Genomic DNA, 256,951 nt, shown 5'->3' on the forward strand with positions numbered 1-256,951 from the left:
ACTTCTCTCTCTTTCAAATCATTTTCATTTTCATGGCTTTTCTTCTCCTCTTCTCTATCACTTTTCTTTCTGACATCATAGTCTTCTTCATCACCCAAACAACTCAATCTTGACATCATCTTCAAGTCACCTTGAAGTTGTCATGCAAATCGCATTGGATTTTTTGTTTAAATTGAGGACCTCAAGAACCTAATTTTGAACTATTCAAATCCCAATGTAAAAGGTGTTAATAGATATATTCTTATATAAGACAATTTACTTTGATGAGGCTATAAATCTTATTCAGACACTCATTCATTCCAATTCTTGGGAAGTTTAAAGAAGCCTTCCTAGAGCTTATTAAAATATTCTAACTACAGTAATATAAAAACATTAGAAGTATATTGCTCTAATGAATGATATTGAAGATTACTTTCATATGTTATTGTTATGGTGAATTGGGCGATCAATGAGAAGATGATTGTAAGGAAAGGAAAGGAGGTTGTATTGAGAGTTCATGCATTGAAGGAGGCTAGATAGCAATGAGCAATGCTATTGCACCAACTCATCTTGTATGGGCATCTAAAAAGAAATTTTAAGGAGTGTAGCAAGCAAATTTGATCTGGACTACATATTAGATAAGAAAAGTTGATAAAGTGTAGAAAGTGAATTCATAAGAGATGACAAGAAAAATGGAGGATAAAATGAATTACTATGGATTTCAATAGATCTTAGAAAATCACATAAACTCAAGGTTGACTTCCATCCATGTTGGGAGGAATTGATGGGGATAAGGCTTTTAGAGCTTATTCATGAAAATGAAGAGGATGTTCTAGTAATATTTTCTTATTTGGATTGTTTAAAGTCTAAGCTAATGGTAGTCATATGGTCTCTATTTGGAATCAAGGAAGTCTTTCAGTAACAAACTTCTTATTTGTAGTAAGTTCTTATGCCTTTACAATTTCCATTTTATAAAAACTTCTATTTTCTTTAAAATAAAAATAAAATAAAATAAATCCTTCTATTTTATATGGAGTGTCTATTTTCCTTAGAAACATAGTTCTCATTTTCTAAAAATATACAAAAATGTATTTTAATTTCTATAGGGAAAAAAAAAACTATTTCCTAAAGTTTACATTGGTTATTAATTTAAATATTTGGAAGGTTTAACAGTTTTAAGAAATAATTAAGAGTCCTAACAAGTTAATATATAGGATAAATTTTTTTTATTATTTATTGGTTGGTAAGTCTTTCGAGTTTTCTGAAAACTAGAAATAAGGTAAATTTTAAGAACATGGGATGAATTATGTATGATAATAATTTTTGCATCTTGGCATCCTTTAATAGTGAGAGTTATTTTCTTCTAAGTGAAACTCCTAAAAAGCCTTAACAAGACTTGACTGCCATAACCTTAATTGCTCGTTCCCCTCCTTAAATCCTAAGATAGTTAAAATCTTAACCTACCTCATTTGATTGTAGACAGTTACCTTTAGGGTTGTTTTACATAAAAACACATGAAATGAGGCAAAGATATCATAATTTAATGGAAAATGTGAGCATGGTGCTAAGCAAAATGGCAAAACAAGATTCATCCAACCTATTCACAATAAGGTTGAAAATGAACCAACCATGGACGAAGATGCAAACAAAGGGTCCCAATGATACTTCTTTCTCTTTCAAATCATTTTCATTTTCATGGTTTTTCTTCTCCTCTTCTCTATCACTTTTCTTTCTGACATCATAGTCTTCTTCATCACCCAAACAACTCAATCTCGACATCATTTCCAAGTCATCTCGAAGTTATCATGCAAATCGCATTGAGACTACTGATTCAACAAAGTCATTTCGCAAGTAAACAAAATATTGAACTCGATTATTGATTTATTGACGGTCATGGTTGAGACAAATACAATTTGGTGAATCATACTAGTCTTAACTAAGATTTTTAGCCTTGATAATGTAAGATTGCAAGCAACAAAGGAGGAGAATTCACTTTGGAGGAAAGGGACAAAGGAGACATTCCATGTGAAATCTTTTACAATTTCTTATGTGTTGAATATGGACCTATTCCCCACTAACAAAGTTTAGAGCACTTGTACCCCAACGAGAACCTATTCTTTTTTCTTGTTTGGAGGGCAATGTGGAGAAAGATCCTAACCATACATGTCCTTACGAAGAAAGAATGATCGATTGCAAACAAATGTAAATCTTTACAAAGTTAGCAAGGAATATGCAAATCACATCTTAATCCATTGTGATGGAATTGAGAGGTTGTGGGATATGTTATTAGCAATAGTTAGGTTGAAATGGCATTTCCAGATTTGGTGAAAGTGCCCCTTTTGCAATGGAAGGTATACGGTTTGGATTAAAGGTAGAGGAAGGTTTGGAGTATGGTCCCACTTTGCCTGTTTTGGTGCATGTGGCAAGAGTGTAATAGAAGGATATTCAATGAGGAAGTGCTTCATGACCAAAATCGAAGGAGAACCTTATTAAATCCCTTTTGAAGTGATCTCAAGCCCCATTGGGATGGAGAATTGTTCATTATTGGATTTTGTAGTAAACCAAAACCATGGATGATGGGTTTTTGTTCCATTGTTTTTGTCTAGGTGTTGTTGTTTTATCCTTTGTTCCTGTGATGCCTCCTATACACCCCCAGTGACATAGGATGGGCTTCCTGTTTTATGCATCTAGTTTGCCTATCAAATAAATAAGCCTATCAAATAAATAAACTTTAGTGACCAGAGAGAAAGAAACAGCCTTCAAATAGAGGTTATATTTGACAACCTGGTATATTCGAGACAAATCCGCCTTTGTTCTCAATACTGCCTCGCTCTCTGTTGGGCTCATGATCAATCGTCATTTGTATTGCTTGACCCCCTCTTGAGAGAACTGCTCTTGAATCACCAACATTTGCGATTAATAACTTTCGGCCATTTATAAGAATTGCAGTAACAGCAGTAGAGCCACCTCGCCCCAAGTCTCGACTATGAGAAAGAATTGCCTGGTCAGTCCTCTCGTAGGCTTTTGAAATGGAACCATGAGGATCAGTCCAGAAATTCTCCTAAAATGATAACATTAGAATGTGTAAGAGATACAATCTCCAAATAAATACATGAAATAAAAAGTATAGCGAAGATGCCAACTTTTCTAATCCAACATCCCACCTCCTTTAAAATATTGGAAAACAAATGCTTCTGTAGGTAGGCTGGCACGCTATCTCCCATATGGCCATCATAAATAGCAAATAGTCCAAGCTCATGTCCTTTGGTATGATGAAACTTAGCAACATGATAATCCTCCATAGGATGATTCGCCTTCCCTTTTACTAGGCTAAATCCATATTTTATTGGGCCTTGAGGGCTTCTGCCCTTACCAGAGCTACTGGAACCTCGTCCTCCATGCTGAAGAAGAAAAAAATACATTTAATATTGTAAAAATCTCACACAGTTCATGAAACTAGATGGCACAAAAACAGATTCAAAATTTCATTTTTTGATATGCAAGTGTTAGTATCCAGATAAGAGTTTAACAAAAGGGAGGCACAACCTATGTACGCTAGGATATGAAAGGCATGCAATGGATATGGAAACACACTTTTTATTATTAAAAGTCCAAAATGAAAGCGACCACCTAAATCTACCAAGGAAAAATGGGAAAACCAGAAAACAAAAAGATAAAAATTTTGCTTTGTTTTTTTGTCTGAGGCAATAATGGATGCAACCACAGTGTGGCCATTAGTATATCACCAGTTGACTGGGGATAGAGGCTTTTGAAACTTGACTCCCACAGAGAAAGACAATTTCTTTTGAGAGCCCAATCAACAATGATATAGAATTAGCAGACAAACCCCCCAAAAATCTACATCATTCTGAAGCAATGAACTAAGGTGCCTAGAAATCCACGTAGAACTCAAAATAATAATAATAATAATAATAATAATAATCAAAAGACCAGCCCCCAAATTTAACAGCTTTCATCAGAACACCAAATGTTTGCTTCAACCTAATTAGAAGTTCGCTTCCTACACCCAACTCAATAAGTGTTAAGAATTTGTTCACAGGAGTTGAAGATCAGATAACCGCAGAATGACAAATCCACCAAATTGGGACTTCACTATTTGGATGAGTACATGTAATCCGAACAATTGCAACAGGTACCTGCAGCAATGTTGACAATAGAGGTTGTATTGGTATGTCATGGTGATGATGAAATGGCTACGGCAGCAGTGAGGGGATGGAGGTCGTTGTGGTGGTGGCAGGGTTGGTCATAGTGGAACTGCTGGAAATTGCACGAAGACGTGTGGAAACCTAATACACTGGAAATATGAAGCAAGGATTTTGGCCATTGAAGCCCTTAAATTCAATTTCACTTTTTATTGTTTCCCAGTCAAGCAAAGGAAAGAAGTTTCAGGAGCCCAGAATCCCCTATCCACACCCAAAATCCCTCTTATCAAACACACCCAGAAGGAGAAGGGGCTTCAAAACAGCAACTATGCAAAATTGACCCATCTCTAAACGGGGGCAAATTTGCACAACCCCAAAAAAATAATACTCAGCAAGAAACAAAAAAGATAAATAAATTAAACACTGCAAAAAGGGAGTAGTATTTCCTCACCTGAGAATCAAAGCAACACAACTTGTCCATGAAAATCTGGTAGCCGCCACCACCACCACCACTAACCTCTAGTGCTTTCTTCACTTTCTCAACATCCAACCTGAAATCCAAATTCCATGAAAACCCACCTCATAAGTTGGCCAATCAAAACCATATCCCCAATCATACAACAAAAACACCCATCATAAATTTCTTACAACAAAGTTACACACAAACACAACATGGGTATTTCCTAATTTCACTTACTTTTCATAACTCCCCTTCCTGTGAATCGAAACAAATAAAATAAAATTCAAACAAATAGCTTCCAGAAAAGAAGAAGCTGCCCAGCTTTTGTAGCTGCTATTATTGATGATGATCAGATCTTGTGTGCTGTGTTTGTTGAAATCAAATCAAATAAAGGGAAAAGGCAGAAGAAATGGTAAAAGAAGGAACACTGGATGACCCACCTTAGGGAGAAAGTCGGTATGAGGTAGGAATCGCGAATTCTGTTTGTTTTTCTGACTTCGCAATTCTTTGTGTGAGTCTACGCACTGACCACATTTTAAAATTATTTTCATATTAATTTAATCAATAAACTGACAAATTTTTGCATTAAATTTTTGCTAAGAAAAAACGGCTGCTGTAAAGTGCTAAAGCGTGTTGACTTTGCCGGCCCCCCTCGGAATCCTAAAGTGCGCACCCCCCCTTCCTCCTCCCCTTCCTTACCTACTGTTTGGCCTGCAGGAATTTTATTTCCTTGGTTTTCATTTCAATTATTTCGACTTTTCTTTTAAAATAGAAAAGTATAACAACTTTATTCCAATTATTTGGGTTGCTTTATTGGTGAAAGATATGAAAATGATTAGATATAAATTAATGATGTTTATTTTATATTTAGCTTTAATAATTATATAAACATTTTTTTTAATTCAATAAATTTTAATTGTGTCCCGATTTCATATTTCATAATCATGCTATTTAATCTTACTTTTATTTTAATTAAGATTAAAAGCTTTTTGTAAAAAATAATGTTTTAAGGTACGTTTGATAATAATTTTAAAAAATAGTTTTTAAAATATATTTTATGATATTTTGTAGAGCGAACGATTTTTTGAAAACTTAAAATGTTTTTATATTTTTAAATAGTCCTAATTTCATATTTCATAATCATACCGTTTGATATTATTTTTTCTTAATTAAGATTAGAAGTTTTTCCTAAAAAAAAAATGTTTTAAAGCATGTTTGGTAATAGTTTTTATGAATAATTTTTTAAATCTGTTATTTAATTTTTTTTATAAAATAAAAGTTTGTTTTTAATTCTTTTACATATTTGAGTGATTATTTAGAAAATAAGTGAAAATAATATACAATAACTAAAAAATATTATTATAAAACACTTTGTTTTCTGTTATTAATAACAAAAAACAGAAAATAGTTTTTGATTATCAAATATGTTTTCCTATTTTTTATTAGGGTGAGTATAAAACTATTCTCAAAACAATTAAAAAACACATCTTTAAAAAAAATTCTAAATCTAAATTTTTTGTTTTCAAAATATTCTTCAGATTAATATTTTTCCCATCACATCAAATCTCACGTGTGTTTCCTTTTCTTTAATATTTTCATTTTCTCTATTATAAAAATTATAGTTAGCCACCTTGATTTTAGCTGAGTTGAAATTCCGTCAACTTAAGATTTTACAATGATTTGGATTTTTATTTTTATTTTTAAAGAAACCTTAAAACTAAAATAACAATTAGTGATTGTAATTTTGACAAGAATATATGTTGAAAGAAAACATTAATTTCGTGAATATTTATTTTTTTAAAAAAAGCATTATTTTTCATGTATCTTTTTTGAAAAAAACATTACTATGATGGGAAAATGGATGAAATGATATTTTTAAAAAAAATTTATCACTTGCTTTTCCTATAATCATGATGAATTTTGGACTAGGTAAATCAAATTTGACTAGGGGTCTTCATATCTAGATTTTTTTTTTTTAGGGTATTGAGAGAATGAAATTATTATTTTTTGCCAAGCTAATAATATTAAAGTACTAATTTTTAATATTTTATTATTGTAATAAATTTTATTATTGAGTAATATGTTAAAATATTATTCTTAAATTGTATTTCATAGCATTTTGACTCAAAGTATTTTTAATATAAATGTTTAAAATGTTCTAGAAAAATTATATATAAAGTGTCTTTTAAAAAATATTATAAGTTATTTTCCAAAATTTTAAAAATATTTTCTAAATTTTGTTAAATACCTAATTTTTTTAAACACACCTTTTAAATCAAAATCGTTTCTTAGAATCATTGTCAGATGTTTTGTAATAACAAAAATCAATTATTATAATTATTTTTTCAAAATAAAACATTTAAAATTACTTATTACTTATTTTCAATTAATTTGGATATTTAGTTCAACCAAGGATTTAAAAGTGTTTTTTCTAACAAGTGTTTTCTTCTAACAAGCCACGTGATAAACAAATGATTTTTAAAAGATTTACTACCAAGTTTTAGTAACATAATCATCTTATCTTTTTTTTTCTTTTTTTTTTAATTTAATCAACTTTTGAAAATCATTACAATACTAGTCTATAACATTTTCTATAATTCATATACAAATTACTATTATTTTTTATTTTTAAAATAGAAAATAGAAATAACCCATAAAAATATTTTGATGGTATTCTTAGTGATATTTTATATAATAAAAAAAAGTCATTTTTTTAAAAATCAAATATTTATCTAGGAAGTGTTAAAGTAGAAAAATCAACTAGCCAAGTAACCATCATAAATTATTTTAAATGATTGTCTCTATTTTTAGAAGTTTGACAAAAATTGGGCTATTAGTAAGAAAGTGTTTTCCATTGTTAGGAAACATTTTAAACTATCTCAAAATCACTCATTAATAGACTTTTAATAAGAGAGTTTGTTTATAGTATTTTTATTTTAAGTGTTTTTGAAAAAACTACCAAAAATCCTATAACTAATTTTTCAAAATTTTTAAAGTCTTTTCTAAATTTCTCAAAAATTAAGGTCTTATTTGATAAAAGTTTTTTTAAAACCATTATCATGTTTTATAGAACAAAAATTTATTTAGAAATTTAAAATATTTTTAACATATTTTTAATATTTTAAAATGTATTTTTAAAATAATTTTTATGTATAATATTTTATATTTTAAAATAGTAATTTCCTTGTGCGTGTGTGTTTTTTTTATAATTATAGAGAATAGAAAATTGTTCTCAAAAAAATTATCAAACAAACCTTAAATTTTTCCTTAAAAAAAATGTTTTTTTATGCTAAAAGTATTAGTTTCTAAATGCATTACCAAACAAACTCTAAATCTTTTATATAATAATAATAATAATAATAATAATAATAAAAACCTCTAACAAAAAAGTTAATTAGCATTTGGAAATAAAACAAAATAGTGACTTTAGAAAAAAAAAATTGAGTTTCTATACACCTAGATAAAAATAATTACAAAATAGAAACTCGTAAAAAAATAATTTAAATTTCATGCACTTACTTATTGATCTTAAGGTAATACTTAGGATGATCAAATATAGTATTTAAGTTGTCAAAAGTAATACATTTGATTAAAAAATATAAAATATTAATTATTTTTAGATAATTGTTATAGATTTTTATTCCTATTTTATGATATATTTTTTTATATGAGTGTATGGAAATACATTTTTTCCCAGGGTAATTAAAAAATCATGTGAAGTGATGATCTAAATTTTTGAAAACGATTTTGAGAGTATTGTCAAATATTTTATTTAAAAAAAAATTATTCATAAATTAGAAACGGTATGGAAGCTTTTTAGACTATGACAATATTTCATTCCATTCAACTTGTGTTATTGACTTGAATAAAATTAAAAAATGATGATGGAATAGGTATGATATAATAATAACAAATACGTAGGAATTTGTTCAACTCGAAGTTGAGTAACCCAAATTATTGTTTAAGCTATTCTTTTAATAATAATCTTTGAAAAATTAAAATTTGACTATTCAAGTAACATATTTATTTTAATTTCATAAAAATAAAATAAAAAATAAAAAAAGAGGTTATAGCGTTGAACGGGACTCCTTGTATCTCTAGGCATCAAGCTCCAACATGTGATTCATGTATTTGAGATTTGACTTTTCTTGAATTGAGAAAAAAATGAACATAATAATTTTAGTGGGCATAACCAAACGGAAAAAAAGAACACATGTTGTGGGGGGTGTGGATTCGAAGAAGATGTTGGACCAACTTGCAAGTTGCAAATATGACTAATAATCGATGTGGAACAAATCAATTGATCCAAAAATTTCACTAACAAGGAAGAAAATTTGAGCGTATCATTATAATTTCTTTAGTTAAGGTGGAATTGGAAAGGGCCGTAGTGCCTAACACCATAATATATGATTTCTCATCTCAGTGATTGCCACCTACACATATTTTTATTTCCTTTAATGCACCTCAAGACCCACCGCCCATTCCCACCCCCACTACCACATATTGTGGAAATGAAACGACGCCGTTTAGGGGTGAATGAAGGAAACAGTTGAAAGATAAAGACATCTGAATCGAAAAAATCAAAAAGTACGGAAATTCAACGATACAAAAACTTTGAATAGAAAGTTTTACCAAGTCAAAAAAACTCCAATCCACTTGCAAAACGTTTCCAACTTCAAAAGTCATTTTCATACCAAGCATACTTGAAAACGATACTAGGAAAAGATCTTGGCCTCACCCCGATACCTAATCATCAAGAAAACACTTTGGATCACTCCAATAATAGATGGAAAATAAAATCAAGTAGACTTATTTTGTTGAAATTTTTTTTCCCCGGACAAATACTTGGAAATTTCCCAAGAAACAAACGCTCTGGAAGTTGAAAAAGATTTGAAGCTCAAAACTTGCTCCCACAATTGCTCTATTTTCTCTAACCCTAATTTTAGAATATAAAAAAAACAGATTAAATACTAGGGTTTCTATCACAATTTAACATAAATATGTAGGGAGATTCCAAGACTCTCACCATGAGATCTAACTAACCACCTTCAAGAGCATTGATCTTCAACATGAAGGGAGATTCCAAATATTCTGTGAGTGTGCAATGAAATTTTGATATTGCTTTCACTTTTGCTTGATGTCTGGTCTTCGAAGCCCAGTAGACCCAATAGGAAGTTGTAATTATGAATACCATGCATGTGGGAACTGCAAGTCTGCAAAAGAGCGAGTCTAGAGAGGAAATCAGATTCTGTTGCTGCACCTTCACTTTATTCTTGAGTGGGACTGATCTAACACCATTGATTGGTTCAGTAAAGGTTTGTTTTGGGGCATGTCACTAAGTTCACAGCATTCCTGTTTCTAAAACAACTGAACTCTTCCAGGGTTCTTCCTCATAAGTTACAATAATGGAACAGAATCTGGAAAACCGCAATGAAAGATTGTTTTCCCAACTGTTTTCTATTTTAGCCAGACGAAGTTTAAAAATATGTTTGGCAGGGGTAGATATCCTAACCAATTTGTTAGGAAATGGTTTCACTTCTTTGTCCCTAATTTTTATGCATATCCATATGCTGGCATGTAAGCTGGTATCTTGAGAAAAGGATGTCCCTCAAAATGGAATAGGCACTTGCAAAAGGATCTTCTCCCTTTCATCCCTACAAAGCCCATCTCCAATTGCCCACTCAAGCCTCATAGTTGAATATTTGCAGTTTCATCTGATCCACTCAAGGCATCAGACTCCGTAAAGTAGCTTTTCTCTTCATCAACCAAAGCTATACTGCAAGGACTTTAGTGTTTCATTTTTCCATGCGGGTGTATATATGGCTCATATTAAGTAAAGACACATGGAGAATTGCCCCCCATCCCCTACGGAACGCTTCAAACGTATTATATGAGGGTTAGTATAAATACCTTTTTATGTAACCCTAATTTGAGATATAGTGAAAGTTTTTTTCCTTGTTCCTGTGGACATAGACAATCTATCAAACCACGTTAAATCTGTGTGCTTTTTATTTTATTTTTATCTTTTCGTTCTTCTCTAATTTTCATCCAGAATCACGAAAATCAACAAATGCCAACTAGAAATCAGAGCAACCTACTTCTGTGTAGGACCCCTTACCTATTTTCTCTTCACTCTGGCATAAAGATATGCGTGTAGTCCATGTTGAGTCCTCATTTTCAAATCTTTCCCTCAAGCACCCAAGGACTACAAATCTATTTGTGATAATTTAACAACTGTAAGGATTCTCTTGGATCAATGCGATTCCTCTCCTGCCTGCCGCTGATAGCGAGCAACATTCAGCCGTGAATGGTGCTGAATTAACGTGTACTTCTCCATTCACTATGACATGGTGACCAGCCTTTTTTAATCGGAATCCATGATACCAAGGACAAAATGTGTGAGAAGAGAAATGGACAAACTGTCCAACAGAACTTGCGAATTATTGTCAAAGGGCCACTTACCTACCAACCTCGGAAGTCATACTTTGCGCCGAAAAGCTCTTACGATATTATGTTGAACAATTATTGGTTCAAAAGCTTACATAATGAGAAATAGACTGACAATATATATTAAAGTATCTAGCTCTTGACAAACAAATGTCTTGTTGATCTTTCATTAAGCAAGAAGTGGATTTCCTAGGTGCCCACTTGGTTTCATGGTGCCATCATTCATGGAAGTCCTTTCAAAGTTCTGTCAGTTGAAGTGAGGTTAGAGAGCCTGTCAGGCTTAGATATGATAATGTGTTAGATCATAGCAGAATATGGGAAATTTGAACATCTTGGATCAGATCAGATATGATTATCAACCATGGCCAAACCTACCCCTTATCATGAACTCCTTTATGGATGAGATGCTTTAGCAGTGTACATTGTTTTTGCTTTCTTCTTTTCTTTTCCTTTTTCCTTTGATGATTAAATTGCTGCCATGGTTTTTTCTAGAATCTAGAATGATTCAGAGTCCAATATTTCGTTCACTGTCTGATTTCTTTCGTCCATTCGAGAATCTAGAATCTTGACCTATACTCAACCCGATTAGTATTTGAGTATAACATTGATTAATTAGGCCTGAAGGTTCATCAAAATGGTGGTCTGATTTATGACATCTGCTTTGAATTGCAAATTTACATCTCTGTTTCCAGTATCAGAGCCCTTAAAAGACTTTAGAGCAACAAAAAGTTTCAGTTTAGATTTCAAGTTGAATTGTCACCATCATATAATATGGTTCTCTGCCTTTGTCTCATTAGAGTCCAAAATTATCCCAAAAAACTAGAGAATTTTTAGGAATTTCCAACCCTTTCTACAAAAAGCCTAGGATACCACTGTCAGATGCTTCCCAAGTAACCGGGACTAAATCCAAATTCCCTAGTTTTCAGTGCATTGAAGTGAACAGAGTTTCCATAATTAAATGTACAATTTTGTGTAGTGCATCATCCCTGAATATCTGCTTTTAAAAAATTGTGAACATCCCAATGGAGAAATCTCCTCATTCTATCAAAGCCGGTGATTTAGGTTCAGAAGTACTAAGATTGTAAGTATGTATAAGGAGAGAACCTTTTACTGAGGTTGGCTACTGAGCTTCCCAATGGCTGAGGTGAACATATTGCCGGTTGGGTGTTCCCCTAAACCTCCAACAATGAGTGATCTCTCACCAGTGGAAGAAGAAAAAGTCATCTCCATTTCAGAGTCAACTGAAAGTACCATTGCTAGCCCACCATATGGCCACAAAGTCAGCTTTTCTTGTTCTAGTCATGATTTTGGTTGTCTTTTTAAATTCCTATAGTTTTCCGCCGTGTTATTTATTAACAACTGGGCATATTTCCTGGACGCTTAGATACTTGCAGAGCTTGTGGGGACCTATGTGATCATATTTGCAGGTTGTGGGTGTGTGCTTATTGACAAGAAGTATCGGCTTACTGTCACGGGCATAGCAGTGGGATGGGGTATGATTGTGATGGTGATGATATACACACTTGGGCATGTCTCAGGTGGCCATTTCAATCCTGCTGTGACTATTGCTTTCGCTGCATCACGCAAGTTCCCATGGAGACAGGCAAGCATCTTAAGCTCTTTCTTTAACTGTCGTGAACATAGAATTGTTGCCTCTTGCTCTGTTTCCATATGCTGTACATGAAAGCACTGGCCACCAGATTGTGGTCTTTAGCATTTGCATCTATGAAACTTGCAAGCAAAATGGTGAAACTGTACTTAGGTTCTCACAATGAAAACTGTCTTTAGTGGAATTATAGGGTGAGCAATCTCAGATGTTGGACACATTCCTTACTTTTTTTCATTTTATTTTTCAAACAGTAAGTAGAAATCATTCTAGGCAATAGCTAGTTCTGGATCCCCTATATTTGTGCGTATCCCTGGAGAATTTCCTCTGTATTCTGGGATGCGAGCCCAGAAAGGGGAAAAGGGAAGGTTTGCAGTTTGGAAAATGATGATGAATGATATGATATTTTGTCAATCTTAACTAGTAGCTAGTTGCTACCTAAAAATTGTTTACTAGGCAAATGTATATGGTTTTAGGACATTGTTGATCGCTTCCTTTACATTTTGCAATCGGCATTACTATTTTTCTTGCTTCTTGGTGCTTGTCCATAAAGGTATATGGATACATCAATAGCAAGAATTATGAGGTAAAAAACATGATCTCTTCACAAATCATGGGTTGTTGATTAGTATGTTGGGCTGGAGTTGATAAGATCTTTACCATCTTTCCTTATACCTTCCCCCCAAGATGGTGTCCTTGGAGAACACCAATCTTGGTTAGTAGCAGATGAAATTGATATCCTGAGAGAGCCTTAGTTGGTGCATCAACAAGCTGGTCCATTGTGGATGTATGAGAGACACACAAGCTGCTTTTTGATACTCGATCCCCTACAAAATGAAATTTTATGACAGTGTGTTTCATTCATTCATGAACATAGGATTTTCTATATGGTACCAACATTGTTATAAATTTATAATAAATTATAGGTGGTGCCGGTAGAGTGATGCCAACTTTTAAAGAAGGTTATGAATCCAAGTGCCAGTGCCAGCATCAACACAATATTCGGTTTCAGTTGAGGAGCGAACAATTGTTCTTTGTTTGCGGAAACACCAAGAGATGGGATTTGCACCAAAGTAAACAATGCAAGCACTAGTATAAGCGTGTAGTTGAAGAAGAGTGTTGTTATGTAAACTGAGCCATGATTCAAGATTCTCTTTAAGCAACAGAGGACCCTCTTAGTTGCTATCCAATGAGTGACGGGGGGCTTGTGCATAAATTGCGAGAATTTGCAGACAATGTAAGAAGTGTCAAGTCTTGTAAGAGATAAATGTTAGAGAACACTGATGACACTCTCATAGACAATAGGATCAACAGGGGCTATAGCATCAAGTTGCAGAGGAATTGTAGTGGGCAGAGGAGTGGAAGTCACATTCACACCGAACATTTTAGTTTTGTCCAACCAGTCTTGTATAACTTTCTGTTGGGAGAGAAATAGACCAACATTAGTTAGGACATGGGTTATCATATGTGCATAGAGAAGTAGACTAGACTTACCAAGGGAGGATTGAGCACATTGGCCTGTGACATAGTCAGAGGACCAATAGATGCAAAATGAGTGGGCGAAAACTTTATACATGCAGTGTTTCCAAACCAGCTGTAGAGCATATAATTGACTGAAATGGATTGTGAATGGATACATTGAAATGCATAGGAGAAACATTTATGGTTGTTGACAACCATGACTAATCAGAAGAGAACACACGAGAGATGGAAGAATCATGGCTTTGAAATGGAAATCGATCTTCTATGAAGAAAACGTTCAGCAGGATATCGAGACAATGAAGGGCACTTTGGGTGGGTAAGTAACCACCGAAGAGTGGTGGGTGTAAGGACGAAACCATGGATAATAGGCGGCCAAAAACCTTCAGTTTGTGGCAATTAGGTGGTTTAGTGAAGAATTAGATTAAAGAAAGTTTTTAAACCCATACCAGTAAATGGAAGACCTGTAATATGTCCAATTAGAATGAATGGCCAAATTATTGAGATCGGAGGGGATATGATGGGACAGACCCAAATCAACCAACCAATTTTGAGAGGAAGTGACAATGGTAGTGGTGAAGTTGGATAGTGGTGTAGGTTTATGCTTCGGTCGAGTGCTCTTGTAACATTGCTTGGCACTGTGATCCGGCTTGTCACAATATTGGCAAATCATATTCGACTTTCGAACCGACATGTGCAGCAACAAGTCTAGGCCCAATCCCCACTGTTTTCAAAATGATATTTCTCTTTCCTCCTTTTTTTTTTAACTTCTATTTTTACATTTCTGAAACTACTGAGAGGGGAAACCCGTATACCATATTCAACTGCATAATCATTCATCACCTTCCAACCTCATTTCTGCTACCACAACTGTTCAATTGAAATTTTCTTGGAATTTTTGCAGGTGCCACCATATGTTTTATCTCAGGTGGCAGGCTCAAGCCTGGCAATCCTCACCCTTTTTGTTATGTTGAACACCAGCATACCTATATGTGCCACGGTCACTCAGTTTTCCAGTCCAACAACTATCCCTGAAGCTTTCACATGGGAATTCATCATCTCTTTTATTCTAATGTTTGCCATTTGCGGAGTCGCCACCGATAGTAGAGCAGTACCTCCTATGCAAAACTTACTTGTTCAGCAATTCTAAAATGTTACCTTAAAAATGTTACTTGGACAGCCTTCATCTTCTATATGCTTCTACTAATCCATTCTTTACTTGGATAAAATATTAGTTTCATTGCTACTCAGTTGACTTCCTACTGATGCTCTTGAAAATTGAACAGATAAACGAGCTCTCTGGAGTTACAGTAGGAGCCACGGTGCTAGTGAATGTCCTCCTTGCTGGGAAATGAAAAATTTTCCACATACTAATAAAAACCGAATTCCTCTTTATCATAATTTCTCTTTGACAAGCACATCAATGCTCATGTTCTTCATTGCAATCTGCAGGCCAATAACAAGAGCTTCCATGAACCCTGCTAGGAGCATAGGCCCGGCACTTGTCTCAATGGAGTTTGACTGCCTTTGGATCTACATTGTGGCTCCCATTCTAGGAACCACTACAGCAACTGTAATCTACAGTTTTGTTAGGCTTCCCTTGCCTGAAAAACGGCTTTAAAAATGCATAGGCACTATTCTTTCTCTAAACTAGATGAGGCATAGACAGATTATATTACTTGAACTTCTGCTAGACCGTCCCAGTGGGTTAGTTCATATTCACATTCTGAAATTATTTTAGACTTATGATCTGGGCTATAAAGAAAACTTGGCCATACTGTTCTCCAAGATTTTCAATTTTCTCTTTCCCCAAACATGTATCCAGCAAATCATGGCCTAGATTACACCACATGGCTCCGGTTGAGACAGACATAGGGAACAAAAATTCTGTCGTGCCACACACACAGAAGACTTCATGTATAACCAAATCACTAATAAAATGAGTCTGTGAAATCACGCTGCATGATTAAATGTCCCACCAGAGAGCTGCAGCCAAAGACCATTGAAGCAAGTACACGTGGTTCCAAAAAATATACCCATCATTTGGTTATTAGACTCAGCTTAATCAAAGAAACAACACACCCCCCCTTTCAATGATAATTGTCGGCAGCCCTCGTTTCTTCACTACTGCTACCCACTACATATATTATGCCGTCATGATCCACTAAGGTAATCTCAACTATGCTTGTGATTGATTTCTTTGCATTTAAATCGTGAATTTGACTTAAGAGGCTAACTAATTACCTGCAGTTTCCCTTGTTTGGAATAGTTTCCTGAATACTTCTGCGCGATCTATTTTTCAACTCAGGATTAAAGAAAAAATGGAGCCAAGGCACCTTTATTCTAAGTGGAAAACATTGATCATATGATATATAGTTTTAAAAAACATAAACATTACCATCAAGATCAGGGCACCCATAAGAAAAAATAGACCTAGTTGTTAACAACTTTCAACTCTAAGGCTAAATAGCTTATATTCAAAGCATCCACTATCAATCTTGGTTGAACTTCATCATCTGAAGACCTTTTAGCTCTAAAAAATTTCCCTACAATCATAGTTAGTTAATCATCAACTTTCATTTTAATTTTCTAAAATGATTTTTGCCATAAATAGTACATGCCCCATGAAACTCCTCGACCCTAATTTAACTCTTTTCTTATCTTATGTTCAATTAGCCGAGAGTTCACTCACGATCTAATTTGGTTGCCCTAATCCATTTTAGAACCTTAATGGTAGTTCCTTTAGGTAATGCCTCAAGAGTCACAATACTTCTAAAACCCTAGCCATCAAAGTATTTAGAAAGTCAATATTCTTTATTATCCCACAACATATATAGCTGCCCACGTTTCTTAAAATATATTGGAAGAGGATTAAATTCAAACAATAAAATTATGATTACATTTGACATTTTGGGGTGAGGGGGTTAGGTTAGGTGGTGAACTTCTTGCTTCACTTTCCCCTTTTCACTATTGAATGGTGTAGTGATTATTATGTTCATTTTCTCCACAAGCTAGAAGTTTTTTATTGTTGGTTTCACCACCATGAATGACCATATCATTGACTTCTTAAATTGTAACCAAAGTTTCAACAATTTTTTTTCCAGAATGTAGCTTACTCAAAAGAAACTTAATCAAATGCAGTCAGCACCTTATAACTCAATCCCACACGACACCCATTCTTCTACTTCTAAGCAATTTGGACTTTAATTAGTGAAGAATTTGATGGATTCGTTAACTCAAGTGTCTACAGTCAATCCCTTGTGGGAAAAGTAACAATCAAAAGTCCAATACCTACTCCTCAAGATTGAAATAGTGCCCATCTCTTGAATATTGTACGGGCATGCATTTTATTCTAATCTTCCTCACCTACATATGTTATACTATGTTTTTAATTTGTCATTTTTTACAATAAATAGCCACTTGATCTCTCTCATGGCCTTTACATATTAATTTATTTGAATTTCATACTCAATTATGTGCCCAATTCAACTAGAAAGTTTTATAAACACATTTAAAAAATTCAAGGAAATCGAAAATGTCATAAAAAAAATACACACACATGCATATATATTTCATGGTCCGGATATTGTTAAGTGGACTAATCGATTTGCATATAAGATGAGGTTGACATATAACTTATTTAGCAATTTTTTATTTTTAATTAATCACATTTTTATTAATTTTTAGATTTTTCCCATCCAAATAAACATTTAGTGACATGCACACTTATCAAATTACAGATAACATGGAAATTTTAAGAATCTATTATTGGGTATCCAGTCGAATTGAAAATTGTCTCAAACCTAACCCTCATTAGAAGGTCTAGCTCCATTATATTAACACAGCACCAACTGCCAGTTGATTTTAGGGGATCCTCAACAATATTTTTTTTAACTTCGTTTTTCTCCTTAAGCAAACAGCCAAAAAGATGCCCTCAAGCACTCTATCTTTATTGTATTTTATATGCTTGATTCAGCATCAATAAATTAATAGTATTCCATAAATTTATTTCATTCGCCAAGTTTAGAATTTCACAAGTTAATTATATCCCGTTCTACGGACGATAAAACAACCTTTAAAATTCATTTGAAGAAAAATAGTATGATTCAAATTCGGATAATCCGTTAAAAGTCTCGTTGAGTTTTAAGAAATGTTTTTAATATTTCTAATATTTAAAAAAAATTATCTTTTAAGTATTAAAAATATTAAAAATGTTTCTTAAAGTCACTATATCGAACGTATTTAAAACTAATTAAATTGATTTAATAAATATAATTAACAATGTTGATGCAAGAATTCATCTTCACGACCGATTTTAGCAACAAAACATTGGTAAAAGTCTCAATACGCAAGATATGATATATAAGTTATGAATCTAGTCAAAAAAACAAATGGAGGGCAGGCATCATCTTCAAAATCACACCTTTCCACTTGCAGAGACTTCTGTTTTCGTTGTACTGATCACCCACATCCACATTACTGCACTATCAGTTTCAATTGCATGACATTGAATTAATTAATTAAAATCATGCAGTCTTGTGCTGGGAAAGGTAGCAGCCATAAATCAATTCAACAGTCAGAATAATATTCTAAAAACCTTGTTTTCTAACAAACTTGGTCCCTCTCTTATCATTGAGAATCCTTTGGACGTCACCCTTTTGACACAAATGGCTTTGGTCAACTCTTTCTCAGGCCATGGCCCCCAAATAATTTATTTATTAGGTTTTTCCATTTCAATAAAGGGCTGTTTAGTGATGAACAAGACAGTGAAATGGATTTTGGACCTAGCTCCATCTCTCAGAGTGGTTGGCTTAGCCAGCCTGATCTTCACTTACCCCCCAATTAAACTATAGATTAATTAATTAGTTAATTAAAACATACCATTTAAAGTACAACTAATAAAGAAAAACTTAAGTTTGCGTGTGAACATCCATACTAATAGTGAGCTTTCCAAATTCAGTAGTTTTGAATCCTTACCTTCATGATCATATTTTATTTATTCAAATTTTCTCCCTCTTTTTTTGTTTTGAAATTTTACCATGCGATTCTTGTTGGAAAAGGGCTGATTGGATTGTTGTTTGGCAAGAAGTGGCAACAAGAAATTCAAATCTCAGTACTGAAACTGAGGGAAAACCTTTGATGAAATGACTGTATATTTAACATGGCACATTATGATATAAACTTACAAAAAAAGGAGTAAGAAAACTGAACCATGGGATGGATTCAGAAACATACAACATAAGGATGAACGCATGCATAACTAGGTTAATGAGTATATCGAGGATGATTGTATGAACAATGGAGAGTGTGTCATGCGGTGAAGAGGTTGATGGTGCAACTGCAAACCTTTTCATACGTATTTTAAACTAAGCAATCTCACGAAATATGGGGTCTTCAATGAAGACGCCATCAGGCCAAAACGAAGGAGGGGCCCCTTCATAGCTTGGAGAACTAGATGCGTCTGCTGGGTTGGTGATGGAAGTCTCGGTTGCAGGTAGGGCAGCATGAGAAGACGAAGAAGAAGGAAGCCATGGAGAGTTAAGCAAGGTTTCACCTTGGCTGAACACTGTGAAGTTAGAAGACTGAGCCATGTCCTTGCTTGAAGGTGTTTCGAAGGTGGAAGGGGTTTCCAAACTGGGCAAATGAGAGAAGGGCATGGAATCAAGGCCAGCTCCAAAAGAAGATGGGGTGGGAGTTTCCAACTGGGAAGAATTCAAAACTTGTGTGTCTTTGATTGAAGAGAGTGAACTCAAGAGATTAAATGCTTCCATGTCTGTGATGCCACTGATGCTATTTGAGGCAGTCGCAACTGAAGCTGGAGATTGAAGGAGATACTGCAAGCACTGAAGTCTAGCCATTTGAGCAGCTTCTGCTTGTAGCCTCACAGCATGTTCTTCCCACGACTGGTGCTCCATAAGCTCCTTCAGGTTAACCAGAGCTATGAGGTGCGGCAAGCTTGCAAACATATCAGTTCGAGGCCGGTGAGTCATGGGGTCGAAACCCATCTGAATCAGCTTCTTCTTAAGATGGGTGTTCCAGAAATTCTTGATTTCATTGTCGGTCCGTCCAGGAAGGTGAGAAGCAATTGCTGACCATCTACAATAGGAAAACCAGAAAAAGAAATATGAAAATAATTAATACACATTATTCAATAGAATTAAAATGCTTCCATTAAAGCAGTTGATTTTGTTCGAAGAATTACTTGTTGCCAAGGATAGAATGGAGATTCAGAATTGTCTCCTCTTCTTCTCGAGAAAATTTCCCTCTCTTGATATCAGGCCTCAAATAATTAGTCCATCTTAATCTGCAACTCTTCCCACATCTATTAAGACCTGTAAATATAGACAAAATTAAGAACACCCATGCCTTTTGCTAGTGACAGATAGATACCCAAAAAAAAAAAAGGGGATTCATTGTGTGAATTGTACCTGCAAGTTTGGGGAGGGCTCTCCAGCTTCCATGGCCTTGTTTCTGGATATATTTGACAAGTTTCTGGTCTTCCTCAGGAGTCCAAGGCCCTTTCTTGAGGCCACTCTCATCACAACAAGGAGATCTTCCCATATTGTTACTCCGTTTTCTATTGATTTAGTTGCTTAGATCCCTCAAATCCAACCAAAACACTAGGTTACTATTTATAGACCCCTTCCCACTTGTCTACCTTGTTTATTCCCAACAAAGTGGTGACCGACGTGCTCGCCTCCCATTTGCTTGCAAACCAACAGGGCCCTTTTCTTCTCCAAAGGACACATTTATCCTTCTCTCTCCCTGTCTCTGAACTAGTACTCCACCTATAAATTGATTGAGGAGACTACTTTTGGAACCACTTCACATGGACAGATGTGGAAAAAAATAAAGGAATATAAAATTATTGGTTTCTCGGAATTATATACTTGACTAGGTATATAATAAGGTATTAATTAATCAATTAATCCACATTAAAACCAACAAAAAAAATATATCAGAAATTAAAGCTCAAGTAAAGTCAGATAACCAGACAGATGGCCTGTTGGCGATGGAGAGAAGAACCCATTCCATGCACGCAACAGAAAGCTTTCAGTCGTCACTGATTGCATGGGTTTCATTTAATTTACTTACGTATTGATATTAATGCATCATGCATGGGTCCTCTTTCTGAAATTTCTGACCAGCTTACGCATATACTGGCTCTCACAATGAAGTTCAGCTCCACTCTCTCCATTCTAATTCACGTGCCTATCACACTGTGCCACGTGAATACAAGAAGGAAAAATCACTATCCTGCACACGCCAATATTTCTTCCGGGACTGGACATATTGTTTGTAAGGTTATGAAATTTGGAACTGATCGGTTAAGCTAATTTTCTGTTTTCATATTTGCAGAAGCAGCATGTTCATATGAATCATATCCCTTTACTGCATCATCAAAATGATTAGGAAATGATCAGACCAACTTCAAAACCTGTTCTTGGATCTCTGCATGGAAGAGAGTGATGAAATGCAATGCAGGTCATTAGGCGAAGATGGTGGTTTATAATTCAGGGGGGATTGTTAATCGAAGATAATACTCATATGCAAACTTGCCTTAATAAATTGAAGGGTCTCATGAGGTGGATCTCGTGGGAGTAATATTAAAAGTAATCATGAGTCTCTTTCCTCGTGTGTAGACAGTGATTTCACGCCCCAACCAATCTCATCTCTTATGTAATGTGGTCCTTGTGTGGTTCCTAACTTAATATTTCCGTCCTGGCTTGTGGGTTGTAAGAATTGGGTCGAGAAGATTGATATTTTTCTTCTTTGGGGAAATATGAGCCATCCATCTCTGAGGAAGAAAACTTAATTGTATTACGGTAATAAGTGATATACATACACCTTCCAATAGGCGCAAGGTGTGCCAAGATCCTTTGTTTGAACCGAAATGGAAGTTCTGAGGATTACTCCCTTTCAAAACTAATAATTACTGTCAAAATGTTTTGGTTTTCAATGAGCAATCAAAACTTGGGGTAAGATAGAGACATGAAGAGATGTGACCCCCATTTGACCATTGAGGGAGCTGGTTAGAGGAGAAGTTGGTGCAGCAAACTCTCTGAATTTCCAACACAATCTTTCAAAACCCAAAGACATTCTTCCAGCTTTTGCCTTGAGAATGCGTCAATGGCATTTGTTGATGCCTGTCTTCATCTCCTTGTCCTATATCATAACTCTGATGCGTCAATGACATTCTTCCAGCTTTTTCACACTGGCCCAACAACAGAGATATTATTCCTGAAGAATTAAGTTCGATACACGAGTTTGTCACTTTATTTAATGATGCCATACATGCCAAAACAGATACAGGCCATACATGTCATTCATTTTGCCAAAAAGGGAAGAAGAAAATGTAAAATTCCTTTAAATCTGTTGAGAAAACAAATTGATATAAAACATCAATTTCAAAAAAAGGGCCAAAAAAATCAAAGTTTAATTTCTAATGGAAATGTCTTTATCACACACTTCGAAAGATAGAACTGAAGCAGTGGTTCGATTTCTTATAGCAAAAGTAAGCATTTTTCCAGAAAGTTGGCAATTGAAAATACACCCACAAACACCCCCCACCCCATATATGGCCTATAAGTCAACAGTATATGATTGGGCAATTTCCCTATACAGTACAGCACAAAATCATCTTGCAAAATCTTTTTATTTTTCCTTCCCCTTTTTCATGGGATAACCACCTGAGGGTGGCCAATAAAAAATCGACTGTGGCCTATCTGTGCTTGCTGCTTACTAAGCGCGAACCCATTCCTCAACTTAAGCTATGGAGACAGTGCCATCCACTGAGATCCTCAATCACATTTAAGAATGGGTATATAAATATTAAATACTATTATGTACAGTATGTACCTACGCAAATACATTTGCAAAAGGCAGTTAGTACATGTCTTTTTTTTTTCATTCAAACATGAAATCCAGGATTCGTGTTTTCCAAAGAAAGGCCATTATCTTAATTCATAAGCTATTATCTTTTCAAACCTAAACTCCTATTTAAAGCATCACATCAATGGCCACACTGGGTCAAAGTAACAAGTAACAACAACGACACTCTAGGTTCATAGAAAAACAAATTAAAACCCATATCATCAGGGCCTTCCTCATGAAAGCTTCTGAGAGACTTTCCTTTGAAGAAAGAGAGAGAGAGAGAGAGAGAGAGAGAGAGAGAGAGAGAGAGAGAGAGAGAGGTGTGTGGGAAGAAGATTGCTTCTTCAACTAAGGTTCCTTGTCTGGTGGACCACCTTCCCACATCAAAAGAAGCAGGTTTAATTCAATTAAATAAGAAGGGTTTTGTGATGTCACCTAATAGTTTTCTTTTCAATATTTGAAATAAGCGTTTCTTATAGTTTCAGCTAAACAACTGATTTGCTTGCTCTGTTGGGTTTCTACCCAATACATCTAAAACTCAGAGACTTCATATGATTCCAGAGACACGTGTGCCCCTTTGTGACTTTCCATTTCCATGCAGAAAGCAGTCCACTACCCTCGAATGAGGTCTGCCTGATCAGCTTTAAATATCAACTAATTGTCACCTTAAATCTACTTGGCCTTTTCAGATTATTTACTTGTAAAGTACTGTTTAATCTTTTCTTCGTTATAAACAAGAAAATGATCATACCTAGCTGTTGAACGTGTTCCCTCTAGTCTGAAACCTTCACTAAAATAAGCCGAATATAGCTTAAACTAGGGAGGTTTGTCTCTTTCTAATATATGAAATGATAGACAATGACAGTTACTCTCCAGTGTCGTTGCGCGCTAGTATAAACAAATATAAACCAGAACATAGAGCCCACCAATTATAGTTAATAAGAAATACTTCTCTTACGTAGAGTACACGTGAATCGTATTTGATATAATACATCAAACACATACCAACTTCCCCCTATTCAACTATCAATGGCCCAACAACCCTAATAGTAACCTCAATATATTGATGTGGGGTTATGAAAATCTATGCTAATTTCATCATATCTTTACCGTTTCAATTGACAACAACATATCAAAAGGGATGGAAGGCGGACCTGGCAACCTATTGGTCTCATCCTAAGTGCCACAGTTGATACCTAAAGAATATTATATGTGTAATTTAAGTTAATGTATAATGAAGACTAGCTTAAATTTTGATTAATTTCTTAAGAAATGACGTTACGGCAAGGAGTCAAAAAATTCAAATTTCTAATCAAACAATGTTTAAATCTTGTTAATGACTCTACATTTGTATGAAAACTTTGGCGTCTAGCGAATTGTCTCAACTGTTATGCCCAACATTATGGGATTAGGAACATTTTATGAACTATTTAATGAGCAATCATCCATATAATATCATGCAATTTGGCTACGATGCATGTTTAAATGTACTAAAATATACTGTATCTACATTTGTACCCTACTAAATCATTGATGGCTTGTAGCCATCAACTACTTCGTCTTATTTGTTGGCTTAACTTCCATCGGCAATGACATCACCTTCCCAGCTAAAGACAATGAAAGATGGAGAGATTGACAGTCGATGATACATTTATTATACAAATGATATCAAATGATTCAACTTAAATATACTCACTGACAAAATCTCATTTGCTAACTGGTCGTGTTCCGGGTTTTAGTCACTTTGGAAATGGCAACTGAATTGCAGACCACCAAATCTATTACCAACTTGACACATGACATGGGCTGCCAAAAAAACAAAAAACCAATTGCCAAAGTAAATAAATTGGATTTCAATCTACAAATGTTTTAGCATTTGAAATGATCATCAACAAAAATCCCTCTTTTAAACTGCTTAAACTTACACTAATCCTTCATTCAAGTTTGGAAAATATGTTGCAGAGTACATCAGAAGGATTGATCCTATACCATTATAACAGTCATGGTAAGTGTTATAAACATTAATAGACAGCCATTAGTCAAAGTTCATATGGTTACCGATTAATTTCATTTATTTATACCTTAATATCTTCGACACGTCTTCAACACATGCAATGCAAGTAGTCATATAATACAATGTATATATAAAAACACCACAATTATTGTGAGTTCTTATGTAAAACTAGGGTATATTCCAGATTGTTTAGTCCTCTCATGCTCTGCCAAGTTATTTTTTAATCCTTGAAGATTAAAAAATTGCGGAATGCAAACTACCTGCATTAATTCTAACAATCAAAAACCACCCTTGTAGTATTTTAAGCTCAAGGTTACAAAATTCGACACCGTGTACCCATTTGATATCACTATATATATATTATCTTCATATATAGGGTTTAATTTAGCACTGAAAACAGCCACTGTACTATTTTAAGTTGTGTTACAAAATCATATCTTGTCAGTATATATTATATCTTCATATATAAAGTCTCATGCATATTATATCTGCACCAGCTAACTCCAACCCTGAAAACCATCATCTTAATATTTTGAGCTCATGGTTTCAAAATTTGACCCCTTTGATATACATGATATCTTCATATATAGAATGCCCAATTTAAAAGTGATTCCAATTCTATTGGTCGATTCTGATGTAATGACAACCAAATAAATTTTTTATTTACAAAATGACAATATGCACCAACTATATGCAAAGAAAAATCAATTTGATTTTGTGTATGAGTGTAGTATATGTGGCATGTTAACATATAATAGATGATTAGCCATGGGATGTAAGTTGGAAAATTCTAAACTTAGCAAAAGTATTTGGCAATGAATTAATACATGTCTCTACAATAAATTCTAGACATAAGCTACTTTACATTGGAAAGAAAAACACCTGAAGGGATTTTAGAACACAGTTCTACTAAGATGGTGAATACACATAAATCTAATAATAGAAAACAAAGAATTAAGTAATGGAAGGGAAAATGAAAGAATTAAAAAAACTACTCACACCACCATTGTTTACAATCTTTCAAAGTGAAGAAAGATGGCTTCTAATCCTTTTTTGCTTGTTCATCTCATCAAATATTAACATCTAGCTTTTTTTTTTTTTTTGGTCATAGAATTTCAACATCAAAATGAATGCAAAATGTGTACTGTTCAATCAAATTAATAGTTTTAATAGTTACTCAAAGGAGATTTTGACAACCTTAGGGTTTTTTCTCAATGAGCTCCCATGTATGTAAGTTGATCACATTAAGTTAACATTGATGCCCTGCTTGGTCATTTAGACTCCTCCAAGAAACACCTTTTGTTGATATTCAAATAATTATTTCATTGTTTGAATTCATAATTAAGTTCATCTAGTTTTTCATAGAAAAGGGGGGGAAAAAAAAGTCTTTCAAAACATAGTGTGAATCAATTGAAATATATAACCACTTGCTAGATGATTAGGACACAAACCAGAAAAACACCTAGCTACTCTACACCCCTAACAAAAGCCTGGGGAAGGAACAAAGTTTGGTTGGGGGTTTGGTTAGTGGACCCCATCCTTGAACCAAACTTGATTACAATCCATAATGAGATTCAGATCTGAATAAAGGGAGCCCATCGTGAACCTAACCCACTGAGAGCCCTTAAATGCAAAAGAGAAGATTATAGACCCTTGAATGCTAAAGAGAAGATTATAGGGTCATATTAGGATTGTCATAGGGGCCAAACCAGTTAAGGGCCTATGGGGTTAGGCCCAAGACAACAATGTGGTGGGCTGCCACCTGTCTTGCTCTAGGCAGATCCACTAAGTATGAATTATCAGCTATAGGCTATAGCCAAACTGCCAAAGGAAAAGAACGGAATGACTTTCTGTGTTCTGCTTTTAGCTGAAAGCAAAATCTGAAACCAAAGGTCCAATTTTTTTTTAAAAAAATGATATTGGCATTATAAAGGTTTTATTAAACATGAAACAACTTTATACGTAAATTAAAATAGAGCTTTGAGAAAAAAACATCATTTTTTTCACTTTCAATCTTTTTAAGTCATAAGCTTTTTGAATAAAATTAACTAAACAGACATTAAGACTCTTATTAAACTTAAAAAAGAGTTTTTGACTTCTTAGAAGTCAATCCAAACAATGCTTTAGTGCTGCATTTCATAAAACATCTGTTTATTCAGAAAAATGCAGGACCAAGCATTTTGAATTCCATCTTCAATTATCCGGAAAACAAGTCTTTGGAGGAATAATTTTGATTAATACATGTTATAACAAAAACACTACTCTACAATCAAGACACAGACAGCATTCATCCAAGCACCTTATATTTTTAGAGCTGGCTCATCATCAGACATTCCCAAGGTCACTGGAGTGACTCAAAAGCATCAGCTAATCTTTATATGCACAGTTACAGCCACAACCCCCAAATTTCAGGTAAGGCTATGTGCATATGGAGCAGCAATCTTAGAATTGAGATTAGTGTTGATGCAACCAGGCTTAACACCTGATTTGACATCAAAAATTCTTGCAATCAAGCTTATCATCTGTTTGATGTCAAAAGAGGTGTCACCAACAGAGGAATGGACACCAGAGAGTGAAAAATAAATAAATAAAAGAGAGAATATGCTATAAAAATAAAATAAAAATAAAAAAATAAAAAATAAATAAAAAGAAGAGAGGAATAAAAAATTGTACTTTCTTAAATTTGTTGGGCCTTTTAGCATTTTCATTATGAAAACTCATCCTAACCGATAATTGAACTAAATTAAAATACAGAACAAGAGAAAACATACCTTGGGAAATACCATAATCTTGTAAGTTGTCTCTGTTCTGTACAGGCGCAGAAGATAATGAAGGAGATCATTAGGAGGCAGGGAGATTTGAGATGCATACTTTCTAAAGAAGCAACTAACCCACATGTCCCAGAGAGAAAAAGATCACCTCTATTATGGGTCCATTCAGACGAGTTGTTAGGATATTGCGTAAGAGAATCTGATCATTGCTGGGGCAAGCTGAAATGGTTGGACTTGCTAAGAGAGGGTTTGAAAACAATACACCAACAAGAAAAATATCAGCAAGATGCCTAAACTGTAGCTTCCATACATGACAAGCTTAGAAAGGTAAGATTGATCATTTTAGTTTGAAAGGAGAAAACCAAATTTTGAACAGAATTTATAAGCGAAGCCAGAAGCTGGTTCCAACTTCCAAGCATAATTCACGGACAATGGTCAAAATACGCATATTAGAAAGATAGCTGTTAAGAAGTAATTGAGAGTGAAATCACTATAAAATGTTTCTAAGTGACTAGTGTTAGGCTGGAAGTCAGAAAAGGATTTCAAGGTATGACTTTTGACGGATGGTTAATGACAGAACAGGCTGGTGTTGAAACCCCAACTTTGACAATGATGCAAGAGCAACAAATCACTTAGGATCCAATGAAATCCAGAAGTCAAACTTGGACCAAGACATAACATAAAAACTTATTAAACCTACAGGAGAATCTTTGATTTCCACCAACAGTCTAACACAATACTATATTTAGATGTAAATTAAGGGCAGCAACCCCCAGATTTTCAAACATCGGGTTCTTTTTTTTATTGGAGTAGTGATTGTAGAGCTGGCAAGATTCCCATGAAGTCTACATTGTTGAATTGTCTATCACCTCTATTATAATAAACATGATTTCACAATGAACTCCTATGCTGGACAATAAAGTGCTAAAGAGAACTTAAGTCCATTCTCACAGCAACACCCTAAAGAATCGAAAGAATTACCAGAATACAACCATGTCTTGATATTGGGAAGGCCCATTGTGTAAGTATTGGGCCTAACCTCAACAAGGATCCAAAATGGCTACACATCTTGTTGGCCACTAGCTTGTAAGAGCAATGCTAACTAGCTTCAAGATGTCAAGGAAACTGGATACTAGCCACCAGATGGAGAAGAACCAAAGAGGGTAGAGGTTTTTAACTTCAATCAGCCTCATATTCAGCAACTCATTAGCATTAAATCCAAGTAGACCAAGTCGATCAGACATGAATCTGACACAGTTATAACAAACACAAGCCTTCTGGGGTCAGTACCTGTTTGAAAGAGGCCTTCAGAATTTAAGGATTAGCAATTTTAGTAGGACTCGCCCAACTAAACTCATCCTGCACTTCTAGCCTCTTAGGCATTTCAATCATTAACTCACATTTAAAGACTCCATCTAGTTTATCATTCACATCAAAAAGTGAGTCCAATTAAGGAGCTCTGACATTCTGATGTCAGTAATTTGTTGACCTTTGTGAAATGTCTGTGCAAATTGGTAAGTGCTCTATTCTTCAGGGATAAAGATGAAAGAACCAAAACAATATTGATATCTTTAGAATGTCTGAGGAATACCTAAGTATTGCTAACTGATGACAGCGAGAGGACCACAGTAGTCATTCACCTCTCTATACTCTATCCACTGATATTTTTAAGCTTGCCACCAGCAATAGGACTTCTATATTTTTTCAGACAATAAAGCAAGCGAACACTGAAGGGATGCAATTCTTTGCATGGAGGCAACATGATGATTTAGGATGCTACCATATCCAGCAGTCATGTATCAATTCAAACAGGCAAAATGGTAGCTTGAGGTTTTATCCACCATATCCAGACAACATGGAAGTTTATGGTCCTACTGGTCCATATATTAAGGGCATGTGATAGCTTAACGTTCTAACAGACAACATATCAAGGAAACCATGTATCAAGGCAAACATAAGCGTTAATTCCAGCCATCTATTGAAGGAACCATTTACCTGGGGAATGTAGTATTTTAAGGAACTACTATATCTGATCAAGGCCATGTTTTTAGGCAACATAGTAATTTGAGGCAGTACTCGATCAAGTATTGAGGCAATAGTAGTTTAAGCTCCTGTCAAGCCATCTATCAAGGGAACCATATCAAGAAAATGTGTTCGATTAAGGCCCTACCAAGTCATATATGAGAACAAGGTGTTAGGTTAAGGTTGTAGAAGACCATGTATTGAGGTAAAGTAATATTTTAATGCCCTACTAGATCATAGGTTGGCAAACAAGCATTGAGGTAACAAGGTAATTTTAAGGCCCAAGAAAATATGCTTGGAAACAACATGGTAGTTCAAGGTCCTATTGATAGTACATCAGAGCAACAATGTACCGAGGCATCCATTTGTCTTAGCAAGTTGGCAGCTTAAGGTCATCCCTAGCAAACTATAAATTGATGCAACCATGTATCAATGCAAAGTAGTAGTTTAAAGCTATACCAAAAACCATATCCGCAAAATAATTATATATGTGTGTGAGTGTAACAAACAATAAGACTAATTGCTCTAGAGGCCTAACTCAAGTGGCAGGGGGGTGGTTTATGGATGGAGTAGGTTTCAGGTCTGTTTCCAAGTGCCAAAACCAGGAAAAAAAATGTTACCTATCAGAAAAAAAATGGAAAAAAAAAAAAAAAAGGAAGAAGAGGATAAGAAAAGAACTATCTCAAAGTATATGCAGAAACCAATATTAATATAGTACACCAAGTTATATTAGATGAATAGAAACCAAAAGCCCCCAATGAAATTGATCTAAAAAAAGGAATATAGTAACTGAAATAATGAAGACGACAATGATATCCTGACCTTGTGTTTGATCAGGAACCAAATACAACTCGGGCTCTCTAAGAGGGAATGACTAACATTTAGACAAATCTTGACTAAAATATTAGAACTATCCCAAAACAAAAACAAGAAAAACTGTTATATCTGTGTGCATGTAACTGAAAATTACATGAACCTCCTCCAAGGTTTGATGAAATTACCAGGACCTCTTTCACATCTGAAAAAAGACACAGCCCTTCCCTGAAGTCTGATGAAATAAAAGTGATCTCCCATCCAGAAGCACATTCTAACACCTTGCTAAAATGCTCCCAATATATTGAACATTTACTGAATCAAATAAGTAGCAAAAAAGGACAAATATGAACCCCAAAAGAATGATAAGTTCATCTCTCTCAGAAGTATACATCTCCAAACAACTCTAATGCCTGATCACAAGCATTACACTTTGCCACATTGATGGTTCAGTTTTATAGACTCAAGAAAACATCTCCTAGCTCTAGAGATGTTGTATGCTTCCTAAATTTGCACAAACAGAAACAGTTCATTTCCAAGTTCCAATATATTATGTTATAATGGATTAATACAATCTGTGTATAACGAATCAACTATCACAACTATTCAGCAATTAAGCAGATTTAAACAGAACTACATGTGACCATTAACTTTCTTGTGCTTGTCAAATCAAAGATCAAGATTGCCAAGCCTACTAAAGGAAAATGATTCAACACCAAATAAGTTCTCTCATGTTTTCTCCTCCACTAGACTTGGGACCAAAAACTTGTAACTTGTTGCAAAATCATAGGCATTTGAACCATGATTTCTTTCACGGAGATAGTTGGAGAAGCTACCCTGAAGATTTTATAAATATCAACAAGCTCATAAGAAAACTTATCAAGTAGGCATTCTTTTCATCCTCAAAAACATCGTAGTTAAATTTACAATTATTCAATCCATCAAAAAACTAACAGATAGATAAAACCACAAGTCACACATAATACAAAAGGATTGATTGGCCAGGATCAAGTTCAAATATAAGGCAAGAACACACAAATGAAACACATCAACCAATCTCAATACAATGAGGAAGGTTACCTCAAAATTTGAATGCCTCAATTTTCATTTAAAAGAATGGATACACTGGGCCTTATCAAACCCACAATACAAAATGCTCTAACTTTCTTCACTCCTGGTTTCCAAATTTGAAATATTTACAGTACCAATCCTTTCGTTCTCTGGCAAAGCAGACCAGTTTGGAGACTGCACTGCCCTCAACCACCGAAAATCATCCACATTTGCCCAGTTTCCCGTTTCCTCATCAAGACCTGAATCTTTAAGATCTTCCTCAATTCCTTGATAACACAAACAATAGGGCGCAAACCTCACACCATTACTGTCCTCAATTATCGGCCTACTCCGCACCCTGAGATAAAAATCACTCCCTTTGGCATAATGAATCCGAATCTGATGTGACGCCAACACAAAAACGCACCCTTCAACCTCCTCAATCAAAATGGACCCAGAAACTGGACCAGCAAAAACACGACAATTCTTCAAGCGATGGATAAAAATGGTTCTGACGCAACCACTCAACCTCACTTCGCAAGAATCAAGATCCGAAATGGTAAATTCCCCAATATCCGAACCCCTAAAATCTTTAACCAAAAGCTCACCTTCCTTATTCCTAAACCCCGGCGTATCGGGGATCGAAAATACTAGTTTTGGCTGCAAATCAGCATTTCCAAATTCCTTCTCCTCTGGGGCGTTGCTTGGTTCTTTCTTTGTCCCTTTATTGCGAAACGAAAATTTCTTTTTGGGGAGTAACTCGGAATTCAAATTGTCAAGAGTCTGCTTCAATTCAGATACCGATTTGAGAGCGGAGCGGATTTCGTAAGAGGGCAAGTAGTAGGAGTTCTCAGCTACGAGCTTTTCGAGATCGGCAATAGAAGTGGAGATCTGTTGAAGGTCGGATCGGCGTTGGGGATCGGAGGTGAGACGGGCGCCAGCAAGTTGGGACTCAATGGAGCGTTTGGAGTCGGAGAACCGGGTTAGGAAAGATTGGGTGGATTCAAAAGAAGGGCCGGAGACGGAGTCGGATTTGCGAGCGAGGGACTGCTGCAAGCGGGTCTGCTGGAGGTTGGAGAGGCGTTCCAGCATTGAAGCGTGCTTTTTTTGGGTGGCTGAGTCTAGGGCTTGGTTAGGGTTTTTCGGATCCTGGTGTTGCTCCATTTGCTGCGACTGTGAGTGGTTTGAAGTGCGCTCGAAACGATTCTCAGAGGGGAAAAAAAAGTGACAATTGTAATTCGGACCTGGAACCAAAAATTAAGATTTCCTACGTATAAGTTGCATATTTAATAAGAATGATATAAAATATAAAGAGAATAATATACCTTTTAAAACTATTTTTTAACAAATTTTTTATTTTAAATATTTTTTTAATAATTATCCTAAAAAATTATTATTTTAAAAAAATATTTTAAAAATATATCACTTTTTTAAAATAAATTTGACATATTTTTAGTTATTTTTTATATACATAATTTTAAAAATATATATTTTTCAAGATGTTTAATTTTTAAATAATAATAATAATAATTTACTTTAATTTTTTTTTTTGTAAATAGTGTTTTTTTTTTTTTCCAAATCACTAAATTATATTGAATTTTATTAAGGTTTATAAAATGAATAAAATTTATTTATTTATTTTTTTTTTCATATTCAACAAAGTTCATTTCCAAAAGATAAAATATTCATATTCTTCTTTTTAATTTTCAATCTTCCTTTACGTATTATAGTGAACTCATATAAATCAAAACTTAATTTTTAAGCTCAACTAGATCTAAAAGACTAAAACACAATTGTCCCAAAAAAAAAACAACACCATATCTTTCATGGTCAACTTTGGATTCGCGACGTTCCCAAGCCGAACCGTTCAATTGTTGATCAATTATTTTTACCAATTAGAAATGCTAAAAATTAATATAAAAAATTACCGAGTAAAATACCAATTTTTTTTAAAAAAAAAGTTATTTTATATATATATATATATATATATATATATATATTATTAAAATAAAACTGTTTAAAAAATAAATACAAAAATACAACACTTTTCACCACTTCTTTTATTTTTTTACATTAAACTCTAAAATGCCATATCCATCTTCCAAGGATAAAATGAAAGGCCAAGGTGGAGTCCTAGACAACCTCATTTCATTTCAGCTTCAAATTTTCCCAGGAAAGAATTTTACTGCTCAATCATGGGCCCTGCCAAGCCTTTCCTTATCAACCAACGAACAAATTTATGTATAAATGGTCTACTAATACAGAAAACAAACAACTCTGAAGAAGCTCCAGTAACACCAAGAATATCATTTTCATTCAATAAACACTTGATTTAGCATATCAAGATTTCTCAGCTTCTGCAGCTGCCTCTTCCTCTTGCAATTTCTTCAGGGACGGAGGTGGCCGCACGACAATGCTTTTCTTCCACTGCCGGTCGAGCTTTCTTGACAACCTCTTGTTGATTCCCTCCTCGATCTCCCTTTCCCGTTTGACAGTGAGCATGCGAGCAACCTATTATTGAAGAAAAGCTTTAAATCAATATGCTACCAAAATCAAAGGTTATCGAGGCATAAGTCATTTTCAGCAACCCCCACCAAAACACTCATACTCAGCAAAATCTCAGAGGATTGGTACCATCACCCCACTTGAACGACTACTACCTCCTTTATTTCTATGTGGCTTTTCAACCATATCATGATTAAAATGCTCTTATTTATATTTACTTATCATCAATACTTGGTCATAAAGTTTTGAAATCCCACTACACCATCCCCTGTTTGGATGACCTTCTTCCATGTTTCCAAGTGGACTGTCATCATTACTTTTCCCATTTTCAGTCTAAAATCTTAAGTAAGAAAAAAAAAACCACGAATCTACATAAAAATTAGAGAAGGACCATTTTTATTGTCATATTTGCCCTTCTTTTTTTATGAAAAGAGATTATGAAGCGGAGTACCTACAAATTCGATTGAAAATGAACCACAATAATCTTTGAAACTAAACTTTGTAACATCTTTAGAAAAATTTGACCACCATATGATCGACTCTGTATTACAAATACCTTTCTTAGCTCAACAATCTATTATTCTATTTGTTCCCTTATGAATAGGACAACAATCGTAAATATTTAGATCCTGAAATAACTTCCAAATATCCTCCCTTAATAACATAATAAAACTAGGAATATTACTCTTTTTATTATAATAATCTATTACTAATTTTAAGTCACCTTCAATCTTTTGGTTTAAGAACTTATTGTTCTTGGCAGATAACACATCATCTCTTAAAGTCATACATTCCACAATGTTGCCTCCTCTTACAAGATTATACAAAAATAACTATATGCTCCTGAATCAAATTTTCACAATACAAACATTCATTTTTGCCACCAGAAATTACTAGTCAGACATATTCTAATCAGTAATAATGTTTTACAAATATCTTGCTCCTTCCTGAATGTACTTCAGACCAACCCAGATTCAAACCACCTAAGAGCCATTTGGGATAGCTTCCTTGTTTTTATTTTAGCTAGACGTTGAAATCGAAATCAATGTAGTAATTTTAACTAGTAATATTGGTATTGCAAAAGTGTTATCAAACATGAAAAAACTTATTACATAAACCAAATTAGGGCTTCTACAAGAGCAAAGCAATATTTTTGTGACTTTCATATTAAGCTCTTTTCTAAGCATAAAATCTTTAAACAATCTAACACTCCTAGAAGCAGCTATTGAGCTTCAAAAAGAGAAGTCAATCCAATTGTCAACTACATATATCTTGTGTACATTTTCCTCCCACAAAATTCATAGGGAGTTCCAACCACAGAAACAGCTTAACTACTACTAAGCACTTTTATCTCCCTATTTACAGCTTAATATGTATCCATAATTCTGCATTTGGTTGCACAGAATTGGAATCCCAATTCCGTTCAATCCAAAAATTTTGCTTTTGTTGTGAATTGTTTATACGGATATTAGGCGTCTGGACCTGAATTCTCAATTCCCAGTATACAAATCAACCAGAGAGTGAATTTGAGATCTTGGACCCAATTTCAATGGCTAGAACCCCTTTCTGCAACTAAACTCAACCCATGTGCTCTCCATAGTTTTTTTTATGGAACCCATTGTTCTCCATAAAACCCTAACACTGTTTTTTGCAAGGAACTAAAGGGCAGGAAAGGGAAAATTCAGGTCATGTGTCTACTCTTGTTTCCAGGTCCAATAAATTAAAAATTCATCCATAAATGGTATCAAACCCGGACAATTGTTAAAATTTTAGGATTTCAGATGATGAAAACTCTAACATTCAGAATTTTGGTTTATTTACTTTTCCTGCAATTTCTCAGTAGCCAAACCAATAAAGTACAATCTTTCTCAAGAAAGCAAGACGGATAATATAGTTGAGATATAGAAAGTACCCTCCGGTGAAGTTTCAATTTTCCGATTTCAACATTTTTAGATTTGAAATTTTGCTTTCTTCTCTTTTCACTCATTTTCTTGAACACTAAACCAACCATAAAAGGAAAAAGCAAAATAAATTAAAGTAAAAGAGACAATACCCTTTTGCGCATTCGGCCAAACTCGCTGGGCTTGAACTCGTTCCTGACCGATTTCTGAAGCCTAAGCATCAAGAGCTCACCCTTGAGATCAACAATTTCTTCGTTGAGCTCTTCTGTGGTTTTGGCCCTGATCTCTTTGAGCTCTTCCTCCCTCTTTGCCATCATGACCACCGATGAAGAAGAAGAAGGGCTTCGGAACGACGGCTTGTAGGGAGTGGGGATTCGGATTCCATTGAAGGAGGATTTGGGAAATGTGGAGGTAGTCTTGGGAGGGATTTTGAGGCTTGAAGGTGAAGCAATGGCAAGGCTAAACATCTCTGTGATTCTCCCTCTTTCTTCTCTCTGCGTTCTCTGCTCAAATCAGTGAAAATGTGGATAAGGATTTTATTTTCTTTGTTTTATTTATTTTCTTTTTCCCTTTTTTTAATATTTTTCACTTTCGGAAATTGGGTCGGGAATTTGGGTATTTGTCATTTGGTATTGCCCTCACAATCTAAGTTTCGCTGTGTTTGGTTTTAAAAAGTTTGGGAAAAAATAGAAGAGAAATAAAATAAAGAGTATAAATAAAAGAGAAAAAAAGTATTAAAAAAAATAAATTAAAATTAATAAATTATTCTCCTATCATATTTTAAACCCATTTAACTTATGTTATATTTTTACAAAAAAGATTAAATAATTTAAAAATATACAAGTTTATTATTAATTTTAATTATATTTTATTTGTTTTTTTAGTAAAATCAAGCATGAAAAAATAATTTTTCTTAATATTTTTTTTTTCATTTTTTAATACCTTCCGGGAATTAAACATAACCTAAAAAAATTAATACTTCCCAGAATATCAAAGAAAATGAGTTTCTTCGATGTTTAGAGTTATATTTTTTGTATACTTAAAATCAATTTTTTAGAAATCTTTTTATACTAAAACCCGAAGGTTATATTTAATCCCCTAAAAGTATTGAAGAAAAAAAATAATAAGGAAAATAGTTTTTCTATATTTGGTTTCATTAAAAAAAAAATCAAATATGATTAAAATTAGTTAGAAATTTATGGATTTTAAAATTATTTAATTTTTACATGATTGAAAAAAATAAGTCAAATTAGCTTAAAGAATGATATAAAAACAATTTATTGGTTTTGAATCTTTTTTATGTCCTTTATTTTTTCTTTTCTTTCACTTTTCTTCTTTATTTTCTTTTACATACATTTTCTCTCAAATTTTCCAAAGATTAAACATAGTCTAAATCTTTAATAGTACCAGATTAGAAAAATTATAATTTCAAAAAATATAAATTTTTTGAATAAAAGTACCAATACCACTTGAACACCCTCCAAGATGATGCTTAAACATGTTTCTATTAAACGATTAAACATCCGAGTTTTTTCATGTTTTGCATGCTTTTAATTGGTTGATCACTCCTAATTGTTTTCATTCATCAATAGCTTACCTATAAAGCTAAATTAGACTAACTTGTGTATTTTATAATTCCATTATTTTGTTCTAATTTCAAACTTAAAACACATCTACCCGAGCTTTATATTTTGCTACTTAAACATACACATATTAACTTATAATGGTGTTTTACGTGAGCATGCATTAGGCAAATAGTAATGCATGCTCACGTAAAACACCTTAATGTAGTTAGGGTGCATCACCCCATGAATAGTTCTTAGAGGCTTCCAACACCTCTCATGGAAAATGCTCGAGTTCAGAGAGTCTTGGAAAGTAAAAAGATCAATATGGTGTTGTACCTCAACGTATTGCTAAAAGAATTCAGCATAGAAACAAGTCATGTGGTCAATTGGAGACACCTAATTGTAAAATCACCTTGAAGTGAAACACCAATAGGAGTAGATGAACTTAGTCGTCTTTTAGGAAATGGAAAGGAAGAAACTACTTTTTCTTGGCTATTACTTTGAGATGACATGAGATATTCAAAAGTGATGGATGAAGGATATCATAGAAAATGAGAAGAACGGATCAAACTTTATATATATGAATGCACACAAGATGATACCATAGAGATACAATCTAGAATGATTGAGTGAAATCTCACTAAGGAAATACCTAAGATTATAAGTAAGGATAAAAATATCGGTAATTACAGATATATTGACAGTTCGATTTTACGGATATATCGACGGGTATTTTGACACAAAATATCGATTTGATATAAAATTAACCAAAACTTATGAAAATATAAAACAAAACTTTTATAAATAAAATTAAAAGTATAATATACATTTTAAAGTTGTTTTACTAAAGAAATTAATATATATAAGTGTACATTGATTATTAAATTACATCAAATATTATTCAATAATAATATTTTGATATTTGATTATAATATGTTTAATTTTAAAATATATTTAATATTAAAATTATAATATATTTAATTTAATTGTATTAAATGGTAATAAATGTATAATTTTTTAACATTTAATTAATATATTAATGATATTAAAAAAATTGCTACTTAATTAAATGAAAATTTTTTATTTACTTATAAAATCATTATAATTATAATTAATTCGTTGTTTAAAGTATTGTTTTAAAATTTTGTGTATATGAACACTTATAATATATATATATATATGTGTGTGTGTGTGTGTGGAGAGTTTGCCCTAATGGTAAGTGGATGCTGGCCCTAACCTTTTGGTTGGGGATTCAACTCCGTCGATATTTCGGTTGAAAATATTGTAATATTTTAATCCGTAATCATAAGAAAGGAGTGCTTGAGAGAGAAATGTATGCAAATGTATAAGAAAAATATGCAAAAAGACGACTTAGAAGTGTAAGTAATTCGTTGTTTAAAGTATTGTTTTAATATTTTGTGTATATGAACACTTTTAATATATATATATATATATATATATATATATGTGTGTGTGTGTGTGTGTGTGTTGGGGGGGTGTGAGAGTTTGCCCTAATGGTAAGTGGATGTTGGCCCTAACCTTTTGGTTGGGGGTTCAACTCCGTCGATATTTCGGTTGAAAATATTGTAATATTTTAATCCATGATCATAAGAAAGGAGTGCTTGAGAGAGAAATGTATGCAAATGTATAAGAAAAATATGCAAAAAGACGACTTAGAAGTGTCCTAAACCAAATTGTCTTTTCCATGCGTTTATCTTATTGAGTGACATTTAAGAGTCTATATAACACACAAAAGTTTATTTTGACACAAATGACTTCTTCAACTCAATGTGAATTGTAAAATGACCCATTTTGAGCAGCACAACAACCCATTTTTGAGCTTTGACCAGTGTAGACCACCAATATTCAGTTGAAAATATCGTAATATTTTAATCCCTGATCATAAGAAATGAGTGCTTGAGAGAGAAATGTATGAAAATGTATAAGAAAAATATGCAAAAAGACGATTTAGAAGTGTCCTAAACCAAATTGTCTTTTCTATGCTTTTATCTTATTGAGTGACATTTAAGAGTCTATACAATACACAAAAGTTTATTTTGACACAAATGACTTCTTCAACTCAATATGAATCGTAAAATGACCCATTTTGAGCAGCATAACAACCCATTTTTGAGCTTTGACCCGTGTAGACCGTCGATATTTCGGTTGAAAATATCGTAATATTTTAATTCGTGATCATAAGAAATGAGTGCTTGAGAGAGAAATGTATGAAAATGTATAAGAAAAATATGCAAAAAGACGACTTAGAAGTGTTCTAAACCAAATTGTCTTTTCCATGCTTTAATATTATTGAGTGACATTTAAGAGTCTATACAACACATAAAAGTTTATTTTGACACAAATGACTTCTTCAACTCAACATGAATCCTAAAAAACTATTTTAAAGTGTACTTAAATCAATAAAATCAAAATTATATCTTTTGCATGAAAATGCTTGAAATAGATTGAGTAAATTTGAAATTCCAAGCTTTCAATAGAAAATTGGTTATTTTGTAAATTATACAAAGTATCAAGCTTATCACAAAGTAGAAAAACCTCCACAATTCAAACTCAAGATGAACATCGTGTCAGTATCACAAATACATACATATTATAATCTTATACAATTGATTTTATATCCTTTTAGATGAATTTTTGTTTAACATAACTTTCCAATTTCACGTGCATATACTTATATACATACATACGATGTGATATATTAACTCCTAATAATTTATTTTTAATAATTGCTAATTTCTTTTTATTCGTGACAACAATAACTGATTGTTATGATGCATACATTTCTTATTTACCTTTACCATTTTCTAGGATTTTTTTTTCTAGTCATAGTTTTCACTATCAACCTATTTATTTCACTTTATTAAAAGGTCAAGATAGCCTTTTTTTTTTTTTTTTTTTCACATCAAGAAATCATCTTTTAAACCTCAAAAGAACCAAATAATTATACTACATGGATATTTAGAGAATGAATAATCTAAAACTCATTATCAATTTGAACATCTAACTTAAGAAGATTCCTCAAAATCCTAATATTCCCCACACATAGATTGAGACTATTCGAAGCATAAATAAGTGAAAACTTCTATTTTAAGTTATTACTAAGAAAATCTTGTAGATTTTGAGTCTTTAAGAAAATAATAAGAATAGTACAAGTTTAGTATTCATTGACTTAATTCATTAAGCATATGAACTATAGTACCTACTCTAGATGGTTGATTAATTCATTCTAAAGATAAGATTTCTTTAAGATCATGTTTGGTTCTTCAAAAGTATTAAGAAAAAAAAAAGATATTAGGTTATGTTTGGTTCATAAAAGTGCTAAGGAAAGAAATAAAAAAAAAACAAAGTAAAAATGATTTTCTTACATTTGATTGTAATATGAAAATTTTAAAAGAAAATAAAATATAATTAAAATTAATTAAAATTTTATGCATTTTTAAATTATTTAATATTTACATGGAATAATTAAAATAAGTGAAATAAGTCTAAAAGAACATATAAAATAATTTATTGAAGTTAAATTTATTTTTATTTACCTTTCCTTTTCTTTTCTTCTATTTGGTTGTGCTGATTTTTGAAAGTGATAAAGAGATTGATTTTCTCATAGTTTTAATATACAAAATACAAAAGAAAGTCAAATATAATTAAATTTGTAAGAAATTTATATATATATATATATATATATATATATATATATATATATATATATATATATATTTTGAGAATCGGTTTTTCTGGTTCAAGTATATCTTGTCTTTACTATGAATTATTTTATATGGTTAACACTAATTATAGTTTTGCCATTATCCGCAGGTTCCTTAATTTTTTTTCTCCCTTATAGAGGAAATAAGGTAATTAGATGGTATACTATATTTATATGTATATTAGAATATATATACATATATTTAAATTATTTAATATTTAAATAGTTAAATAGAAGTATTGAAGAAGTGAAGTAAGTTTAAAATAGAATATAAAAATAATTTATTGATTTTAAATTATTTATTTATTTATTTTTAAATTTTCTCTCTATTTTCTTTTTCTTACTTTTTTTTTCCCTCAAATATATAACCCTAACCAAAATGATTTTATTCATTTTAGAAAACTTGAAAAAGAAAAAGTAAATATAGTTAAAATTAGTTAAAAATATATATATATATATTTTTAATTTACTTAATATTTATATAAAATAATTATATAGAAAAAAAATCATATATACATATATGAAACAATTTGAAATAATATATAAAAATAATTTATTAACTTTAAATTTATCCCATATCAAAATACCATTTTCTAAAAAATAAAAAATGTCAAAAACATCTTTATCCAAACAACATTATATTTTTATTATTTAAAAAATATATATTTCTTTAAGATAGAGATTATTTTATCTTTTTTTTTATGGCCAAATTTTCTTAGAAAAATATGTTTATAGAAAAAGCTTGGACAATGATTGATAGATACATTGAAAGATACAAATAATCGAATTATTTACTCCATCAATTCTTAACTTTTGGTTTTAAAAATAAAATATTTTATTTTATTTTATTCTTAAATTTTGAGATTAAAAATAAAAAAACCCTTTCTTTTAATAGATAAAAAGGAAGTGCCACTTGTCCGAAAATGACACCTTGCACTCAGTGGAGCGCGATGAGTAAATGGTGGAGTGGCAATAGTTGTTTTTTTATTTTTATTTTTTTCGTCTCTCCCATATTTCTTTTTCCGTCTCATCTCTTCCAAATTTCGCTGCCAATTCCCTCTGTAAGAAACCCTAACGTTTGAAAATAGCGAAAAAGGGTTGAAGAGCGTTTTTGGATGGTGAAGGAATTCCTGAGTTGAAACGGACGATCGATCCGAGTCGCCGTGGTTATTTGCTCAATCCTCCGATGGGCGCTGCAGGTTCGAAGCTCGAGAAAGCTCTTGGCGATCAGTTCCCCGAAGGCGAGCGATACTTCGGGCTCGAGAATTTTGGCAATACTTGCTATTGCAACAGCGTCTTGCAGGTTCGATTCTATTGAATTCGATTTCAAATCTCTGTCTGTCTTTTTTTTTTTTTTTTATTGGATCATTGTTGATATTGTAGATTTTATATTTATTGAGCGATTATAGGTTGAATGATAGGTTTAATATGTGATTTTTTTTGTTTGGATTTCGGGTTTGATGATGAATATTGGTGCTCAATTGAAATTCTTATGGATTTTTATATTAGGTTAGTTTTATGAATAGGTGTATTCTAAAACGTGGGATCCTGGGCTCTTACTGAATAATCAATTAGATGGATATTTTTTGTGTATTTCTGGTCATGGAGGAGGATGACCATACAGCAAGAATGTTTTCATCCAGGGTTCTTGAAAATTTGAAATATAGGCATGTCTAGTCACTGTATTATGAAGATATGTTGAAAAAGATTTTACCAACAATTTACTACCTAATGATGTTACTTGTTTTCTGCAGGCTCTTTATTTTTGTGTTCCATTTCGTGAACAATTGCTAGAATATTACACAAATAACAAAAATCTCGCAGATGCAGAAGAAAATCTATTGACATGCTTGGCAGACTTATTCATGCAGGTAATGTTTCTACCAGTAATGTTGGACTAATTTTTACATTCCATTGGTTAATTGTGATCTGTTGAATTTACTGATCAAATAGGTCTGCCAAGGATAAAGGCAATAATAATTTTACTGATTGAGCAGGATTTAGTAGTTCGAAATCAGAATTTTTGCTTTGGATTTTGGGTTTCCCCTCATAATTCTTCACTCTGCAGCTATTTATTCATGCAATGAAAAACTAGGGATTTTATTCTTGCCTATACTGCAATGCTCTTAAATACAGTTTTTTCTTTATCTATCTATCAATCTATTTTTATACACAAATACACACATACACAAAGAAATATGCTTCTGCTGTTGCAAGCAGTGGTTTGATCTTATGATTTTGTTGCTATGTTAAATGAAGTACTGGTTCATCGTTTTCTTGTGACTTTGTCTTTCTTTGAACTGACAGATTCTATTTATGGTTGGCTTAGCTTAAACCCAAATTTAGCATGAAGAATATACAAGTAGCCCTCGAAGGCTTAGGTGGCAAAGATTTGAAGTGGGGATGAGATGATCCCTGGTTCAATTCCAAGTAGCACCAAAAAAAGAGGACATTATAAATAAATAAATAAATAACCTGTAAAAAAGTATTAAGAATCAAGTTAGGCTGAGTGTTTGTTGTGTTTACATCTTGTGTGCTTTGATGTATTGCTTTTTTGCCGTGTCTATAAACTCTTATTGCATAATGAACTTTCCCAATATGTTTTTTTTTTTTTTTTTGATAGGTAAAAAAAAGCTTGCATTAGAAACACCTAAAAGTGGCGAAAGCAATACACACAAAGTATACAAATAATGCCCCAAAAAGTGAAGTAGTAAGGAGACAACTTCCCCTTACTTTACAAGAAACCAATCTATGAAATCAATCATAGATACAATGTGATCCTCTATAGACACCCTAGCCCAATTTATAAAAGTATACATGAATAAAGACTTAATTGATTGGTCAAACTGCTCGACGTTGTTAAAAGCTCTTCCATTTCTTTCCTTTCATAAAGTCCACGTTAAACATAAGGGGGCAACCCTCCATGCATTCTTCCTTTTTAACCCACAAAAAGACCGTGCCAATCTAATAAATTCCTCCTAATTGAGGAATGCCTAACCCATTGTACGCTGAAAAGGGAGTAGATCAAGCTCCACAACATTCTAGCCTTGCCACAAAACAAAAGTAAGTGGTCGGTGGTTTCATCCTCTTCTCTACACAAGTAGTAACACCTATTCGGGATATTCCACCCCCTTCTTTTCAGCTGATCGAGAGACGAAATTCTGCTCCAAGACGCTTCCCAAACAAAAAAGCTCACCCTCATTGGAGCCCAAGACCTCCAAATCATATCCCATGGAAAGGGATTTTTAGAGACCCTTGTGTAGGAGCAATAGAGGGACCTAACAGAAAATTTTCCATTCTTAGTCTCTCTCCAACTAAAAATGTCCTCCACTCCTCTTCTCACTGCCAAGGGCTAACAAAGACTCAACTTTCCCAATATGTGACAGCTTATCATATAAAATCTTGTAGAGTTGCTTAAATTTGTTGTTTTTATGGCACGATTATTCTTATACAAACCTAGCTTGTTTCTTCTATAACCAAAGATGCCTTCAAGCCATGGAAGGACCTCACACAATTAAATATATACAGCACACATGGTAGAAGGTGGAAAAAATGGATGTGGACGATCTTTACCTTCGTTAAATGCAAGTTTTTTTTTTTGTCTGCCATTAAGTATCCTCTACAAGAGTTCCCATTTTAAATTTATCCAAGCAGTTGAATACAAGAGATGCCTTGACTTATGCAATGGTTCAAAGTTTCATGTTAGGTATTCCTCTTCGAAGTTTCATATTACTATATTTGATATTCCTCTTCAAAGTTTCATATTAGGGATTTAGATGTTCCAGGCCCTTTGTTATGATGGCTGATATGCATCTGTAGTTTTTGAACATTTACTTGTTAATTATCAAGTCACAACTAACCTAACCTTGCTGCAAATTGATCACTTGCATCTTCATTATGAGGTGTCGTTTGTTTGAATGTGAGAAAGCAAATAGCATCTGAAGGGTTCAAATGGTCTGTGGACCCTGAAAAAGGTGTAGAAGGTTTGGAACGAAAATTTGTTATTTTCATAATAAATTGGTTATGTTTTACAGTTTCAGTAATTCCCAAGGGCCATTGGTGGTTTCAGTGGGTTGGGCTGCATTTGAAGTTTCATGCTTTTTCATTAGGATTTTTGAATCTTCTTATTGGAATCGTAACTACAATTTCCTGGTTGGAACATGGGGCAAACCTTAAACTAAAACATCGTAGATTGGACTCCCAAGGGTGCCAAAACACTTGGATTTTCCCAATAGGACCAGTCTGCAGATGAGTGCGTGCATTTGGCATTTATCTTAAATCATTGTGGCTGATGAGTGGTTTGTGCATAGAATTTTCCTCTGTTATCAAAAAAGCTTTCCTGATTGATTGGATGTGAAAATTATTGGTACGATTGTTTTTGGGAGCAACGCTAGTTTTTGTTATTTTGGAATGTTTAGGGTGTTATTCAAGTTGTATTTGTACTATTTTTTACACATGCCCATAGCATGTGGGTGCTTAATGATAGCACTTATTAGCCTCACTATCCATAATTTTAACTCATCATTGTGTTATATTATTTAGGTGCGAGTACCATTAGTTTCCAATACTTTTGAATTTTATTGTGGTGTATTTGGTACAGTGATGAATTCCACTAACAGAGCTGAAGGGAAAATTTGATGAAGCAAGACTTAAAATGTACTTAATTGTTTGGATAAACATTGAACAGGAAAAGCATTCATATTAATGTATTAATGGTTGATGATCTGCATTACCTTGAGAATCTGTCTTCCCCATTCAAAGTCATTGGGTGGTTTTAAGCCATAACTGCACTACATTCTTCAGAAGGCAAATTCTGGAATGTCATGCGACAGAACGCATTAATTATGAATTCTTTGGCTCAAGGCTTTGAAAGTATTGCGGAGGGGGAGGAAGTCGTTAGTTTGCCTAGTAGCTTTGTCAAGTTCAGTAGCAGTTTGGGGATGCCGGTTGTGGGCTTAGAGAAGGAAATCAGTTCTCTTCTTAAGAAACTGAATTCGAGAAAAGGGAGGGGGGTTAAAGAGGTCAGGGAGAAAGAAGAAATCTTTGCCTTCTTCCTGTTTTGAGAGGGAAATCCGAAAGCTAGAGAGTTCGGTTAACTACGATTGCTTTCCATCCACTGTAAGGGGAAAGGGGAGGGGTGCCGGAGTTTAGGGAAGGGGTTGGGCTTGGGCTCAGGAAGATTTAGTGCTCAAGAAGGGTTTCTTTTTTGGGTTGTAGTAAGGGTTTTTTTCTCTCTTGTGTCTCAGTTTCTTTTGTGGCTGTTTGTTGTTAGGGTGGTTGGTTTTTCTTCTTCTTTCACATGCTTGCCAATCAGCCCTAATTGTGTACTCTGTGTGTACTTTGTTGTGCCTTTTGGCAAGTGCTTTTAATATATCCTGCTTATTTACCTATAAAAAAAAATATATATATATGTATATGAATTCTTTTGTACATGACTGGCAGAGTTTATTTATACTATTTTTGGATTTGCCTTCCTATCTTTTTGTTCCCACTTTTCTTGCCCCATTTTGAAAAAAAGCTGATTAAATATTTGCAAACCTTTTTCCTTTTTGAGAATAGTTTTTTTAAAAAAAAAATAGAAACAGCCATCATTGGATCCCAACAAGAAGCAGCTCTAGGATTTCCACCTAAAGGGAGACCTAAATAAGTAAGGGGCCAAATAGAGACTCTACAATCCAACAACAAGGTTAGTCTTGAATAGAGTCCTCACTGATGTTAATACCGCCCAAGGAGCTTTTTTCTAGATTGATCTTTAAGCTTGATATGTATTCAAAAACCATTAAGATATATTTAAGGTATTGCAACTCCTTTTGATTAGCTTTTGAGAAAAAAATTGTATCATTTGCAAATTGAAGGAGTGATACCCTTGTCTTGTCCTTCCCTCCCTAAAAGTCTTCTAAATCTGTCTTCAGCTCTTGCAACTATTCTACTCAAAACATCCACAGCAATAGTGAATAGAAAAGGGGAGAGAGGGTTGCCTTTTCTTAAGCCTCCGGACACTTTAACCCAACCTTTGGAACTCCCATTCGCTAGAATGGCAAAAGTCTTAGAAGATAAACATCCCCAAATCCACAGCCTCCACTTTGGACTGGTATTTATATTTTTGAGAATAGTTGAATGATACATGCTTATCTGTATTTTGAGAACATGTCTTTTAGATGTTTTATCCTGCTGAATGATGCACTAGTGGAGAGATGAGAAACGTTAGTCAGAGCACTATTGTTCTCTCACTATCTCTCTCCTTGCTAACATTATCTTTTTTTTAAAAAAAATTACATGCCATGGCATATGCATAGTAGTTACTTGTTAACTCCATAAATCATGATACTAGGGCCAACATTTGATTGTTTCTTTGTGTAGATAAGCTCACAGAAGAAGAAAACAGGTGTTATTGCACCAAAGCGTTTTGTACAGAGGCTGAAGAAACAAAATGAGCTTTTTCGCAGCTATATGCACCAGGTATGTATTTAACATGAAGGGCCTGAAAAGGAAAATGAAGGCTATTGAGGTTACTGAGATAGCAAACACGTCAGCTATCAATGTCACCAAAGTTGTTCAGTTGATTTGAATCATAACTCTTCTGTTAAAATCCTTGTGCTTGATGGATCCAATTATTTTGTGAGTCTGATGCGATACCAATGGTGTTCCCATGATTTCTTTGGTTTTGCAGTCATATGTGTTAAACTATAGCTGAGGATTTCTGCTCTTAAATTCTGTATGGTGCTTCTTCAATACAACCCTCATTTATCACACTGATTGCATGATCTTCATAATACCTGTAACCTCCATAAAATGACAGATATTGGTTGCATCCCAACGAACTTGTTTAATGTTCTCACATGTGCATTAGATGACTCACAATTGTGTCTTGTTTTTTACCAGCATTTATATATAAGATAGGACTGTATTAGAGTGCTTGGATAAATTAGTTTTTTCAGTAGACTCATCCGAAGATGTGTGCAACTGAACTAAGCTCAACAGTGTGTTACTATGAGCAGAAATGAGTGAATCGCAGTGGAGATTTTGGGATGAACCGATACCACATGGATTCTGGGGAAGGCTCACAATAAACAAGTGTATAGCCTATGGAGACCACCCTTCCGCTCATGAATCTACATTATATTAGAAATTTTTCTTCTGGTGTTTCAAATGTAGTTATTAAGTTCATCTTGGGATCTTTTTATGCAAATGAATGTAGTGATCAAATACAATTTTGAGGTGGATTTTCCCCAAAATTACTGGTAGAGGTACTGTAGCTCAAAGGTGGCAGCTACTACGCCCCTTCAAAAATAAAAAATGATCCCCAACCCTGAATTTTTTCCTTTTTAAAAAAACCTAACTTTATCTGTGGTTTTCGAAAAATAAAACAGAAATAGCCCTTCTCCTCCCCTTCAGTATATAGAAAAATGATCTTTTTTTTTAAATCCCAACTATGAAGTTACATTTTTTCCTTTCAAATGCAAATACCCATTACCAAAACACTTATCAATGGGCCTAGACTCAATGGTTAATCCATAATTGTCTGCAAAGATAAAAACACTTCATTAATTTTCAGTTGCTTGAAATATATATATAATGTACATATGTAATGTATGCATATGTGTGTGTGTGTGTGTGTGTAATGTTGCTTGCACACCGTTTGAATAATTCTTAAATGAAAGTACCTTCATTCCTCTAAAACCACTTGTGTTCAAATATATGAGAAAGAACCTAAAATTTCTTAATGGAATTTATTGATTTTTCTTATTAATGAGATAACTGAAGCTTATGTTTACAAGTTTTCTTAGTAGATAATTTTTTAAAACTTAAAATTCTCTAATTGGTATATCGGTTGTTTCCAATTTGCATATGATCATGTGTGCTATTCAGAAACTTTGGTCCTATTTGGGAACTATTTTTTAATACAATTTTCTGTTCTTTAGAATAGAAAGGAGTTTCTGACTTAAAAACATGTTTGACACTTGACTGAAAACAGTTTTTTGAAAATTTGTTTTGAAATTAAGTTTTTTAGAACAAATTTAAGCTGTTTTCAGTGTTTTTTTATAGCATGTAGAGAAACAACTAAAAATATGCAAAATACTTTGAAAACTTTTGTATCATGCATAAGATTATTTATCAAAAAAACTTTTGTATTATATGTAAGTGTATAGTATCTTCATGGGGAATAAGTGAAGAAAACTGTTTTTCATATTTGAGTTTTGAAAATAATTGAAAGTTGTTTTAAAAACTGTTCTCAAAAACCTTTTTTTTAAGAACATTTTTCAAAACTGTTAACAAATAAGCCTTTGGATTTTTATTTTTTATTTTTGGAATTTTTTCAAGAATATGTCATTGAGATGACTTAATTTGATATACCATATGTTTGGAAGTGCTGGGTCACACTTTCAACACATGAAAATCTTTCGGTATTTATTACAAGTCTAAAGTTCTTTTTCATTTTATTTTTTTTATGGGTAAAAAGAAGGAATTTATTATAAAATTCTCCTTGTTGGAGAGTGGCGCAGCACAATCTTTCACTTTCCCCTCCCCTCTTTCTCCTCTCCAATGTTACTTTCTGGATCCTTGACTACTCAATAGTTTTGCTGCATGGGTAGAAATGAGAATGGTAGTTCTCTAGTATGTCCAATATTAGCACTCATCTTCAGAATGTTTATTGATAACACGTTAAGTGGATGAAAAGGCATGTTATTGTACTTTTTGTTTAAATTTTTGTGAAATGGAGAGACCCCAGCATATTCTAAAGATGCCAGCATGTACATTGGGATTTATATTCTAGAGATGCCAATGGGTGTGTATGAGAGTAGTAGACCATATTGTGCAATTTCAGACTGTAGTGTGGGATGCTAGGGAGTGCTCTAGTGACAGTGGTTTTATATCCCACGAATTTTTGATATGGTGAACATTCAGATTGTAATTTAGGATGCTGGTTTACTGTAGAGAGTTTTAAAATCCAAAATCTTTACTGGGGTTTTTGTGTGTACTTCGGAGAGGTTGGTTCTTCCCCAGAAATGCAATATAAATATATATACACTTTTTTGATGGGCTCCCTAGAAATGTAATATGTGAGACCATAAGCACTTTCATTTGGGAAAATGTAATAAAATTCCAGTACATGTGATTACAAGAATCCTGGATGTATTTGGACCTGTTTATGGGGACCCCAAATGACAAGTGGTATACGTCACCGTTGGCCTTGTGTGCCACAGTTTTAATGTGGTTGCAAGTTTGCATAAACTGGCAGCCAATTGCTCTGACACATTACAACTTATAGCTATAAAGAAATGCCTACTAGATGCTTGCTTATGATATCAGAAGATTATGGAGGAGAAAATTGGTGTTCATTTTATCCTTGCCTTACCTATGTATACCTCATAGATGCATCTTGACACATCCTCTTCCATCATTAACTTAAAAATTTAGTGTTTTTTGGGGAAGTGTCTTTCATTCCTGCTGTTTATTTATTTATTTTGGTAGGTAAATAAAGATTGTATTAAAAAAATGTCAGAAAGAGTGCGCCAAAGTGCACAGTTGTTCATTCCAGTTGTTTATGCAATCCAGAAAATAATAAAATAAAATCCATTTTTCTTCCTTCTAGGATGCACATGAATTTTTGAACTTCTTGCTAAATGAACTTGTTGACATACTGGAGAAGGAGGCTTCTGCTTCAAAAAGTGATCCAGAAACCTCATCCCCACCTGAGAAGACTGCAAATGGGCCAAAGACTGCTCAGGCTAATGGTGTTCAGAAAGAGCCTCTAGTTACCTGGGTGCACAAAAATTTTCAGGTGATTTTGTTCAGCCAATTCATATGTTCATATTCACTTTTTGCTTGTGATATGCTAAAATGTTAAATCCTTAAGTAAAATGTGGTGTGATCGACCCTAATTTGTGCCCTTATATTTTGCATGCATGAGGCTACATATTTACCAACCTTGTTGGTTCGATCTGCCCATTTTTCCTTTTCCTTTTTCCTCGTCTGTGCTGAACGAGGGGAAAATTGCCTGTCAAGCACAATGCACAGGACCGTATCAGGCTTACCCTGGCAGGACCAAGCTCATGGCCTTCTTTCTTTGTTGATATGAACTTATGTTTTATTTGGGCAGCCGCAATTAGTTCCTCTCAAATTTAACAGTGGTGATTCTATGTATTATTTCTTCAATCCCCTAAGAATTATCCCTTCATATTTTGATGGCTACTTGTGCCAGGGTATACTCACGAATGAGACAAGGTGCTTGCGGTGTGAAACAGTCACAGCAAGGGATGAAACATTTTTGGACTTGAGCCTGGATATTGAACAGAACAGTTCCATCACAAGCTGTCTGAAAAATTTTAGCTCAACAGAAACTTTGAATGCAGAGGACAAATTTTTCTGTGACAAATGCTGCAGGTAGATGGCCTTCATTAATCTTTGTATTTACTCACCTCAGTTTATTATTATTACCCTATTGTGGTGATTCTGTCAGTTTCATTTTGATCCTTATGCTAACCTGTTCTCTGTTTGATTATGGGGGGGTAGAGTGGTAAAAAAATTGATCATGCAAGCATTTAGCGCTTGTTTGGATACACTTCTTATTTTTTTTATTTTTTATTTTTTAAGTAGTAAGTTGTATATAAAATATAAGAACTTTTACATAAAAAGTTTGGATATATCTTAAATTCTTAAAAATCACTTTTAAAATTTTTTTAAATTGAGGTAATAAAGTTTTTTGATGCCTCAATTTTTTTAAACAGTTTTTAAAAACCATTATCTTTTTAAGATAAGTCTCTGAGATTTCTTATATTTTTTGTTAGACGTTGCCACTTTCTGGAAAAACTGGTACTTGTTTTAGGGCCTTGCCACTAGGAAGATATTGGCTGCTGTTTTGCCCTTGCTTCCATGTATATATATTCCTCTCTTTCTTTTGTAAAGTACAAAATGTCCCAAAAGTGCAATTTCACACTAATGTGATGATGTAGGACAACCCTAGGATGGTTGCCTACACTCAAGGGTAGGTGGGCTAGGGTTTTATTTCTAGAGTGTAAGGAGAGGAACAACGAATAAATTTTATGGTAGAGAAAATTATAAGATAAGAAATAGAGAGAAAGAAGAAACAATGTAGAAAAGATGGAAAACCTTAGAGTCTCATTAAGGCCTTCTAGGAGTCTCACCTAGAAGAAAATCAATGGAGTCTCACCATTGAGGGTTGCAACCTTGCAATGAAAGAAAATATAATATTATTCATCAAATTCATCCCTTTGATTTACATTGATTAGCCTATTTATAGGCTTCTCTAAGAAATCCAAAGTCTACTAGGACTCTAATAATCTATCATGACTCAAATTCTAATTATATTATAACTCAACTAGCTAATCCTAATTAGACTCCAACAAATACCAATTAATATTAATCCTACTTAAAGTTTACTTAGGTCTTCACTTTCTTCCTTGAATAAACTTTAAAACGCTTTCCCCCATCATGTGATCTCAAACTTATTATTTTCCCAATAAACAAACTGAGACTTACAGATTGTAGAAATCTATTGTCCATATCATTGGAATATTTCATGCATAGTATCTTTATGGACAACTGATTTGAACATTCTAATGTAATTTTTTTGTGAGGGTTCTATTTCTAAAATGAACTCATTGTAGAGGATAGAATTGTGCATTCAACAAATGTTGTCTGTGATTGCAGCTACCCACAAATTCCCCTATTTTGAATTGTTGACCTTGTTGGGCACCTCTTCAACAACTTACTCATATGCATGTTTGTGAGACCTTTGATGAATTACCGATAGGGACTTAAGAAAATATATTAACACTTTATATTGTAAGAATTGGCTGTCATGCGGGTGCACTGCATGTACAGTGAAAGGGGGAAGGGAGGGAAGGAAAAAAGAATGGAATCATCTTGATATTGCTTTTAATTTTTATTTTCAGTCTAATAGTGGACCTTGTTATTCTGAAACAGTTCTGGCAAGCCTATAGAAGAATGAAATCATTTATTGTCCATCTAGATACATTTTCTGTTTTCTGTTTTTTTTAAAAAAAAATACAGAAAATATATAAGAACCTATATATAAAATACAAGAACTCTGAAATGCTTATATTGAAAATGTAAAGGTTTAAAAACCGATTAAAAAAATCGAGGTATTAAAACAACTTTAAATTTTAAAAAATTTTAATGTAGTTTTAAAGACAAGGTAAGTTTATACTTTTGGTATAAGGGTTTCTTTTTATTTTTTATTTTTTATAGAAGTTTCTTTTTTTAAAAATAAAAAATGAGCAATGCATACAAATAAGGCCTTGGTTATCTCTTTCTCTTTTAGAGACTACTAGTAACAAAGTAGTGGACCTTGTTATTATATGTCAGTTTACAAGAGGCCCAGAAAAGAATGAAGATAAAGAAACCACCTCACATACTGGTCATCCATTTGAAGCGGTTCAAGTACATTGAGCAGCTGGGCAGGTACAAGAAGCTATCTTACCGGGTTGTTTTCCCGCTTGAGCTGAAGCTGAGCAATACAGTAGAAGATGCAGATTCTGAATATTCCCTCTTTGCTGTGGTTGTTCATGTTGGAAGTGGGCCCAACCATGGGCACTATGTGAGCCTTGTGAAAAGTCATAACCATTGGTTATTTTTTGATGATGAAAATGTGGAGATGATTGATGAGTCTTCCGTGCAAACTTTCTTTGGGTCTGCACAGGAGTATTCGAGTAACACTGATCATGGTTACATCTTGTTCTATGAGAGCCTTGCTACAAATGACAAGAGCTAAGAAGCCGGGGATTCAGTTTTATGATGTGTAGGTATTCTTAATCTTCGAACTCGATTTTCTTTTGTTCCCTATGTTTTATTTATTTCTCTTTATCACCCTATTTAACCTGTGGGAAGAGCCTCTCAAGTATCAGTGAGATGATATGGGATGTGAAAAGTGTATACTTAGGTGGTTGCCATGTACAGTGGGTGGTGGAAGCTCACCGTCCTTTTTTTTTTCTTTTTTTTTTCTTTTTTTTTTTAACAATAAGGGGAAAAAAAAAGCCGTATATTTGGTGGTGAATGAGGATTTCAGAGAGAAATTTGTACTCTTCATAACAATAGAAATGCAATGAATGAAATTGCTCCCAACCAATGGCTATCTATATGAACCTACAAAGAGGCTATTTTTTTGTAGGTTTATTTTTTGGATGCCTATTTTCCTTATAGCATTGGATTGATGGAGGATAGTTTGAGCTATAAGATTTGACCAACATGGCATGTATATGGAATTTGTAATATGTGCTTTCAGGTATTTGGATTTGGGTCTAATTATGTACCTGAGAATTTCAAGAGGAGAACAACAGTCGGCACACCTCTGTCACTGGGGCCATCCCTCCCAAGATGAGCTGAAGGATTTCAGTGTTTTGTATTGTTTATCCATTTTTTTCTCTCTCCCGGTTCAGGGTTGGATTTTGAGGGCATCAGAAATTGGTGAGATTAGGGTTTTGGTCTTGTTCCATTATTGACTGAAACTGGGTTCTGGATTCCGGCACTGTAACAAATTTAACAGAATTTTATCTTCTATGGCTTTAGTAGTCCATTCATATTCTGCACTGTTGTTTGGTACATCATATTTATATCAGCACTGCAGTGACCAGATTCTATTGCATGGAAGGAGGCTGTTGTTATAATGATATATCCACTTCATAGCTGTATAGTTCAAGGAGGATGGTACCATTCTTTAGAAATGAATCAAATCAACGAAGGCAAATTCCTTGTTAAAAAAATTAGGATACCTCAAAAACTTAGGAAAAATTCCTTCGTGTTCTAAGCATCTGGCAGGTGTGATTGGGTATATTATTACTATTATTATTATTATTATTATTATTAATCATTTCCAATGTTAAACATTCAAGCTGTTGTGTGGGATACTTTGAAGAGAATAACAAAAATCGAACACTTTGTCTTGAGGCCCTCAAGCAAACACCAAGCAATGCAGCAACAATAAAACAAATATTAATTTTCCTTCTTGTTTTTTCTATTAAAGCTAATGGATGCAGTACAATGTTAGATTCCTAAATAATAATTTATATCAGACTCGCCTACAAATTACAAATGCACAAACATAATCAGATGTAGCAGCATAAGATGATATTACAACCACTTTGTGTTTGGGAGAACTCCTAAACCCTAAAACCCTAACCCACTTTATAAAGGGGATGATTAGGTGGACTCGGTTATTAGATTTACACCTGAATTTTGGTTTTTTGGCACAGCCTATGAATAATAATAGCACACCATAAAACCACAAAGATCTTCACTCAAGATGCTGTAGGCATGAAGGTGTCATCATCCAACAATGCTTGGAGATCAATCAGGTCATCAAAATCAGCCGCTTCTTCCGAACTGTTGAGAGCTCTGTCGTACACAACCTGCTAAGAGGATTGAATATAAACAATTCCATCGAACATCAGCAACACTGACAGAGGGTTATAGTCCAACTTACAGAGACCCTTTCCCATTTATGGATCTAGAGATAAAGAGCCCGTCGAATTCAATTCCCGCAGATAAATAAAGCTTGATATAACAAGTGGGTCACTCCCAGGTTATTTTGGCTTATCACCAATCTACATTTATGATTGTAAAAACAGATTTCCGTCTTGATGATGCAAGACTCCAAAATTCCAAAATTATCCAGATATTCCCTCACATCTCTTTTTTTTTTTTTTTTCTTTTTTTTTTTTTAAATAAAAAAAATTTGATTAATGAGAAATTCCTGCTGATCTTCATGTTTTTGGTTCATTTACGTCATGTCAGAGGCACACAACCCATCATTTTACCAACTCTTAAGCATATCTTAGAGACAACGTAGCTTATTCCTACTAGCTGGTTTTGTGCTATGAAAGCTGAATCATGGGAGGTCCCAAAACAGTAAAATGAGTTGATCCAGAACACATAGCAAAAAGGTGCAAATCTCAGTAGAAGCACAATCTAGCATTCAAGGGAAGATAATCGGGGAGAAAAAGTCGAAATACCTTGGTTTCCTGGATCTCAGTGACAACATTCAGCAGCCTACGGTATTGATCTCTAGCCTCTGGATACTGAACCATGGACTTCACCCTAGCAAGGGCCTTTTGCAATCTTTCCTCTGTTTGCTTTCTTCCCTCTTTTAGGAAATCATAATCATCCTCCTTCGAGGATATGTCTCGCATGCTTGTGCCCTCAGTGTGTGTTTCTGGTTTGAAACCTCGCAAACCGCTCCCTTTCCGTCTCCAGCGCAAAATTACCTTCTCCAAAATTCCTACAGACCAGATTATCTTTCTATAGTTTTTCCTGACCTGGTGGCCTCTTACATGGGCCTTTCACCAGGGGAAAAAAAAACAAAAAACAAGGGTTAGAATTCAAGAACTGAGCTCTGGAAAAGAAGTTACCGGAAAATGGTTGGGGATGAATAAATGCTAAAAGATGAAACGTGAATACTAAGATTATGTCAAAAAGGGCAAGTATGACAATACACCTGAATTTTAACAATCCGCTGCCTGATTATCAAAAAGTCTTTTCTTCCCTTCCAACTGCGGAACTTATTTTGTATCCGTGTTGCAGCAGCATGCACAGGTTCATCATGTTGTCCTAGCCTGCTTTTAACAGCAATAAGTGAGAGAGCATGCTCATCTGACATTCCAAATTTTCCATCATCATACTCTTTTTGCTGCTTCTTTTGGAATGACTGAACCCTGAAGACTTGATGAATACGAGCAGCAGCTTGAGTAGCATTACAGACGGCAGCTAATGAATCCTTCAGGGGGAGATCCCCAGTGCTGATTGGAGTTGGGCTCCGTTCAGAAATCGTTTGTACAGCTTTTATTCCAGAAATTTCCGCAGCATCAGCTTCCTTGGTTTCTTTCAAATTAAGAGATTGAAGGTGTGCACTTAAAGCAGATTCTGCAAGATAACCAGCAATTCCTTTGTGTCCATTGCTAGAAGCTAAGTCTGCAGGCGTTCTGCCTGCAGGATATTTGAGAGTTGGATCTGTCAATGCTCCAGGAGCAGCACCTTGAGAGATGAGGAAAGGAACAGTCCGCTCTCTGATATAAAAAAAGGTCCAGAAAGAAGAAACCGCCAAGAAAAATCAGAATGGGAATTAGAATAATTTAAAGAGTACGTCAAGTATCTGATGAAATTCCTAGAAACCACCCCTTGAAATGATCTTTTTTATTGTATAGATAGAGCAGGCCTTCCATTATACTAGAAATGTTTATTCTGTTACTTACATTCAATTTTATTTTTTTTTCCTATTTTCTGTGTAATGAGGTATTCTGTTCTCCAAGTTAACAATTTCCTTTCGCTTATAATCTGACTGGGATATTTTCCCTTTGTTTCAACAAACCAACCAGAGTTAATGGCAAGCATTGACTGTAAGAAATGGTGTCCTTTTCACTAACAGGGGAAGAGGAAAGAAAGAACTTGACAAGAACTATAAAAGGAAACTTTTCTTTGAATGAATTAAGAAAGAATTTTCAAGATACTCACCTGCCACAAAATGCTGCCCAGTGAAGTGCAGTCCATCCACTCACATCACGGAAATTGACACTAACACCTGCAGCAGTTGTGGGTGGTATAGCCCAATCATAGCCAAGAGCAGCTGCAAAATGAAGCACCCCTTGGCCATCCTCATCTAATACATTTGGACCTTTTCCACCTTCAGCTGCCTTCTGAAGGAGCCACACGTGCAACTTCTCCTTCAGCAACTTCTGAAGCAGCTGCTCCTTAGCCTTTTCAGGTGAGAACTCCTCTGAAGTAAGCATTAACATCTGCTCCCATTCATCATTGTCTTCTTCCATTAGTGAACTGATTTTGCTGTTCAAAGGGAATCTATCACCCTCATTGCTCAGCCCAGAATTTGAGGAAGGGGCCAAAGACAATAGTTTTACAAATCTCATATGAAGGAAAATTTCACTTGTACTGCCACTAGAGACATCTGCAGTATCCACATCGCGAATAGGGTTGACACGGTATTCAAATTCTCGTACTTCACTACACGCTAACCTATTGGAGCATGTAACATAAAAAGGAACCCTTTCAGCTTTGTGTATGGGAGTATGGCAACGAAGAACACCATCTGATATGACCTCAGCTGGAACTTCTACTTCACCAAACATACATGACCATTTACATTTTTCTGCATCCTGTTGGCCCTTCAAGAATTTTCCCATAATGAGGACCTGCGCAAGTTGAAGCATAAATGAGAAACAATGGTATAAGATCAAGGGCAGCTATATTTTGATGCTGCCATTACTTAAATATGTATAGAAACGTGTTTATTGAACACAAAAAGAATTGAAAGGCTTTACTGATATAAGATTGAAAAAAAACAGCTGACAGCCAATAAATCCAAAAGCTCAATTCATAGAATTACCTTGACTTCTGAGCCCACGTAAGCCCAGTTAGGTGAGAAATCAATTATGCTGAAAAGCTGATCATGGGAAAGGGAGGGACCCAGCATATAGGTGTCCAAGTGTCCTTGAGGAGAAATGCTAGACTCATCAACTCCATTTTCACTCTCAACAGTATCCCAGTAGGCTGCAGAGCTGGACAGCCTGGACTGCATATGTGACTCATTAACGTCTCCTAGTTCTTTACTCATCCATCGGTTGAAGCTGTCAACCTTCTTCAGACCTTCCTCCGTTAGAGAGCTATCTAGCAAAGGCTGTTTTAAAGCAGAGGAATAGTTGGCTTTTCCCTCTGTGATCATATTTCTTTCTGAATCTGATTTCTGATAGCATCCATGATCTACATTTAAAAGCTGTATTTGAAAGTCATTTTGCAAAGGATGACCCTTCTGCCCATCAGGATATGCATGTCCAGGCTCCAAAGAATTCAGTAAATCCACACAATTGGCTTCCTGTATGTCAAACCTAGTTGAGAGACCATATGCTGAGTCTGAATGCAACTTCTGATCCCCGGGCCACTTAGATAAATGTGCAGAATACCCTTCAGAAGTCTGTTTGCAGTGGCAAATTTTACACTAAATACAATTAATAAGGGCATTTGAGTAAAAAAAACTAGTCTCTATACTACTGCTATATATAATGATGCAAAATTAACAGATTAAGGATTATAAAATATTCAAAAATGTCTGTGGATGCAACTAATATCTAAATATAAAAATTAATAAATTCACCTTTGACAATGACATATGTTGTATATATATATTATAAGTATATATTAAGAAAAGAAAAACAAAATCAATCACCTGTTTCGATATGTTTACATAAAAAACCTCATTACAGAGCACAATTTTGTGAAATTAGAAAACACAAACAGAAAAACTTTTTAAAAGTGAAATTACAGAAATAATTAGAAGTTTCTAGAAACAGGCTGTTTTTAGAGAAAATTCCAGCATATGTTTTGGCAGTTTTGCAACTATATTCCAAACAATTTATTCTGCATCATTTTTATTATCTTTCCTTCAAAAATAGAAAAGATTTTCAAAACCTGCATAGATGCTCTAAATTACCTGTGACAAGCAAGACAAATTGCAAAGAATATGAAATTACTTGCCAATGAATTCATGATATTGTTCAAATTACATGCCTTTTTAGTTAAGGTTCTGAAAATGGTTTTTCATCTTGAAGATTGAAAAAAAAAAAATGAAAAGATGATGTACACAAGGCATCTGGTAGTAAAAAAAAATAAATAAAATTGTGGAAAATCTCAACAAGTGGACATTTACTAAATTTCTTTCTTTTTCATTCAATAAAATATCAAAAAATGCATTTTCCAAAATGAAAACACATTTTTGAAACCTGAACTCAAACTACCTTATATGATCATGAAGAAAGATATATCAAGGGATTCAAGTTTTCTGATAACAAAAGGGTTCAATATTCTAGGAATTATAATGTTCAAACCAAGGGGGTTAAGACAAATATGGAAAGTACACATGGGCATTTCCAAACTTCATAATGGAATTACATGTTAGTACCAAAAATTCAACTAATTAACATTATATAGCTCAACAAATTTCATCATGAGTGCAGAAATTATAGACATGACAAGTTCAAACTAATACCAAAAAATAAAGACAATCATTCTAATTAAATAACAATAGCAAGAATAAAAAAAAACGATATAAGATCAGAAGATGGTAAATTTTTCTCCAACTCTATCTTTTGAGCACATTTTTCTATTTTTTTCATGGGCAAACATTGTTAGTATATCATACAGGAGGCACATATCAGAAGAGGGTGCAACCTCAGTACACAGGAAACATACAAGGAGCACAAAAGCCGCAGAAATAAAGAAAAGAAAAGAACTCCAGTAATTATAGAACAGTTCTCAACCCATACCTTAAGCATCTAAAAATTTTGAAAACAACAGATTTAATCTCCTAAACAATCCCTCAGCAAGAAGAAAGAAAAACAATTTTTTTATGCCAAATGAATAGGATATATAAACCTCACATATACAAGCACACAAGTTTTCTTACAAGCAAATTCACACTCTTATATAACTCATGTTAAGCTACCAATTTGACCTTAAAGTTTAAATTATTAGATAAACTGATTTAAGGTAAAATCCTAATACTTCATCTCATATGTAACCTTACTTAGGCATATATGTTGGCTCAATAACTAAGGAAACCAAATAATTGGTAAGGTTCAACCTCATGAGCTTCTGTAAACCAAGGCTCTAATACCATATTAAGCTACCAATATATACAAGGCTAACTATTCACAACAAAGCAATAGCCCTAAATATCATCATTACACTCTTGTAATTTTCCTCATTCTTGCTCATAACCAACTTTCTAGTTTCTACCACACCCAATCTTCTTATAGATGCCTAGATCTTTATTCATCCCATAGAGACTCTTACATATGAGTACTAAAAACTAAGTGTTACTTTTTAATAAATCCTCATTCCTTTCACCTCCCTCAAATCACTTAACTTCTAAGGGAATTTATTTTTTATGCTAAAACTCCCATGGGATATAAAGCTTTAACTTCAACCTCTCTAGAAAAACACTTACAAGTGTGGGACCGGTTATGGAAGGAAGACAGCTTGAAGCAATCTCTCTTAAGATGGATTTCTATGGAACAGGTACAATAGTATTTGGCATCCAAGTTTCCAGGTTTTGAGGTGGACAAATGACCTTATGGAAGAGACTACAAGCTTTGGCTGTTCTAGGTTCTTGGAAAGCAAGAATGGTAGGATTGTTTAAGATAAGCATGGCAGTTTGGGATCCATTGAGTAGGGTTAGAATTAAAGCCTCTGTTAAGCTGCCAATTAGACCCAAAAGCTTAAACTGCGAGGTAATAGATGTAAGACCCATACCTGCACATGGAAAGGCAAACTAAAAAGCATGGATTACAGATAAGATCATATGAGGGAGTAAACAAAGAAAGACAAAAAAGGAGTTTCAAGACATTGCTTAGTTTTCTCTACCTAAAAATTTGGAGATTGGTGTTATCTTCTTATCTAATGTGTTAAAGGAGTACTCCATTGCCCTGCTCCCCCCATCTTAGTGGTCGGCTAAACAAAACTCTTAAGCAGGAACAACTACTCTGGAAAGCTGTGTTAGATGGGAATTAGAGATGATTGAAAATCAAAATGGAGAAATGCCAGACCAGCAGGGTAACTCCAGTAAGGGTGTGTTCCTTGCCATCCTATGGGGATCAAGGGAACTTTAAGCTGACATGACCATGATCCTCAATCAAGAGAGATTCACAAACAAGAATTTAGAGTATGAACACCATTACTGGTTCATGGAAATAGCTCCACATGTTACAATTTTTTTATTTGCATCTTTAAAGTACATTCTCACTTAGTCCTGCTAATTCAAACACAAACCCAATTAACAGAAGGGAGGCCATGTGTTGAAGCATTCAAACAGATCCATCCTGCTGCTATAGATTTTGATTGTATTTGGATGTTTTTGCTTGTTTTCCTCTCAATTCAGGCATCAGGCTCTTTGAAGCTTTGTTTCCTTTTTTTCTCCCCCTCTGTGTTACCATTTCCTTACTACTTCTTTACTACACCTTCTCGTCTCCTGTGTCTTTTACTTCTTCATTTCCTGCAACTAAATAAAGTCTTAAATCTCAACAAAGAATTTAACCCCATCAAGGGTCATAGCTAACTTAAATTCAGTACCACTATGATGTAAGATCTTTGGATTTCTAGCATCACAGAAGTTTTGTGAGTTATGTAATAAGATGAAAAGGTTAAAATTGACTGAGAGAAGAAAGAAATACTTAGCAGCCACACCAAGATACCTAGGCAATCCCACATAGCATTTCCCAAGCAATCACACCCTCAAAGGAACCATAATGGATGCTGAAAACTATTATAAATTTTAAGTCTCTAACTTGAAAGACTTTAATGGTAATGACTAACCATCATTCACTTTATCTTTCATGTTCTGCCACTCATCCATCTCAATATTCTCATTTTGGCTACAAAATGTGTTTTACATATTCTTTCCTTTGCTGTTCTTTTTCTTTTTGCACTTTTTCTCCTTTCAAAACAACACCCTTTACCATAAAGCATAGCCTGCATCACAGCCATTGTATAATTTTTTCCTTCATCTTTACAATTCATTTGATCACACTATACTCCAAACACTTCATCCATCCTGCTCCAATTCCATGGAAAACATCTTGTTCCCCTTTTTTCATAATAGCCTATCTAAGAGTAAACAGTATTTCCTAGCTATCAAATTTCCAGACCTGCAACTTTATTAGTAGCCACTAGCAACATTATCAAATATCTCTTTATTCCAAGCTTTAAGATCAAGCTTCAGGGCTTTTAGCTGGGTGGCCAAGATGTGGCTAAATGAACCCTCAATATAGTAGCTCACCCACCAATTTCTAATAAGGTCCTTGAACCCTACCTCTTTTGACCACATATTTTCAAACCTAAAGGGTGATTTGCCCCTCCTCATCCCTCCTTCGTCCAATAAAATGGGAGTGTGACTAAAAAGTGGCCTTGGCAAAACACATCGGACCAGGTCACTAAAATGATTCTCCGACTCTTCTGATACCAAGAAGTAATCCAACCTAGATGAGGATTGATTATTCAAGGATCACTTAAGGGATGTCTCTTTGGCAGCTGATCCTTTTACTCCAGCTTATGTAATTCCTACTTAAAATATGCTTTTTAAATAATAAAGGAAAAAAAAATCAAATTTAATTATACTACATACTATTTCATTATTTAAGAAGTATGAATAGATTTGTTTTTCTTTTTTGCGATTATCATGATATAATGCGTCATTTACTATTCAAATTTTGGTATAATTTTACAAAAGACAAAGTTCAAAAAATCATTATGGGTGAGTTCAACCCTACTTAACCTGAATTTGACCTATATAACACAAATAACCTATCCACCCAAGTCTAACCACCCCTATCTACTAAGCCTAACTTGAACCCAATTTGAAATTGAAAAATAAGATTGGGTTGGACTTGGTTTGAGTACCTTAGGTCAAAGGTTGGGAGAAGTTCGGGTTCAAGTTATGTAACTGTTCATTTAGGTTGGGCTTGGGTTGGTGGTGAACCCAACATGACCCACCTGAGTTGCAATCCTAGATAACCTTTAAGTAATCTTGTAGTACAGATGAAGAGACTAACAAATGCGTCAATTTGGATCTTCAGTTTTTGAGAAAATAAACAAGAAAGAAAAGATCCTCTATCAATTATCAATATCTTTCAGATGTTTACCATTTACTAATACAACCTAGGGTAATAAAAGGACATGCCATAGAATGCATTTTTGAATCATTCAGTACCTGCCACTCGTCTTGACCTTGTGGATCACTCCCAAACTCTTGCTTTCTACTAAAGCCGTCTGTCAAAAGCTGCATCAAAATCTCATTTTCTTGTTTAGGAATGATACCCATAGTACCAGCTCGTGTAGATGAAAATGGTGTCTGAGAAGGCATAGATTGAACTCCAGCATTACAATTTTCCAAGACATCTTCCCATGATGGGAAGTCAAGATTTTTTGGAAGCTCATATGATATACCAACACTGTTAGAATCCTTGCTGCTACTTTCTTGAGCAAGTGAGGTAAAATCAGCCCCAGGAATGTCCAACTTTCCTTGGTAATCATCTGCTGATAGTTTCAAGTATTACCATCAAGTTGATATGCAATGTTATCAAATAACTCATAACTGTTAAAAAGGAAACATGGCCAGAGATGACAAAATAAAGACAAAGAAAGACTAGATTACTTGAAAATGGTGCAGGGTAGTAAGGAGCAGTAAGTGCATCACCCTTCTCCATCACAGGCTCAAGAAAAGAGTGGAGTCTGGAACTGGCTTGGTGATTATATGCTGCATCAAATTCCATTTTAAGTAATTGACATGAATGATGAGGAGAATCATTATCAATCAGGACATTTGCAATCCATGAAGCTAGATTTACTTTTCTAGACAATGTAGCAATAGTTAACAAATCAAACTTTTTTTGTATCTGAAGTTTGTGCAAAACTCACAAATTTTGATATATCAGAAACTGAGACACAACAAATATGCAATAAACATACCTGACTCAGCATCTTCATATTCTGATGCTTGAGCGCTGTTCAGGCTCGTTGTGTCAGTGGTTTGTGAAGCCATTTGGTAACTATTCATGGGAAAACTAGAAGACACAGAACAGTCCGTCTCAGAATTGGGTACAACTTCTTCTGTTTCTTGGGAATTGATTAAAGCTCCTTCAGTCTCTTTAATGCGATTAAAGCTTGTCCTATTTCCCTAATGAATTAAAAAAACAACTATATGAAGATCGTTAACTGAAACAGCAAAGACAGTGTAGCTAGTAATATTTATCAAGAGAAAAAGAGAGACTATTAGTGATGACTTGCAGAGGTTGTGCATGCCTCATTTGAAGTATACCCAACAGACAATGGCTATATGGCAAGGACAAACCGACAACAACTGAAATTGCATGAACATCTATTGCCAAACTTTAAAGAGTATTAGTTCTATTTGAAGTAATAGCCAACATGGAGATGGAAGATTAAGGCCCACATTGGAGTGAAAATGGTTTTTCTTCTGAGAAATACAAACATCTCAATGACTACTATTAGAAAGTGAAACAACCAGAGTGTGCAGAAAGTAGAAGCTGGGTGACAAGATACACTAGACACACTATTTCTCAGCTAGGTACTATATATCCAGCAGACTCAAATATAATTAGAAGACAAAATGAAAAACCAAAAAATTATTTGGGCAATAAGAAAAAGATGATAAAATCTAACCTTTACTTCCCGGTAGTGGACAAGAACTATGTGTGAGAGCTCCCTGCAGCAGTGGCCACAACCCGATAAGAAACAGAAGAAGGTCCCCTAGCAAGGAATGATTAAACAATGGAAACCAAAAGAAACAGAAATGGCAATGAAGACTCAGAAAGCAAGACAGATCTCTCTCTATACATACATATAAAAAGCCTTTTCTCATTTACTGATATGGTGCAGAATGAGGCAGTATAAAAATTTAGATTGAATTAATTCAAATTGACAAATCAACCACATGATAATTTCCTTCAGTTCAGAGTCACTTTTGCTTTTTCTTTTTGGGGGGTGGGTGAGGGAGAGGGAGGGGGAGGGGTTTTGTTAATGAGGGTCATGCTTCAGGGGCGAATATCCAGGTGAGATCTTGTGCAAGTATTTTATTCTTCCTAAACCCTTCTATGTTTTTCAGTATAAGTTGGAATCAAGAAAAAAAAATCCAAAACTGAGTGATAACTATGCACAAGTTTAAGTCCATAGTTTAGTTGCTTGGTTGATAGCCAAACTTCTCCTGATATCATGTTTTGCAATACGGATCCATGACAAATATGGAACCATGCTCATGCTCATAGATGAAGAACTAATGAATTTTAATATATGCATTGAAAGTTCCATATGATAATGTCAACATTTGTTGCCTTCATTCTGAGTCAAGTGGAAAAATCTAGCCTGATATATCAACTCCATCCATCATGACCAGAATGAGTTTCCATTAGAAGCTAGCTGCACAGGAATTACATGCAGCAGTTCCTTTATGATGTCATTCAAGGAGTAGAAATCCATATTCACCATTTCCAGCATGTGAGTGAAATTTATTACATAAAACACATTGGAATGTTCAAATTTCCACTTTATGATCAGTTTGAGTGTATCGGTCTGGGCAAATCAACTTGGTTAGTCTAATAATAATTTACTGAAATTCAATCAATCAGGTTCAGTTGAGTTTGTTCAGATCTAAAACCAGATCAACTTGAAAGAAAGGTGCTTGGCCAAAGCCCAGGTTTTAACCAGATATGACGACAGTCCTTGCTCAAGGTCCAACTCAACAGAAGTACTTGCCCTCATATAAAAAATGGTTAAAAGAGGACCATATGAACAAATTGCATGTGCATACAAACCCAGCACCATGTTTGCATAAGGACAAAGTAGTTCTCAAATCATCACTATTCAACATATTCAACCATGACTCAGAATCCTTCTCACCACTATTTGTTAGCTTTAGATGTCCATTATCATAACAAAAGCAGAAAAAATAGAGAAGGTGAAAACAAGTCACTGCACTCTGTCAGTTTGGTACTTCTTTACTAAAATGAGCGTGTGCAAGTTTCTAAACCTCAACTTTAGACTCAACTTTGAAAGTTTAGGTTAGTTTATTAGATAGATCAGCAAGGTGATCATACTAGACTCTTAAGTCTAGACTACAAATTTTGTTTAATTCCAGCTGTTCTGGAAGTGGAAGTAATTCATGGAAGTTCCTGAAAGTTGGCAAAAATTTACAAGCATTGGGCATGCCTGTAATTTTCAAGATTTAGCATATATAAGAGGGATTGTGCAGAAGGCATTCAACCCTAATTTTATCCATATCCCTCTAGACAAAAATAGTCCCAACCCCCAATATCATATATAATAAACATTCTAAATATTACTCATGAAATAGTTCATGGTCAATGCTAAATAGCAGAAACAACAATAAATATCGACAGATGCTCATAGATATAAAATTACAACCAAGAATATATGCTGAAACTAGCATAAGAATAATGATTTGTATTATATAAACAGAAACAAATGGGACAACCAATAACAATCAACTTTTATAAGATGCATGGGGGTGGAAGGATGTGTGGAGAGAGGAATAGACTGAAAATACAGGAGTTCAAAAAAAAAAAAGTGAGGGGGTGGGGTCAGGGTTGGTGTTGGGCTTTCATAAAGAGCATGTGTACTATGTATAAACTTGATAAACTCACTCTTCAAGCATCCAATAGCTGCGTCTTTGAAAGTTTTCGTTATCTTCTCCATGGGCATAGTAGCAATGCAAAACATCAATGCTTCCAGCCTGAAAGGATATCACTTAGTTTTATTTTTTAAAATTTAATTTGGAAGTGAACTAAGAAATTTTCAACCCAAACAACTCCCAAAATCGGAATAAATCAAAATTACCAAATAATGAAGTTATCAGCAATGTTCTGTCTGGTAGTGTTTCAATAAAATTTAAACATAATGTTTGTTTCTAATAAACTAAAAACCAGAGGGATCATCCTTGGAGATTACCTTGAGCCTCTCATGAGCTTCCTTCACTGTCTTCCCATCTTTTTTCTTCCTCCAGTTATGGCCATCTTTTCTAAAGTACCTCAACACCTTCCGATCAAAAAGAAAAAGTGAACCACCTGAAAGAGAAATGAAAGTCAACACAAGATATGTTTAAGAGTATACCCTGATTAACTGGATAAAAACCAATCAGAGAAATGCTCTGTATTAGAGAAGGTGGATCTTTTAAAATAACCAACCAAAATGCAAATAAATTATAACTTTTAGTAAGTTTTTACAACCCAAGTTTCCCATCTAAAAATAATCAACAGTGTACAAACACACATGTGGCCTAATCAATGCAAATAAGTAAGGAGGACAATCCACATCTGAAGTTTAAAACAGTCAGTTCTCATAAGAGTTAGAGAAGCACTGAAAATAGGAGCATACAGAGCGATAAAAAGGTTATAAACTTGGAGGTGTTGTATGTATTGTTATCCTAACAACTTAAACTTCTAGAAAAGTCGGTAGTTTAACATGGGATGAGCTATGGTTAAGTAGAAATCTTGAGTTTAGGTTCTTAGGAAAGCTGGTAGCTTAACAAAACACTATGGCTACTCTTTCAAAATTGAACACCAAAACAATAATTAAGAAATAACAAAACAGCAGTTTTGATAATTGCAGCAGATAATATACTCATATTCAAAATGGTTTCAACTGCTTTACCTCCACCAATGTATGAAAAGAGAGTACAATATATATATATATATATATATAGAGAGAGAGAGAGAGAGAGAGAGAGAGAAGGAGGAAAAAGGAGAAGCAATAAAATGGGTATCAGTAAGCCATGGGACTGAAAGAGAGGAGATAATACCTTAGAACCTAAAAAAAATGAGAGGGAATGAAGATAAAATAACATATTGAAGGGTGAAGTCATACAAAAAGGAACTCTTCTCACTCTTCTAAATCAATTTTAGTTTATCCATGAGAAGACATGGAAAATGTAACTGATTCTTTCATTCCCTCAGGTCTCTGGCTACTTGTCAGAGGTTTCAGTTTAACACTGATATTAGATTTTATGTGACAAAAAAGAGAAATTAGAAAAGGAGTAACAAAAAAATAACATCTTACTATGTTCTATATGAAGCAACTGGCAACATCCAGATGGTTATAGGCTTGTATTTCCGAGGTCGGAATAAGGTAGAGTAAGAGTTCAAAGTCTATGCTTTGAATTTATTGTAAAAGTATTAATCTCATGATTGATGGTGGTTGGAATAATGTTTTAGCTATGAGACACATGGCTGAAATATGATAAAGTTAGAATTCATTATCACTACCTAGACTTTTTTAGTTTTTTATCCATGCATAAGTGACTGGCCTTCTAGATCTATGAAGTTTTGTGTGATCAACTGTCATTTACACCTACCATGCAACAGCCTTGATTTAAGACATTCAAGATAAAAACACAAAAACAAACAAGGAACCTGTAAACAAGTGAATGCAAAATAAAATTTTGAGAATACCAAATACCTATAATACAATGAGGGCTTGTTACAGAAATTCAAGGCTCAAATTTGTGAACAAAAACAATGAATAATTTATTATTAATAAGATAAATTCTCACTGTTTATACATTTATTTATGTTAAGCAACTACTTTTCTTCCTCAGAATCAACCTAGAATCTCCCTATCCCCACTCCAACCTCTTGCATCCTGAGCCAAGCCTCAGGCAGCAAGATGAAGACTGATTATTTGACAAAAGGAATTTCTAAAAAACCTGTTCTACAATTATTAACGAACTAAATGCAATTAAAAACTGTACTTGGTGGCATATTTGCAGGCTCTGGGCAAATACGGAATTTTCTATAATTTCGAAGAATTTCACAAATTTCAGCAGGGCGCAGCCATCGATTCTGTGCTTCTAAGAGTATTTGCTCGATATCTGCACTCAATTATAGCATATACAAGTTAGAATAAACAAGAAGAAAAAGAACCCCATGCAAAAAAAGTGGTAGCTATATTACAACCAAGTTTAGATCAATGCTCGATTCATCAACTACTAGATCAAATATTATTCTTCAACAACCAATTCAAAATTGCAACACCCATGACAAAATTTATCTGTTGATGAAAATAATATGGAAAACCCCAGCAGAAGTTGCTTCTATGAAAATAAGAGACAATAGAGGAATCTCTAATTCAATATATTCAATGTTTTCCTTGCCCTTTAGGCCTGACTTGAGAAGCATGGGTTTGAGGTGGAAAATTGAATATTCCAAAAGCTAGTCCCAACAGAGACAATAATAATTGTAAAAAAATTGTAACTAAAGAATAGTTTTAAATTCAAATGTTATTACTCTACATTCCAGCAAGTTACATGTAGCTATAGAATAATTTTGAATTCAAATGCAATGACTTTATAGTCTAGCAATTTATGTGTAGCTAAAGAATAATTTTGAATTCAAATGTTATCACTGTATAGTCTAGCAACATGACATTCAATATGCCGGGGATCTGATCAAGTTTTTACATCAAATGCAAAAATTGTGCATCCCAATTTATATATTGCAGATTGGAAGAGCTAAACAATACATTCTGATTGAAAAAAAAAAAAAAAAAAATCATCACTAGACCACAGAGTGATGTGATAAGACCCATAACCCTATGTGAGAGGCAAAATCAAGCATAACTCCTCATTCAATCCTTGAAACTGTACCTTCTATAGCCACTAAAAAATAGCTCCAAAAAGTACAACATGCTATTAACTTGATATGAAGGTTTTAACAGTTATCTAGTCCATACTCAATAGCATTAAGACGACATGGAACTCAGCTTGTGTTTCTAAAATGAAATACAAGTTTCTTCTACAGGTTATAAAAAAGGGGAAATCCCACACAAACCACTCTATTACTGCATGTAAACCAGATGGCATCTATTTATCACTAGAAGCAATTTCACCAGAAAGTCAATCATCCAACCAAGCATTCAATGGAGTATTACTACACTTTCCCAAACATATATCAAAATGCAACTGGAAAATCTGGATACAAATGTTGGTAAAATTAAAATATTGAAGCAATCTGCAAGGACATTTGCAGATGTACTTTTAGCTGAGGCTGCTCAAATAGTCAGCAGTACTCAGTAAGGATAACATTTTTACACTGGAAGAGTAGAAATGCACAAATACAAAAAAAAAAAATACATACACATAAACGCATCCAAACACACAATATATCTATGGCATAATCTATGGAACACAACAATCCCCAACTCAAAAGTGTAGTATTCAACAAGAATCAGCCTCACAACAGATAACAGTAAATTCATTTAACAGACACGAGAGTACAGTCAATTCCATTAAATTCCTATCATGAAGAGAACAAAAAGGTCAAAAAATAACTAAAACAGACACAATTCAACTTCAATCAACATCTTCTCATTAAAATAAATAAAAATTAATAAAAAGAACCAAACAAGAACAATTTCTAGAAAAAAAACAACCACAAAACCCTCACCTAATTGATTCCCGAGAGCATACCGCCTAGTATCCGCCATGGACGCCATGAAGCTATTCACTCCGATCTCAAACCTACAACAAAATCATCGCCTAGAACTTCCTGATATGAGACAAAGACACGGAGATGTGATCGGAGTGAGGGTGGATGGGGAAGGAAACTTAGATCGACGCGGTGGATTGCAATAATTAGGAAGTCGCGAGGGAAGGTGAGATCGCCGCCGAAGAGGAATTCGTACAGAAACGGTCACACTGGTGCCGAAGACTTCAGTCTTTTGACGTAAGTTTCGGGATATTGCTTTCCGGGCTGGCGATTGGGGGAATCTAGTTTACTCGTTTTGTGTAAGTAGCTTTTGGGTAATTTTACTTTTAGCACTAGTGTAGTGGGTTTGCTCCCACTTTTGCCCCCCGCTTTTCGGATTAAGTCCCTGTTTTTTATTCACCGCAACACGTTTCAGGACAATAATCAAATTAAATATATTATAAAATCGCTAATTACTCTTTGCCACATTATATTTAACAAATTTTTGCAACAGTAGTCCTTCAACATATTTATATTTAATAATAAAAAATATTTTTTCTCTTTTAAGTAAAACCTGAAGTCGTAGATTATTTTGGTTCCTAACATGTTTATATATTTATTTGGGTGAATTAAGAATTGTGACCCCAGGACTCAAGGATTTTACAAATGGCACCTCTAATTCTGTAATATTAACAAAGCAATTAATCTTACAAACCCTTCCGGAACAATAGAAAATGAACATGACAAATGTGGATGAGCTAAAAAGCCAACTATTGTCGCCTCAAATAGCTACCAACAAGCAATCATGTTAGTGACAAATCAAGCTTGATTGATTGATGTAGTTTGTTTTTGTTGTGCAAATCATGCTAGAGAATAATAATAGGAAGAAAATAATAAGAAAAATAAAAAAATAAAAAATAAAACACAATGATTTACGTGTCTACGTCTGCAGAGGAATTTACGTGTCTACATCTGCAGGGAAGAAGAAGAATTTTCACTATTGTTAAATGAGATTAACTCTTTTCAAGCTCTCAAATTCCCAAGCTCAATTTATACCCAAAAATAGACTTACTATTTTGGTCAAAAATCTCTTCCTAAATTTTTTTTCTTAATTACTAATTAAATTGTCAATGATACCTTTTCCTAAATAGAATTTATGCCTATCAAACATATTTTTAATTTAATTTTATTATTTTATATCTAATTTATGAATTCATTTTGACTCACTAATTTTAAAAAAAAAAACTTATAACTTTTATAAATCAGTTTTATCTTATTCAATTTATAAATATTTTAAAATAAATGCATTTTTTCATAAAGTTAGATAAATATTTTCCAATTTAAAAATATTTTTAAATATATGCATTTTAATTGTTTCATAAAATATCATTTTTACCTTGTTGATAAATAAAATCTTTTTAATTCTCTAATTAATAATGATTTTATATCATGTATTATATAAATTTAGAAATTTTCTTATTGTATTCTAATAAGATTGAATACAAATTTTGTTAGTTAACATCAATAATAAAAATAAATAAATAAAAAATACAATTAAAATTAAAATACTTAAAAATTAAATATAATTAAAACCAAAAATATTAAAATATTAAAACATTGACATTCATTATATTTTCAAATATTTCTCCATATCTATATTTTCTACTAATATACTTGAGCTTTCAATATTTTATTTTTATATTTTTAATTTTAAAGTGATTTTAGTTTTAATTAAATTTTTAATTTTTAAAATTTCTTATTTTATTAATCTCAAATCAATTCTCACCATAAAAAAATAAAATCCAATTGGTATTATTAATCTAATAATTAAAGTGGTCATTTTAAGAAATATTCTATATCTTAATTTTATTTTTAATATTTTGTTGTATTTATTTACTTTCATTTCTTCACGTGGTTAATTAAACTTCATCTTCTACCTCATTTTTTATATTTTAAATCTCAGCTTTATTAGAGTAAAATTTAGGGATAACCGATTAAAAGGGTTAAAATAAACATGACATTACAAATTTAACCTCCCACATTTTTCACCCAAAAAATACTTATTTTGAACAAAAATACCCTTTTTTTATTATAAAAATAACATTTTCTTTTCAAAACACACATTTAAATAATAAAAATATTGAAAGGTATTTATATAAAACATAAGTTACTCTTCAAATTAAAAAATTGGAGAGTCTAGTTTTACAAATTTGGATCTTTTCATATTTTTAATCCATTAATCCTAAAATAAATTTATTATCCTTGTTGACTCCCATTTTGGTTGTTTTAATTTATTTATTTTAAATTATTCTTATTCATTTATTTATTTAGTAATATATATATTTTTATTTTATTTTTATATGGATTTATGCTTTATAATTTGCTTGATGGTAATGAGTTTCTTTGTTAGCTTACTTTACTAGGGTTTGTTATTTGCTTTATAATTTCAAGGGAAAATTAGTGTCGACTTATAACTGAAAATATACATTGAAAAATAATGAAATTTACCAACGACACTATAATATAAATAATGTCTTGTAAGAAATCTCTATGATTTATTATTATTATTATTATAGACAATTACATTCCAAGGTAAAAGGGTTGAAAATAGCTCTAAAGGGTTATAGTTTGCATAATTGTTGCCTACTCTATGAGAATTTTTGAACAAAAATTATCATTGACATATATCTATTTGCATACTTTTCTCTATTCTTATAGTTTGTTTTTAATATCAAAACATTAAAAATATTATTTACATATGAATAATGTTGAATATGATTATATATATATATATATGTTAACACATGTATAAAGAACTTTGTATTAGATGTGCAAAGTTTGTCTTTTATAAATATATTTAAATTAAGATAAATATGTCTTGTATAGTTATTATTTAATTAAATTTCAGATAATAATAATAATAATAATGGTATGTGAAATTAGTGAAAAATGAATTAATATAAATATGTCTTATGCAATTATTATTTAATTAAATTTAAAAATAAAAAATAATAATAAGTTAGTTAAATCAATATAAATATGTTTTATACAATTGTTATTTAATTAAATTTAAAAATTACAAAATAATTAGTAATAATAGTCCAACGTTAAATTAATAAATGCTCAAAAACAATAATTTGTTATTTTTCAGACTTTTTAAAAATATTTTCTAAGACCTTAAAGAACATTCAAATATTCCAAATTATAAAAATAAAATAAAATATTCAAAATTTCACCTTTAATATTTTATCTTTTATTTTAATATTAGGACAATTTTCATGTCTCTTACACCTTAGTGTTTAGTTTTATCACTCCTCCAAAATATCACACAATAAGTTTAAATTTTTATTTTTTCTTAAAATTATAATTATAGTTTCCATATGTTTATTAATATTAATTTTATTTTTGTTATTTTGTCTAATATAAAAATAATTAAGTCTATTTTTTAGCCATATTTTCTCAAATCCCATATTTCCACTTTAAAATATAGAAATATTTTTGTCACATAAATATGAATATGGTATAAGCTTATATCGGCCGTGTATAGGAGAGAGATCGATCATAACTCAAGCAAATATCATACCTGCAATTCTTGTTTATATATGCTTGATCTCGTGTAGTTGATTTCAAAAAACCACCGACTGAAACTAGAGGGAGATGGCTGCAGCGCCTCTAGGGCTTCTCAATCTCGAGGAATCACCGTTATGGGGGTCTCGGACAGTGGATTGCTTTCAGCAATTAGAGCACATTGGCGAAGGAACGTACGGGTAAGACGTTAACGATTTTCCCGAGAAAATTCACATTATTGCGTGACCATGAGTTGGAATTTTACTATATATTTTTTTTTATCTCTGCTTTTTTCTTTTTTTATCTAATTTTTTTATTTATTTTACGATGCTGAAAAGGCGGTTCCGGTGGCTGTTTCTTCTTTTTTTGATGGTTTAATGATCTCCTTGCGACTGATCAATGTGGTGGTATTTGATCATGGAGAATGAATGCGATATGGTTATATAATTATTATTTGCAATAGAGGATACGTTATAAATTTATTATGAGTTACTATGCAGTTTGATCATGTAAGGATAGTCGCAGGTCATTCCCCAGAACTCGAACTTTGTTATCTGCTGAATATTTTCTGTGATTTTCTGAAAAGGGTTTTCTTTCTATATGTGAAAACTAGATTAAAGGATGTCAATTGTTGATTTGATTTGATTTTTGCTAGCTTACGAATCCCATTTAAGCAACGCGTGTTTTGGTTGGAAGACAATCAAGAATGCCATTGGAAGAAGATTTCTATTACGACAGCTGTATTATATATGAACTATATGGTTGAAGGATTTTATAACTAGTGATTCTATTTTTTGGAAATTGACATCAGAAAAATAAAAAGGGTGTCTAATTTTGAAACAACTCCATGGTAGTTATCAACCAAGTATCTAGATCATCATTGCGAACTTGTGAATCATAAATTGATTCATGTGTTTTTCTGTTCTTCTATGGTCTGTATCATATTTTCCATTTTTCTGTATCTCTATGTTTCGAGTTTTTTTATTTTTATTTTATTTTATTTTTATCAATCTTGAAAAAATATCTCTATAAATATAAGAAACAGATATTTTGTAAGATTGAAGTATGAGAAATTGATAACCAATTTCATGAAAAGATGATGAGTTTAAAAAGAGGTAAATATAAACACCCATCATTAAAGCATTGTAACTAACATTGTTAACTTGTAACATAGATTTTAAACTCAAAGTTCCAACTTGTCCACCAACAAATATTGTCCTGCCAAAAATTTCATGTCGCTATAAGCCCTGAAGCGCCAAAAAAAATGGAAACTTCGGTCATATATAACTGTACACTTGTATGGGATATTCACATAAATGATTTTTGCACCATGTTCAAAACTCAAACTTTTCTGGTTTGCCACCCTCCCTAGTAAAAGGGAAAAAAGCTCTAGTTGAAAAAACTTATACATTAAGCAAAATTTTATTTTCTCCATTCATCATCCTTCTTAGGGGCTAATTTGATAACACCTCTTCAATATTCATTTGACTTAAGTTTCAATATTCCATGTGCACCTTCAATGACTTGTTTAAAAGGCTTCCACATTCATCATTCTCTTCTTCTTCTCTTGTTTTTTTCCCGGTCCAATTTTAACTTCAAAACAAACGATAATAATAAATTTTTTAAGAAAAAAATTCAGATTTGATTTCCTAAAAGACTATTAAAAATAGTTAAATATGATTATATTGCCATGTTGCATATCTTATATATTGTATGTAAGATAACCCCTAAGATGCATAGTAATGCATATTCTTTTACATGAAAAATTTATTGGGTCTTTGTATCTTATCATGTTGCCGTTTGTAATTTTTATTTCCCATGTTTCTTTTCCTTTGTGAATTGTGGTCATTTCGTATCCCTACTGTATATGCAAGTTTCCCCTTTTCGGATGGATGCTTTTCCTTGCAAGGGCAATGTTAATTTTGTATTATATTTAATGAACTATTTATTTAGTTGAACCTATCTATGTTGATGTAGTTGAATATTAATTATTTGTTTTCCCTTATGCCTTTGCAGTCAAGTATACATGGCCAGAGAAATCAAAACAGGAGAAATTGTTGCCTTAAAAAGGATACGCATGGAAAATGAAAGAGAAGGGGTATTATTATTATTATTATTATTTTTCTCCCTTATGTGTGTGTGTTTTCTGATTGTACTCTGTCAAAAAGTTAGTTGAACTATGTAACAGGTGAGGGAGGTTTAGCTACAAGTAGCTGTAAGCAGGTGCACATAACAAGGATTCCCTCTAATAATTTGTTGCAATTTTTGCTTTGTTTTTGTAGTTTCCTATAACAGCTATCCGGGAAATTAAAATTCTAAAGAAGCTACATCATGAAAATGTTCTAAAACTGAAAGAGATTGTAACGTCTCCAGGTATTTTTTTTTTTCCAGGTTCGCAAATTGCCATTTCTTATGTATGTTTAAAATTGTTATTTAGTCTCTTTTGCTCATACCTCAAATATGTTGGATTTGTTTTCAAGGTCGTGAGAAGGATGAGCAGGGGCATCCTGGTGAGTGGAGCTGTTGCATGGTGTCCACTTAGAATTATTTAAGTTCTTTTTATAGTTTCCTATTTTACTTAAAGTTTATGCCGTGGGAGTATTTAACATGAATCATTTTTTTTCTTGGAGACTTTAGATGGTAATAAATACAGAGGTGGCATCTACATGGTTTTTGATTACATGGACCATGATTTAGCAGGCCTGTCTGATCGTCCTGGATTGAGATTTTCAATTCCTCAGGTCAAGGTGTGATATGTCTATAATGCTTAGTAAGATTTTTATTTTACTTTTGTGGTGATGAAAATTCCTTGATGATTTACCGACAAACTTTCTTTTCAGTGTTATATGAAGCAGTTACTGACTGGGCTTCACTACTGTCACGTCAATCAAGTACTTCACAGGGACATCAAAGGTTATCATCAAATTGAATTATTTCTTCTATTGGATCTGCTCCTTAATTTTTGCAACTAGTGTTACATCCATGAACACCTGTTTCTTGCAGGTGCCAATCTTCTTATAAATAATGAGGGAATTTTAAAGCTTGCTGATTTTGGCCTTGCACGGTCATTTGCCAGTGACCATAATGGAAATCTTACAAATCGTGTTATTACTTTGTGGTATAGGTAAAATATTACATTAACCTCATGTGTTTTAAACTGCCTAGCTCAATTGTTGTGCATGTTGCATCTTTTCCAAGAATAAGCTCCGCTTTTCATTTAGTTGATTCAGGTTTATATTGATTTGCATAGGCCACCAGAATTGCTGCTAGGAGCCACAAAGTATGGCCCTGCTGTTGACATGTGGTCCGTCGGTTGTATCTTTGCTGAGCTTTTGTATGGAAAACCAATTTTGAATGGGAATAATGAGGTTAGATATGTAATCTTTTCTATGGTGATGGTAAATTCTTTTTGTCAAATATCTCCAGGCTCATTTTGGTTGACCACCACCACAGAACGCGATTTTCCGTCTAAAATGGAACCTAATAGTTGCTTTAGCATTCAATATTGGAACTACCACATGATTGTCTCTCTGTTTATGTTCTTGACAGTAGATTTAGTTTTTAGACAATAATTTGCTTACATGATTAAATATTTCAGTACATCATAGGAAATATCAGCAAGGATTTACAGAGACTTTCTTTCCCCAATCATTAATGGAATCTATAGTGGATTGAAGATATCGTTTTAGACTTCATTGACAGAATGGATGCGGTTGGGATTGAGGATTGACAATTATTCATTCTTTTTTACTTTTCTCTCTATTCTTGTTTTTTGTGTGTAACATGTTTACTCCCTTGTACTTGGTTACATCCTGTATGCTGTGTTTTAAAACATTGTTATATTCTTATGAAAGAAATCAATTACCCTTAATTTTTCATCATTTTTGACCCACGGATCTCCTTCATTTTCCTTTCTTTGATGTTGCATATCATAGATCCAGATAGATTCCATCATCTCCCATATGTCCCAAGTAGCTTAGTTCTTATGTGAGCAATTTTGATCATCAGATACATGATGGAGGCAAATGATATTGTGTCACCAGTTATATCTTCCAGAGATGGTGCTGATAGGAATGGTTGATATATCATGAACCACATACGTAGTCTGTGTATGTGGAATGCACTTTGAACTTGAAATTATCTTCATCGTACTTTAGTTACTTTTTTCTGGTGATTAATGGCGAGGTGTCTGCTTGGTTGTTTAAGGGGGACAGTAATTAGAATTGATCTTTTTAGTGTGAGAGGGAGTTGGAAGAGTGCATGAGGCCTTTCGGAAAGTATGAGTGCCTTTGGTCCTTGATATCAAAAGAAGAATGGATGAACCTTCTCTAGTTCAGAATGATCATAGACTTGTACTTTGTGTCATGCTTCTGATACAGCTAGATCAAGTTGGTGAACTTTGATTTGGCTTTTTGCACTGCTCCTTGTTTGGTTGGAAAGTGGTATGCTTCAGCAACCTGGATACCTTTATCTCCTATAAACATTAAGATGGAGTAGCAAGCACGAGCAGTTTCAGAACAATCATGCATGAATTTTTAGAAATGCAGTATTTTTATTGCTTATTTTGGAATTATTGGCCATTTTATACACTACTATTTATTTTTCATTATGAAATTTGGATTTAATTAATACATTTCCCAAAAGAGTTCCTAAGAAATTTTTTTGGGATAAAATCATAAATAAGGTATATAATTGGTCACATAGTCATGGTTATATAGATGGTTTTTATGAAATGTCCTTGATGAACCAACACATTTTTTTTGATACACAAGTTATTGATAGAATTTTGAGTGGGTTTGGTGTTATGAGTTTTGTTTATAAGGGAAAGTATCTAATATGTATGGGGTGGATGCATCTTTTTTTTTTTTTCTATTTATCTTCTGTATCAATCTTGTTACTAATTTCTTAATTTTAAATTCATAAACCAAATTTATAAGTTTTTCAAACCTTTTTTTGTTTTATTGGCTTCATCTTCGTTAAGTATTTCTAACTTCAAATTTTCTTATTCCTATCCATATAAGAAGTTTCATAAATTGCACCATTTTTACAAATGATTTTGATAATCTTGTCACTCTGGATGCATGTATGTTGGTGAATTATATTGATGATTGTGAAATTGTTTGTTCTTTTGTGCAATATTTTTGTTCTTTTCTATGATATATGTGGTTATGTATGTTCTTGTTTATATACATATATGTATTAATATTGTTTTTATTATCTATTTTCCAATATGTAGAAATAATAATGATGATGTTGGTTCGAGGTACATTATATAAGGTTCATAACTATGGGCACCATTATAGCTGAAATTAGGAAAGATTATCCTTGTCCCGTAGTTACTAGATTAACTAGTGGGAATGGAAATGAGACAAAAAATTGAAGTGAGTAGGGTGACCCAAAATGATTGGTGTTAGTGTTTAGTTAGGTTGGCAATTCCGGACAAAAATTCCGAAGTATCTTCTAACTCAGTTTTTTGAATCCTACCTTGGACTATTTGCCTAATGAAGATCAAAATGTTGAAATTGCTTAGAGGCGGCCAAGGTATGTAATTGAGATTGTAGATGGATGAAATTGAATCACCCAAGTTTTCAAATTGCTATTTTTTCTTGAACTATTTTTTAAGAGTTGAGGAGGCTAGGGTAACAACTTTTTAACTAAGTGTTTATGTGCCTTGTTCTAGGATCGATCCAGATTTTGGTAAGATTGATCCACATTTGGTTGGATCTTTTCCTAGCTGTTGGATCAAGGGTTCCTTTTCTTTTTAAACCCAAAGGATTTCAGTTTAGGGCAAGGAACACCAGAAACTCCAGCAGCTGTTTCTTGTCCTTCTTGAGCTCTCTCTCTTTATGCTAAATTAAGGGTGTTTGATTGCCAAGAAAATTCTCTTTCTCCTTGATTTCAAAATTGTTTTCTACATTGGATTTTCTGAAAAATGGGTTGATTATTCTCATTCATTCATCTCTCATTTTCTCATTTATTTGGGTTTGGGTGAATATCGATTTTCTTCTTGTGCGGATTCAAGAAGAAGCGAAGATTGAGCTTGGTGTGGACTCCTAGTGTGCTCTGGAAGAAGAAGGTGTGAAGTTGAAAGTAAGGTGCTAGTCAAGTGGTTTGGCAAGGATTGGAAGACTTGAGCGAAGTAAAACCTTGTGTTCATTTTTTGTTCTTCATATTGGAAGCTTTTGATCGTTGGTAGGCCCATGGTTTTTTTATCTCTTAGAAGATTTTCCACGTAAAAATCCAATTTTATTGTCTCTCTCTCTCATTCTCCTCATTTGTTCATTTCCATTTATTGATCTTGATTTCATACTTGAGCATATATGTTGAATGAATGAAAGATGAGCTGAGATAGGCGTGATTCTCCTTTGGTAATCTTGAATAGTTTTTTGTTTTTTTGTTCAATTGAAATGAAGTAGTGATTGGAGATGGGTTAAAGAGGAAATTATTCTTGTGAATTTGTGTTAGGGAGTGTTGAAGCATTTGCATGTGACTGACATTTATAAATTGTTAGGAGAGTGTTGTTGCATTCGTACTTGCTTATGATTTTTATTCTTTGTTGAAAAGTTGTCAGAAGAGAAGTTTATAAACATGGAAAAATTCTAAAGAAAGATAATATGTGTTGGGGGACCTTTTGAATTTGTTTAAAAACACTATTCAACCCCACCCCCCACCCCCCCCCAAGTGTAGTTCATCATTGAGATTCACCTTCAACTGGGAGTCAAGTAGCTGGGATTAGCGCTTTGTTGTGCTGTAGAGGTAAGTCTAAGGAACTTTCTAACAGGGAATGGTTTTTGGACATCTGGATGTTATGAGAATATTGAAGAACGGGATTTCTTGAAGTCTCAACAATTTTCTCATAGGAAAATCTTGTCTCTTGAGCATTTGTAAATGAAAAATGCTTGCCAAAACCTTATCTTCCTGATCCACATGCCCCAAGATGAAGGTTTCAAAAAGGTTTCCTATTGAATGTGAGGAATGAGTTTTAGAAGCTGTTATCTCAGTTGAAGAGAGTTTCTATTAGAAGTGTTTCCACAAGGAGGAAACTGATTATGTCAATTATATTGTTTTCTAGGTCATGCCAATAGAATGCTTCATTATTTAGTTTTCATTTCTTAAGCTATGCTGAAAATTTTTTAATTTAACATTGGTCACTTGTTATTTTTTTGTGCTTACATGGTTATCAGAATGTAATTTAGGGATCCACTGAGCAGCACAATATAGAGAATGGAACTAAAACTAATACTGATGATATTCAAGTTACAAGCATATTCTGTTAGAAATCCCACATTACTAGATGTCTAAAAGGTACCACCTTGTAATTCTGGAATTGTTACACAGTCTGTTTCTTCAGCTTGGGGAAAATGTTATGACATATATACAGGTGCGTATTTGTTCTAGACACAACTTGAAAACTCAGGCAATTTTAGTTGAATTAATCTCAACCTTTGTATTTTTTAATTGATTGGTCTGCTGCTACTAAAAGGCATCCTTATCTTCTGTCTGTTTAATCTCGGGGTTCAAATTTTTGTTTGGAGTGAGATAAGATTTTTCAGAGATAGGTTTTATAAATTTTGTAAATCAGGATTTTATTGGAACATTGAAAACACTTAGAAATTCTTGGTGAATCATTTTAATTCATATAATTGATGACAAGTATCTACTATATTCAATAACTTCTATAAGAGAAAATTGATTTTGTTTACATCATTGCAGCCTGAACAATTGAAAAAGATATTTGAGCTTTGTGGATCTCCTGATGAGAACAACTGGCCTGGTGTTTCCAAGATCCCTTGGTATAACAATTTCAAACCAGCAAAGCCCTTAGAGAGACGTGTCAGGGAGGTTTTCAGGACGTAAGTAACCAAAAATTGTATTTGCATATGGTACTGTTACAAGATATCAGAGTGAGCAACATGGGGGTTTTTATTTTGTCTAATTGGTTTGAGAAAATATGATTTCATAATCCTTGTTATGTTTCAGTTTTGACCGTCATGCTCTGGACTTGGTAGATAGAATGCTCACTCTTGATCCATCCAAGGTATATCTTGAAACCGATAAATTTATTTCAGTATGATAAGATTCTCCTCATGATGATCATTTGGTTTTCAATTTTTATGTGTTTGATATCTTAGATGTCATTATCTTGAATCATATTTTGCCATGCAGTTATGTTATTCTATTACTGTTTGTTGTTGAACTTCAATGGACCCCATAATGGTGGAGAAAGTAATGATTGATTGAATTGGAACCCCCGTATGAACTATAGCAATTCTTAATTTTACTTCACTTCTATGAGCATATCAATCTTTGACCATATTAAACCTTAAAGTATAATAAATTCAAAAAGGTTTTAAGTTTTACAATAAGATAAATTAGGAGATTGAATATATTGCAAATTGAAAATTGTTGGAGAGCATGATGTACACTGTGTGCTGAAATCCTGCAAGTTTAAGCTTTTACGAAAATTGGTTATTCAACATGGTGTTAGAATTTGTTTGACAGGAGTTCATGTGTTTGAACCTCACTGCCTATTAATTCATCCCAATTTATTGAGCCCACGTCTAAGCCCAAAGGGGCCTATTTATGGTTTGCTTGTCTATGGGTCTGTATTATGTGTCTCTCCACGTGCAAGTATGAACCACATATGAGGGAGGGTGTTGGAGAGCATGATATATATATATTGTGGGCTCAAATCCTATAAACTTGAACTTTTAAGAAAATTGTCCATCCAACAAAAACTAAGCACTTTTCTGATGCTATACAATTTTTAGGTGTATGTTGGGTTGAACTTAACGAAATTCCCAATAATGTGCCTAGAAACCGTCTGAGCAAGCTATATTGATAGCCACTAGGTTCTTAAGCAAATCCTTTATTGTACTGTCATCTTCACTTGGATACTAGCATATTAGCTAACCCATTGTTTTCTGCATGGGTGCATAATAAACTCTTTGTTTAATAGATGTGGTTTATCTACTAGTGAACTATTTTTATTATTTAACTTTAGAGCCCATTTGAGAGTAAGAGCCCATTTGGTAGTGGTTTTAGGAAGCGCTTTTAATATTTCTAATACTTGCAAATTTTTATCATTCAAGTGTTAGAAATGCTAGAAACGCTTTCTAAAATTGCTCCCAAACGCACTCTAATTTTGAAAGCGCTTAAAAGCACTTCCAACCATTAGGGGGTGCTTTCTTACAACCATTAGGGCTAACCCATTGTTTTCTGCATGTAATTTTATCTTATTATCTTATTTGTTGTATGTTGAACTCAATACCTTGCATGAAGTTAGTTATGAATCTCTCTTTCGACACAGTTTCATTGATTTGTTTTTAATTTTTTCTGATGTGTTGTATTTTCTTCATTGACATTTCTTTTTTTCTGTGTAACTTGTTTGTGCAGAGAATATCTGCCAAGGATGCTCTGGATGCTGAATATTTCTGGAATGACCCCTTACCTTGCGATCCCAAGAGGTGCTTGTCCAATGTTTCAAATTTCCATATATAGAATTTTATTGATGAATTTTCAGATTAACATAAACAGAATACTACGTCTCCATAACATGAAAACAATGTTATGGCATGGCATATTGAGATGCCTCCATAATGTTCCATTCAGTTTGCACTTTGCTAGAAACTTCTTTATCAAAATGCCTCGAGGCTTCTATTCTTATGTATGATATGTTAAACTAATGTTCATCTTTTGATGATACAGCTTGCCTAAATATGAATCATCACATGACTTCCAGACAAAGAAAAAGAGGCAGCAGCAGCGAAAAAATGAAGAACAGGCAAAGAGACAGAAATTACAGCACCCACAGCAGCATGCTCGCCTGCCTCCAATTCAACATAGTGGGCGAGCTCATCCTCAACATTGGCATGGGCCTAATCATCCCACAAACAATTCCCAGCCTACAGTGCCTGCTGGACCTAGTCACCATCAGTATGGAAGGCCTCATGGTCTTCCTGGAGGTCCAAACAGGTACCCTTCAAGCGGAAACCCTAATGGGGGCTATAACCCAAATCATGGGGGTCAAGTTGGAGGGTACAGCAGCGCACCATATCCACCACAAGGACGTGGCCAACCATATGGGAGTGGCGTGCCTTCTACTGGTCCCAGAGGAGCCACCAGTGGCTATGGGGTTGGCCCTCCAAATTACTCCCAAAGCAGTCAATATGGAGGTGCTGCTGCTGGTAGAGGTCCCAATCCAATGGGTGTTAATCGAAATCAACAGTATGGTTGGCAACAATAAAGGATGGGACTTCCATTTGAAGCTTGGAAGAATTACTGACTGAAGTTTTCGGAGAGCAAGATTACATTGGATTTGAGCCCTGTTCATAGTTGGAGTTTTGCAACTTAATTGGGATCGATCGCATACTGACTTGTATAGTTTCTTGTTACCATTTATTAGTGACATGAATTAAAAACACTGGAAAGTTCATTGTATTAAATTTATGTAACACTTCCCAGACAACACAAGGAGTATCAGGACATAACCTCTTAACTCACTAGGAATCCATTTTCCCCTTTTGATGATGAAATGGTTTTCCTGTTGCATGTGTGGTTGCTTTAGCTGATATGATGATCCTAGGGAACTGCCTTGCTACCTAGGCCATGAACATCACATGGATCACCAAAGCCAAATAGAATTTTAGTTTCAGCTAAAAGTTTCATCTAAATTTTCCTTTTGTTTTCTACAGTGATTTGAATTAGTCAACCCACGCCTGCCCCCATATTTTGATAAAAGCATTTTTCAGGAGGATGACTTTGAATGTTTTGGATGGGCTAAATAGTGTGATAGATCTACTCAGAAAATGAGATGACCGCCTAAAATCTATCACAGGAGGTCGACTTAAAAGCTCTGGCTAGTTAGCTCAGCATCGATTTCGACTCCGGTAAGCACGGCCAAGTCTCTGAGTTAAGGTTAGTGATGCTTTCCGCTAACTGTTATTTCATCCTTAGGGAATTCGTCTGCTAACAAAGACACTTTGCCCATGGCAAAATATGTTGTTCACTGGAAGCCTTATAATTATACCCTGTCCTAAATGTTGTTATACCCTGCAGTTGATCACTTCTCAATTTCATGCCGTAAAACCACCTGTGAACTCTGATTTACGTTTCCCACTAGACCCAAACTTAAGCTTGAAGCGTCTCTGTGTGTGTTAGAAGCCAGCTTTTGTTCTTGCTTTATCACTATGGTTGCCAGCGTGCTCGAAACTAGCAAATCAGATGAGAACCCAACAGTTTATGGATTCCAATTGACTGCTCCACTTGTGGCCTAATGTGTCCGGTTTGTTTCCAACTGAATCCAGTGGGTGATTGTGAGACTTTTGAGATTCTTGGATTTGTGATTTTGTGAGCAAATGTGCTTGTTTCAAAATTCTTACAAAAACCCAAAAATCAATCCATGGTCCCTTCCCTCCATGATAAATGAGGATGACAAAGTCATCTGGTGTTTAGTTCTTGCTAACATTTAAAGACTTTTTATTTGAGATATTTATCATTTTGGCTCTTTGAGGAATTCTCAATGGAAGTGTTACATAGAAGGATGATTGTTAATGAAGGTTGGATGCGAAGTGACATTTCCTTTTGATCTTTGTCAAGGGGAGATAGCATGGGAGGATTATTCTCTTTCAAGAAACTGCTTTCTAACAAAATGTTACTCATTCTGAGCATCAACTAGCCGGAGCAAACCCAGAATTTTTCTTGATAGGATTGACGATGCATGTGGATTCCACCTTAAGAACAATCTTCATAAACTCGTAAACGAAGTAACTTATGGCAGCTGATGGTAAAACCTGAGGAGCAAAAATATAGGATGAGAGAAGTTAGAACCTGGAAACAGTAAATTGGCATCATGTTAAGTCCTCCATATATAATAATTTTGACAGGGCACACAATATCACCTTTCAATAAAACTCATGGGAACCTGCAAGCTAGAGAGGATTCAAGGACTAGATAAGAACCCGCTTGTACCAAGAGGAGGAACAGGAGAAGCAAAAGACTTCAGGTTAGTCAAGCAGAAGGTGTTCATATGGGTTCATTGCAGATGTGTAGAATTTGGTATATGTTCTGGATTTAGCTATCTGCCATTCACATAGTTGGGTTGGGATTACCATTAAAGTCCAGATGGATGGTTGAGCCAATAAGAACCGAGCTACTAACATATTGATAAAAGGTTATTAAAGGAAGTTCACTTTATTCCACTGTCTTTCAGTATCAGTCAAGATGCTTGGTTCCCTTCACCAGATGTTGAGCATGTAAAACAGAGGAATTGGACCACCTTTACTGAAGCATTAGTATACACAGTACATAATAGGTGGTCCAGGGGGAGGATTCACATTATTCAACTCTTAAGCTAAATGGGTATTCATCTTTAAAAGGTCTTACTGATGTTCCTAGATGAGAAAATTGATATAGTTTTGACCCACCATGTTTATATGCTACCTTTTCTTTCATCATAACTTAATTACTCAAAATAAATCCAAAAGATATCATGAAATAATATGGTAGTTTGATTCCTCAAAAGATCAACCTCATACCTGCAATAAGCTGGGAGTTAGTCCAGCATACAGAGCAGGAACACCTCCTTGCTTGACCAGCTTGACAGTAGTTGCCAATGCACTCATTTTTGTTGCTTGAACTTGCATTTGAAGGTGTCTCCTCACAACTTCAAATGGGTATGTGGCAACTTCAGAACAACAACCAGCAATCGCCCCGTAGACTAATGTTCTAAGGGGTCCCAACTCCAGTTGTTCCAAAGCACTCAGTTCCTCACTCTGCTGTTTCATGTGAAGAATTCTTTTCTTCCCTTCTGGGGAATGCAGAAAAGCTGATTTCAGTATGTCATAAACACCATAGTAAACAGCACCTGAAGGTGCCATGCTTATAATCGAGGGTACTATGCCCTTATAAAGAGAAAAGAACCCTTCAGTTTGGATCATGTGACGGAATGCACCAATGATACCACCCAAGGCTTCCCCACCAGGCGCAACCATCTTCGTCCTGATCTGAAGTATTGCACATTTTAAGACTTAGAAACAATTTCCATAGAACAATCATTCCAATTATGGTACTATTAGTATAAATTCTTCAAATAGTAACTGTTTGGTGTCTAATTGTGATAGTAAATTCTTCAACTTGAAGAAGAAAAGGGTTAGCCAATCTGAATGCAATGGTCTTAATTGCTACTTACAGTGTCCAAGGGTATACACAGCAAGGTGGCAGTGATTCCAGCTGCAGCCCCAGCAAGGAACCTCTCGAAATTTGTGTTTTCCTCCTTCCCAGATAGTTTCATTAGTTGATTTCTGTATGTATCGTAAGCATAAAAGTTGATAGACTTAAATGGGGCTGTGCGGAGGATGTTGACAAAATTTCCTTTCCAAAAGCCCTTCAGCCCTTGAGAAGCCGCAATTTTCTGTGTCAGCTCAAACAGATTCTTCTGTTCACCTCGAACTACATATTCCAGCTTTAGTCTCTCAAGTGGAGCCACAAAAGTTCTATTAAAGAATGGAAGAAAAGGTCACCATAAATCCACTGGATTGTTTATTTATTTTTATTCAGAAATAATTATTGGACACTTTATAATTTAAAAATTTTAACTTCTTTTCTTTCCTACCTTTTCTCAGCAACCAAACAGCTCAATCAAATTGCAATAGTAAGAGAATTGACTTCTCTATCCAGAGATACAAATTTGAAAGAAACCCCATAAGCAAATAAATAAAAAGACTTAACTCAAAATAAAGAAATAGAAGAGAATAGAAACCTTGAAACCATAGCAGCCACAGCACCAGCCCAGAGATGCTTAGTGGTGTTCATGGCACCTCCGCCAGCCCCTCCTCCTCCACTCTTCCGTGTCTTCTCCACCGCAAACACCACTTCCTCCTCTGCCTCCTCCTCCGATTCCCCAACACACCCATCATCCCCCTTACCTACCCACAAACTCACCGACAAGAAAACACCACCCAGTCTCTTCTGTCGCCGGAAAAGCCCAACCCCGCCAGATATCCGGCGGTTCCCACCCCAAGGCTTGAACGAAATGAAGGAAGAAGAAAGGGTGGAGGGGCGAGAGTGGTGGATGAGGTGCGTGAGCCAGAGATCGGACTCTAGCATTGCAGAGTGCAATGCTTGTTGGATCAACGAGACAGTATGTTTATTTCAACATTTGAGAATGTGATTTGGTATATATGAGCAAGAAGAAGCAGAAGAAGAAGAAACGTAAAGGGTACGAGAGAATAGAATATTTATGGGGAAGGAATCCAAGGATCGGTGGTTTATGCTTCGCTTCCATCGCCATACTCACGTCGCTTTGCTTCCATCGTCGACTCGCGGCATTGTATTCTTCACTTAACAACCCAACCGCCTCATCGCTAACGACCGACAGACTTCATTAAACCTCCATGTATTCATTGCAAAACTTTGATTGGTTAAGTCAACATCACTCCAATCTTTCGATGATTTCTACGTTCAATCCTGTTAGACAATGTCAATGCATGGAAAAACGGATCCAAATTCATGTACGTCCGGAAGCGAGTTCTTGGATAAAATTCGAAAAATTTGTTATAAAATTTTAGAGAATTAAATAATTTTTTTCACCTATATTTAATATATATTTTAAAACATAATAGGGTTTGTTTGATAATTATTTTTAAAAATAATTTTACAAAACAAAATTTTAAAATAATTATTGAAAACTATTTTATAATGTTTTGTAAAATAAAATTTTATTTGAAAACCTAAAATATTTTTAACCTATTTTTAAAAATAATTTTTATATCTAGTTTTTTATTTTTAATAATTTTATATGTTTGTATAATTATTTTTTTAAAAAGTTCTAAAAAAAATACTTTGTTTTATATCATTATTTTCTGAAAATAATTTTTAATTTTTAAACGTGTTTTTTTTTCTAGAAATAGAAAATCGTTTTTGAAAATGTTTACTACACAAATCCATAATTTTTTCCCTTCTCTATCATATAAAGTATATAAAAAATTTATACAAAAAAAATTTGAATTATATTAAAATACTAACTGATTCTCCATAATGATGTTTTTGATAAAAATGTTATTAATAATAATGATAACCAAAAACATTTTATTTATTTATTTATTTATTTTTACTAGGATCGCTTTTATTAGGTTCAGAATGTCACCCTTCATTGAATCGGTACAAATGCAATGACTTTAATGCCTTTAGTAAACGATAATATCTGAAAAAGTGAAGAAAACTGCAAATTCGTACTTGGGCCCATGAGATTAAAGCCTGGGCTGGTACCTGTTGCAAGAAAGGCCCATGGTGCATGCTTGATTTTGGTCTCATGTACGCTAATTGTAACCATGTGGACCAAATGGTGGGGGTGGTTAAATTTAAAGTTTATTATTACGTTTTCCTGCATTAAAAGCTTTGACAGGCAAAGTATAGCTAAGAAATGGCTGTCAGATAGAATAGGTACATTCCAAGTGACCATCGTCCTTGCTCCCAATAAGCCACGGTTGATAGCATTTTCGAAAACAGTTTACCATTTTTCATAACAAAAACATACAAAAAGTATTTTTAAAAACTATTTCTCAAAATTTTTTTTTAAAAACATTTTTTAAAAAGGCGGTGGAAATGCCAAAAGCCGGTGATGATTCTAATTTGAGAAGATTCGGATGGATTGTGGGTGTGGATTATAGAATATGTCCTCATTCTATTTGAAGGCTATCGGAAGAAAGAGATGCTCACATTTTAGTAACCTTTTTCATGGCACCTACGCTTTAGTGACTGGCCTACTCTACTCCCCCACACGTCATGGCTGACTCGATTGAGATTTGAAAATTATGGCCAACTTCCAAAAAAGACACAGTGTGTTGGACACTCTTTTTTTATTTATAGTTTATTATTTTTATTAAAATGTTTTATAATTTTTAAAAATAAAAATTAATTTTTTATATGATAAAATCATCCCGGCAGTGGAGTGGGCTACAGAGTGGGGCAGGCAGCGTGGGTTAGAAGCGACCGACACTGGGCTTAAGGGGTGTGTGGCCTTAAAGCAGCCGCCAAGATTACTGAAGCCTGTACGAAAATCGGCTTGGGCCCAACCCAAAAGGGAAAAAACCCGAGACAGTCCAAGAAAGAAGCAGCCATAAAAAAGTCACAGGCGAAGATAGGTGGCACGAGCAGAGACCTGAAACAGTTAAGCAACCCGTGACTCTACCTTTTGATTCTCCCCTGTCTCGTCCGCTTCGTCCACGAGCCCTCTTTCACTTTAACCTTTTGCGGTTCACATGCAGCAATGTTACTACCTGACAAATCCCAGTTCAATGTTTCTACTTTCTATTTTTGCCCGTTTCTCCCAATTTCTCCGTCTACCCCTCTCTCCTCCTTGTCCTTCCTCTACGCTCTACAGACAGATCTCTTTTCTTGTTAATGATATTTCTTGGTGTTGGTTGCTTTTTCATTTTCTAGGCCCCTCTGGGAATACAAGACGGAGAAAAATAAACGGGGGAAAAGATAAAAATGACGTTATAAAAGGATGGGAGGATGGTTTGTATTAAAAAAGTGATAGAATGTTGGTTGGAGGAGGGTAATAGTAAGGAAAGGCGAGGGCAGTTCTGTCAGAAGGGGAAAACAAAGGAGAAATTTGAGAACAACGTCTGTGAGGGTCTCCGGGTCAATGTCGTGATCAGGAGCTTTTCTGGCAGTCACGCCCACGCCAGGGAACGCTCGCTTCCGATGTAACGTTCACATCTCGCCACTTATACTCTCTCTCTCTTCTCTGGGATTCATACAAAATGCACATGAACTAGAACGGTTGTTTTTCGTTCCCTTCCAAGCTAACAATCTCACTTCAATGGCTATCAACAACTGCGATGAGGTAAGGTTTTGGGCTTGCTTTCGAGTTCGGGGGGAGCAGATCCAACTGATTTTTGCTCTTAATTATCTACTTTCAGCTGCATTGCTTGATTTGTGTTTGCATTCTCGTTTTCTTTAACGAAGTCGTGTTTCGGATTTCAGTTTTTGCTCGGTGGGGCAGTGTGAAAATTTTATTTTTGGGTTTTTCTTTTTGGTTTGTGCCGCTGTTTCTGTTTTGTGTGGTCACGTTCTGGATAGGGTTGCTTGGTTGTTGAGAAAATGTGGGGGAAGTAGGGAATTGAGATTTTGAGAAATGGGTTCTTGTGTTACTTGACCCAGAAAGTTCGCTAGTTCTATTATTTTGGCTTAAGTTTTTCACGTCTTGGAAACTCAGAATCAGCGTAAAATGTGGGTTTGACTTTCTTGCTCTTGTTCTTGTTTCTGCCGTTGTTCTCACCTACTAAACAAAATTCTTCAGCGTTACAAATAATGGCGGGTGTTTTTAACTCCTAATGATACTTCTGCTTGAGGGGTATCTTCTTCTTCTTTTTTCTTTTCCTTTTTTTGGGCGATTCTCTTGTGTTTTACTTCCCTTTGGGAATTAACAGGAATTGCAGTGAAATTTACTGGCAGTTTTGCCATAGGGTTCATCATAAATGGGAACTCTTTGACTGTTAAGTGTAAAGCATTTTCAGCATAGTAGACTTTGATTTGGGGTTGACTTTTTGAAATTGCATTGGATCATTGGATTTTGCATTTTTTTTGTTGGTGGATTTCTTGTTCTTACAGAAAATATTTGATTTATGTTGACAATCACTGCTGTTGTGAAGGAATATATATTAAATTGCCATTCTAGTCAGGGTGTTTGATATTCTAGCTTTAAAGCTGCATCTATACTTTTTAAGATTCTCTGCTAATTTTCATCCTTTTCTAGGTGATGGCATAAAGTGTGTACATCCACAATTTGATGTCTACGGTGTTACTGAATCATAATCTTTATTCAAGTTTTCAGAGGTTGATATTGCATGAGTGAGTCTAACACCTACATTACTGGCAGGGGAAACTATACTTCCAGGGGATTGTGGATGGGAGTTGCAATCTACCTGTCAGTTCATGCTTTCAGCTGCTCAAACCTGGTCTTGATGAGGTCAACCCACACTGTTCTTTAGGTGATGATACATCTCTGAAGTCCTTGATTGTTATACCCTTAGTTGCATCAGCTTGTTTGAAGTATTCTCTCGTCCTGTCCTTTCAGATGTTTTGCCCGTTCTTTTCGATGATGCTTCATTTCCAGTGAGATTAAAATGTCCCTTCCACAATTCACAGGTAAGTTTATCTTTAAAATATTGCGATTTATTGCTTCCTTTGATATTAATTTTTTTATACTTTTTCTTTGCTTGGAAAATTGATGCTTGAAACTACTTGAATCGTTTCAATTTTGTGTTGTAGATTATTATTTATCCTTTTGTTCTGAGTGGAAAATTGGCGGTTGAAACAACTCAAGTTTTTCCAATTTTATGGTGTAGATTATGTCATACTGGAGAAAACATATGGTACTCGAGTTGTTTCAATTTTATGTTATGGATTATGTCACTATGGGGAGAATATATGGGACATAATCAGTAAATTTAGTACAACATTACAGATGTGCACTCCGAATGCATGATACCATAGAAAGCAATGAAAAAAACTTGATTTGTAACAGTTTGGTCCTTGGCAAGTTTGGATTATGTTTTTAGATACATGCAAAAAAAGAAAGGTTCTTGTTTTTGTAAATTAATGTTGTATCTTTAGATTCGAACTTCTGAGAGATGCTAGACTATGAAGGGATGCTTCAGGACCAAACAAAAGAGATTTTTCTTTAATTTGTGCCATTAAAATGGCATTGTCTAATATAAGTAATTTGGTCCTAAATAAGTTCTGGTTGACCTTGAAGACATGGAAAAAAGAAGTCTGTTCTTTCTGTCTACTCTTTAATCTGAAATAACAACTTTAATTGAAATGGGCATTAGGGAATTGATTTAGAGATGGAGTTGACAGATTTTAGAAGTTTCTATGTTTCTATTTGTGCAGGGCCAAGATGTCTATAGCATTTCTGTATTGCCTGATGATGGCATCACTAATCCACAATGTGAATCACAGATAGCTTTCTTAAACTTCGTAGAAGTCTCCAATCCATTTAAAAGTCAGATGTGCCCTGACGCCCCATTGAATTGCAAGAGCTGCGTTGGTTTACAGATGGAAAGTTCAGATACTTATTCCCCATGTACTGTGGATATGGATATTGAGAAGGGAAGTCTGGAAACTCCAAAATCCAATGAGGAAACTATGGGAAGTTTGAAAACTGAAGGTGTATTAATTGTAAGTCCCATTCACTCATCTAATTTGGACAGCCTTCTGAAAAATCTATCTCCTTACATTGGTAGGCACTATGTTCTGGCAACATTTGGTTGTTGCTTATGTATTAGTGATGTGAGTCTTTTGCTTCCTATGTTCCTAATCCTGCATATAATGTTTCTCCTTGATGGCTAACAGCACTTGCAGAAGGCATTGCGGAGACAAAAGAGCTTTCAAATGGGTGGGAAGTTCTTGCAGCTACTGATGAACCATGGCCTAATGTTACTCAAGTTCACTTCTAGAGGTATGTAAGCATTGTCTAGCACCATCTGTTTGCTACTGTTTCTTGGTGAAATCTTATTTTCATTTTCCTGTAATCTTTGGACCCTTCTACTTTACATGGCTAAACTGTTATATACCTGTTTGGATAATTTTGTATACAAAGAACAGCTTTCTTTTTATCTACATGAGGCGTTCTGATGGCTAGCAAGTCGGCACTGAGCAGTTTGGTTATGGAAGATGTCAAATGCACTGAGCTGGAAGATGTTTCAAATGTCTTTGGAACCTCAGACATGGATATATTTTGATTAAAAATTAGAGAAAAAAACGTTTCAGCTAAAATAAACCGACAGATTCTTGCATAAGTCCTGGAGACATTTGAACTTCTTTTAGCCCAGTGCACCTAACATGTCTCTTCAGCTGCATGATCTAGCCTGAGAGAACTTCCCATTTCACATTTCTTTTCCTGGGCAATTCATGAGGTGGTAGCATGCATAATTCAACTTCTCAACAAGAGATAGGACTGGAGTTCTAAGCCTCCAGCCTTCCACTTAAAAGTGTGACATAATATCATTTGGGCTAGTGTATCTGTCATTACATTGCATCATGGAAAACATGGTTCTAATTTATTTTTAATCTAGACGATCTCCAAAATGGAGCTCATACTGTTTGTCCCGATCCCTGTGCTATGGATGGCCAAGTAAATTGGAGCCCATCAAAATTTGATATATATTCTTCTTAGGATGATTTATGCTTCTTTTTAGTAGAATATGCTTACAAGTAACAACCAGTAACTTATGCAATATTTTGTTGAGTAACAATTGGTCTTCTGATTAAACAGATAAACCAGTGACTGAAAGGGTTCATGACACACCTAACAACAGATGGAGGAAATACAAGCGTGCTGCTTCATTTGATTCAAGAAAAGTTGTTCTCTTCTTCTCAATCTTGTAAGTAAACTTTTTATCCCTCTGAACCTAAATTTTTCCATGATGTGTTCTTTGCTTCTTTTATTTAATATGGATGTATCTACCATATGTGGATCAGACCCTACACTCCATGCCACCCATTCCATAAAGAGGACATACTTTAAAGGCTCTGTCCCACTTGTGAATCCCTCATCCAACAGAAAGATCCCCTTCCCATCCCCCCAGCTCAACCCAAACTACATATATACATATATTATATTTCCCTCGTCAACTTCTTTCTTTTCCAACTACTGACACACCCTTGTTTTCCAGGTCGAGTATGGGGACAATGATATTGATTTATCTGACACTGAGAGTTAGACAAATTAGTGATGGGCTTGTTCACGTCTGACGGGTTTTGCTGTGCCTCCCGAAATTGTGGTTGATTTTATTTTACTTTGAAGTCTCTTGAGGACTGCTAATGGGCTTTGTTGTTCTTCTCTGTACATAAGTTGTGGTCACTTTCAGAGTCGTAGCAGATGCTCCCAGTCTCACAACTATCCAATTCTTGTTACCCTACCAATGTAAAAAAAGATAATGCAATGTCTGTAATTGGATTTTTTGAGGGGGGCAACGCTACTACTACCACCATGGAGGCAAGTTCTATATTGCTTTAAATTTTGAAAATTGTTTTTGCTCTATTAAAAACAAGTCAACAGATTAGGTGGATGTTGCAAGACTTATTTGCTTGCTATGTCCTCTTAAGTCTTAAGTCAAGCTGGCCACCAGAAAAGGCTATGATTTAAATGAAAGCATTTTTCTTGCAATTACGTCTGAGCTGATAGTGCTGATTGTACCTTTTAACCAATGCCATTGACTTGGTGGGGTGAAATGAATGGGAAAAAGGTGAAGGGCACAATCTACGGTCTACCACCGTAACCCAGCTGCAATCTACGGTCTGAAGTATTCTAAAAATAATTGAATATATGCAAAATATTTTTAAAAAATTTGTTTTGTATATGTGATCTTCCATATCCGGCTGGAGAAAGTTCATGACATCGGAGTTGTAGCGGATTTCTTTTAGGTATGTAGAGACTGCTTTGCCAGGAGAACCTAGTGGCCCCACAATTTCGTATAGGATGCGATTTTCAAAGCAAGGGGTGGCGCCCAAATAACTAGGTGAAATCTAGACCTAGTGGCCTCACAATTTCGTATACAAACATGTGGTGGGTGAAAAATGCACCCACCACATGCGTTTGGTACCTAGGAATAAGAATAGAAATGAAGGTGAATCAAAATCCCTGTGGACCCTGTGGATTTTAGTTTTCATGATAATGAGTTTTTATTGGTATTCTTATTTCTAATAAGTAATGTGGGAATGGAATGGATTTACCAATTCCCTATTCCATGGACCAAACACACTATAAAAGTTAGTGTCGAAGGAAAATAAATTCATCCTGATTGTCAGAAAACTTCCAATCTTATGACAGAAAAGAGTATGGTCAGAAACTAGAGATTTGTTACTGAACTTAAACATCAGATAGAGAAATATCAGTATTCCTAAACCTAACTGAATTGAAAGGGTTCTGAAAACTGAGGTAGAAAAGGTGCTTATGTCATGATATTAACTATAGTCATTTTTATGTTCTGAAAACTGTGGTAATGGAGCAATCATTCTTCTATTTGGTGCTTCCAGTACATTACTTTGGGGCAATGTTTTACACAACAGACGTCTTAATGGTGTCCAGTACTTCGTCTGAAACTAATAAGTGAGCATTTATGAGAGCATCCATCAGTGTCTCCACTCTTACTATAGGTGTTGACTCTGGAAAGAATCTTGCTCAAAAATTGAATTCCTGAATGCAATCTAAGGATACAATACAACCAAATAGGAGAAAATCTCATGGAGAATGAAAAAAAGAAATAGTATTAGTAACAACAATAACAGAACACATCCAATTGTCAAGCTGAGTACCTTAGAGCAGAGCCATTGCCACCACCAGCCTCCTGCAGACTTAAAATGACTTGGTGGTATGTTGAACAGAAACCAACACATCTGTAGCCGTCTCATTGGTTTAAAATTAGCTTTGGATTTGATCTCGGTATTGGTTCATTCTAACTGCTTTTCTTCTCTTTATCTTCAGTATAAATACATTCTCTAGCAAGCACAAGCTCCTCCCTGCTGTTCTGTCTGAGATGAATTGACACTGGGCTTCAGGTTCACGTCGACCATGTCTTCCTGTTTTGTGGAGGAAAGGGTTTCCATTCCTGGCAAAGCAGAAGCAATCTTCCGGAATAGAGGCTGCAATTTTGATTTCACATTGAAAACAGAGGTTATCAGAGATGCAAGAAACAACCAATGAGCTTAGCTCATTTTTAGTAATATGAGGTGTGTGCAAGGTGCAGGGGTTCAAGCCTTGTCATGAAGTTCTCAATGTATCTCAGAAAAATATAAGAGAAAAAATGGGGGAAAACATGAGCAACCAAAATAAGAAGGAAAAAAATGGAGAATAAGAACAAGACCTCGAAATATCTCCGATGAATGACATAAATACAAGAGCAATGTTGTGTCACAAGTCGAGATAGGAGATCACTCCCCGTGCTCACAGTCAAGTGCAAGGACTAAAAAGAAAAACATATGCTTAAAACCTTTCTCTACCTTGATATTGAATCCTGCTTTAGCACTGGTTTCTATGAACATGACTCCAAAATCACGAGATTTGGCATCGCCTTCCTCTATTGACACTTGCCTGTTTGATTACCAAAAAAACCATTATCTGAATTTTTCTGAAAATAGAAACAAAAATAAGGGAAAAATCCAAAACTATGGTTAGCCATCAATATTAGTTATCTGAGAAAGAAATCCTTAATATCTGAATATCACCACCTAATATATCGTCTTTAATTTGTTCATTAATCATTCACAGTAAAAACTTCAGATCTTCCTGAAACATGGATGACTGTTGGAACTACTTGCTCTCACTTTTTACTGGTCCCCAAACACTGCCCTTCTAAGAGAATATTGTAAAATTTCTTTCTCAAGGGAATACCAAACTCATTGCAAATTATATTGACATCATAGAGTAAGGGTAAAAAAAATATATAAACCAGAAGACAGTTTACTACATGAAAATTGGTAAAGCATATAGCCCACTCAAGCAGAGCCAAATTGGCAGTTAAACTTGAGAGAAAGGAAAGCCGTGGGTCAGAAGTAACTGAGATACACAAGACTTGGAATTGTCCAACACAGTAATGAGTATAAATATAACCTTTTATCAACAAGATCGGTTTTGTTCCCAACAAGAACAATAATGACATCAGTGCCTCGTTCTGTACGCACTTCCTCAATCCACTTGGACGTGTTCAGAAATGATTGCCGATCTGCATAGTGAAAATTTAATGAACAATTCAGTTTACTATAGGTTTGGGTGGATAATATATGGATTGATTTAATTCATGTAAGCACTAAATGTGGATGCCTCATCAAGAGAGTTCTATGCCAAGTCCAGGATGAAGTGCATACACATACATGGTTGTATGTCTCCATTCACTCGACACTAGTCTTCTTGATTGTTTAACTAGAAAAGCATAGAAGCAGTGTTCTGCTTCCCTTATTTGGGTACAACAAATTCAGTAAAGTGCATGTTAGAAATCCATGGTTTCTCAAAAAACACAATTTATACTGATTTAATTAATACTCACTTCCAACATCATAAACAATCACAGCAACTGAAGAATCTCTTATGTAGCTTGGTATAAGACTCCTAAATCTTTCTTGGCCAGCAGTATCCCTGTGAATTTCAAAAGCCAAAATTTTAGAAACTAGAAGTACATAAACAAATAATACAAGTATCTACAGCATGTAAACCTAAACAATTTGAGAAACCAATCAGCATGATCTCATGAAAAACAGGACAACCCCAATTAACCGGTCTGCATCACAAGTTTTGTGAAATTGTATTACTTTTGCTTGATATCTGTAGCAATATATTTATTTTTGACAAAGAAAATGTCATTTTGCCATCAAAGTTTTTTTTTTTTTTTTTCAATAAAAAAAAAATCCAAAATATTCAGTGTAGCAATAAGATGGTTAAAAAAAGCAACAGCCATTTTTATCAAGTTCTTGTTTGCTCACATTCCTTCTACATTTCCCCTGAATTTTATCTATGTTTCTGCATTGAGAGGAACAAAAAATACATCGCCTTCTTGGATCACATAAACTTATTCCCACTTACCAATGGATGTGTGCCAAAAACCTGTGGAGATTACTTATAAGGAAGCATAAAATTAAGAAAAACCTGCTTACAAGAGGAAGGAAAAGCATCCTACCAAAGCTGCAAACGAATTGTTCGATCCTCAAGGTACATCGTTTTTGACAAAAAATCAATCCCAATGGTAGCCTGCAATTACCAAAAAAGAGTATCAAGAGAATGTAACTAATTTAAAAATTTAACTCCAATAGACCAAGTACCTAGATAAACCAATTTTTTTTTTCTTTTTGCGATAGCCGATAGAACATTCAGCGCATTGCAAAATCGTTGGGAGCAATTATGTTAAATTATACAACTTCTACATATTTGTGTAAATTCAGCCCCAACCCCAAGGTCAAACGCCATAATCAAAGAACAATTGCAGTCTTGACATTCCTTGTCATCTCATCCTGGCACAGCCTTGCAGGAACTCATGAATTTTCTTTTCTTAATATTTCCTGTTGAAATCTCATATTATATCATTCTTCTTTTTTTTTTTTTTTTGAGAAAAAAAAAAAGAAGAGAAAAATTCAACTATGCATCCCACTGCCTCATCATTTCTGGCCATAAATATCATAATAATAATGAAACATTCCAACCACCAAGATCCAACTGAGCTAATATATCTATTAATTTTTCCTTATAAAAAACCAAAACCATAGAATTCATTTTCTATGAAACGATTGAACCATTTTATTCATATTACTTTATATACATGCAAAAACACGATTAAAAAAAGTTTTACAAGGAAAGAAGGAATGAAAAAGGAAAATAAAAAAGGAGAGGTTGAAATTGAAATCTGAAGAAAAAATAGTTGGTATGAAAATGGACCTGGTAGGTAGCATCAAATTTATCGTACATGAAGCGAGTGATGATGCTAGTTTTGCCGACGGATTGATCGCCCAAGAACACGAGCTTGTATTTGGCCAGAGGGGAAACCACCGCCATGCCGGCAGATCTGAATCTCAATTTACAGAGAGAAAAGAGGAAGAGAAGGAAGAAAGAGAAAGAGAGAAAGAGAGAAAGCGAGAGCTCACGTTTTGATTTCAATTCCTGTTTATATATAAGCAAGCAGAAAAAACCGCCAACTACGACGAAGACGGGCTTCTGGACATATTTTGCCCCTCATCTTTTATACCCTCACTTCCTTTCTTGCTATCCTATTCTCACCTTCCCAAAAATCTTTCATTTACTCGTTTAAAATATATATTGAAAATAGGAATTATCTTTTCATATTTTAAACCATATAGTATAATTATAAAATATTCATTATTTTAAAATTAGTATTAATTATTTTAGAGGATTTATTTTCTCTATTTTTTATTTTATTTTGAAGTGAAAAATAAGCCTTGAAAAAATTGACTATCGATATGGGCCATGATTTTCTGGACACAAAATGACAGGATAGGAATTACCCAAATGGTACAAATCGGTATCAAGAATACAAACTTACATATCCTAGGTATTAGAATGGGCTGGGCCCGGGTGGACGCTTGAGTTGGACCTAACCTAAAGTCAAACCCAATATCCATTCTTGATTTGTCATTGCCTCAGATGCAGTTTCCAGTAATGTAAGTATATGGCCCACAGCCTCAATCCAGTACATGCCGAGTGTAAAAATGCAGACAGATTTGGGTCTGAGCAAGAAAAGATCAGACATTCAGTGCCGCAATAAGGGGCATCATCCTTAAACACATGAAACCCATGGGTTAAAGCTCTCTAGTTTCACATTTCCTTCTGTTAGGATTCTTTCTATTTTTATACGATTAATAACTATCGCTCTTTTTTAAGAGGCTTTTTAAGCTTCTAAGTTCTATCTATAAACTTTTGGAACGTTCCAAGTAGAAATATTCATTTATTGCTAAATCAATAACCACACAAAGAGTATGATTATTTTATAGGTTTTTTCATTGTAATGGGATCAAAACCCCACTATGACAGTCGTACTTTGATCAATGCCACACAATTATCGCTTGGTTCAGTCCAGGAATACGTGGATTGGAATGGATTTGTCGTAGCCAACATTCTCTCTCTCACACTCATGCACATTCCTCAACTTTCCATGTTGTACCATGACCCAATCTATGTGATGGCTCATATACTTGCAAGAAATGAGACAATCCATCCACCAACCCACTTAATACTGGCCCATTCCAGCCACAGGCTCACCTCTCAGGCATTTAATCAACCTTACCCCACTCCATTATTTCATATTCCTTTGCATCAAAAGCATCGTCTCTCATAACGTGTCTGCCTCCGTAGAGTCACCATGAAGAAGTCTCTTACATTGGGTCGCCCGCTAAGTCCTGGGAGTGAGTCTGACTACAATGATCAAGTTCATGACCAGAGCATAGTAGTTCCAAGCAAGCTCGTCACCATAGCCGATAGCTTCGAAAAGAAAGAACACTCATGGTAATAATACTATAATCAAATATAGCTGGGCCTGTTGCAGTTTCCACAGGATACCTAAGATGATCTGGGATTCTCTTGCATCAATCGCTAAATCCAGATATTACATTATACCATGTCTTTCTTTGTTCTCTTTGTTTCCAAGTACCTTTTTGTCTCTTTGACTCATGTTAGCTATATTCTCTTTCTTTTGATGGGCTGGTGCAGGTTTGTCACTTCCCAAGTCCCAACAGATCTTACAATTCAAGTTCAGGACATCACCTTTTATGCCCACAAGGTAATTATAAAACAAAAAACATAATATGCCTGAAGTTTCGAAGGCAACACACACAATCAAAACCTTTTTCCCATGGCAACATGCTAAATCAAAATTAGATCAGTTCCCTTTTGTTGTTAACTCCATCTTTTACAAGTAATCAACTATCATACGATTACATTTTACAAACAAAATGATGAGATTGACTATAGATATTGTATCATGACTCTATCTTCACCATTAAATGATATGAGAAATGCAGTTACATAGTTTGACTATTTGCAAGAGTTCCAATGAAAAATCAAATTCACATACCTATAATGACTATCTTCTCCATTACAGGTGTCATGACTATTTGCCTAGACAGACCAAAGGGATCAACAGTAACATAAGGTCCAAAAAAAGGGAAGAAGAAGGATAAGGCAAAAAAAAAAAGGCAAAAGAAAACTTCTTGTCAGTTCATTACTTCTATAACACTTCTATCTAATGGTTTTCTCAGAATGGAAGAGTAAAAATTAGTGATTGGACACAACCAAAATTATTTCTAGTTAGCAATATAGATTAAGATCAAAAGAAGGCATCTAGACTCCACTCAGTAGCAAAAAGAAAAAAAAAATTAATGAAAAGAGAAGAAAGAATCTAGAGGTTGTTTCTATTTTCCCGTTTTGTGCTTTTTGTCATTTGCCTTGTGACATAACTAGTCTCTGTTGTGATTAAAGTCCCATCACTATTATTTGTATCATCTTCCACATTGAAGGGCAGTTATCACTATACAGCAATCTGAGAATTTGTCATTCAAGGCTTATTTCACTAACTTGGAATCAAGAATCTAAAAGATATAATGACATGAGACATGCTACAATCAACAGCTATAGAATCCAAGTACATAACTGTGCTCATGCATCTCATGGAAAAGTGTATTAACTTAAAAAATTTAATCCTCTTACATAGAAATTAATACTACGCGATATATCTTTTTCCATTTCTGTTTATGTGTGAAATGTATGTTGCTATCTGCTCTAACTTGCAAAGTTAGAGTGTTCCATAAGAAGGGAGACATTGTAAACTGGATTGTCTACAGAAATGGATATTAGATGTCATGTTTCATTTTTAAGCATTTGACTCTTTTTCACAGTTTTTCTATTTCTTCGATTTTATTTAGGATTCAATTATAATTTAAAGTGCTGATACCAAAGTAGATAAGCCAACTCTTTCCGTCGTTGCTATTTCCTTTTGCTTGCCTTCCGATGCTATTTGTATACTCTGTGTACTTTGGTGAGCCTTTTCTAAAAGCTTTTAATATAATTGCCTTTTTACCTATAAAAAAAAAATTGGTGTTCCTTTGCTAAGTGCTTTTAGTATAATTGCTTTTTTACCTGTAAAAAAAAGTACATAAACCAACTCTAAATAACAATGCACAGTTTGATTTTTCAAGCAGCACATTTCTTTCTATCTTATTATTCTTCAGCTTTACATGTTCTCTTACATAGTCAAAGATCCTTGACGATGTTCCCATGTGGATTGGACTTTTCTGCTGGTAATCTACACTAGATTCTTGGTGAAAATTTTTTGTTCACAGCTCATAATCATTTTTTACACTGCAATTTTTCTTTCTATTGTAACAGTACCCATTGGTTTCGAGATGTGGCTACATAAGCCAGATTGAACTCCAGCCTTCAATCTCGAACTTAGGGTATGACCTCAAGCTCGAAAACTTCCCAGGTGGATCAGAAACATTTGAAATCATTCTAAAATTCTGCTATGGTCTACCAGTGGACTTGAATCCTAATAATGCAGCCTCACTAAGATGTGCATCAGAATTTCTAGAAATGACAGAAGAACTTGACGAAGGAAATCTCATCTCCAAAACTGAAGCTTTCCTCACATTTGTAGTGCTTTCTTCATGGAGAGACTCCATTACTGTTCTCAAATCTTGTGAAAATCTATCTCCATGGGCTGAAAACCTTCAAATTATCAGAAGATGTTGTGACTCAATTGCTTGGAAGGCTTCCCAAGATAATTCAACCACTGGAGAAACAATCAGTGAAGAAGGTTGGTGGTTTGATGATGTGGCTACCCTTCGCATCGACCATTTCACGAGGATCATGACAGCAGCACGAGCAAAAGGGTTGAAACCAGAAATCATAGGCTCATGTATCATGCACTATGCAGAGAAATGGTTGCCTGGCATGGATGTAGCATTAGAAGGACCAAGAGCATTTGGCTATGGAAAGAATGAGCTGCAATTGAGCATTTTGAGTGGGAGGAGACAGGAAGGTGGAGTTGGGCATAACAAGGAGCTAAAGATGATTATAGAGAGCCTAGTAAGCATACTTCCCCCAGAGAAAGAAGCTGTTTCATGTAAGTTCTTGTTGCGGATGTTGAAGATGTCTGCGGTTTATTCTGCAACGCAAGTTTTGGTTTCAGAACTTGAGAAGAGAGTGGGTATGGTGCTGCAAGATGCCAATGTGAATGATCTTTTGATTCCCACTTACAGAAATGGGGATCAAGGGAAACTTCTGAAGTAAGTTTTCTACCTTCTCTTTCTTAGTAGATTGTTTGACTAGGCATAACAATCCAGATAGGAAGTCCCGATATACAAGATTCTATAACAATCAATATTGCTAACTTGCATCCTTGTCAATTTCCACTATGACCAATATAGTTCATCGGAAGAACTCACAATGCACGACATAGATGCGGTGCAAAGGATTGTGGAATACTTCTTGATGCATGAGCAGCAGCAACCACACCAACACAAGTCTAGCAAATTGAATGTGAGTAAGCTCTTGGACAATTACCTAGCCGAGATTGCAAGAGACCCAAATCTCTCCATCACTAAGTTTCATGTCTTAGCTGAAACCTTGCCAGAAAATGCACGAACCTGTCATGATGGTCTCTATAGAGCCATTGACACGTACCTTAAGGTGAGTCACAAGTTCATCCGGTCTTCATTTTCTCCTAATTTTCCAAATTAATGTCATAAATGGTATTTTTCCTTTTAGACTCACCCTTCCTTATCTGAGCATGACCGAAAAAGACTGTGCAAAGTAATGGACTATGAGAAACTCTCACTTGATGCATGTATGCATGCTGCACAAAATGACCGATTACCCCTAAGAATCGTCATCCAGGTAAAATTCCTAAACAACTCTAGACTTAAATTTTTCATGTACTGATGCATCACACATGCCATTCAAATTTTGCATCAGATTGTATCATCATCTGTATTAAAAATTTATAGCAAACAAACACTGAATATCTACAATCTAGAACCAAGGTGAGAAACATCGAGAGATTTCAATAAGGATGGGTAAAGGAAAGGTGAAAGGTTGTAGAGAGAGGGCAGGGGTTTTCCTCTTGGATTAGATTGGAGAGCGGGGCCTTGCATTGTTGCTGGACAAGGGAAAGGCTTGGTGTGAAGAAAAGGTTCGAAAGCTCTATAGGATGGTTTGGAAGGAGAGTAGAAGGGATTATGAGCTGGAGGTTCTTGGTAATAATCCAAGTAGATTCTTTGTGTTCTGTAATATCAATGAAGGAGAAAAGGTTTTCTTTGGTCTTTCTAGAAGGCAGGGGGTTTCTAGGGGGATGGAAGACCCTAGCCACCAAATTGAGGAGCATTGGAGTCGCTATGCTTCACAAGCCCGTGAAGGCACCCCAGGAGATTGACTACCAAATGGAGTGGGTTGGGACAATCTCTCCTAAGGGAGTTCATATGTGAAGGTGGTGAGAAAAGGCCAAGGTGAGGTAGGTGATGCAATATGGATTCAATTTGGGATGGAGATTTTGTGGACTGGTTGGGCTCGTTTTGAGGAGGGTGGTGTTTTTGTCACCCTACTTTTTTGGAGGCACCTTGAAGTGGTTGATGTATACGTCCCGTGTACTTTAGGGTGCTTTGCAAGCGTCTTTTGTTTTTAATATATTGTGCTTTATTTATCAAAAGAAAGAAAAATATGGAACCCTTGAAGAAGTGCCTTGTGAGTAGGTGGGGATTTTTTATAGATCAAGCATTGGATGTGGTCTTGCTAAAGAACCGGGTTGTGTATAATTGGCAATTAAAGGGGAACCTCCATTTGGCTTTGTTGGGAGGCTCCCTTATTTTGATCAAGTTTGAAAGTGTCTTCAAAGTTGAAAGGGTGTTGCATACAACATTAGAATTTTCAAAAGGAAAAATATTGCAATTGGATAGGTGGGTGCCCAAAGTAGGACGTTTTTTGGAAGGGGTCTGTGCCAAAGAAGTGTAAGAGTAGTGGGGTTACAACTACAATTGTTTTTTTTTATTGGAAACGACAAAGAGATATATTGATAGAAAAAAGAAGTACAAAAGAAGGATGAGAAATCCTCCCACCAAAGAAAACTAAACTACAAGAAAGTACACAGTAAAACAAGCGAACTCTCTAGATTGGACCATTCCTTATGGAGTACACACCGCTAACCAGTCAAGTTGTAAGTTTGTAACACATTAAGGGGAGTCCCCTTAAAAACCTTGGAACAGAAAGCCTAAAGAGAAGCAAGGAAAACAATAGAGTCCCAAAGATACTCCGAATTCCTTACTTTATCCTCAAAAACCCTTGCGTTTCTTTCCCACCACACAACCCGAATTAAAGCGATGCTCGCAACTTGCCACAAAACTATCCCCCTCTTAGATGAACCAAAACCATTAAATTTGATGGACATCATGTCAAAGATGCTCCTCAGGGGGACCCAATCCATTTTGGTTAACTGAAATAATCTGTGCCACAACCCAATCGTCAAGGAGCAATGTAGGAAAAGGTGATCTACTGATTCCCCATGCTTCATGCACAGAATACAAATATCAGGACTAAGGGCTTTGTAGGGTCTTCTTAATTGTAGCATGTCATTAGTATTTACCTTCTTATGTGCCACTAACCAGACAAAGGACTTCACTTTGAAAGGGACTTGAGATTTCTAAACAAACTTAGAAGGAAAAACCTGAGGAGAGCCAGAAAATTAGGATAAGGCTAGAAAGAAAGATTTAACTGAAAAAAGTCCTGAAGAAGATAAATGTCAAAATCTAGCATCTGAAACCGAAGGAGATAGATGCAAACCATCAAGTGACCGCATGAGGCCTTCTAAGTCTTCTATCTCATAATCTAAAAGGTTATGGCGGAAATTAAAGTTCCAAGAGAAAGGATGAGTAGAACCGAGAACTGAAGAAATAGGAATATTTTTATCCAAGACTACTCTAAATAGTCTTGGATATTGCGTTCCAAAAGGTTGGTCCCCCCACCACAAATCTTCCCAGAAACGAATTCTTTCCCCATTTCCTACCACAAACCAAGTAAACAAGGAAAACTCTTGAAAGACTTGTGCAATAGCCTTCCAAGGACAACGATATGACCATCTGACTAAAGTGTTAGCATCCCAGCCATTAAAGGAGCTTTTTAAAAGGTTAAGTGGTGCTTGTGGAGGCTTTGTGGCGGTGGATGAAGATATAGCGAGTGTTCACTTGTAGTGGGCCAGGATCCTAGCCAGATCAATGGGAGGAAGTTGCCTAGTATATTGTAGGTTAAGGTTGGACTATCTGCTTTTTCCATCCAACTATGGTGGGAAATACAGTCATGGTTGATGTTGGTTACTTCAAAGGTGAGTTATAGATGTTTGAAGGCTAAGGATAATGCAAAAGGGACCAATACATTGATAGGAGAATGGAGAAAGACATTGTGTCAAAGGAGGAGGACACGTGTGGGAGTTGGGGCTAAAGAGGCCTGCCAAAGGAGTGGTAAACCCAACATTTTTTTCTCTTTGTAGTCATAGGGTGGTTGATAGGCAAAATGGGATGTTGGGCCCCTTTTTTTAGCCTTTAAATGGATGCAACTTGGCTTCTAGTTAGCCAATAGGTCCAATTGACTTAAACCTTTCTTCTCACAAGGGGTGGGTCATGGTTGACCTATGACAACTTAATCAGGGGGCTTGCTCCCCCCTCATGGAAAGACCTAAAGCAGTGAGGTGGGCTCATGTTTTTTGATAAGCTAGTTTTTAAGGTGGAGAAACTGTTTATGATGTGAGTTGAGATGAGTTAGAAGAAGCCTCTTGTAGATAGTCCCTATCATAGGTTGATCTAAAGGAGATTAATGAAAGCCCAAATCAAGTTCCTTGAGGGGAGGAATGGGCATCCAAGTCTCTCATATGCCCAAAGAAAAGGGTTACCACAAGCTCATGCGATTTAACCTCTACTTATCAACAAGTTCCTAGCATTCGGGAAGTGAGGGCACTCTTTGCAAACAAAGTTCTCCTAGCTAAAGCTACAAGATTTGCAAGCAAAGCTATATACTCTATTTGCTTGTTGGGGGATGGGATCCTTCGTCTTCTTTTTCTCTCACTGAGCATGGGAGCCTAGTTGTGGAGCTTGATAATAGTTTAGTTCCTAGGAGGGAGCCAAATAGGGGGACATGACTAGGTCCCTTTGAAAAGGGAAATGAATTGCTAAGGATGATTTTTTATGGCAGCATGCTTGTGGAGTTTCGGAAAACCTCACAAGAGGAATAGGGAATGTGAAAGATGTTGAGAGAAAATAGGAAGTGTTCTCAGGCAAGGACAACTTGAGCTAGGTTCTAGCGGGAGAAACCTCTCCAAATCATTTTTTCGCAAGTTGACATCCTTCAATAGATTCATGGGACTGCTAGTGGAGGGCTTTAAGAAGGAGACTAGGAAGATGGAGACTGGAAGATGGAGTAGAACTTCAGCCTTGGGTAAAAAGAGGGCTTTATTTGCGTCTCAATTTGAGAAGGAGCTTCGAGAGTAGGAATACTCGATTAATTATAATCATTCGAAAGGAAAAGAGAGAGGGGATACGAGAAGAGTGGTTAGAAATTGGCTTATGACTGTCAACAAAATTAAGGATTCCATCTTGATATGTTAGAGGGGCCAATAGCCAGTCACGATGGGCAGTTGGCTAGGCGAATATCAAGATGTGTGGTAGAGGTGCACGGTCCTGAGTTCGATTATTGCTGCTGGTTGAATGCCTTGGATTACCTAATACTAGTTTTGGATGGCCAGCATCCCAAGATTTGGGTCCACATGGAGAGTCGAAGGGCTCAACCATGTAAGGTTCCTCAAATATAAAAACAATAACAATAAATGATGGGAACAAATGAAAGACAAGCAAAATACTGATTTGATCTTAAAATAATAATAATAATAATAATAATAATAAATGATGGGAACAAATGAAAGACAAGCAAAATACTGATTTGATCTTAAAAGGCTGACCTTGTTGGCCTACAAGAAACAAAGGTTCAACATAATAATAATAATAATAATAATAAATGATGGGAACAAATGAAAGACAAGCAAAATACTGATTTGATCTTAAAAGGCTGACCTTGTTGGCCTACACGAAACAAAGGTTCAACAAATGAATATGCAATTGGTATTAAGTCTAGGGTGGGAAAATTCCTGGATTGGTGAGCAGTGGAAGCTAGAGAACTAGGAGGCATTCTAGTATCCTACAACAATAGGGTGCTAGAATTGATTAATATGGAATGGGTGTATTCTCTATTTCTTGTTGGGTAAAAAACTATGAAAACAGTTGTATATGTATGTTCTAAGAGGCAAACGAACAAGTCCAAAGGAGAGAGGAGAGAATTTTTAGGCAGAGTTGAGTGTTGTAAAGATCTTAGGGATCATCCTTGGTGCTTAGGAGGAGATTTTAATAATGTCAGATTCCTCGAGGAAAGAGGAAATTGTTTAAGGATGACATCCTATATGAGGCGCTTTTGATGATCATAGAGAAGTTGGACTTCCAAGATCTTTCATTGCTTGGTGGGCCCTTAACTTGATGTTGTTGACAATTTAATCAATCTTCTTCGAGACTAGATCCCTTCTAACTATTTAAGGAGTGGAAGGGATAATTTCTTGGGCCTTATTCACAGTGTTTACCAAAACCAACTTTTGACCACTCTCCCATTATTTTAGATGGGGCCAATATGAGGAGGGGCAAATCTCCGTTCAAATTCCAAGGCTTAAGGATGAAGGGTTCAAAGACCTAGTAGAGGAACCTAGTCATATTTTTGCAATGAAGCTAAAGGCCTCAAACATGATCTTGAAAAATGGTAAAGTGGATTTGCTTGCCTATTTGGTGCCATTTCTTTAGGCACTGTTAATATATATTCACTTTTCGCATATCAGAAACTTGCATCAAGTCCATGTTGTAAAATGATTAAATTCTTAATACAAAGTAGTTCTCCTAAGAGCATAAGTTCTAGATCTTTTATTAATTTTAAGTACTTCATTAATTCATTTTAGACAAATCATAACAAATACTTAATCAAGTAATAGTGTAACTTCAATAAGCTGTAAATTTTGTGATCTCTTCTCAGCATGGTTTAAGGTCTTGGTATTGATTTAGAAATGTCCACACAATGAGACCAATATATATGTCACAACTCCCAAAATCTCATGAGAGGAAGTAGGAAAATTTTAACTAAAAATCACATAATGAATTACAAACCAAAATAAACATGATATACATTATTGCACTACTATAATTTTTGGACGTGTTTTTTTCTTTTTTACTAAAAACATATAGTCAAAATCTTAGGGTGTAGCATGTCCCATAATTTCCTAATGTGCAATTAAGTATATAAAACTTCTCACATTGCACTAAACATATAAGCATTCATCAAGAGTTAAAACAAATTTGAAGGCATCAACATATTATACTAGTTCATCAACCAACTAGACAACTACTTGAATAGTTTATCACCCTAAAGAAGAAAGAAGCTTATTGCTTGAGTAGGAACAAGTTGGCCAAGTTTGATGTTGTCATGGTCATATGTAATACTGAGGCTAACACATGTCAACATCAAAACTAAAACCTTCTCATGATAACAATGTGTTTGCACCATTGTCCTCGTAAGGTATTGTACAAATTTTCTTTAATTTTTGTCATCTTAATTGCTTAGTGGATGATGGTACAAAAAATCATTTTAAGGAAAATACTTGGTGGTTGATCAACTTTTACATGTAAACTACCAAAAATCTCTTTACAATGGCAAAGGCGAGTCTCACCCATTTTTATTGTTTTAATTCCCTTGTTTTCCTTTCTGTCTTAAAATTTAATGAAGGCCTTTGCATGGCCTATAGCTAATAAGAAGACAAATACAAATGATGTGCTTTAGGTTAGGAGGAATAAGTCCTTACAAAAGCTTGGATAGGTGTAATATGTGCTAAGTTACATGGACTTTGGTATAGTTGTTAGGCATTAGTGTATGTCTAAGTGTCATATTAGTTTATTCCCAAATCTTAGTGAGTGCAATTATTAAAGAACCTAGGATGGCGTCCAAATGATGAGAGTCTAATGGAAACAAAGAATGAAATTATATATAGAATCTAGTAAGGCGTCCCAATGATGAGAGTCCAAATGGACAAAGAATAAACTTAGATAACAACTAGGATGGTGTTTGAAATAAGAAGTGTTCTTCTTTAACATAAGTTGCTAACACTGAAATAGGAAGTGTTCTTCTTTTTCTTTATTGGACATACCTTTTAGATAGATCTTTTAGAAGTGGGCACACGGGCCACATACCCCACACCCTAACTATTGTCACATCATATCCCACATAGGTATTTTACTAACTTTGAGGCATCCATGTAACATAGGTCATCTACAAGGAGAATGGAAAATCACTTGATCATTCATCATATTATATAATTGCTTGGTAGAATGGAGACTCTGGCATATGCTGTTCAAACTTGTTAAGACTGATCATTAGACCACATGTTAAGGCTCTAGCCTTGGTTCCATTATCTAACAACTTAAAATTTTGGGTTAAATTGGCATCTCAATACTTACTAATTCATTGAAATGAAATGGCTAATACGTGTGGGTATATAGAGACACACAGTGATACAAGCAATCATATTCTATAAGTCATTTTGCATTGAAGGCTGGTGATACTAATAAGTGTCACATGTGATGTATAGGTACCAAGGAATACTTCACACTGCCCATGGGGTAGTTACATTATTGCCCTCTTTTAACATGGGGTTTTAAGATTAGAGCAGTTACATCCCTGTGCATTTTAGTTTATTTAATACGGTGATATAATTGTACTACCCCTCATATAATAAACACCAAAAGATAACAATAATTTTATTAGGAATGAAATAGTAATAAGTATCAAAGTGAAAAAATCATATGTTCTTTCATAAACAAATTGCTACTCATGAATAGCTACAAGGAATCTGCATTTGTCTTGGACATGGACATGATTCAATGATATAGCATAAAACAAACTCAAAAGCAAAGTTCAGACTTGTAGGTATCTAACCATTCACATGAATTGCACTCCACAGACATAAAGCCATACGCACAGTACTTAGCAGTCTGCTACATGCACAGCATTTACCAGATTTTGCTCCATGAAGATTAATATTGCTTAACTGAAGAAAAGAACATGGAACATTCAGGTTTTGCTTGCAGAGCAAGTAAAGATGAGGGTAGCAATGAAAGGCAAGGAGCCAGTGGCAAGTGGAAAAGACTCTGAACAAGAAGAAAGCCAGCCATCTGCACAGATGGAGATCAAGACACTCAAAGTGGAACTTGAGAAAATGAAGATGAATATGGCAGAGCTGCAGAGAGACCACTCTGAGCTGCAACGAGAATGTGAAAAGCTAAACAACAAGCAAAGAAGCATACCAAGTTGGACTTTGGGGTGGAAGAAGATCAAGAACTCCACCCTTTTCAGTGGAAAAGTAGACGGGAATGAAAGTGGTGATGGAATGCAGAGACCCAACCCAGTCAATGGCAGAATGAGTGACAGAAGAAGACTATCCGTCGCTTAATATTTCTCAACTACAAACATTCAACCTTACCAGTTATCAAATAAAAAAATGCTAAATCTACCAGAACCATTCAACAGCTTCATCTGTATCTCTTTCGCGATTTGGCTGGTCTTTCCACATCCTTTTTATGGGTTAAAGTGTGTACCTAGATGTACCTATGTGTGTATCATGTTTCCTATCTGCTTTGGCCGGTTTGGCGGCGGGTGTGTAGGTATTGTATACCTTGAGTTGCTCTTTTGGTGTCTCTTTTTTAATAGATCTTTTTCTTTACCTATCAAAAACAAATGTTTCCTATCTGCTTTGAAATAGAAAAAGGTAAATAACAATTTGTGGTTCTATTAATCAAATTCACATAAAAATAAGTGTAATCCTGGTCATCTTCTTCATATCAATATTACATTCAAAGACAGTCTCTCATAGAATACAATCTTAACCATAAGTAGGGCTGGTAGTCTTGAGCTATGATTCATGCAAGATGTCAACAAACATTATATAGTAAGTTGTATAATTCCCCCAACACATGGACTAAAACATGTCCCCAAAAAAAAAACCAAAAACAGGGTGTGTGACTGGCAGAACAACACTCACATGCTCACCTTTCGCTGTATGCAGCATCTTGGCTTTCATTAGTTATAAATGAAACAAATATAATTCTTTTGTGCACTCTTGAAAACCAACTTGAGAGCCATTGTTAAAATACTCATGAGATAAGAGTGTGAATGAATTCAGAGGGAAGCACAGAAGCAGGTAGATGAAAGTGCTCAAAGACTGGTAGAAATAACTCGAAGATACTATGAAACAACAACACAGATATCCAAATAATCGCCATGCTTAAAGGGGTTTCAGACCAGACTCAGCCAATAATATCGAGCCCATTCAAAATCTTTCGAAAACGCCAAGTCTCAAGAACAAAAAATCTAAATATCAATAAAACCAAAAATTCACAAAATTCAAACAAGTCTACCTAGAAGCCCTCATGCCACTCCAGGGAAACTTAGCCGCCGCCGCCGCCGCCGCACCGCCACGACCACCGCGGCCCCTCTCGGCGGAGCTTTTCTCGGGCCTAAACCTGTCACCATCTTTTCCATCAAGCCAATGCGACTTCGCCTCCCCTTCTTCGACAATGCTGGACTTCGACTGCTTATTCGTATTCTTCTTCTCCTCTTCGATTAAGCGAATTGGGTAAAGGTCAGGCGAAATCGATAAGGGATTCTTGAGAGTTATGTAGGCTTTCTTGTAATCGGGTTTTGCTATTAATAGGCCTCCCCTCTTCTTCTTCTTGCCTTCCATGTTTAGGGTCCGAACTTTCTCGACTTCGAAGCCGTATAGTGATTCCAAAACCCTCTTGATTTCGATCTTAACAGAGATAGAAAAACAGAAATACAGTGAGTTTGACAATTAAATAGAGATATAGAAATGAAGAAAGAGATGGAGAAAAAACGAAGTACCTTGGAGGCTGAAGGAACGGTTTTGAGGGCAATTTCTTTGATGTTGGTGAAGGAAGAGGGCATGAGAAGCTTGATGGGGAGATTCGTGAAATTGATCACTCTTCTTCCCAGACGGCTGCCCATCTTTGATCCCTCGTTCTGTTTCTGTGAATCTCTCAAGTCGCAACTCACAAATGTAAATCGTTCCGGAGAGTGGAGAGTGGAGATTGTGCTTGTGTTGGGCTGGAGCTCTGAGCTAGTTGAACTGATCCGAGTTGGCCCAGTGGGCTGAGGATCATTTGTATGATTGGATCAACCTACAAAGCCCAGTCATTGACTGATATGGGAATTATTTGGTAACGAAAATGATTTTATTATTATTTCAATTTATTTTCAAAAAATAATAATAATGGACGCTGGTGAGACCAAAGAGAAGGTCTCTTTATTTCCTTTTATACCTCGAGAAAACTTCCCAACGTGTTCCATAACAATTAATTAGGTTGAGTTCGATTTGGAAAATATTTTTTAGTTTTTATTTTCAAAAAATAATTTTTATGTCCTATTTTTAAAATAATTTTGATTAAGAAAATTGAAAAGCATATTTTAAAAATTGAAATTTATAAATATTGTTTGGTTTTAAGTTATATATATAGACACATTAAATATGGTATCATAATATTGTATTTTTTTCTCTTTTTTTTACTATAATTTTATTTTAAAATAAAATAATATACTTATAATTAATCAACTAAAATAAATTAATTCGTGATATACAAATATATCCACTTATAATAATATATAGTCTAATAAATAAATAAAATACTTACCTACTTATTTTAAAGTAATATATATAATATAATATAATATTTTATATATAGATTGAGAATTTCTTTACAAAAGAAGGGCCAGTATAAGTTCATCTTATATGGTGGAGTTCATACAGGGGCTCCTAAACCAAATCAAATGCTGGTGAATATGCTGACAAAAAGGGTAAAATTGTTTCAAATTCCTGAATTAGTGGGTATGAGTACACATAAAAAAACTTGGTACCTCCCCCCCACCCTTTTCCCTTTTCCTTTCTGCAAGAAGGCATACATGTTAAACCAATTGAAAACCATATCAATTTGGGGGAAGATCTGGGATCTACCCTAATCTGGTGATGATTACATTTAGGATTCTTTCTTTTTGACCCGGTAAGGGTATTTCTGATATATTGAAATGCTAGTGATCACAAGGGGGAGAGCCAGAAGGCAATAAAACGAAGGTGGCTTCCCGTCAAATATAAATTGCAGCAAAGCTGTCACCAGAAGTGCAGAAACAATGACAAACCCCTGCAAATATGAGAAACATTGTGAGCCTAAAATGATTTACAATGAATAATAACTCTCCTTACCAACCATTTTGAAGTTACTTTATGCTTATTCAATAGGAGAATTTCCTTAGAATGAAGTCTCCAACACGGACCATTTAATTTAGTAATCGAGGTTAGACAAAACTAGAGCCAGAAAAGAAGATTAATTTGAAAAGTATTCTGTTAGGGCAGCCATGTTATATTCATTTTGTATCATATGAAAGACGAATTCCATTTGTGTATGAACTCCGGGAAAATTATGTATTAATGATCAGTTCCAATATCCTGTATCTAGGCCATTGATGAGGATCCAGATTGCATGGATTCTCGTTGCAGGGGTGATCAGATGGATTCAAAGCCACCATAAGCTTTTCAGGAGTCACAACTTCATTCACCAAGAGAAGCCAGAGGAATTGAAATTGTGCTTATAAACTTTCAAGCAATCAACCAACGAAAAACAAAGGTGGGTCTGAACCTATCTGATCACCATTCTTCCTATCCTCACATGTTCCATTCTAAGAAATAGTGCACAATTTTATGAAGTCAGACTTGCCTTTCGAACGCCTCCAGCATAGGATGTAACCAGGCCAACAAGAATTCCACCAACAGCATTAAATATAACTGGAATCTGGAATAAATGAAACATAACTTGTTTCAATTGAAGGAACTGAACTAATATCTAATAGCAGATCAAGTTGCCATGCGCATGTGCATACACACACATAAAAAAGAATGTGCAATATAACAAGGAAAACCATCAAATGTTTTGACAAGGATAGCTTACTAATACAAGCCTCATGCACATCTCATGGATAGCCAACACGCTGTCAATTTTTTTCGCTAGATATAAGTATTAAATTCACAACACATTTTCTTTTTTAAAAGAATGGATTCTTTTCAAATCAAATAACTATCCACTAATCCAGCTGAAAGTTTCAAAAACCATAAGCATCATGAACAATGCAATTTCCAGTCTCCAATAATTGTATTAAAAAATAAAAATCTAAAAACTTGAGTGTACTCTTGTACACTAGTTCTTTTGATGCTTTTAATACATTCTTTTATTTATCAAAAAAAAATCTAAAAACTTGAATTTAAGAAAAATAAAGGCAATTGTAATGGCCCAGCAGAAAAATATAAAGCTGTTACCATTCGAGATGGAGCCAAATGGAACAGGAGAGAAGGAAGAAGATGATATTTAGCAAAAATCCTAGAAGTACTTACAAACATCAATTGAGTAAAGATCAACTCAGCAGGCTTGGCAGAAAGGAAAGTCATGCGCTCAAAGAAGTGAAGAAATAGAAGGAAACAAGTGCATGTGCATGCAGAACCAAAGAATAGCGCTGCAGTACTAGTATAAACTATATCCAATGGAGATCCCACAGCTCACAGTTAAACAAATCAGATGAGCTTGACTGCCTAAAAAATTTTCTACTAGTATAAACTATATCCAGTGGAGATCCTACAGCTCACAGTTAAACAGGTTGGATGACCTTGACTGCCTAAATTTTCTGCTTTCAATCTGAAAAGCTAGAATGGAAGGGGAAGATAAAATGACTGCATCTCAACTACAATTTTTCCGCCTTTGTTCTGGTTAAGCATTTTGAACCTAACTGATGGTCATGGTGGTTTTTACTCCTGGTGTAGGTGTTGCTTTAACTGATAAGTCATCTAATATCTTCATAATGGTCAAAGCAATTGGCAACCTTTTAATCATGCTCAGAATAAGCTTTCAAATATCAAGAAAGAAGATTACCAAAGTTAGTGGAGTCCAACCATAAAAGAATCCATGCTGTCTGATAGCTTCTCCATCTGGGGACTTATAGGTGCTGGCCAATAAGCACAGGCTTCCCACAACAGACATTTCTATAGTCATCATGTATGATGTGTGTTTCTTCACCTGTAATAAAAAGACAAAGCCATGTAAGGAGGAAAACTGGCACAACTGCAATACCATTGGTATTCAAACCAGAGAACTGAAATATTTGATAACCTGAGAAGCCCATTGACACAGAGCAGACGCAAGACCTGAGAGAACAGAAGCAACCAAGACAGGAACAATTCCATGAAATAAAATTTGGTCGGGGTTACTACCGCTAGAACCTTTGCTAGAGCCTTCACCAATGCTTAGAAGAACAGCTGCGATTATCAACAAGAAAAGGGCCCCGATTTGTTGAGTTGATTGCTTCTGCCTGAACATCAAGAAGAAGTGGTTGTCACATAGCTGAGCCATCTTCAAATGCATTAGAGACAAATGAATTATTATGAATTTTTGGGTAAAAGATGCAAAGAAATCCTTTTAATTTTTCTTTGGTAATAAACACAATCTAGCATGTTTTTTCCATAAAAAGAATGATGTGGTCCAAGATCATTACAAAATAAAACACCTTCTGAAAATTTTACTTCAGGGGAAAAAAATGCAGCATATCGTACTAAAAACATGCATTTCAATTATGAAGCATCAAAGAATAGGAGGTAAATCTTGACAGTATCTTAAGGAAAGGAATGTAGATAACATTAAATCCTTAAGCAAAGGGAATGGCAATTGGTTAAGGGACAGAAAAAGAGCCTTGCTGGAATTTTTTTCCCACACTGGCAGGAAAGAACATTTTATTCACACAAGCAATTATTTTTTTCCCTCCTCAATTGTTGGGCCAGCACCTATCATGTTGTCTTTTCCCACGGGATTAACATTAAAATTTAACTGAAGTAACTTATTGAATATCAAGTCCAAGATACCCCTACCTGAATTGGCTACATGAGAGATTTTGTCAATGCCGTGTGTAATGATAAAGCTAGCACTCAATGGAAATTGAACATCCTAGTTAGAGATCAGGCTTCTAAGCTATCTTAAAATCAGAGGATACTTCTTTTAAATGTTTTTTGTCTCCCTCACTTTGCCAATAGAAGAGGAAAATAATCAACATAAAGTTCAACAAACAAATGTCAATATGAAGTTCAACAAACAATTCTGTATTGAACCAAGACCATCTTAACTGGTGCAAGAGCTCTCAAAGACCATTAACAAATGCTCTCAATCAATAGGATGCATGAAAGAGAATTAAATTTCAATAATCGTTCAACCATCAAATAAAACATTATGCTTTTCCATTAGAAGGGTGCATATAGGCACTGAAAAATAAATGGATCAGCCCCACACCCTCCCCTGATTCTTTTAACACTTCAAAGTGGTACCCCGAGTAACTAACTCTATGGCAATTGCATTTGCAATACAAAGTAAGGCATAGGATCACCAATTATTATGATATAGATAAATAGCAATAACCATCACCAATTATTATGATATAGATAAATAGAAATAACCATCAATTTAATTTCTGGGTTTTTTAAATATTAGGGGCTCGGGATCTTGAGCATATAATATCACAAAATTAGTGAATTTGTTTATTTCTTGGGATACCCTAGAGGTTAACACTTGATAGAAGTACAATTAGACGGTTAAGGGAAAGACTATTTCCTGCATGCAAGAAGAAAGTTGAAAACAACATACTAGCTCACTACAACACCACAACATATGAGAACATACCTCAATATTATATATGTAAACAATGCTGTGAAGAAAAGTTTTGTTTGGTTCAGCATTGAGAATGTGAGTGAATCAAGATTTTTGTAAGAAATCTGCAGCAAACTATTTTGCAATGCATAAATTGCTGCTGGAAGTCCTGATGCCGTCAATGAGCCAACTAAAGTCCATTCATTATATAGTTTCTTCAAACCACCTTCTCTTGCAATGAGAAATAGGGCACAGATAACCTATAAAGCATAAAGGAGCATAAGTGTTCTTACCAAGAAACAAAAAAATTACAATAGTACAACTACTTCAATAAATATGAAATTAGAATTCAGAAATTGAGAGAAGATTATCTAGTAAAGTTACCTTTGCTACCTCGCATGCTAAGACGGATGAAGTAACAATAACCTCTCGCCTGTAGAAAGCATCAAGACACAATGAGCAAATCACTAGATTTTACAAAGCCATATATAAACAACTTTTTCCATATAATACTTGAATTGTCTTAATTGAAGTGCAAGGAGCCAAGGCAAGAATGGGGAATGGTGTTAACAAAAAACAAAGAGAAAAGAGGATGAGGAGCAACTCAGTAATTAATAACCTATGTATGTGAGGCAGCAACTTCTGAACTGTAGTGTATAAGACAACAAAAACTTGAATTATTTACAGATTATGCTAATTTACTTGGATGCTGACAACATGCATAAATTGGGTTATAAAATAGCACAAGTTTAGAGTTGGCTATGAAAGATGTTTTCTAGGGTAGCAGCAAGTGGAGTATATGAGAAATATAGAAATCGATTACTGTTGGCCAAAATGGATGCAAGGTATCCAACATGGCAAGCTTCAAAGAACCACAAGTAAGACACAAGTCTATGACTTAAGTTTTTTCTTTTTTGATAGGTAAAAGTCTACGACTTAAGTTGAAACAAGAAGAAATGAATGTGCCTTCTCAAGAGGAGTTCCAGATATGGTTACTCTCTAGAACTCAGGTCAAATCGGAAAACAAACATCAATAGAAATTCAAGATTTCACCTTAGATAATCTTATTTGAAGAAACCCAGGAAGAGACTGTCCTCCTGGATATTATGATGAGTTATCCCTTTATTTAAGGAGGTATTTGAGAAATCCTGAAAATGAACTCTACAATCCAATAGAGTACCATGAAGTGTCACATCACTATAATCACATGCATTGATTAAAGCTCGATATTCTCTGTCATTCAACAGGCATGCATCAACTCATTGTAACATATTTCTTTGACATCCTTTGACCAACTCATTATGGAAAATATGATGAAACAATGCACGTCTACGATTTCATGTCCAAATGGTTGAGAAAACCCAGAAAACTCGTAATGAAAGATCCATGACCACTTCATCAGAAAAAAACTAATTCTAAATTATAAAATCTGCTGCAGCATTGCTTGCGTGATTTAGGAAGTCAGTATCATGCTCTTATAATCGGAGGGCCTAATCCTAAATCAACAGTTAGATTGCTCTGTACAGACACTAATGAATTTGGAATTGACTGTAAATTCTACAGTCAGAGAATTATTTCAGAACCAACACTGTCTTCTTTTTACCAGATTTTATTTCATTTCCAAATTATGAGGTCTTGATTTTAGTTCAAGTACATATACAAGACAACCACACCACGGAATCACAATGAAAAATGAGAAGGCAAAGGCTTCTTTCCACCATGTGCAAATACATAAATTAATGAAGAACAGTGAAGAGAAGGATTTTCCTTTTCCAAGTCCAGAACTGAAATTCCATGAAATTGCGAGTTTCAAATCAAGAGTTTCTTCCTCTGAAATAATTACTCGTGATCTCCGCAAAATTGTCTCGGCAAAGCACAAAAAGGAACTATTAAAGTAAATCACTATTAAGCAACGCCTGAAATATAAATTTACCTGATGAAACGTTTGGAGATCAAAGGCTGAGCTCCGTACTGAAGGGTAAGAAGTACAAGATACAGCCACACCCTTGGGCTTGCTTTCTCTGGAATCGCAGTGGGCACTCCACGCTTCTTTGTCGCCATTAATGGCGACTAGAGAGAGACCCGGTCCCTCCTTCTTCTTCCCCTTCCTCCTCTTTCTTCGCTGTCTGATTTGGCGTAGATTACAGGGAAAGACACGTTTTCTGTAGCAGCCAATATATTGTACGGATTTTGAGGGATTTTTCCTTTTCTTTCTTTTTTTGGTTGCGAGGGAAGCTAGAAACGGCGTCGTTTATTAAAGTTGTATTAGACGGAAAGGGGTTAACAATGATGACGGCGTTTTTGGAGACTGGCTGTGCTGCAGTGAGCTGCCGAAAGCGGAGAAAAAGCAAGCGAATAAGATGGACATTACCGAATGACGCCAGATCTGAATCCGTGGTTCGCACCTCGAGATTTTTCAACGGCATGGCTAGATCGCTCCTCTGCTTCAGCTTAAACTAAAAACTTCCTTCAAATTTAAAATGTCATGTTTTGGTTGGCCGTTGGATGGATATGACATAGAATATAGAATTAAACCTAGAGATGAAACAACATCTCTTTTTCCATTTTGGCAATTGATTGGATTTGGGTAAAAATAAGTGGCGCTCCTTTTACTTTTGACTAACAACATCTCTTATTCCATTTTGACAATTGATTGGATATGGGAAAAAATAAGTGGTGCTCCTCTTACTTTTGACGTCGTAAACTTGCATCGTGGCTCCTATTTATGATTGGAAGGGCTCTTGCATTCTTGAGGTCAAAGAGCATACAGTGTAGCAATAAGTCTATCTATGTGTGCTAAAAGCAATATTTTCTTCATTATTTTAAGTATATGCAGATTTAGTTGTATCCTAGTAATTGTCTATGAACATCAACAGTTTATGCTTAGTGGTGGCATCCACTATTTGACCTATATTGGGTAGGGGTAGCTATTTTTTGGGCAAGCCTTGGTCAGATCAATGTGGTCCCTTCTCACCTTTCGTTCTCTGTTCTTCTTAAAGAACTACAATGGTTAATGGGTAGATCACCTCGCATATGATCCGGCATTTAGGAGCTTAAGTATTTCTTCATTCACTATTTGGTGTCTCTCAGGTGCCAACCTCAAGAGCTTCTATCACAATTTAAGGGTCACTCCTTACCAAGTCCGACCTAAGCAAAGATATCTTGATGCTCCTCTAGAAGCCATCTTATGTAAACCTTTTCTTCATCGAGATGAAGTGAATAGTGTATCTTAACCCTAAACCCTTAATAAGGTTTATATAAACTTCCATATTAGCTTACATGACTTAGGTCTATCTTGGCTTGAGTAACTTAATTGAACTAAATCCTATTTAATTAATTAGCTTAATTGAACTTCAATTAATTAATTAATTAATTAGTTCAGTTCAAAAATACCATTTACAAGATATTGTCTAATATCATATATTTACTAAAATGTCCTTATACACACTCATAGGACTGTTGAGACCTAAGGAAAATATTGACTTCCTTAAAATCCAATTTTGAAATTAACTCAACATCCTATTATAGAGAGCTAACTACATTTTAGTATCCTAAGATTTTAAATTGAGATACAAAATTTGGGACCATAACCTATTAACAATTGCATACAAGCTCCCCATAAATATTATCTCTACCATTCTTAAATTTTAAATTCTCTTATGTGATAAACCAATAGACTCTAACTCACCAAAGACGTGTTAATTCCATTGAGGAAATTAGTACAACCATTGATTTCATAATCACAATTCCTTAGGATCACATAAGAGTACAAATTATTTCAAACTTATGAAATATCATGGTGTCTATTTTGAAAATACTTGTTGCCATATGTTTTAATCAATAATGACCTTCATGAGGAATATATGACCACTTTAGAACTCATGCAATATAATACCTTAATAAAGTCATGCTTGCCTAATAATCAATGTTTGACTTACCATAAGTCTTGTCTAATGTATAATCATACATAATAGTGTATTTACTCCGAGAAACTCATTTTAATGATCAAAACAAATTATACTTCTAATCATAAAGTATTACACTACAACCTTAGATAGATCATTCAAGTTTATGAACCAATTGTGAACAACTCATCAACTCATAATAAACCATGACTTAGATCTTTCATACAATGTTTAATGCACATGAGTTATGTGCAATCCAAATGATGTTGATATAATTGTTCTAATTAGTCATAATGTATGAATAAGATGGTAGAAGAATACAAAAATTATAAATATAAATAAAATTATATACTTTATTACATGCTTTTTAAGAGCTTTATTATAACACAAATATAATAGTTATGATTGCTTGAGGTTGATTTGGGATAGGATCCAATCGCAAGGATTATTGTTCCAAACATGTTTGACATTTTTATTTTATTTTTATTCATAGAAATAGGTTACCTAAGAACTTTTGAAAACATGTTTTTTTTAGAAAAAAAAATCATGGGGAGTTTTTATTTATATTTTGTAGGATGTTGTGAGCAATAATTGAAAAAATAAAGAATATTTTGAGAAATAAGTTCAGAAAGTTATTTTTTATAATTGATTTTTCAAACAAAATTTTATTTTTAAAAATTATGAAAAATGATTTTCTTATATTTGATTGTCCAAATAAAATGATAATAAAAAAATAAAATAAATGAAAACAACTAAAAAAATATTATCTAAAAGAAAAAAAAAATTAAAAAAGTGATTTTTTTTTATATTTGATGTCCAAATAAAATAATCATTAGTAAAAACAACTAAAAAATATTATCTAAAAATGGTATGATTTTTTTTTTTTTCAAAACAAAAAATAGAAAACAATTGACAAATAAATCTTTATTTTAACTTGAAATTTTGATGAGCAAAAGAATAAAAAACTATAACGAATGAGAAATAACAGAGACTATTTATTTTATTTGCTTTTCATATTTACTTTTATGATTAAGAAAATTAAGTGTGATTAACTAAGAGTGGGAGCCAACATTATGGTTATATATATTTATTTAACGAGGAAGAGGCATCGGTGCACGTGCACGTAAGCTTATCCATGTAGGTAGCCCTAATACTGTCACGTGACCGTACAGTCCCGTGAGTCTGGGCACAGACAAGGAGGAGTATTTGTTTACTTCTCAATTTTTTTTCTTTAAGTACCCTTAAAAAGAAATGTTTTAACTTCTAATCAAAATTATGTAAAATAATAATTTGAGTGATTTGACTACGACTAAAGCTAATGAAAAGACAATTGCACACCGAATATCTCAGATCCAAGTGCGGTTCTACCGACTCGAATCCGACCGTGTCACAAACCCTGACTAATTACCTTTAAACATGGATTCTCTTTACCATTTTTAAAATATAATTAGGGTTTTGGAAAGATTCTAACTTTATAAATAGTTTAAATGGAATCTTTTGAAAATTCGACGGCCTCGATCAAATCTCTATAAGATCCACGACATTCAGTAGCATTCCTTTCAGTTTTCACCTCTGCCACGACTCTCTTCAGCGGTCAGAGATAGAGGAGTCGCCGAGGGGAATCAGCAGCCGCCGTCACGATGTGTGGTATACTCGCCGTTCTCGGTTGCATTGACAACTCTCAGGCCAAGCGCTCGCGAATCATTGAATTGTCTCGAAGGTCTACTGTTGTTATTTTTTCTTAGTTTGAAGTTACAATTTTTTTTCCTGAATGTTGAATTGAATGGTTGATGATAATTTGTTTGAATTTGTTTGGAGTTTTAATAGTGAATGCATTTTCCTTGCTGTGCTTTTCGATTCTGTCTCTATTCTCATTATCCAAGTGTTTCTTTTCTGAAGAAGTTAAAAAGATTGGTTGATTTGTGAGAGAAATGTTCTGACTGAAGACGAATCGCATAATGCAGCGACTATGGCTGTTTTGCTTTATAATAACTTTGAAAATGAAAATCCAATCGGAAAAAATTTATATTCTGGGAATTGTAAAACGTTTGTGGAGGACTCACCGTCTTCTGCATTCTTGTCTTGTTTTTAATTTAAATTTTTTTTTATTTTGGTAAATTGCCCATATTCTTAGGAAAATAAAATTTTGGTATTTATTTTCTTTCATCTGCTCAGGAAAATGAAATGCCAGAAAATGGCACCTTTCTCAACAATACTGTTTAAAAATCACGATTTTTATTAACTGTTTTTGGACAGAACCAAACAGGGCTAATGTTTTGCTTGGCATCGATAAAATACTTTTCTCACTTTTAAGAGAAAATTTTGCAATGATTTTGGGTCTACAAAGGGAAGAAAAATAGCTCTAAAATGTTTGCTTGCTGAGATGAAGATGCTCAGATAAGTAAACAGTTGTAAAATTTTATGTTGGTGGGCAACCCAATTGCATTGATGATAAACATTGGAAAGAAAAGGAAAAAGGGGAAGATATTCATTCAGCCACAAGGTATACGCACAAGCAGAAAAGGAAGAATAAATGAGCTCATCTTCTTGTCTGACCAACTCTTGCTTTTTACCTGATAGACTAAACTCCTAACTGCATTGTTTTTATTTCCTTTGATTTGAATGGACAGGTTGCGCCATAGAGGTCCTGATTGGAGTGGCTTGCATTGTCACCAGGATTGTTATCTTGCTCATCAAAGATTAGCTATTGTAGACCCTACTTCTGGAGATCAGCCTCTTTACAATGAAGACAAGACAGTTGTTGTCACGGTATTTTTTTTTTTAAGATTTTATTTTTTTTCCTTTGTAGTTCTCTTTTTTGTAGGTTATCTTGGCTCTTACAGGGTATACTCTGGAAAAATAGGAATAAGTCACATTTTTTACTTTGACATTCTTGTTTGTGGAAATCCAGTAGCTTGTGAATTTTAGTATATAGTTATTGATAAAAGGATTGTGTTGGAGGTTTCCTCTTAAACATGACATATGATGGATTGTTGGCAAATGATGGTAATAATGGGTTGAACAACCTGAATAAGATGCAAGCAATATTTGTTTTATGGATCTTGCACAGAAATGCATGGGAGACTGATTTATTATTTTCTTGTTATTTGCACTTTGAACTTTCTTTTTTCACTTTCTAAATCTACTCCTCATATCTGATGAGTGGAGCTTTTGCTTTTAGGTTAACGGGGAGATATACAACCATAAACAATTGCGAGAAAAGTTGACGTCGCATCAGTTTCGAACTGGAAGTGATTGTGAAGTGATTGCCCATCTTGTGAGTACCAAGTACTTGAGAACTTATTCTTGCCAATCTATTTGTCCTTTTGATTTCTTATTTAGGTAGTGTTATCGAATCATAACATTGTGGATATGAGTACTTATGGGTGGGACAAATCATTTTGTGTGGATAAGATTCCACTATTGTGAAAACACAAAGTAGTAGGGAGGTTCTTTCATTTGTTTGTTTGTTTGTTTATTTATTTATTTATTTATTTCATAACCTAGCTACCCGTCTTTGACAGTATGAAGAATATGGAGAAGATTTTGTGGAAATGTTGGATGGAATGTTCTCCTTTGTCCTTCTTGACACCCGTGATAAAAGTTTCATTGCAGCTCGGGATGCTATTGGTATCACACCACTTTACATTGGCTGGGGTCTTGATGGTATGCAACTTTAACTTTGTATGTGTACTTCAACATTGCTTTGCTCTGTACTCTGGGGAAGTGTCATAGAGATGGTTTTTTTTGGATGTTGTTGCATATTTAGTTGTATCTTTAAGCTTTTGTGGGCAACACTGCATTAAGATCGTCTTGAAGCAGCTATTTCTAACAAAATTATTTGAAAAGCAGTTTTTCATTGGAAGGAATGAAAAAAGGATTAATGTGCACATCTAATAGTGGGCTTGTGGATTTATTCAAATTGTGGTTATCATTAGTCAGAATTATTTTCACCTTATGCACCTGCACAAGGCTTTCAATGCATTTTGAAGCTATCGTATGGGTAAACTTGATGTTTCATAACCTGGCTGTTGATCTATTATCAGTTCAAATTGCCTCTTCACTTGTTCTTTTGCTGTGGCATAGTTCAATCCATTATCTTCTGATGCTATATGGCTGAAAGAGCTATCTGCCCTTGGGTGTTGTTATATCTTTTCTATGTGAGATGTTGGTACATGTAACTATACAAATTGGATGAAACTCATCATTTGATTCTAATTGTGCAAGATCTTGGTAATATATATATATATATATATATATATGTATGTATATATATATATATGTATGTATGTATGTATGTATGTATGGAGTTGATATATTTGTAATAACTGAATTGAGTTGCATACCAATTCTATTATGATGTTATGTAGGAAAGATTCTTAGCAGGTTTTTAAAGCTTGAGTGACAAAGAGTAGTCAATACTAACTATTTACTGGTGAGGCACCTTGGCATCTTAGATTCTAGGACATAATCTTGGTTGATGAAATTGAGAGGTTGGGAAGAAAATTTGTTTCCTTTTTTTTTTTTCAGTTTCATTTGTCATCCATACATATATTTTTATTAAGGCTTTACTTTTACAGTTTTATGGTACTTTTATGGAGTTATAAATTCTGAAAATGGTTGCCGATCTTCATTGGCAGATGTAGGATGATTCTTGCTAGATATTGGTTTTATATTACTGCTATAAGATTGGTCTAAAGAGCTGAAGAGGATGCAACTTTGTAAAACTAGGACTAGTGTAGAAACTTAATGAATTTATATTCCAGGGTTTAGTAAAATCATGAGTTCAAATTTTTGTTTGCATTTCAAGAAAAATCTTGACTTTAATTGTTTTAAAAAATTCAGCTACTATAAAACTGGCATTGATTTTTGGTCCACTAAAACGTGGCTGGCTTACTTGACACCTCTGTTTCTTCTTGTCTTGGATGTGGCAAACATTTGGGTGAAACATTTATACTGTATTCTGTTTTTCCTCTTATAAGGGATGCATGCTTACTTATTAAAGATGTGTGATTGTCTTGTAGGATCAATCTGGTTTGCTTCAGAAATGAAAGCTCTAAGTGATGATTGTGAGCGATTCATGTCTTTCCTTCCCGGGCATTACTATTCAAGCAAACGTGGTATGCATATTTTAAGATATTAGATATTGGAGTTTTATATTGTTTAATTTTTATGTTATTCTTTTTCTTAAATCTTTAAATCAGTTGTATATTCTGGTGTGGTGTTTTTCAATCTGATTTTTGTATTTGTTTGAGGGATTTTGCAAGAGGCAACCTTTTATCCCAAGGAAAATGATTTATTCTTTATAAGTAGAAGTGTATCCTTTTTAGAATATCCTGATCCATAATATTGATAGCAAAATTTATTATATAATTTAATTACATCAAAATGTTGATAAAAGTTTAATGATATGTAGAAACATGTTTACAAGGGTGAAAGAAGGGAGCTGGGTTTTAATTTCCCAAGAGGAACTTAAGAGTTTGTCTAAAATTTGGCAAGATGAGGGGTTGAGGATATCTTATATCAAATTATTTTTTTAGTTTAATGGTCAAAAAATTGCCTCAAAATGTGGTTTCTTTTAACTTTTTCCTAAAAAGGAATAGAATAAAATTTCAAAATTGCACTTTTCTGTTAACCACTTTTTAAGTTTTTCTGACGTTGTGCATATACACTTATATTAACACTTTTTTAATTAACATGTCTGCAGGAGAGCTCAGAAGGTGGTATAACCCACCATGGTACTCAGAGCACATACCTTCAACTCCATATGATCCACTTGTTTTACGTGAGGCCTTTGAAAAGGCAAGTTCTAGTCTCTTCTTTTCATGCTTAACCACTATCGTTTTATTTGATTAGTTTTTGAAGTAGTAACCTCCTTTTGCTTTTTCTGGTGTGAGATATTAAGATTTAAAGACTTGCTTTGTAGTCTATACTTTTTGTGACTAAAGATTTCTATTATTTGGATCATCGATGGATTAACATGGAATGGAGATAACTGGCTTTTAAAAAAAGGAAAAAGGGCTTGTAAGGTTGTTACTTGATGGGCATGTGGGGTGCTGATTTTAGGAGTTCTGGAGAGAGGACAATAGAGGAAGAGTAGGTCTATGAAGGTCTAACATTCCTCAAGGGGGATAAACCATGAACTAAAACAGGTATGTGGGGAATCTCGTTTGTTAGGAAACTATTAAGGAGGATTTTGCAGAGCTATTTGAAAACTATTATTGGAGAATGAGTTGGATTTGTGGTTTGATCCCTCCTTTATGCCACCATTTTTTGGTAGCCTTTATTATTGACAACCAGGATGCTAATTCTATACATTAGAAAGCTGAGAAGCCTTGTACATAATAGCAGTGAAGAGGTGATACTGTCCTGGCATTAGGAGGGATATCTTAAAAGGAAGGAGAGGTCTCTCATTTATCAAAGATGATGTATCCATATTACTTGGCCTTTATTTACAAATCTTTCACTTTGAAAGAATGTGGGGAAGGTAGGGACTTCAACCCATTGTTGTTTCCCTGAAAAACTCTACTCGAATTCTCTCCAGAGCTACATTTTCTTTAGAATGGTGAAGGAAGATATGATGTGAATTGGGAGATCAGAAAATATGCTTTTCACCAAAGTGAGCCTACCACCTTTTGAAGGTTAATCTTCCAAGAAGCCAAACTTTTTTTAATTTCTCATTCACTGCATACCAAACAGCAGAACTCTTGAAAGAGGTTTCCAAAGGCAAACCTTAATATGTAGAAGGAAGTTAACCCACTCCACATCCTAAGGCCAACTGTGCTACCTCCTTGACACACCAAACTGAAATATGCTCACTCTTTTCCAAATTTATTTTTAAGCCTGAAACAGCTTTGAACCATAGAATTGGTCATCTCAAATATAACAATTAATCCTTTCCAGCCTCACAAAAAAGAAGAGAATTGCTAGTGAACCTATCAAAAAAAAAGAGAATTGCTAGTGAACAAAATAGGTGAGATCATAACCTGCCTTCTCCCCTCCATCCCACCGTGAAGTCATTAATGAAGCTTCCATCTATTGCCCAGTCCACAATTGGATTCAATGCCTTCACCACCAAAATGTGTAAAGAGGGAAAAATGGGTCTCTTTGCCTCAAGCCTCTTCAGCTTTACGAATAACCCGTTGCAGTCCCATTGATTAATACTTAAAACTGAATTGTCCAATTTGCAAGTTGCCGCAGCTCTTAAGCTTTTGATTCTGTATTCAAGTTCCAGTTCACTGCTATTATTTTCTTTATTGTTTTACTTATTTTTAAGCTTTCATATGCATTCTTAACCACACATAAATATATATTTCCATGTATGAAATTAAGAAACACATATAGTTCTGTTGCAGTGCCTAGATTTTTGTGAATTGTCATGATTTCCCCTTTGTATGGTCAAACCATGATGGCTGCATTTGAATCCACAAATCATAGATAATGTCTCAATAAGATTTTGAAGAAAGAAGAATTTTTTTTGAATAATGGAGGTTCTATCATTCTTCATTCTCATTTTTGAAGTAAAACACTATGACATGTTTCTAAGAACCCAGAAAATCCTCTTAAGGAATATTTACATTATTTTCTCACCACATTTCTTCTGAGTATTAATTTTTCTACTGGAAGTTCTGGACTGGGAGATGATGCTTAATACTTCATTTTCAGCTATTATCTTTACCTCTGTTATTTAACTATTCTTGATGAGAGCATATGTTTTCTTACAAAACTACTGCTATGAAGTTACTAATTGGAATCTCTTCAAGTTTAGAACCTTTAACTTTTATTTTATTTTAGCATAAAGTGGGTATTAGTGGAAACTTCTGGTGTTCTATCTTGACTATCTTATTTCATTCAATTTCTATAACTGGCTTTTAACACTGTTTTCATCATAATGCAGGCTGTAATTAAGAGGCTTATGACTGATGTACCATTTGGTGTACTTTTGTCTGGAGGGCTGGACTCATCACTTGTTGCTTCTGTGGCTTCTCGTTATATGCTTCAATCAGAGGCTGCTTGCCAATGGGGTTCACAGTTGCACACCTTCTGCATTGGTCTCAAGGTCATAAAACTGTCTCTCATGTGAAGTAGCCATATCTTGTACTTGTGATTTCCTATTTTCCTCTGGGAGTTTCAACAAGTATATGTCAATCTTCACTGCATAAATATAGTTTTTATGAAATTTATATATTCTTTTGTTCTGGTTCTTCTTTCTGTAACATATACAGCATGTCATGGGATATATTTTTGAAAATAAATATCATAATGACTGTGGTAGCTTGCTATGCTTATATCTGACAGTATCTGGTATGATATACATACCACCCATGCATGCTAGTTTTTTGGCATTCTGTAACTAGTAATTCTCTGATTTTATTTGATCCTGAGGCATGGCTTAATATAGTTACTTATAATTGATTTATTTTTTCTGCACCTTATATAGTTCATTGGATATTTCTCAAGAAGTTACATACGTTTTCATGGAGCTGGTTTCTGAGGAGCCCATTTATATTTCTATTTGAGTCATGGGGTAGCTTCAATGTTCTTAACCTATGGAACAAAGAGAGGCATAGCCATGCAGGTGTTGGTATCCAACATGTACATGGAGTGTCTGGCATAGTTGCTTCAAAGAAATGAAGTGTAATATAGCTTGAAGAAAGAAGAGATATCAAGGACAAGTGCTTCTTGTGTTGTAATGTTTCTACGCCATATGACAAGGACAATAGCATGGGTATGGTTGTCCAACAGGGTTACAAGGTGTCTGGCATGTTCACCTTACACCAAAATGTATTGCACATGGTTGTTAATGCCCAAAATGGTGTTTTGCACTTGTTTATGTTGCATGCCAGACATGGAAGAATTTACTTGAATATTAACGTCCTGGTTATGCTGCATCTAATGTGATCTTTTATCCAAAGATACGAGTTGTCTGTTAGATTTATCTTTTGGAATTCCCTTGCATGAAATTTCAGCTAATCTTTTTCTTTTACTTCTACTGTGCAGGGCTCCCCAGATTTGAAAGCTGCCAGGGAGGTTGCAAATTATCTTGGAACTCGTCACCATGAGTTTCACTTCACTGTTCAGGTATTTTCTTACCTTTTAGGTCAATGCATCTAGTGCATGCATCGTTTTTGTTGAAAGATTTAAGGAATTGCTTTTCTTTGCTATATCAGGAAGGCTTAGATGCACTTGAGGAAGTCATCTACCATATTGAAACATATGATGTGACCACTATTAGAGCCAGCACTCCTATGTTCCTTATGTCTCGAAAGATCAAATCCTTGGGAGTGAAAATGGTTCTTTCTGGGGAGGGGTCGGATGAAATTTTTGGAGGCTACCTGTACTTCCACAAGGCACCTAACAAGGAAGAGCTTCACCAGGAAACATGTCGAAAGGTATGCAGACTGTGTTTTTCTTTTTCCTGAATTGGAGCCAGACCTAATTATATTGTACACGATGACATTGTTGAATTTTGTTCAACTGCTACAATGAATTTCTTTCAGTTCTGATGTCTGCCTTAATAATTTTTCAGATTAAAGCTCTTCATCTTTATGACTGCCTGAGGGCGAATAAATCAACTTCAGCATGGGGTGTTGAGGCTCGTGTGCCCTTTTTAGATAAAGAATTCATCAACATTGCGATGAACATTGATCCAGAGTGGAAAATGGCAAGTATAAGACTTCTGAACTTAAGTTTACTTCTCTCCCATTTCAACTTCCAAGAAGCTCAACTTTATCATATGATTATAATAGCCCATTTATTGTAATTGATACAGTGGTGGCTACCCATAACATGGATATTAAAAAGGAAATCTATCACTGCCCTTACATAAGAAAAATAGATCAGTAATCTGCCAAAAATATGGAGATGCAGTTTAATTTTCTTTTGTGCATTTTATCCTATCCCTGTTTTTTATTTTAGTCTTATGACATCTGGATATACATCTTGAGCATCCCATCTTTTCAAATTTGTCATATTTTCTCATGAGTATGGACATCCCAAGTATTTGGTGCTCCTTTTGGTGTTGGCACCTGGTGCATAATTTTGTATAGGAAGTGCTTTAGCAGGTTGTTCTTCATCATGTTATGTCCATGTAGAAGCATTTTACAATGTCATTAGGACTAGCTTTTATTGTCCATTGATGATAGTAGCTGGTCAGTTCTTCAGAAAATTATACAATTGAATTCCCCTTTCTGGTTTATGACCACTGGAAATGGTTTATGTCGTTGTTTTGTTAGTTTTGTAGTGCTAGTGAATCAGGCAGTATACCAAGCCTCATTCTTTATATGAATATCCATCTTACTTGTCTGATCAACAATTACAGGTCAGGCCTGATCTTGGAAGGATTGAGAAGTGGGTCTTGCGCAATGCATTTGATGATGATCAGAAGCCATATCTGCCAAAAGTATGTTGCCTTCTTCTTTTGCATCAAGTCCAATTTTTCATTTTGCATGTTTTACTTGTTTTTTTTCTGAAAGTGTTCTCATCAGGCTTCATGTATTAAAGAGTACCTTTGACATTTTATATTTTCATGAACAGTAGTTGAAAGTGTCTTCATTTTTTTTTTCAGCACATATTATACAGGCAAAAGGAACAATTCAGTGATGGAGTTGGATACAGGTGGATTGATGGTTTGAAGGATCATGCAAACGAACATGTATGGCATCTTTGAGATATGGACACAGTTATATTGATTAAATTCTTTTGTGATTCAATCCTTGCCAAATTGTTTCTGGCTTTTTGTTAAGGCTATAGTCCAAGAAACGCAAGGTCCCACTTTTCTCTGCTGATTATGATTAATATTTCACATTTTTGTTTGTGATTGGCCAGGTTACAGATGCTATGTTGTTGAATGCTAACTTTGTTTATCCTGAAAACACTCCAACCACAAAAGAGGGGTACTACTACAGGGCTATCTTTGAGAAGTTCTTTCCCAAGGTGGAACATTACTTTCTCTATTTCTTTCTTTTTTTCTTTATTAGGTGATTGAACTTAGACCCTTGAGGCTTAGCTGAGGTGTAAGAGATTGGGTGAGGACAATAGAGGTTTCTTGTTTGATTCAATTTAGGAAAAAGGAAATCTATAAAGAAGGGACTTATTTAACTTTCACTACTTTCCTGATTTTTTGCTCTTTTATTTGCCATTTAGCTTTGATAAAAAGGTCTTCCCCTGCCCTTTGCTTGATTTGAAATAGGTCGTGAGAGAGAACAAATTTAAATTTTATGACAGGTGGAGAAAACCTGTAGCATATGTATTTGTTTGCAAGATTACTGCTAGCTGTGGATTTTGGCTCTCTTCTTTCTTTTTGTTCACAATCCAAGGATATTTCGATTAATCTATCTTTTTGTGCAGAATGCTGCAAGGTCAACTGTTCCAGGAGGTCCAAGTGTAGCATGCAGTACTGCAAAAGCAGTGGAATGGGATGCGGCATGGTCGAAAAATCCTGACCCATCTGGCCGGGCTGCTCTTGGTGTTCATGAATGTGCTTATGAGGAAGCAGTGGACGCGAAGAATGCCAATCTGATAAACGGTACCACTCAGAAACCACAAGAAGGGATACAAGAGAAGACCACGACAGCCATTTGATCGAGAATTCCATAGAATCCTCATTTGTCAAATGATCTCAAACTTAGGGTTTATTGCTGATGAGTGATGATAAAGGTACTCTACTCTTTAAAGTAATCTCCAGGTTTAACCTTTGTCTGAATTAGCAAGCTTTGTTTGAATTCTAGGTAAAAAATAATAATAATAATGTAGCCATGCAATTCATTTTACTAGGGAAGAGCGTTTTATACAAGAAGATTTAGTGAGTTGAGTGACATGCTTGTGCTTATTCGCTGACAGATCATGCGACAAATGCTTGGCCGATACAACGGGAGTCCAGATTTATGTGTCCAAGTTAAATGTTGAAGTGTTGTTTATTAGATATTTAATTACGGATGATGGTATTGTCTTTGGATTTTATTCGGTTAGTAGTAAGTATGAAGTGTTTTTTCCCCTCTCTCAAGCCATGCGTGTTCTGTTTTTGCCGTAAAACAATTTAGGGATTCATTTCCTGTGCAGTTGGGAATCCCTGAAACTAGGCTTGTACATTCGTCGTAATATTGTTCTCTTTTTTGTGAAATATAAAGAAGAGAGGAGCAGTCCCAGAGTACAATCCCTGAACTGAGAAATCTGGTATTGTGCAGGGGACAGAATAAAGATGGGATGAACCTCAACAAATCCACCCTTACCATAAGCACATGAATGATGTTCTTAAAGAAGGGATACATGCATACACTTCCGCTCTATTTGATTCCTGAAGATGCGGGGGGAAAAATAGAAATAAATAAATTTAAATATAATAAATTATTTTTATGTGTTATTTTAAATTTATTTTATTTATTTTAATTTTTTTATATAAAAATTAAATAATTTGAGATTGTAAAGGTTTCTTATTAATTAATTTATATTTGATTTTTTATACTTTTCATGGTACAATCAAATAAATAAAAATGATTTTTCTTAATACTTTTTTCCTTCTTTTCTTGTAAGTTTCTAAGAATCAAACATAACTTAATTATTTTTAAACATATCATATAAGTATTAAATTTGAATTTTACAAACTTGGGTTGTATTTTATGATTATTATTTTTTTTCATTGATGTGCGTATGAAACACACTTTCCCCAATTATTTTTGGACATGTCACAAATGTATAAAATTTGAAACTTATAAACTTGGATTCTATTTTACGTTTTTTTCACATGTGTATGAAACGCAATTTTCCTGATTATATTTTAGACATATGTATTAAATTTGAATTTTACAAACTTAGGTTTGATTGTATGGTTTTTTTCACATGAAACACACTTTTCCCAAATTTTGTATTCTACAAACTCAGGTTTTATTTTATGATTGTTTTTACATGTTCGTGTGAAATACATTTTTCCCAATTAATTCTATACATATGTATTACATTTTAATTTTACAAATTTGAGTTCCTATTTTATGGTTCTTTTCACATGTGCTTGAAACACCTTTCATAATTTTTAGTATTGCTTATACCAATTAATAAGGTCATGTTTGGTTTTTGGAAACTTAAAAAAAAAATGAAAAAACCAAACATTAGAAAATAAAAAATAATTAAAATTAATAAGAAACTAATACATTATTAAATTATTTAATGGTTATATAAAAAAAATTAAAATAAGTAAAATAAATTTGAAGTAATATATATAAATAATTTATTAACTTCAATTTTTTTTTTTCTTTTGCTTTTCCTCTCTAACCCTCCTATTTCCCCCCACATTTTCTAGAAACCAATCATAACATTAAGACTTTAATATTAAAGGTACTATTTTTAAGCACCTATGCATTACCTTTTAATTTCAGAATCGGTCAATCGAACCGATGGCGTCATAAATAATAACTTATATATATTATATAAAATTTTAAATAATTATAAGAATTTAAAATTATATATAATTAAAATTTTTAATAATATTTCATTTTTATATTTGACATCAAATTAAATGATGAAGAAAAATATAAATATATTAATATTTTAAATTTTATTAAATAGAACATTTATAATATTTAAATATAAAGATAAAATGAAAAAAAAAAAACTATAATATTTAATTCTATTTGCATGTCTTTTGTATTTTATTATTTTGAAATTATTATATTAATTAATTTATATTATTATTATTAATTACATTATATAATTATTATAAAAATAAATATGAAAGTATTTTATATTTTTATACAATAAAAATTTGACAAAAAATTATTAATTTTGTTATATATTTTTATTTGCAAATATAATACAATGAAGAAATTTCATCGCTTAATAATTAAGCTTCAATTTTTACACTTGAAGGTCCCAAGTTTGCAATTTTTTTTTTCTTCTCACTAGGTAATCCCACATAAAAAATGGACAAATATATATAGGGATTATGGGGTATAAAATGTATACAAGAATTATTAACTTGTACGACTATAAAATGAGCCTAAATAATCTTGGTATCGCAGGTGAATCTTGTTGGCAAGAATTCACCCACCCAAAATATATCTTTTCCATGAGTATGTGGTTATCCTGATGATATATGTCTATCCTAGTAATGAAATCAATCTAATCTGCAGCATCTTTACCATGATGCTGAGAAGGTAGATATACTGAAAGCCTGAAAATGAAAAATGGGAATAAATAAAAAGGAAAACTGAAACTGGTTCTCCTAAAAGTTCTGCCATAACATCTTGTTAAGTTTGTTTCTTCCCAATTCAATTTATACCCAAAACAAAACTGGCAAGTGGGGTAGCGTATATTAGTTCTCTTACTATATACACATTAGGATGCATGAGGCATTAGGGTAACAAAATATATTGAGGCAATATTTTTGATATATACAACAATTTTTAACTTTTGAGTTATTAGCTGGGTCAGTATCCAGCATTTGAAGGGAAACCCAACCTGCAGATTCACACAGGCGTCCAATCAGCACTCTGAATTGAGATTTTCTTCGCTCTTGAAGATTTCACCATCTGCAAATTCCAGGTGCTTCAGTTCGGCTTAAGGCAACTACTTCCTCGTACTTTGAACCATATACGAAGCCCCACAACTACATAACACATGAAGAAATTTGAGACCAATGTTATCAGGGAAAGATGAGATATGCTACCACTACCCTTTACTGTCCACAGATCAAGTGATATCAAATGAAGGAAGGAGAGAGAGCAGTAGCTCTGCCTATACCTCAACCTCCTTGACTTCAAAGTCTTCAGAGTCGGCAAGACAAGGGTTGCCATATGTTTCTGACACCGAACTTGATCCGTTCAATCTTAAATTAGAAATTGAATACAATTGATAATCAGAAACCAATAAATAATTTGCATATTGACAGAGGGAGAAGGGAAGGGAGAGGTAGAGAGAGAGGGAGAGAAATGAGCCAGAAATCTCACAGATCACCATCCAAATAAAGGGCAAAGTGGCCACCCCCGCCCAGTGCTAGGAATTCAGTGGAGCACAAAGTGAAGTAGCGGTTTACCCCTGCTTGCACATAGCAGTTAGCTTACTATACTTGAACACAATAACACTTCTCACACACAGATCAAAAATGAAAACTAGCAGCATCCCACAAGCTAGCCCCTATTAAACTGGGTTGATGGCTAAGGTTCACAACCAAACATATCTGATATAACTTCATTAGTTTTCCTTATCCAGGGTTAAATTGGCAGCCTAGGAACCAACCCTTTTATAGTTAAAACCTTGGTTTAGAAGTCCTAAAATTAGAACATGATAACCACATTGTAGGCTACTCGTCAAGTCGATGACAATTTGAAATATCTGTCATGATGCTATATATTCATGCATTTCCCAAGCGAGATAATCAAAACTTGGAGCTAGAGTGCCAAAACGAAGAAACTATTATTGCTGCATATAACTACTAATGCCCTGCAACAGCAGTGTCTAACACAAACATAGGACAGGAGAATCATGCCCTCACAACCATGCACTTGGAGAAAAACGATAAACATCAGAATTAAATCTGGTTTTTGGATGTCACATTACCACTAAGGAATCTATTCCTTATTTAACCATTAAAAGCTATAATAAATATGATCACTCTCTCCAGCAAAGCACACCGATTACTAATGAATGGCCAATTAACTGTGTCTACACAATCATTTCTTCTACTGATCATCAAAAAGTATCATGCATCCAACACAGTTCCAAACTAAAATGTAAAATACAACTATTTTCTGTTTGTTTTCCATTTCAAGGAAATTTTTTTAAATGCCTGGAAACCAAGCGTGAAGTTTTCAAAACAAGATTGCAATTCAGATAGGCATTTCTTGGAAACACAGAAGGAAGAATTAGTACCAGTAGGGCGAAATATGACAGGATGACCAGGTATATTTGTGAAAACAAATGTATCCTTTGTGCCCTGCATAAAATTCAGATTTCAGTAAGAAATATTAAAAAGAAAACTTTTCAGAATGAAGTCCAAGGAAGTATGTGGCTTAAGTTCAACCTGATATTTTTTCTTGTTGTTTGCTCTTAGAGGTGCCTCAACTAAGCCGCCAAATACTGCACCTTTAGAGTCCCCAACAACCTGAAATTACAGATATATATTCTAACAATTAAGTCAATATGGTTGCATATATATATATATATATCTCAAAAATACACAAACACAGAGACAATACACATTAGAAATTAAGAAAAGATGCTTAGTTTTCACTCAAGCAAATGACAGTCACTCATCACAAGGCAAATACTGCACAACCAGAGAGATAAATGGGTGAGGGCATCATGCTTTTACCACATTACCATCTATGAAGTTCAACATTCAGGGTACAACAGAAAATTTTTGGACAAGAAATTTACTTGACGTTGGCTAATAGGGAATTTGGGGGTTATTTATCTAATTTTATTGAGAGATAAATTGGAATGATTAGGGATTCCGTTTGAATATGATTCCCTGAAACATTTTGCAAAGCTGTTTCCAATTATTCTCAACATCTTCCAGTTTGCAAACCCAAATAGTCCCAACGAAAAAATTGCAAAATCCTAAATTTCTGAGAATGCACTCATCCGTGAACACCACACCACAACAGTAATGTGGGAAATGCATGATCTCCTCTCTCTATGCACATTCACACTTGGGCAAAACTTTCCTAATTGTTCTTGACATTTTTCCATTTCCAAACCTAACTAGTCTAGTTGAATAAATTGCAAATTCTAAATTTGCTAGAATGCCCTCAACCATGAACACCATAGCAGTAATGTGTTAAAGGCATCCTTATGTCCATGTGCATATAATTTTTACAAATATTTCAGAAGAGAATACCAGCAAACTGAGGCCAGGCCAAAGCATGCTTCTTCTGTAAAGGGTTGAAAGTGATATCCCATGTCTCCATGTACTGCAGATGACAACATAGAAATATTGAAGAAAGTACCATAGTTGTCTAACCAAACTAAGGACCCTGTATGCAGTTCAACAAAAAGACACCATCTTCACCTGTACAGCAATACCCATTTTCTGTCCTGAATAAGTGCTGGAAGTGAAACATAAAGAGCACCTCTTGTTCTCTCCGAAAGAAGAAATGAAGGCTCTGAAATTTCTGGTAGGTCCATACAAAGCATATGCTCATTTGTAGTCTGCATAGGCCCCAATTCAACTCCATCAAGTTTAGAGCCATTTCCATCATCAGTTATTGTATCACATTTACCCCTGCGATCTGATCCTTGATTTCTAAATCCACCAATTCTCACAGCTTGGTACATAACTTTCCCCAGGGTTTGTTTCCCCTTTGAAAATAAGCTTTTCTTTGCACCACTTTCTCTCATTGCAGTGTTAGATGGTACTTCACCCACTTCCCTTTCATGCTCACTATGCCCTTCAGAGTTTGAACCAGCCTCTGAAGACAATAGGGAATAAAGGAACGCTGTAAAAGAAGATGTATCAGGTCCATCAACCAAATCCTCAGAACCCTCTTCTGCAATCATCTCCTGTTGACTTCTTTTTGGCTCAATCACACCATCCTGAAAGAAAAGACTGCATTGTCATTGCTTGAACAATTAATTGAAGTCTTATAAGTTTAAATTAGTTGCACACACATTAGGTTGAGAGTCAACCATCATTGTTGTAGGATTGTATTATGTCTTTCAGTAGCCACTTTTCAGCTATAAATGTTTACCGTGTCCAGAGTTTTCCAATGCATAAGTTTAATGCCCCATTTGGTAGCAGTGAAGTTCTTATTTTCCCTTTTTATGCTTTTCTTTTCCTTTTATTTTTTCCCATTTTGATTCAAGACTTCTATTTTTATGGCTTTTTTTTTATTTCATTTTTCAGAAACTCACAGGAACCAGTTGAGTTTCCTCCACCATTTCGATGTTTTTTTTCCTTTTAAAACAGATCAAAAAGTAAAAAGTTGAGTTTCCTCCAAAGAAACTCTAAATTAAATCAAGCAATTATACAACACAACATATAAAAAAGTAAACATCACTTTGTAAAGCGCTTTTATTAATACTTCTCTAATTTTCCGATCAAAAAAGAATTTTAAAAAAAAAAAGATTAATAAAAGAAAGAAAGCAAGAAGCAAAAACCCTAATTGTAAACTGTATTAAGCTTTTCATGTGCTCTATTTTAGCTATCATTCCTAACTACCGATCTCAAGATTATTAAATTCTAACGCAGTAACACCTCAAATAAATGAAGAATAAGGAATAACTCTATCCATGACCAAAACCCTAAAAGTAAATAAGGCGATTCTTATAATCTGTAGCTGCTTATCTCCATTTCAGGTGTTTATATATTATATAGACTGCAAATTTTGAAACGGTTCTCTTGCCAAGCATCTAAACACGACACATAATGAGAAATAAACAAACTCACCATAAACCCTAGTAGCAAACTCCCAAAACTGAAACACAGAACCACAGAACATCGAAACCCACAAAACCCAAGAGCAGAAAACACAAATTTTGAACACAGAACATCTAATTCGTAACGGGTCCCCGACCGATGACCAAGGCATGGGAAATAAAAAAAAGGTGATCAAACGTTTAACAACAAGCGCAGCTTTCACGGCAGCATGTTCGAGAAGACTTACAGGAGGCTTTGAAGATTTGTCAGAAATAGGATTGAGAAGGCCAGTGGTGAGATCAGAAACAAAGTGGACTGCTTTACTACGAAGCGAGTGTCGACCCATTTATTGGAGGAGAATCATCAGACGGTCACAACCCCTCAAAAAGCCCCTTTTTTCTTTACTTGGGATATGCAGAAAAAAACAATGATATGTGTAAATCATTTGATTCCATTCCCATTCCCTCTCACTTCTGCAGCTTCTGCTATCCAAAAATAGCCAGAAACAACACCATTGACAAAACAATACATACCATTCTAGAGGATTGAAGCGTCCAGGTCAGGCTGGGAGTTAGAATTAGAGATGAAGGAAACAAAGGGTATCGTGTAACCGACTCTTTCTAGTCTGCTTCCTTCTTATTATTATCCCATTTTCCTTTCTTTTCATTTCATTTCAGCTACTTTTCAAACTCCGTGACACCAACGTGCAAATGATCACATATAAATAAAATTAACTGCTCTCACAGAACACGCGAGGACTCCATGGCCCAATGGATAAGGCGCTGGTCTACGGAACCAGAGATTCTGGGTTCGATCCCCAGTGGAGTCGCTTTTAGTGATCTGTTTGTTTTTTCAACTCTTGTTAAAACCGACGTCGTTTTGAGAAAGAACCCATCAATTTCAAACTTTGTGTCGAACCAATCAATTTCAAACTTTGGGTCCTTGCAATCAATTATCCAGGTCTTTCATGCATAAATATACAAATCGCATCAGCTGTAATCCATTGGTGAGAACATGCCAAAATGACTGATGACTGAACAAACCGATTCAGGGCGTCAGGAATCTTTTCTTCAGATCAAATGTAAAGGGCCCAAGTGTAAAGCCGTGTTGTACGTGGCAATTTTAACTACGCATTTCATCAATGCTTGTCCGTCACCCCATCCTCTCTCTAAAAGCTATTCCAACAATCATGATTACCAACGGAGGTTTCGATGGGATAAGCCTTTATAAATAAAGACGTCAAGGCCGTAAGGGTCACCACCCCTGCCCCTTTCTCTCCCCCTCAGTAAACGGTGTACTCACACACGATGGCGACTCTGACAGTCCCCCAATCGGTTCCTTCAGCAGCCGAGGATTGTGAGCAACTCAGAAAAGCCTTTGCAGGTATTTTATCATCATCATTCCCAGATCCAAATGATCGGGGGTCTGATTTCTTTTCTCACATTTTGATTTGATCATGTTGGTTCCTTTGATGATGTGTTGGATCTTTGTTTACTGGGTCAGTACAGGGTTTCAGGAAAGGCAGCCGTTTTGATCTCGTGTTGGGGTGTTTCAAAAAAATTTGATCTTAATAACACTGCGTTTTTGGATGCAGGGTGGGGGACAAATGAGGCTTTGATCATATCCATATTGGCTCATAGGAATGCAGCACAGCGCAAGTTAATTCAAGAAACTTACAATCAATCTTATGGAGAAGATCTCCTCAAAGCCCTTGACAAAGAACTCTCTAGTGACTTTGAGAGGTCAGCTTTTGTTTGTTTGATTGCTTGAATAGCAGTGCTTTTAATCGATGGTCGATGTTATTTTTATACTTTGATGAGTGTTCTAAGTTTTTCAATCATCTTCTCCCATTATACCCTTTGTATAAATGCAGTCCATGGGAAGAGAAGCAAATTGGAAAATGTTCCTTTGTTTTTTTGGTTTGTGATATTTTTTGGGGTCCTTCGTTGATTGTTGAGTTGGGATTTTGTTTCCATCAAATAGAGGGCAGTACTGCTATGGACACCGGTCCCTGCAGAGCGGGATGCGTTTTTGGCAAATGAAGCTACAAAGATGTTGACTGCAAGCAATTGGGTTATTATGGAAATAGGTTGCACTAGATCTTCCCATGACCTGTTCTTGGTGAGGCAGGCCTATCATGCTCGCTATAAGAGATCCCTTGAAGAAGATGTTGCATACCATACATCTGGGGATTTCCGCAAGGTATCTTCTTCTATCCATTTTTTATTCTTATGAATTTATTGATCAAAAACATATTTCATAATCTGGGCGTATTTACTGAAAATTTGTTAGTATAGAAGCATATTGTGCAGTCTTCAAAGGCGCTGTTTTTCTTCTACCATTCCCATTTTTGGTTGGATGGCCTCCAGAGAAGAAACCTTATGCAGGATGAGCTTGCTCAAGCCTTTTTTGAAATTTGATTGGGAAAAAGGAAAAAGAAAAGAAAAAAGAGATTTTTGATTGAGACTCCCCATTAAGATTTTGATTGAACTTGCTAGATGACACGGACATCATCTCCCTGAGAAAATAGCTTGGTGCTTGTCTTGTATCTGAGATTAGAATAATTAGGATTAAGTTACAGTATGTACTCCAAAGCCTCCTCTTTATCTAGTATTTTGTTTTACTCTGAAAACATGCTCTGGTTGGTTGCCATACAGCTTCTAGTTCCTCTTGTGAGTGCATTCCGATACGAGGGACCTGAGGTAAACACGAGATTGGCAAGAACAGAGGCTAAGATACTTCACCAGAAGATATCAGAGAAGGCTTACAATGATGATGAACTCATTAGGATTGTCACTACAAGGAGCAAACCACAGCTTAATGCAACACTCAACCACTACAACAATGAATTTGGAAATGCTATCAATAAGGTATCGATATTTTACTTGATCTACTACTAGTTTTATATCAATGGTGACTGGGCTCCCTTCAAGTTTGAAGAGCCTGTCTAGTCGATTTGTATGATTTAATGATCTCATAGCTATGAGTTCAGTTCTTTACTGAAAAATATTTAAAGGATTTGGGGAACTTGGTGATACTGAATGATGGCATATTTCATTTTATACTGATGATGGGACACCCATTTGCAGGATCTGAAGGCCAATCCTGAGGATGAATTCCTCAAATTACTGAGGGCTGCAATTAAGTGCTTGACATTCCCCGAGAAATATTTTGAGAAGCTTCTCCGTTTGGCTATCAACAAGATGGGGACAGACGAATGGGCTCTTACTAGGGTGGTTACTACTCGGGCCGAGGTTGACATGCAGCGTATTAAAGAGGAGTACCATCGCAGGAACAGTGTCCCTCTGGATCGGGCAATTTCTGTGGACACTTCCGGAGACTATGAAAAAATGCTTCTTGCCTTGATAGGTCATGGGAATGCTTGAGCAAAGCTTTGCCATCCTGAAAGTTTCTATGAGGGTTTCTCTCCGGAGTAATAATGTTTATGTAAAACTGGTATGAGTGTGCTTTTATGGTTTTATTGTGCTGGCTTGGGTCAAAAACTTTGAGATGAAGCAACTGGGTTTTTGCATGTTGTGCTTTTTTCTTTTTCTTTTTTTGGTATTCATTTTGAGGTTTCTTATGCGAGAGCTTTCAAGGCTTGGAATAAATGGCTCTCAGCTGGGATGCGGATTAATTGGGGCAACAGTAGAAAGAACATGGACTTGAATTGCCTTACTGTGCTGGCCTTCTAGGCCATGGTTTTTATGGGCCCTCGTATCCTGTTTTCTGTCTAGAGGTCTGTTGGTAGACCTACCTGACTGCTTCTCTAAGGCACCAAATGCAAAAAGAGGGATATTATCTTGCTTCATATTGTAAACTCAAACAAGCAATTTAAACCTGAACCCTTTATGACTGACTAATCAACAAGAGGTAATATTAAAAAAACACTCTGGCTTACTTTTAAATATGCTATTACGGATAAAGCATTCTAGTGGAACATAAAACTACAGAAATAACTCAATTAGCCAACCATCCTTCAGTTTGATCTAAATGCTTAAAGCCTTGGCATTGTATGTTTGACACACCTCATATTCAGAAGTCCAATAACATAGAGACCCAACACTGGATACAAGGAAACCGGACATGTAATGACCATATAAAGTAAAAATAACAGTTAAGACTTGAGACGTTATGAGTTAGATCAATGCAATGCTGCTCTCACCACCAGGGGGCTTCCGGGCACCCAGGAAGTCTCTGGATTCTGCCTTCCCATCAGCAAAGATGTCACTTCCACTCATTTCTTTCAGCTTGGCCATGCTCAGTGGCCTTTCAGCAGACCCTGGAGGAACATCTCCCTTGAAGATATCATTACCAGTAAGTTCTGCAAACTTCTGGTCGTGTATTTTCTTGGCTGTCTTGACCACAGGTTCTTCACCAAACAGGATATTACTCTGGCCTCCAGCAGGCTATAAAACAAAACCAATTTTGTTACAGGATAACATAGCGAAGAACAGAGTAGATGAAAGCACAAATACATTCAAACAACCAAAAATCAACAAGACAAAAGGGTATCCCAGTGGAAGAATTAGTAATATCTTACTTTTCTATGGGGGAGAGAATACCAGATCCAAAAATGGGATGTTTGTATGTTAACTTGCATTCAAATTTTGACTCCACTAATTATCAGGCACATGGAATAATTTCCCATCCAGCAAAAATTGTGTTCAAAAATATAATAAAAATGAAAAAAATTAGACAAAAATTTGGATGGGGACACTTTATTTATTTATTTTTTATTTTAAAAGGATTATGAAGAATTTCATGCATAAAACCAAGTTGAAAAATTCAAGTACAATCCCAAATGCTTTTGAAATTCATGATTTTCATGGAAATTTTTGAATAAGAAAGACCACATAATAATTTGATCTTGAAACTTCCATTTGGGAGCCCCTTTGCAGCATTCCTCGAAAGGAAGATTTGTGATGCATTTAAGTTTCAAATTTGAATGGGCTATTGTATGGTCCTAGAATTCACTGGAACTGATATCACTGTGGGAGACTAACGAAAGAAATCATGAAATGCTTAACTTGCATATGCACTAAGTAAACTCACATTAGAAACTTTGACAGATGTGCGTACATTTCGTGGTGCGGGTTCCCCCATGTCTTTGCTCTCCTTTGATTCTAAGGAGCGTGCAGCCGCTAATGATCGAGGCAGTATTTCTGGAGGACCAGAAAAAATGTCATGTCCACTGAGCTCTTTGCACTTTGCATTTGATATTTGCTTCTTAATCCTTGGGTCCGACTCACTTGCTAGTGTCCCACTTAACTCCCTCTGCTTTGCTACCTCAGGGAGAGAGGTAGGCTTCTTGGGAGAAATGCTCTCCTCAGCACTGAATGATATCTGGCTCATCCCATTCAACGCTTGCTGAAAATTCAACCATAAAAATGCTTAAAAAGGAGATTTGCCAGCAGGATGGATTTCTAATCTTCAAATATACTTAAGCTGCATTCCAGATCCAGTTAGAGCTGATAAAACACCTGATAAATACGCACTCCTGTTTTGTTAATAGGATTAGCGCTGCCAGACTCTGATGTACCATCTTCAGCATCATCAACAAATATACCACTGCCAGTCATCTCCTTTAGTTTATACCCTGAGCAAGGCTTCCTGAAAGTATCAAATCCAACAGTTCCAGCAGGCCTTAGGAAAATGATGACTATACATGTTATAAAACCAAAGAATCAATCACACCAGGGAATTTTGTTTGAAGTTAAATTTTGAGAGTAAGATATGTGTGCCTGACCAGTAATATGGGAGATTCACAATCTAACCAAAACATTGGTAAAGCCAGACAAGAATAGGTCATGAGGTGGATTCTTACTAAGCCCAATAGTTTAAAAGAAAGTTCCTTCCAGTATGAGACTGAAGGAAAGAAACTAGATGCATAATAACTTCTTAGTTTATTGGAAATTTGTACAAAATCTAAATTTACCAAGATATGTGCTACTAGAAGCTCAGGACTATTAGAAGTAATACATACTAATATTTGTGGACCATTTAAAATCCTTGTTTAGGTGGTGAATAATATTTTATCACCTTTTTTTATGATTTCTTACAGTATGGGTATGTCTATCTTTCAAAGGATAAAGTTGAAGCTATGCAATATTTTAGAATTTTCAATCAATCAGGCAAAAAAATAAAAATCATGAGATCTAACAAGGGTGGAAATTACTATAGTATATATGATGAGTGGTTGAAAGTCTGGACCATTTGTCAGAATTTTAGAAGAAAATGGAATTGTTGCACAATACTCATTGCCAAGTACACCTCAACAGAGTGACATTGTGGAAAGGCATAATTGTATGCTTATATATATGGTTAGGACTATGATAAGTAATATATTATTGCCCATATTTTTGTGGGAGAAGCTTTAGAAGTTGCAATGCACATATTAAATAAGGTTCTTTTTTTTTTTTAATTTTTTTTATGGGTAAAAAGCAATATATAAAAAACAAGGTACTCCAAAAAAGCGCCCCAAAGAACACAGAGTATACAAAGGATGCCTAAAAGCACCTCAAAAAAGAGCAGGGGACCATAAAGAACAGCAGCCCCTCAAACAAAGCTCAACCAATCTACAAAATCCACAACGGAAGAGGGGCCAAAAACTAAAAACCCCTTAAATAAGGTTCTTAGTAGAGCTATCAAGAAAACTCCTTTTGAATTACGGATAAGCAAGAAACCGAATTGAAATCATGCACGTGTTTGAGGATGTTCTTCAGAAGCAAGGATTTTTAAAACCCACATAAAAAGAAATTGGATCCTAAAGTCATAAGTTGTTACTTTATTGGTTATCCAAAAAGATCCAAAGGATACAAATTTTATTGTTTTAATCATACCACTTGAATTGTTGAGGCTGAAAATGTCAAGTTTCTTGAAAATGATAGTGATAGTGGGAGCACTTGTGATATTTGAAGAACCAAGGGTAAATGTTCTCTCACCTAAAATGTCACTAATAGATGAGGTTTCACATAAACATGTTCAATATGATGCAGCAAAAACTCTTCCCAATCAACCACCAAATGAGGAAACTACCATGAATGAAGATACACATCAAGTAGATTTAGGAACTTCAAGAAGATCTCAAAGACATAATAGATTAACAATTCCTTATGGCTACATTATGTGATTACAAGAACATAAATTTGATATTGACATTGAAGAAAATCTAGTAATGTTTTTGCAAACTATTGAAAATAAGAATAGCATCTAATGGATTAATGTCATCAAGGATAAGTTTGAATCCATGCATAAAAATAATGTCTGGGATTTAGTTGCATTACCTAAAGGCTCTAAATCAATTGGTTATAAATGCGTATTCAAAACCAAAAGAGACTCTAAAGATACAAAGACATAAATCCAGACTTATTGAAAAATGATTTACTCAAAACAGATGGATTGATATAAGGATTTTTTAGTTCACATTCATGTATTCTAATGACATTATATAGATTCACCCTAAAAGAACTCAAAATTCAGGAATTCATGTTCTAAAATTTATCACAAGGAATAAGATACAAAGAACCTAATTTTGATTCGTTGATGGGATGAACCACAAAACAATATATGCATATATACAAGCCTCTTTGTGCTACTCTCTACTCATCATTTTCTTTAACTAGACATTGTCTATTATCCATCACTAAGGGTGGTAAAAAAATGAGAGTATGAGAGTTAAGATTCAAAGCTAGGATGGTATAAAAATGAGAGTTTGAGAGTTAAGATTCAAAGCTTCAAAGTTATTATTTTCATATCTTCTACTATCAAAAGCTTAGCATCATGGATCAAGGTAAGCATCTTTCATTCAGATTTTTAATTGTTTCTCAGTATTTAACATCATGAAATTTTTCTAACCAAATAATCAAGGAGGTTGATTGCAGAGGTGGACAACTTCAATGGTGATGGTAGTGGGTGTAAAAAGGGGTTTATTTAAACAGTGCAGCTGTAGTAGATTTTATGGCAATTGCCCAATTTGGCTCTGGTTTATAAAATAAGTCAGGTCCATCTTTGAGCATTGGGTTAAAATATAACAAATTCTAGTTGCTGAAAATTATTTCCCTGATCTGTGTTCCCAAAGTTATAGCTAAATAACACAAATTTCCTTGTTTTGGTCATCCCCGTAGCTTTTGTCATTGAAATGGTGGGTAATTCCGCAACTATAATTCTATAAAATCCAATCCATAAGAGAACCCCATATTGATTGTACATTATGGTCTGATAGAGATTGGATGGCAATGTTGCATTGAGAAGTATGATGATGACAAGCAGTGGAGCTAACAAAGGTGGTGGTCGGTAATGACAGTGGAGGTAATAACAGTAATGATGCACAGTAGGGAATCTTGCCAATCATGATGGTGGTGCTTAATGGAGACAACTTATGGTCGCAGGGGAGAGAGATATTATAGGTCAATAATTTTTTAAATAATGTTAAAACCAGCATTTCTAATGCCATTCATGAAAAATCATGTTTAGAAAGCTTACAAAGATTAAGGGATGAAATTGTAATGTTCTTCGTTGGTGGATACTCTACTGAAACTGCAGGCGATATCTATAAAAAAAAAAAAAAAAAAGAAACCACCTTCAGGCGATGCCCTTGATGCATTTTAAATTTATAGGTAAGAGTTCTGAAAATGTCCTATTTAAGAGGGTTGGCAGAGTACGTAAATCACGTCATGAAATAGTCTTGGTTGGGTAACCAATATGGAAAGGAACAACCCACGTAGGCAGAATTTTAATGGTCTTAATAAAGAATATTAAAACGGAAATTATTTTCTCAACCAATTTGAAACATCTTCTAACACATTTCTCATCTTTATCTGATCATATTGTTCAAACAGGTTAAACATTCCCAAATATACTGATTCAGAAAGCCTTGTGGCAGAACTGCTTAGCAGTGTAAATTTAACACCTTTATAAAATAGATCAGATAAGAAATGAATATAAAATGATTCGATCTTACGAATCATTTCTTCAAATTTAATCATTTAGAAAAAAGAAAAATGAAACAAATAAAAAATCAAATCAGCGATTCAAGAAAGCATAAAAACGAGAAAAATCCTGAAATCATAAAGCAGAAAGCAGAAGTTTAACAATAGATCCAATGTAACATTGTACTACAAATTAAACTCCAGAACTAGAACTAAAAAAGAAGCCCTAGATTTCTCACATAAATTCAAGTAGATCTCACCTTCTCAAAAGATTCTCAACTTCTTCGTCACTGACCTGAACTCCATGGAGCACCTTACTCATTCCATCGGAGGGCTGGAAAATGTCCAAAATGTCGAAACCCTAAGCCCCCGCTTTACTTAAGAAAAAAATGGAAAATTGTCGGTAAAGGAGTAAGACATACCTGGTGGGAACGAGCACCGGAACGGGAGGCGGAGCCGGTGGCCGGAGAATCTGCCGGAGGAACTTCCGACCACGTAAGCAGATCGGCAGTGGAAGAGTGAGGCTTTCTTACCGGTGTTGCTCTCTCCATTCTCTATGGCTTCGGCTACTGTGTGGGAACACTCCCAGTCGCAGGCTTCGCTTTATAAACGAGAATTTAAAATTTAAAAAAAAAAAAAAAAAAGCTACAGTAAAAATCTGGCTTGTGATGTGAAAGCCTCCACCAAACTTTCCAGAGAGAATGGGGCCCAGGTTAATCAAATCATCGCCGTGTGCAAAAGAGATGTGACCGTTCCCTTGGGCCCATTTGAGGGGTGTCGAAGTGGGCTGGAGGACGCTGGGCCCAACCCTGACGACGTGGGTTTCACTTAAAACAGAATGATGAGAGATTGGACTGATAGGGAGGGCCCAAGGTGTGATTTTTCAAACACTACTAAGTTTTGAACCATGATAAAATGAGATGATTGCGACAGAAAATACCAATTTAAAGCTTTTCTATCTAACATATTTTAAAATCGTGAATTCGAACAATATTTACAAGATTGAGAACGGACTATTTGATCCCGTAATCGTATAGGACACATAACGATAACGTTGTCTTCAGGTGGAGCCAACCGTTATATTATGTCTTCTTCATTGGCTGATTTCCTTTCATATAGCGATGGAAAAAGAGTAAAGCAGACATGTAGAAGACATTTGGAATGGGATGTTGAATGGAATGGGATGTCTAGTAGGTAGTTAGTGTCGGTTGTAGGTTAGAGGTTGCAGCTGGGTGGTTATTAGTCATTACTATTAATATCGGTAAAGTAATATTTCATTATCCAACGAGCATCTTACCCAATTTCATTATCCAGAAAGAGACTGTAACAGTAACTAACGAGCATCTTAGCCAATTTCGTTTCCCCATACACATAAATATATGCGGGCTCTTGGTGGGAAACAAAAACATGAGCCACAAAAAGGGAAGGGAAGGGAAAGGTGGAGTGTTTGTGGTCAAGATTTCATTTGATCCTTTTCCATTCATTTGAAATTCAAGTAACCCTCCACCTAAAGCCAAAGTTATTTTAATTTTTTTATTATGAAAAAGTAATGTCCGATCTTATTTTATTATCATTGCAATTGAGATTAATTAAATTTTGATTTTATAATTAAAATCAAATACAAAGTTTTATCAAACAACTTTTAAATTTTAGATATGAATCTTAAGGATCATTTCCTTTTATTAGGGGTAAAAGACTTGCAATAAAATCTAAAATCATAAGAAATATGGTGATTTTTGATTTTTTTTATTTAATTTTAAATAGAATTTAAATTTGACATCCCACATCGGATAAAAAAAAAAATTTGATGCTATAAGATACGTTTTAAAATCGTAATTGATAATAGATTGTTACACCACCTTAAATCTTAACTCAAACTCAGTTTAAATTAAGAAATTTTGTATATATCAGTGCCTTTGAGATGAGAAAGGAGGAAAGCAGATCACATGGAACACGAGCCCACACTTTCACTCGAGGGCATGTCATCACTGAGTTCTAGGAGTGTCCATAGGACAGAGGTGGTGGCAATAATGAACAAAAAGGTGGCAGTGTTTGGTGATGAAATTTCACTACTCTCATTTCCTTTTAAATTCAAATAATTTCAACCTATAAGACAAGAGAATGATCCCCCCATTTAGCTTTGGACACGATTATGAGAAGAAAATTCCAATTCATATACAGTAGTACAAATAAATAAAGACCAAATGATTTGGTCAATTAACCAACTAAAATCCACCTTTGTGGTTTTGTCCTAAAAGACCTCCAAACCTGCTGCAAGTGCAAAAATGTGATCGGCATCTACGCAAGTGCACCCACCATCCGTGCACCCGCACTCATCCCACTTCATGACACGTCTACTCCTCTCAGCCACCTTCGGAATCCGGACTTTCATGGCCACTTGTAGTGCAGGAGGCTTACCATCTTGATCAACAACGCGACTGCCGGTTGGAACCATCGAAACCCATTTCTCGATTTCCATTTCCTTTGAAGCGAAGACGGATGTCCATGGGATCTCGACTCTCCCCAGGACACGTGACTTGCAAACTTTACCAAGAACTGGGACCTTACTTCTCCACCGGAGCTCGAAAACCACTCTTTCCTGCATGAGGCTCTGAATGGACTCCTCACTTCCCAAACACTCCAGAGAGAAAGACTCATCCCAGAAGAGATCGGACTTGGACGATATTTCTCGGCTGTTGAGCCCAACTCTTTGGTTGTTCCCTGCCGAGAGATAGTACCTAACAAACAGCTTCCCCTCTGTCTTGAGTTCAATGTTTTTCGCTCTCATGATCCTTATTTCACAGCTAAGAGAAGAAAGACACTGAGAAGCACCCATGGCAGCAGCGATAAAATTAACAGAGATTACTTAAACTGTATATGTTTTGGTGTGAAGAGAGGGTCTGGGAGTTGAGAGAAAGTAGAGGGTTCTTCGATTCGATGAAGGTAGAGAGGTTTGGGTTGTGGCTTATAAAGGGGAGATGCCCGAGGTGGGGAAGTGCTTTTGAGGAAGATGCGAGGAATTATCCATAAAAATAGTGGGGGAAAATCACAGACCCGGTCACCAAGATCTTAGTTTCGCTATAATGGCCTTGTTGTTGGCACCTCAGATCCTCAAGTGCATGTATAGTATATCATATATTTAATTAAAATAAGCCTTTCTGATCTTTGAAAGGGTAAATCTCTATTACGACCCTTCCAACAGGGTTACCATTAGGGATGGCATCGCCATGTTTGGGACCCATCCTAATCTCTCACCGTATGTTCAAATCTCATTTTAAAAATTAAATAGGCTATTCCGCCTGCTTTAACTTTTAAAAAAAAAATTAATTTTTTAAAAGATTACTTTTAGATATTTAAATTATATTAAAATAAATATGTTTTATTTTAAAAAAATTAAATTATTTTATTAAAAATATTTATTATTATCTATATATTAAAAATAATAAAATAAATTAATTTAATTTAATTTTTAAAATTAATTTTATACGAATGGGTTTTAAAAAATAAAATTTAAACCTATCCCATTAGTAACGGGTGGGTGGGATAGGTATAAAAAAAAACTTTCATTGTCGTTCTTAATTACCACCACTTGGGAATCCTTGCGATTCATCCTGACCCTTCAATTTTGAATTCATGAATGATTTCAAACCATTGATTCGAGTGTTGACGATGCAAAGGAAAACGCATCCTCAACCACAAAAGAGTGCCGTGGGCCCCAAGCCTTGAATTAAAAATTTTTCCTTTTGGGTAAAAGAAATATATGTTTTCATCCTATTGACACGTAATTAAAACTTTTTGAAATGCTGCTTGCACTAGCACCTTCTCTTTAGTTGACCATGTACATGGATTATGGAAAGAGTCCATTTTTCACCACCTCGTGCCTCAATTTCCCCTGATTGAATCAAAAATATATGATAAGAATGAAAACGAGACCTAGTTTTCATTTCAAAATATGTTTTTAAAAATTAAATTATCTCCTCAAATTTAGTTCTAAAAATACTATTTTTATGTTGTAAGAAAATATAAGTAGTTTAATAATTCAAAACAAAAAGGATAATTTTTTATTTCACCTATCAAGTGGGTCCAGAATGATGCATGTCTACTGATGAAAGGATTACTTTTTAGTGGGTCCAGAGGATTATTTTTTATTTCACCTATCAAGTGGGTCCATAGTTCAAGACTTCGGAAAAGAACAACCTAGGATCAAAGGAAGATTCATTGCAATCCCAAGAATATATATAATTATTCTCTATCCCAAAATGTATATAATTATTCTAAGGAAGATTCATTGCAATCTCAAGAATGTATATAAATATTCTCTTTTGCAAGTTGAAATGGGGCGGGATTGGTGAGCTGAAAAGGGCTGAGATACGGAGCAAATGGATACCGATCTAGGGAAGATTGGCTGAGATACTGAGCAAGTGGATACGGCTTATTATAATAAATATTTAAACTCAACAAGGCTTAACTTAGATCAAGTAGGGACTTAAACTCAAGAAGGCTTAACTTTACAACTAGAAAGGCTCAATTCAAAGATTTGTCAGTCCCTTAGAGATCATGTAGGTATGCTATATTTCCTTTTAAAATGTGAGGGAGGATTTGATGAATATTTAAAAGAAATTCTGTTAAGACAAAAATTGTGCTTGACACGTTGGTAAGAAAATGACGCTTGTGGTGTCTAACCATAGTAATCTACGGCAAACAATCTACAAAATCATTTTTTATTAACCCACTTGATTTTTACTTATTTATTTATCTTCCCCCGAATTGACCACGACACTTGCTGTCATGGGCATCTGCCTTCAAACGGGAAGCAACCCTAGCCTTTCCCGGAAATTGGTTTAAAACTAATTTCCCATCATGACCATGCCTATGGAGGGTTACAATGAAATTTTCCAAGCAACTATTTGCTTTTAGTCCTCTGACTACACTGCTCTACGAAAGCATTGAGTTAAACCTAAAGTAGACAAAGAGAATACCCAATTTCTTGTTTTTCCACCCCCGCCATTTATTCATGGGGGCTTATAAAATTGACTAGGCTTCAAAGTTTGTACAACAAAAATGATGGGCCAACTGATATCAAATACCTAAAAAAAATGCCTGTACATAAAGGGATTTCTTTATATTACAGGTGATTACTGACATGCCTGTGTGCTGCAATTTTATTATCCGAACTGGATTTCGTGACTTCTCCTCTTGGCCCCTAATCATTGAGGAAAGTTACTACAGCTTCCACCTTCTGGAAATGATCATATTAACCAACTTCATACTATAGGAACGTCAATAATATCGTTCCCTCCACCAGCATGTGCAGGAAATAATACAGAATTACATGGAGCAGAAGACAATCAGTTGCAGGCTGGCATTTTCAACTCATTGCTTAATTGATCGAAGCTCCCACTTACCCTCACCATCAATCAGCCGTAGTTCCACAGAATGAAATGGTATCAAAGCAGGACGCTGTGATGATAAAGCAAGCAAATAATAAGTGACTGCTAAGGGTGAGGGAAACAGGAAAAGGACAAAGCTTCCCTTGGGCCATCGCTAAAAAGTTGGATTATCTCAGTTGAGATAAGCAACCAAACAGAAAACAGGGTGGTTAAAACATTCACAGAATCCACCAATGTAGTTAACGCCCTAACTTACCTGCGAGGAGGTAACAACTGTGATGCCCATTCCATTTGCAAGCCTATAAAGATGTTCCTCAACATCGACACTAGTAGCACTGCCAACAAAGAAAATACCATTAGATTGGGGCCAAGAATTTGTTTTGGGGAAAAGAAAAAAAAAAAAAGTAATGTGGGTCTTCTGCAACATACTTGGTGCACTCATCAAGGATGCCAAATTTAGGCTTGTGAAAGAACAAGCGTGCCTTGTAAAACAGAAAGTATGGAGTCAAACAGTCAGTCCATAAGAATTCTTAATCGTTATTGTTTAAACATGAAGTTGAGGTTACAAGGATTAGCTGAGCTCACCATGCCTAGTCTCTGCTGTTCTCCAAGTGAAAGGATGTCTTCCCAATTCAAATTAGCATCCCAGCCACCTTCCTCCCTTTCCAAAAGATAGATTAACCGGACATTCTCTAGAATATGTTTCAAATGTTCATCCAAAATGTTTGTGGTGTCAACAGATTTTTTACCTGAACATCAGCATGACTAAGCTCCTCAGGGAACAAAAAGGGGAAAAAGAATACATAGAAAGCATTTATATCAACAAAAAGGAGAAAATTGTGTATTTAGCATGGAATAAGAAAATTGAATAATAAAATGAGAATACAACAAATCCACAGCTATTATGCAACTTATTCACCTTTTCCATTCAAATTAAACACCCTCATCTCTGCTTCCTCATGAGAGAGAGGATATATAATCTGATCCCTTAGCGTTCCTAGGCATGTGTATGGTCGCTGAGGAACATAGAATACACCACAGCCTGATCCAGCCCTTTCATCAATTTGTTGGTTTGGTTTACCAAGTGTACCACTTGCAATAGGCCAAAGACCTCCAAGAACCCTGAAGATAGAGCTTTTCCCACTCCCATTGGGACCTTGAAAATTGCAGACTGGTCAGTTGTAAATTTTGCATAAGCAGATAAATAAAGAAATCACGGCGCTTACCAGTAACAAGCAGACTTTTCCTGGGTACTATGTCACATGTCAACTGCCTAGCCAACAATTTCTGTGCAGGGGTAATGATGTCCACCTCAGAGAAGGAAATGGTATCTTCGATATAAAGATCTGTGGTCTTGGATGATGATAAGGTATTGGTCACAGGATCCTCTGAATCAACAATATCCCCATTAGAATGAACACCGCTTTCGAGAGAATTCATTAGGTAAAACAAAGCAGAGGAGGTTAACTAAAGAATCATTCAATACATTAGCTAAAGTTAGCAGTATATCAGTAGCAGCATAGATAACAATGAAGTAAGACCAGCATTAAAAAAATGTGTGAAAATAAAAAGAATTCGCACAGGTCAATTATAGACAAAAGAATGTAGATGAAATGAACACACACCCTTCATATGTTTCCCTGTAGTAGCATCATGATAGATGAGCCCTGTGCTATGGATCCTCAAACCCATAGCCAAACAATAAGATGGACAAACACATGCACACTGCACCCAGAGGATATCCTAGGAGTCACTCAAAAGTGCATTCAGGAGGATAGATGGGGCAATTCAGGTAAGACCAGCATTATAAAAAATAAAAAAATAAAAATAAAGGGAGAGAGAGCGAGATAGAGTGAAAATAAAAAGTTTTGGCACAGTTCAAATTATAGACAAAAGAATGTAGATGAAATGAACACACACCCTTCATATGTTTTCCCCTGTAGTAGTATCATGCTAGATGAGCCCTGTGCTATGGATCCTCAAACCCATAGCCAAACAATAAGATGGACACCCAAACCAGAGGATATCCTAGGAGTCACTCAAAAGTGCATTCATGGATTGAAAATTTTAAAGTTTCGGGCAAATCTCTAAGATCAGTAACAATTCCACTCCCACATTAAACCAAATGAGCCTTATCACAACAATTTGAATCCATGATCAATATTGCAATGATGAAGATCAAACTTCCAGTTTTGTCAATAACATCAATAAGAAAGAAGGCCTAGGCAAACAATTTTAGATCAGATGTTCTTGCATGCCACCATGTAAACACAGTTCCTCTTGGTGCAAAAGAGAACATTAGGATTAAGGTCTCATATTTCCAACATCAGCTGGTAATAAAACACTCCTAAAAGAGATGCCGAAAACTAAAGAGGACTCAAAAATATTTCATTTGACAATTCTAAAGACGAATTACTTTTGTAGAGAAAGTAAAGATGGCGCTAAAATAGATCTTCAAGGAAAGAGAAAAGATATACCAGATTGAGCAGCATCTAGAAGCTCTTCCAGTTCAAAAATACGATTGATACCACCAGAGAGCTCAAGGAATTTTCTATGCAATTCAAGAATGTCACCAAAAGCTAAGAAGCTTTGAGACACAACAGATGCTAGGAATCTCAATGCATGAGCCAGCTCACCTATAAAAATTACTTTAGTATGAGGAACAACTAAAAGACAAGAAAAAGGGGGGGTGCGGGGGGAGGGGGGGGGAAGGAAAGAAAGAAGCTTCTTTGTTAATTTCACCTTGCGTTGTTGTCGAGGACCGGTCTCCCTTGTGCTCCACAGCATATAACAAGCTTAAACCCCAAGTTACATTATGAGGGAGCTGCTTAGTGGTAAAATCATCCAAGATACCAAAAAGCCATTTCTTCTTCAGAAGTAACATAGAGTGATCAAGAAGTTCCCCGAATCTTAATTCAACCATCTGCTTAATGTAAGGAGCATCATCAAAGATTAAAGAACAGTGAGTGATATCAAGGAAGGAGAAAAAGAACAAGTTCAAATCACAGAAAAATAATTTTAACTCCACAGAAACTGATTAGCATGAGTTCTCTAAATAAAATAGTTAATTATGTTTCCTTCAGATGTGGAGCAAATATGAGACAACAAAAGACAGACTGGGTTTGTGGCACAGGAGTATCTAGCTGCCCCCACCTTTTGGGAGTTTTATGGTCTACCTGCTGGCTGCTTAAAGGGAAGGATAGGGGGTGGTTAGAACTACCAAAGAAACATGGTATTAACAGAACTATCAGACAGCTGATGAAGTGAATGAAAAAACATTCATTGTATGAGAAACCACGTTCTTTGCTGTTAGGAATTTAGTAACTGAGAAGTTAGAAATATATCTTTGTTTGGATGAAAGAGAATGAAGGCTCATTGAATTTGAGTAATTTTTTGGTGATTTGTGTGTGTAGAGAGAGCATTAGCATGAGTACTTATATAAGATTGCAATAGGGAATTATTACAAAGTTGGAAAGGTATCTGATATATATTACACACATCAGTTGCACTTTATTTCACAGTTTCACCAGGGGCACATATGGAGCTGCACGTTGAGACATTTAGGAAACTGCTGCACCTAAGTGTGTCTTGCATGTTTAGGACCTGTTTGAGATAATTTTTAACTTCTTTCTTTAGTAGTAGAAGTAACAGCCCTTACTCTGATTGATTTTATGTTTGGGAACTATCTTCTCGTTAAAAAGAAGAGTAATTTTGATACTTGTGAAAATTTATTTAAATAAAAATCTACTTTCCTCGATATCAAAAGTCTCCATGCTTTTTCAAGAGGTAGATAAATCACTTTGAGAAGTGTGGGGTCCACGTCTGAGAGTTTTATCTAAATATCATTAGAAGTTGTGTTTGACCATCAACTGTTTCTTTGACCATTTAAGAAACTCTACCAAAGAGAGCTTTAACAACTTTGGGATGAACTCTAACAAAAGACTGACCCAAAGTCCCATTTTCCAAGGTCTTAGGGTGGACTTAACAGACCCCACTTCAGCATTTTACAAGAAATAGTGGTAAATATATTTGACCCTGCATATTCATACCAGATGGTTCAAAGATTCATCACCTGCACCAAGCAATGAATCCCTAGGATCAATTAGGGTAACTATATTAAATCATTCAACTCTATCTAGGACCACATTCTATATTAGATCCTCAATATCATGCTTTTCTATCACCTAGACCTGCATTTCCTTTAATGTTCCTTCAGTCCTTTAGCCACCTTCACTTTAAACCAGTCATTCATATTAAGTGCTGAATCATTTGGTTTTCACTATACATGTTGGAACCATTTTAGACAGCTTTCCATCATGTTCTCCTCATTTTGTGCCACTCTGACTAATAAAAAATACTTCTGTTCTTCTTGAATCCTTTATTGTACTGCCACTAATCTTTTCAGTAGGTAAATCTTCATTAGGTAGCAAACTATGTTTAGGCTTCTGTAGGGTGGCTGAATCCAGCACCTGGTGTTAGTATTCATGCCCATAAACCTTAAGCAAATAACATAAGCAATATAATTAAAAACAATAACAATTAAGTCAGCAACACTATTTAGCATCCTATATAAAAGAAGTACTTCAAGTTAAAGTAGCTTACCGCTTTTTCCCGAGCACCACCTCCAAAAAACGCAACAGATTCAGCATGGGTACGCAATCTTGCATGCATGAATCTAATTAATGCATGATGCAACATGTTAGTACAATGTTTACAGCCACACAGCACAATAGAACCAATATAGGAAGTATAAACCAAACAAGAAATGACCTAAAGGTCCCCTCAAGTTGTTGTTCTCGACTTGTCAAATCACCAAAATCAGGAGTCACACTTCTTAGGAAACCAAGACCCAGTAACATATAAGCATACAGTATCGCAACACCCCTTTGACCGGTCAAGAGCTTCATTCTCCAGGTGAACCTAAAAAATTGCAGCAGCACTTTAAATTATTAGCAAAGAGAAAAGGAACAAGTGAAAATATACATATTCATAATCCAATATCAAAGTACTCTTGAAACCAACTGGTTCTAAAACACCTTATAAAATATAGACTACTCACCACAGAATGTCAACAGTTGGCTTTACCATTCCAGTTACCAGCCCTGATAAATCAGTAGTTAACTTCTCCAGATCATGAGTTATTCTCTGATCTGCATCAATATTTTTGCTTGAATTGTGGAAAACCTACAAAGAAGCCATATGCTGTAATCAAACAGGACCTTTCAGCATGCCAAGCATACAAAATATGATCCACTACTGGGTCTACAGCAAGATAGATTAAGTGTTAGAATTAGTAGATACTCTGTATACCATTTCCTTACCTTGTAAAATGCATTCCTTCTCAAGTAGTTCTTGAGTAAATGTTGAGTCAAACGAATTCTCCACCCAAGGGCTAACCTTGCTGTTAAGTGCCTGTAAAATAAGAAAAGTTTGCTCCACAATTAATGAACAAAAAGCTACTTATGAAATCCCCATGTGTACAAAATGCAAAAAGAAATTAACATGACCTAAAATTCAGTTGACTATATGCAATCTATCACATTAACTGATAGCAGTACCACTAAAAGAAGCAATAAAGTGGAAAACATTCCCTAGTAATAGGCCCATTTAAGAGAGAATTCATAACAGTCACATATGCCTAAATCTCAGCATTCAGAACTCCATAAAGAAGAAAACTAATGATTGTAAATGGCAGAAAAGCATTCCCAAGTGACGCACCCATTTGAGAGAGAATTCATAATAGTCACATATGTCTCAATCATGGCATTCAAAACTTCATAAAGAAGAAAATTAATGATTGTAAATGGCATAGTCACAAACAGGCCCATAGTGAAATATATCATTACATCTTCCACACAAAAGGTTACCAATTATGAGTCTTGAAACCAAAAGTTCCATTAAGCTACCACTTGACACGCAAGCTTGGCTTTTAAAGCCAACATGTTAAAGCCCTACCAACCACCCTATGTGCAGCTTTATCATGCTAGTGTAGGTTCTATAAATGGGGGAATAAACAAGTGGTTTGTTAGAATTCCCAAACTTCTGAAAACCAAGGTTGTTACCATATTACTCTACTAATTGATCTAAAAACTTAAGTTATTAGGTAATGAGTCAACAGTATATATCAAGTCAACATGGGCTAAAATCCTAACAAGTTTCCATTAGGAAAAAAGGCAAACTGTTAGCACACAGATTAATCCACAAACTCGTCCATGCTCATGACATAACATAACAAGTTTCACTTAGAATATTATAAACCATGAGTCAGATGCAAATGCATACCCAAATGTGAGATGTATAGCATTAAATCTAGTAGAAGTACCGGTCCTAGTACCAGCTTGATTTATGCAGCAAAGAACAAAGGGAATGAAGACATTAAGACAGCCAAAGAATGGAGTAACACTAAGGCCTTGTTTGTTTTTCAAACTTAAAACATTAAGGGTTTGATGGTTTTTTTAAGCCCTGAAGCAAACTGCTTTAAGATTTAAGATAAAAGTAAAAACATTTCACATTTTCTACTAAGACAAAATAGTCTTAAAAAGGTGATAAGTTAAAAACAAATTATTTTTAAAATGACGATTTAAGTCAAAGAAAACAAGAAAAACAAATGACTTAATATTTAACACTATCAAGTATTATTTAAACATAAGTTAAATTAAGGTTTACTTAGATTTAAGACAAAAAAACAAATGTGACCTAAGACATTTTTATACTAATTTATTTTTTAACTTATTACTTTTTCTAAGACAATTTTGTCTTAATGGAAAAATTGAAATTTTCTTACTTTTCTCTTAATGGAAAAAATCTTCTTTTTCCTTCTTTCTTCTCAACCATTAACTTTGTTACAATCCTCAATCCCAATTTCTCACACAAAATAAAATCAAATTCATTTTTGAAATTTTTTGGTAATTCGTAACTTAAAAGCAAATCAACAACTTTAATTTCATGCAATTTGAATGAGAACTGAATTTACCATAAATTTAACAAATTTGTCTTAGAGAAAAAACAAAAAAATGAATAAGATTGATTTTGTTTTTGTCCATTTTTTCTCTTATTCTCAAGAAAATTTAAACCTAATTTTTTTCAGGCATTGTTACTCAAAAATGAAACAAACAACATAAAAATCACTTAATTTGAATAAAAAGCGAATATAAAACAAATCACATTCCAAAAATGAAAGTGAGATTCAACCACATGCAACTACTATTTTTGCCTCATAATTCATCCTATTCTCAATGAAATAAATTCCATAAATTTCAATATATTCCTTATTCAAAAATGAAAGCAACGAACTCTAAATCATAAAATTTTGATTGGAAATAAATCTACTATAATTTTTTAAAATCCAACCACTTTATAGTACAACAAAACCAAAATAAACCAACTATGATCAATTCCAATGATTCTTTTTTTAATTAAACTCCAAGCATAATTCATATTGATCTAAACATTCACTAGAATCAACCATTCCAATTAAGCTAAAAAAATAAAAAGTATGTATTTGACGTTCCTCCCAAATTGAAAATCCAAAATGAGCAAATTAATTCCGATAGTTGAACACATATTTCAATTACAAATCCATAAATCCAAAGATGCATCACATAAAAACCAGTGAGTAATCAATGGAACTCAATTCAAAAAATTTCTATCATTTCCTTAACACCAAACATAATTAGAAACCCAAATTACTAGCATCCTAACTAAATACATAATTAATCGTTACAAAATTTTTCTTATTGTAAAAAATTTCAATATTTTGGGATATTTAAGAATATGTAAATTACGTTTTCTTTTCCAAATATTTGTATCTTAATTATATAAAATAAGAAGAAACATAATAATTAATTTCATAGCTGTTTTTAGCATATTAAGATAAACAAATTTAACACTTTAACAATATTCAAGCATTAATAAAAACAAACAACTTAACAACATTCAGATATTAATAAAAAACAAACAACCGAAACATCTAACCGCATTCAGCTCTATTCAGAATTAATTCAAATTAAGATCTATTTAGATTTCAAATAATAAAACAAGCATCATTTAAGAGTTCCATTTCTGAGATCCATGATAAAGAGTACAATGATATGGATGTTAGTAATCCATCTACTACATTAATCTGGTTTCTAAAGTTTCACGCCATATTTAAGAGTAATTTGAAAATATTGTCAAATATATAACAGACACTTAGGTGAGATCAGCAATTCCTCAAATTGACAACTGACAGGAAAATTATTTTGTTATCATAATAATAAACAGAATCAAGAAAATAGTCAAACAATGATCTTGTCAGTTATGACAAGATCAAACATACTGTTGTTATTCAATGGAATTTCTAAAAAGGAAAAAAGAGAGTAAGAAGCACCACAATAGCCAAAAACAAGAAAAATAAAAGAACACTCTCCAGAGTGAGCTAAATGTGGATAGTTACCACTCTCAATCACATGAACTAAATCTATTATGCAACAATTGTCTTCTATCCCCTTTAAGACTCGATATTCTCCATAATCTTATGGTTGTCTTACAAAAATATTACCACAGAAATAGCCTCCTTTCTTTTTTCTTCTTCAAATGCCAAAAAAAGTATCAAAGAACAACTACTGAAAACCTATCAGAACAAACACTAAACCAAGCAGTACACATGATACATGCTACATCACAATTCGGCACAAAGGATCAAAAAAAGAAAGCTGATCAATTGAAAGAATCCTATCTAGTATACTTAGCTATGCAAAGCTGTAAATTCATTGTAAACTTGTTTTACAATAAATTAACAAGGGTGCAAGATCCCCTTCAAAAAATCATTAATGAGGATATGCAAGGCAATAAAGAGAGAACTAACAAAACAGAGACCCTTGCCTGTCAGGCAGCTATCACTACCATCAATTCCTCCCTTAACAAATATAATAAAGAAAGATATTCTAGAAATAAGGTTTTGACAAATAATGGAACTCAAGAGCCAGATAACCTAGCCCCTAGACACTGAAGTGGGAAGAGCAAATTCCACAACGAAGGTGGTAGGACCATCATTCATTAACTATGGCGCATTCAGCCTTTAATTTTCTTTGAGATTACAGCTTTGAACATCAAAACTTTTAAGTAGGACAAAGCCTGCTACCCAGAAAGAGATTGGTCCCTAGGGATTCACATTATCATTTCTTTAATTAAGATTTTCTTTAGGTGTGGCTCTAGATATTTAGCTGATTAAAATAAATGCTGGCATAAAGTTATCCTTGTTAAACAGTAATGGTTGGGTTAGAAAGAGTTACGTTCTCCTCCTGGTTTCATCAAACAAGTAAGGATCATCCTTCATTAACTGTACTGCATGCTGCATTACCACCTATCTCCTGTCAGTCTTTACCTATCAATCAATGCTAAGTGAAAAGCACAAAGCATGTAAAAAATACAGTTCAACTTCATTGGAAGCATAGTGACTCCAAAGATAGACAACCCCATAATCCAAATCCAAGCAGAAGCAACAGTCTGTCAAAGCCCACTGCTCTAATAACCACACTCATGAGTCTTATCTAACCTCAGTTGATTGCAAGGAGCTTCACCCAGAAAATAAAATATAAAAAACTGGCTTCCAGAAATTGGAGATATGATCACATGAGATATGGAACCACCCAAATTAGAAAAACAACTATCCATTGCTCAAGATAACATTGATAATTGTAACGTGGAAGATTAAGAGAAAAGGGGAAGGATACTCCCACTTACCACCCCATCAAAGGGGCTCAAGAACAAAACTAACAACCAACAAGCACATATATTAACCCACTATTTTTGGTGAAACCTTCCTATCTAATTTTTAATTAGAAACCCAATTGAGTTTACTATCAAGATATATATTTAATCCTGGGTCTTACAAGAATGAAATAATTTCAGATGATAGTGTAATATTTATTTATTTGAGGATCAAGAATAAATTTATTCTTTCTTCTTCACATTCCTCCTTATTTTCCCTCTCCTTGCTTCATCTTTTGACTCATCAAAATCAATCAGCCTGGCCTTAGACTGCTTAAAAAGGGGAGTCAATTTTGAAATCTCGAACGATGAATGATAGAGGAGTCAAAAATTTGTTCATGGTACTCATATGGATGCATACATGAGCACTAGTATGGATACATGAAATAAAAAACCAGATTTCAGGTCTTTAAGCAACAATTTTTGGAAGGCTAGGAAACAGAACAATAGATAGGACCCTTTTGAAACTGCCACACTTGCAACTTTTTGGGTGGTCTAATCAGAAACTTTTGGATGCCCAAAGGGAGAAATTATGGGTCGGAAATAGAAAGTTGGGACAGGGTTACATTTCTTGCATCCTCATAAAATTGTCACTAAAATGTCTAAATCTCTTTAGATCTCATAGTGGATAATTTGATTTTGATCCAATTTTAACATTATCATGGAAGTACTATGAGTGACACCCTGTATATGATCATACAATCGTGCTAAAACTGCAACCAACCAGATGGGGAAAAGAAAGAAAGAAATGATAAATTCACTATAATCTGGCTTAAATAAAGAGAATAATGCTAAAGCCACGACACAAAATGGTTTTAAACGGTATGAACCACATAATTAAATCAACTGAAGCAGCTCCACTTGGTAAAGTAACAATTCAACAAATAAGTCATGACATGCTTTAAATGTCTATGCAAGCGGGCACCATTAGGCCATGGAAGATTACCTCAATGAAGGTGCAATAAACGATGATGCAGCACTTTGAAGAACACTCACACCAATTAAACGAATAAAGGATTCCTTGTCCTGCTCCAAAACATACTTTACAGTGGTCCCTGTATAACCAATGCACTTCATTAAGAATGTGATCACATGGATTTTCATATGCATTTTGAAGAAAACAATATATGCAGAATACCATTTAACGATGCTATACGATCTGAGACCCATGTCCTTGAGAGAACAAGTAAAGCAACTGCAAGCAGTTGTGCACCTTGTTTGTCCAGCACTGTCGGTACCTAGAATGGGAAAGTAGTAAGAAAGTATGCAAAAGTATTTCCAGAAGAAGCTATAATAATGCATATATGCAGATTTTCAGAGCATATGGCGCTTAAGTAGAAAATCAACAAATCATATTTGTAGTAATGAGCCATGAAGAAAACGTTCCAGAAACAAGATATTAGCAATTGGACCAACATCTTGATACAGCACAGTGCAAAAAGCATCATCTACCTATGTTGTGAGAACAAACTAACAGCAGGTTATTTTCCAACATAAAATTGTAAGGTGAAAAGCACTTGTGTAGGACATATTTTCATTCCACATATGTAAAATTAGACAAGTGGGCATTGGAGAAATTATGCATACAATATTAAAGCTGCAATAAAAAATAAAGAAAATGTGCTCTATGTTGCTCCTTATAATTGTGTTTGATAAAATTTTCAATTTTCTGATCCATATTACAGTTTTTAGAAATGGTTGATAAGTATCATTGTACAATTATTATTTCTTTCATATTCTTGATTTTCAAACTTAATTAAGGTTGCCCAACACATCATGAAAATGACAAAAATACTTGTAATCAAGTGTAATTGGAACAAAATTGGACCAAACCATAGCTCAAACCCAAAACAGAAAGAAGAGAGAAAGGGGCAGAGTGCAATACAGCCAGATACGACTTGAAATTACCTGGCCTAAAGTTGGCAATATCGAAACAGAACATTTATATCAGAAGCAGTAAATAAAAGAGCACAGCCAAGAAGGTAAAGAAATTTTTATCAAAAGTTTAAAGAAAATTCTTATCAAGAGATTCTATCTATTCTTTAATCAATTCGCTGTTGGGTTCCAGTGGCAGTACCAATTCCTCTTATATTTTGTGACAGGCAAATAAAGACTTTATCATAAAAAAGACAATCAGAAAAGGGGCGCACCCCAAGTACACCGGAAATGCAGAAAAGGGTCCCAAGAAACTGAAACAGGAAAAGGAGACAAAATGACATTTCCACCATAAAAGCTTCGAAATTCAAAACCAATAATATAAATCTCACAATCTAGAATTTTGAGAAAAACGAAATATTAAAGGAACCACCAAAGCAAGACAAACACAAGCAACAGATATCACAAGCATGTGATCAAATAATTCTGACAAAACCCAATATATGAAGGGTGCTAACCTAGGAAAGTAAAATCAGTAATGGAGTTTGAGAATCATTTTGACAAAACCAAGAATTGGATGATTGGAACCTGGAATTCTGGTATAGAGTCTAGAATTGAGATTTAAATTTCCAGAATAGAACACAAGTACGAAAACACACCCTTTTCGCCAATGTGACAGTTGGACCATCTCATTCCTCTATTATATAATGTCAACAGAAGTGTTCAGAGACAACGCATTGAACTAAAAGATGCTCACCAGTATTCTGAACATGGAAGCCACTCTCAATGGCAATACCCTTGGAGCACTTTGGAGCTGTGGAATTACAGGCAATGGAACATTGCAATCCACAGAGGGAGACACTGCCATAACCTCTGAAATGTATGATTGGGCCTTCGAATTTGAGAATGCAGAGTCCTAGAGAACAAGAAAAAACAGGTCACAATATATTTTGAGTCATAACAGGTCTACTAAACAAAATGCCCATAAAGATGAACATAAAAATCAAAACTTAGTACCTTCCTAGTGGTTGAAAATGCTCGTTGAACTACCATTGCATCACTTTGGCGATCACTTTCAGAAGGCTTTGTCATATTTGTCTTGGTTTCAGTAAGGACTGGAGAATCATCCCTGGAGTTTTCACAAAAGTCCAATAAACAAATATAGTCCATACAGCTGAACTGAAGGACGCAAAAATAAGATTAACCAAATCATGAATTGAACCTCTTATAATGAACACTCCAGCCTCCTTCACCATCCAAGGACAAAACTACATCATGAAAAGCAACTAGTGCAGGACGATGTGAAATTGTAATGCATGAAGTTCCCATGGCTCGAACTTTAGCACAGAAACGTTCCTCCATATCAGTTGTCACAGCACTGGTGCACTCATCCAGAATAGCAAATTTAGGTTTATGGTAGAACAGTCTGGCCATTCCCAATCTTTGCTGCTCCCCCAGAGAGAGTTCATCACCCCAATTTATTTCTTTCTCAGGTGGGTAACGGTCCAATAGATACTCAAGGTCAACCTGGCAAATGGATCACAAAATTTTACCAAGGATCATGTCAAAGGAAGTCTTAAGAATTCATGGAGCCAAAAGATTACAAAGCATCTATTTGACAGAAAGGAATTGAGAAAAAAAATGGGTAGGATGAAAACTCCTACATTTTTCAACAGCTCAACCATTCCACCATGTGTGAGTGGTTCAACCTCTTCATCTTGTGTAAGGGGATAAATTAACTGATCCCGAAGTGTTCCTACAGCAGTGTATGGTCTTTGCGGCACGTAGAAAATCTCTTTATTAAGATCAGAACCAATCCCAGGTTTCACAATATGGCCACATACAAGTGGCCAGAGGCCTCCCAGGACTCTGAAAAGTGAACTTTTGCCGCTACCATTAGGACCTTCAGCAAAGAACAAAAGTTTTAAATGTGAAAAATTATAGGAAGAGCATTTCAAAATATGATATATAGGAAGAATTCACATCATTTATTTCAGTAAATTTATATTTCCAGCCATTAAGTTTGAGAAGAAATGTTGGACTGTGATGTATGTTGAATTGCATAATAGAACAATGAATACTGAAGAAAAATGCAAGACAAATGACTGTCTCAGCAAAATAATAGCTATTTGATATTAAAGTCTTTTAGTTTACAAGCTTCCATAAAATCCAAACTCAGCAATTCAAGCCATATATTGTTTTTCAAGTAATGAATATGAAAACACAGTAGGTACAATGTCTTTAAAATATGACAGCTGGAGCAAAGGCTCCTCCTCCCTTATCATGAATTCTGCACACACACACTCTCAAGAAAAAAGAACAACAAAACTAAAAGAAATACACTGAATTGTCCAGCAAAAACTACTTGAATACAAGGTCCCATAAATTTCCCCACCTAACATAATGATTCTTAGGCCTACCCATAATCAATGTTTTAAAAGGTAAAGGCAATCATTTGGTGTTTGCCCAAATGAGATGAAGCAATAGTCTCAAGGCAGAACAAAGGCATAAGCCTCAATTTAAACCATAAGTAAATAAAAAAATAAATGATAACATAGAAGAAAAAAAAAATCTCAAAAACAAGGAAAAAAAATATACTAATAAAATCACATAAAAATTAAATAATAAGAAAACTATATAATTCATAATAATCAAACTAAATGCATGTCATTATCAATAGTTTCCAATTCAGTTCCTCTTTCTCTCTTCAAAAATCCAACCCTCTCAAGGCTTCATCAAATAATCAGCATCACCATCACTATCACTAGTAGGATCTTCCAATGAATTATAATCATATCCCATTGTTCTATTTTTTATTTTTTTTTAATAAGTGAGAGTAATGTATTTCGAAAAGGCGCTAAAATAGCAGACTTAAGAAGTACAAGGAAGAGAGACTCTCCCCCTTACAGTTGAAACAAAAAACTATCGAAACAAGATGTACAAAAAACAACCCCTCCCTCAATGGGAACTCACCCAATGAATGAAATCAATTAGCGTCGAAGGACCATCTTTTATAAACAATTTAGAGTCCGACCCTTGGAGATATAGAACCCATTGTTCTATTGTCCTCTCTATCAGTGTTAATGTCCACTTATTCGTCTTCTTCATCATTTAATTGCAACGATCTTTCTCCTTTATCTATCAATAATGAGATAATGATTATACACATAAAGCTCAGCCACTATGGTGGCCAACAATTCCTTTATTTCTTCCTTCTCAATATCCTTTTTCCCTTTCCATTTAAAGGGTTAATTGGTAGCCAACTAAGCCCTCACTTTGTAAAAGATTTAACCCTAGTCTTGGATATAAGACAAAACTAATAAATCTATACCAAGAGCCCATAAAAGCACAACTCATTAAAACCATTAAAAATTGAGGTTAAAACCTTTTATGACATACATACAAAAAGTCCATAAAGGCCCAAAACCCTTTAAAAGCCTTCCAGGTTTAAGCCTTAATAGCCCTCTAGAGTGAGGCCTAAGCCCCAATTACCATAAACTGAGGCTACAGCCTCAAGGCCAATTTGCATAACTTTGTCTCCAAAGCATAAGCTTCAATAGCCTTTAAAAACATTATCCCCAACTATGCTCAAAGCCCAAATTTATACTGCATTCTGAGGACTCCCCTGGGGAAAGAAATATTGTTGCCTGTCTGTTGCATTTGAAGTTGAGAGAAAACCTTGAGTTCTAGATGCACAAGCAGAAGATGTCCCAATCCTCTATAGCCCAAACTGACTTCGACAAAAACCAGAAGAGAATGAACATATAATATGGAATTAACAACAAGATGATGTTACATCTCATAATACATTGAGAAGTTTAACATATTTTATAACAGGTGGCTCAGTATGTTATGGAACCACCACCAAGGGTACTAAAACATCAGCAGCACCTTCATCTTCACCTCTCCACAATGACAAAACCTAAATGGGCACTGTCTAAACCTGACAACCGTACCATACCAATGTAAGCAATAACAGCAACACCATCACCATTCCACAAGCACCACCAATCCACAAATAACACCTCCTTCCCATCCAAGAGCACCATCCTCTCCTACTCATTCAATACCTTCACAGCCCTCTACATAACACCACCACCATAGCCAACCACCCTGTTAACCTCCATTGCTTGGTCCAGATAAAACTAAAAGATGTCACCACATTACCATCACCACCAAACCACCTTCTCTCTAACTACTATTCTATCCCAGGATATGTCACTAACACAACCTCCACCAGATTCAATCACAGCCAAAGCTCCACCCTAATTCCTAACCACATTGATAACGACACCAAAAGGTACTCTAACAATATTCTAGAACAACCTGGCACTGGACCCAACCCTGCTGCCTCCACTGTTATCACCAAAAGAACCACATACCCAACAGTTACCATCGCTATCCCAAAAGATGCTACAGATTAAAACTTTAAAATTTACCCATACAGGCATCCTAAGAACCTTAGATAAATCAAACCCCACAAAAACATGTATCCTTGTTGTGTCATGTGGAGCATAGTGAAACTGGTCAGTAGATTGAATCTAACCTGTCTGGCGGTCAGAGACCCCCCAGCCACATCAAGGCATGGATAACATAAAATTTTGTACAACCTTGAAGTGTAACTTGGGTATTTTTAATTTGGTTATACATTAGCCTTAATTACTCAGAGGTTCTATATTAGACGGCTAGCTCAAGCTACTCTATCCCATTTTGTAACTGCTGCACAACTCCTTATTTATGTGGGAGCTATAAATGTTTCAATCATATTTTGTGGTGTTCATGAATGGTTCAGAATATCATAAAGATTTGAACCATTGGACCATTGGTGTTGGTTTACTTTGATAGCTGTATCATGTTCTCTTCCTGCCTCAGAGCATAAGCATGTAGATCTGAATTTTGAGAAATCCAAATATTATGTGTGCTTCTCTCTCTTTTATTTCACTTTTCCTTTTTCCTTTGCTTTCACTGCATGGTATCTTGTTCTTTTTGTACAATACCTCTCATGCAGTATTTTGAAATTTTTACAGTCAAACTAGCTATTTAATCTTCAAGTACGAAGCACGAATTGTTTCACACATGATATCAGAAAGATTTTTATGTAGCATATACATATTCATTTTATTCATGTAGTTATGCTTATGTGGTGGTACCATGATAAACTTTTGGCATCAATTATCACTTTATAAGTACTTTTATTACTCCTCAATGTATTAGTTGCTATTCCCTCGATTTTCTTTATTTGTCACCCAGAGGAGTTTCAATCTGCACTCTCTCAAAAGTTTAAAAGGTTAAACATAATTCAGCCAGCAAGCTACAAAGAATAAGTGCTATGCATAAGGTAGTACACAATGGCAGTAACTAAACTCTTGTCACAACCAACAAGAGCCATCTGCTTCACTCACCAATAACCTAACACTAGTAAAATAACAAATGGATACTCTGATTTCATTAACGACTGGTTTCTGCTCTCTTTTTTTTTTTTCCTTTCTAATCTCCTTTTTATTTCAACAGAAACAAAAGTTAGAAAGGAAAAAAAAAAAAGAAGTAGAAGAATGGTAAAAATGACAATAAGAAGAAAAGCAGCATGAAATGGTGCCAACACAAGTTTAATTTAAATAAGTACCTGTAATCAAAAGGTTAGATCCTGACTCAACCCTGAGTGTCAAATCCTCCACCAATACATTATTGGTTGGGGTAACCACCTGGAACACATTATTACAATGAGAACAAGGAAACACACAAAAAAAAGTATGAAAAAGGGAAAACACAACCAAAATAAAAACAAGAAGCAAACTGAAAGGGAATATTACAATAATTTTAATTACCTTGACATTAGAAAACTCTATATAATTAGCTTCACTGACATAATTCCCACTTCCATTTCTTTGCAAAGATTTATCATGAACAGTACTTAGTTCCCTTGATATGACCATTAACTCATGAATGCGGTCAGCATAACCACTGCGAGTTGAAAAGTAAAGGTTGAAGTTAAATAAAGATAACCATAATCAATGCTATTATACTTGTTTCCATTATAGTTTCTCTAGAACAAACAGGAAATGACTAACTTGGACTATAGCAGAACAAAATAGTGTAGCAAAGAAATATCAGAGATATATGATGGCAAGCCCATCAGGAACACAACAGAAATATAGCCATGTTTGAAAAATATTCTTGAACACAGTTTTCTAACTCAAAAAACAAATTTGGCAAACTTCTAACAAAAAACATTTTTTTGAGAATTTGTTCTAAAAACATATTATTTTCATAACAAATTTTAAGGACTTGTTTAGGAATGTTTTCAAAAGCAGTTCTAAAAAACAGCTTTCAAGAATCATTTTTAAAAACAGTTTTTTGATCTTTTTTAGAACAAAAATCTGTTTTGGAACTTGGAATGTTTTATTTTCTATGTTTCCAAATATTTTTCAAAAATAACTTTTATTGATAATACTTTATTTTCAATCATTTTCCATATTTGAACAAATATTTTTTTAAAAACAAAACCCCCAAAAAACAAGTGCAAACAACTTTAAACAATTAAAATATGTACTCAAAAAACACTTAATTTTCAAAATAAATGCTCGAAAATTTGTTTTCCATCAAAAAATTACCAAATGTGCATTTAAGTCTAGAAAACAGTCCCTAAATAGCCTCTAAGTGTTTCCAATTGTTTTTAGTAAAGTGTTACTCTGTTTCGGAACTTGGAATGTTTTCAACCTATTTCCTATGTTTCCAAATATTCTTAAAAATAACTTTTATTGGCAATACTTTATTTTCAATCATTTTCCATATTTGTACAATTATTTTTTAAAACAATCCCCCAAAAAAATACTTGAAAACAACTGAAAACAATTAAAATATATTATTAAAAAACACCTAATTCTCAAAAAACTGTTGTCTGTCCAAAAAAATACCAAATGTGTTTTTAAGTCTAGAAAACAGTTCCCAAATAAGCTTCAAATGTTTTCAGTTGTTTTTTCTAAAGTATTACAAGCAACAATTAAAAAAATGAAGAATACTTTGAAACTTTTGCATTGTACATTAGTGTGTTACATTCATGGAGAAAAAGCAGAAAAATTTGTTTTTCATATTGAGTTCTCAAATATAATTTGTTCCTAAAAAAAATTCAAAATTGTTTTTTAAGAACTTTATTCGAAAACTGGTTTTTGAGAACTGCTTTAAAAACATTCCCAAACCAGCCTATAATTAGTGTTGTGGTTTAGGAGTCAAAAGTTCCCAAACAAGATCTTTATGAAGCTATAAGACAAGCAAAGAATTGAAAATAGAAAAGTTTCCACAAAAAAGAAAAACAAGAATACTCTAAGGAGTATGAAGCATAAATCTCAAGTTTGCTGAAAATGGACATAGTTTCGTGATGCAAATCAAGATCTAATCATTAGAGTACAAAATCACCCTGACCTCAGAGCCTAAAACAAATAAAGAAAGGTTTGTAATCATCATAAAGAGAAATAATGGCAGCCCCTTTGCCAATTCTTTTAGATGCAGAATAAATAACTGGGTTTTAAAGTATTAAGTTTACTATTGGTGGGAAGTGGGAATCAGAGGGACAGGAGTTCTAAAAAGCAGTTACTAAGATTTTAAAAAGAAAAAAAAAATGTGGCAAGTAATTTCTTGCTTGGCAGAAGATGTAAATCTCCTAGGAACAAACATGCCAACATACAAGCTCCCATGAACATGCCAATATGATTGCAAAAAAAACAAAATGAAAAAATACCAATACACTGAAAAAATCATCTGGCTACATGAGCAAAAAAGCACATAATAGAGAAGGGGAAGGATTGAGTATTAATCATTGAAGAAATTGCGAATAAAACAGGTGTGCTACTGGAAAACACTTTTAGTGATTTAGAATTAAACCAGTAGTGCAGTATTTCATCTTCTATAATAAAAGAGTGAGTATATGTGCGTATCCATCTTGAGTTTTATCTTTTTATGAAAAGTATCTATCTTGAGTTTTATCTTTATCTGAGTCTCCTTTTTATATCCCTCTGGAAAATTTTCTTGTGGATCAATGGAATCCTTGTAACTGCTTAATCTATTTACCAACTTAACCCCTTTGATTTTCATCATGAAGATGTATGCCTGAAGATGTTAAGCGAACGTAATACAACAATAAAGGCAAAAATTTTGAAAGATACTGCTAAAATATGGGAATACCTCTTTTCCAAACATATTAGTATGCATGTTTTTAGTCATTATAGATGCAACTGTTAGGCTCTTGCTTGTTTCTAAATGTTGGGTAAAAGAAAATGCCATGTTTTAATCTTTCATAAAATGCCAAATCATATGGTGAATCAAGCAATACCTGAGACGATGAAGGCGTCTTGAACTTATGGAAAGAGTTCCCAGGGACTGAAATAGTGATATTATAACACTAGTATGATATCTTAGATTACTTAACATCTCTGCCCGTCCTAGAGTTGAAGAGTCAGGTCTCAGATTTCCAGAAAAGAAGGGCTCAATAATCAGGATAACAGCAAAAGTAGCGCCAAGGTACTTCAATAAGAAATCTTGGATCATGCCAAACCACCAATGGTCATGAAGAACAGCACTCATGTGCCTAATAAGAGTCTTAAACTTCTGCTGAATATGAGATTCTTCTCTATTTCCTCCACCATAAAATGCTATACTTTCTGCATGGGTCCTTAACCGTGAATGAAGTTGTCGATATTCACCTTCCAATTGTTGTTCTTTGGACATCAGTTTCCCAAATGCAGGAGAAAAGTTCCTAATCATGGCCCCTGCTCCCGTTACATAGGCCTGGGAAGTAACATTGGATGTTGAGGCAATAAACCAAAAAATGGCCATTATCACTATGAAAAGCTCAAAAACCCTATATCACTAAACAAATATACTGCCCTAAGCAAGATAGTCGTTCAAAAACATTTATCCCCAAAGAAAAAGTTGGTAAATTAGGACAGAGAATGGATAGAGAAATACCAAAATCCAGAAAACATATTTTGGACTTGCATAAGAGCACAAGCGCCAAGTATAAAGCAGACCATCAGTAACTGCTATTAAGTCATCCTGTACAAGATCACTCAATTCTGAACAGAACCTTGGTATGTCACTCGCAATTCGTTGTTCAGGATTCGTTATGCGACCATCAACATGCGATATTTTATAGTATGCCATATTCTGAAAGGTTGAATAGAGAATTAATGAACAACAAAGTACAACTAAAGACTGAAATACAGTAATACGCATTCATTTAATGCCTATGAAGTAATTAAAGAGTGCTCTTTTCTGTGCCACAATAACATGGTAGAGCCTTCTCAACGATAACAAATGAAACAATTCTTTTTTTTATATATATAATTAAATAGAGAGAGCAAATTAAGAGTGCTTGCAAAATGGTGCAAACAAAGTACACACGAAGAATACAATTATGGCCAAAAAGGAAAGCAAGAGAGAAGTGAAGAGCAAATACCAACCACCCTAACAACAACCAAACCACTATAGCCTAAAGACCTGGAAAGAACAAAAAACACCCCTGATATATTCTGCAATCAAAAACCCTCAACCAAACTGAGAAAGAAGAAGCTCACAGTAAGAGAGATTAAATCCCACTGCTCCTCCCTCTTCCCTGTAATAAGATGGACAACAAGTACATCTTAGGTTTAACCAAATTGTAAAAATTCAGCAAGAATACATGTCCTGCTTATGTACAACATTCTTTGTTTTTTCTTTTCAATTCTAACAAAATAACTCAAAGGCAACTAAGAAAAATTATGGCTTATCAGCTTTGTGGATTCCTGGTCAAGTAAATCGTCTATATTTTCTTGTATGACCAGCTCAAAAGTGGATATCTAGCATGAAGGTCCTCTGTCAGAAGACTTTATTGGGAATGAATGCTTCTTTAGTCTTCTTGAGACTTTTTTTTCTTTGTTTTCATAGACACTCCTGCATTTTAGTTTTTTCAATTTGAGGAATCCTCTTTCCCCTTCCATATTAACAGTTCTCCTTTTGGTAAAATATCAGCAGAAGATTTATTTTAATACTCATCGGATGGTACCAAGCAAATCAAAACTAATCCCAAAAAAAAATTATCGAGCAATACCAATTTGCTATCTGCTGAGATCCGAGATTTTACTTATTTACATTATATGAAATTGGAGGGATGAAGCTAGCACCATATAGTCCATACCATATTACCGTCTTTTTGTAAGTATATCATTTCTAAGCATCTAATAAGATAAAACTTCATGGATGTTCCTTTAGGAACCTAAGTCAATAGTGCTGAGGAAGTTTTAGGGACCATCAAGGAAGCATAATCTTCATTTTCTTAAAATTATTTCAGGAGTTGTCACACCTGTATAGGCTTTTGTACGTTTTGTATAGCCCCTGTATAGAGGAGGTTTTCTTAGCTCTTTCTTATCAGGTTTGTATTTCATGAGGAGGATTTCTCATCCTTCTCATGTTTTATTTATTCTTAATTATTACATATGTTTGTTTCTGATTAAAAAAAAAATTCTTAAAATTAGTTATGGATATACTATGAGCTATTTTGCTTGGTCTAAGGGAAGTCATTGGTGCAGCAGGTAGCTCAAATGTAATTAAGCACATCAAAAGAGTAGGCAGCTTCTAAAGGTACTGGAAAGCAATTGACTTGAACTAGAAGTGCAAATTCAGAAGCCAGTTTTCTAGCAAGAAGAGCAGAGAGAGATCCTAAAGCATATCAATAATATTTTTGACTGGCTAGTTTTAAAGCATATAACCAAATGAAAGAATATTTCATTGTTGCATGTTGCTCCCACATATTGGCACAATCTCTTAAACCAGGAAAAGGCAAGAGTATTGATTGACATAGAAGTCCCAAAAAGGATTCAAACTTGAACATGTTTCATTTTTCCAAGCTGCTACCCACATATTGGCCAAACCTCTGAAACCAGGAAAAGAAAAGGGTATTGACCAACATTTAAGTCCCAAAAAGTACCCAAAACTCAAAGATCATCGTTTCAGGCCACCACATATTTCTTTTGAACAAGGAAAAGGAAAGAGTGTTGTTGATATGTAAGTCCCAAAGGAGTACTCTTAACTTTAAAGTAAAACTCCTTTCTTCGCTGAACAATTTATTTCTTAGGCTATACAAGTGTAAACAAAAACTCTACTAAGTAAATTATATTATATCATATGAAAACATTGAATGTTAAACTTTTGACAAGTTCAAATTAACAAAATATGACTTTTTAATATATAGATTCATCACATAATCCACAAAAGTAGATTCTTCAATTTTTAAATATGATTTTTAGTTCCAAATTCGAACTAGGCATATGCACTTATGTGTCATTTTCAAGGTTTCAGCTTTTCAGGTTTGTTATCATTTCTTTTCCACCAAAAAAGACATTAAAAAGGCTAATATATTGAGCAAAAATTTTATTCACTAATCACCATCATTTTCATTGTCAACATTTTTTTTTATAGGTATTTTCATTGTCAACATTTAAACCGTTCAAATGAAAATTCTCTAATAGTTATTGTAAAAATAAACTTACTTGACTTCTAATATAGCATTTAACAAGAAGAATGTAGTTTCTCATATAAGATTATTTTTTTTTAGATAAATGAGCGCATATATTTAAAAATAGGCAAAAAGCCACAAAGCATACAAGAAGTATACATAGTAGCCTACGCAAAAACAAAAACAACACTCACCATCCCTTAGGGAGTGGCAAGCCATTCCAAAAAACCTAAAAGCGAAGAGGACTCCTCTCCCATATACACCCTAGCCCAACTCCACAAATTACAAACAAACGAATTCTTTAGCTTCTGAATAGCTAGAGAGCCCCCCCTAAAGGCTAATCTATTTCTCTCCTTCCAAACCGTCCAAAAAATACACAAGGGAATGGAAGTCCAAATCCTTTTCCTCTTTTTCCCCACAAAAGGGCCCCTCCAACTTTCTAACATCTCTTTGACTTTCTCTGGGAACACCCAATTAGCCCCAAACAAGGCCAAGACAATCTCCCAAAGAGCCTTTACAACTGTACAGTGTAAAAGTATATGATTTACAGTTTCCTCTTCACAACCACACAAAAAACACCGGTTTGGAAGCTGCCAGCCCCGTCTTTGAAGATTATCCAAAGTTAGGACCTTCTCCCAAGAAGCCTCCCAAGCAAAAAAAGCAACTTTGGTTGGGACCTTGTCCACCCAAATGCTCTTTTTCGGGAAGTTAATGGCATTAGACCCTGTCAACAACTTGTAAGCATCTCTAATCCGAAAGCGGCCGTGACCCTCTCCTTTCCATATCACTGCGTCCTCTTCAATAGAGATCCTCAAATCCCTCAACATACGCAACAGCTCTCCCAAGGCGTCCAACTCCCAATCATTAGAGTTTCTAGAGAGTCTTATGTTCCAACCTCCTTGACCGAGGCTCGAATCTCACATCTCATTTACCGATGCATGCCTATTAACCGCCAAAGCAAACAACTGGGGAAAAGCTTGGGACAACACCTCATTTCCGCACCACGGGTCAGTCCAAAACCTTACCTTAGTCCCCTTGCCCACTTTGAATTCTATATTCTCCCAACACCAAGACGACTCCTTCAGAATATCCCTCCAAACCCCCACCCCAAAAGTTCCGCAGGCCTCCTTAGTTCTCCACCCGAAACCCAACTGGCCATACTTCACCCCAATCACCTTCCTCCAGAAAATATCTTCCTCAAAGGCAAACCGCCAAATCCATTTCCCCAACAGGGCCTTATTCAAGAGATCAATTCTCCGAATGCCTAGACCCCCACTCTCCTTTTGGGTGCACACTACCTCCCAATTGATTAGATGGATTTTTCTTTCCGTACCTCCCCCTCCCCAAAGAAAATCCCTCTGAATTTTTTCGAGTCTTTTTACAACTAGCTTAGGCATGCGAAAAAGAGACAATTGGTAAATAGGCATGCTAGCCAAGGTGCTTTTGATAAGGGTAATCCTCCCGCCCTTTGACAAATATTGTCTTTTCCACAAGGCAAGCCTTCTTCTCATTCTTGCTTCAACCCCATCCCACATAGCCCTGGCCTTGTACTTGGCTCCCAAAGGCAGCCCCAAATAGACAGAAGGGAGGGTCCCCACTTTGCACCCTAACTCCACCGCCAACATCTCAATATCATCCACCTCCCCAACCGGGATTACTTCACTTTTAGCAAGGTTTATTCTAAGACCAGAGGCTGCCTCAAACCACATCAAAATCCAGCTTAAGTGGGTCATGTGATTTTGTCTTGCTTCACAAAAAATGATCGTGTCATCAGCAAATAAAAGATGGGATACATTTATCTCCATTCCCCCCCTCCCTTGGATGTTACAACCTGAAATGAAGCCCCCATCAACAGCCCTTCTTAACATAGCGCTTAGGACTTCCATTCCCAACACAAAGAGATAGGGGGAGAGTGGATCTCCTTGGCGTAACCCCCTAGAATTGAGGAAATAACTAGTTGGAACCCCGTTCACCAGAATAGAGAAGCTTGCCGATGAAATGCACCACCAAATCCATTTCATCCAACGATCCCCAAAGCCCATCTTTCGCATGACTTTCATAAGGAAGCTCCAATTCATACTATCATAGGCTTTTTCAATATCCAGCTTACATATCAGCCCTTTCTCTTTGCGTTTAAGCCAATAGTCAATCACCTCATTGGCTATGAGAGATGCATCTAATATCTGTCTACCCTTCACAAAAGCATTTTGGTCCAGCAAAACCACCTTGTCTAACACCTCCTTAATTCTATTGGCTAGCACTTTGGCCAAAAGCTTGTACAAACCCCCAATCAAACTGATAGGTCTGAAGTCCCCCAAGTCCTCCGCCCCCCCTTTCTTAGGAATGAGGACTATGAAAGTAGAGTTAAGGCACTTGGCAAACGATTTTTCTTCAAAAAATTCCTAGAAGAACTCCACAATTTCCTCTTTCACAAACTCCCAACAGGATTGCCAAAATGCCACTGAGAACCCATCCGGGCCTGGTGCCTTGTCACCATTCATCCCCATCAAAGCCGCATGAATCTCTGCCTCAGTGAAAGGCTGTTCCAGACCTTCAGCTTCAGCATGGCTTAACCTTTGCAGCTGCAGCCCTTCAATGTCAGCTTTCCAAGAGTGTTCCTCTGTCAACAACTGCTGAAAAGCATGCACAACCCCCTCTCTCACCTCCCTCTCCTCCTCCAGCCACCTCCCATTGATTTTAATCTTTTCCATGGAGTTATTTCTTCTATGAGCATTAGCCATCCGGTGGAAGAATCCCGTATTCTTATTGCCTTCCCTCAACCACAATTCCCTAGATAATTGTCTCCAATGCGTTTCTTCCAAGATCACCCATTTTTTAAAGACATCCTTAGCCTCTGTTTTCATCTCTGTCTCTCTTTCAGTTAGAATCCTGTCCCTCTCCACCCTATCCCAAAATTCTACTTGTTGCAATTCTCATATAAGATTATTTTACCTATTTCTCCTTTTTATAATCAATTTTTAATCTTTAAGTATATTTTAAATAGTTAATATAATAAATTCTTTAAAAAAATTAATTTATTTTTAAAAATATATATAGAAAATAGTTAAAGATGTATGTATCGTTGTATCGTAATATCATGTATTGTATCATATATTGTATATGTATCGTAAGATACGTTTTAAAATAAGATACGGATTGTGATACGTATTGATTTCCATAAAAAATGTATCATATCATTGTATTGTATCATGTATCATAATTTTTTAACAACTATGCTTCTAACTCATTATTTCTTAGGCTATACAGGTGTGAACAAAACTCTACCAAGTAAAAGGAGTTATCTCCTAGGCCTTCTAAGTTCTAACTCATTATTTCCCCAATAAATCCCACAAGCTGAATCCCTTTTAGGACTGAACCTGAACAACCCCATTTCTGCCCATTCCACACCTAGTTAGTGGGATGGATTTCAGTCCACCAAACATTTGACACAAGTGTAATAGTAACAGACTGCATGCATATGTGCCAGACTTCCAAGTTCTGAAAGGATTCTTGCTTCAATAAAGGACTAACAAGTCTAAAGCAGAGTCATAATTTAACTAATTTTTCACAAATCCTGTTCTTGGAAAACTACCTCTATTCTGTCTTCATCATTGTTTCACTATTACACCAGTCCTAGTCACACTGAAAGAAATAAATAACCCCCCTTCACTTTTCAGGGGCTAAAACTTCCTTCACTAGTGCTATGCTAATCCTAGCCCATGAACAGGGTGCAGTAACCCACTTTCTTAATAGACCCCAGTTCTTACCTGCCTAGGGACAGAAAAGCATGGCAAGCAACTATACCTCGCAAAACCCAGGCCACTTAATATATATGAAATAAGGAAAACCACAATGTGCCTCTGTCTTACTATAGAGGCAAACAATACCAAGTTTCACAAAAGCACATCCACTATTCAATTTAAGATGCTCATCTGAAAGAGAAAACCAATAAATTCAAACACTTATCCTATGATCGCATGAAGAACTACAGTTTCTACTGTCTAAAAGAATCCTACCCTGCATGCCACCAAGATCAAAAGATCTATACATCATATAACTATAAATATAGAGGTATCTAGAGAGGTGACCAATCCCCACAAAGAAATTAAATGGAAAAGGTTGAGGAGCATCAAATAACAAAGAAGTGATTTTTCATTTTACTCACTCTCTTCTCTGCTACAGTTATCATGCAATTGACCATTTTGAGAATTTCGTTCCAGCAAAAATCTTTAACATGGGAGGCTATTTTGGGCAACGAAATGAACCTTGCCCTTTTCCAACCCCCAACACATGAAAGATCTAGGAAAACCACTTCAAAACGTTGCTTTCAATCGCTAAGACAAATCCCTCAAATCAAACCCTAATGCACACTAGACAAATCTCCCAAGGGAAGTAACCTAAGCTGCCTATACTTATCATATACCTAATCAGTGCTGGATAGGAGTTCATTGCTACTCTTATTTTTTCTTTCTCCAATGTGCAAGCCATAATTACCCTCATCTTTTATTCCATTACCAAATTCTTCCAGAGACCAAATCTTAATTGTGTAACTAATGGCAGTGAGTAAAGTACTGTAACACAACTGGTATTATGGAAGAGAAACAGTAGTTGTTGAAGTCCAATTTCTGAAGGAATCTGATTCTTGGTGATTTTATACAGAAAATCATACTTTATAACATTTCAAGATAAAAGGTAATTTTTCTTGCAAATGAATGAGATATTTTCTGTCCTTCCAACACCAAAATTCTTGTTAACCATACTAGAGAAGTAGGAAGTAAAACAATAATTATAATTAAACAATTACAACTACAAAAAACTGACACAATGGGAAAAAAGATGCTTGATATGCCACAGTCAACATGGGATAAAAATAAGACGGCATTAAGAACCATAAAAAGGTAAATAATATATTCCTGCATTTGGAAATAATGACCATAACTACCTCAAAATAATGTGCATGGATAAGCTTCGTCAATATTTTTCTGAACCGCAGACTTAAGGTCCCTGTAATGTACTTTGAAGTGGAATGCAAGGTTGACTGAAGGAAACACAATATAATGTTTTCAAAAATCAGCCGGAAAAAAGTTGGCACACGTCGAAGGAAAGCAGCTCGGAATAGGAATCCTTGCACTTTTGCTAATCTATTACTCAAAGCAGTTCGGAACACCTGAAAAAAATATATAAAGGCAGAGATTAGCAAACAGACTACAATAATTGCTTCAACCCATGGTCCAAAGTTACAAAGTTCCATAGTTTCATGACACAGAAAAACTCATAGAAATTCTTATTGCCCCAACCTTCACTTATCTACCTCTTCCAAATTCAAGCAAAATATATAGAGAGAAAATAAGAATATAGCATAAATAAATAAAACAAAAAATAACCTTGATTGATCAAATCATTATTATTATAAACCAAAATAAATAAAAAATAAAAACAATAGTCAACATATCTATGGGAGTTTGTTACAAAAGCCGAGTTGGAATTCCTACGAAGTTTTTTTTTTTTTTTTTGATAGGTAAATGTAGATTTTAAAGTTGGAATTCCTACAAAGTTTTTATCTCCACAAATAGCAGGACAGTTTTGTTTAACTAATCTAAAGAAAGAGAAAAATACTTTTCAGTAGATCCTTTTGCCCAATGATTGCCTAGAGCAAAAAAAATTTATGATGCTAGTTGTGAAATTTGGAACAAATGGTATCATGAGTATTTTGAGACGATAGAGGTAGAGTTGATTTGTGCTTTCTTAAAGCTAGCAAGAATCAGGTTGGCCTTTGAAACGATTACAAGCTTTAGTAGGAACCTCATGGTGGAAAGGGACAATTACATTGTTTTCTTCTTGGCCTTCATGTAGAGTAGAGGTCACTGACAATTTGAGCATAGGATGAGAATGAACATGGACTTTCTATGAATATGCCTAGATAGGTGAATCAGGAAGCTGACAATCTAGCAAAGAAGTTAGGTACAGCCTTGAGAGACTTTAGAGGAGATTATTATCCCCCTTCACAGTGTTGTGCAGGGACCAAAAGAAGGGAAAATGCTAGAGCATGGGACATATACAAAGAAAAGCCTATATATATATTAAGAAAATAAGAAGAAGAAGAAGAAGATAAAAGACAACATTTGCCTAAAACGGCCATAATAGTACAACCAAACAAGCCATCAGGCCAGTAACGGCCTATCAAAAAAATCAAGAAAATACAAGCTCCCCTTCCCTAAAGAGTCCCTTGGCAACAGAAACATAAACCCTTTTTTTATAGGTAAAAAAGGAGAATATAACAGAAACAAAAACTTGAAGCTGGAGTCTTTTGATCTAAGCTCTCAAAGCTCCAAAAGGCATGTCCTGCTTAAAGTTCCAAAGCATCTCTAGAGTTGCTAACCATCAATAAAAGTATCTCTTTTTGTTCCAGCATTTTTGTGCATTCTGAAATTGTATTATGAAACCAATGGAAAATTATACTGAAATAAAAGGCCAAACCATGGCTTCATTCTCATTAATTTAGTGATTTAAACAAGAAAGCGTAGGACAGTTCTTTGTAAAACCATAGTAATAATGCTTGTGTTATTTGCAGGATCTTAGTTTGAGTTGGTAAAATTCAGACATCATAAAAGAGAAGCTTACCACTATAGCCACCAATGCTAGAAGATCACGAAGACCCAATCGGCCTATTTGAGATAGGAGTATAGCAGCAAGAACTTGAAGGGACCTTAATCCACCTTTCTTCTGTTTATTTTTCTTCACAATATCATTATTTCCAACCTCCTTGTCTGGTGTTTCACCCTCGTTGCTGATCCCATTGTGATGACCAAAAGAATTGGGCCTTCTACAGCTAAATCGTGATTGCATGTATGCAGCTGTCCCACCAGCAACTAGGACACCAGCAGCAACCAGTAAAGTTTTCCTGTAAGACAGTTACAAGAAAATATGAGTTGACCATTCAAAGCGACGATGCAAAAGGTATGTCACTAAAATAAGTTGCTCATATAAGTTTGCAGGAGGGAAGGAAGCAACTACATGGCACTAGAAGAACATCAAAGAGGGGTAAAAACAGCAAACATGCAATATTTAGAGACGATCAACCAGAGTAAATCAATATCCCCTCAATAAATTAGCAGCATGAGTCAACATCTGTGCCAATTCATGTACAATAACAAGTAATGAGATGCATGATATAGTAAAATAACAGAAAGTAGAAAATTTTGTTTTAATTAAACAATTAATACAAAGTAACTGACTAGACCTAATGCATGCACCAAGGGGCCAGCTAGTGGCAGCCACCTAGATGCCATCTGAGCAACTTCTTAAGTCAACAAATAATAACTAGTTAACTCTAAGCACCAGGAAAAAATTAACTGATTAGACAAAAAATTAGTCGGGTAGAGAAGAATCTAACTCCATTTAATCGGTTGCAACACCCAACATCTTAAATGAATCAATCAATACTCAAAGTTAAACAAGGCATGATTAGAGAGAAAACAGCACATATATAATGATTCTATTAAGAATTAACCGAATTGACTAATTAATAAATTATGAGTGTCATTACTGGAAGTTCAAATTGAATATCAACAAAAGCACAAATAATACAATGGTTCATACCTCCTTGAAGCCAGAAGACTCCGGCCATGCTCAGTTAACTGCAATAATTGAAGCGAAGACATGGCTGAAGATGAAATTCCCCCACCGGCAAATATCAGCAACTGGGGGGTCTCCTTTTTCTTCTATTTCAGGAGCAAAAGAATCTGAAGGACAACAACTTAAAATTATGTGGTCACAGTTCTCCATGTTTTTTCCACTGCTAAAAGGCAGGAAGTAAGACAATTCTGAAAAAGACTAGATGTCAATGTTCATAAAAGTAGTCAGTGCCACTTATAGAAATCCAAATAATAAATCAAAGTCATGAGTCAGGAAAACTATGAGAGAGTTTCTTTTATTTACAAGAAGGACAAATAAAATATTTTTAGAAATATATTTCATTTCATCAGTAACAAATCCAGTACAAAGTGTAATTAAAATTCAGACAGTTAAAAGACGACTTAACCCTCCAAGGTGGATTGTAGAACAAGAATATGATGATTCATAGCCATTCCACCTGGAAAGAAGAGATACATCAACATATTTTTAATGTAAAGGGATTGACTGTCAAAAGATATCCAACTTAATCTTTTTCCAAACATCTATACGCTGGGTAGTTCTACCTTAGCTTAATTAATCTTAAGATTGTATTGTCATTCAATGATTTAGAAGAAAATGGATGCTTTTAAGCATCAGCATCTATCTAGGTACTAAAGACACCAGGTATGTCTAAGAATGGGCAACACAATTTGTCATCAGATGATTTTTTTGATAAGTATAATTTGTCATCAGATGATATGACACAATGTGCCTAAATAGTGCATGAAAACTGATTCTAAAAGATTATCAACAAATCAGAAACATTGGGTTAGTAAGGAATACAGGTGCTTGGAATAAGGTCCGAAAGTTCACCACAAGTGCTACTACACTAGTTAAATAATATGGAAGGCTTGAATGTCCAATCTTAGGATACGTACACCAGCAAGGATACTTGTTTGAGAAGGTGAAATTAGTAAATAGTAAGTGTACAGAGAATTGAAACTGTAAGAACTACTAATGATGGAAATTCTGAAAGGATAGCCAATTTGTACTGGAGCCATCCTATAACAAAGGAAGCAGAAGGGGTTCAACAACCAGGAGAGTTTTTTCATATTTGTTACTTTTTAGACTCTTATGTTTTGTCCTAGTCAACTCTGACAATATGGAGAACACAAACCATTGTCACCTTCTTCACTATATCCTTTGGTTCCAGACTCTCATCTTACACAATACTTAGACAATCAGCAAGTCAATTGAAACTCAGGCCCTTGAGGCCTAGCTCAAGTGGTAAAGGGTTGGAGTGGGTTTGTGGGAGGTTCCTGGTGAAAAAGACAAAAAAATATACCTACAAAAAAAAAGGTAAATTGAAACTCAAAAGAAACAGAGAAAATAAGTCATCCATGATGATTGACGAATCATTGAGAATCATACTGGATGAAATCACATGGCTTTCCATGATTATCATCCAATTATACCAAACGTCTCATTACAAGCTTGAAAAAGTACATACTAATGAAGTTACACATTGTCAAAAACTGGTTTCTAAAGTGAAAAATAAAACCTGGTTCTAAGAAATTTAGACAAACAACATCATACAAATAATTTTTTTCTTTTTTTTTTGATAGGTAAAGATAAATTTCATATAAAAAGAGACGCCAAAAAAGCGACTTAAGGTATACAATACCTATACACCCACCTCCAAAAAGGCCAAAAAGAACCTAGATGGCCCAAAAAACAACCTTAATTAGAGTCCAACCAATCAATAAAATTAACTATAGTTAGAGGGCAGTCAACTATAAACAACTTAGACTCTGACCAAATAGAAAGAACAACATCATACAAATAATTTCCATTAATTCCTACATCCTGAGCTTGAAAACTTGGGCACATAACCAATTCCAAGGGGAGTGCAGAGGGAGGATAAGCTGGTCAATGCTGTGGACTGCTAGCTGTTGATATTTGTGAAAGAACTCAACATTCAAACAAAATAATTTTTAAATTTCTACTTCCACACTAATCCAACCAAGAGAACACAAAAAGATCAGCATTGTTTCAAGGATTTAATAACCCAAACCAGACATTACTAGCATATAGCTTCATTGAGGTGGTAGCCAAACATAGCAACAAGAAGATATTTCCAAAACATGTTAAGACACCTTGTATGGTACAACAAAAAAAAATGGGATTAGGTGATACCTTCCAGACACCACTGAGGCTAACCATGTTCCATCACATGCAAAAGTTGGTATGAGTACATTATTCTGGAGAATTGAAGATTCTATATTGAGACTGTGAAACAGAAAATTTGCGTTCTCTTGACAGCAATCAGGCATAACACACCCGTGTCATCATAATTGAATTGTGTGTTAAACTGAGACAAGAAATGAAAACCATTGGACAATATATAAATCGTGGAAGGCAAGTACCATTTTCTCATACCAACATGTGATAAAATTGAGGATTCTGTGGAAGTTCAATAACTTTTGTGTCAAACAAGAAGGAAAACATGAAAAAAAACATGCAACTCCAACAAAATAAAGCCAGCTTTGCACAGTGCTATCATAACCTCAAACGAGCATAGGTCAAACAAGGATTACATTGCCAAACTACAATATATATATTGAACATTGCAACAGGTAATCACCAATCAAAGTGAATAGCCTCATTGGTAAACTAGCAGTAAATCCAGTGAGAGCACACCAGTGGATGTAGAAAGCTTTCAGAGATATGCAAGACAACTAATTCCTCGCAAACAAGGGCCAAAGTATAGCATTTGCAGTTAGTACGATTAGTCAATTTCTGCATGCCTCTATGAAGGTTGATCTACAGGCAACCTCCAGATTTTTTATATACTTAACATGGGCAACTGAAGGTCACTTATTTGGAATGCATAGCCACAAGAGAAAACAACTTGTATTGATACAACAAGGGCAATAAGTATTTTGAGCAGGCGTCCTACATTTGATATTACACTTCCAGAGGAGGTCATCTGTGTAGGTCAGCATGCTAAGAAACAATCTGTCATTGGAATCACATGCAGCAGCAGAATATGGAGCACACACCCATGAGGTATGTGAACCACTTTACTTGGAGATATTTCTAAGAGAAAGGTTTAATACTAACAAGCAAATCAGATTGCATTGTGACACCAAAGTTGTGATTTATATATTTTTCAGTTCAACACCAGCAAAGCACATTGAGATGAACAGGCATATTATAGACAACTAATTGAATTCTGAACATTTTTGTGCATCTTTTTGTGCTATTTTTGGTGTTCAGTGGGTTATGCCCAATTCTATCAAGGAAACCATTCTTAGTTGGAATGGCTCCTTTGTTGGAAAGAAAAGAAAAAAGGTGTGGAATGCAGCCCCTCTTATGTTTATTTTGGACCTTATGGAAGGAGAGAAATAAAAGAGTTTTTGAAAATATAAAATTAGCGGATCAAGCTATTTTTCTTTTTTGTATATGTTTTTTTATTGGGTTAGGGTGCATGTAGGTTGTACATCATGATCCATTTTCGATTTCATTGATTGGTTGGGATGTAAGTAATGGGATGATTTTTTGCTCTTCCTTTTCTTTGTGGCTTGTTGCCTTGTATGCATCGTGTATACTTCCAGGTGTACATCAGGTTTTCTTAATACAATTGCTTTTACTTATCAAAAAAAAAAAAAAAAAAGATTTACATTCTCCAGTGTGCATTAAGCGAGATATGCAGGAGTGTCATCCACGTATAGGCTTAAGCTAAAAGGGGAATGTTGAATAGAAAGGTTATAATTGCAATATTGTTAAGTTGGCAATTCTGTAATTATGTGCTTATGGTTCATGATTTGTAGGAAGGCACAGTGGAACTAACCCTAAGCTCTTTCATATTCTTTCCTGTGTTCCTTTTCTTCTCTATCTACATCAAACAAACTTATAAGTTATAACTAAGGGTATCCATCAGAAGACAAAGTGGTAGGCATTGGCAATGAAGTAGGATTGTTGTAGCCTGTAGGTGAAACAAATCTTCACCAATCCACTTAAAACACCCAGGCTAAAAGAATTGTATCAACTTTGATGCACATTCCAGAATAACGTTTTTCTTAATAGGCAAAAATGGATATATATTAACAATGCTTGGAACTAAGCCTATCATGAACAAACGAATAATTGAAGCGAGAGTTGGGTTAAAAGTAGAAATCCAGGGCTATATTTGAAACAAGGAGATCATGCAAGTCTAGATTTTACTAAATTACAAGCTTAGATCAACTTTTTTTAATTGGAAAAAGGGCAAGAAAACAATCTGCTGAAGTGAAAATGCATTTGTTTTATCAGAAACAAAAGGTATATTAATTATGAAAATGGTACAAGAGAAGTATGAGAGGTCCTCCCCGCAAGGTAAATATGCATGACCAACACACCATGGAAAGATGCTACAGAGCAAGCTGATCATGATGATAATAACCAAAGTTAATAAACAGAGGGACCCTTAAAGTTGATGTTCCATATACTATAAACCAATAAATTTTAAATTTTAAAAAAACGACCGACTTTTTCCATAATCTGCAGATGACATTATGCCCAACAGAGGACATAAAAAAGAAACGAACAAAAAATAAAAAAGACCAGCACTCAATCACCACGCTGATTTATAGAGAGATGGGCAAAAGAAACTGAATCAATAACAGTTCCCGAATGCTGTCAATATCGAATACTGCTTACTTGTACTATGGTAATTCAATAAGGATACAGTATGTTCGTAGGCGCGATGGCATCTTTACGAACAGAATATTTAATCGATGCACAAAAATAATATTGAACCGATAATTTCCCAAATCTATTAGAAATGAAAAAACACACACACGCCCACAAAAACAATTGAGCAGCATTTTTTCTGGTAGATAGAATATTAAGTCACTCATAAATAACACTATCTAACCTAATAAATATGTTCACACTAATATTAAAAAATTCACTTCAAATTTCCGCTAAATCTAGTACGATAGCACAAAAAACCACAACTCCCAGCGCTTCAGAAAAATTCACACGTTCAATTTAAGAAAAAGAAGCTGCGTTCCCTACCTAATCCAAAGAATAGACGGACAATGAAAAATCTGGATTAAGGAAAAATAATCAGACGCACATTCAAACTTCGAAAAGAAGCAGAAATCCGAACATCCGCAGCAAGCGATTGGTCAGCGGAGCTGATCGCGATTCAGAATCGGAGGGAGCGAAACCCTAGAACTGAACCCCGGGAAGAGTCGGACCGAATGGAAAAGCAGAAGAAAAGAGGAATAAAAATGCGGAGGAAGTCGAGACTCAAAGACGAGATCAGAAACAGGTGAGGAGGTCCTTCTTTGAATTTACCTTTTTTATTACAACGATTATATTTTTTTTTAATTTATATATTATCGATAGAGCGGAATTATGCCTTGTGCGTATAAAGAAACAAAAATCTGAAACGGACTGCCACGTGGGAGATATACCTCTTTTAGCGTGCTCACCAAATTGGTGTGACGATTGATATGATCCGCCCGGAGCCCGTGGATTTGCCGTAACGCTTTCATTCTCTTCTTTTTCTTTGTTTTTTGAGTGAGACTTTCTTAAGAAATTGGGTTGGTTTGGTACATCAAAAATCAATATCATACCGGCAAAATGTATACATTATAAATTTTCAGTATCTATCGAAAAAATATCATCATTCAATTTAATATATATTTTTAGATATTTATCATAAATCTAAACATATATATTATTCGACAACTTAAAATTTATCATACATATATTTAACAATCTCAATCTTATATGTTAATTTATATGTATCAATAAGTAGTATTTTCCTAAAATAAAATGATCTTAACATTATCATTCATGTTAATAATATAAAAATGGATTATTTTAAAACAAAATGGAAGCTTTTTAACTCAATGTGGAAAACGATGGAGTAAAAGCAAAACCGGTTCCCACACGATTCTGAGCTGGTCCAACAGAAGCCCATGGGCCCGGTGTGGAACGGGACAAGAAACCGTCATTAAATACTCCATTTAAATCTTAGTAGACCTTTAACCTGATTTAAATGTATTCCTACCGGAAGCTTCTAAAACCAGAAAATACAAATAAAGCAACATTTTCTTATGTTTTCAAAGTACTGTTATTTATCATTATTTAAATTAATAATAAAAGTGCAAAAATCCAAATTAAAACATATTTCTTAAAAAAAATTATTAAATTAAAGGGCTAGCATGTAGAGTTTCCAACTTGCAGGGCAGCGGCAGTGGAGTTTTGTAGTGGTCCTTTTCTAGTACATATTTTATTTAATATGGCTTAAAATTTGTTAATTTGGATGGTTGTGGGAAAACGAGACAAATAAAAGAGTGAGGGAATTAAAAGAAAATAAAATAAAAAAATAAATTTAATATTAATAAATTATTTTTATATGCTATTTCATATTTTTATTTATTTATTTAATTCTTTTATATAAATATTAAATATTAAAAAAATGTACAAATCTCTTAATAATTTTAATTATATTTAATTTTTTTTATATTTTTTATAAGAAAATCAACATATGATAAAATTATTTTTTTTAATATTTTTTTATTTTTCTAACACTTTCCCATAACCAAACTTAACCTTAAATTACCAAAAAAAAACTTTAAAGAAAATGTAAGAAAATGAGAAATATAAAAACAAAAATGGTAATTAAAATTTTGAAAGTTAAAAACTATTTTTTATATGCCAATTCAAATTCTTTTCATTTATTTTAACTTTTCAATATAAGGATTAAATCATTTTAAAATATGTAAATTTTTATCTCATTTTAACTATATTTGATTTTCTTTTACATTTTTCATAATACAACCAAAAGATAATCATGTTCTTAATTTTTTATTCTAAACATTTTCAAAGAACCAAACATAAACTAATTAGATTTAGCTTAGATTATAATTACAAATGTGTGTTCTAATCCATTTAGCAAATTTAGGTCAAACTACAACAATTAATGTCATTTATAGAACTCCTAATAAAATTAAAGTGTGTTTGGTAATTATTTTAAAAAACATTTTTAATATTTCTAATACTTTAAAATTTATATTTTTTAATAATTAAATATACTAAAAATACTTCATAAAATCATTGCCAAATAAGCTTTTAGTTTCAAATATAAATTGTAAATATTGGTTCTTGTCAAGAACTCGTTTGTCTCTTAGACATTTCAATAAAAGATATTCTCTCATTTTTTAGTAATTTAAACCATACAACGTAATCCCATGACATTTATGCACACCCAACACGTGTGATTGAAACTACTAAAAAAACAAGAGAAAATTAGTTTAAAAAATATACAAAAACTTATGAAATTAATAACAATTTTAAACTAAGTTTAATAAGAACTCTAAAATCAATATTAGCAACTACTCATTTGGGATAACTTTTATTTATTTATTTTGAATTGAAATCTAAAAATAAAACTAAAATCCCAATTTTTAAAAGAGAATATTGATATTACCAAATTTTTATTAAATATGAAATAACATATTTTATAAATTAAAATGAAGTTTTTATAAAAAAATAAAAATAAATAAAAATGACTTTATTTGGTAGCTATCTCAAAAAATTGTTTTGAAATATAGTTTTTTAGAGCAATCTTTTAAAATGTTTGTTTGATGTTCTGTGAAATAAAATTTGTTTAGAAATCTAAATCATTTTTATATTTTAAAAATATATTTTATATTTAATGCTTTATTTTAAATTATTTTATATACTTATATTATTATTTTTTTAAATAGATATAAAAAAATAAAAATAATAAAAAATAACTAAGAGATATCATCCGAAAGCATCTTCATTTTATACTCTTAGAAAAAAAAAATGTGGGTAATTGCTTTTGAAAACCGTTGTGAATCACAGCCTAACATTTTCTAACTCAGTTTAAAGCGTGGAACGGAGGCTCTATGTTTTTAAAGGGTGGAACGGAAACATGGCTATACTCGAACCAAAATTTTTCCTCAAGAAGGCCCACTTTTCCATGAGACTTCGAAAAATCAATGAACTGAGGATTCAATGAATGGGGAGAAAGTACGAAAGCTGAGATGAGAGAGCGTAGCGGTCCTTTCGGGCTCCTGTCCAGTCTGCCCTGAGGGCACCTTTCAGCAAAATAAATGAATGGGGTTGGAGACGTGGGCAAACTCCCAACAACCATTTACTACACTCGTGATCATCACCAGTGTTGTTGGCTACATTTCATGTTTCTTCCTTTTAAAATCGTGTATGATCCCAAAACCTCTACTTGCTTTCTCATTCGTGGGATTTTTGATAATTGTACGTAAATTTAAAAATATTATTTTTTAAATATAATATATTAAAAAAAAAAATTCATGACGCTTTTTGTCGTTTTGAAAAATGACTCTTAACCACTTCCATCATTTTTATATTAATAATACATGTTAAAAAAAATTAAATTTATATTCAAAGTTATACCTTTCACAATTTGTATATTAATGACATCTTATTAAAAAATTTTGAATTTATATTAAAAGTGTCTTTTAAAAAAATATTTTTTATAATTTTAATATCGATTGCATAGTAAAAAAATTTGAATTCATATTAAAGATATCTCCTTAAGAAATATTTTATATAATTTCATAGAATTAAGTTTATATTAAAAGTTTATTTTAAAGAGAAATCTTCAACAATTCTCATATCAGTCATCTATTGAAATAATTGAATTTACATTGAAGGTGTCTCTTCAAAAAACACATTTCACAATTTTACAAAATTAAATTTACATTGAAATATTTTATTTCAATAAACACTTTTAGTATAAATTTAATTTTTTCGATAGATGACTAATATAAAAATTGTGAAAGATGTTTATTCAAAATATATATTTAGTATAAATTTAATTTTGTTGAAACGTCTTCAATGTAAATTTAAATTTTTTTCACTATGTGCCTGATATAAAAACTGTGAAAGATGTCTATTTAATAGACACCTATAATATAAATTTGATTTTATAATATCATGGAGATGATATTTTTTTAATATAAATTCAATTTTTTTTAACTTGCATGACTAATAAAAAATTATGAAAAAGTGTCATTTAAAGATATACCTTTAATATAAATTCAATTTTTTTTTAAAACATCATTGATATGAAAAATATATAAGGTGTCATGTCTCCAAGAAAAAATAAAAATTAAATGGTTAAGAAAATATAATGATAATCAAATAAAATAAAATAATAATAATAAAAACTAAAGGTACAATACAATAAATGTTGATATGACCTATTACCAAATCTTTATACTAAAAGTTGCAAGCAAGCATATATTAACCAATTTTTCAACTCTTTGAAATATGAGAGAATTACCCAAGGATAGGTTGGGTGGAACAATTACTATAAATGGTAGTCTCTTCTAATAATTATTGGAGAAGACTTTAATAGGCTTAATATACCAAAATTACCCTTTAACTAAAACTTTTAAAATTCAAAGTATTTAATGCATTTCATTTGATTTGTCAATACATTAATAGTACATGAGTCCCACATTTATTATAATTATTGATATTCAAATTTTAAATCAAAATTTTGGGTTTAACCCTTACAATTATATATAATTTGTTATTTAAATTTATTATTTAAAACAAAAATACTTTTAAAAAATATTTTCAAAATATCATTTATTGTTTTTTTTTTTACATTTTTTTATTTTTATTCTAATTTTTAATTTTATTAAGAAAAAAATATGTTTTATAATTATATAACAAAAATGATGATTTTTTTCATATATATATTATAATTTTAAAATGATAAATTATGTTTTTGTATTAAATTCAAGGAAGATAAAATGTTTAATTTTTAATTCAAATTCTCTAAAAAGAATAAGAAAATGATAAAGAAGGTTCAATCATTTTTTATTTTCATAATAAAATAATTTTTAAAAATTTATATGATTTTTTCTCCTTTGCATAGTGTTTTTTTTTATTTTCATATAAATTTTTTTTTTCTCAATCCATCGAGTGGATGATGTTAATATATTTGATATGTTGAATATTAATAAGGTATAAAAGGTGATTCTCAAGATTATTACTTTTATTATAAAATATAGGTACAACAAAAATATGTTATAATTACAATATAAATACACTTACATTACAATAAAACTTAATTAGAAAATTTTTGAAATTTTTTATAAAAATGATAATTTTGTATAATCATACCAAATTTTACAACATACCTATATCATAAATAATTTTTGAAACCAAATGAAATACTAATTTAAATTCACGAGACTCGTAGTTTTTATATATATATATATATATATAAATTATTAAATAATTTCAAAACACTAAATGAATGTTGTTAATATATTGATACGATGTGTTAATATCAATATGGTATGAATAAACATTTTTAAAATTATTACTTTTGTAATGAATATAAGTACGACATAAATGCATTATACTTACAATATAAATACACTATCATTACAATATATTACAACATAATTTAATTTATTTTTATTTAATTTTTTCACGTGCTATATTACCTAATGAATAATTGTGAGTTATTCCATTTAATAGGTGTGTGTTAGTCAATTGAATATTTATATATTATTCAATTGATGAGTCCTCGTAAAAAATAATTATTCATTATATTATAACAACAAAGTTTTTAATTATATGTTTTATATATAAAACGATATAATAATTTTAAGATATGGTTTTTATTTATGAGATATTCAAAATTATTTTTTTACAAGGTTCTTTAAAAAATCTCAACTTTTTTGAAAAAAAAAAAAACAAATTTTTAAATAGTAACTTGATTGTTCAAAAGTGAACAACAATTTTTTCAAGGTGAGAAATGTAATGTTGATTACCTATCAACCTATACTTATCATCATGTATAGGCCCCACATCATTGACAACCTCAATTTATTTATAAATAATATAGAAAATATATTGAAGGGTAAAATTGTCCTCTAAAGAAGTGAGCCTTCGTAGTAATTATTTTTTCCATCCTACCCTATTCGATAATTCTCCCTTGAAATTTTGATAAAACATTGCTATCAAGCAATATACAAATATAAATTCACGGATGCAAGTATGAAAACAAACTATAACCAGCACAGAATTTGGGATTGCTTCCCCATTCGTGGGATTTCTAATAATTGTACGGTAAATTTTAAAATATTAAATAAAATTTCAAATTCATGACACTTTTTGTTGTTTTGAAAAGTGACTCTTAACGACTTCCATCATTTTAATATCAATAATATATGTTAAAAAAAATTAAATTTATATTCAAGGTTATACCTTTCACAATTTTTATATTAATGACATCCTATTAAAAAATTTTGAATTTATATTAAATGTGTCTGTTCATGAGACATTTTTTATAATTCTATAAAATCAAATTTATATTAAAAGTGTCTTTAAAAAAAATATTTTTTATGATTTTAATATCAATTGCATAGTCAAAAAATTTGAATTCATATTAAAGATGTCTCCTTAAGAAATATTTTATATAATTTCACATAATTAAATTTATATTAAAAGTTTCTTTTGAAGAGAAATCTTTAATAATTCTCATATCAATCATCTATTGAAATAGTTGAATTTACACTGAAGGTGTCTTTTCAAAAAATATATTTCACAATTTTACAAAATTAAATTTACATTGAAAGATTTTCTTTCAAGAAACACTTTTAGTATAAATTTAATTTTTTCGATAAATGACTAATATAAAAATTGTTAAAGATGTTTATTCAAAATATATATTTAGTATAAATTTAATTTTGTTAAATTGTATAGACGTCTTCAATGTAAATTCAATTTTTTTTTTCACTATGTGCCTAATATAAAAACTGTGAAAGATGTCTATTCAATAGACACCTATAATATAAATTTGATTTTATAATATCGTGGAAATAATATTTTTTTAATATAAATTCAATTTTTTTTAACATGCATGACTAATAAAAAAATTATGAAAATATGTCATTTGAAGAGATACCTTTAGTGTGAATTCAATTTTTTTTTTAACACATTATTGATATGAAAAATATAGAAGGTATCCTGTCTGCAAGCAAAAAATAAAAATTAAATGGTTAAGAAAAGATAATGATAATAAAATAATAATAATAATAATAAAAACCAAAGGTACAAAATAATAAATGTTGATATGACTTGTTACCGGATCTTTATACTGAAAGATGCAAGCAAGCAGATATTAACCAATTTTTCAACTCTTTGAAATTTGGGAGAATTACCCAATAGGGTAGTCTCTTCTAATAATTATTGAGAAGGACTTTAATAGGCTTAATATACCAAAATTGCCCTTTAACTAAAACTTTTAAAATTCAAAGCATTTAAAACATTTCACTTGATTTGTCAATACATTAATGGTACATGAGTCCCACATTTATTGTAATTATTGATATTCAAATTTTAAATCAAAATTTTAGGCTTAACCCTTACAATTATAAATAATTTTTTATTTAAATTTACTATTTAAGACAAAAATACTTTTTAAAAAATATTTTCAAAATATCATTTATTGTTTTTTTTACATTTTTTTTATTATAGTTTTTAATTTATTAAGAAGAAAATAAGTTTTATAATTATATAATAAAAATGATGATTTTTTCATATATATATATATATTATAATTTTAAATTGGTAAATTATGTTTTTGTATTAAATTAAAGGAAGATAAGATGTTTAATTTTTCATTCAAATTTTCTAAAAAGAATAAGAAAATGATAGAGAAGGTTTAATCATTTTTTATTTTTATAATAAAATAATTTTTAAAAATTTATATGATTTTTTTTCCTTTGCATAGTGTTTTTTTTTAATTTAATTTTCATATAATTTTTTTTTTCTCAATGCATCTAGTGGATGATGTTAATATATTTGATATGTTGAATACTTATAAATTATATGAAAATTAAAATATAAGTACAACAAAAATATGTTATAATTACAATATAAATACACTTACATTACAATAAAGCCTAATTAGGAAATTTTTGAAATTTTTTATAAAAATGATAATTTTGTATGATTATACCATATTTTACAACGTACCTATATCATAAATAATATCTGAAACCAAATGAAATACTAATTTGAATTCACGAGACTCGTAATTTATAAATATATATATACACACACAAAAATTATTAAATAATTTCAAAACACTAAATAAATGTTGTTAATATATTGATACGATGTGTTAATACCAATAGGGTATGAATAAACATTTTTAAAATTATTACTTTTGTAATGAATATAAGTACGACATAAATGCATTATACTTACTATATAAATACACTATCATTACAATATATTACAACATAATTTAATTTATTTTTATTTAAATTTTTCACGTGCTATACTACCCAATGAATAATTGTGAGTTATTGTAAAAACTAATTATTCATTATATTATGATAACAAAGTTTTTAATTGTATGTTTTACATATAAAACAATATAATAACTTTAAGATATGGTTTTTATTTATGAGATATTCAAAATTATTTTTTTTACAAGGTTCTTTAAAAAATCTCAATTTTTTTGAAAAAAAAAAACAGCAAATTTTTAAATAGTCACTTGATTGTTCAAAAGTGAACAACAATTTTTTCAAGATGAGAAATATACTGTTAATTACCTATCAACCTGTACTTATCATCATATATGCGCTCCACATCATTGACAATCTCAATTTATTTATAAATAATGTAGAAAACATATTAAGGGTAAAATTGTCCTCTAAAGAAGTGAGCCTTCGTAGTAATTATTTTTTCCATCCTACCTTATTTGGTAATTCTCCCTTGAAATTTTGATAAAACATTGCTATCAAGCAATATACAAATATAAATTCAATGATGCAAGTATGAAAACAAACTATAACCAGCACAGAATTTGGGATTGCTCCTAGCTGTCAGAATCATAAACCCTAAATTTTACATGAACAGAATAAGAAAATAAATAATCCAGATACCTCAGAATTCTACAAATAAAGAGAGTTACATACTGTGGTCAATGGAAACAAATTTGGAAACACTAACTTCTGTAGAAAGCCATATCCAATCTCTTTATCCACTTGAGCTTTCTAATACAGGGCCATAGGCAGTAAAACCAAGCAGCAGCTCCAAAAAGAGCCATCACAGTATTCAGTGCCATAAACCGAAGGCAGCGGAAGCAGAAACAAAGATTGCGAAACAAAATCATAATTATCATTTCAATGTATAAATAAAGTTCAGAGCACAAAAACAGACCCCCTATGGGTCTTATATACACAAGCCTCTAAAATCACTCCAAAAAGGTTTTTACAATCTAGACTCGGTATCTTCATCTTCTTCTTTTTTTTCTTTTTCTTTTTTTCTATTGTTACAGTTGAACACCAAAGAAAAGGGGAACTAAAAGAGAAACATATAAAACGAATTTTAGTCTTAAACACTTTGACCATGGACATGTTTTTCTTCCAACCTGCCCATTGACATGCATTTCCTGCTGTAAACTCAAAGAAACTAGAGGTGTTAAGCAATCACATAACTTAAGGCTGCTTCAATCACGTTTCTGCTCTGTCTTTACATCTTAACAAATGGTCCATATTACCCAAACCTCATGGTTCATCTTCAGCAAGCTGCACATTGTATCCATGCTTCATATCTGTATGAAAACAAGGGTAATATTTAGGGAACAGCAAGCAAACATACATTGAAACCAAGCACCCCATAGAATCCTGGGCATGTGTGTAAACAACATGCTAGACCAAGAAAAGGATGACAGTCCACAAGCAACAAACTACAGCTCAATGGAACAGTAACTAATGAAAAAGTGTTCAAAACTTCAGATGGGCCTTTTTCTTTTGCCTCCAAAGCACTCTCAGGGACATTAGGAAATTAACAACTCAGTACAGATATCAATGATGAAACTTCTCAATTCCATTCATGTGAAAAATAAAGGAACAGAAATATGTTAGACCTTAAGAATATACCATGTTGTAAATTTGAAGTTAATATGTTTTCGTGACCTTAACAAGTGAATGAAAAACAAACAATGGAATGACAAAGATTGATCTATTTTTGAGCTTCAGAAAATATAAATAATATGCCTTGATCAACATTCTTCTCTTCTTGTACTCAACATGGCGCCAAAAAATGGCATGATATGGGGTTTGATGTATATTGGGATTTTAACCAACTCTTATTGCAAAGAAGCTCTCCTACTGCAAGTTTCAGATCTAAGTAATACCCAATCTGAAACAGGACATAGCATCCGCACTAAAGCCTAACCAATAAATATATTTACTTCGTTGTGAATAGAGGTATGCAAGGCACACATAAATTAATTTTGTATATTGGTTCTCACCATTCTGATCACAAAAAACCTAAATCACCTTATGCGATCCTGTGTTCTCATATCCATCCATGTTTCTACCTTTCATCTGCTGCAAAAGTAAAGTTTATCCCCATACATTTTTAGAAATAGAAGTGATTCAGAAACCAAGGAGAAAATGAGACCCCCCCCAAAAAATGTCAAGACATGTACAATGTCATTAACTAATTAAGAAAAACTCAGTTCCAGTTCATACACAGGCTTTTAAATCTAACAGGAAAGGGAACAAATAAAAAGTAATAAATCAAAAGCTCACCCACAATTTATTGAGAAATGTCATGTATCACAAATAACACGCTTGACATGTAAGTCCTGACCACCAAGCAGGTCATGCTGCTGGCCCATTTTTTGCTTCGTCGCCTAAAATCACTGTATAAAGTTACTTCATAAAATATTTTCATATGAGTTTAGCATTTTGTCTTGGAATTATTGACAATTGTTGACTGGGTCCCTGGGAAAAAAAATTCAGAATGAAGAAGCCTTCGCTATTTGTTTTTCTACATGGCTATATTTTCTAATTGATTAAATTCAACCTTTCTAATACTTTAAGAACTTCCAAAGTTAATTGGAAAAAAAGGCTTTGAGCCAACAAAGTGAAATTAAAAAAATTCAAAGTTTGGAAAATACCAAAATTCAAAAGCTCTGTTGCTGAGTAGAAAAAATATTGGCGAACCTCTTTCAGGAATTCAACGTTATGCATTTGCTATGTTTACACATGGAAATGTGATTATATTGTGGCTTAAAAAAAATTAAGATCTGGAGGTCCTGCAAACAGAATGTATAATAGGTAAACTATTCTACCTTAGATAATGAAATAGGTAAAGTTATCATAATTGGATGTTTGATTTTGAAAAGTTAGGGTTCTTCTGAAATTTCTAACTTGACAAAGGGCAAAACAGCCAGAAAAGAAAACTTTGAATTGAGGGAGTCCAACATCTACAACAGTGTAGCATGCCAATCAAAATCACAAAGAGGATGTACTTGCAAATAAACAACTGAAAGGGAACTTCATATTAATATATAGGTTGAGCATTAAAGTCAGTGGTTACAGCTTCTTAAGCAATATAATGAAATAGCCAACCACCCTATTTATGAAGATCTAATATCACAAATGATATACAAAAATAAGTCATGATCACAATCACCCAATCTAGACCTTCATCAGGAATGCACGGAGAAATTTTGTCCTTGACTGGCAAAAACAATATTATGGATCAAATGGTTGCAAAGATCCAATTGGGTTAACTGTTGATCTAAGAAAATTCCTAGGCGGGGCACATCAGATGTTGGGATATCACTCTTTGCATACGTACTATTTGCCTAGCATCTCTCTTCTGTAAATGAAAATCACCAAGCACATTAATTGCATTAAAGTGTTAACAAAGAATTGAAATGTTGGATCAGGGTACCTTTCATTGAAGGTTTATCATACTTGTCTTTCCTGTCATCTTCATTTTTCCATTCACAATCATCGTCCCCCATCTCATCCCGTCCATCATTCCCAATATCACTTTCACTTGCTGTCTCCCATTCTGAATCATCAGTCTCATGGCCATATATGTCCCCTGCATCACCTTCACAATGAACACCCCCATGTTTAATTGCTGCTTCTCTAAATAACCAGGCAGCACGCATCTGCTTCTTGACTAATCTTTCAGCATAGTCAGGAACCTTATTTTGCCTCAAGGACAGATCAGGATCACTTGATTGAGAGCACTCATTTATGAACAGAATGGCATCTAACAAACTCTCTTTAGCTAACCCTAGCATGTCATATGCCTGTGCTCTTCTCCAAAGGCTTTTGGCATGACGGTTAAGAGGGTTGTGAAGACAAAGGGCACGTGTAGCATCACTAATGGCAGTCAATGGTTGTTGCAACAGAAGATGACACTGAGCTCGATTACTGTACAGTACAACTCTCTCTTTTTTTGATCTCATCGGACACAGTGCTAATGCTTCAGAGTACTTTGATGCAGCTCCAGATATGTTTCCAGACGAGAACAGGGAATTTCCTTCAAGCTTGACCACCAGTGCTGCTGCCTGCTTGATATGGAGGTCCTCCTTTGGCATACTCTTTTCCCACTTCAATCTCTGTCTTGAATTTAATAGTTCCTCAATCTGTTCCTTTGTGCGATTACTCAAAGCGTTCCGCCCCGTCCCTTGTGATTGGATACATTCCTGAAGAACATTAACGATGGAATCCCCAAGCTTTTTGTGATCTCCCAGAGTTGAGATCTCCGAGAGGTCTACCAGTGCACTTACAGCCTTGTCAATCACCTATCAAATAGGATGGGAAGCATTAGGTACATAACAGCACAGTTCATATTCAAAAACCCAAAACGGTTACAACTGATGAGTAATGAAATAATAAAAATGTCTAGGAAACATAATTTGAGGCATTTAAGTATAAGTTGCCCTCTGGCAAAGAGTTGCTCCAACTAGTCACCACATATAATTATTTAACAGGATGGTATTCATATCGGTTGAAATTTGAAAATGATCCTTTATGAACTTATTCCTTTCAAAATGAAAGCAAAACAATGTAATGGCAAAGCAAAGGAAAATTATATCGCTTTAGAAGTGATGTGCCCCTGGCACAGGCTAGTTCAGCATACAATCAATTTAAAAGGATTGTCAACAGCAATTGACTATTTTAGCAGTATAAGACATATGAGGTTTATTTTTATTTTATTTTTATTTAATATTGCTGTAAATGTCTAATTTTTGGTAGCTTTCTAGATTTTAAAACTGAAAGTTAATGCCTAATCTATATTACTTTATGGAGAAAATGCAGGCTTTGATTTTAAAGGGTGTTGACAACGAAATTTTTACCCTTTTCTCCTGAAAGGAATAATGATACAACTGTCACAAATTGTAAAGAAAGATTCAAAAATATAAACCACTATATTAAAATCTCTATGACACAGGAAACATACAATCACAAATCTACAACTTGCTCCCATAAACAGGGGGTATAGCTAGGCTATTGGACTGTAAAATCTGTAAGGGGAGGTGGTAGGGATTGATTGGTTATAAATAACCCTCATTTTTCATGCCAAAAACTTGACCTCTTCATGTTTCAAAAACATAATGCAAAAAGTTTTCTTCCAAATTCATAAGAAAAAATTTCTACCATAAGGATGAAAAACATAACAGTATAAATGGAAACATTACCAATTAAATACTTGACTTATTAACACTGATCTTCCACCAGAAAATGAGTGTCATGGACACAAAAGGTACCAAAATACATTGCATAGAGAAAGGACGACCAAGCAATGCAAGGTGCTACTTATAGTGGCGAGCTTCAGTGTACGCATTTATCATAGGTAGTTTTGCATGTAAACCAGTGTTTTAAAATGCTGTTTGTAATTGGTTATTAGGCATATGCCTTGAGGTGAGGCTACACATATTAGCTTCAAGGCTATATCCTTAGTACAAGGTAACTAAGCAAAGCCTCACCTTGTTGAGGCTTACAGCCTTTGAAGCTATCTTCAAGGCTATTGAGGTTTAAGCCCCAAATATCCAATGGGTTTAATGCCGTTGTGGGATTTTCGAAATTTAAGCCTCAATATTCAATGGTTTTAATGGATTTTTGCTTTTATGGGGTTTTTGGATAGTTTTTATAAGTTTTGTGTAATAGAGCAATCACATATGATTATAATTCCTTGGAGGATCTGAATAGTGATAATGATGATATTGTTGAAGATTATTTGATGAAACCATGAGAGAGAGTTGGATTTTGAAAGAGAAACTAAATTAGAAACTACTAACAATGACAAACAATTTTGATTTGGTTATTGTGAATTTTATGGTTTTCCTACTATTCAATTTCATGTGATTTTATCAGTACTTTTTTTAATGTTTCCTTTTTCTTTTTCTTTTTTTATTTAGTTTAAACAGAGGCTTACACTTAGTTCCACCCCAAGGCTTATGCCTCGCCTCATTTGGACAAAATATCTCAAAACCGCCTTAGTATTTTAAAACATCGGCGTAAACTTTTGGTCCTTGCTGGGACTTTAACCTACAACCACATCCCTACCCAAAACCCTCATCAATCAACTTTTGTTTGGTTGGCTTACCTAAAAAAGAAATTATACATAAATGCTAGTTTAAGTGAGGATCATTGAAGGAGGTAGAGGTAATTAAGGTTGATGGTCAGTTATATGAATGCAACGATCTTCTCTGTGGCCTGGTTTGATTATTCATAAGAAGAAGAGGTGTGGAAAAGTTGCTGGTAAAATTAAGCAAAGGAATAAATAGGGGAAATGTGTTCTATGGTTATGGGTCCCAGTGTGTCAAGTAGTTGCTTCATTTCATCGAACTAGCTAATGAGACAACATTAAAATGCAACAATAAGATGACACTGAAAATGAGAATCTTCATGAAAAGACAATGCTTGATGAGATAAGGAATAACAGATGAGATGGCATGCACATGCAAAAAGAAAACCACCACTAGCACCAGTGAAAGAAAAACAAAAAACCAAGGACAGCCTTTTAAACATACACTTAAAAGCAATAAAAATGTTATGGATCTACCAAAAAGGAAAAAAGGAAGTTTCTAGAATATTGGCTTTAACAAAAAATTGATAGAATGGGATAGAGAAGAAGGAAAAAAATGCTTCAAATTTTCAAAATAAGGCACTATAAAGAATAAATTGAAAAACCGATTAAGTACTTCAGCATGTTTTCTTTCCACTCTTGACTTTTAATTTACAGTCGAAAATAGTTGACCAACTCAGAAAAGCAAGAAACAACTAAACGTTCTTAAGTCAAAGGCCAAGGTGGATTCCACTCTAAAATATAAAGACTTTTAATTTATGCACAAAATCAACATTAAATGCATTTCATTTGAACATGTCATTGTAAGTTTTGCATATATCACATTTTAAAAAGAAATAGCATGTCAAAGTTAATAGTGACACCTTTTGCAATAACAAGGGGGCAGTTCTTATTGGATTAAATCCAAAAACTTAGGATCTCCAAGTAATTCTAGGGAGGATGCCTCATCCTTCTTTATCCAGACTTAATATATATTTTGTTTCTTTATGATGATGCTGCTAAGAAAAATAATAATAATAACTTATAATAATAAAAAAAAAAAACTTTGGATCTCCAAGATAAAAAGTATGTTGGAATACCTTGATTGAGTATCTTCCCTCCACTAAGTTTTAGCTTTCCTTCAATTTACTTTACCAATGTTCTAACTAGAAGTTAATAATACCAGGTCAAATGATCAGGATATTTCACTAAGATGGCATGACACCTACTATACATATTCCACATGAATAAATCTTCCATGACATCTTCTTTTATTAATTTGTTAAAGCTCTACTTTCTCCTGGTAGTAACAGAATTCAAACATCATAAGGTTCAAGCCTTTGGCCTTATAAAATAACATGGGAGAAGTGATAAAAAAAAGCTTTAACAATTGAATAATTCATCATAAGAAAACCTAAAAAGAAAAAAGAAAAAAGAAAAAAGATATATACAATCAAAATATTACAATGTGTATCTCTATGAACTTCAATATTGACTCAAATGCCTGCCATAACCTGGGCAAGACAAATGTCCATGTAATAACAATTTTTTAAGAAACAAAAAAGGAAAAAAAATTGAAAGAGTTTTACCTTATGACAAGTGCTAGGATCCTGGAGCAACCACAGAAGACAGTCTATAGCCATATACTGCCAATCATCTGACGAGCGGGCAATATTACACAATGCTTCAATGATACCAGGACAGCTAGCGACTGGCCCTCTGCCAAGCTTATGATGACAAATTGTCCGCAATAAACCAATACCAGCTGGTGAATTTTCATTAACAAGTCCACCCCACATGCCCGGTAGTTTTATTAAAAATTCGGGCTTGCATATAATAGAAAGAAACTCGGGTTTGAAAGCAAAGCAATTAATAAGCTGAAGGGACCAGCACTGCAACTGACTAGCCCATTCCTCTGCCTTCCTGGACTCCATTTCAACGCCACCCATGCCACGTGTTAGCAGATCACAGTGATAACTCAGCCTTCTGTCAACATACTGGTAAAAATGGGAATAAACAATTTCTAACGAACTCATTGCAAGCTGAATGGAAAGCTCAAGTATTTCACCATGACTAGCCAATGCAGGAAAAGTGCTGGCATATGTAGCCAGGTGTCCCAGAGCTCGCACAGCGACTCTCTGTTCAACCCAAGTTAACCTCCCCCTCAAAAGTTCAACTAAGGGAGGGATTACTCCAGCATGAACGGCACTTTCTGCAAATTCTTCCATGTTCATGGTGTAGGATCCAATAATATGTGCTGCATAATAAGGAATATATATGTTTTGGTCATGAGAGAGCCAGCGCCGATTCTTTAGACCCTTCCAAATTAGTGCAGCCATGCATTCAAATATGCCCAACTCAATAAACTCAGGGTCATTGGGATGTGCCATAGCAGTATTCCAGAGGCCACTGATAGGGAGGACTTGACCATCATCATCCTGTGAAGGAAGTTCTCTAAAGAATTTCAATATACTTGCCCTGCGTTTACTTGGATTGCCTTCCTTCATGACACAGAAGAAGCATCCTGGGTATGGACAGTCTGGTGATACTTTATCCATGTTCAGATAAATAACTACTCAGTAATCATAGAGCATCAAGTTAATTCCTCCTAGAACTTCTGGTCATAAAATTTCTTCAACACTGCATTGAAAGACACATAGTTTTAGAAGGTTAGATGCAAAATACAAATCAAATGAATCATATAGAAACAGAAATAACGAAACTTTGCAATGTTGTTTTTTTTTTTTTTCAATTTTAGAATAAGGTAATGCTATATTCTCCAAATAACTTCTCTGAATTGACGAACAAGCAACAATGCATAAATGTCACTGTTAAATCATTATAGAGCATTATCAATGTCATTGTTGAAGAAGCAATTTGGAACCCATTCAGGAAACTGTATCAATTTCCTTTTGAATCCATGGCAAGTGTGTGCATTGACTATTAATCTTGAATTACTCCATGACCTGTTAACAGATATTGCAAATGTCATGACAAGTAAAAAACCATATATGACATTCTTAAATTGTTTTACATGAATCTACACTCGCAATCATGCATACCAACTCTGCACCCCAAAACTGAAGATATCGTTCTTATGTATTTAAGAAATTCTTGCCAATTTATCTTGACCAATCACTTTCACAATGATATTTTTCAAAAAGAATGGAAAATAAAAACCAGCCAAAACTACATGTTATTGTTGAAAATTCAAATCATTTGCATCTTACATTTTCCACATGAAGGACCCATATGTGAACAACACAGGAATGCAGAATAAACAAGACCAGAAATCTAACCAATATCAAAAACCCAGATTAAGGAAATGCAAAACCTAAGAGAAAAAAAATTATTTTTAATGCAGGCTTCAGGATCAATGTCAAGCATTTTTTTTAGTAAAAGGAATAAAGTTAAAAAAAATAAAAATAAAAATAAAAATTTCATCACTTAGAGTCCAAAAAAATTGCCCATAAATTAGCATGGAAATTAAGGTCAAACATTGTCAAGTTTGAAACGCCAGAGCAACAGAATCGCCTCTTCCCCACACATAAAGCTAATGGTTTCTAAATCAATCAGATCTAAAGAGTAACGCATTTGACAGAAACAAAAACCATCCTCAAGTTCCCAAACCCTAATCACATGGTCAACCCAAAGGAAAAGAAAAATCGATCAAGATTCAAGTTTGATGGGAGTACACATACATTGATTTCCATAAAAGAAAACATTTTTTATAAACAAAACGGAGAGGAAGAGATGAAAACGCGATACCTCACGAAACACAAACCCGTTCTCTATGTATGACGGCGAAGAAGAAGCAGAAGTGAATGGAGCAGCTTCAATAAAACAAATACCACAGAATCATGGACCAAAACAAAACTGCTTTTCCGCTTTTAAGTTTTTGCTGCTAGAAAGCAGATTGCTTTTCTGTGAATTTTCTGTTTCTACTTCTATTGTTGCCAAATCGACGAGCGCAAAAGGGCGAGAGCTAGAGAGAGTTGAGTAGCAGCGAGCAGACGCCTCAATACGACGGCGATTGGGGATTCTGACAGCGGAGAAGATCTCGCAATGAAAACACTGTTTTAATGCAATACCCAAATTAATTTTCCGGGATGGATATGTTCACGGACGCTCTTTGTTGAATCCAATTACTTTCACGCGCTGTCCATTCCCACTTTTCTGTATCATGATTGGATAGTGGGAGATAACGTGTGTGATTGCAGGTGGGTTAGGTTTGGATATTAAAAGTTTACAAGACGGGCCATCCATTTTCTGTATTATTATTGCGGCCACTGTGTAATTTTGCTTTATCTTTCTGAGATCGGTCCCATCTCTTTACACGCCTGTCTTGTTACCGTTGTCTTTGAAGGAGGCAATCATCTGTGATTACGATATTAAATGCATGGATTTGGACCGTGTATCTTCGTGGACCCATTTCAGTACTACAGAATTGACAGCCCACATTTATGCGGTTCTTGTAGTTAACTGCAGCTGATTTGCTCCTTAAAAATAGAAATTTTCAGACACATCCTTTGATTTTCCGAAATGATAATTATCACCCTTTATGATTGCTTTAAAGTAATTTAAGCGTTTTCAAATTAATGAAGAGAGATGAAAAATGAATAAAAAAATAAACTACAAAAATCTAAAAAATATCTTATTTTCCTTTACATTTTTGCCTTGTTACCGTTTTTACTTGAATTTATTCCAATTTTAGATTTTATTATTTGGTTTCAAATTTTCAATGCACCATAAAAGGAAAAAAAAATTAAAAACATAAATTATATTCTAAAATTGCTTATCCTTTATTTGCAAATACTAGAAATGGTTAAAAAATAATTGAAAGGAATTTTTGAATTCCTTTGAATATCTATTTTGCTTTTTGATTTTATTTCTTTTATTACGTAACAACTTTTCTAAAATATTGGTTAAAAAAATATCAAATGAATTTAAAATTATTATAAATATTTAGAAATTTCTCAATGTTTTTTCATTAAATTTTTTAGTAAATTTTAAGATTTTTTTTAAATAAATATAAAATCAATTGAAAGTGATAAAATCTTTTAGTTAAAAATTATTTATTATATGGTACCATTGCTAACGTTTTAAGTTTTTTAATATTTGTGACTTAAATAAAATATAAGTAATTACTAGTAATTTGATACTTATTATAATTTACTGTTTAAAGTATTTTATTAATTATATTATGTTCAATAGTTAAGACTGAATATAAATTTAATTAATGTGAATAAATTTAAAATTTTCAAAATATGGAAAAGAATATACCATAAAAAACATTTAATAGAATATAAAATACAAAATGTTAAAAAAAAAAACTTAATTTTATTAAAAAATTAAAATAATGTTAACATATAAGAAAAAAAATGACAAAAATATAATAAAAGGAAACAATAAGCAAGATATTAAGTAGATTTTATAAAATATATATTTTTATTTTATTTAACTTAATAAATGAACCGATATTTAAATTAAATACACTTAGACATTATAAATTTAAAATTTCATTAAATTTCAACCAAAAGAAGATGAGTGAAATTAATTTTATAAAATAATTTTATTTTTTAGTTTTATTTCAATTTTATAATATTATTTTTATTTAAAATTTTGGTGGTATTTGAAATGCAATTAATTTTATATTTTAGAATTTCAAATTTAAATTTATATTTATACGGTTTGATTTTAGTTTTTTTTTAATCTCTAACTATATATAATATCATAATATCTATATATATATTTTTTGAAATATCTAAGGGTGAGGATGGGAATGAAAAACTAAAAGATACAAGGGCATTTTTGCAAAAATCAAAGATTTCATACTACATTCTCATTGTCTTTATTTGGGTTATCTCATTCATTAGTATTTTATTGGAACAAGGATTTTTGGACATGTCCAGGCTCATTGTATTTCGCCGGTCCATTTCTCAATAAATTTGAAGTTTATAAATATCATAATTTAATGAAATTTAAATATAATAAATTATTTTTATAGCTTATTTTAATTTTATTAATATAATAATTAAATAATTTAAAAATATAAAATTTTAAATTTCATGAGAAAATATATTTGATGGAAACCAATGAGGCAAACGAGGAAAGACGGTTGTCAAGAAGATGTGGGAAAGGGATGGAGCTACCACCTTTGACCCCTACAGAGAAAAATGGATGGTAGGGCCCAAACAGGACATGTCCACGTCAACTCGTGCTCAACACTCCCTTCGCTTCTGTCCGTTTCTTGATTGGCTTTGTTCGTATGTCCTCCGCCCCATCAACACGGACAAAAAATACGGCCACGGCCACCACCATCAAGCTAAGACTTCATCTTGGTTGCATAGGGGCATAGGGCCCTCACAAAACGTATAGAATGAGTTGGCTTACACACTCTGGGTATTTAAATAAATAAAATATATAATTTTATTAATAATTGTCTTAAATTTTAGGGAGAATTATGTTTTAGGGGTAGATGGGCTCAAATTAACAAAAGGTATGTGTAACTCTTCAAATTGAGCCCAAGACTAAATGAAAGTATGAAAATTGAGTTGAAGGATATTATCCTTCAGTATTTCCAAAAATGCCCTTTGTTGATTTTGAGAAAAAATTAATATTTTTGAAAAATATTTTTATTTAATTTAATATTTTTAAAAAATATTTTTGATTTAATTTAATATTTTTAAAAATAGTAATTTAATATTTTTTTAAATACTTTTATTTAATTAATATATTTTGAAAAAAATTATTTAATTTAATATTTTTGAAAAAAAAATTTAATTTAATATTTTTGAAAAAAATTAATTTAATATTTTTGAAAACCACTTTTATTTAATTTAGTATTTTTGAAAAAAAAAATTATTGAAAAAAAATTATTTAACTTAATTTTATAAAATATTTTATATGTGTTCTTAAAGGGTATATTTGTCCATTATTATTTCATATCCTTCAACTCAATTTGAAGAGTTATACGAACCTTTTGTTAATTTGGGGGTCCATCTACCCCTAAAACATAATTCTCCCTAAATTTTATAAATGACAGTTGTATTGGGTAATTTTAAGTCGATTATTTGGTCGGGTAATGGGATGCTACATTGAGAGAGTTTAAATTTTTATTTTAAAATTTATTAAAAAAATTAACAAAATAATTTGTTTTTTTGCTATTCTTTTTTTTTTTAAATATATATTTATCGTAATTTTTAATTTAAAAAATGCAACTAATGACACCCATAACTCTAAATCAATTGCAATCCTGTGTCTTGGAATTAAAAAAAAAAAAAAAAAGGAATTTAGTGATTGGTTAAAAACTTCTTGTTACCACAAGGTAAAACAATTTTGCTTTTAAAGTGGATGACGACAAAATAGAAAGGTAAGTAACTATAAAAACCTATCAATCACTTAATAAGATATTAAGAATAAGAAGACAAAGTGCCTTTGTTGTCCTTGGAAGACAGCAAAGAAATTTCGCCCAAGGTAGTTCATAGTTGTAAACAGAAAGTTCAAAACTACAATATATATATATATATATATATATATATATATATATATATATATTATATATAATTTAAAATCTGAGAAAAAATATATAGAATTTTCATTTTAATATGTTAGAGTGGGGATGATAATGAGACGTGTTTTTTTTGGGATTTTCACTCTACCTCTAATGAATTAGGTTTAAAATTTAAATAAATAAGTTTGAGATAGATTTAATAATATTTTTAAAACTCGAGACAAGTTTATAGCGGGTTTAGATATTACCTTATTCCACATCTATTATATATAAAATTATTATTTTTAAATAATTTAATTTAAATTTTATTTTTTTAGATAATAATAATAATAAAATAAGTTATAAAAAATATAATAATTTAATTATTTATAAACATATTTATTTTCCATGTAATTAAACAAAAATTTAAATAATTTTAAAAACCTACAAAATTTTCAAAAAAAAAGTTAAATATAGCTAGGCGGGTGTGAAAATATCTCATATTTGCATTGATTAACTTTTTTAAGGCGATGAAAATGATAATTATTTTAAATAAACGGGTTTGTCATCCCTATATTAAACTTGTTCACTTATATTTTTTCATCTCAAAATTTTAATTTTATTTAAATTTTATTTTAATTTTCTTTCTTTTTAATTTATTATTATTATTTTATAATCAAGTAATTATTGATAACATGATACCACATTGGTATGTTGGCTGACTTGGTGTAAATATATCAATATCGCTTAATAACAATTCTTCATTTCCTAGTTGATGATTCATATATTTTTTTTCTCTTGAAAATTACTTAACTCATAACATTGAAATCATAATTTTGTTTTATCTTTTTAATCAATATTTTTTAAACCGATAAATATAATGTGAACCGGTTTTTTTTTTTTTTTTTTGCGTGCGTCCTATTCAATTATGAAACTCTTTTATTTTAAATAAACATTATTTTTTCTTTAATTATAAATTTTAACCAATAAGAAGTTCGAGGGTGAAGTTATTAGGTGATAAAATATTATGTAATTTATTAAGCGTAAATAAATATCCTAGAAATTTATACACATCAATTAATTGATGTATACAAGATAAAAAAAATGTATAATAATATATTATAACATGTCTAAAGATGAGATATAATCTAATGATAATATTTCAAATTTTATTACGAGGGAAGATTGTGATTTTTTTTAATATTAATTTTATATAATATGAACATAATTTTGTTTCATATCTAGTACTAAAAAGTGTCTATAGAGCAATAGGCATAGTAGGGGTGATAGAGAATGTGCTCATACGACTCAAAGAAGGACATCCACTCGTTGATCGTTAAGAACTTTTTCATATGATTTAAAGAAGGGTATGATCCACTCGTTGATTGTTAAGAACTTTTACTCCTCTATGTTCTAAATATGCATTTCTATGAACATTACAATTTGCAACTCAAATTGTCCCTTATGGAGTCTCTCTTAGTCTATTCTTATTATGCGGCTTGTGGGTGCATTTGGATCTACGAAGGTCAATGCTCAGATGTTCCCCTAACCTAACTTGGGAACGGATCAGAAGGAATTACAAGAATGTTTGTGTCTTGTGTCTCAAATTTCTAATAAGTATAATTTTTTTTGTAATAAATATTGCATAAAATAATTTTAAATTTAATATATTATTATAATATTACATCTCCTTATAAAGTTATTACAAATATCTCTATAATTATTCTAAATTATAAGGAAAAAAAAGTTATGAGATGGAAATAAATGATAAAAACTATATAATACAGATGTGAGGACGAATATGAGGCAGCAGTGAAAAAAAATTGTTATCGATAATTTCCTAATAAAAAATAAAAGGAAGTTTTTCATTATTATAGAAGGAATAGTAAAGTTCTTATTTATTTATTCAAAATACTACTATATGAAAAACTATTTCCATAAGTCAATAGGTGAAACAAAAGTTTACCTTTAACCAAGCACCTAAAGCCCAAAAATCTATTGGTTGCATAGGGGCATAGGGCCCTCACAAAACGTATAGAATGAGTTGGGCTTACACACTCTGGGAATTTAAAAAAATAAAATATCTAGTTTTGTTAATAATTGTCTCAAATTTTATAAATGACAGCTGTATTGGGTAATTTTAAGTCGATTATTTGGGGTCGGGTAATGGGATGCTACATTGAGAGAGTTAAAAAATTTTATTTTAAAATTTATTAAAAAATTTAACAAAATAATTTGTTTTTTTGCTATATATTTAAAAAAAATATTTCTCATAATTTTTAATTTAAAAAATGCAACTAATGACACCCATAACTCTAAATCAAAGTTAAGATAATGTTAAATCATATTTGGTTTTCAGTAGTAAGAAAAAAAAAAAGAAATGTTAAGAGCTTCTTAAAATAGTTTTTTATAGTTCATAATTAAAAAAAAAAAATCTATTACTTAGAATAAAAAAAAAAACATGAAGCATAATTGACATCATAAAATCATTTTATATATTTTGATTTTAAGGAAAAAAAAAGTGTTTTCAGATAATATATTTTAATTATTTTCGATTGTTTTTATTTATTTTTTTAATGATTGTTTCAAAAAAATAATTATATAAATATATAAAATAATTATAAAAAAATATAAAAATGATTTTTGAAATATATTAAAAAAATTTAAATTAGGTTAAAAATATTTCAAGATTCAAAATAGGCTTTTGTTATATAAAATATCAAAAAATAGTTTTTCAAAATTATCTTTAAAAATTATTTTTCATACTTGTTATTAAAAACATTACCAAATAGAGTGTAAGGTTTTGGTAACTGTTTTTTAAAATAATTATGAAAAATAGTTTTGAAAAACAATTTTCAAAACCGTTTCATGAAATTTTATAGAATAAAAGTATCTTTAAAAATTTGAAAATTTTTAATCTGTTTTCAATATTTTTAATTTGCACCCAAGACATACAACAGTTCATGCACGCAATAATTAATTATTTTTAACAATCTCCATGCATAAAAATAGAAATATTTAATGTCTAATACTGTCTAATTTATTGCAGAAATTTAAACATAATAATACAGATATTTGAATATGAAAAATTTATTTATTGAAAATATACCTTAATACAGAGAGTTGATGATTACAGGCTGTTGACAGTAGAGGGATGACTCAAACTGAAATAAGAAAATTACAAGATAAAATTTTTTGAACTCTCAAAATTTTTGCACTCTCTAAATTTTTTTTTCTGCTCTTGAAGCTCTCTTCCCAACTCTTTCCAAACTCTGCCTGATGAAGAACGTTGAGACTCTATTTATAGGTGAGGATTCGGACTTGAAATTCTATTGAATCTTCAAAATTGTTGAAATTCATCATGTGTAGAGACAACTGGAGAAATGAAATATGCCAAGGGATAATATTTTTTCTTTTCTTTGTCAGAGACTTGAAAAGAGAAAATTTCTTTTTACTTTTCCATTCTCCACGTAGCTTGCAAAATAGTAGAAAGTAGACAAATTCTACTATTCACTACTATTCATGACTTTTGATGTGGTTTTTTTTTTTTTTTTTACTGGATAATCACAAGAGAGCAAATTTACAAAGATACAGATGTACAAAAGATTCTTGAAATCTTTTATTTGGATTGACCCATAGGTCATCCGTAAAGGATAAACTCAGGGTTTACGTATGAATCATCTGATAAAACTGCATCTTCAGTTTTTTCATTTTCTTGATCTCCAAACTGTTTGAGGGTTTGAATGAGTCCTTGACGATATTGCTCTAAATCAGTAGCGGCTGCTAATGAAGCTTGGCATTTGCTTTTCAAAGTTAGAAATTCTTCTTGAGTCGGTCCTTGAGAATAATTAGTTGAATCTTTTGAATTTGATGATCCTGGCCTTGTTGAAATTAATTGCAGAACCTTCTGTTGACATACAAAATCATGATTGAATTTGTCCCACCATTTGATGCTGAATTATCTCGAAAGAGATAATGGAAATGGAGGAGGTTGCTTTTGCTTCTTGATAATATTCCATGAGAGAATCCATGAAATCCTTAATCTCGAACAGAAAGTTAAGAGTCTCGGCTGAGTGATAGACTGAGATGAAGTCTTTTGATGTTAATGTTTCTATTTCTCCTATCTTCCCTCCTGGGACAGAAGAAAACAAAATTTTAGAAATTTTTGTTGTTTGTTGACTTAGATGTTAGAGAGAATGATTTGATTTTCTCTCATCCTGATCAAATCGATGGATTTGGAAGAAAAATAGCAGTCTGTATTTTAAATGCCTTCATCAGGGATTTTAAATCAGTTGAACTCATCATAGAAAACAAACCTCCTAAATGGTCGAATGATGGAGGAGTTTATCCTATCAACATCTCATCCTTCTCAAAGCCAATCAAATAAAATATCAATTGTTTGGTACAGAGTGCCCTTGGCCTTGTACTAAATTCGTCCTCAAAAAACAAATTAGACATTGGAGGTCAAGAATGATTTCAAGAAATCTTGATGCTGAGATTTATAGTTCTTCTAACTATAATATCATTGTTGAAGACAACATTCAAAAAATCATTTCTTCAATCTATCTTCCAGAAGTCCCTCTTCTTTTCCAGACTCAATTTACTTATCTTGTTGATAAGTACAAAAAGGAATATGTTCTTGAAGAAGAAGCCAAACGAACTTTTGAAAAATATCTTTTAGAAATGCTCAGTTAAGAGATATCAAGAATCTTTTGTACATTTGTAATTATCCAGTAAAAAAAAAAGAAGTGAATAGTGTTTTTTTGAATAGTGTTTTTTGTCTTTAACTATGACTCAAATGCAACGTGATGAAAAAGAAAAGAAAGAAATGAGACATTACCTTCTGCACAAACCTCATGCTTCATACACGTGGAAGAGGATTCAAAACTTTTCAAAATTGCAAGACTCAAAGTTCTCTTGAAGTCCGGAGCCTCGCCTATAAATAGAGCCTCAACGATCTTCATCAGGCAGAGTTGGGAAGAGAGCTTCAAGAGCAGAAAAAAAAAATTTAGAGAGTGCAAAAATTTTGAGAGTTCAAAAAATTTTTTCTTGTAATTTTCTTCTTTCCGTTTGAGTCATCTCTCTGTTGTCAACAGCCTGTAATCATCAACTCTTTGTATTAAGGTATATTTTCAATAAACAAAATTTTCAGATTCAAATATCTGTGTTATTATGTTTAAATTTATGCAATAAATTAGACAGTATTAGACATTAAATATTTATGTTTTTATGCGTGGAGATTATTAGAAAGAATTAATTATTGCGTGCATGAATTGAAATATTTAATGTCTAATACTGCCTAATTTATTGCAGAAATTTAAACATAATAACACAAATATTTGAATCTGAAAATTTTGTTTATTGAAAATATACCTTAATACAGAGAGTTGATGATTACAGGCTGTTGATAGCAGAGGGATGACTCAAATTAAAAGAAGAAAATTACAAGAGAAAATTTTTTGAACTCTCAAAATTTTTGCACTCTAATTTTTTTTTTTTTTCTGCTCTTGAAGCTCTCTTCCCAATTCTTTCCAAACTCTGTCTGATGAAGAACATTGAGGCTCTATTTATAGGCGAAGATTCGGACTTGAAATTCTATTGAATCTTCAAAATTGTTGAAATTCATCACGTGTAGAGACAGCCAGAGAAATAAAGTATGCAAAGGAATAATATTTTTTCTTTTCTTTGTCTGAGACTTGAAAAGAGAAAATTTCTCTTTACTTTTCCATTCTCCACGTAGCTTGCAAAGTAGTAGAAAGTAGACAAATTGTACTATTCACTACCATTCATGACTTTTGATGTGGTTTTTTTTATTTTTTATTTTTTTATTTTTATTTTTTTATCTGGTTGGGCGCTCAAATAAATTATTCAACTGTCAATGTTTTAATTATTTTCGATTGTTTTTACTTATTTTTTTAATGATCGTTTTAAAAAAAATAATTATATAAATATATAAAATAATTATAAAAAAAATATTATATATAAAAATGATTTTTGAAATATATTAAAAAAATTTAAATTAGGTTAAAAATATTTCAAGATTCAAAATAGGCTTTTGTTATATAAAATATCAAAAAATAGTTTTTCAAAATTATCTTTAAAAATTATTTTTCATACTTGTTATTAAAAACATTACCAAATAGAGTGTAAGGTTCTGGTAACTGTTTTTTAAAATAATTATGAAAAATAATTTTGAAAAACAATTTTCAAAACCGTTTCATGAAATTTTATAGAATAAAAGTATCTTTAAAAATTTGAAAATTTTTAATCTGTTTTCAATATTTTTAAATATATTTTTATTTTTATTTTTATTTATCAAGGACTTTATTTTTAATCATTATACATATTTATATAATTATTTTTAAAACAAATGAAAATAATTAAAAAATATTATTTAAAAATATCATTTATGTTATTCAAAACATAAAATAAAAAACAGTTTTTCATTATCAATTTTTTTTTCTATTTTTTATTCTAAAAATTAAAAATTTGAAATATGCTAAACAACTCTTTATTTTCTTTCTCCCTACCCTTATATATATATATATATATCTAAATGTAAGTTTAAACCTATATTCAATTGCAATCCTGTGTCTTGGAATTAAAAATAATTAAATTAAAAAAAAATAGTGATTGGTTGGAAACTTCTTCGTTACCATTTTTAAGGTAAAGCAATTTTGCTTTTAAAGTGGATAACGACAAAATAGAAAGGTAAGTAAATATAAAAACTCATAATATCACTTAATAAGATATTAAGAATAAGAAGACAAAGTGCCTTTGTTGTCCTTGGAAGACAGCAAAGAAATTTCGCTCATGGGTAGTTCATGGTTGTAAAAAGAGAGTTCAAAACTGCAAAATAAATAAATAAATAATTATTTAAAATTTGAGCAAAAAAATATATAGAATTTCCATTTTAATATGTTAGATAAGGGATGACAATAAGATGTGTTTTTTTGGGATATCCATTTTACCCTTAATAAATCAGGTTTGAATTTTAAATAAATGAGTTTTGAATAGATTTAATTTTTTTTTAAAAACTTGAGATGGTTTAAGGTGGGTTCGGGCATTAGCTTGTCTCACCTCTATTATTTTTTAAAAATTAATTTAATTTAAATTTTATTTTCCTATTTTTAATATATAATAATAATAATAATAATAATAAATTTTAATAAAATAAGCTATAAAAATATATAATAATTTAATTATCTATAAAACATATTTATTTTCATGTAATTAAACAAAAATTTAAATAATTCTAAAAACTTAAAAAAAATAAAAAGTTAAATATAGCGAGGTGGATATGAAAATATTGCATAGACACATTGTTTAACTTTATTAATGGGATGATAATGAAAATTATTTTGAATAAATAGAACTGATCACCCCCATGTTAGACTCGTGTACTTACATTTTTTCATCTCGAATTTTTAATTTTAATTTTTTTAATTAAATATATATATATATATATATATATATATATATAATATATATATATATTATATTTTGCTATTATTATTTTATAATCAAAATAAATAGAACTGATCATCCCCATACTCGTTTACTTTACATTTTTTCATCTCGAATTTTTTATTTTAATTTTTTAATTATATATATATATATATATATATATTGCTATATTATTATTTATAATCAAAATAAATAAAACTGATCATCCCCATGTTAGACTCGTTTATTTACATTTTTTCATCTCGAAATTTTAATTTTAATTTTTTAATTAAAATATATATAATATATATATATATTTATATTATATATATATATATATATTGCTATTATTATTTTATAATCAAGTAATTATTGATAACATGATACCACATTGGAATGTTGGGTGACTTGGTGTAAATATATCAATATCACTTAATAACAATTCTTCATTTCCTAGTAGGTGATTCATATATTTTTTTCTCTTAAAAATTACTTAACTAATAACATTGAAATCATAATTTTGTTTTATCTTTTTAATCAATATTTTTTAAACTGATAAATAAATGTGAACCCGCTTTTTCTACTTGTGTCCTATTCAATGATGAAACTCTATTATTTAAAACAAACATTATTTTATTTTATTTTATTTTAATTAGAAATTTTAAACAATAATAAGTTAAGGGTGAGGTTATTAGGTGAGAATATATTAGGCAATTTATTAAACGTAAATAAATATTGTAGAAATTTTTACACATCAATTAATTGATGTATACAAGATAAAAATAAAAATTGTATAATAATAGATTATAACATGTCTAAAAATGAGATCTAATCTAATGATAATATTTCAAAATTAATTATTATTTTTAATATTAATTTTATAAAATATAAGCATAATTTTGTTTCATATCTAATATTAAAAAATGTCTATATAACCATAAGCACAGTAGGGGTGACAGAGGACGTCTCATACGATTCGTAAAATGGTATAATCCACTCGATGATTGTTGGAAAATTTCACTCCTCTATATTCTAAATATGTATTTCTAGGAGCATTACAATTTGCAATTCAAACGGTCCCTTATGAAGCTTCTATTGGTCTTATTCTTATTATGCGGCCTGTAAGTGTATTTGGATCTACGAAGGCAATCGCTTGGATGTTCCCCTAACCTAACTTGGGAATGAATTAGAGGGAATTGCAAGAATGTTTGTATCTGTGTCTCAAATTCTTAATAAGCATTTTTTTTTTGTAATAAATATTGTATAAAATAAATTTTAATTTAATATATTATAAATATCTCTATAATTATTCTAAATTACAAGGGAAAAAAGTTATGAGATGGAAATGAATGATAAAAACTATACAATACGGTGAAAGAGAATTGTTATGATAATTTCTTAATAAAAAATAAAAGGAAGTTTCTCATTATTATAGAAGGAATAGTAAAGTTCTTATCAGTTATTTATTCAAAATATTACTATATATAAAAATCTATTTCCATAAGTCAATAGGTGAAACAAAAGTTTACCTTTAAGAAGCACCTAAAGCCCAAAACCCAATGGAAATTACTGAAGCCCAAAAACAAAGGCCCAGATTCAAACCCAACTCAAATTACTAAAGCTCAAAATTCAAATGAATTAATCAAAACCCAAGTTCCAAATTAAATTATTAAAGCCTAAAGTCCAATTGAAGTAAAAAAATTTTAGTTTTAACATTAATACACAACCTTACAAAATAAATTGATATGATAATTTTATGATTTTATTAACATTAATATACATGAAACCAATATATGAAATTAACATTTTGATATAATATAAACAACCTTGCAAAATTAATTCATATTTAAAATTTTTTTTATCATTATTATGCAAAAATAAAATAAAATCAACATATAAAAATAAATTTTTGATTTAAATTCACGCAACCTTAAAGCGTACGCGAAGGTTGAATTAAATGTTAATTTTTTTCTCACAAACTTAAAAATTTGAATGCAGAAGACAATTTAAGGAACTTTACAACAAAAACAATAAATTCAAGATTATTTATAAACTAAATAAAAAAGGGAAGAGAAAATAAATTATAGATTTTATAGTGGTTTTACCTAATTCCATATAAGTTTATGTCCCTTAAGTTTCAACTATTTTGAGATTGTCACCATAACTAAAGTTTTTTTCGATTAAAACCTTCAAACTCTTATACTTAGATTATGATTTCAATGGATGGTTTACAAATTCCTTTAGAGACACCTCGTTTTTTAAAATCTCTCTGTGAGAATTCATAAATGATATTTTATATATAGATTTTTTCTCCACATCGATATGAAACAAATTCCTAGTTAAAGAATGTCTTATCCCCAACACATGCATGAAAAAAATGCTATTAATTAATAGGCGAGGAGTGAGGACCATTAGCCGCAAAGTGCAGTCCTAGAGTCATAGGTAAAGGGAGGTCGAGGCACACTCACCTGGGAAAATGACTCATTGAGTGGATTACTAGACTGGGCACCTTAGTCGAGCCCAACTGGAAACTGCCAATGATTGTAAACCTAATCTCTGTTTTCAAAATCCTTTCTGTGGTGACATATTTAGATGTTGATAGGACTTTCTCCTTTTGGCCCAATTATGCAGCCAAGCCTACAAACTTGTGGGCGGCCATCGTTTTGACGATTGTCGAGGAGCAGGCTTGCAAAGATGGGCCAGACTTAGGTGGTTCTCCGTGGATGTAGTTTGGCCCACCACGCTATGATCCATACTCGTAGGACTAAAGGCCGCGCTTGCCCAAACGACCCCAGAATGAAACTGACACATAAACCTAGTTATTACATCAAAAAATCTCGGCCATGGGAAGAAGATATTCAGAATGCTCAAGAGTTACCTTGAGCTTGTTAGCTATGAAGCGAGACCAACCAAACCTCATAGTAGCGGTATCACTGTCACCAATCCACAGTAGTTGGTTGACGCTATTGGTAAAAGTGTGGTCACCATCCTGGAGAGTGACATACGAAACTTCATGACGAGCATTGCTGCTCTCACTCTCACCATGCACTGCTTTGTTAAACGAATATTGGAAAGACAAGGTGATGTATCCACACAACAATTGATTAACAATCTATTTTCGAAGTTTAAGCTTTATAGGATTTATCCTCTATTAAAATACATGATATATATTATGAGTTCAAATTCGTCAAGTTTAAATTTTTAAGAAAATTGATGGATCAATGTGGTATTAAAATATTATTTGGTGAAAGTATGTTTATTTACGTGGTTTATTAAGCCAACATATAAGTCTAAAAGTGAAAATAAAAAATCAAGTATAAAAATCTTATTTGATGGAAGGTCAGGTGTTCTAATCAAACAGTATGTGAATATCAAAACTACATGCTTATCTAATCCAATTAGTTAAACCCTTATATAATAATAATCATGACTGTCATTGAATCCAATTAGGGAATCAAATCAGGGTTCTCTTACCATAAAATTTACGAGTAAGGTCTAGATCTCATGAGCAATCAAAGAAAGTGGGGCCTACCCCATTTGTAGTCATTTGCCAATATTCTGTCTCAATTAAAATAAAGCTGAAAAAGAAGGAAAACAACTATTCACTTATGTCGGTTACATTACATGTAAAGCCAGACAGCCATGTGATTGTTACATTTTTCCCACTCTCTGGAGTCTTGAGACCCCTTTGAGTCTTGTCTCTTTACTACCATCACTGACACCGCGTCCATACCGTCGGCCGCCTCCAATTACAATATCCACATCTCTAAATCGAAAACTAAATCCACTCTTAATTATTAGTATTAAGGTGGGACCCACGTAACTGCGGTAAGGGCTAGGGAGCACGTTTGACACGCTTTTATTACCTCGATGCCGGCGGACGAGGATACCATGTTTCGGATCGATTTGAGGCCTGGAGATGTGTGCCGTGGAGGATCAAGGGTGGATATTAACTTATGGCAGTTTATTTATGATCCTAAACATAATTTATGAAAATAAAATAATAAAGAAAAATGGAAAGAAAGGAAGGTGGTCCTAGCCAACGAACTCCGTGATAAGAAATTTTTTCACAGTTTCCAAGACATACCAGGGAGTTGATTGGCTAGGAGCACCGAAAACAACTCGAAATTTTCATTTCTGCTTCAGTTCTGCTTGCCCTCCTCACCGCCTTCGGCTAAGTATGCCTTCTTTCTCCTCTCAGCCCTGGAAAACAGGCAGATCATGAGAAAACACGTGGCGTAAATCCCGTGAACCTTCCAATTGGTCTTGGGCGGTTGGTGGAGGACCACCCTGTGAAATACGGCTACGTAGTAGTGGAGCCCAATGGCAAAACCCACGAAAGTTTGAAGCAGGCCCAACAACTTTGAGGTCAGCCCACAGTCGGTGGAGAACACAAGCACCAGGTACATGAGCAGCATCAAGAGGTAGAGAACGTAGCCGAGTGTTTGCAGCACCTGTAGCCAAATGTAGGTGGACTGCGAAGTGGCGTAGAAGAACTTCAATGGCTCGAGCCCAGTGACCAGTGAGGATAAGCATAGAATGGAGAAGTAGATTGAGAGGTAGACTTGGATGAAGATCAAGATCTTTTGGAGGGAGAAGTAAGCTTTGATTTTATTGAAGATGAGAGAGACGAGTAGGAGAGGTAGCAATATGAAAGCAAAAGAGATTACAGGGGCAATGGTGGGTGCGTATTTGTTGCCAATAATAGGTTTGAAACCCCTCGTGATCTCTTTGTTGGCTTTAAAGATATAGGCTTTTGAAGTTGTGGAGATTCTCTCTAGGTCTGGCATCAAAGTTTTTTGAAACCTGGAGGGTAGATCTCTGAACTCTGACACCAAATCACCATCCTCTTCTTGATCAATCCAGCTTGGTTGTGTGGGCCTCTGGATCTTCTGCTGCTTGGGTTTTTTCTCTATCGGAGGGTTCGTCTCTGAGTTCTTGCTCTTGGATTCAAGCACCACGAGTTTCTCGCTTGTTTGAGTTTTGGTCTGCTTTATGATGATGGGTTTGGATGTTTTGTCATTGGGTGTGCTTGGTTTGAGTAGATCTGAGGATTTCTTGGTGGTACCAGAACTGGACTTGGTTGAATTTGAGGCCTTTGAGGTGGAATTGAGCTTCTTGAGCTGTTTCGTGGCAGAGATAGTGGGTGTCGTTTTCGTGGAGTTTGAGGATTTTGCCGTGGAATTGAGCTTCTTTATCTGGGCTTTGTTGAGGATAGTGGGTGTCGTTTTGGTCGAGTAAGTGGAGGGTTTGACGAGTTTGGTTTGGTTCTTGCTGGACGAGGTCCCATCGAGCTTCTTCTTTGGTTGATCTTCTTTCTGTACCTCTTTGACGAGTTTGGTTTGGTTCTTGGTGGACAAGCTAGTGCTGGGTGTCTTCTTGGGCTGCTCTTCTTTCTCAATCTCAAACACTCTCCTCCTCCCAAGAAACTGTGTTCTCCGAGGTTGGGCCTCGGAGCAGGCACAAACAAGAGTAGAAGCAAAGAGAAATAAAACAAGATAGAGCACAAGTACCTGTCTGAAACTGAAGTACCGAAGTGGAGCCATGTATGAAATGAAATCAAGGTCCTGCTTATAGGATCGGATGGGGCTTCTAGGAAAGATGTAGAACTGGAATTGGATCTAAAATTTATATAGGAGAGAGTGAGAGAAAGCAAGAGAGAGAGAGAGAGAGGCGACAAAGAGAGTGGGAGATATTAATAGTAGCATATGTGAAGGAGAAATTAAAACAATGAGAAGACTTTAATGTGAAAGTTGAGGAAGATGGGATCAGTCACATGGCGCTAGAGACAAGTAGAGTTCCTACGCGGTTTCACCGGTCCCGCGCTGTGTGTCCACTACCTCATTCCCTCACTCCCTCACTCCCACTCTCTCACTGCAACAATACCATCAACTGCAGTTCTCATGAATGAAGTTAGTTTATTGGCGATTACTAAAAAAGAAATGTTTCCAAGCTGATTAGACATTCATTAAGCTGACAAATCCAATATGAATACGAACTGAATTTCCAAATATGAAGACAAATTCAACCTCCCATTCTTCAAATGCAATCAATGACATGTCCTCAATAATTTATTTTCCTGCTTTTAATGGTAATGTTTTCAGGTATAATTAATTCCTTCCCCATTTACAATGAAAATCTCATCGACTGAAAAGCAAAGTGTCAAGAAAAGGTAACACTTTCATCCACGCCACCCCACCGACTGTCCCAGAAGTTTTACCAACCAGAGACTTACGATTCTCGACCCCAGAATTCTTTAGTGTCAAAGCATGAAAAAGTCTAGCTCGTTTTGTCCACAACCGGAACCGTGATCTCACCCGTCTTCTAAGCAATAACCAGATTTGTTAGACACGGTTATTTCACTCGGTCTTTGACTCAGAGATGGTGCATGTCACTCCAGAGCCGTCGGATTCGTGATCTGGCAGTATGGTCAAACTTTAGAGTTACACCAATGGTTGAAATAGTTGACTTCGATGCACCTCACCTCTATTTTACTTTATTTTGCTTTCCCACCTTTAAAAAGAAGTAATAAAATACTGCACGGTTGGCCCGTGACTCGCCATTTTCTGCGTGAATCGGCATTTATAAATTATAATTATAATCTTTGCAACATGCTTTTTTTAATTAAATTTATTTGTTTGAAATTTGAGGGAAAAAAAAATGACAAGTGGGACAAGTCAATAGGATCCTAGGCAATGGGCCCAAGTATGGGCCCGGCATGTGCGACATGGTGCTTGACACCTCGCAGTATGTTTTGGGCCTTCCACTGGGGCGAAGGGCCCACAGAGAAGGGGCGGATGACTTTACAGAACCAGGAAGCACTCACTCAGGATTGTCTTTTTCTGGCTCCTCAGGTGCGACCGATCATCTTTTATTTTTGAGCCAGTAAATGGGTAAGTTTGACGATGATGCTTTTACCAGGAATCTCAATTCCCAAGCTGTAATCCCACTGAATGGAAGGCGCGCAGAAATAGTAATGTTTCAAATTTGTGTCAAACATGCATTTTGGGTTAAAAAACTGTAATAATAATAAAAGTTAATTAAGTAGAGTTTGACTATTTGAGTTGATGGGTTCGGCAGCCTAACTCCCAACTCTCTTATGACAAAAGCTGAAATAGGATGAAGAGATTACTTAGGAAAGCATCCAAAGCTTAGCCGACAATTGTAGGTAGGCTGTCGGAATTGGGTCAATTTTCAATGACTATAAGACATGGCCCTGTGTGTTGAGATTAGCTCACACAAATGCTTAATTTATTTATTACATATCTTTTATCATAGGGTCCTTCACTCTCTGATTAAGCTCTTTCACTTAACCATCTACAAATTTGCTGGTCTGATTCAATTCAGATTCCTTCCCATCCATCCCTCCATTAAAAGCATGGAAAATAAATAGAAGAGAAAGTTGCCATTCTTATTATATCACTAGATACTGATATAAATATTCCATTACCGTCTAGAAAGATCTGAAAGACCCATCGGAGTAGTGCCTGTCATTAATCAGACCTGAACATGTTAGATCATATTAAAGTATGATGTTGTTATGAAACCACTCGCATTTAAAGAAGTTTCGATATTTTCTTATGGTTCGTTCAACTTTTAAGATATAAGAAAGTCTTTTTTAACCCAAGTAAGAACTTTTATGTCAGTTTATTTGGATATTGTTTGTTACGAGGTCGATGGTAGATGGAATAGTAATAGAGACATGTAGAAAAAGATACGTGTGATGGTTTGAAATATTTGTAGCATTAGCAACATATAGGTGGGGTGTCTTTTTCAATGATAGTTGTGACCTTTGTAGTGTGACAATGGCTCATCATTCTCTTATCCTCCACAGTCCGAACAGAAGAACCTGCATTTCAGCCTTTTTCTCAACGAAAATGCAAGATTTTTTGGCTTTGGAGAAAAGCAATCTGCCAACCACAAGGGTGTGTATGGAAAAAGGTATCAAACCTCTTTAATTTGCTCACGTATCTTTAATAAAGCCATCCCCATTTGGATCCAAGATTCGGCCCTCTCCCATGTGGTGGTTGTGTGTGGAGATCAAATCTGTTTCTCCTTTATTTTGCTCAGGCTAACGAAGAATCTGAATCAACCAAACACACCCACTTTTCTCCTTCTCTGGGGCTAGGAGTTGAAACCCTCTTCGTCTAACCAAACGGTCCAAACCCATGTCTAGAAGCTTTTAATAAAGAGGTTATTGAATGGGGACCATCAGAATGAAGCATTAATTCACGGGAAAAGGAGGATTGCTTATAAATTTTATTGGGTGAAACCGATTCAGTTCTGATATTACAAGACCTCTAGACTAGTAGAGTGTGGATCCCTACTCCACTGAAAGGTCTTCAGTGATTTTTCAAATGATCTTAACTCCGGATTTACCATCAAAATGTACTATATTTGATATGTATGATCACGAGGCTAATCATTTGTATCTCGTTTTATTTTATTAAAATTTTTAATCTTATTTATTTTTATTTTTATTGGATAATTAAAATTTCATTAATATATTCAACGGGTCAGATTTGAAATTTGATAAATATCATTTAATGTGAAAATAACAGGTGTTTTTTTTTTGGAAAATGTCATTTAATGTGCCTTTTATTTCTGGTTTTCGGCAAAGAATAGAAAACAGTGTGGACTTAACCCAATCCCTTTATATATAGTTGGTTGATCACCTATTAACTTAATGTATGTGTCATGTAAATAGACTAGAAGAAGATGACTACAAAGTATTAGACCAAATTATAACCATTTGGGCCTTGTCTGAAATAGAGAAAATGACATGTGGAAGAAATTTTAGGAGATGCGATAAATATGGAAGGTGACAAATGTAAAAATGAAAAATGGAAGATGTAATGTGGGCCAATCAGAATAGTAAAAACATCATGATGATGATGATGAAATTTAGACAATAAATAGTGATTGTTATGAGAAGAAAATATCATTTGACAAAATTTGTTTTATATAAAATTAATGCCAAAATATGTTAATGTTAAAAACCATTTAAAGGAAGGAAATTGGTACAATATGTCCATATTAGGAAAAAAGATATATAATATATTCTTATTGAAATTAAGGGGAATTTAAGTACAAAAAGTAAAGAAATCAAAAGGGAGAAACGAATATTATCTACACAACACAATTGTATTTTAGTTGCCATGTGCAATAGTCCTTTATCATTTTAGTAGGAGTAAGACGGGAATAGATCAATCACAATTACATTAATGGCGGATTATCTCAACACCTTTTCTTATTTTACAAGTTTAAATAAATAAACAAAAGAGAAGAACAACATTGATTTAGTACTAAACCAGCACCAAGGGAGGAGTTTGAACAAAATTAGACCAATTAGTTTAATAGCATTACTCATGGCACGATGAAAGTGGTCTTCTCTAGCATAGATCAAGTCACATCATTTAATAGATCACCCTTTGTGGCAACATCCAACACAGACGTTAACAGAGAGTATTAAATAGACAAACTTTAATGTACATTATTATTAGGGATTGTCTTTTCTGGTGGGATGTTAGTGAGTAAAGTGTAGTGTGATCAATGTTATGAAGTGTTATTAGTATAATTCCTCTCATTTACTTCAATATAACTCTTTTCTTAACTCATTTGTCTCTTAAAGTATAGTATAAGTAAGCTAGGCTTGCGAGAAATCCTTAGTGGACTAGTCTACTCTCCTAGTCAGCAATACTTATTCTTGATAATTGTTTCTATATAGGTAGAATGGAATATGAAGTCTTGGTTTTAGGCATAAAAAAAACCTATGCTTAGGGGACTCCAATGCATATACATAGTCACCCAAAGAAGAAAAATATGAGAGTATTCCACCTGGTACATCTTACTTTTCTTGAAGGAATTAGAATATTTAGAAATTATGACTAATATTTTTGACAAGTCTGGATTGACATTATTAAACATTAAATTATTTTGACATGCCCATGCATTCAATCAATGCATTTAACTTATTTTCTAAACTTTTGGTTGAGAGATTAGAGATTTTGCCACAACATACAATTTTTGGCATGCCTAATGGAACCCCTTTTTGAGTTAGCTTAGCCAACACTAAACCAAAGACATGAGCTACAGGCAATGTAAGAAAGAGAAGAAAACTAAGGAGACACACGCATGGAAAGAGGGTGGAGAATTGGTGCTTAACCCACTATCTTCACCCACTTGAGAAAGATATGGGCTACATACCTTAGGCCTTGAAAACATAGGGATTGGACTATTAGAAACAAGATAGGCAGAAATATAGAGTCGAGAGTTCTCTTTTGTACTCGTACTTTTGGTTGATAAATTTGATTAGTTGTGAGGGCAATATAAAAATTTGAATGGATAATTAATGTCATGGTAGAAAATCTTAATACAACAGCAACATCAGCAAAGCAAAACCATAAGAATATGGCAATCATTGTCACCTTATATCTAACTTTGCCACCATTGGCCAAAAAATAGTATTTTGGGGAGAAATAGGAACTTAACACTAAGAAGAAATCTTTTGGCTAGATCTGAGTAGGTGGGAGAAGACCAACCTACTAAACTTTAGGAGCAAGTCTAATAGGGACTGAAATCTTCAATATGTGTATCTCCAGTACCTATTATGATGATTGATAGGAAATAAATTGCCACAATTATGCAAAAGGTGTTCTCTTTTGTACTTGTACTTTTGGTTGATAAATTTGATTAGTTGTGAGGGCAATATAAAGATTTGAATGAATTATTAATGTCATGGTAGAATGTCTTAATACAATAGCAACATCAGCAAAGCAACAACCATAAGAATATAGAAATCATTGTCACTTTATATCTAATTTTGCCACCATTGGCCAAAAAATAGTATTTTGGGGAGAAAGATGAACTTAACACTAAGAAGAAATCTTTTAGCTAGACCTGAGTAGGTGGGAGAAAACCAACCTCCTAAGCTTAAGGGGTTAGTCTAATAGGGACTACAACCATCAATATGTGTATCTCTAGTACCTACTATGGTGATTGATAGGAAATAAATAGCCACAATTATGTAAGAGGTGTGTGGACTTGGTTTACGTAGGTTTGGTAGATCAATTTATAGAAAGTCATACTTGGATTGGGTTGATCAGATGCATGAGCTCCCAAGGGATTACAAAATTCTAGAATTTACTTTATTTTGGGGTGAAATGATGTAGTTTATTATATAACTATATCAACATATATACTATTTGTTATGGTGATATTGAGGGAAATGATTTCTTTCGGTCAAAGTTATTTATCCATTCCTTTGTTGGAAAAACCTTCTAATATATTTCTTTATCCCCTAACTCTATCCAAAATTAGTAGGACTGGGTAAACAATTTTATAACTAGTTTTTCAAGATCAAACTAGAGATCAATGATAGATCTTTCCATGTTAAGGTAAAAACAAGGAGTAAGTCAAATAGTTTATAACCTAATTCAAGAAAGTAAGGTATGTGTACCAAGTGAATTTTTTAGCAAGAAAGTTTGTTAAATTAGCTTAAAATTAGAGAAATTTTTTTGAAGGAATACCATTTTATGATTTATTTGAGCTCACTACAAGAGTGGCCTAATATGAGGATATCCTTCTAAAGGAAATCAAAGGAAAAGTTCATCTAAAGCCACTTGGATTCTAATTTAGAATTTTATTTTATTTATTTATTTTTTGGTGATAAAAGAAAGCAAGGAATGACTCAATTAGAGGCACAAATTGAAAATATTAGGAAGAATGAATATAAGTGCAAAACATGGTTTAGATTTCACATTAAAGGTCTTAGGTGTGATTAATTTAGACTTAACCATGGAGAGCCAAACATTTACCCTTGTTTTTTTTTTTTTTAATATTGAAAATATTGTAATTACCTGCTCCCTCCCATATAGATATTTTCTGCTCTGGACCCAATAGATCCTTATGATTTTAAAACACATTTACAATGATAAGAGAAACCTATTATATATATATATATATATATATATATATATATATATATATAAATTTTACAAACTTCTTCCCCTATGTAATATGACATATTATTCACCCTCTATATAAACACAATATTTGGTATGTCCCATAAGATTGTAAGACCACTTAGATAAACAAACATCCGTTGCAGGGTGAAACAAAGTCTTACATTAAGGTCGATGATTCGTTCCAATACCATTTGTAACAGCCTACTTCTTCCTATGTAGATATTGTCTATTATGAGCTCGTTGAATTCTTACAACTTTAAAATGTGTTTACATGGTTAAGAGAAATTCATATAAAGTGTTAGAAATTTTTTCTTCCCTATTTGCTATGCTATATCACATTCACCCCTCATGCAAGTACAACATCCTTATTTTATTGAACTAAATTACGGTACTAGATAGACAAACATCTCTTTTAAGGCTAGATAGATAAAATCCCACACTTGAGGTAAAGATCAATTTTGATATTATTTGTAATTATTTACTCCCTCCTATATGAATATTGTTTGCTTTGGGCTCAATGAATCCTCACGACTTTAAAATAGGCTTACATGGTTAAAAATAGTTTATTACATACATACATACATACATATATATATATATATATATATATAAAGATATCACATCTAGACACAACGTCTCTTGTGGATTGCTAGGTCACTCAAAGGCACAAACATCGTTTGTGGGGCTAAGCAAATTATAACACTACAATCAGGTATTGGTTATGATACTATTTGTAAGGGCTCACTCCCTCAAACATAGATATTTTAAGTTCTAGGCCCAATGAGCTCTCAAAGTTTTAAAAAGTACATCATGATTAAAATGAGTCTATACATAGATAGTGTATGAAACCTTTTTCCTTATTAGATAAGAGATATCATAATCACAAAGTAGTCGTGTGAATTTATTGACCCTATAGTCAACAATATTTACATGAAAGGGAGTTGGACCATTACAAACATAGTTTAGATATAATATGTTACTTAACAAAGATTAGATCCATTTTAGTTATTACATCCCATCGTCACTTCATAAGTTCTTAATTTCAAGAAGAATGATGAGATAGAATTGGTAAGGGTAGACAATAAGCCTTTCTTATCATCTGCAAACCTAGTTGAAGTAAAGAACTACGAAGAGGGGTCTTCTCCTATTAAACTTCAAAAGAGAGTTGGCCTTCCACCGTTGAAGGCGCCTGTTCTGCAACTCTGCTGGGGGAATTCAAGTGAGCATGACACCATTGTTTTCAAAATTCTGCATCATTAAGTTTTGATAACAATGATCATAGAAGTATTTGTAGACATAAAAAAATTAGTGGATTAAATTACCACTAATTTGGTCTTCAAAATGAATAAATTAAAAAAAAAAATCCAAAATTTATGAAATTTTGCGTACAGTATTGATGGAACTAAAAATGGTTACACGCCTCAAAGAGGCCATATTTAAACTAATAACTGAATTGAAAGATCGTGTTGTGAATTTTTCAAAAATTGAGTTCGTTAGGAAGAATACATCAGAAACCATCTTCTGCTCCTTGGGCTTATCATTCCCCCAAATGTGAGAATGTTTGCTGATTGGGAAGTAGGGTCTTCTTATCATTATCATCAACATCAAGGTTTTCATCTCCATATTCTATTTCAATCACGCTTCTTTCCTTGTCATTGGGTTCCTTTGTTTCTGAAAAATGAAGCTGAGAGTATTCTTCTCCCGAAGGAAGTTCGTCTCTGTCCATCTGTTGCATCTCTGAGTCTATCAGTGCTTGCATCCTAGCTCGCTCCCTGTCTCTTGGATATGTACGATACAGGAAGGAGTAGATGAGGCAACAGACCGCAAATGGAATAGAAAAAGCAGTGTAAAGTGCCTTGGCAAGTGATGCAGCATTCTCCCTATCCGTTTCAATCTGAGCTGAGTCTGTCGATCCTTCCGGAATTGGTTTATAACCATAAACACGCTGTGACAAAATCCCGACTACAGGAGGTGCAAATGATGCTAATATAGACTCAAAAGATCGGTCCAGAGCATAAATGCTTGTTCGAGATTTCTCAGGGACGATTTCTGCAAATATTGGACTGTGTAGACCATGTTAAAATCAAAGAAATGAGTTCTACAAGCGTATTTTCTGAATCCATCATTTTATGATAAGATAAATACTAATTTTCTCTGCTTTACTTCAGTATGGACCATGTGTATTCTAGCACTGAATGTATATACAGTCCTAGTAAGAATATGAGAATAATTTATAGGTAAGTTTTCAAACACATGAAGAATAAAAGGGTTTGGAGAAACATACTTGTTTGTTGCTGCAGGATTCCAAGATATGCACAACCCCATAATGAACAAGACCAAACCATGCATGAATGCAGTGGATGGATCATCAGGTAAGAGCAGCAGCAATACTGTGGCCAAAGGGATGCCTGAAGCTGAGCTTATCTGTGAAAGAATTATTCTACCAGAATTTGGTAAGCGTTTAGCAAGGACATCCCCCATCATTCCTCCAAACAGGCCCCCAATTGAACCAGAAATTACAAAGAGGGTCATGAGGAATGCTGTCTTTTTGTGAGAGAAGCCAATAAGCTCTAGCCACATGGGGGCAAAAGACAAAGCCGACCAGGGAAATGAACCAGAGACACCTTGGGCCACAATTATCTGGAAGGATGGGATTCTCATAACTGACTTGGCTTCTTTAACAAGGTCCTTCACTTCTGACCAAAATGGTTTACTCGGAATTTTGTCTTTAGCCAAGTTATTACCATCAGAAAAGTGAGGGTCAGTAGCAAAGAGGCGGACCAAAATGCCAACTATGACACTTATTACTCCAACCAAATGGAAGGCAACTCTCCAACCAGGGATACCCATAAATGATGTTGAAGCTATTAGTACAGAACAGAGCCCACCGATGATTGAGCCAAGGTTTCCTGTCAATTGGAGCCATCCAAAAGCCATTCCTCGGTTGTGATCGTCAGTGGAGTCTGCAATAAGTGACTGAATGGCTGGGGTAACTATGGCAAGGCCAATCCCATTCAAACCTCTTGAGACTGCCACCTACTTAACCACATTGATCTGAATAAGTAAATACTAATATGGCAGCAAACCATGCAAAGCAAAACCACAAATTTTTTTCAGCTTTGTTGGTCAGGGCTTAGTTGCAAAGCATCTGTACGGACAAATCAAGCAACCATACACATGTACATTAATTTTTTATTTATCATCCTAACAAGTTACCCATCTTGCCTCATAATGAACCAGCTATGATAACGATACCAACAAAATTCATGGAGAATCACTTGGATAGTTCTAGAAACCCCACTTCAAAAACCATTGTTTTCATCCTTGTAAGTTAAAAACCTTGGAAATTCATTATGTTTCCTAATGCTTTCCCTTTCTCATATATAGCCTTCCCGTTATGCTCACACACAACAAAGCTATAACTTGAGATTCATTATAACCCCTCTTATCCATTTTGACATAGTTCTCCATTTGGTTTTCAGTTGTCTCTCTTCTCATATTTTCTTCTACATCATAGCTTCAATAATACCTTGACAAATTAATTCTCGTTTTGTGATATTGGCTTCTAGTTTTTCATCCTTCAAAATCTTTTTACCTTCCTCTAATGTCAATTAATATTAAAACTTCCTATGCCTTCAGAAAATACTCAGACATATCCAACTCCAAGAAATACTATGACCAGTTGTGAGGGGAGGCTATGGAACCAGACAATAGACCACCCAAAAAATTAATACGCAAAATTCACAACTTAACCACAAATCTTAGCATTTTGATCATCGAAGAAAGCAAAAAATAATAGGTTGAACAGGATCCATTCACCTCACATTTCAAGCAAAAACCAAAAAACTATAATGTCGATAAACGAATGACAGAGAGAGGGAGGAACCTGGAAGAAAGTGGAGGAAATGGCAACGAGGAAAGTGGCGGCGGCCCAGAGAAAAGCACCGAGAGCGATAACGTGGGCTCGGTTGTGATGCGTAGCCAGGTAAGCAGCGAGAGGATAACATGACGACTGAACTATGGATCGAAAGAGAGTGAGTGAGCCAAGCCCTGTTGGATCAGTGTGCAGAGCTGCACCAACCTCTTTGTACACTCCTGGCAACAGAGATTCATCTGCTCTTTCCATGATCCCGGCCAGGTTGACCAGGATCAGAGTCAACGTCTCCGATTGCATCTGCTGCAGCCTCATTACTTCTCCTATTGACTCTGTGCTCACCTCTGGGAGACACAGAACTAAGAGGGGAGGAGTTCCTAAATCTGGGACCTGGGACCTGATTGCCACGTGTTGGATGGAGATTCGTTGGTTGGAGAAATTTGACTGCGCTGTCGATGTTTCTTATTAATCTCTTTTGTCCGAATTTTGGAATGCTTTTAATGGAAGTAAACTGAAAGGGAAAGATCAATGACGGGCTATTATTGGCCAATCAAAATCTTGTCCGAGAATTTGGGGAAATCACGTGATTTATGAATCTTCATTCACTTCTCTTCCTTTAAACACTTTAGGCCCAGCCCATAGAAATCTGCAGTAATTCATGATGGGCTACTGATTTACTTTCCAAATGGGCTGGGCTAGCCCAATGAATGGCAGACCCGAGCCTGCCCTTGTCCCAACTTGAGCTTCGGCTGTCTAGTTAAATATCCATTTGTGGCCTAAATTCCAAAATCTTAAGAGAATCCAGTAAGCAAACAAAGTAATTATTTTATTATTTAATAATATTTATTGATGGGACTCTCTTTTGTGGTGTGGGCTTGGTAGACCGTAGACCTTATCACATGAAGAAAAGCCCATTTAGATGCAGATAGTTTTGAGTTGTGGAGCAGCTTGATGAGATGACTGAGGGGGGAAAATCAGAGTACAGAAAAGAATCAGATCATGAAATGACTGATGAGCTGAGGTGCATGAAATCTGGATAGCATGCGAAGCACTGTAACCAAAAGTAAAAGTGAGAGCAGGCGCATCATGAAAATAAGGAGTGTGGGAGTGATGGGGTCATGACGCCCGTACAGATAGGCGAGGGGTGGGTTGGGGGTGATCAAGAAATGGGGTCTAGATGTGGGGCCACCTCCGATACGGACAAGATGTCCTCATGATGACACGTTTAAATGCCAGTGTTGATATGGGCCCACCACATATATCACACGTGTGATTTCCCGCCTTAAATCTTGGACGTGGCCCCGCCTCTACCTCACCACCTCATCCTTGTAAGCCTGAGGTGGAAATGACGTGATTGGGTCTTGTCTGGTTTTTTGCTCCCTCTCGGAAATTTTATTTTATTTATATGACATGCTGTGGCTCCTGGTAGTTTTCCAAGGATCAGCACTTAAGTGTACTTAAGGAGTACATGCACATCCTGAGGTGGACTCACAACCGATGGGTTGATGCTGCAACGTAACACGGCAACCGTTTGATTCTCCTCTCACCTATTCTTGTCGGTGGGTTTCGCTACACTGTAACATCTCCACATTCCATGCTCCTCCCCTATCTCGCACGCAGTTTTGAACTAGAAATCGGCTCAAAATTATTTTCTTTTGAATTTCTATGCCATATTAGGGTTTTGAGAATGATTAAAAGAGAATAGAAAACTAATTATTTCTTTAAGTGTGTTTACTGAATTACTTCCCCTACGTATTTATTAACTTTTCGTATTATTTTTTATTAAATTAAAGAATTTTTGTGTCCTAAATCTCAAGAACATCATGTTTGAAAATTATAATGAGAAATGAAAAATCTATCTTATTTTCTTTCCATTCATGAATATGGTTGATTTGTTATTAAATAAAATAGAAATAAAAATTTATTTTAATAAAAACTAAAATCTACTCACATCAATATAACGTTATAATTTATGTTGATTCCTAATTAAGATATGTTATTTTATAAAAAATATAATATAGAATATTTTATGAATTTATATGTTATTATATTATTAGATTTCATTATAGAATAAGAAAATTTATTAGAAATATTTTAGATTGAAAAAAGAAAAATTAAAATGAAAATGAGTTTGTAAAGATAATACATGATGAATAGAGATGTCATAAAAAACTATAAATAAAGTGGAAAAACATGAAATGTTTTGAAACTCAATAGTTATATCTAATTGTTATCTTTTGTAATATTTTTTATGGTACAAGACAATGATTATTTCTCATTCGTAAATCTAGATATATTGATCGAATTATATTAAAAATTGTGTGAATTGTTTTATCTTTGTGTTATTCAATTAATATTGTTTGTATTAAAGTTTTCACTAACACAACAAGCTTATATTTGAGTTTGACTTGAAGATTTATGTGATACAAAAGTGTGTCGTACCGGTACCAGATGTGATAAAAAAAATATGTTATGAAGAGATGATAGATTAACTAGGAAATTTAATTCAAGGTAGAGATTATTGAAAAAATCTCAAATTTCTAACTAGTATAATTTTTTTTTATATAAAAAATATTTTTTAAATTAATATATCATTAAATACTAGATTATTTATAAAATAAGTAAGTTATCATAAATATTTTAGATCACGAGATAAAAAGATTATGAGATGAAGATAAGTTTGTAATAATTACAATAAAGATATCGCATAAAAACTTGCCATTTGGAATAGTAATTGGAAATGACGGCTAATATCTTGAAGGTTAAGGAATAAAAAGAGGAATCCACTTAAAAAGGGGTTTGTGTTTGATTAGTTAATTGACAAGACCATAGCTTATTAAGGCTATAATTAATAGTTAGTTTGAGGGTATGTTTAATCACACTAGAACTAAGACACAACTTAAACTCTTATAAAAAACAAGGATTATAAATTTTTCATAATGGGTGAAAGCTTGATGAAACAATGTTGCATGAAGGTAGAAGTCACACAAGTCTTGAACAATTTTTTAGTGAGTCGGGAAACATGAGGATGATGTTGAAATCTTACGTATTTTTGTGTGGATTATTTTATTTTTAATTTTTAATTAATATTATTTTAATTAAAGCTTTAGCTAGTAAAACAATTCTAAAACATTATACAAACCGAAGAAATAATAAATAGAAGCTTCATGCTTGAAATTATTTATTCATGGTGCAAGTGCCACATACATCTCTAAGAATCTATAATTTTTGGTGAGCAGAGTAGAGAATGATTTCACAAACAGATCAATAAATTTCTTATTTCTTTTCTTCATTTACATTTACAGAGATGGAAATAAATACGGTTGCATGACCTTTTGAATGTCAATGTCACCAGTCCAGGCAGTCCTTTCATTCCATAAGAAACGATCTCCACCTCTTAACCCCTGGGCCCTTGCCTTCCACACCCTTTTCAAGAAAATTACCCTACAGCTTTCTGAGTAATTAATAAGTGAACCTTGTTTTAGTAGTGCTCATATTAGATTCTCACATCATCGGTTGTCTGCCTAAGTGGCTCTGAGGTGTTTTTCAAGAACCCCACTTTGTCTGCCACTCTTATTATTTCACTGTGAGCAGCCACAGTCTTTCAATGCCAGATGTCCCTTTCGCAATGCCTCTCAACTCCATTGGCTTCCAACTCAGATGATCAGTTAGCCGGTTAGGGTCTTTAAGCTTGTAGTACCAAAACTTTAAAGGGTATTGATTCTTGAAACAGTTTGAAAGCAAAATGATAGCCTCCAGACAAGGTCTTCGAAATATCTGAAGTTTAGAATATAATGGCAGCTGCGGCTTGACATTATTGAAAAGGGAATGAAAACTAGCTCACTGATCATAAGCTTAATCAACATTTACATGGCGGTAATTATTGGACGTTGACAGGATCATGCCATTAACCCTTTACGGAACTTGAAGGGGTATTGTTACCCAGCTATCTGTCTCTCTCAAAAACACAATCCTTTGTTGGGAATATGAAGTTAGATGAGTGTGATTAATTCATATGTAATCATGATTAGTATGCCATGATGGTATTAGGAGTAATGTGGGTGATAGTGAGAGGGCGGCATCCAGATGCATTGCATGGGACTGAAGGAAGGAGAAGCAGAGTTTGGTGTGTGTGGATTTGGGTGCCAGCGGGTTAAGGCTAGAGAGAAACAGGCCAGGCGAGGCATAGAGACAAAGGAAAGGAGGGGCGGGTGAGGGCTGAGTGGGACATGATCAAGCCCTGCTTCGTCCCATCTCTCATCATGTTTGCACCCCCCTTCATCATACCATCTCCCACACCCCATTTTAATGAAATCATAGCAACTGACTCAGCTAAGGAACCACATCATTTTCACCGGTCCCACTCTATCCCCTACATTTACCCTCCTACTCTCTCTCTCTCTCTCAATGTATGCATCAGAGTCATTTTTATTTTCATCTCAACCTGGTTGATTAGACTCTTCAAATTATTTTTTCAGGGCAATTATACAATTTGTATAGTAAAAATCCAAAAGAAAGAAAGGGGGTGCTACTTTTCATCCAGCATTTTCACATCTGCCCAACTCAAAACTGGATTTAAAGTACAGAGCAAAAAAGTGAAGCCGCTGTAAATTTCACAATCAGAATGAGAGAAAAAATATGACAGCCTAAAAAACTTGCAATCACACCCAAACACACCTTTTCCAAAGGGGAACAAAAAGGGTGAAGATAGATTGATAGTAATATCCGGAAATGAGAATAAGGGGAGCACATGAGTAGGATTTGATGAGATGGAAATGCAACACTTTCGGTGAGTCACTTCCCAATACATATTCGTCCAAAAGATGGCACCCCGACAACACCTATTTAGCACAGTCAAAAAGATTTCCTCAATAGTAACTCTGCTGAATTTCCAAACCCCTTAGAGATCATTCTGAGTAGACCGCCCACCCGTCCATTGTTTTCCCAATTCACCCAAATTCCATCACCAAATCCAAAAAAAAAAAAAAAAACCCCCAAAAAAAAGGAAACAAAAACAAAAAAAAACTCATGGGGTTTCAAAACTGCATCTTTCTCTCTTCATATCGTCCATAACACCTCTGTTCGTATTATGGGAAAAGATCATGTAAGAATGTCTTGTTGTGAAACACATAAAAAGATGAATATCATTAAAAGTACCAAAAGGTTTACAACAAAGCAAAGTTGACATTTCATCTAAAGCTGTGGTGAGTGCCGATTCACTGTAGCTGCAAAGTGGTTGACTTTGGGAAACTACTTATGCCTCATTTTCCATTGGTAAGTGCTTACTTTTCCTTTTTCATCTTTTTGTTTTAAAAGCTAAGTCATTAATAACTAAATGATGACTATTATATAAGTGGTTATGTATTTGTATATTCTTCAACTCAAAGCCATTGGGTGAATCCTACTATATCATTTTCCTTTTTCCTTTTTTATCCCTTGCCCTTTTTTTCTTTTTGAAGCAAGTGCTTAATAACTAAGTCATGATTATATATATTCTTTTGACAATTATGATTTTCCTCAATTCTAGCCTTTGGCGGTTGAATCAATGGAACCTAAATCAAGTTTGAGCTTTTTAAAAGAGGAATCATAGTTAATGGCTAGTCACTTTAGCTTTATTTTTGAATGATAGAATGATTGTCTTGTATCTACCTTCAAAATTTAACTGAAATTAACGGTAAAATAAATGAAGAGGGGATGTGGGTGTGTTTGGAAATTGTTTTTTATAATTGTTTTCTTATTCTCAAAAAAAAAAAAACATAAAAATGTGTAAATAAAAAAATTATTTTTTGTTTTTTAATCCTTATCAATAGAAATATGATAGTTTCAAATGATATCTTTTAATTATTTTTATTTGTTTTTTGAGGGTTGGAGGATTAAAAATAAAATATTGGATATAAAAAATATTTCTAATATATATTGTAAAATATTATAAACAATGCATGGTTAAAAATAAAAAAAAAGTTGGTAATTAAGTTTTTGTTTTACAAAATATCATATAACAATTTTTAAAATCTATTTTTTAGAAATATTTTAAAAAACAGTTACCCAATAGAACCTATGTATTTAGATTCAAACAAAAAAACATCTCTTATTCCTATCATATAATTTTAGGCCATTCTTTTATATTATTTCTTTATATAATTTTAGATATACTCTTTGTTATATGTTGCTCTTTGTTTTCTATTATTAAATATAAATTTTTTTAGAAATTTATATTAAAAAGTAATGACATTATTAATAACAGTTGAAAAGAATGGAAAGTTTTTATTACTTCAAATTTTAAATTTTTTAAAAACATAAGTTAAATTTATATTTTTTTACGAGTTGTTTTATTTTTATATAAAAGTTTGTGGTTTTTTTCGTTTAAAAAAAAGATATATCCAAACTATATTTAAAGTTTCCTAAATTTTAAATTATAGTTCAATGTCATTTTAATAATTTTCAAGGGAATGTTTGACTTAATATGATTTAATAATTTAGTTGAAGTTACTAAATGTTATTAATAAAATAAAATTAAAATTAAGTTAAAGGGATAAGTTATTTTATCATTTTATTTTGCAAATAGTATCCACCAACATCAACAAGAATCCCAATAATATTTGGTATAAAGATTAACGTGTTCAAAATGGGTTTGACATTTTTTTAAACTTAGGACAAGTTATATGCAGGTTCTAGTATTATCTTATCCATACTTGTTATATATAATTATATAAAAATACTTTAATTTAGTTTTTCCATTTTATTTTTTAAAAATATATAAAATAAAATAATATTTTATATAATTTTTTTTTAAATTATAAAAAAATTAAACTAGATGACTAGATGAAAAATTCTTGTATTTATCCCGCCCCATATATATATTATTTGGAATGGGAATAAAAATAGATTTCAATAACGGGGGCTTAATCCTCCCAAAGCCAAATAGACTATTTTCATCCTAGTCATGATAATTTTTCATACTTTTCCCATTTATTCTATATTTATAAATTTTAAAATTTAAAATTTTTTAAAATTTGAATTGTTTTTTTCGATTGTACATATAATCGTTCCAACAAGGTGATACCAAATCAGATTAAAAAAAAAATAAAAAAAAAGGTTAATTTCATTGACATCGTTTTATGTTAAGCATAAATATAATAAATCACATTTAGTTTTAAATTTTATTTTTTAGAAAATTGTTAAACATATTAACCTAAAATATTTTTGTCTAAAATCTTTATTAAAAATAAATTTTAAAAATAAAATAAATTTATAAGAATGCAAATTGATGAAATTTAAAAATAATGATGATTAGATGTCTCTATACCAAACTTTATGGAGTCGGGTGAAATCCACTCAAGAAAATAATAAAATAAAATCTCAAACTTAAATATAATAACATGATTTAAGTTAAGGTGATGAATTTTGTGAAATAATTTTTTTATTGGAATGATTTAATGACGTGAAAACCATTTGCGAAATCAAAGAAGATTCATTCATATGCTAAAATCTTATAATTTATTATTAAATTTATTATTCTTATAATTTATAAGAATGCTAATCTATGAAATTTAAAATTAACGATGATTAGATGTCTATACACCAAACTTCATGGAGTCAAGTGAAATTGACCCAAGAAAATAATAAAATAAAATCTCAAACCCGTGAAAACAAAACAAATTAAAATCTCAAACCTAAATATAATTTATTATTAAATTATTATTAAAATCAAATAAGATTCATTCATATGCTAAAATCTTATAAAAAAATTCGTTCACGGTGACTTTGAGGAGAGACCATAGAATGAGCTCCTTCATCGATGCTTTCCTGTATATTACCCTTATATATACGGCATCCATGTTTTTGGCAGCTAATAATTTAGTCCTGCCTTTAGTCAATTCTTGTACTAACCAAATTTTTTGGCTATCACCACTGCTAACTAACTTTTATAAACAATGACAAAATAAGATATGTAAATTGTTCAGTCCAAACTAGAAATGAACATAGGAGTAACCGATACTTAAAAACTATACTCTAGATCAATTTTTATTATGACTGCAGACACAGAGACAGAGAGCTACTGAAAGCATAGACAATAATCAATAATAAAAAATCATAAGTATTAAAATATTAATTAACTTTCTCAACTTTAAATGAATTTTAAATCCTTCTTCCTAACAATGAGTAATTTTTATGTATGGGACAGAATTTTGGAAATTGGGATTTGGGAATGAGGTGCAGATTTATGGTAGAGAAGGCAGATCATGATGAAGTCAATGAAACCCCACTTGCCAAACCTGCACGAGGACTGCACCCAAAAGTGTAGCAGTGAGGCTTGCCCTCGAGTTTTCAAATAACCCACTTCCCTTCTCTTGCAGTATACTTTCATCATGCCTTCTGCAAGCCCTGTCCATCCCAACCAAAACATGATGAGGACATACAAACATACGCATATGTAGACTTTAATCTCCATTATATTTAGTAATTAGGGCCTTAATGATTTGCTTTGGTTTATCTCTGGAGTGATTAGTCAATAAATGTTGCAAGCTAGGAAGGAAGAAAAGAAGGATGAGTCAAAAATCATTACAGAAAAATTTGAACAAGTTGCCCGTTCGGGTGCTTTGGAACATATGCATGATATTAATAATATTTATTGATTCTGGGGATATGAAACTTTATATAGCTTGTCTTCTTCTAGCGTAGGACACACTTGAATATATGCCTTTATTGATTTATTTATTGATTTTTAGGGGGGTGTTTGAAGAGAGGGAGTGGTTTCGAGTGAGGGAATGGTGACAGCCTTTTTGACGGGGCGATGCCAAAAGCTCTACATCTTTTTTCGTTCCGGGCTCAAAATTGTAGGGCATCGAGTGTGTGTGAGAGAGAGAGAGGGAGAGAGGTGGGTTTGCCAGTTTTGCCTTACTGTGTTCAGCCTTTGAGGAGTGAGGAGTAAGAGAGAACAGCCATCATTGCTAAGAACAAGCTTACTCACTGGCATGGGCCACCATGATGCTAAAAGAAGAGTGGCACCATGATGGTAAAAGAAGAGTGGCACAGGTTCACAAGTTCACAACCCCTCATCTCCCCTCTCTCTCTCTCTCTCTCTCTCTCTCTCTCAAATTCTATGGGTTTATGGGAGAACAATTATCCTCTCCTTTTGCAACATCATTTTTTTTAAAAGAACGATCACAAGATAAGGGGAGGGAAACTGTGAAAGGGGGAAACGCCATTTTCTCCTTTTTTACAAAAGAAAAAAAGTTTCCCAAAATCCAATGGTTAATCATATCACTCCATGGGTGAAATGATTCTAAAAATTCTCAATTTAAACTAGCGGGGTGGAGATCTATAATTGGAGTGAAAAAGATCATGATCTATCAATCAATGGGATGAAAAAGATTACTCCCTTTTTAGATCATCTATTCATATAAAGATTGCCCACTTTGATATTCATAAAAGTTACCTGGGGACCTAGAATATGCAAGGTTATTAGCCTACTTCAAAGTTTGAAATTTGGAATATTTTTTGGATCTCAATATCCTCTTTCTCCCTCCCCTCTCCCCTCTCCCCTCTCCACCCCCCCCACCCCTTTTCCACAGCTAACCCTATAAAAATAAAACAAAAGCCTCTATATCTGGATTAATTGAAAACAATCAGACAAATAATCCTAATCATTTTCCCACATGCACTGAAATGTCAGGACTCAGGAGTCCTCTTACAGCTTCTTTGCAGAATGCCAGAGAAACCACACCTTCACAGTTCGCACAAAGTCAGTCAACAAAATCGTCAAGCTAACCAATGCCTTGGTTTCTTCAATTCACTCCCGATTATCATTCCCTGGTAGCTGTCATGCAGCCAAAATGTAAGGGTTGTAGCCTGGTTTTCATTTACCATTCAGGTTGAACTGACTCCCGCATGTTGGAAAACCAATCAATATGCCGTACTGCTTAAGCAGGTAATATCCCGAGGGAGACGACAAACAAAATACTATCCATTATAATCTTTTTTTTTTTTAAATAAAAATAAAAAATTTCTTTCACTTTTGGCACTAAAAGGCTCCTCCCACCAGTTGCCAAAGCTTTTCATGAGCTCGACTTAGCACTAACAAATGAACTAATGATTGCAAGTAAACTAATTATTCAACCCCACATAATTGCCCCTATATATGCTTAGATCGACTCTGTAACTCCTCATGAACTGCTTCACAAATCGCGGTCCGTGAACTCCGCACTTCACAAAGCTTCCCACCATGTTACAAGGCCTAGTCCAGTCCCTTGTTTTTTTTTATGATGATCTCTATATATACCACTCATAAGCATACCTAGCTTTGCTCTTCTTCATTATTTGCTTCCTTGCCCATCGCAGGAGCCAGTAAGAAACGTGGCTTTAGCACAGTCACACACTGTAATTTGGGATAATTGCATGTTTCTCCAAAACAACATATGCCCGTATTGTCATCTGGCTTGATCTTTTCACATTGTCTAAAGTTCTGAGACACTGCAAGGTCATTATTATCATTTTCGATTGATGAATGATTTTTCATCTTTGTTGGGTGTCAATATTTCCTTTGTTTGCATTTCAAACATGCTTCCCCCCTTCTCTGTACATAAATATTTTTTATATATTAAAAGATTTATAAAATTTACCAGGAGCATGATTATTAAAAATCAATTTCAAAATTCTCGTTATTTGGTGGAATATCGCAGGAATGCCAAAGTTTCCTGTCAGCCAAACAGATATTGAAAAATTCAAATACGAATTCACATTGGTGAGTAGCCAAGATACCCTCATTTTCATGCTTTTAATTCGGGGGACAGAAAAAAAAAGATAACTTTGCCCCAAAAGTACAATTATGGAGATAATTGCGTATGCAATGAGCAAACTGCCGAAACATTGTTAATTATTTATACCATGAACTGTATCGAAACCCGTGTGAAATTGTTGGCTATTATTATGAGTGGTATGCCCCAATTTCTATATTTTTTTTTTTTTCAGAATGATCATTAAAAACAAAACCTTTCACAGTCACATAAGATATTTGAATTCTTAAAAATGAGATTGCGGCGGCTAAGGATTCCCCAAATCTCGCCGCCAATCACTCCTTCATATCATCAAAATTTTTTAAAGATACTAAAAAATTAGAGAAGAGTATGATAAGGGAGAGAAGGAGAAAACAATAGAAGAAACCAGACAAATTTCCAGGCCATTGGCATGCGTTGCACCAAACAGTTGATTTTTTTTTAAAATTTTAAAATTTTGTTTTTTATTTCTTCTTCGGTTGAGATAAGAGAGAATCACAGATGAGAAGGTACGAGGAAGACACGGTTTGTTTCTTTGATTACACATTCGTCTCCTCGAATCGGTCAAACCCAAGTAAAGCCATGAACACAAGCACATATCATAAGAAACTAACAGCATTTCACTATTGAAAAACGAATATTGAAAGGTCCGCGGTCGTTTTGTATATGGATGTGTGATTGAGAAATGTATGGAAATGAAGAAAAAAAGGACTATTATTTACATATAACTAAGGGGAAAAAAACAGTGTTTCAGTGTCGTCCGAAGTCATGGTTAAGAATCTCAGATGGAGAAAACAAACTTCTCTTTCATGTATTCATCAGAATCACCATCATTTCCTTTGTAGTTTTTTTTTTTTCCTTTCTTTTTTCTTTTTCCCTGTCAATGAAGACTCCTAATCTGAAGAACAAATCCACGATTCCACCATACCTTCACTTCTTGTAGAAACATTCTCCGGCACCTTGTCGCCGTGAAAATCCGATGAGGAAGCCGAGTAGTTCATTTTGCCATTAGTGACCCGCTGCGAATTATTATAATTCCCATTGAGAGGCCCCAACTGGCCATGATCTCCACCACTTGATCCCAATCCGTCGTTCCAGCTGGGAGGATTATTATCGCTTCTCGACGCTGTTCGATCCGATGATACCAAGTTGGGGAGGCCACTGAGGTGTGTATTCACATGGCCATGGCTCAAACCAAAGTCCTCCAAACCACCCATTTTGATATGTGAATCTGTTGATGGAATTTCCAGAGAGCCTTGTGGTTTTGAGCCCATAATGGCTGAATTGGGATGTGGGTATTTAAGTGGGGTCTGAAGGAAAGACTGGATTGAGAGAATTGGGTTCTGCACGTTCATGTTCAGTAGATTCTGGGGCTGCTTCACAAGGCCTAAATCTGAAGGTAGTTGGTAGTTAATGGAAGTTGAATTAGAAGAAGTATTGCTAGCTGAACCAGAAGTGATGTTAGTAGTAGAAGCTATAGCATCAACCATGGAAGAGGAAGAGAATGAAGAAGATGAAGAGGGACGGGGAGAAGCAAATGGGGGTGGCTGAAGTTTTTGAGCAAAGGGTCTCAAAAGGTATGAAGGTGGTGCATGATCCAAATGGCCTGATCTCATAGTAGAAGCTGTACCAAACAGATCAAGCCTGCTTCTTGGGAAAGGCGAAGATGTGAAGGGTTGAGCAGGAATCCCAGTGAACTCCTGAACCATGGCCCGGAAATTGGTGGTGTCTGTGGTGAGCACAGTAGTAGGTGCACGCCGGGAAGCTCTTGATCGTTTCTTGGGGTTACGTGCTACGTTGGTTTGATCATTTGAAGCTGAAGCTGTAGCTCGAGCAGCATTTTCCGGAGCTGGAGGAAACGGCATCGACGGTAACGAACTCGGAAAGGTGGCACGGATTTGTCCTTGGGCGCCGGAAAAAGGTGGGGTGGACGACGATGAGGCCAGTATCCCACCGATCTCGGTGCAATTGGGGTCAGATCTTAGGGTTTTGGACCAGACCATGTCGAGATTCAGTAGGGAATTTGGGTTTTGTAGTTGGGTTGGTGATCGTGACAAGGGATCGAAGTAGTTCGAAAGTGGGTCGAACATAGATGAGGAGTGGGTGTGGTGGTGGTGGTGGTGGTGAGGTGGTGGTGGTGGTGGCTGTGGTGGGTTAGGCATGGGACCAACATGGCCTGGTGGGTTCAAGAAGGCTGAGATCGATTCGGCGCGTGAATCGTACTCTTCGTCACCACCACTTGAAGACTGCATACTCCCACTATTCCCAGAATCCATGACTCTTCAAGGGAGAATAGAGGGAGATAGAGAGATAAAAAAGAGAGCAAAAGAGTAAAGAGGTGAGGGAGGGAGACACAGATATGGAGAGAGATTTGTTTACTTACAGTCCCATTTAAGAGCAAGCTACAAAAGAGGGCATAAGAGAACGATAGAAGAAGATCTTCTGGAAGGGTTTTCAGAAAGTACCCATATGCCTTTAAAGCTCTCTGATCGGCAAGGGAAGACAGTCCTTTCCTTTCCTTTGCTGCGCTTTTTCTTTGTCTTCGAGCAAAAGGGTGTGCGCAAAGAAGAGAATAAACAACCCACGGATCATGAAATTGATGGTTGCAGAACAAGTCTTCTGTTTGGGGGTCTCTTTTCTTTTTTGTGGTTTTCTTAGGGTTTCAAGAGGGGACGGGAGAGAAAGAGAGAGAGAGAAAGAGAAAGAGAAAGAGATGGGAAGGAAGAGGTGATTCTATAGCCTTTCTTCTCTAAAAGAGAGGCGGCTCCTGCTCATGGTTCCACTCTTAAAAGATCAAGGTGGGGTCTCCATGAATGTGAAGGTTAAGAGAGAGAGAGAGAGAGAGCTGTGCAGCTGGTGGGTGGCAACCGGTCAAACGGAGAGTTGTTGTTTTAGCCTTTACAGTGTGAAGCGAAGAAAATAAGATATGAGGTCGAGGAAGCTGCAAGATAAATAATAAAAATAATATTATATAATAAATAAATAAATAAATAAATAAAGTAAAATTCATATTATTTGGAGAAAAAAAGAATGGGGTGGGCAGAACAAACAACCAAATTAGGGAAGACGGTGGTTGAAAGGCATCAAGAAAAAAAGAGGCACCATCACCTTTTAAACCCCTCATCAATATTGCAAAATTCAAATTCCAAAAATAATAATATCTCTCGTCTTTCTATTATTATTACCGTACAACATTCGTATTCAAGGATTATACCATTCGTACTCAACCCCTCCATACCCTTTCTTCTCTCCTTCCCTTCTTTTTTTTTTTTCTTATTTTTGGGCTCAACCCATCATTTATTACAATAAAATAAAGCATGAAAAACCCCATAAGTAAAAACAAATCATTAATATCTACCAACTCAAAAACCTCAAAAATCCTCGGAATTATCAGATGGGAACACACTCTTGCTAAGGAAGAAACCCATGAGATGTTTGAATGGATGGATGGATTAGCTCAACAATATCCAAGTTCGCTGCAACAATAGAATCTAAAAGGGAACTTTCATATATCATTGGTGTGAGAATAGTTTTTAAAAAGGAGAAGAAAAAAAAAAAAAAGTGTATATTAATAATACTTTGATAACACAAGTTGCTATGAAGGATGGGGGGTTCTTTATCAATTATCATTCTACATGGTATTATTATATTCCTCTTTGTTTTATACCTATGGTCTGTATTTGCCCCTACAAAGCCAAAAAACCCTAACCCTAAGATCCCAATTCTCACGTCTTCCAAGTCTACACGTAAGGTTAAAAAAGCAGGTGGAGAAACTGGGATCGACTCTTGCTTCACATTTTACAGTTCATGGATAATGACAGTTATTTTGACAGTTACAGTTTAGAGATTTCATCGGACCATAGAGATGGGAACACGTGGCCGTAAATATATACGTTACTTGTTGTAGTCGAACTACTCCCTATTAACTGTATGTGGGCACTACTCTTTGTTTGGACATCAAAAAGAAACGTTGATTGATTGGACCTCCATCATTTTCAATGAACCTGTACCTCACATCAGGATGCAGCCCACGCATCATCATTCACCTATCACCCTTCCATTGATGCCATCTTCTTCCTCTTTCATGGCCTCGTTTTCCAAGAGATGCAGCAGGTTTTGCAAGCGAAATTGCCTCCCCACATCGTCCAATGAGTCATTCATTTTGGAATAAACAGCAATTCGAAGTAGATTTGCTATCTTCATTCTATTTATTACGGGGTCTGTACTATTTCTCATTATCAAAATGGATTCTTCGAGTGGGAGTGTGAAATGGACAGGCCAAATATATTTGACCGTTTTCCAATGGGGATATGGGTGATTGATTTTTTCCCAAACTCCAAGGTGCATGACTGGGTTAAACTAGAGATTCTAACCAAATACGTCTATGTTTGCTCCTGTTCTCTTTTGTTTCCATCCGGCTGACTTGGTAGAATTTTAATTTCTAGCTTTAGATGGAGCTACCAAGGAGTATCATGTGGATATCCAACCAAGAGATTGGGACCCCACCCCTGATTTTGGGTTCAAACCATTCAACCCTTAGGCTCTGGGTTGGGCTTGGAATTCCAAGCATGCTGATTTGTGGCCCTGGTTTCTAGCACATCTTTTAATGAAAATTAAATACGGACATTGAAAAGTTAAAAACTCCCCTTTATCACACAACTTCTATTATATGACTAAATCTTGACTTTTCATTCAAGCCTTATGTATGCTCCCTTCATGGCGGAACCCAACAAAAAAAAAAAAAAAAAGGAAAAAAAAAAAAAGCAACTTTTCATTTAGCAGCCTTTTCCTTTTAACATGTAAAGGGTAGTCATTAACTAAAGGAAAATCCTACTAAATCACGAAAATGGAACCTACTGTCGCCGGTTGAAGAACGTTCAAGTAGTTTGAGTTATCCAAGTCATACTTGAGCTTAGAAAACACCTAAGTTTGTAATAATACACTTCACTAGAAAATGATTCAAAAGTTATTAGAACCAACCTCCAGCTAAGGTGGTGTGAATAGGTGTCTGGGAAACAGATCTGCAGGAGGATTTCATAGAATACTGCTACCAGCTCCATATCCAACCTCCATATCCAACCCCAACAGGTATGAACCTTCCTTTTTGTATCATTGCTGCTTTAATGAGATGGCCACAACCACACCAGACGTACACTGAAAAGTTCCGTGGCCAGCTTTTTCTCTTTCATACACATGAAAGACTAACGCAACATACCAATGTGTTCTTCTCCGGAATTCAAAATCAAATAAGAAAGGGAAGGTAGCTGTGAGCTCATGCAATTTCATAGACATTTGTGTGATGCTTGTGTGTCATGGGAATGTCAGATTCAACGGCTGACATTGCTAAAAATTTGGGTTTGTATGCGTATTTATGGTTGGCGCTGAATATTAATGTGATCACAGTTGCAAAAATAAAATTCCCATTCTCCAAATATATTCTCCATATCAGAATTTGCTCCAAAATCACTTACAAGAATATTTGCTCTCCTTTTATTCTTTTCTTGGTGGTTTCTTCTCTGGTGTTATTCTGCACCGCCCATTTAGAATCCAAATACAAAAAGATGCATGGGATATAAAATAAAGTTGACTAATAGGTAGCTGCACCGACTTAAAATTGCATCTTAAATATTCTTCCTCTTAACATTTGGATCTAAATTTGCAAGTCAGGACTAAAGAAGTCACCTTCTTATTGCTAAATTAATTGTAACTAATATCGTAATTAATAGGTATGGCCTATCAACCTATATATTGTCGGCATTATAGTAGATGGGATTGAAGCAATCCTTTGGCTTATTTTTCTTTCTACCTTTGAAATGTATTTTTTTTTTTTTGAACAAGAGTTTTTTTTTTTTTTCTTTTTTTGAAAAGTATTTTTATGGCATGGAGATTTTATTCTTATGAGAAAAAAGATTTTCTTTTAAGAGAGAAATAACTTAATTTATATTATGATTATGAGTTAATAATAATTTACTAATATCAAAATAATAAAATAAAAGTATAAGAAGAAGTTCAATAATAAATAAAAAATCAATAAAAAGATAATGTTTCATCATATCCTATGGAATTATGATACCAAAAGGATAGACATATTAGGGCATAGGATTGACTTTGTTAGCATTTATAATGACATATTCCTTCTCATGTAGGTATTGTATGTTATGAGTCCAGTAAATCCTTATGACTTTAAAACAAGTTTACATATTTAAAAAGAACCCAATACATGTATTGTTATAATAACTTCTCCTTCTATGTAATATGAGATATTACAATCAACTATCTCTTAATATAGATGTAACTTTTTTTTCTTTTGTTCCATGGGATTGTGGAGCTAGATAAATGGATAAAGTATCACACTAGCATGGGGAAACAACTCTATAACACCTTGAACTCAGGTGCTATGGTCAATTCGCATGCCCGGTTCAAAGATTCAACATGAAAATGACTTCTATATCAAATAGCAATATGCTACCACCTAAACATGTAATTAGAATAACAATGTAGGTAAAATAAAGTATTTTCTTACATAATGATTAAGTCTTCAAATTTGAATTAACAATCTCCTAACAAGAATACCAACTAATAATTGAAATAAAAGTAATTAAATATCAAATTGCTAATTCCTAAATCCATAAAATAGTCAAGCCAAAGAATTGATGTAGAATCCCTTACTAATTTATGTTGCTCCTTTCTAGCATCCCTTCCTAAACTATGCTACTTCTGGCTAGCATCTAAAGTGCCTGAAAAGGTATAGAAAAAAAGAAGATGACCTTCCAACTCCTTGCTAGGTTAAATTTTATTTTGAGGGTTGTTCCATTGATAAAACTATTCAATTAATTTCAGCCATGAAGGCTTAATCTTTGCCCTCCAGAGTATTTAGCTTAGTTTCTAGGTATTAGCATTTTGTTAAATGCCACTAACATTCGAGTAGTACTACATTATCCAAATGTTTTTCTCAAGGCATTTGCTTTTTACCAAAGAGAAAAATGGAGGTCACTATTGATTTGGTGCCTAGGATAGTTCCTATTTCAAAGTCACCTTACTGATTAACACCTATGAAACTTCAGGAACTACAAACACAACTTCAAGACATGCTTGACAAAGGGCTTTATAAGACCTAGTGTGTCACCCTGGGGTGCTCCAGTACTAGTTGTAAAAAAAAATATGGGTCAATGACACTATGCATTGACTATAGAAAGTTGAATAAAGCGACAATATTGAAATAAATACCCATTACCTATAATTAACAATCCATTTTATTAGTTGTAAGGTTTGATCATTCCAACACTAATGCATCAGATCTCAAAACTCAATAGTTAAGCATGCTTAGGCGAGAGTAGTACTAGGATGGGTGACCTTTTAGGCAGTTTTTGTGTTGGAACCCCATTTTTGATGACCTTTAAAGTATGTCTACATAGTTAAGAAAATCCACTATATATAGTTCAATGAACTTCTTTGAAGCAAATCATTACAAATGAGATAAGAGTTAATCATTGACTTCGATATGAGACTTTATTTGTTTGGTCTTGTAAGAAGTGTTTGTCTGGCTTCACGATCCTGTGAAACACAATAGAGACATTGTGTTTGCATTAAGAGGAGGAGAACGAGGAGGATAGGTGCTGATTATGATGTTCCACACTAGATATGGGAAAAAGTCCTTGATATTATATATGTAGTAGATTTCTCCTAGCCATGCAGATGCACCTTAAAGTTGTGAAGGTCCATTAGACCTAGGGTGAATAATATTTACGTAGAAAGATGACAAGTAATTAAAAATAGTATTAGAGTTAATCTTTAATCCTGGTGTGAGACTCTTTCTATCTAACCTCACAAGAGTTGTGTATATGTATAACCTTACAATCTTGTAAGATATAATAATGAAGTTCCAATAATATAAATGAGTGCGCGCATTTTGATATTTCACATTGAATAAGAGAAGGGTTTTAGACACTATATATCTAATAAGTTTCTCTTAATTATTTAAATGAATTTTAGGAGTTGTAAGGGCCCATTGAAATGAAAGTGGATAATATCTATAAACCTTAGAGAGAGATTTGGAATCCGAGTAAACGATTGGAAGAGAAACAACTGGGCTAGGCAGCTTATTCTTTAGAGAGGAAGGTAACAAGTCATTCAAATGATATCATACTAGCTTGAAAGATCAAAACGTTTCTTAATATCTAGAATATATAACTCAACCTTTAAATGATCTAGATCCATTTGAAAAAAGTAGGGCTTCATTTCTTAAACTAATCAAAAGAACTTCCAATGGAAGCAAATGAGTGACTTTAGGTTTGAGTCTTAGTGGCTTGAGCTTGAACATTTACAACTAACCCTGTAAATGATATCATACTAGCTTGAAAGATCAAAACGTTTCTTAATATCTAGAATATATAACTCAACCTTTAAATGATCTAGATCCATTTGAAAAAAAGTAGGGCTTCATTTCTTAAACTAATCAAAAGAACTTCCAATGGAAGCAAATGAGTGACTTTAGGTTTGAGTCTTAGTGGCTTGAGCTTGAACATTTACAAATGAGCCTGAATCTCAATAATACGTGTTTGATGCCCAACTAGTTTACCTTAAGTACTTATAGCTTGAGTCATTCTCTTAGTTGTCAAAGGTACAACTAACCCTCCATTAACCCTAAGTAAGGCATCCACATTCCCAGTGGTCTTAATGCTTGACTACCATAGGGAGAAGTAGTATGTCTTATCTCATAATGACCTATTCATGGCAAGATACAAATAATCAATAATAAAATAAATATATGAAGGTTAGATTTAGTAATAATTTGATTATTAAAGAAAGTTAAACTTTATAAGTGGAAATAATCATCACGCACTCTATCTAACTCAACCCTCACAAACTAAAGAGTTTACAAAACTATAACCTACAAATACCACTTGTGACACTAAACCCAAAGACTAAGGACTCACTGTCATTTCACATATTGAGCCTTCAAACCCAACATGTAAATGACAACAAAATAAAACAAACTGTAGTTAGTAATTTACATTGCTACTTTGAACATATCCAAATGATATTCAAAACATGCTAAAAACAACTTTTGAATAAAGAGTAAGGTGGTGTTTGTTTTTTGGCTGAATAGAAAAAGTAAAAATATTTGGCTTTTTTTATTCAACTAAAAGTAACATGTTGACATCATCCAACATAACTAAACTAAACCTATTGATAACAAGTTCATTTTAGCTATATTGGATGATGTCAATAAGTTATTTTTAGCTGAATAGAAAAACAAAATATTTTGGCTTTTTCTATTCAGCCAAAAAACAAACACCACCTAAGTCTCTTAATGTAACTCCACTAAAC

At 33.9% G+C, this 256,951-nt stretch overlaps 24 protein-coding genes and 1 non-coding gene across 43 annotated transcripts in view; 8 read left to right on the forward strand and 17 right to left on the reverse strand.

Moving 5' to 3' along the window:
* LOC117918280 (probable protein phosphatase 2C 10) overlaps window positions 1-5,136 on the reverse strand; it is a 24,186-nt gene extending 19,050 nt beyond the window's left edge. For 2 of the 4 annotated variants that reach the window (XR_004651833.1, XM_034834795.1), the window contains exons 1-4: window positions 4,840-5,006; window positions 4,594-4,693; window positions 3,144-3,380; window positions 2,764-3,040 (exon numbers count right to left, since the gene is read on the reverse strand). Coding sequence is in view for 3 of the 4 variants with exons in the window: in XM_034834795.1 (XP_034690686.1) it covers window positions 2,764-3,040; window positions 3,144-3,380; window positions 4,594-4,623 (544 nt within the window). In the remaining variant the exon portion in view is untranslated. Of the gene's footprint in view, window positions 1-2,763; window positions 3,041-3,143; window positions 3,381-4,136; window positions 4,277-4,593; window positions 4,694-4,839; window positions 5,007-5,042 lie in introns of those variants that run through there. The other 2 variants (XM_034834796.1, XM_034834797.1) reach the window with 2 other exon arrangements.
* A 7,048-nt stretch (window positions 5,137-12,184) lies between these two features.
* LOC117917411 (nodulin-26-like) lies at window positions 12,185-15,789 on the forward strand. Its single transcript, XM_034833678.1, has 5 exons — window positions 12,185-12,328; window positions 12,434-12,652; window positions 15,039-15,245; window positions 15,421-15,481; window positions 15,586-15,789. Exons 1-5 carry the CDS (start codon window positions 12,185-12,187, stop codon window positions 15,753-15,755), a joined length of 801 nt encoding a protein of 266 aa, XP_034689569.1. The 3' UTR covers window positions 15,756-15,789.
* Window positions 15,790-19,269: 3,480 nt separating this feature from the next.
* On the reverse strand, window positions 19,270-20,921 carry LOC117919127 (transcription factor MYB93-like). Its single transcript, XM_034836214.1, has 3 exons — window positions 20,563-20,921; window positions 20,337-20,466; window positions 19,270-20,230 (listed from the first exon to the last, which is right to left on the reverse strand). Exons 1-3 carry the CDS (start codon window positions 20,693-20,695, stop codon window positions 19,501-19,503), a joined length of 993 nt encoding a protein of 330 aa, XP_034692105.1. The 5' UTR covers window positions 20,696-20,921; the 3' UTR covers window positions 19,270-19,500.
* Window positions 20,922-21,675: 754 nt separating this feature from the next.
* On the reverse strand, window positions 21,676-32,916 carry LOC117919126 (tubulin-folding cofactor C). 2 transcript variants are annotated; one of them, XM_034836212.1, is made up of 6 exons: window positions 31,709-32,916; window positions 27,942-28,030; window positions 27,794-27,830; window positions 24,934-24,991; window positions 24,705-24,814; window positions 21,676-22,375 (listed from the first exon to the last, which is right to left on the reverse strand). In XM_034836212.1, exon 1 carries the CDS (start codon window positions 32,840-32,842, stop codon window positions 31,787-31,789), a length of 1,056 nt encoding a protein of 351 aa, XP_034692103.1. In that variant the 5' UTR covers window positions 32,843-32,916; the 3' UTR covers window positions 21,676-22,375; window positions 24,705-24,814; window positions 24,934-24,991; window positions 27,794-27,830; window positions 27,942-28,030; window positions 31,709-31,786. The 2 variants fall into 2 exon arrangements, with proteins under 2 accessions (XP_034692103.1, XP_034692104.1); XM_034836213.1 differs by lacking the exon at window positions 24,934-24,991 and having other exon boundaries at window positions 21,681-22,375.
* Window positions 32,917-33,786: 870 nt separating this feature from the next.
* On the reverse strand, window positions 33,787-36,611 carry LOC117917558 (50S ribosomal protein L29, chloroplastic). Its single transcript, XM_034833874.1, has 2 exons — window positions 36,237-36,611; window positions 33,787-34,189 (listed from the first exon to the last, which is right to left on the reverse strand). The coding sequence occupies exons 1-2, from the start codon at window positions 36,549-36,551 to the stop codon at window positions 34,019-34,021; spliced, it is 486 nt and encodes a 161-aa protein (XP_034689765.1). The 5' UTR covers window positions 36,552-36,611; the 3' UTR covers window positions 33,787-34,018.
* Window positions 36,612-42,389: 5,778 nt separating this feature from the next.
* LOC117918741 (ubiquitin carboxyl-terminal hydrolase 3) lies at window positions 42,390-54,945 on the forward strand. 2 transcript variants are annotated; one of them, XM_034835607.1, is made up of 7 exons: window positions 42,390-42,676; window positions 43,128-43,244; window positions 47,734-47,832; window positions 50,969-51,157; window positions 51,578-51,759; window positions 53,725-54,157; window positions 54,641-54,945. In XM_034835607.1, the coding sequence occupies exons 1-6, from the start codon at window positions 42,560-42,562 to the stop codon at window positions 54,128-54,130; spliced, it is 1,110 nt and encodes a 369-aa protein (XP_034691498.1). In that variant the 5' UTR covers window positions 42,390-42,559; the 3' UTR covers window positions 54,131-54,157; window positions 54,641-54,945. The 2 variants fall into 2 exon arrangements, with proteins under 2 accessions (XP_034691498.1, XP_034691496.1); XM_034835605.1 differs by lacking the exon at window positions 54,641-54,945 and having other exon boundaries at window positions 53,725-54,588.
* A 391-nt stretch (window positions 54,946-55,336) lies between these two features.
* LOC117917665 (calmodulin-binding transcription activator 3) lies at window positions 55,337-71,702 on the reverse strand. Of its 3 annotated transcripts, none has more exons than XM_034834012.1 (13): window positions 71,385-71,702; window positions 69,692-69,811; window positions 67,894-68,009; window positions 67,590-67,678; window positions 65,593-65,635; window positions 64,879-65,086; window positions 64,565-64,666; window positions 64,121-64,443; window positions 58,748-59,332; window positions 57,862-58,553; window positions 56,849-57,416; window positions 56,367-56,690; window positions 55,337-55,766 (listed from the first exon to the last, which is right to left on the reverse strand). In XM_034834012.1, exons 1-13 carry the CDS (start codon window positions 71,431-71,433, stop codon window positions 55,653-55,655), a joined length of 3,333 nt encoding a protein of 1,110 aa, XP_034689903.1. In that variant the 5' UTR covers window positions 71,434-71,702; the 3' UTR covers window positions 55,337-55,652. The 3 variants fall into 3 exon arrangements, with proteins under 3 accessions (XP_034689903.1, XP_034689904.1, XP_034689902.1); XM_034834013.1 differs by having other exon boundaries at window positions 55,337-55,763; window positions 64,121-64,446; XM_034834011.1 differs by having other exon boundaries at window positions 64,121-64,446.
* Window positions 71,703-74,946: 3,244 nt separating this feature from the next.
* Window positions 74,947-85,507, forward strand: LOC117919022 (cyclin-dependent kinase C-1-like). Its single transcript, XM_034836043.1, has 12 exons — window positions 74,947-75,172; window positions 76,989-77,070; window positions 77,255-77,345; window positions 77,453-77,482; window positions 77,610-77,719; window positions 77,813-77,885; window positions 77,976-78,096; window positions 78,223-78,340; window positions 82,686-82,825; window positions 82,953-83,010; window positions 84,369-84,439; window positions 84,681-85,507. Exons 1-12 carry the CDS (start codon window positions 75,063-75,065, stop codon window positions 85,216-85,218), a joined length of 1,542 nt encoding a protein of 513 aa, XP_034691934.1. The 5' UTR covers window positions 74,947-75,062; the 3' UTR covers window positions 85,219-85,507.
* Window positions 85,508-86,421: 914 nt separating this feature from the next.
* LOC117919023 (probable mitochondrial adenine nucleotide transporter BTL3) lies at window positions 86,422-89,342 on the reverse strand. Its single transcript, XM_034836044.1, has 4 exons — window positions 88,732-89,342; window positions 88,162-88,465; window positions 87,509-87,976; window positions 86,422-86,764 (listed from the first exon to the last, which is right to left on the reverse strand). The coding sequence occupies exons 1-4, from the start codon at window positions 89,076-89,078 to the stop codon at window positions 86,642-86,644; spliced, it is 1,242 nt and encodes a 413-aa protein (XP_034691935.1). The 5' UTR covers window positions 89,079-89,342; the 3' UTR covers window positions 86,422-86,641.
* A 1,988-nt stretch (window positions 89,343-91,330) lies between these two features.
* LOC117917540 lies at window positions 91,331-96,150 on the forward strand. Of its 2 annotated transcripts, none has more exons than XM_034833851.1 (7): window positions 91,331-91,821; window positions 92,857-92,968; window positions 93,055-93,125; window positions 93,873-94,160; window positions 94,335-94,440; window positions 95,257-95,365; window positions 95,657-96,150. In XM_034833851.1, the coding sequence occupies exons 1-7, from the start codon at window positions 91,798-91,800 to the stop codon at window positions 95,733-95,735; spliced, it is 789 nt and encodes a 262-aa protein (XP_034689742.1). In that variant the 5' UTR covers window positions 91,331-91,797; the 3' UTR covers window positions 95,736-96,150. The 2 variants fall into 2 exon arrangements, with proteins under 2 accessions (XP_034689742.1, XP_034689743.1); XM_034833852.1 differs by lacking the exon at window positions 91,331-91,821 and adding an exon at window positions 92,752-92,775.
* A 672-nt stretch (window positions 96,151-96,822) lies between these two features.
* LOC117917541 (ras-related protein RABH1e) lies at window positions 96,823-100,708 on the reverse strand. Its single transcript, XM_034833853.1, has 6 exons — window positions 100,405-100,708; window positions 99,653-99,723; window positions 99,026-99,114; window positions 98,593-98,704; window positions 97,983-98,073; window positions 96,823-97,625 (listed from the first exon to the last, which is right to left on the reverse strand). The coding sequence occupies exons 1-6, from the start codon at window positions 100,519-100,521 to the stop codon at window positions 97,482-97,484; spliced, it is 624 nt and encodes a 207-aa protein (XP_034689744.1). The 5' UTR covers window positions 100,522-100,708; the 3' UTR covers window positions 96,823-97,481.
* Window positions 100,709-101,842: 1,134 nt separating this feature from the next.
* LOC117917538 (BTB/POZ domain-containing protein DOT3) lies at window positions 101,843-113,374 on the forward strand. The gene is made up of 6 exons (XM_034833850.1): window positions 101,843-101,985; window positions 102,190-102,259; window positions 103,864-104,762; window positions 104,904-105,165; window positions 105,244-105,372; window positions 112,673-113,374. Exons 1-6 carry the CDS (start codon window positions 101,843-101,845, stop codon window positions 113,045-113,047), a joined length of 1,878 nt encoding a protein of 625 aa, XP_034689741.1. The 3' UTR covers window positions 113,048-113,374.
* Window positions 113,375-113,795: 421 nt separating this feature from the next.
* LOC117917542 lies at window positions 113,796-114,683 on the reverse strand. Its single transcript, XM_034833855.1, has 2 exons — window positions 114,496-114,683; window positions 113,796-114,403 (listed from the first exon to the last, which is right to left on the reverse strand). The coding sequence occupies exons 1-2, from the start codon at window positions 114,616-114,618 to the stop codon at window positions 114,008-114,010; spliced, it is 519 nt and encodes a 172-aa protein (XP_034689746.1). The 5' UTR covers window positions 114,619-114,683; the 3' UTR covers window positions 113,796-114,007.
* A 706-nt stretch (window positions 114,684-115,389) lies between these two features.
* Window positions 115,390-121,766, reverse strand: LOC117917428 (UDP-N-acetylglucosamine transporter ROCK1). Its single transcript, XM_034833706.1, has 7 exons — window positions 121,273-121,766; window positions 119,724-119,772; window positions 119,373-119,599; window positions 117,819-118,017; window positions 117,582-117,725; window positions 116,379-116,453; window positions 115,390-115,805 (listed from the first exon to the last, which is right to left on the reverse strand). The coding sequence occupies exons 1-7, from the start codon at window positions 121,398-121,400 to the stop codon at window positions 115,644-115,646; spliced, it is 984 nt and encodes a 327-aa protein (XP_034689597.1). The 5' UTR covers window positions 121,401-121,766; the 3' UTR covers window positions 115,390-115,643.
* Window positions 121,767-124,703: 2,937 nt separating this feature from the next.
* On the forward strand, window positions 124,704-135,529 carry LOC117918710 (asparagine synthetase [glutamine-hydrolyzing] 2). 4 transcript variants are annotated; one of them, XR_004651927.1, is made up of 15 exons: window positions 124,704-124,964; window positions 125,875-126,013; window positions 126,426-126,521; window positions 126,769-126,910; window positions 128,269-128,364; window positions 128,952-129,046; window positions 131,142-131,303; window positions 132,245-132,325; window positions 132,415-132,636; window positions 132,774-132,908; window positions 133,566-133,646; window positions 133,812-133,898; window positions 134,072-134,179; window positions 134,594-134,902; window positions 135,430-135,529. XR_004651927.1 is itself a non-coding variant. In XM_034835552.1 (14 exons), exons 1-14 carry the CDS (start codon window positions 124,885-124,887, stop codon window positions 134,825-134,827), a joined length of 1,758 nt encoding a protein of 585 aa, XP_034691443.1. In that variant the 5' UTR covers window positions 124,705-124,884; the 3' UTR covers window positions 134,828-135,390. The 4 variants fall into 4 exon arrangements, 1 of the variants encoding a protein (XP_034691443.1); XR_004651926.1 differs by lacking the exon at window positions 135,430-135,529 and adding an exon at window positions 135,020-135,390; XR_004651925.1 differs by lacking the exon at window positions 135,430-135,529 and adding an exon at window positions 135,086-135,390 and having other exon boundaries at window positions 124,705-124,964.
* A 1,925-nt stretch (window positions 135,530-137,454) lies between these two features.
* Window positions 137,455-142,221, reverse strand: LOC117918854 (oxidation resistance protein 1). The gene is made up of 9 exons (XM_034835802.1): window positions 142,127-142,221; window positions 141,841-141,992; window positions 140,247-140,770; window positions 140,076-140,148; window positions 139,257-139,337; window positions 139,106-139,169; window positions 138,184-138,271; window positions 137,978-138,062; window positions 137,455-137,843 (listed from the first exon to the last, which is right to left on the reverse strand). Exons 2-9 carry the CDS (start codon window positions 141,937-141,939, stop codon window positions 137,760-137,762), a joined length of 1,098 nt encoding a protein of 365 aa, XP_034691693.1. The 5' UTR covers window positions 141,940-141,992; window positions 142,127-142,221; the 3' UTR covers window positions 137,455-137,759.
* Window positions 142,222-142,349: 128 nt separating this feature from the next.
* Window positions 142,350-142,422, forward strand: TRNAR-ACG. The gene has a single exon. It is a non-coding gene; the product is annotated as a tRNA-Arg (tRNA).
* A 327-nt stretch (window positions 142,423-142,749) lies between these two features.
* LOC117918263 (annexin D2-like) lies at window positions 142,750-145,305 on the forward strand. Its single transcript, XM_034834769.1, has 5 exons — window positions 142,750-142,976; window positions 143,188-143,335; window positions 143,579-143,795; window positions 144,251-144,463; window positions 144,683-145,305. Exons 1-5 carry the CDS (start codon window positions 142,901-142,903, stop codon window positions 144,977-144,979), a joined length of 951 nt encoding a protein of 316 aa, XP_034690660.1. The 5' UTR covers window positions 142,750-142,900; the 3' UTR covers window positions 144,980-145,305.
* Window positions 145,306-145,472: 167 nt separating this feature from the next.
* On the reverse strand, window positions 145,473-151,102 carry LOC117918264. 2 transcript variants are annotated; one of them, XM_034834771.1, is made up of 5 exons: window positions 150,946-151,102; window positions 150,784-150,857; window positions 147,077-147,206; window positions 146,676-146,963; window positions 145,473-146,002 (listed from the first exon to the last, which is right to left on the reverse strand). In XM_034834771.1, the coding sequence occupies exons 1-5, from the start codon at window positions 151,072-151,074 to the stop codon at window positions 145,733-145,735; spliced, it is 891 nt and encodes a 296-aa protein (XP_034690662.1). In that variant the 5' UTR covers window positions 151,075-151,102; the 3' UTR covers window positions 145,473-145,732. The 2 variants fall into 2 exon arrangements, with proteins under 2 accessions (XP_034690662.1, XP_034690661.1); XM_034834770.1 differs by having other exon boundaries at window positions 146,649-146,963; window positions 150,946-151,101.
* Window positions 151,103-152,574: 1,472 nt separating this feature from the next.
* On the reverse strand, window positions 152,575-153,532 carry LOC117918920. The gene has a single exon (XM_034835893.1). The coding sequence runs from the start codon at window positions 153,357-153,359 to the stop codon at window positions 152,775-152,777; it is 585 nt and encodes a 194-aa protein (XP_034691784.1). The 5' UTR covers window positions 153,360-153,532; the 3' UTR covers window positions 152,575-152,774.
* Window positions 153,533-155,486: 1,954 nt separating this feature from the next.
* On the reverse strand, window positions 155,487-191,983 carry LOC117917586 (ABC transporter D family member 1). Of its 4 annotated transcripts, none has more exons than XM_034833908.1 (27): window positions 191,760-191,983; window positions 188,834-189,008; window positions 186,623-186,765; window positions 185,645-185,924; window positions 183,966-184,190; window positions 176,500-176,697; window positions 175,865-176,319; window positions 173,364-173,499; window positions 173,162-173,240; window positions 169,203-169,441; window positions 168,761-169,065; window positions 168,556-168,667; window positions 168,296-168,454; window positions 166,802-166,901; window positions 166,610-166,718; window positions 161,235-161,325; window positions 160,973-161,097; window positions 160,684-160,833; window positions 160,516-160,588; window positions 158,656-158,836; window positions 158,391-158,549; window positions 157,140-157,301; window positions 156,833-157,069; window positions 156,499-156,662; window positions 156,343-156,395; window positions 156,170-156,248; window positions 155,487-155,983 (listed from the first exon to the last, which is right to left on the reverse strand). In XM_034833908.1, the coding sequence occupies exons 3-27, from the start codon at window positions 186,682-186,684 to the stop codon at window positions 155,897-155,899; spliced, it is 4,020 nt and encodes a 1,339-aa protein (XP_034689799.1). In that variant the 5' UTR covers window positions 186,685-186,765; window positions 188,834-189,008; window positions 191,760-191,983; the 3' UTR covers window positions 155,487-155,896. The 4 variants fall into 4 exon arrangements, with proteins under 4 accessions (XP_034689799.1, XP_034689798.1, XP_034689801.1 ...); XM_034833907.1 differs by having other exon boundaries at window positions 191,699-191,983; XM_034833910.1 differs by lacking the exon at window positions 188,834-189,008.
* An 8,602-nt stretch (window positions 191,984-200,585) lies between these two features.
* LOC117918784 lies at window positions 200,586-210,158 on the reverse strand. 4 transcript variants are annotated; one of them, XR_004651939.1, is made up of 5 exons: window positions 209,837-210,158; window positions 207,658-208,708; window positions 203,435-204,302; window positions 201,999-202,074; window positions 200,586-201,296 (listed from the first exon to the last, which is right to left on the reverse strand). XR_004651939.1 is itself a non-coding variant. In XM_034835676.1 (4 exons), the coding sequence occupies exons 2-4, from the start codon at window positions 208,624-208,626 to the stop codon at window positions 201,250-201,252; spliced, it is 1,884 nt and encodes a 627-aa protein (XP_034691567.1). In that variant the 5' UTR covers window positions 208,627-208,708; window positions 209,837-210,154; the 3' UTR covers window positions 200,586-201,249. The 4 variants fall into 4 exon arrangements, 2 of the variants coding, with proteins under 2 accessions (XP_034691567.1, XP_034691568.1); XR_004651938.1 differs by having other exon boundaries at window positions 201,999-202,077; XM_034835676.1 differs by lacking the exon at window positions 201,999-202,074 and having other exon boundaries at window positions 209,837-210,154.
* Window positions 210,159-224,518: 14,360 nt separating this feature from the next.
* On the reverse strand, window positions 224,519-226,737 carry LOC117918665. The gene is made up of 2 exons (XM_034835477.1): window positions 225,094-226,737; window positions 224,519-224,919 (listed from the first exon to the last, which is right to left on the reverse strand). The coding sequence occupies exon 1, from the start codon at window positions 226,550-226,552 to the stop codon at window positions 225,149-225,151; it is 1,404 nt and encodes a 467-aa protein (XP_034691368.1). The 5' UTR covers window positions 226,553-226,737; the 3' UTR covers window positions 224,519-224,919; window positions 225,094-225,148.
* A 7,587-nt stretch (window positions 226,738-234,324) lies between these two features.
* On the reverse strand, window positions 234,325-237,266 carry LOC117917695. The gene is made up of 3 exons (XM_034834056.1): window positions 236,859-237,266; window positions 235,257-236,008; window positions 234,325-235,035 (listed from the first exon to the last, which is right to left on the reverse strand). Exons 1-3 carry the CDS (start codon window positions 237,159-237,161, stop codon window positions 234,510-234,512), a joined length of 1,581 nt encoding a protein of 526 aa, XP_034689947.1. The 5' UTR covers window positions 237,162-237,266; the 3' UTR covers window positions 234,325-234,509.
* Window positions 237,267-248,200: 10,934 nt separating this feature from the next.
* On the reverse strand, window positions 248,201-250,462 carry LOC117919200 (cell wall protein RBR3). The gene is made up of 2 exons (XM_034836327.1): window positions 250,087-250,462; window positions 248,201-249,901 (listed from the first exon to the last, which is right to left on the reverse strand). Exon 2 carries the CDS (start codon window positions 249,895-249,897, stop codon window positions 248,515-248,517), a length of 1,383 nt encoding a protein of 460 aa, XP_034692218.1. The 5' UTR covers window positions 249,898-249,901; window positions 250,087-250,462; the 3' UTR covers window positions 248,201-248,514.
* Window positions 250,463-256,951: the final 6,489 nt, after the last annotated feature.

Source organism: Vitis riparia, chromosome 7 (genome assembly GCF_004353265.1).
Source record: "Vitis riparia cultivar Riparia Gloire de Montpellier isolate 1030 chromosome 7, EGFV_Vit.rip_1.0, whole genome shotgun sequence".
Classification (NCBI taxonomy): Eukaryota; Viridiplantae; Streptophyta; class Magnoliopsida; order Vitales; family Vitaceae; genus Vitis; species Vitis riparia.

Coding starts and splice junctions, on each gene's coding strand:
- LOC117917411 (XM_034833678.1), top strand. CDS start 12,185: ATGGCTGAGGTGAACATATTGCCGGTTGGGTGTTCCCCTAAACCTCCA. Junction 12,329..12,433: donor GCCCACCATATGGCCACAAA/GTCAGCTTTTCT, acceptor CTGGACGCTTAG/ATACTTGCAGAGCTTGTGGG. Junction 15,482..15,585: donor AGTGAATGTCCTCCTTGCTG/GGAAATGAAAAA, acceptor TTGCAATCTGCA/GGCCAATAACAAGAGCTTCC.
- LOC117919127 (XM_034836214.1), bottom strand. CDS start 20,695: ATGGGAAGATCTCCTTGTTGTGATGAGAGTGGCCTCAAGAAAGGGCCT. Junction 20,467..20,562: donor AGCCCTCCCCAAACTTGCAG/GTACAATTCACA, acceptor CTATATTTACAG/GTCTTAATAGATGTGGGAAG. Junction 20,231..20,336: donor CATTCTATCCTTGGCAACAA/GTAATTCTTCGA, acceptor TTCCTATTGTAG/ATGGTCAGCAATTGCTTCTC.
- LOC117919126 (XM_034836212.1), bottom strand. CDS start 32,842: ATGGAGCAACACCAGGATCCGAAAAACCCTAACCAAGCCCTAGACTCA.
- LOC117917558 (XM_034833874.1), bottom strand. CDS start 36,551: ATGTTTAGCCTTGCCATTGCTTCACCTTCAAGCCTCAAAATCCCTCCC. Junction 34,190..36,236: donor TTGGCCGAATGCGCAAAAGG/GTATTGTCTCTT, acceptor CTTCAATAATAG/GTTGCTCGCATGCTCACTGT.
- LOC117918741 (XM_034835607.1), top strand. CDS start 42,560: ATGGGCGCTGCAGGTTCGAAGCTCGAGAAAGCTCTTGGCGATCAGTTC. Junction 43,245..47,733: donor TGGCAGACTTATTCATGCAG/GTAATGTTTCTA, acceptor TTCTTTGTGTAG/ATAAGCTCACAGAAGAAGAA. Junction 47,833..50,968: donor TTCGCAGCTATATGCACCAG/GTATGTATTTAA, acceptor TCTTCCTTCTAG/GATGCACATGAATTTTTGAA.
- LOC117917665 (XM_034834011.1), bottom strand. CDS start 71,433: ATGGCGTCCATGGCGGATACTAGGCGGTATGCTCTCGGGAATCAATTA. Junction 67,679..67,893: donor AAGCTCATGAGAGGCTCAAG/GTAATCTCCAAG, acceptor ATATCCTTTCAG/GCTGGAAGCATTGATGTTTT. Junction 64,667..64,878: donor ATATGAAGATGCTGAGTCAG/GTATGTTTATTG, acceptor AATTTGATGCAG/CATATAATCACCAAGCCAGT.
- LOC117919022 (XM_034836043.1), top strand. CDS start 75,063: ATGGCTGCAGCGCCTCTAGGGCTTCTCAATCTCGAGGAATCACCGTTA. Junction 82,826..82,952: donor GTCAGGGAGGTTTTCAGGAC/GTAAGTAACCAA, acceptor GTTATGTTTCAG/TTTTGACCGTCATGCTCTGG. Junction 83,011..84,368: donor TCACTCTTGATCCATCCAAG/GTATATCTTGAA, acceptor TTGTTTGTGCAG/AGAATATCTGCCAAGGATGC.
- LOC117919023 (XM_034836044.1), bottom strand. CDS start 89,078: ATGCTAGAGTCCGATCTCTGGCTCACGCACCTCATCCACCACTCTCGC. Junction 88,466..88,731: donor GTGGCTGCTATGGTTTCAAG/GTTTCTATTCTC, acceptor ATTCTTTAATAG/AACTTTTGTGGCTCCACTTG. Junction 87,977..88,161: donor TGTGTATACCCTTGGACACT/GTAAGTAGCAAT, acceptor GCAATACTTCAG/ATCAGGACGAAGATGGTTGC.
- LOC117917540 (XM_034833851.1), top strand. CDS start 91,798: ATGGCTATCAACAACTGCGATGAG. Junction 91,822..92,856: donor CTATCAACAACTGCGATGAG/GTAAGGTTTTGG, acceptor CATTACTGGCAG/GGGAAACTATACTTCCAGGG. Junction 93,126..93,872: donor GTCCCTTCCACAATTCACAG/GTAAGTTTATCT, acceptor CTATTTGTGCAG/GGCCAAGATGTCTATAGCAT.
- LOC117917541 (XM_034833853.1), bottom strand. CDS start 100,521: ATGGCGGTGGTTTCCCCTCTGGCCAAATACAAGCTCGTGTTCTTGGGC. Junction 99,724..100,404: donor AATTTGATGCTACCTACCAG/GTCCATTTTCAT, acceptor TGGTAATTGCAG/GCTACCATTGGGATTGATTT. Junction 97,626..97,982: donor AAGCAGGATTCAATATCAAG/GTAGAGAAAGGT, acceptor TCAAAATTGCAG/CCTCTATTCCGGAAGATTGC.
- LOC117917538 (XM_034833850.1), top strand. CDS start 101,843: ATGAAGAAGTCTCTTACATTGGGTCGCCCGCTAAGTCCTGGGAGTGAG. Junction 101,986..102,189: donor GAAAAGAAAGAACACTCATG/GTAATAATACTA, acceptor GGGCTGGTGCAG/GTTTGTCACTTCCCAAGTCC. Junction 105,166..105,243: donor CCATTGACACGTACCTTAAG/GTGAGTCACAAG, acceptor TTTTCCTTTTAG/ACTCACCCTTCCTTATCTGA.
- LOC117917542 (XM_034833855.1), bottom strand. CDS start 114,618: ATGGGCAGCCGTCTGGGAAGAAGAGTGATCAATTTCACGAATCTCCCC. Junction 114,404..114,495: donor CCGTTCCTTCAGCCTCCAAG/GTACTTCGTTTT, acceptor ATCTCTGTTAAG/ATCGAAATCAAGAGGGTTTT.
- LOC117917428 (XM_034833706.1), bottom strand. CDS start 121,400: ATGGCGACAAAGAAGCGTGGAGTGCCCACTGCGATTCCAGAGAAAGCA. Junction 118,018..119,372: donor TTTACATATATAATATTGAG/GTATGTTCTCAT, acceptor CTTGATGTTCAG/GCAGAAGCAATCAACTCAAC. Junction 115,806..116,378: donor ATGCTGGAGGCGTTCGAAAG/GCAAGTCTGACT, acceptor TCATATTTGCAG/GGGTTTGTCATTGTTTCTGC.
- LOC117918710 (XM_034835552.1), top strand. CDS start 124,885: ATGTGTGGTATACTCGCCGTTCTCGGTTGCATTGACAACTCTCAGGCC. Junction 126,014..126,425: donor ACAAGACAGTTGTTGTCACG/GTATTTTTTTTT, acceptor TTTTGCTTTTAG/GTTAACGGGGAGATATACAA. Junction 126,522..126,768: donor GTGAAGTGATTGCCCATCTT/GTGAGTACCAAG, acceptor CGTCTTTGACAG/TATGAAGAATATGGAGAAGA.
- LOC117918854 (XM_034835802.1), bottom strand. CDS start 141,939: ATGGGTCGACACTCGCTTCGTAGTAAAGCAGTCCACTTTGTTTCTGAT. Junction 138,063..138,183: donor CTTTATTTGGATGGTGATCT/GTGAGATTTCTG, acceptor TTCTAATTTAAG/ATTGAACGGATCAAGTTCGG. Junction 137,844..137,977: donor TTGAAGTCAAGGAGGTTGAG/GTATAGGCAGAG, acceptor TGTGTTATGTAG/TTGTGGGGCTTCGTATATGG.
- LOC117918263 (XM_034834769.1), top strand. CDS start 142,901: ATGGCGACTCTGACAGTCCCCCAATCGGTTCCTTCAGCAGCCGAGGAT. Junction 142,977..143,187: donor ACTCAGAAAAGCCTTTGCAG/GTATTTTATCAT, acceptor TTTTGGATGCAG/GGTGGGGGACAAATGAGGCT. Junction 144,464..144,682: donor TTGGAAATGCTATCAATAAG/GTATCGATATTT, acceptor ACCCATTTGCAG/GATCTGAAGGCCAATCCTGA.
- LOC117918264 (XM_034834770.1), bottom strand. CDS start 151,074: ATGGAGAGAGCAACACCGGTAAGAAAGCCTCACTCTTCCACTGCCGAT. Junction 147,207..150,783: donor GTTGAGAATCTTTTGAGAAG/GTGAGATCTACT, acceptor TGATACTTTCAG/GAAGCCTTGCTCAGGGTATA. Junction 146,003..146,648: donor CATCTGTCAAAGTTTCTAAT/GTGAGTTTACTT, acceptor TTTGTTTTATAG/CCTGCTGGAGGCCAGAGTAA.
- LOC117918920 (XM_034835893.1), bottom strand. CDS start 153,359: ATGGGTGCTTCTCAGTGTCTTTCTTCTCTTAGCTGTGAAATAAGGATC.
- LOC117917586 (XM_034833910.1), bottom strand. CDS start 186,684: ATGTCTTCGCTTCAATTATTGCAGTTAACTGAGCATGGCCGGAGTCTT. Junction 169,066..169,202: donor TGGTTGAGCTGTTGAAAAAT/GTAGGAGTTTTC, acceptor TCCATTTGCCAG/GTTGACCTTGAGTATCTATT. Junction 166,719..166,801: donor TCGTATAGCATCGTTAAATG/GTATTCTGCATA, acceptor TTGGTTATACAG/GGACCACTGTAAAGTATGTT.
- LOC117918784 (XM_034835676.1), bottom strand. CDS start 208,626: ATGGATAAAGTATCACCAGACTGTCCATACCCAGGATGCTTCTTCTGT. Junction 204,303..207,657: donor ATCCTAGCACTTGTCATAAG/GTAAAACTCTTT, acceptor CCTATTTGATAG/GTGATTGACAAGGCTGTAAG. Junction 201,297..203,434: donor TGATAAACCTTCAATGAAAG/GTACCCTGATCC, acceptor GTTTTCATACAG/ATATGAAGCATGGATACAAT.
- LOC117918665 (XM_034835477.1), bottom strand. CDS start 226,552: ATGGCTCCACTTCGGTACTTCAGTTTCAGACAGGTACTTGTGCTCTAT.
- LOC117917695 (XM_034834056.1), bottom strand. CDS start 237,161: ATGAGGCTGCAGCAGATGCAATCGGAGACGTTGACTCTGATCCTGGTC. Junction 236,009..236,858: donor TTTCCTCCACTTTCTTCCAG/GTTCCTCCCTCT, acceptor GTGGTTAAGTAG/GTGGCAGTCTCAAGAGGTTT. Junction 235,036..235,256: donor AATCCTGCAGCAACAAACAA/GTATGTTTCTCC, acceptor TGGTCTACACAG/TCCAATATTTGCAGAAATCG.
- LOC117919200 (XM_034836327.1), bottom strand. CDS start 249,897: ATGGATTCTGGGAATAGTGGGAGTATGCAGTCTTCAAGTGGTGGTGAC.